We start from the raw sequence: 209974 nt of genomic DNA, 5'->3' as shown, positions 1-209974 counted from the left end.
ACTGCGGAAAGAAATACTGATCTTCAGCAATTTCAGCCTAATGTACTGGAAAATTGCTTAACAGATTTTTATATTCTGTTAGAAGCATTTCCATATCAGTGAGATGTCAGTCATTTCCCTCTTTTCGAAGAGCGGATCTTGAGTGGCAGCAGGGGAATGCCTCTGCACAGCCACCATCTGTCTTGTGGGCCTGACGTGCACATTCATCTAGAAGAAAGAGTGGCTAAATGCACACCATACCTCGTAGGTAAGTGCAGGTCTTCATTTTCTGCTGAATTATTAGTCGTTTTTCTTTTGTGTTCTTAGAATATGATTCAGAGACCAATTTACTCCCAAAGAAAATTGCTGCTAAATTATATCTATTAAGTTTTTATATTAAAACCTGTCCTACCAAGGGTTGACTGCCACTCTGGGGGAGGGCGCCATTGTGAACGCTCATGTGTTGGCATAATTTATTAACTAGCTCTGTCAGCAGAGTGAGGGCACTGCTGAATGACGGGCCATGTGTGAGTACTATCTCCAAGGTCCAGATGTTTCACTTCTTTGTTCTCTGTGCCTTCATCTGGGTCACGAGTTCAGCAGAGACATGAATTCTGAGCATTTGGATAGAAATTTCAGGTTGGAGCAAAATCACCTGCCAGAAGAAATGATTTAAGTTCAAAATCATCAGAAACCTACAACTAATATTTGCATATGTAAGAAAAAAAATGAATAGAAGGCTCCCAAAACAAGTTATTTCCACTAGTGAGTGAGTTACAAAGCAGTTCAAATGACCTTCTTAGAAACCCAGAAAAAAATCCCCAGTGATGTGATGGAAAGTATCAGCACATAAAGGAAGTGAGAATAGGGGCTGAATTTTGATGGTTTATTGGCAGGTCATGAATATTTCAAGAGAGACCATCACTCTTACTTTGGGGGCCATGCTGGTTAAGAGACACTTCATCACGAGCTTCTAGGATTTGATTTTGTAGAACGGTTGCCAGGCCCCCCAAGTCCTCACTGAAACTCATTATCTTCAATCAATCTGGCCAAACATGGAGTTGTTAGATAAACAACCTGTCAGCCATCCAAACACTTGGCAAACAATGATGAATATTTTTTTTCCAGCTAGCCCTGAGTGGTTGTGTACATGGCCAAGACTGAGGTTGCTGTATTCCTCATTAGTTTAGCCAGCCAGAGACTGCAAGTAAAGCTGATTTGATTCAGAAGCCTGTGGTCTGGGGAGGGTTTCCCCACATTCAGCCTGCCCCACTACACTGACCACATGGCGGGGCAGGTGGCGTGGCACAGTGGGCTAAGCTGCCGTGTGAGACGCTGGCATCCCACGTTGGTGTATGTGGCTTGAGGACTAGGCGCGCTCTGCGTCAGCTGAGTCTTGCTAAGGCCTTGGGAGGCAGTGATGATGGCCCAAGGACCTGGCCACAGTGGGAGTTCTTGGCTCCTGGTTTCCGCCTTACCTGGCCCTGGCTGTTGTAGATCCTCGGGGAGTGGACCAGCAAATCGAAGATCTCTGTCTCTCCCTCTCTGTCCCTCTGCCTTTCAAATTAATAAAAAGGGAAAAGAAACACAGAAACGTGCTTCAACTTCAGCCAAATGGACGTCGAGGCGTTCCTGGAATTTGGGGCTTGGATCCCAGTAAGTCAAGGATCCTCAGGGGGTCGCTGACACAGCACGGATTTGAATGGATGAGAACTGAAGCTCGCAGCACTGTTTGTTCTAAAAGGCTTCCTTCTCCAGGAAAAATTTCCTGAGAGAAGACTAGATTGAGAGTGTATTTCAGGCTACATTCCATCAAATACCTAATTTCTCACTTCCTTAGCAAGGAAGACGAGGTGAACTCTGAGCTTCACTTCTAACTCTTCAGGTCTCTTCCCTTCCAGAAAGTGTGCGAATCTGTTTCATTGAACAGCTCTCTCTCCCTGTGTGGTTCTGCATGGGAGCTGCTCTGCTGTGCGTTCTCTCTACCAGTCTCCCCAGGTCATTACCCATGTCACTCCTGGATTCAGCCTCTGATTCCAGCTTTCTTTTTTTTTTTTTAATTTTAATTTTTATTTTTGACAGGCAGAGTGGACAGTGAGAGAGAGAGACAGAGAGAGAAAGGTCTTCCTTTGCCGTTGGTTCACCCTTCAATGGCCGCCGCTGCAGCCGGCGCACCGCGCTGATCCGATGGCAGAATCCAGGATCCAGGTGCTTTTTCCTGGTCTCCCATGGGGTGCAGGGCCCAAGCACCTGGGCCATCCTCCACTGCACTCCCTGGCCATAGCAGAGAGCTGGCCTGGAAGAGGGGCAACCGGGACAGAATCCGGCGCCCCAACCGGGACTAGAACCCGGTGTGCCGGCGCCGCAAGGTGGAGGATTAGCCTATTGAGCCACAGCGCCGGCCGTGATTCCAGCTTTCTGAAGATGTGCACCCCAGGAGGCAGCAGGTAATGGCTTAAGTAGTTGAGTCCCTGCCACCCACATGGGAGTCCTGGGTTGAGTTCTGGGCTCCTAATTTTGGCCTGGTGCAGCCTTAGCTCATTTATGGAATGAGCCTGGGAGATAAGTCTGTCTGCTTTTTGTTTGTTTGTTTCGTTTTGTTTTTGTTTTTGTTTTTGTTTTTTTTAAAGATAGAGAAAGGTCTGCCATCAGCTGGTTCACTCACCAAATGTCCGCAACAGCTGGAGTTGGGCCGATCCGAAGCCAGGAGCCAGGAGCTTCCTCCAGCTCTCCCATGCAGGTCCAGGGGCCCAAGAGCTTGGGCTGTCATCCACTGCTTTCCCAGGCCATAGCAAAGAGCTGTTTCAGAAGTGGAGCTGCCGAGACTCCAACCGGTGCCCATATGGGATGCCAGCACTGCAGGCTGTGGCTTTACCCATTCCACCATAGTGCTGGTCCTGTCTATCTGCCTTTCAAATAATTTTCAAAATCCACAGGGTTGAGGCTTTCATTATCTGTTTTGTAGATGAAGCTAAAGTGAAGCGAGGTCAGGACTGAACCCTGAGAAGTTTCCTCAGATCCTGGGTTCTCAACCATGACCAGCACTCTTTAGCTTCCTTTTCTTTTTTCTTTTCTTTCTTTTCTTTTTTTTTTTTTTTTTTGAGATTTATTTATTTTTTGAAAGAGTTACAGAGAGGCAGAAGCAGAGATAGAGGGATCTTCCATCCGCTGGTTTACTCCCTACATGGCCACAATGGCTGGAGTTGCGCCAATGCAAAGCTGGGAGCCTCCTTCGGGTCTCTCACGTGGGTGCAGGGGCCCAAGGACTTGGGCCATCTTCCACTACTTTCCCAGGCCATAGCAGAGAGCTGGATGGAAAGTGGAGCAGCCAAGACTCGAACCAGTGCTTATGTGGGATGCCCACGCAGCAGGTGGCAGCTTTAACCCTCTGTGCCACAGCACTGGCCCCTTCTCTTCAGTTTTATAACAACAGCTTTTTGCCTGCTTCTTGCATCTAATAGTCTGCTGTCTTTCCTTCTCCTGGCTTCCCCACTCCTAGCCTGACTGCCTGCTTCTCTCTGCCTGTCTCCAGCCCCACACCTTTCTCCCACCATCCCTATCCCTCAGGATGCTTTTTTTTAAGTTACAGAAATAGAGTTAGAACTGCCATCCGCTAGTTTATTCCACAAGTGCCCACAGTGGCCAGAGCTGTGAAGTCAATCCAGGTCTCCAGCGTGAGTGGAAGGGGCCCAGTTACTCGGAGCATCACCTGCCTCTCCAGGGTGTACATTATACGGAACTGGAGTTGGGGACTCGAACCTAAACACTGATGCAGATGTCCTAACCCTTAGGAGGCCACGTGAACATGCCCTCCTCCCCAACTATTAGTTTGTTATTCGTGTTTCTCTCCCTGGCACAGCAGAGCGCAGGCCGGAAGTGTGTGTTAGTGGCCGCTGCAGTCTCAGCAGCTCTCCACAGTCGGCAAGGCTCAGAGACGCTTGTTCCCTGGGCACCGTCCCTACCTTGTCAGGAGAAGGTGGAACCCCGCACGGGAAGGAGCCTGTGAACAGGCTTCCTTTTCCATCCTCCTGCTAAGCATCTGCCCACTCACATCCCCTGCTCTGCCGGTGCCCTCCCATGACTGTTGTGCCCAGAGCTCCCGAAAGCCTCTGGACTGCCCTGTCACTCTGCACCCACGTTGTATTTTCCACTTGTTTATTTGGCTAAGCAGTTTGATAGCAGGTGACATCTGTCGTGTCTTTTTTTTTTAGGATTTATTTATTTGAGTGTCAGAGAGTGAAACAGAGATCTTTCACCCTCTGATTCACTTCCTAGATTTATTTATTTATTTTAAAGTGAGAGTTACACAGAAGGAAAGAGAGAGAGAGAAAGTCTTCCATCTACCGGTTCACTCCCCACTTGGCCACAACAGCTGGGGCTGGGCCAGGCTGAAGCCAGGAGCCAGGAGCTTCATCCGGGTCTCCCATGTGGGTGAGAGGGGTCCAAGTCCTTGGGTCATCTGCTGCTGCTTTCCCATGCCATTAGCAGGGAGCTGGCAGAAATGGAGCAGGCAGTACATGAACAGGTGCCCAAATAGGATGCCAGTGTCACAGGCGGCTCTGCCGACTACACTGTGATGCCACCGCCAGATTCTGCTTTAACTTCTGACACAGTGGCATCTAGACCATGCCCAGTAAGGGGCTGGCTGAAAGAAGAACTGCAGTGTTCTCTACATTCCTTGCTCTCCAAGCTCGCTCAAGCCCCAACTCTCCTGAAAACTGCCCCAATCGTGTGTTGTAACTACGGTTCCTCGCTTCTCCTTTGGCCTCCCCTGGTGGCTGGGGCCGGGATCCCAGGACTTGGAGCATGGTTTCTCTCACAGTCTTCCTCCTAAGGAGTGATTGGAGGAAAAGAACTCTGCTTGTTTTCCAGGTTGTCCTCTTCAGGGCCTACAATATCAAGAGACCTCAAGGAATACTGAGAGCACTACTGTCACTGTTTTGACGGAAACACACAGGGAGAGGGTCACCTGCCAATCATACAATCTTAAAGGAGAAGAATGATCTGAGAATAGTACACACAATGCCATCTTCAGAGCGTGTGAAATTACTTGTATAGGCCATGGAAAAGTTGGGGCTTTTTTTTTTACTGAAGCTTTGGATTGTGTGTTTGCACAAATAACAGTGACAATGGCATTAAGTCCTGGCTGGTTGGATACAGAGAAGCCTTCCTCTTGACGCCCAGAAATGGTCTCCTGAACCAGGGCCTCCTCGGAGCACTAGACTTTATTATTATTTTTTTTCATCATTATACAAATAAAATTTGAGAGGCATTTTGAAAAATACAAAAAAGCCTAAAAAAGAAGTCCTGATTTTGCTTTCTTGGTCCAGCAGTTTAGGTGCTTCTTGGGATGTCCACATCCCACAGTGCAGTGCATGGGTTTGGGTCGCAGCTCCACTTCGGCCTGCAGCTTCCTCCTCCCTGGGAAGAAGCAGGTGGTGGCTGAAGTACCTGGGTGCCTGTCGCTCCTGCGAGGCCCGGCTTGACTCCGTCTCCCGGCTGCACCCTGGCCCAACCTTAGCTGTTGTGGGCATTTGGAGAGTGGACCCGCAGATGAAATACGTCTCTGTGTGTGTGTGTGTCTTTCTGCCTTTAAGAAACAAATTTTGAGACATTTTAAGAGATTAAGGAGTTTCCTTCCAGTGTGTCTCCTATACATGTATTGTGACCATACTATTACATCAACAGCTTTCCCCAACATTTTTTTTTTTTTTTTTTTTGACAGGCAGAGTGGACAGTGAGAGAGAGAGAGAAAGGTCTTCCTTTGCCATTGGTTCACCCTCCAGTGGCCGGCGCGCTGCGGTCGGCACACCACGCCGATCCGATGGCAGGAGCCAGGTGCTTCTCCTGGTCTCCCATGTGGGTGCAGGGCCAAAGCACCTGGGCCATCCTCCACTGCACTCCCTGACCATAGCAGAGAGCTGGCCTGGAAGAGGGGCAACCGGGACAGAATCCGGCGCCCCGACCGGGACTAGAACCCGGTGTGCCGGCACCTCAAGGCGGAGGATTAGCCTAGTGAGCGGCAGCACCAGCTACCCCAACATCTTAAATAGTGGTAACTTGATTTTTAGCATTGTAAAAAATTTCCTGATTGTATCACAATCTGTCTAATCCCCTATTGTTAGAAAACTACCTTTGCATGCTCTATCTGCAACACGCCCTCCTGTAGGCAAAACCACTGAGTCACAGGGAGAGCATTCTCAAAGCCTTTGATGTGCATCGGCGAGTTCCTGCTCCCAGCGCCAGGCCTGCCACATTGTCCGTGCTCAGCCAATGCAGAAGGAACGAATGCTGCCCCAAACGCTTGGGCCGGTTTAAACCCCACACCAGCAGTGAGAGGAGCATTGTCTGTCTCGGTTGGCAGATGAAAATAGTGATGAAAGCAGGATTTGGGGATTTGGGTTTCTGTGCTTTGGGCAATGAAATAATCCATTTTCCTTACAGAGGTGGAAGTAATGTGTAGGGCTGACTCCTCACATGCCAGTCTCCTCTCTTCACACCTCCTTCTAGTGGGTGTTGGCCCTTGAAGCCACACTGTTGCCTCATAGCCACTTGGCCACTCAGGGTTGTGCAACAGCCCCCATTAGGCTTGAGCTCTGGAGAGGGGACCCCATAGATAGAATCTTGGCCTTTACCATGATGTCAGATTTGGGTGGCCATGGCAAGAGTACCAAGCAACCTCATCTGTACTGTAGAAATCCAGCGGAAGCAAATTTAAGAGTTGGAAGCCTTCAGTTCTGTGAGCTGTTGGGGAAGGCAGAAATAACTGTTCTTTAAGCGTTTATTGTGTGTGGACCAAGCCCCCTTCCTGCCTACCGCATTCTCCCCTTGGCTTTCCATACAGATATTCTCTCCATTTGGCACACGGGGAGCTGGGGCTCAGAGAGGCTGAGTAGCTAACTCAGAGTCACACAGCAGGTGACACACGAGCCCTGGGGCTCATGGTCATGATGGCAGGTCTAACCTTCCCCCACCATCCTGGCATGCTGTCCTAGATGGGGGCAGTGGGAGTGGAATTTTTTACATGGGTGTTGGGGGTCCTAGATAGGGGAAGTGGGGGTGGAATTTCTACATGGGTGTTGGGGGGGTGGGGGGGGTGAAGGTGGTACTAGGATTGCGGCTTTGGGTTCAGGCAGGCTGTGGGGGCAGATTAGGACTGAAAAGTGGATCCCAATGTTTTTTGGTGCTGGGCTGAGGTTCTTGGCAGCCAGCGGAGTAGGACTGAAGACTGCAACTCTTAGGGATTTGGTTGAAAGTTCTGGGGCCTACAGGTCTGTGGGCTGACCAGAGAGCTGGGCCAAATGTAGAGGCTGGGAGCCTCTGCACCTGTTCTTAGGGTACCCAGTTCTTAGTGCTTGGGTCTGAGGGCCTAAGTCTCTAACCCTCCACTGGGGGGCCCAATTCTGTGGGCCCAGCTTTTAGGTTCTGGGCCTGAGGAGCCCTTCTTCCAGGCCCCTGAAAACCTGAATCCGAGCGATTTTTTTTTTTTTTTTTTTTTTTAAGAAAGTCTGAGGTTTAGAGTTCATGCTGAGGGTCCATTCTGAAGTTAGTTTTTCTGAGTCTTGGTGTCCAGGCCTGGGGGTGGGAGCTCGGGGGAGAGGCTCAGTTCTAAGGGTCTCAAGGTCTTCCCGTCCCAGAGCGTAAACGCCCAACTCTGATAGGCTTGGTTTCAGAAAGCTCAGGGTCAGAAGGTTGAAGGTTCTAGGAATCCCGGGCTCAGGTGGCGGCATCCCGGGATTCCTGGTGCTGATGGCTTAGCGTGGAGTGTTCCCGGAGTCGAAGCCCAGCGCCAAGAGTACCGGATCTGCCGCACGGCCGTGAGGAGCTGGGAGGCTCGAGCCCAAGGCAACGACACTGTGCCGCTGGCAGCAGCCGTTCTGCACGAGGTGGGCAAAGTCCAGTCGGGCGGCCGGTGGCGGCGGTTCGGCGCTAGGACCGCGCGGGCAGCGGCGGCGGCCCGTGTTGACAGCGGCGGCGGCAGCGGCGGCGCTAGGACCCTGCGGGCCGGCGGGCGGCGGCGGCGGCGGCGGCGCGTGGGGCGGCGCGTGTTGACAGCGGCGGCGGCGGCGGTGCAGCGGCGCGGGCGGCGGGAGTCGGCGCCTCCGGTTCCTGCCCCGCGTCCCGAGGCGCCGGCGGCCGGGCGTCCCGGAATGGCCTTCATGGAGAAGCCACCGGCCGGCAAGGTGCTGCTGGACGACACGGTGCCGCTGACAGCAGCCATCGAGGCGAGCCAGAGCCTGCAGTCCCACACGGTGCGTCGCCGGGCGGGCGGCCCGCGGCCGGGGAGGGTTGCGGGCGGCCGGGCGCGGGCCGGGCGGGGAGCCGGGCAGGGGATGGGCGGCCCTGGCCGCGGAGGCTGTGGCGTGGCCGTGGGTCCGGGTCGGGGTCCGCGGGCCCGGGAGGACGCTGAGGCCCTGAGGGGTTCGGCGGTGGCCTGGAGGGGAGAGTCCAAGTTGGATTCCCGGGCCCACCTTGCACTAGTGCCGAGGTGGGGAGTGGTTCCTCAGGACCCTCCCGCCCACTTCTACCCGGCGCCAGCCTTCTCCGGGGGCCTCTGGCGTGTCCCCGCCTGCTGTCGGGGGGTCTCCGTGGAGGGGTGAGGGTGTGCGGGCCGGGTTGAAGGAGGGACTTGAGAGGCTACTTGTTGGGACGGCGGAGCGAGAATGGCAGGGCCGGGCCAGCTGCGTGGCCAGGGGTCGTGCGGTGGCAGGTGTACCAGCGAGCCCCTTCCCGCCTCCCACCGGCTCCGCCGTGTGCGCAGCGGTGGCTGTCGCTGGCGGTTGAAATCCCCCGGAGTGGCATCCTCGTAGTAAATACAGGCGGAGTTCCTTTCGGGGACACGGACCGCGTTTTATGGGGCTTTTAACACCGTGGTGGTTTTCATCTGCCTCTGCCTCTCTTTTTCTGTCCTTCTTATTCTTTTTTTCTGAGAGGCGCACACACTACACTATACATTATAATTTACAAGCAATAAACCCCCCGGGGAACCAGCAGAAACCTTGGCGCTGGCAGCCAGGGGGCACTTTGGGGAAGTGATGAATGGGAGCGAGAGGATTCCTCGCATTGTGGCGCTGGGGCAGGCTCAGAGGCTGTTTGTTTACCGTGGCCGTGTGTTTGGGGGTTCATCATCTGGCGACGGAGCGCCCACAATAGCCTTCTGTTTCTCTTTTTGTTCAGGCTCCTCTGGTGTTCAAAGAGACCTTTTATTCTCTCGTATTAAAGTGGGGCTTTTTTGAACCCCAGTTTCCTCTTCCGACAGCCGTGCTTTGTAGGGCTTGGCTTGTTTCAAGTGTTCATTTCCAGTGCGGAAAACGATTACCTCTTCTAAAAAAAAAAATGCCTTTTATTTCCCTGTGTCTATCTTTAGTCCTACTCTGTAGACGTGTGAGAGTACCTACAGGACAGAATCTGTTCAACTTGTAGTTAGCGTGGAATGGCATGTTGGGTAAGGGTTAAATTGAGGGCACAGAATCATTCTGCTCTTAGATTTTTTTACTTTACTCTTGGCAAGTAAATCTTAAAACTTTCAGGGAACACAGCTGAGTCTTTTAGGTTTATTTTGTACTGAAAGCAAGGAGATAGATGCTCATAAATGCTCATAGGCCACTTCCTCCAGGAAGTATTCCTGGGTAGCCACTGCCCCAGGCCATGTGCTTACTCCCCCCTCCCCCACCTTAACCTTGATAAATTTATTTTGTAATTCTATTGAATATTTATTTACTTGAAATAATAAATCCTCTATTGAAGAGTTATTTATTTGAAATGCAAAGTGACACAGTACAGGGAAAGAGATCTGTTCACTGGTTCACTCCCCAAATGCCCGCAACAGCTTGGGCTGGTCCGGGCTGAGGCCAGGAGCCAGGAACTCCTTCTGGATCTCTCACATGGGTGGCAGGGACCCTTCATTTGCTGCCTCCCACGCACCTTAGCAGGAACCCAGATCAGAAGCAGAGCCTACCAGGACTCGGACCGGCTCCAGTATGGGCTGCCAACATCACAAGCTGCAGCCCACTGTGCCACGTGCCTGCCGCTGTAATTACTTCTTCTCTTCCTGCCACCAGGCTGTGAAAGGAGGGGTGCTTCTTGTTCATTTTGGGGTCCCAGTCCTTGGTATCCTGATAGGATTTCATGTTTGTTTATTGAATAAATCAATGGGCTACAACCTTGCTTGGCCTCGTTTTGTGTAAAATGGCAATTGTGAGTTTTGGAGCAACACAGCATCTGGGGTGCTAGCTTAGGGGTCAGAGCTTCAGCAAGGAGGTGAAAAATCTCACAGGGTACCATTTTTATTTCTGAGCTACTCTTTCAGAAATGAAATAGTCTGGGGGTAGAAAATGGCAGATCTTATAATGATGACTGAACACAAAAGACGATGACTCACAGGAGACCCATAGATGCAGATGTGGAGGAATAAAAAAAATGTAGCATTGTCTTGCATAATATTTTGACTGTTCTGTGTTCTTGTCATTTTAGCTATAAAGTTTGAGAAATATTGCATCAGCTCCGCATTTCATTGAGGAAATCATAGGCTGATGTGGACTTTTGGCCTCTTAGTGTCATATGAGTAAGTCCTTTTAAAACTAGAGCTGTTGGAAATTATCTTGGAAAGTAGTTGTCAAGAGTGGCACGTTGAAGAGCAAGGCTCTGCTCTCTGGGGGGGAGCCTGAAGATGGATTTCCAGCTCGTGATCTGAAGGGAGCCTCGTCCCAAAGGTCAAGGGTCCCAAAGGTCAGGGGTGTTCCTCCCTGGGAAGCCCTCACTGCCCCAGGAGTTCCTCCTGGACTGTGGAAAGACAAACGGAGGGAATGTGCTTACACAGGAGCAGATAGCCTTTGAGCCGGCAAAGGTGAGACCTTACACAGACCTGGGCTGACACTCGCTAGTCATGTGACATTGGCTGGGCAAGTCATTCATTCTCTTTTTAATGTTCAGTTTTGCGAGCTGTAAATGGAGGTAATAAATGCCAGCCCGGCCTGCCTTCCACGGTTGTTGGGAAGATCAGCCGAATTCATCTTTCTGAAGTGTTTGTCAAGTGCATTCCTTTTTGTCTCTTCACCCCCTGACAGTCCACGTCACACCGTGAAGGTGTGTTATTGAAGTAAACCCGTTTCCGTGCAGGGTACCTGTCATTTATTGGGATGGTTTAGCCTCGGGAAGCAGAGTGTGTAGTTGAACATTTGCGGTTCCATCTGATTTTGGATCTGTGAGCTTGGGAGGGGAAAAATCTGCAGACTGGAAGATGCAGACGCCAGAAGGCAGAGGAGGACACAAGTCACCACCGGAAAGGGACGTAGTGTTTGGAGAAGCAGCTGGCAGAAAGGACGCGTGTTGGGCCGTGATTCAGTGTGTGACTGTGGTTTGAATGATTTTATTTTCATTTTTACGGAGCACAATGAATTTAGCCTCAGGAAACAGACCAGGCCTCTATTGCAAGGAGATGAAGCTTCCACAAAACCAGAGAAGCCAGTACTTAGGGATGTGATACTCTCAGCAGGAGGTGAGAAGAAGGGGAAAGATTCCCCAAACAAAGGGGGCTTTGGCAAAAAGTCACACGGGGAGTTTGGGAGGACATAGAGAAGGCAAGAGAAGCAGAAGTTCTTGGCTACACGAAAGGGAAAACTTACCAGACCTAAAACTGCATACCTCGCTGAAAGTGAACTTTTGGAGAGGGTGATCCAGGGTGCACATCTGAGTTTTGCGGGTGGGTACTCCATGGTGTGCTAGCTGGGGTTTCATCTCAGCTCTCTCCTCTCCCAGTGGGCGTCTGTGAGGACCCTGTGGATCAGGGCCCGTTTACCCTGCCATTGGTGCATTTTGTTCTTGAGAAACAAAAGATAATTTCAGTGATATTTGAGTCATAACAACATTTTTTTAAAAATCTGTGGAACAGATATCACACATTAAATTCTTTACTGAAAATGGATCTCTCCTTGAACTTGGGATTTTTTGAAACTGCATTCCTGCATGGTTTGTTTACTCAACAACACTCATTTGTTCAACAAGAATATCTTGAGTGCGTGCTGTGTGGAGGCATGCACTGGCGATAGGACGCAGAACCAGACAGCTCCTGTTTTCATGGGGTTTTTGTTCTCTGGGATTCTGAGGTCTTGGGTTTTCCAGTACGTATGCAAGTCACCCACGGCCTTTACCCACATACGTGAGACCTGTCACAGAGGTGGGCCTGGAGTTCCTTTTCTGGCTTGGCTGATTGTCAGTGGCCTCCTTTTTTTCTGATTGTCTTTTAAACTTTGTTCCTGAATCACCAGAATACCTATTCAGCTGTGGTGCCAGTAGAGGTGACATCATTGCCTTCAGAGGCGGAACTTTTTTTTTTTTTTAGTTTCATCATCTTCTTTCACTTGTTTCTTTTTCATTAAGTCCTTTTTTTTCCCCAAATAAACCTTTTACTTAAGGAATATAAACTTCACACATTTCATAAGTACAATTTTAGGAATATAGTGATTCTTCCCACCATACCCGCGCTCCCACTCCTCCTCCTCTTCCCTCTCCCAATCCCAGTCCCAATCTCCACTAAGATCCATTTTTAATTAACTTTAAACACAGAAGACCAACTCTATACTTAAAAGTTCAACAGTTTGCACACACCCACACCCACATGCACACACACACTCACACACACACCCCTGCAGAACATTTTTTTTTTTTTAACTTAACTATTTGAGAGGCAGACACAGGGAGACAGAGTTCCTCAGTGGTTCACTCTCCAAATACACACGACTTTCCAGCTTGGGCTGGGACAAAGTTGGGAGCCAGGAACTCAATTCAGGTCTCCCATGGGGGTGGCAGGAATCCTGTAGCCATCGCCTCTTCCTCCCAGTTTGCAGTGGCGGGAAGCTGCAGTCAGGAGCCAGGGCTGGAAATTCAACCCAGGCACCCTGTTCTGGGAGACAGGCATATTAACTGCTAGGCCAAACACTTGCTCCTCTCCTCAGACTTGAATTTTTTTTTAAAGTGTTTTTTTTTTTTTTTTTTTTTTTTGAAAGGCAGAGCAACAGAGACAGAGATTTTCCATCCATTGGTTCACTCCCCAAATGGCTACAGCAGCCAAGGCTTGGCCAAGCCCAAGCCAGGGCCCAGGAACTCTATCCTGGTGTCCCACATGGGTGGCAGGGGTCTAAGTGCCTGGGCCATGTTCCACTGCTTTCCCAAGTGCATTAGCAGAGTGCTGGATCAGAAGCAGAGTTAGCAATATAGGACGCCAGTGTTGTGTGTGGCAGCTTAACCCACTGTGCCACCAACACCAGCCCCCAGACTTGACATTTTAAGTAATCTAGTACTTGATACCAGAATCTATATCTCTTTTGGGATGCTATTTGGAAGTTTCTGTAGAATTCCAAGTTTTATTGAATACTTTAAAAATTTCTGTGAAGATGTTTGCAGAGACAAAGGGAGTCTCTGATGGTTAACTTGGCAGCATTTGCACATATTGTAAGGTATTAACAGCGATTATTTCTGGGACTCTAATCACTTGTCTTGTACTTGAGTATGTGTTTTTCTCCACTTGTCCTAGAAACCTGTGATGAATGCAATCAGGAAAGTCTGAGTTGGAAGCTTTTAGAGACCCGTAATTAGCTCATTAGAGACTCTAAGTGATCTCTTTCTTTTGAAGAAAACTTTCTGCAGCCTAATTCAGGGGCTGCTGATACTCAGTCACCCTATAGCACCTGTTTTGAGCATTATCCCATGGGGAAGTTTGTCGTAGCAGGCATGCAGATAAGAACCTAGCTATAGTTACTAGGAGGAAATGTCGGATTGAAATTTATTTCATGTGAGAAGGGTCCAAAGATAGTTACATCCAGAACTAGCCACCCCATAGTCTCAGCTCCTCGATGGATTGCCGTCTCAAGACAGAGCATATTGATCCAAGGTTTAAGTGGGCTCATTTGGAGCAAGGAAAACACATCCTCTGTTGACCTCTGTAGGCAAGAAGTGTTGCCCCTGCAACCTGCTGGAGGTTTGGGGGCAGCTTCATTTGGAATGAACGTGCAGTATGTTCCAACATTCTGAGAGAGAGAGAACTGGACCTGAAGGTTGTTTTAGAACTTGTAAAAGCTTAAGTATTTGAGGGATATTAGGGTGAATAATAGACTATTCCCATTGTTTTTTCCCTTAACCTGGAAGTCACTAGTGTCAGTGATTTGCTTTACAAACACCATGTACGTAGTGGGAGAAATTAAAATGTGACTCCTCTTTGGGGGCAGTGGCCGTGGCCCTGGCCCTTCCTTGGCAGTTTGAAACTGTTGAGTCAGGATTGAGGGACAAGCGCCTTATCTTGGGTAAGTACCTGGAACTTCAGGAGGGGAAGTGTGTGTGCACATCGATCATTCAGCCTCCAGCCGACCCCGCTGACAACGGTCTTTGGGAAAGTGGCCATTTCTGGCTGTCGAGTAAGTTACAGAGAATTTCCTTCTGCTTAGGAACAAGAGTACAGTTGAAGGCAAAAGCGGATTCCATTGCCATTGTTGTCTTCAGATCATCGAATAGCTATTTCTAGGTGGCTAAGAGGTCACTCTCCTGTTCATTAATGCAATCGTGTTGGTCTGCAGACCCCATCGCAGAGTAACAGGAGTTTTCCTGGAAAGCTGTGTTTTGTTGGTTTTGTTTTAGGATACTCCTCTATATAAGTCACCTACCGTACACTTCACCCATTTCACGTATACAGTTCAGTGGCTGTTAGTGTTTTGCAGAGTTGTGTCTCCATCACCACAGTCAATTTTAGAACCTTTTCATTACCCCAGAAAGCAGCTCGGTGTTGCTGAGCCGTGACCCTGGAACGTTTTCTAGCACTAGTTAGGAGTATATCGTAACTCAGAGTGTATTCTAAGCACACAGTCTTCAGCTCTTAGGGCCAACTCCTTTCACAGTCCCCATTGACTCCTGTACACGTGTCTGTAACACCCCTGAGAGCCTCCTCGTAGGCTGTGCATCACTCTCTGGGAGCATTTTCAGATGATCACCTTGGAGAAGGACTTACTTGAATTGGTGAGACTTCTCTGCACTACCACGTCCCCCCTACTTTCAGAAAACCGTCTGTTTAGAAACAACAGATGGATATGTCTTGTAGGTGTGAAAATGTCACTTTAGGTTGCAGCTTCCATAGTGCATTTAGGTTCATGCAAACCAGTGACTTAGAGTGGCGCAGGGGAAGGGCAAAGGGCCGTCTGTGCGCCAGCGAGCAGAGTGCCTGCCCCAGCTCTGCTTCCGCCTGCTTGACACGGCACTCCTCTTTGTAATACTTAAACCAAGGCTGCCCACACTGCTCTGACATGGCTTACCGAAGCAGGCTAGTTCTCATTAACTCAGCTGAAGCTATTCTGGTGGTAGGGGCAGTCCTGGATCTAAAAATGTCTGAGAACCACCTGTGGAGGTGGAAAGGGAAAGTGGTCTTGTTCATTCAGCGCCTTCTTTGAGGCTGCCCTACCTCAGGAGACAGGTGACTCCCGGGTGGGGCCAGTACTCTTCGCATCTTAGCCCTACATACCCCCATTCCCAATGCCATTGCAGAAGCAGAGGGAAATGAAACTGGAAGGGAGCCTGCTCATCCCAGACCTCCAGTGTCCGGCCAAGCGTCTAGATGGCCAGCACGATGGCTGGGGCCCAGCAGTACCTGTGGAATGGCTGGGCCATAACTGGCCGTGCTTGGGCTTCCCTGCACTTGTTTACCCTGAAGATGCTCCTGGAGCCCCAGCTCTCTGATGGGAGCTGTGGTTGGCTCTAGGGAGGCAGCAGGGTGCACTCCCTGCTCTGGGCACACAGGGTGCACCTGTGCCCCTTCCCACTCCTTCACGCCGGGGGCACGGGTCGCTGGTTCTGCCTCTTCGCAGGTCTTTCTCTTTGACTCTTTGAGGTTTGTTTCTTTTACTCCAAAAGCAGCTTTCTTGTCTACATGTTGCTGTTTTGGTTCCGCTGCAAACTAGAATGTTTCCTGACATTTGGTAAGCATTTGTTGAATCATTGTATTTTTTGGAATGCACAGAGTAATTGGAGGCACAGGAAACCCTTCCTGTGCCCTGCTCTGTTTCCCATCTTACCTGCCAAGCTGGATGTGATTTCTCTTCCTCCCTCTGAAATTCCCACAGAGTAGATCTGTCCCCGAAGCACAAACGTTTTACATACATGCTATTTCTTACTACCCTACTTTCTATTTTTACTCGCCTCCCCCGCCTGTGCGCAGAGATGAAACTGAATAACTGAGGAGAGAGACAGTGCTGTAATGATTGTCGACAGGTTGCTTACTCTGTCCAGCCTCCGTTTCTCCATCTGTAAAGTGGGGGCGCTCAGAGTATGTTAGGGCTGCTGCGAGGATTAACTTAGCTCCCACACACGGTGTGTTCAGAGCAGAGTCCCTACACAAGTGCCAGCTGCCGGGCTCTTGGTTACTGCCTTTGCCTATGTCAGAGCACTAGTGCCTGCCCGGGACTTTTTTTTGGCACTCAAGTTTGTTGAATGGAAAAAGGAGAATTACTTATTTAAGAGTTGCTCTCATTGTCAGCCATGGCTGCTTTGCTAATAAATGGCCAAAAAAGGTCAATAGCCTCTCAAAGAGCACCATTTTCCACTGTTTTTTCCCTTTCACCTCTGGAGGAACATATTTTGAAAGCCAGGCCCGGAGAGCTCAGCCCAGGGTCTCTACCCCATCCGCCCAGGAGCAGAGCTGGTTGTTGGTGGTCAAAGGTGGCAGTGGAGGCCAGTGGGAAGGCTGCGGGCCCAGCCTGTGACCCAGCCCTTTAGCCGCAAGGCTGGGCTAGCCACTAGCAAATGGCCACTTCAGTTCTTCCTCTCCTTGCTCAACTTGGGGGAGTTCCAACATAGGTGCACACACATTTGACCCCTGGAACATTAATAGGCTATTCTAAAGAGTCTTCTAGGTGCCAGGCAGTGTGCTGGGTGCTAACATAAAGAGATGAGTGAAGCAAGGAGCTGCTACCCTGGTGGAAGTAGCAGAGGCATAAACCAAACGTACAGTCAGGTGTCGAGAGCGCCCGTCGGCCTGGGAGAGTGTGGGCAGCTGTGAGAGTCTGGTCTCTCCTGGGGCTTAGGCACTAGGAGAGGCTCAGCAAGGAGCCAACATTTCAGAGCTAATGCCCTAAATAAGCACTCCCCAGCCCCAGCCATTTATAACTGGCACGTGGTGATATTGAGTGGTTAAAAACCTCCTCTGGAAGTGACTTTAGATTAAAAATAATGTGCTCAGATCAGCGTATTATGAAAAATTATATGAATCCTTGGGATCTGAATTATATTGGATATTTAAATATTAGAGTTGAAAATGTGATGAGACGAAAAGGATTTAAAGCACTGAGAGGGAGCATCTTCATGCAGTTTGTAGAATCTTTACAATGTTCTCACCTGTTTGACTTTTTAAAATCTGTTTATTTTTATTTATTTGAAAGGGAGACAGAGAAAGAGATCTTCCATCCACTGTTTCATTCTCCCAGATGCCTGTAACAGCTTGGGCTGGGCCAGGCACAGCCAGCAGCCTGGAGCTCCCATGTGAGTGGCAGGGACCCACGGTGTGCATCAGCTGGGATGTGGAATCAGAAGCAAAGCCAGAACTTGAACCCAGGCACTTTTTTTTTTTATAGATGTATTTTATTTATTTGAAAGAGTTAGAGAGGGAGAGCGAGAGCGAGAGGTTCTCCATCTGCTGGTTCACTCCCCAAATGACTGCAAAGGCCAGAGCTGCACCTATCTGAAGCCAGGAGCCAGGAGCTTTCTCCAGGTCTCCCACACGGGCACAGGGGCCCAAGGACTAGGGCCATCCTCCACTGCTTTCCCAGGCCATAGCAGGGAGCTGGATCAGAAGTGGAGCACCCAGGACTCGAACTGGTGCCCATGTGGGATGCCAGTGCTGCAGGCCTGCAGCTTTAACCCACTGCACCACAACGCCAGCCCTGAACCCAGGCACTGTGATATGGAGTACAGGCATCCCAAGGAGCATCTTCACTGGTGAGCCAAACTCTGCCCCTCACTCTTCACTTACTTTTGGCATTGGGATTCCGTGAGCCTGTAGTTAGCTAGTGGTTCATTGTGGGTATAAATGAAACCATGTATAACTAAGAACAAAATCAATTAAAACACCATGTAGTGATCAAAACTAATACAGCAGCCGGCGCCACGGCTCACTTGGCTAATCCTCCGCCTGCGGGGCTGGCACCCCGGGTTCTAGTCCCAGGTGGGGCACTGGATTCTGTCCCGGTTGCTCCTCTTCCAGTCCTGCTCTCTGCTGTGGCCCGGGCCCGGGAAGGCAGTGGAGGATGGCCCAGGTGCTTGGGCCCTGCACCGCATGGGAGACTAGGAGAAGCACCTGGCTCCTGGCTTCAGATCGACGCACCGGCCGCAGTGGCCATTTGTGGGGTGAACCAACGGAAGGAAGACCTTTGTCTCTGTCTAACTCTGCCTGTCCAAAAAAAAAAAAAAAAACAAACAAAAAAAAACAAACTAATACAGCAACTGAGTTAGGAATACACCTGTGATATCCAGACCCTCACTCATGCTTCCCCCAAGCACTTTTGGAGGCTCCTGCTCTATTCTGAGTTAAAAGTAGAAAATGTTGAAATTGTCATTTTATTGGCAGAGTTTTTTAAAAAGTAGAAATAGACACAGAAGCCTTTATTTGCTTTTAACAAATCTGAAATCCCTTTGAAACCTCTGGTCATTCAAATTTTTTTTTTTTTTTTTTTAGATTTATTTATTTATTTGAAAGTTACAGAGAGGCAGAGGCAGAGAGAGAGAGAGAAAGTCTTCCACCTGCTATTAATTCCCCAAATGGCTGGAGTGGCTAGAGCTGGGCCCATCTGCAACCAGAAGCCTGGAGCTTCTTCCAGGTGTTCTACATGGGTGTTGGGCCATCTTCCGTTGCCTTCCCAGACGATAGCAGAGAGCTATGGGATGCCAGGACTGCAGGCGTTGACTTTACCCACTACACAGAATCGCTGGGCCTCGTTCATACTTTTCTTTTCTTTTTCTTTTTTTTTTTTTTTTGACAGGCAGAGTGGACAGTGAGAGAGAGAGAGAGACAGAGAGAAAGGTCTTCCTTTGCCGTTGGTTCACCCTCCAATGGCCGCCGCTGCCGGCGAGCTGCGGCCGGCGCACCGCGCTGATCCGATGGCAGGAGCCAGGAGCCAGGTGCTTTTCCTGGTCTCCCATGGGGTGCAGGGCCCAAGCACCTGGGCCATCCTCCACTGCACTCCCTGGCCACAGCAGAGGGCTGGCCTGGAAGAGGGGCAACCGGGACAGAATCCGGTGCCCCGACCGGGACTAGAACCCGGTGTGCCGGCGCCGCTAGGCGGAGGATTAGCCTAGTGAGCCGCGGCGCCGGCCTCGTTCATACTTTTCTAAACTGTGCCTAACTCATCACAAGGACCCCAGTTTTAAAAACCAAAGCACAGGCCGGCGCCCAATAGGCTAATCCTCCGCCTGCGGTGCCGGCACACCGGGTTCTAGTTCTGGTCGGGGTGCTGGATTCTGTCCTGGTTGCCCCTCTTCCAGGCCAGCTCTCTGCTGTGGCCCGGGAGTGCAGTGGAGGATGGCCCAGGTCCTTGGGCCCTGCACCCGCATGGGAGACCAGGAGAAGCACCTGGCTCCTGGCTTTGGATCAGCATGGTGCGCCAGCTGTGGCAGCCATTGGAGGGTGAACCAATGGCAAAGGAAGCCTTTTTCTCTGTCTCTCTCACTGTCCACCCTGCCTGTCAAAAAATAAAAAAATAAAAATTAAAATTAAAAAAAAAAACCAAAAAGCACAATTGCCTATGTTCTCTGAGGCTAAGATTGTGTTTGCAGGCTCAGAAGTTTATTGGTTCACTCAGCAGACACTACTGTGAGTATGCCCAGGTCCCTGGCATGTTCCAGGCACTAGGAGTGCAGGTCTAAGCAAGATAGACTTGGTCCCTGCCTTCGTTTGTTTCTTCGTTCCCAAAGGTTTTATTTCAGGACAGTCTGATGCGGAGTACCAAATGCAAAAAGAAGAGTAGAACCAGTTGTGTTGTGTCTTGGAGGCCAGGCTAAAGGATCTGCTCAGCAGTGAGGAGACTTGAGTAGATGCAGGGCACAGGAAAGTGGGGTGGTTTTTTAAAAAGATATATTTATTGGTTTATTTGAAAGGCAAAGTGTCAGAGAGAGAAGAGATAGAGAAATAGATTGTCTGTCTACTGGTTCACTCTTCAAATGGCTGTAATAGCCTGGGGCCAGGCCAGGCCAAAACCAGGAGCCAGGAACTCCATCCAGGTCTCCCAAGTGGGGAGCAGAGACCCAAGTACTTGGGCCATCATCTAATGCTTTCCAGGCGCATTAGCAGGAAGCTGAGTTGGAAGCAGAGCAGCTGGGACTCAAACTGGCACTCCAGTATGGGATGCCAGCATCACAGGTGCCAGCTTCACCCACTGTGCCACAGTGCTAACCCCAAGAGTGGGGTTTTAGGGAGCTTAATTGCTGCCTGTGGAGTGGAGTGTGGAGGGTAGAGGACGGGGAGAGGAGAGGGCGATACTGGGCAATGGCATTAGAAAGGCTGCATCTCAAGTCTATGGGTGGGAGGAACACAACAGGGGAAAAGTCCGCCAGGCAGCGATCATGAAGGATGCAGGCAGCAGAGAGGACCAGAGAAATGGTGCGAGGTAAACGAGTAGCAGGCCTCCTACGGAAGCTGGGGAGTCTAAGTTTGGCTTTGGACATTTCCAGAGTACTGAGAAGAGTGGTACTTGCCATCACAGCTAACGTCATCAGAGCACCTAGCATGTGTGAAGCCCTGTGCTAAGTACCGTATATAATAATGATTGAATTCTCATTCTTGGCTTTGGCAGCTTTCTTAGAGTATAATTTATAGACAGTAATCACTTTTAAGAATACCGGTTGATAAATTATCCACACGCCCAGTGTGTAACACTTTGATCACTCCAAGTATTTCCTTGGTGCCCCTTGCAGTCAGTACCCTCCCCCTAGACCCAGGCAACCGCTGATGTGTTTCCTGTGAAAAACTTCTCGTCTTTTCTAGAATGTTGTCTATAAATGGAATCTTAGAGGATGCCATCTTTTGTGTCTGCCTTCTTTGACTTAGCAGAAAGCTGTGAGGTTCTCCCATTGCAGGTTCCTTTTCTTTGCTGAGTAGTGTTCTGCTGGAGGGTGCACCAGCTGGGAGCTGTTTGGGTTGTTTGCAGTTTGGGGCTGTTATGAACACAGCTGCCACCAACATTTGGGCGAAGTCTTTGTGTCGACACAATATTTCCATTTCTCCAGAGTAAATGCCTAGGAATGGAATTGTTGGGTGATGTGCTAAATGTGTATTTAACTTTATAAGAAATTGCCAAAATATTCTGGATTTTTATTTGGTCCTCATCATTCTAGTTCTGTTTGTTATTATCCTCATTCTGCAGCTGAAGATAATGAGATACAGAGAAAGAAAGTCACTTGCTCCAGGCCGAAGGGCCTGGAGTGGCAGAGTGAAGGTTTGTGTGATGCCTGTGAGCTTTGAGTGACAGCTGTGTGAGTTGAGAGCCCTCCCCAAGCTGATCTGTTACCAGGGCCCTCAGGAGTGGACCTGTTTGATGGCTGCACTAAGCATAGGGCTTGAGGAGGATGAGGTTAGAGGTCTTAACCTCCATGCACAGAACCAGACAATGATTTGGGTCATTTTCTCCATTCTTTATGCCGACTGCCTAAGAATAGTTAATTCATTATACATAGTGGAGGCCTTAGGGCAACACTCTCCGATGGAGATACAATGTAAATCATGTGTGTAATTTTTCATTTCCTAGTAGCCTCATTCAGAAAGTAAAAAGAAACAGGATAGTTTTTTTGTTTTGTTTTGTTTTGTTTTAAGATTTATTTTATATTTGAAAGAGTTACAGAAAGAGGTAGAGACAGAGAGAGAGGTCTTCTGTCCTCTGGTTCACTCCTCAGATGGCCACAACGCCTGGAGCTGTGCCGATCTGAAGCCAGGAGCCAGGAGCCTCTTCCAAGTTTCCCACGTGGGTGCAGGGACCCAAGGACTTGGGCCATCTTCTACTGCTATCCCAGGCCATAGCAGAGAGCTGGATTGGAAGAGGAGCAGCCGGGACTAGAACCGGTGCCCATATGAGATGCTGGTGCTTCAGGCCAGGGCTTTAACCTGCTGCACCACAGTGCTGGTCCCAGGATAAATTATTTTAAATAATGTATTCTACTTAACCCAGTATATCCAAAATATTATCATTTCAACATGTAATCCATAAAAATTATCAATGTATCTTATATTCCTTTTGTCATACACCTTTTTTTGGTGAATTTTTGTGTTTTAAATATTTATTTATTTATTTGAAAGAGTTAGAAAGAGGAAGAGAGAGAAAGATCTTCTATCTGCTGGTTCACTCCCCAGATGGCTGCAACAGCCAGGGCTGTGCCAGGCTGAAGCCAGTGAGCCAGAAGCTTCTTCCAGGTCTACCATGTGGCTGGCAGGAGCCCAAGCACTTGGGCCATCTTCACCTGCTTTTCCTAGGCTATTAGTAGGAAGCTAGATTGGCATTGGAGCTGCTGGGACATGAACTGGTACCCATATAGGATGCTGGCATTGCAGGCAGTGGCTTAACCTGCTACATCACAATGCCAGCTCTTGTCATATACTTTTTGATATCTGTTGTGTATTTTACAATTATAACACATCTCAATTTAGACTAGCTACATTTCAGGAGTTCAGTAGCTACTTATTACTTGTGGCTTCTATAGTGGACAATGCAGATAGAGACAAAAAACAATAATACCCAAATGTATTGTTAGGGAAAGAAACCCATGTTGTATTTAATGGAAAAACGCATACTGTGTAGTATTTTTGCTTTCATGAATGTCAGTTTATGCCTATAGTCTCTAACCATACTCATTGCCCAGTACTGTAGCTACTAGATCACTTTGAATTAATAAAATTAAAAATTCAGTCCTTTACTCTAACTACACTTCATGAGCTCAGTAGTTCCATGTGCATTGTGGCTGCCATATTGGATGTCAGACCTAGCTCACCGCTCCCTTCCAGGTGCAGAGTGTTTGAGGAAGATTGAGCAAGAAGGTAGGGCCTGTTAGCCCTGTGGCCAGCAGGTTTCAGTGACCAGAGAGTCCTAGAATCTCTCTGGTTCTCTGGAAGGAAGCCCATTGGGGAGTTTAATAGGATCACAGTGTGGAAACAAAGCAGCGTTCACCAGGGACGCTGTTCCTGTTTATAAAGCTGAAATTAACTGTCATTCAAATTGCTGAGTACCCCATAAACCTGATATCTACTCTAGGCATGTTCTTACAAAAATGTTGCTTTTTGCTGCTTCTGAATCTGCCTAATGTTTGTGGTGGGGTTTGACATAATGGGCAGAAAATACTGTTCCTATTTGTCTGCAGTTTCTGTGTGGTACACGGATTACATTCGGCCCCAGCAGTTTGTGCCCTATGGTATAGGCTGTGGGCCGTGAGGTACAGCGCTAGTGAAGGCAGGCCTTAGTGGCCAGGGGGGTTTCCAAGGGCTCTATTGCTATAGTAACTCCTATTCGTCACCCAGGCCTGGGTTCTTGTCCTCTCTGCCCCTACCTTCTCAGCTTCCTCCTGACCTGGTAGACCAGTTCTGCTTGCTCTTTTGACCTTTCTTCAATCAAAATGAGACCACGGGGCTGGTGCTGTGGTGTAGTGGGTAAAGCCACCACCTGCAGTGCCGGCATCCCATATGGGCGCCAGTTCAAGTCCTGGCTGCTCCACTTCTGATCCAGCTCTCTGCTATGGCCTGGGAAAGTAGTAGAGGATGGCCCAAATCCTTGGGCCCCTGTACCCGTGTGGGAGACCTGGAAGAAGCTCCTGGTTCCTGGCTCCTGGCTTCAGATTGGTGCAGCTCTGGCCAGTGCGGCCAACTGGGGAGTGAACCAGTGGATGGAAGACCTCTCTCTCGCTTGCTCGCTTGCTCGTTCTGCCTCTCCTTCTCTCTCTGTGTAACTCTGACGTTCAAATAAATAAATCAATCTTAAAAAGGGGGGGGGGGCCTGGCGCCGTGGCTCACTTGGTTAATCCTCCGCCTGTGGCTCTGGCATCCCATATGGGCACTGGTTCTATTCCCAGTTGCTCCTCTTCCAGTCCAGCTCTCTGCTGTGGCCCGGAAGGGCAGTGGAGGATGGCCCAACTGCTTGGGCCCCTGTATCCGCATGGGAGACCAGGAAGAAGCACCTGGCTCCTGGCTTCTGATCGGCGCAGTGCCAGCTATAGTGGCCATTTGGGGAGTAAACCAACGGAAGGAAGACCTTTCTCTCTGTCTCTCTCTCACTGTGTATAACTCTATCTGTCAAAAAAAAAAAAAAAAAAAAAGACCACATATGGTGTGAAAGCATTCCACACACAGCCATGGGATGTAAGGACCTCTGTGGCCCTGGGTCATCCTTTACCCTCTCTGAGCCTCGGCATTCTTGTAAAAGTGAGTTCGTGACACCTCCCTCTGAGCATTGCTGGGAGATGAAATGAGCCAAGGCAGGGCCAGCACTGTGGTGTGGTAGGTTATTCCTCTGCCTGCAGTGCCAGCATCCCATTTGTGCTTTGGTTTGAATCCTATCTGCTCCACTTCCTATCCAGTTCCCTTGTATGGCCTGGGAAAGCGGTTGAAGATGGCCCAAGTCCTTGGGCCCCTGCACCCGCATGGAGACCTGGAGGAAGCTCCTAGCTCCTGGCTTTGGATCTGCACAGCTCCTACTATTGCAGCCATCTGGGGAATGAACCAGTGGATGGAAGACTTTTCTCTTTGTGTCTTTTTCTCACTGTCTTCTCAAATAAATGAATAAAATCTTTAAAAAAAAAAAGAAAAGAAAAGAATGCGCCGAGGCACAGAGGCAGAGAGCATGTGCCCTGGGAGGCAGCAGCCTTTGCCTCTGCCTTGAGGAGGTGCCCAGCTGCAAGGTGTGCTCGGAAGGTGCAGTCTGGCATGTGGCTTTGCATGAAACTGGAGCTAGTGTCAGGAGGACAGAGTTATGGTTTCAGGCTGGGGAGAGGAGCCCTCCATTAGCGTTAGGAAGCAACACTATGGGTCGGTGAGACCACAGGACTCCTCTGGCTTGGCTTCAGCCCCTAGTCTCAGGCTTCTTTCCCTTCAAGTGCATTCCCAGCCCTGATGCAAGTAGAATTTAACTTACTTTCTATTTATTTATTTATTTGACAGGCAGAGTTAGACAGTGAGAGAGAGAGACAGAAAGGTCTTCCTTCCGTTGGTTCACTCCCCAAATGGCCACTGCAGCCGGAGCTACGCTGATCTGAAGCCAGGAGCCAGGTGCTTCCTCCTGGTCTCCCACGCGGGTGCAGGGGCCCAAGCACTTGGGCCATCCTCCACCGCACTTCCGGGCCACAGCAGAGAGCTGGACTGGAAGAGGAGCAGCCGGGACTAGAACCAGTGCCCATATGGGATGCCGGCACCGCAGGCGGAAGATTAGCCAAGTGAGCCACGGCGCCAGCCCCGAGAATTTAACTTACTTTCATCTTCTGTTTTCCCAGGCTCCCCAACATAGTGAGGGTGCTGAGTAGTAGTAAAATCAGCCAGAGGATCCCTTCCAAAGTTAAAAAAAAAAAAAATCAACTGCATCCATCCAAGGTCAGGTGATCTCAATCCTTATCTTGTCACTCAGCGTTCCTTATTTTAAAATAGCATATTTTAAATTACATATATAGCTGCAGACTGAGAAACTTATAAAAACATTTTCCCCATTTATAAAAGGAATATATACTTATTGAGGATAACCTGAAAAATAGAGAAAAAAATGGTGAAAAGTGGGTGTGGAACCTGGGACACCAGAGGCCCAGGCAATGGTACACTTGAGAGACTGGAGATGACAAGCTTGTTTCTCGTGTTCAAACAGAATACCTGTATTGTGTTTTTCTTCCAGCCTCCCCCCGCCCCTCCTTTCTAAGATTTACTTATTTTTTATTTGAAAGGCAAAATTAGAGAAGGAGAGACCGAGAGAGAGAGAGAATCTTCCTTTTGCTGGTTCACTCCACAGGTGGCTGTAATGGGCAGGGCTGGGCCAGGCTGGAGCCAGGGGTTTGGAACTCCATCCAGGTCTCCCACATGGGTGGCAGGGGTCTAATTACCTGGGCCATCCTCTGCTGTTTTCCAAGGCACATTAGCAGGGAGCTGGATCTGCCCATGGCCGCTCCAGCACTTTTTTTTTTTTTTTTTGACAGGCAGAGTGGACAGTGAGAGAGAGAGAGAAAGGTCTTCCTTTTGCTGTTGGTTCACCCTCCAATGGCCGCCACTGCTGGCGCGCTGCGCTGATCCGAAGGCAGGAGCCAGGTGCTTCTCCTGGTCTCCCATAGGGTGCAGGGCCAAAGCACCTGGTCCATCCTCCACTGCACTCCCTGGCCACAGCAGAGAGCTGGCCTGGAAGAGGGGCAACCAGGAAAGAATCTGGCGCCCTGACCGGGACTAGAACTTGGTGTGCCGGCGCCGCTAGGCGCTCCAGCACTCTTAATAGTGCTGCTACTGTTGCCTGTCCTTGCTGATTGCAGCCATGATAAATTTGCCTGCAAACACATGTGTTCGCTGCTTTCTTAGAGAAGAAAAGAGATGGTTACAGAGCTGGTCATTGTGCCGGCTGCTCTAAATACGCCCTCATTTCTTACCCATCACAACCCTGTTGGAAGGGTAGGTTTTAGCAGATGAAGAAACTGTGGTTCAGAGTCAGACCAGGAAACTGGTCAGTGGCAGCTGGGCATTGAATCCATATCTCTGAGAACAGAAAGCCTATGCCCGCTCCCCAGGGATGGCTTGCTGTGAGGTGGAGGGGTGGCCCAGCCTGGCCAGTCATTACACAGTGATCAGCCCCTCCTCTGGCTCCAGAAGAACTCACAGGGGCCTATCTTTGAGGCAGTGGGAAAGAGGGGCAAGTAGAAAAGATATGGCTCCAGCAGGGAGCACTTCAGCCCTCCACAGGGACTCAGTGGCTGCCAGCCAAGGGTGTGAGGGATGAGGAGTTGGCCCCCTTAGATTCTAGAGTCAACATAAAAATCATTGTGGCTGGTGAGTGTTGTGCAGCCGGTTAAACCTTAACTTGCGGTGCCGGCGCTGTGGTGCAGCGGGTTAATGCCCTGGCCTCCAGTGCCGGCTTCTCATATGGGCGCTGGTTCTAGTCCTGGCTGCTCCTCTTCTGATCCAGCTCTCTGCTATGGCCTGGGAAAGCAGAAGATGGCCCAAGTCCTTGGGCCCATGCACTGTCGCTCCCCCTCTTCATGGAGGAACGACACAGGACCCTGCACTGTTCTTTCGTCTGCTCGGCCCTCCCCGGGTTTGCTGCTGGTTCTTCCCGGGTGGGCTACCGACCCTTCCACCTCCGTGGAAGGGCGGTTCCCCCTGCCACATTCCCCACTTCCGCGGGGGAGCGGCACACCGCCGGCCGGCTCTCTCGGGGGCTGCACAGATGTTCCTTCAGATAGATGTTCTCCCTAGATGTTCCTGGTGCATGTTGTCTCTCTCCTCCTTTATAGTCCTCTTCCACCAATCCCAACTCTGCTACCCACACGCCGAGTACGCTGCTCTCCTCCAATCAGGAGTAGGTCCTACAGTTTATTGGTTGAACTGGAGGCAGCTGTGTAGAAGCTGTTTCTCCCTTCTCAGCACCATATTGTGGGAGAGCAGATGCATAGAATAAGTCTTAATTCCAGTAACTTAGTCTAGTCCGAGTTGCTCCCCACAATGCACCCGCATGGGATACCCATAGGAAGCTCCTGGCTTCGGGTCGGCGCAGCTCTGGCCGTTGTGGCCATCTGGAGAGTGAACCAGCGGAAGGAAGACCTGTCTCTACCTTTCTCTGTAACTCTGTCGTTCAAATAAATAAAATAAATCTTTAAAAAAAAAAAAAAAAACTTAGCTTGCAATCTGGCTCCACTTCCAATCCTACTCCCTGCAAATGCACCTGGGAAGGCATTGGAAGGTGGACCAAGTGCTTAGGCACCTCTCACCCATATGGGAGACCTGGATGGAGTTCCAGGCTCAACCTAGGACAGCCTCAAGAGTTGTAGCCATTTGGGGAGTGAACCAGCAGATAAAGGATATTTCTCCCTGTCACTCTGCCTTTCAAATTAATTCCTAGTAAATAAATCAGCTAATCTTCTCTCTTCACTGCCAACCAGATCAGAGTTTGTGTGCTTAGTGGCCTTTTGCAGTCAGTGAAATATGTGCTGGGTGTTTCTCTGAGCTTGTTTGCCACTTCTAGTTCTACAGTTGTGGGGCATTATGGGGATTGTTGGCCAGCTGAAGGTCATATTTCGTTTTTAATTACTCTGTAATTGAGCACACAACTCAACACAACTCCTGTAATTTGCTTTGGTGTCACCTAAGGATTCTTGTACTAGACAGAGAATGCTGAAGGAGCTGGCAACCCAGGCCTTTTCAGGCGTATCCATGTAGTTGCGTTGGAGGTCAGAGGATTTGGGAAAGCTCCTTCGTGTGTTTGTCTTCATCGGAATATCCACTGGCTTTGGAGTTGGTGGAGCCCGGCCTTCCCTTGCCAGGGCAGGAGGCGGCCCCACAGAATGGAGCTGGAACGCCAGGAGGGGAGGCCTGTAGAAGTGCCAAGGGAGAAGGGCGGTTGTGCCCCTCACTGCGGGGAGCCAGTTCCTTGTTGCATCTGTGAACACACAGGAGAAACCTGGGCATCTGCTTTGCATAAAGTTCCAGTGTCTGGTTCTTGATTCGGTCGGTTGGGTTTTTAAATACTGTGTATTTCCCTTGGCTGACAAGGAGATGCACCTGGCTTCACTCACCTGCCAGAATGTGGGTGAAGATAGTGGCGATGCTTCAGATGCCTGGAAAAACCCTAAAAATTTCCATTTATTTGGGGGAAGTTTTTGTCCATTATTCGGTTGCATAGCAATTGAACTCAACCATAAGTACTAGCTTTGAAAATCTGCAGATGGCACAATGATAAATAATGAGTATTTAGCAGAATGAGGAACAGTCATTAGTACTAAGTGAAACATTAAGGACTGTGAACAGCCTGGCAGGTGCTAGTGAGCTGAGCGGAAGTCCTACAAGCTGATTCTGTTAGGAGGATTTCCTCAGGAACGTGGCTGTCCTTGAGGGTGACGTTGACCACTGCCTATGAATTACAGCTATGTGACACTGATTTAGAATGGCAGTTCTTGTAACGGGCTAAGTCTGGGGGCTTGGGAGAACCCACAAAGATTTTCTTGAGAATGCCATTTAATTTTAGTTGGTTGTATGGGCTCAGGGGCTCTCCTTCCCAGAGGTGCAAGATAGGACACAAATGTCCCACATCAGAGTGTCTTGGTTTGATCCCTGTCTCTGGTTCCTGAACCCAACTTCCTGCTTATGTGGACTGGGGAGGCAGAGATAGCTCAATTAGCTCAGTTCTTGCCTCCCACGTGGGAGACAAAGATTGAGTTCCTGGCCATTGTGGGCATTTGGAAAATGAACCAGTGGGTGGGAGCTTACCTTTTGTCTCTCTGTCTCTGTTTCTCAGCTGGTGCTACTGGTCTGACATTGTGTTGACTGCTATTTGGAAAACAAGTGTGTGATTCTAGCCCTTGAAGAACTTAATCCAGTTGAAGACACCCCCCCCCAATAAAGAGAGACATGGGACAAAAATGGTTCAAAAGCTGAGCTTCCCAGGTTTCGAATAGTTACCTGCGTCCCCATGGGGAGAGGTGCGTGTGTGCGTAAGGAATGTTTAGTATAGAAAGAGTGAGGAGCGAAGATGGAACAGGATGGAAAGAAACTGGAATAGTCAGAAATAGCAAAAACAAAAACAAAGAGGCAGAAGAACACAGAAGCTAGGTTAAGAGGGTTGGTTTTATCCTGTTGCCAGTAGGGGCCGTGGAAAGTTCTGGAGCAGAGAGCATAGTAGTGAATACTTGTTTTCAGCATTCTTTTCAGGCCCTCCTGTAAGGGAACATGCCAGGAAAGAAGCAGGTTTGGGTGTGGATGGTGGGCCCTGGAAACACATGGACCTGCTTCCTGTCCAAGATCCCTACTGGGCCAGGCATCTATCCTTCAGAGAGCCATTTCCCTCTGTCCCAAAGCAAGAGAGCAGTGCTCCTTGCTCCCTAGAGAACACTGGCACATGGTCTGAGCAGTGCTGTGGGAGCCATCAGTGCAGGCCCCAGCGTGGAGTTCACTAGGGACTCAGGTTAGACACACACCCCCAGAAGGCAGAAAAGCTGAGTTCTCATGAAGAGGCAGGAAGGGATGGTTGTTGAGCGGGGGAGAACCTGAGGTGTGATGGGTTCATTTATTTCCTTCCTCTCATATGAAGAGTTTTATTTTTGTGGTATGGTGCTGCTTCTGATTTCTGGAAGAGGTTTTAAGACAGTGGTTGCTACTCCTGGCTGCACAGCAGAATCATCTGGGGGGAACTTTTAAGACCTACAAAATAGCTGTGCCTAGCCCAGACAAATTAAATTAGACTCTGGAAGACAGGGCCAGGCTTTGTTGTCTTTTTTTCTAAGTTCTCTGGGTGATTCTAGAATGCTCCAGGGTTGAGATCCTCCTGCTTCAGAGAAGAGAGAGAACATCTCTGAACAACTGCCCCTGTCTTTTTGTACCTTGAGTCTCTAAATGAATCTGATAGCTGTGCCCAAAGCGAAATGAGAAGAATTATGTGGGTTTGGCTGATTTGAAGGTTTGCTGAAGTTTTGACTTTAGCTCCTTGAACACATTTCATTGGAGCCTCATTAAGGTAATTTGGGGCCAGATTCAAAATAAGTTTTCCTAAAACCTCATCAAACGGAGGCATCTTGGAGTGCCAGCTGCTGTACAGTGAGACCCTAAACACCCTTTCAGAGGCTGAGGCAACATGAGATACAGTGGTTATGCTTGGAAGATGGCCTGTGTTGGAGGCATGACTCAAGAGTTGTGCAAATGACACCTCCCACACACCCCTGGTTAAGAGTCAGTAGGTCTGCATCGTTAGGAATGAACCAGCCTGGTTCCACAGACCAGTGAGGCCTCTCATCTTCTAGGGCTGCAGAAAGGGCCAGACCTCAGGGCTTCCCTGGATGCTGGGGGTCACCAGTTATGTTTAGCAGGTAGGAGGGTCTTGGGAGTAAGCCAGATTTGGGTTCTGGTTCTTCGTCAGTTGTTTTCTTTCTTTCTTCTCTCTCTCTCTCTCTCTCTTTCTCTTTCTCTTTCTTTCTTCTGGTTCTTAATCAGTTGTTTTCTTTTTCTCTTTCTCTCTCTCTTTCTCTCTCTCTTTCTCTCTCTCTCTCTCTCTTTCTCTCTTTCTTTCTCCCTCCCTCCCTCCCTCCCTCCCTCCTCTCTCTCTCTCTCTCTCTCTCTCTCTTTCTTTCTTTCTTTCTTTCTTTCTTTCTTTCTTTCTTTCTTTCTTTCTTTCTTTCTTTCTTTTTCCTAATCAGTTGTTCCCTTCCTCCCTTCCTTCCTTCTCTCTCTCTCTCTCTCTCTCTCTCTCTCTCTCTCTCTTTCTGAGTTAGGCAGAGAGAAAGAGAAGTCTTCCATCTGCTGGCTCACTCCCCAGATGACCCCGCAATGGCCAGAGCTGTGCCAATCCAGAACCAGGAGCTTCTTCCAGTTCTCCCACACAGGTGCAGGGACCCAAGGACTTGGGCCATCTTCTGCTGTTTTTCCAGGCCATAGCACAGAGCTGGATCGGAGAGTGGAACAGCCGGGACTCGAACCGGCATCCACATGGGATGCTGGCACTGCAGGCAGCGGCTTTACCTGCTATGCCACAGCGCCAGCCCCAGTCAGCTGTTTTCTAGCCTTGAGACCTTGCATAGCTCACTTTTATCTGCTTGACCAAGATCCCCTGATCCGCTAGGGTTGCTGTGAGACTTGAATAAGAAGCGTTAGGTTAGAGGCCTAGTTAAGTTCCTAGCAGATGGTCAGTGCTCCTTTTAAATGAAATTCTCCCTTCTCTGCCCCAGTTTGTCCACTTTGAAAATGTTCAGTAGCAGACCACAGTGACTTGCCAGAGTGCCAATGTGCCTCCCTGGCAGGCTGTAAGAGGTGCAAATGTCAGGAGAGGAGCAGGAAGTAGAGAGCCCTTTGGGGAAGTGGTGGCAGAGGGCAGGGTTAGTGGCAAGTGTAGAGCTGTATGCCTCACAGCTGTCTGCAGAGCCCTTAGCTCTCACTTGCGCATGACGGGCCTTGTGGTTGATTGGGGGTGGATTGTGGGTTCTGTTCCACAAGGGAGAGGGTAGGGCTGGTGGAGAGTGACTCACTGGAGGCTTCTGGGCTGCTAACCCTAGCTTGAGAAGTGGCAACCTGACTTCAAATGTCTGAGTTTTTCTGGTTTCCAGGGCACTCTTCTTCTTTATTAAACATTTTTATTATTTAAAGATTTATTTTTAAAAAATTTTTTATTTAGTAAATATAAATTTCCAAAGTACAGTTTATGGATCACATTGGCTCTCCTCCCCCCATAATTTCCCTCCCACTCACACCCCTCCCATCTCCCGCTCCCTCTCCTATTCCATTCACATCCAGATTCATTTTCAATTATCTTTATATACAGAAGATCAATTTAGTATATATTAAGGAAAGATTTCATCAGTTTGCACCCATACAGAAACACAAAGTGTAAAATACTGTTTCAGTACTAGTTATAGCATTACTTCACATTGGACAACACATTAAGGACAGATCCCACATGAGAAGTAAGTACACAGTGACTCCTGTTGTTGACTTAACAATTTGACACTCTTGTTGATGGCGTTAGTAATCTCCCTAGGCTCTAGTCATGAGTTGCCAAGGCTATGGAAGCCTTTTGGGTTCGCCGACTTTGATCTTATTCCAACAGGGTCATAGTCAAAGTGGAAGTTCTCTCCTCCTTTCAGAGAAAGGTACCTCCTTCTTTGATGGCCCCGTTCTTTCCACTGGGATCTCACTTGCAGAGATCTTTCATTTAGATCTTCTTTTTTTTTTCCCCCCCAGAGTGTCTGGGCTTTCCATGCCTAAAATACTCTCATGGGGTCTTCAGCCAGATCCACGTGCCTTAAGGGCCGATTCTGAGGCCAGAGTGCTATTTAGGACATCTGCCCTTCTATGAGTCTGCTGTGTATCCTGCTTCCCATGTTGGATCGTTCTCTCCCTTTTTGATTCTATCAGTTAGTAACAGCAGACACTAGTCTTGTTTGTGTGATCCCTTTGTCTCTTAGACCTATCAGTGTGATCAATTGTGAAGTGAAGTTGATCACTTGGATTAGTGAGATGGCATTGGTACATGCCACCTTGGTGGGATTGTATTGGATTCCCCTGGCACGTTTCTAACTCCACCATTTGGAGCAAGTCTGATTGAGCATGTCCCAAACTATACATAAAGATTTATTTATTTGAAAGGCAGAGTTGCAGAGAAAGAGGGAGAGACAGAGATCTTCTGTATGCTGGCTTACTCCCCAAAGGGCTGCAATGGCTGGGGCTGGGCCAGGTCAAAGCCAGGAGCCAGGAACTCCATCTGGGTCTCCCATATGTGTAGCAGGGGTCCAAGCACTTGGGCCATCTTCTGCTGCTTTCCCAGGCACATTAGCAGGGAGCTGGATTGAAAGTGGAGTACCTGGGACTTGAACCAGTGCTTATATGAGATGCAGGTATTACAGACGGTACCTTAACCCGCTGCACCACAACACTGGCCCCTCTTCTCTCATTTTAATAAAAGCTCCATCCTGGTTGCGAGCAGTAGACAGCTAGGCCTTTTTGTTTGTTTGTTTTCTTTTTAAATTTACAGCATTGGATTTAAGTATTTCCTTTTGGTTAGACCATAGCGTAGTATCAAGCAATCTAAAAAATGTCAAATATTTTTGTAATTAAGGATGAACTTGCCCCATTGAAGTGTAATAACAGTATTCCTGAGCAAAATCACATTATCTGCTTTCCCATTCTCATTCTGCATCTGTAACTAGGTGGCAGATGGGACTTGGGAGCTTCAGTGGAAGAAGAGGTAGAAAGGAGAAAGTGGGAGTGGGAGAAAGAACTTATCCACTGGTTCACTCCCCAGATGCTTAGCAACAGCCAGGGCTGGGCCAGGCTGAAGCTAGGAACCATAAACTCAATCCAAGGGCCCAGCCACTTTAACCATCATTTCCTCCTAGGGTGCACATTAGCAGGAAGCTGAAATGAGGAGCTAGAGCCAGGACATGAACCCAAGCACTCTGATAGGGGACATAGATGTCTTAAGCTACATTCTAACTACTAGGCCAAACACCCACCCCTATATTTTATTTTTAATTAGCAAATAATAATTGTACATATTTATAGGGCACAATGCGATGTCATGATACATACTCTGTTATGATTGAATCAATCTGATTGGATCACTCACATAGTTATTTCTTTATGGTGAGAACACTGAAACTCTGTGGACAGTTTTGACATGTGCAATACATTTGCTGTTAACTCCAGTCAACATGCTGTCCAGTAGGCCACTTAAACTTAATCCTTGTGTTCTGTCTCCCCTGCCCCGCCCCCAGCCTGTGGTAACTGTGGTTCTGCTCTGTTTCTGGAACCTCTTTCCAGGGGAAGCACAACAGTAACCCAGTCCACCCTCCCAATAGATGTGCACACTTAGGAATCATGTTGCTTTGGGCAGATGGCTACAGAAGTCACTTCTACCACCATACTGCATCCCGAGCCTCCGTGGACTCTGCTGTGGTTTGAACAGGGTTTAGCTCCCCAACTCTGCAGATATGTAAGTCACAAGACACGTGTTGGTGATGCTGGCACACTGAGAGCTAGATCCAGTTGTGGTGTCTAAGGTTGAGACTTTTGGGAGGTGACTGGATTGGGTTTTTGGGGTGGAGCCTCATGGTCGCATCTTGAGGGCTTTATAAGGAGGCCCATGCACAAATGTGCCCCCTGGCTCACCATGTGATCTCTCCTCTGCACATGTTTCGCCATCCACTGTGCTCAGCAGACACCAGCCCTATGGGACCATCTGATCTTGGACTATGAGTCAATAAACTGATCCAAAATAGACCTTCTTCCTTCACAAGTAGCTTCTCTCGGGCCTTTGTTACGGTGATGGAAAGCTGACTAATACCTGTTGGAGTCACCTAATCCTGGGTTTCTCCACCTCGGCCCTTTGACCTCTGGGCCAGGCAGTTCTTTGTTGTGGGAGCTATCCTGTGCATCACAGGATGTTGAACAGCATCCCTGGCCTCGGATTATTCGCTGGACAGCAGTCTTGTCTCCTCCAGGAAAGTGACAGATGTCTCTACCCATTGCCAAATGCTTCCTGGGAACAGAATCACCCTCTATTGAGAACACTGACCTTAAAAGAGGGTGTCTTCGCAGAATGACATTTTGGGGTGCTACAGCCTGACATTGGTATCCTGGTGCTGTACGTAGCTGCTGCTTCCCTTCTGCCAAATGCTTTTCCCAAACCTCGTGCACTGTTTTTCGGCCAAGTTTATTTATTTTTATTTCATTTTTCAAGATGAATTTATTTATTTGAGAAGCAGAGTTACAGACAGAGAGAAGGAAGGACAGACAGAAAGATCTTCCATTTGTTGGTTTACTCCCTAAATGGCCGCAACAGCTGGAGTTGGGTTGATCAGAAGCCAGATCCAGGAGCCAGGAACATCTTCCAGGTCTCCTTACGTGGGTGCAGAGCCCAAGCACTTGGGCCATCTTCCACTGCTTTCCCAGGCCATAGCAGAGAGCCAGATGGGAAGTGGAGCAGCCGGGACTAGAACTGGCGCCCATATGGGACGCAAGTACCACAGGCGCCACAGCAACATATTTATAAAAGACATGTCCATATTTAAACTCAAAGTAGGTAAAACAGGTCAGCAAATGCTTGCTTAGCACCTACTAGCCGCCCAATATTGAGCTGGAATTTTAAAATGTAGTATTATTCCTCTGCTAACAGAAGGTAAGGATACCTACAGTGAATCTTGAAATTTAATATTTTACCCCTACTTTAGATAACAGCAGAACTGACCAATATTGTATTAGTCAGCTTCTCAGCTCCACAACAAATACTGAGAGAAACTTCTTATAAAGATAAGTTTATTTCAGCTTGTTTCGGAGGTTCACAGCCCAACATTGGACGGCCCCATTAGTCTGGGGTCTGATGAGGGTAGAGGCTTGGCAATGGCAGAGTGTGGAGGAACAGTCACATGGCAAGTCAGGGAGCAAAGACAGGCAGCATGCTGGTCCTGTGTTGTGCATCTCTGTAAAGCTGTCAATATTCAGCCATGGGGGTTCCATCCTTGCAACCTAATCCAAAGTTAATAATCACTTCCCTGAGACCCCCACCTTCAGACAGCACAGTTGGATTAAGTGTCTACTCTTAGGCCATTAGCCATTGTGGGGGTCAAGCCCCTAATCATGGGCCTTTCTTTGGAGGACACCCAAACTAATACCCAAACTATGGCACATTTGCTTAATTCCTCGGTTGTATGTGCTGATTTACAGCTCTGCTATAGAATGTAAGGCCGGAAAATTTGGCAGTAAATAGTCTTGAGAAAGCAAGAATATTTATTTCAAAGCCAGAGAATTGATTTCCAAATATAAGACTGTCAGATGTTTAGGCATTTTATCTTTATGTATTCAGAAATAATTGTATTAACATATTGCTTAAGAGATTGGCCACACTACACAGATCAGTTTTGAAATATCTGCTTTATAGCCCTGTGTGAAACCAGTTAAGCATGGCACCAGGTATACAGTTGAATCACTTATAATAATTGGGTGGATGCTGTTGAATATATCATCTTTAATGTATTCCAGACGTTCCTGCTTATGGGGACTTTACCAGCCTTTGCTAAATGAACAGAATGGAAATGAATGAGGTATAAAAAGATCAGTTACCCTGGTCAGTTAACAATGCTTTCTTTTTGTCTTTGATGTTTTTTGCCCCCTAAAAGAGCTTTTTAAATCAGTGGAATTAATTAAATGGAAAGGATTTGATGAGTACTTTTTAAATAAGCATTTGTTGAATAATGACTATGAGTAATGCATAAATTATACCATCTACCACTAGTAAAGCAGTTCTGAACACCTGAGGAAAAAATTTAACATTTTTTTTAAAGATTTATTTATAAAGGCAGAGTTACACAGAGAAGGAGGGGCAGAGAGAGAGAGAGAGAGGTCGGTCTTCCATCTGCTGGCTCACTCCCCAATTGGCCGCAATGGCCAAAGTTCTGCCAATCCAAAGCCAGGAGATGGGAGCTTCTTCCGGCTCTCGCGTGTGGGTGCAGGGTCCCAAGGACTTGGGCTATCTTCTGCTTTCCCAGGCCACAGCAGAGAACTGGATCAAAAGAGGAGCAGCCGGACTTGAACTGGCACCTTATGGGATGCCGGCACTGCAGGTGGTGGCTTTACCTGCTATGCCACAGCACTAGCCCATTAACATTCTTTAAAAAAAAAAAAAACTGTTTATTATTTAAAAACTCAGAGTTGCACAGAAAGGCAGAGAGAGAGAGAGAGAGAGAGAGAGAGAGGTCTTCCATCCACTGGTTTATTCCCCAGTTGGCCGCAACGGCCAGAGCTGTGCCAATCCGAAGCCAGGAACCAGGAGCTTCCCCCAGGTCTCCCACATGGGTGCAGGGTCCCAAGCACTTGAGCCATTTTCTACTGCTTCCCCAGGCCATAGCAGAGAGCTGGATTGGAAGTGGAGCAGCCATGTCTGGAACCGTCACCCACGTGGGATGCTGATACTGCAGGTGGCAGCTTTACCCGCTATACCACGGTGCCAGCCCCGCCCCCCGCCCCCCCCCCCCCCCGTAACATTCTTTATATGATTTAACTGTACCTTCATCTAAGCAGCAGGCTGAACTGGGTTTGTGTTTCTTGCTTAATTACTAGTAAGAATTATCTGGGGAGGATATTAAAATTTGTACAGACCTGGTAGAAGGCCAAGGGACATGGTTTTGTTTTTATGTTAAAGACAGAGAGAGAGGCAGTTGAGTAAGAGCATTCAAATACACTCCCATCTGCTGGTTCACTCCCCAAATGTCTGAAACTGGGCCACACCAAAGACTGAAACCTCATCCAGGTCTCCCACATGGCTGACAGGGACCTAACTACTTGAACCATCACCTGCTGCCTCACAGGGTGACCATTAGCAGAAAGCTGGAATCTACAGCAGACTGGGGATTCAAGCCCAGTCACTCTGACATGAGATACCTCCGTCCAAAGTGGCATCTTAACCCCTATATCAAATGATTGCCTCAGGAATACGTATCTTTAAGCACCAGCTGCTGCTTCAGCCCTGCCACGTGGGGTGACTTTTATTGCCAGGCTGGTTTAGGAAATCACTGGTTTTGATTTCTTTGGGAAATCTCATCAGACCATCTATAGTCCATCTTTGCTTGTTTTCTTAATCATATACCTGAGTGTGTGTATAAAATACCAACCTTAAACACTAAAATTCGTGAATCATAGTCTTTTCACTGCTACCACACCTACTTTTGAATGCCTATATTTTATTTTCTTAAACTTTTCATTTGAGATAACTGTGGATTCACCTGCAGTTATAAAAAAGTAGGGAGAGATTCCCTTGTAGCCTTTTCTGCAAAACTTTATTTGCAGAACTATAGTATGACATCATAATAAGGACCCTGATGTTAATACAGTCAAGATGTAGACTTTCCATCAGAACAAGCATCCCCCACTGTTCCCTTCTGTAGCCGCACCCAGTTCCCTCCCACACCCATCCTACCACCTTAGCCTTAACTACACACAACCATTAATCTCTTCTCCATCTCTGTAATTTTGTCATTTAAAGAATTTCTATAAATAGAACCATACAATGTATAACCTTTTAGGATTGGGTTTTTTTCACTCAGTGGAATTCTCTGTAGATTCACACAAGTTGTATGTGTCTATAGTTCATTCCTTTTTTCTTTTTCTGAGTTGTGTGCCATGGTAGAATCTAAAAAAGCTGCCATGAACATTCACAGGTCTGATGGACAGAAGTTTTCATTTCTTTGGAATAAACGCACAGGAGTTAAGGAGCTGGAGTGTATGGTAACTGCATACAAGTTCTTAAAATACTACCAGTCTGTTTCAAAGTGTCTGTCCTGTTTCACACTTCCATAGGCACTGTAAGAGTGTCCCAGTTTCTCTGTATTCAGCATTCAGTATTAGCACTGTTTTATTTCAGCCATTCTGAAAGAGATATGATGGTTATCTCATTGTTTATGTGCTAGCTGTATATCCTCTTCAGTGAAACATCTTTCCAGACTTTGGCCATTTTCTAATTAGATTGTATTTTATTTGTTGTTAGGTTTGTTTTTTTGTAGAACAATAGTTTTAAATTTTGATGATTTTTTTTAGATCTTTGATTTCTTTCATTGATGTTTTGTGGTTTCTAATATACAGTCCTAGGTATGTTTTAGATTTACACCTAATGGGTTTTTTGTTTTCAGTGTCTTTGTGTTCTTGTTAGTGTATAAAATATGCTGTGGCATGGGATGCACAGCTGGATTTATTCCATGATCTTGTCTTAGAATGATAGATGAATTCAAAGCAGAGACATAGATTAAAGCATAAGAATGACAGCAGCTCTGCCACGGCTTGGGAAGTAGAAGATGGCCCAAGCCATGCGTTGGAGACAGGAAAGAAGCTCCTGGCTACTGGTCTCACATCAGCCCAGCTCCAGCAGTTGTGGCCATTTGGGGAGTGAACCAGCAGATGGAAGACTTTTTTTCTCTCTCTCTCTCTCTCTCTGCCTCTCCCTCTCTAATAAATAAATAAATCTTTTAAAAAAGAATGAGAGTAGAATTTGTTACAAGAGTTTAAAGAAAAAGTACGCACTCAGACATTGACTGCAGGCAACTTCCTGAGGGAGAGTTGCCCCCACCCAAGTTCAGTAACCCCTTTATTAGGTGATATGTGGTACCCTAACTGAATATATGGATAGAGTGGAGTTTGGGCAGGGTTCAGTGCTTGGTGATCTCTGGGAAGGTTTCAGGGTGCCTCCATATAGAGCTCAGCGTACCATCCACCACTTGATTGTCTTGTGCAGAATGGGAGATTGAGGCTTAGGTGCATGATGGGGAAGTGGGTGTGCTGAGTTAGCACACAAGAGGGTGGAGTTTTTAGTGGTACATGGCTGCAGCAAGGAGACTCCTGGAAGTCTCTCAGCTCCTTTTCTCCCATTAGCTTCTTGCCTTGCCCTATCAGATGTACTATTGATATTTGCATATTTACCTTATATCCTATCACCTTGTCAAGCTTATTTATTAGTTATAGTGTTTTTACATCCCTTGGTGTTTTCTACATTGACTTTGTCAGCCACAGTAAGAATAGTTTTCTTTCTTTTGATCTGTATACCTTTCATTTCTTTTTTCTAGCTTTATTGCATTGACTAGACTTTCTAATACTATGGCAAATAAAAGTAATGAGGTGGACATCTTTGTGTTATTTCTGATTTAGGGAAATATATTAGGTCTTTTACCATTAAGTATTTCAGCTATAGGACTTTTGTAGAAGCTTTCTATCAGCTTGAGGAGGTTCCCTTCTATTGCTATTTTTCTGAAAGATTTTATTATGAAAGGGTATTTTGTCAAATGCTTTCTGAATATTTTTATGTAACTATGTGATTTTTCTTCCTTAGCTTGTAAGTATGGTAGATTATATTGATTGGTTTTTTAAAAAAGAGATTTATTTACTTATTTGAAAGGCAGAGTGACCAAGAGAGAGGGAGACAGAGAGTGAGCAAAAAGAGAGAGAGAACAAGAGATCTTCCATCTGCTTGTTCATTTCCCAAATCCCACAACAGCTGGGAGTGGGCCACGCTGAAGCCAGAAGCCTAGAACACCATCTCTGTCCCTCATAGGAGTGACAGAGACCCAAGCACTTGGGCCATCCTCTGCGGCCTCCCAGGAACATTAGGGAGCTAGGTTGGAAGTGGAGCAGCCAGGACTTGAACTTCTGCTCTTCTCCAATGCTTGCCCCAACACTGGTTGATTTTTGAGTAATAAACTGGCCTTACATTATAGGAGTAAGCCCCACTTGGTCATGGTGTATGCTGCTTTTTTTTTTTTTTAATGTTGCTGAATATGGTTTGCTAATTGTTTTGGAAACGATCTTCAAGACTGTACTCATGAATTCACGAATGAGGTTGGTTTGTAGTTCTCTTTTTTTGTGCTGTCTTTGGTTTTTGTGTAAGGTTAATACTTGCTTCATCAAACAAATTGAGAAGTGTTCCTTCCTTTTCTATTTTCTAGAAGAGTTTGTGTAGAATTAGTGTTATTCTTTACGTTTGATAGAATTCTATAGTGAAATCTTTGGGCCTGGATGTTCCTTTTTTTCTTTCTTTTTTTTTTTTTTTGGCAATTATCAAGTATTGAATTCAGTTTTTTAAAGATTTATTCATAGCCATTGTAATCCATTAACTGTACTTTGGAAATTTATATTTATTAAATAAAAAAAAGATTTATTCATTCATTTGAGAAGCAGAATGAATGAGAGAGAGAGAGAGAGAGAGAGAGAGGTCTTCCATCTGGTGGTTTTACTGCCCAAATGGCTGCAACAGCAGAGCTGGGCCAATCCAAAGCCAAGAGCCAGGAGTTTCTTCCAGCTCTCCCACATGAGTGCAGGGGCTCAAGCACTTGGGCCATCTTCCACTGCTTTCCCAGGCCATTAGCAGGGAGCTGGATTGGAAGTGGAGCTGCTGGGACTTGAACCAGTGCTTCTGTGGGATACCGGTGCTGCAGGTGGAGGCTTAACCTACTAGCCATAGCGCCATCCCCATGAATTCAGTTTTTTAAAAGATCTGTTTATTTAATTTAAAGGCAGAGTTACAGAGAGAAATATCTCCCAATTGCTGGTTCACTCCCCAAAAGACCACAATATCTAGGGCTGAGCCTGGCTGAAACCAGGAGCCTGGAACTCTTATCCAGATCTCCCATGTGGGTGGCAGGAGCTCAGGTATTTGGCCCGTTTTCTGCTTTCCCAGGTGCATTAGCAGGGAGCTGGATTGGAAGCAGAACAGCTGGGACTCGAACTGATGCTCACAGGGGATGCTGGCATCATAGGGGGCAACTTAGCCCACTGAACCACAATACCATCCTGTGATTTCAGTTTTTTAATAGTTATAAAAATAGTCAAATTATTTATTTTGTAGTGGCTGGGCTGTGGTACTGAAGTATTGTGAGGAAGTGGTCCATCTCTGTTGTTAAATTTATGTAGGTAAGATTTGTTCATAGCACTCCCTTACCTTGTGGTATCTGAAGAGTCTGTAGCAATACCATTTTGTTCCTGATGCTGGTAATTTGTGTGTTTTCTCTCTCTCCCACTAGTTTTGCTAGAGGTCAGCCCATTTTATTGTTCTTTTCTAAGAATTGGCTTTTCATTTCATGATTTTTTTTTTCTCAAAAGTTTTCAACTTTATCAATTTCTGCTTTTATCTGAATCTGTGTCCTTCCTTCTTATGCCTTTAGGTTTATTACACTCTTCTTCTAGGTCCTTGAGAGAGTGAGCTTCGATGATTTCTTTGATGTTCTTCTCCTTTTTAATAAAAGCCATTTAGTGCTGTCAGCACGACTTTAGTTCACAAAGTTGAACTTTGCTGGCTAGAAATAAAAGCCAGCAAAGACCGATGGACAGGAGAAAAGCATGTTTAATCCAAGTTTTATATGACATGGGGAACTTCAGACATGAAGACCCCAAAACTCAGGGAAGACTGTCTATTTCTATGCTCAGGTTTGATAAAGAATGAACAGCCCCATTGAAGTATGGTTGGTATGATCTAAGGATAAAAGACTGATGCAGAACTCAGCAAGGCCATGGCCTGTGTGTTCACTTCCCTCATATTCTCTGCGTGGTGCTCCTTCCCCCTAAGTGTAGGGCAGGAGCCCTTCGGGAATGAGGTTCTTGTGGCCTCTGACAGACAAGGTACATCAGAGAACTTCTTGATGGACAGTTCTTAGGCAGAAAGCCAGGGGGAAGGTTAAGGTAGTATTTATTTCCAGGTTTTATGACTGGCTTTGGAAGAAAGGGACTCTGGTCTGTGACCATCCTTGAAGAAAAGGAATCCTAGTTTCTGTAGCCTGCCTGGGGCAGAGAAAGAAGGGCAGGGAAAATCCAGAAAGATCTTGCTTCTGAGCTCCTTCCTTCCCTTCAGAGTGTCCAGCATGCCATGGCTTCATGCTCCCAGGGTATCGGGTTCTGAACCCCAGCGCTGTCTTCTTTCAGTTCAATGTATCGTTATTTTTATAATTTTCCTTGATATTTCGTCTTTGGTTCATGGAGTATTTACAAGTGTGTAATTTAGTTTTCCTGTTATCTTTGTGTTATTAATTTCTTGCTCATATATTTTCATTTCTTTTAAATTTGTTGAGGTTTGCTTTATGGCTCAGGATATGGTCTGCACTGGTTTGTGTTGCATGGTCACTTGTAAAGAATGTGTGTTTTTCTGTTATTGGATGGAGTGCTCTGTAAATGTTCATTAGTTCTGTTGGCTGATGACATTACTGAATTCTTCCTCCCTGCTTTTCTGTTTAGGTGTATCAATTACTGAGAGAGGGATGTTGGAGTTTCCAACTGTAACTGCGAATTTGTCTGTTTCTTTGTTCAGTTCTGTAAGCTTTTGCTTTACATATTTCATAGTTTCATTGTTTGGTACATGCATATTTAAGATTGCTATGTCTTCCTAGTGTGTTACCCTTTTTGTCTTTATGATATATTCCAAGTACAGGTTGAGTGTCCCTTATCTGAAATGCTTGATGCCAGAAATGCATCAGTCTATAACTTTATTTGCTCTGAAGTCTACTTTATCTGATAATTTTACTTATATTTTATTCTCTGTTTTTTAAAAGATTTATTTATTTATTTGAAAGGCAGAATTACAGAGAGGCAGAGGCAGAGAAAGAGCCAGAGGTCTTTCATCTGCTGGTTCACTCCCCAAAATGCTGCAATGGCTGCAGCTACACCGGTCCAAAGCCAGGAGCCAGGAGCTCCTGTTCTCTGGGTCTCCCATGTGGGTGCAGGGGCCCAAGGGCTTGGGCCATCTTCCTCTACTTTCCCAGGCCATAGCAGAGAGCTGGATCAGAAATGGAGCAGCCAGGACTTGAACTGGCACCCATATGGAATGCCGGCATTGCAGGTGGAGGCTTTACCTGCTATGCCACAGCACTGGCCCCTCATTCTCTATTTTTATAACTGAGGCTCTCCCGCTTCCCTCTTTTTTTTTAGGAATATATCATTCGAGTACAAAGAGGAATTTCTGTAGAAAACAGCTGGCAGGTAAGCATTTTTTGTTGTTGTTGTTGTTAGAAAAATGTTTAACCTGTGACCAAAACCCTGGCTTAGGGCATCTAAAAATCTGGAAAATTCAGAGAATATGAATAAATATAATTGTGTTTCTTTTAGCTATACATTTTTAGCTTTAAGACAAGTATTATAAGACTTTAAAACTTTTCCTAGTTGTTTAGGTAAGTTATATATGATGTTACGAGGAGGAATCTGTTCTCCAGCTTAACCCAGAGCACGCAGGACCTGGAGCCTCCTTCCCCATAGCTATGGTACAAGTGGATGAACTTAGATTTCAACCCAACAGGTAGAGGTAAGACACTGTCCCGGACACTGTACAGTTTGGGACACTACATTTCATGGACACTCAAGTCCACTCCTGGGCAACTTCTAGTGCTAGCTCCCTCACTGTCTCTCTAGAGGGGCTTCCAGGGGCCTCAGGCTCTGCTTTCCTCCGTAGCCTCAGAGAGAAAATATCGCAGTAAGGTCTAGATAGAGGGCCTCCCCCTGCCCCCCACCCCCGATTTACAGAGGATAACTGAATTCTGTGTGGGGGCCATTTCTTTCCAGGTTTAGCTGTTAAAATCACCACCCCCTCCCCCTTCCGAAGTTTTGTCTTACCCTTCAGGGCCCAACTTGAACCTTACCTCCCCCCTTAAGCAGTCTCTAGCCACAGTGGCCCACACTTGGTATTTTCTTTGTGGGAAACTTCATACTGCTTTTTGTTTGAATACTTACGTTGAACCTCTCTGGAGTACTTACCAAGTGTTCAGCATTGACTCAAGCACATTAATCCATTTTGACCCTTGAAAACCAGTGCCATGCTGTCATTTTATCCCCATTTTACATCAGAGAAGTTAACTGACTTGTCTGAGGTCACAGCTAGGTCACTGGTAGGACAGGAATGGAATTCAAATGTTCATGGTTAACCACTATGTATACCTTTTAGCTGCTTCTTTCTTATGAGGCAAGGCTTTATGTTTAGGCTTTTTGGTGTGTGCTTGGCTATCAAGACCAACTGCAGTGTCTTGCCAGAAAAATCAACCCTTGGGGCAGTTTTCTAAGTCCAGAAACTGCTTTAGGAACCTGAGGGCGCTTGACAAAAATGCAGGCTCTTGGGCCCCACTAGACCTGCTGAGCTGCTCCATGGGTGGGGTCCTGGGTGACCTCCAGCTAATTCTCCTGCACAGTAACTTCTGAGAATCACTGATGAAGGTTAAAGTCAAACTGCTCTAAAGCAAAGTAATGTGCTTGCCCTGCATGTGAACAGCTAGAAGAATCCGGCTGTGGCAGAATCCCTGGTATAAATACAACTAAGAAAGAATGTGTAGACAGTGATGGTGGGAGGGAGGAAGCCTGGGCAGTCAGGTGCAGGTGTGGCAGCCCTGCGTCCTGGCCTATTCCAGGCCTCAGGGTGGTGGGATCTCCATGGGAGGGAGTTGCATCCAGGATGAGGAGAAACTTGCCTCAAAACTCCCTCCGTTGTTTGATTCCATGCTCAGTAAACTTTTTTTGGTATATCATAATAATGCATTGTTCCAGGCACCTAGTTAATAAGAAAGATAAGACAAAGGGCTGTTTGTCCTGAAAAGTAATATTCTTCTAGAACCAGTTTGTGTCTGGAGATTTTGGCTGGCATTACCAGTTTCTCATAGTCCAGCCCGCTTTGGGATACTGCTAGGGCTGTCGTGAACCTGTTAAACAAGGTGAGCGCTGCATCTGAGCCCTCCTACCCTGCACATGAGTGCTTGGCCTCTGGAAGGCCAGCAAAGAAGGAAATGGAGAGCGATTGTCTTTGACGACTCGAAATAGCACCGTCTTGTCTCTTACAGATTGTTAGAAGATACAGCGACTTTGATTTGCTGAACAACAGCTTGCAGGTAAATGCCTTGAAACGCCGGCGGCTCACAGTAATTGCTTCGGATGCCTTGGGAACAGCAGAGTCAGAAACCAGAAACTAGCCAATTTCCCTGGCAAAGGAGATGGGTTTGTACCTTAAACAGATGATGTATGACTCTAAAATTAAGCTTTTGCGAGTGAACATGTGACGTGTAATTAATAAACCATCTTGCAGCTGAGTCCCTTGCGTCAGTGTGCCCCTGCAGCAATCCCACGATGCTGACGGAGCCTGTCCTTTTCACTGCTTCGGAAAGGTTGAGCGAGATTCTCAGGCTGTCCACTGAACTCACCGCCTGCTTGGCAGTGCACATCAGTGTTCAATAGCAACAGTAGAGACTCAGCCTTTGCGGTTTAACTTTGTCCTTTGACTATGAGGAGTCTTCAAAAAGTTCACGGAAAATTTGAGTGAAGGATAATGTGCGTTTTCTGTGAATTTTTTGAAGCCCCTTCATATGTTTTTCTTTCTTTTAAAGATTTACTTATTTATTTGAAAGACAGGGTTACAGAGAGGCAGAGGCAGAGACAGAAAAGATAGAGGTCTTCTATCTGCTGGTTCACTCCCCGAGTGCCTGCAAAAACTGGAGCTGAGCCAGTCCGAAGCCAGGAGCCAGGAGCTTCTTCTGGGTCTCCCACGTGGGTGCAGGGGCCCAAGGACTTGGGCCATCTTCTGCTGCTTTCCCAGGCCATAACAAAGAGCTAGATCGGAAGTGGAGCAACCAGGACTCGTACGGGTGCCCTTATGGGATGCTGGCACTGCAGGCGGCAGCTTTACCCGCCGCGCCATAGTGCCAGCCCCTCATATGTTTTTCTAGGCCCCTTTAGTTTAAATGTTCCTGACTCGGCCACAAGGGAAAGCAAGATGAGCTGCAAAATCTTTGGAGGCAGCCAGTGCTGGTAATGGAGGGTCCTTGAGGGCCGTAGCCATGCTGCAAGTGCTGTGGCACCACCCAGGTCTTCACCTGGCGGACTGGCCTGCTAGTGCAGTGAACTGTGTCATACTTTGGATTGCTGTGGTGACCTAAAACCCTTTCCTGCTGCAGCCCGTCGTGGGCGAGCTAGCCATCTTCCATTCTTCAGAGTGACCTCTGATCTGCTCCACCAAGGTCAGCGTACTGCTGGGAGCACAATGTTTTCATTCCTTCCGAAGACCACATTTTAGTGATCAGACTTGAGATAACAGCATTTTTAGAGCCCAGACTTTCTTCACATTGTTGACAATACTGCTGGAAGCATGAATTCCTGTTTTTCTTTGGAAAGGATTGGTTCAAGTATCTGCAGATCTCTGTAGTTGCCGCATTTGCCATGCATTTGACACATGGTGTCTTATCTTACTATTTTTTTTAAAGGTTTGCTTATTTATTTCAAAGTTATGACAAAGAGAGAAAGAGACCTATCTTCCATCCACTGGTTCATGCCCCAAATGGCCACAACAATCAGGTCTGGGCCAGACTGAAGCTAGCATCTAGGAACTCCATCCAGGTCTTCCACATGGGTGGCAAGGACCCAAGTACTTGGATTGCAAATGGAGTAGGCCATGGGATATAGATGTTCCAAGTAGTGACCTAAACTGCTGTGTCACAATATCTGCTCCCTTTTCATATTTTAATTTTAATATGACCAATTTAAAATCTCCAGAATATTTGCAAAGATCAAATTGTCCTCGCTGATGGATTTAACTGGGTTCACTTGTAAATGTTAATAGCCTGTTGTTTGTGCCTAGATTGAAGCTAACCCTGTGATGATGCTGAGATGAGGGACCGTGTACGGTTTATTCCAGCAATGGATTTTCTCCTCACATTGCGCCCCTCTCCCCATGCAGTGGCCCATGTAATGTTTGTATGGTGGTTTGAGCACCTGGAAGTTAACACTGGGCCTACTGTGTGCCCACCTTTATGTACAAGCCAACCAGGCAGAGCTGAGTCAGACTCTAGGAAGAAACATGTCTGAAATTGCAGTTGCCTAGGCCCAGCTCCTTACAGTAGGAGTGGGGAGAAGGTTTTTTTTTTTTTTTTTTTTTTTAAGATTTATTTATTGATTTGAAAGGCAAAGTTACAGAGAGGCAGAGGCAGAGAGAAAGGTCTTTCATCCGCTGGTTCACTCCCCAAATGGCTGCAACGACTAGAGCTGAGCCAATCTGAAGCCAGGAGCTTCTTTCCAGTTCCTTATGCGGGTGCAGGGGCCAAAGGACCTGAGCCATCTTCCACTGCTCTCCCAGGCCTTATCAGAGAGCTGGATCGGAAATGGAGCAGCTGGGACTTGAAACGGCGCCCAGATGGGATGCCAGTGCTTGAGGCAGATGCTTAGCCCGCTATACCACATGGCCAGCCCAGGGATGAAAGGTTTTAGCTCCCACTTGATATTTCTTTGGGGATACATGGTTGAATCTCTGTGACTATTCAGTGATGGCCTTTTTAATATAATAGAGTTTTATTTTTGCCGCAGTGTAATTTTCCCTTTTAAAATGGGCACTTGCCATGTGTATCTTATTTCAAATGCAAATATCCGCATGTATTGATGTTGGCTTGTGTTGGGCAGAATATGGCCAGACATCACTTCAGTGGGAGGTTTTTCTGGATCCAAGTAAACAAACAGAAGAAAGTACACACAGCTTTTTGGCAAGAAAATAATTTCAAAACAACCTCTATAAAGCAGACCCAAAAAGACTCCAAAACCACAGAATGAAACTGTGACCATGATCTTCAGTGTCTGATTACCCTTTTGACAGACAAATGAGTTCCTGCTGAAAAAGAGAAATATAATACATGTATGCAGAGTTGTCTGAGTCCAACGGGAACATGCCCCATTTGGGGACAGAGGGGAAGGAAGCATAGTGCAGAATTATCATGCAGTCTAATACAACCATCCAAAATGTTTAGGGAAAAAATTGTAATGCAGTTTGCCAAAATGTGAACAGTGACAATCTCCAGGTGGTGGGATTATGGGCTGTGTTTTTTTGTGCTTCTTTATACTGTTCTATACTTTCCAAGTTATGTACAAATAAGCCCATGTAAGCTAGATAAGTAGAAACATAGGAAAAAAGCTGTGTATATCAAACTTTCCAGTGCAGGCATATTTTGTGGTAAGAACTATGAAAAATCAACATCATATTGTAAATTCAGCAACAAATTAGTGATCATTTAGGGAGACAGCATACAATGAGGAGAAAGAAGCAGGTGGTTGAAATGATGGAAAGTGAGCAGAGAGGGAGGCACTTGGGCTCTTAGGTAGGGCCAACCTTGGGTCAGTCATTTCTTCCTCTCTGTAAGGAAGAGATGAACCAGGAGACTTCGAGATCTCTTACAGCACAAATGTTTTGTGATTCATGTTTTACTGTCCATGGTTGACCTTGGAGAGACTTTACTATACATTGGAAGAAAACTGAGGCAAGTTAAGGGTTTATTGAGAGCTGTCTAGAAGACGTTGGAAGGTAACTTGCAGGTCATTAAGATCTTAGGGAGGAAGTTAGTAAGAAGGAGTGAACAGGTTGCATTGAAAGGTTTTCTCAGGGCGGCGCCGCACCTCAATAGGCTAATCCTCCACCTAGCGGCGCCGGCACTCGGGGTTCTAGTCCTGGTTGGGGCGCCGGATTCTTGTCCTGGTTGCCCCCTCTTCCAGGCCAGCTCTCTGCTGTGGCCAGGGAGTGCAGTGGAGGATGGCCCAGGTGCTTGGGCCCTGCACCCCATGGGAGACCAGGAAAAGCACCTGGCTCCTGCCTTCGGATCAGCACAGTGCGCCGGCCGCAGTGCGCCAGCTGTGGCAGCCATTGCAGGGTGAACCAACGGCAAAAGGAAGACCTTTCTCTCTGTCTCTCTCTCTCACTATCCACTTTGCCTGTCAAAAAATATATATACAAATAAAATAAACATTTTTTTTAAAAAAAAGAAAGGTTTTCTACTCCACATCAAAGCTGATTCTCTTGAAACTGTGATGCAGTTTGTCTTGTAATTTAGAGGCTCTCCAGGGCAGCATAGCAGGTTAGAGACTGCAGACCTCACTTGGGGATCATCGCCCATTCACGCTTCCCCTGCACATTCGTTATTCTCTGCTGGTGTCTTGCTTTCTCTTATAGGACCCAATCAGGGAATCCGTGGGGCACATTCAAGAGCAAAGGTAGTGGAAGTGAGGTGATAGTGGCCCTGGCTTGGAGCCGTGGGTTGTGGAGGTATCTAGGAAATCAGAAGCTTGCTGAATTCATCACCCTATGTGCTAGGGTTCTTCTTCCCTCCTTTCTATTTAGTCATGGAGTTCTATTTTGTATCCTGTGATTGGTACCCATTTTAGATCTTCTAGGAGAAAACTGAAAGAGAAATAAATATCTCCTGAATGCTGATCTTTGTTAAAAGGAAAGTTTTAAAAATAACACCCATTGCATAATGTTAGTACTTTTAGAACACTTATGAGACCTTAAACTAGAGCAGTAAAACTACCTGCAGTCTATCTGACATGCAGCTGTTGGTCAGAGAACTCTTTGCTTCATCTGATATTTGTATTTATTTTTTCTAAGTGTTTCTTTATTCATTTTTATTTGAAAGGCAGAGTGACAGAGAGAGAGACAGAGAAAGACAGAGGTTTCCCGTTTGTTGGTTTATTCCGCAAATGCCCATGACAACAGGGCACCCTACAATGGTGGCAGGGTCTTAGTACTTGAGCCATCATCTGCTACCTCTCAGGTACATGAGTAGGAAGTTGGATCAGAAGTAGGAACAGAGGAAGGACTGGACGCTAGGCACTCCACTGAGGATTACAGGCATCGGGGCGGAGGGGGGGGGGCAGGGGATAGTGCCACAGTGTCCATCCCTCACCTGATGATTTCTAAGAACTGATGGGATATCTGAGCAGATCAATGTGTTTTCCTACAGTGAAATTAAACTTGAAAAAATGGATTGGTCGTGGGCTGGCTCTATGACATAGAAGGCTAAGCCTCTGCCTATAGTGCCAGCATCCCATATGGGCACCAGTTCAAGTCCTGGGTGCTCTACTTTCAATCCAGGTTTCTGCTGATGCACCTGGGAAAAGCATTGGAGGATGGCCCAAGTCCTTGGGCCCCTGCCACCCATTTGGGGGACCTGGAAGAAACTCCTGGCTCCTGGCTTCAGTCTGGCTCAGCCCTGGCCATTGCGGCCATTCGGGGAGTGAACCAGCAGATGGCAGATCTCTCTTTTTCTCTCCCTGCCCTCCCCCCCATATTTCTGCCTTTCAAATAAAAAATCTTTTTTGAAAAATATGGACTGGTTGAAGCTTGGTGGCCCACAAAACTCAAAACAGATACTTTATCAAATTTACTCTCTCGTGACCATTGTAAATGAAAAAAACAGCCAAAATATTGGAATTAAATATGATGATGTCAGACATCACTCTCCCTTCTGAGTGATGTGGGATTCAGTTCAGTCTGATGCTGATGTTTTTATACTTGCTGCATAAACAGATTGATAAGCAAAAAAGGATTTTCTTTAATTTTTAATTTAAAAAGCATTTTAAAGAGCATTATAACTATTTCATAGAGGAGAAATAATTTTTTTTTAAAGATTATTTGTTTGAAAGGCAGAGTTACAAAGAGGTAGAGGAAGAGAGAGAGAGAGAGGGAGAGAGAGAGAGAGGTCTTCCATCTGCTGGTTCACTCCCCAGATGGCCAAATGCCCAGAGCTGCGCCGATCTGAAGCCAGGAGCCAAAGGCTTTTTCCATGTCTCCCATGTGGGTGCAGAGGCCTAAGGACTTGGGCCATCTCTTACTGCTTTCCCAGGCCATAGCAGAGAGCTGGATTGGAATTGGAACAGCCAGGACTCGAACTGGCACCCATATGGGATGCTGGCAATGCAAATGGCAGCATTTACCTGTTGCGCCACAACACTGGCCTTGAGAAATAAAAATTAATTTACCATCATGCTCCCAGAGGTAGCTGCTGTTAAGTGGTTGATGGGGATTTTTTTTTTTTTTAAGATTTATTTATTTGAAAGTCAGAGTTACACAGAGAGAGGAGAGGCAGAGAGAGAAAGAGAGGTCTTCCATCTGATGGCTCACTCCCCAATTGGCCGCAGTGGCTGGAGCTTCGCTTATCCGAAGCCAGGAGAGAGTAGCTTCCTTCGGGTTTCCCACACTGGTGCAGTGGTCCAAGGACTTGAGCCATCTTCCACTGCTTTCCCAGGCCATAACAGAGAGCCGGATTGGAAGTGGAGCATCCGGGTCTCAAACCGGCGCCCATATGAGATGCCAGCTCCTCAGGCCAGGGTGTTAACCCACTGTGCCAGAGTGCCGGCCCTGATGGGGATTTTTTTTTTTTTTTTTAAGACTTATTTATTTATTGGAGAGGCAGAGTTAGAGTCAGACAGAGAAGTCTTCTATCCACTGGTTCACTCCCCAAATTACCACAGTGGTCAGAGCTGGGCTGATCAGAAGCCAGGAGCCAGGAGCCAGGAGCCTCCTCTGGGTCTTCCAGGTGGGTGCAGGGGCCCAAGCATGTAGGCCATCTTTCACTGCTTTCTTGGGACATCAGCAGGGAGCTGGATTTGAAGTGGAGTAGCTGAGACTGGAACCAGCACCCACATGGAATGCTGGTACTTCAGGCAGAGGCTTAGTCTACTATGCCACAGAGCTGGCCCTGATGGGGTTTTTTACAACATTTTTTTCTTGTATAACCATATCCTTTGGTAGATGCACACACACAGACACACACACACACACTTAGATGAGATTATTTCCCGCAACTTCTTAATAGAGTTTAAAAAAGAAATGTCTCACCTATGTTTTAGGTAATAGATTATTCTTGATTATAATATGTTATGGCTCTGAACAAAAAAAATAAAGTAATTGGTTTGGATGTGTGGTTGCTAAGAGATCTACTTTCTTCATTAGTAAGTATTTTATTTAGCTGTTAGGCAGAGTGTAACCAAATGCATGAGGAAACCAATCTGAAACTTAAGTAAATGATCTGGCAATGAATTATTTTGCCGTAGAAAATTCCACTCCAAATATACTCTGACATATTTTCACAATTATGTTGGAGAAAGACAGTTACGATTGTCAGCCAGCCTTTTGATCTTGTTTTAGGTTTTCAAGTTCAAGGTCTCCACTTGGCTGCCTCATCGTTGTTGGAAAAACATGGAGTGGAGAAGTCTGAGTTAATGGTTAGATTTCATCCTCCCCTGAGTCTGGATGCCCTTCTCTCGAGACCTTACCCTTGATCAGTACACACGCCCCTTGGGTTGCGCCTTTATAAGTACAAGTGAAATTGTGCTACTCCTTGAAAGTGACTTTCTTCACTCAATTAAAATGCCAAACTGATGCTTTGTTTTTTAAGTTTAAAATGTAGACTCATAAAGCTTTAGATGATCTGGAAAATGATAGTAGATTGAACACATGTATTTATCTCCTTCCCAAAACCACTCCAAACAACAGTAAATTGATTCTAAATGTGCACACCCTCAAGGACAAAGAGAATAGCCTAAGAGAAAAACCACAACAAAACACTTGACACTGAAAACCTAGTGGATAAGAGCTAACCAAGTCAATATGGGCAGCAGATAATCCCATTGGATTCCAAGGTTTAGCAATTTGACAGCACCAGGTGTTGCTGCTAGAGTAAGGCGAAAGTAAAGGTAAAATCAGGAACTAAGAAGCTGTCAGGGGGCCAGTGGGATTAAGCATCCGCGTGCAGCTCTAGCATCGCCTGTCAGAGTGCCCCTTCAAATCCTGTCTGTCCTGATTCCTATCCAGCTCTGTGCTAATGCACCTGGGAAGGCAGTGGAAGGTGGCACGTGCCACCTACATGGGAGACCAGGATGGTGTACCTGGCTCCTACTTTTGACCTGGCCCAGACCTGGCTCTTGCAGTCATTTGGGGAGTAAACCAGCAAAGGGACAGTCTCTCCCTCTATCTCTCATTCTCTCATTCTGCCTTTCAAACACATTTTTTTTTTTTTTTTTTTGAAAGGCAGAGTAACAGAGAGAGAGAATCTTCCCTCCGCTGGTTCACTCCCCAAATTGCCACAATGGCCATGGATGGGCCAGTAAAAGCCAGGAGTCTCTTCTGGGTCTCCCACGTGGGTGCAAGGACCTGGGCCATCTTCCACTGCCTTCCCAGGCACATTAGCAGGGAGCTGGAAGTGAAACAGCTGGCTCTCAAACCAGCACCCATATGGGATGCAGAAGTGGCAGGCAGCAGCTTAACCCAATACGCCGCAATGCCAGCCCCTTAAAGAAATCTGAAAAAAAAAAAAAAAAGAAAAAAAAGAAGAAAAAGAAAAAATTGTCAGGGGTGGGCAGGCTTGGGAGTTGCGATGCCTGTGTCCCGATTAGAAATGCCTGGGTTGGAATTTTGGCTCTGCTCCCAACCCCAGCTTCTGCTATGGTGGACCCTGGGCGGCAACAGATGGAGGTTGCAGTAACTGAATCCCTGCCGCCTCTGGGTGAGAGGCCTGGATTGGGTTTGCCCAGGTGCCTGGTCATTGTGGGCATTTGGGGAGTGAACTAGCTGAAGGGAACTTTCTGTCTCAAACCAATAAGTAAAAAATTTAGAGAAGAATAATTAGTCAAATCTCCCAACTTATGCCTGCCCTCCTGCCTCTAGCAAAAACCTGGAAATTGGCTCTCTGGAGCCCACAGTACAGTCTTTAGACTGAGGGCTACAGGCGCACTTGAAAGCATGCACATGACACACACGGGCAGCTGTCTTCCCCAGGGCTGCTGCTTGCACTCACCTCCCAGGATCCTGGCAGTCAGACCCTCCTTTAGGCAGGGGACTGGAAGATTCTTTTCTGGGGGAATCTGCCCAGCCTAAGAGGAAGGAGCTAAAGGTTCTTCAGGTGAAACGACTGCAAAACAGAGCCTGTAAAAGAGAAGCCGCAGCCTGTTAGCCAGAGCTCGTGTGCAGCTTTTGGCACCTGACTCTTAGTGGAGCCAGCAGCCAAGATCTCCAGACCCCTAAGGAAGTTCATGTTTGTTTGGTATTCAGATATTTTTCCTTGCAGTGGAGTTTAAGGGACATGGGACTAGTCTGCTCAGCCCTTTATTTTTATGCTCAGGAATTCACCTTTCTTCCGTGCTCTGGTCAGCGTTCTCCTGTCCTTCCCCATCTCTGAGTGGGCCTGTATTCGTCTTCCCTGCAGCGTGCTTGGCACTGTCCGATTTCTTGCTGCAGGTGGGTTTTGTGGGACTCTTAACGATCTTCCTCAGCTCCACTGCTCACATCCCACAACAGAATCTTCCCATCGCTCCTGGTGGAAAGCAGACTTGGGATTATCCCCAACACGTGGCTCTGCATTGCCAGTTCCTATTGACACTTCTCTGCACTTGAAAAGGAGCACTTTTAGCACGAAAGTGACCCAAGCAAATGGGAAACAAAGGAACCTTCAAGAATCAGAAATGAATTCAGTAAGAAGAATGTTTCAGGCACTTCAGAAAAGCTACCTTTTATCAGCTCAGAGAGATAAAAAAATTACATTACACTCAGGTTGCCATTAAGAAAAGCAATAGAAAAGAGCACTTATAAATAAAAAGATAATAGCAGAAATGAAAACCCTTTAGAAGGGCTGAAAGATAAAAGATAAATTTTTTTTTTTTTTTTTTTGACTGGCAGAGTTAGACAGTGAGAGAGAGAGAGACAGACAGAAAGGTCTTCCTTCCATTGGTTCACCCCCCAGATGGCTGCTGCAGCTGGCGGGCCAATCCAAAGCCAGGAGCCAGGTGCTTCCTCCTGGTCTCCCATGTGGGTGCAGGGCCCAAGCACCTGGGCCAGGAATCCTCCACTGCCTTCCCGGGCTATAGCAGAGAGCCGGACTAGAAGAGGAGCAACCGGGACAGAATCTGGCGCCCCGACCAGGACTAGAACCCGGGGTGCCGGTGCCGCAGGCAGAGGATTAGCCTAGTGAGCCGCGGCGCCGGCCAAGATAAAACTTTTAAAATATATTGATTTTGTTTGAAAGGCAGATAGACTGACATGCAGACAAATGTCTGCGGTAACGGGAGCCAGGAACTTGATCCAGGTCTCTCACATGGTGGCAGGGACCCAGGTATTTGAGTCATCACCTGTTTCCTCCCAGAGTACACATGAGCAGGAGATGAAATTGGGGGCCTGACATTGTGGTGCAGTGGATTAAGTTGCTGCCTGCAGTGCCAGCATCCCAAATGGGTACTGGCTGGAGTACTGGCTACTCCACTTCAATCCATCTCCCTGCCAGTGCACCTGGGAAAGCAGGGAGGATAGCCCAAGTTCTTGGGCCCCACACCCACATCAGAGACCCAGAAGAAACTTCTGGCTCTTGACTTCAGCCTGGCTCAGCTCCGGCTGTTGCGGCCATTTAGGGAGTGAACCAGTGGATGGAAGATCTCTCTATCTCCCTCTCTCTCTCTCTAACTCTCCCTTTCAAATAAATAAAATAAATCTTTAAAAAAAAAAGAAGAAGAAGAATATTAGCGGACCAATACAGGAAATTCAACATTGAAAAATAGGAGCTCCAGAAAGCCAAGGTCACAGAGGGGAAGAAGTGAAATAGTACAAGCAAATACTAAGAAATTTAAGGATGTTAGTTTCTAGACTGTGAAAGGACTGATGCTCAATACAAAGGATAAAAATAGATCCACATAAAAGCACATGAGGGGTGGGCATTGGGAGTAGCGGTTACGATGCCTTTTGGGATGTCCGAGTCCCATACTGGAGTGCTCCAGTGCAAGTCCCAGCAGTGCTCTGGATTCCAGCTTCCTGCTAATGTAATGTGACCCCCCACGTACTTGAGTTCCATTGGAGAACTGGGTTGAGATCCTGGCTTCTAGCTTAGTCCTGGCCCTGTCCCTGTTGTTGTGGACACTTGAGAGGTGAGCCAGCACTTTGAAGATCTCTGTCTTTCTGTCTCTGTCTCTTTGCCTTTCAAATAAATAAGTAAATAATTTTTAAAGTGTATTAAAATCACAAACTGAGGGAAGATCCTAAAAAGCTTCAGAAAGAAAAAAGAACGAAAACACCAGAATCAGGAATTAGTATGCTTGAATCTTTAACAGCAACAGTAAACTAGAAGTCAATAAAGTAGTTCTTAAAAATCCTGGACAAAAAGTATACTTAACTTAGAATTTTACATCAAGATGAGCTATAAATCAAGCATGAAGGAATAATTAAACTTTTTCTTACATGTAAGTTTTCGAAAAGTTTATTTCCTTTGCTTCCCTTTTTAAGAAGCTGACATAAAAAACAAGGGAATTTGGGAAGAAAAAGGAAGGTTTGGGACATAGAAATGGGGTTTAGAGTTAGATGTTTAACTTAGTAGTTAAGATGCCCATATCTCACATCATAGTGCCTGGGTTCAATTCTTGCCTCTGGTTCCTGGCTGCAGCTCCCTGCTAATATGTGCCCTGAAAAGCAGCAGGTAATGTCTCAAGTAGCTGATACCCACATGGGAGACCAGGATTCAGTTCCCATCTTCTGGCTTCAGCCTGGCCCAGCTCAGGTCATTGCAGCCAATTGGGGAGTGAAATAGTGGATGCAATGTTCTCTCTTTCTCTCTCTCTCTCTCTCTCTCAAGTAAATAAATAAAAATTAAAGAAGAAATGGGGTTAAGCAGGAGAAAGTCAAAAGCATCTCCAGGGTGATGACAGAGGAAGGTCCCAGGATGGCAGGTGTGCAGCGGCATGGAGACTGTCAGCCCTGTGTGCATGGGCCAATGAACTCTGAAGGAGTCCTCAAGAAGATGAAATTGATGTATCTGTCTTTGAGTGTGTTGAGAGAAGGCTTGGATGGAGCCTTTGGAGTTGAGTAGAAAATGAACAAAGACTACGAGTTGTTGGAAAAGTGAGCATGGTTCCTCAGCACCACAGTGACTATCTTTTATTTAATGTAAACTTGAATATTGAACTAAATAAAATAACAACGATATGGGGGGGACTGGGGACTGAATGTGGGAATGAGGACAAGGTCAGGGATTTTGAAAGAGAATTTAATTCTTACTGTTCATAACGGGAAATTCACAAATAATGCCTAAAAAGGAAAAATCAAGATATAACAATGTCAGCATTCCCGAAAGCCAAAACAGCTGAGAGAACCAAATGTGACTGTGACCGGGGAGTGGAGAATGGATGTGTCACCTGCCTGGGGGCAGGGTGTCTTAGGACTGCCAACAGTAAGAAAAAAACTTTTTTTAAATTTGCTCTCAAACTTATAAATTATCTATAACTTTTGTAAAAATAAAAATAAAAATGTATGTTTTTGGAAAATAAAGTTTTTTTAAGATTTATTTATTTATTTGAGAGACAGAGGGGGAGAAAGAGGGAAAGAGAGGGAAATCTTCCATCCACTGGTTCACTCCCCAGATGGCAACAATAGCCAGAGATGAGCTGATCTGAAGCCAGGAGCCAGGAGCTTCTTCCAGGTCTCCATGTGAGTACAGGGGTCAAGGACCTAGGCCATTTTCTTTTTGCTTTCTCAGGCCATAACAGAGAGCTGGATTGGAAGTGGAGTAGCTGAGACTCGAACCAGCACCCATATGGGATGCTGGCACTGCAGGTGGTGGCTTTACCTACTGCACCACAGTGCCAGCCCCAAAAATCAAGTTTTAAAGTTGCAATGCACAGTATAGTATTTTATCAATTCTTTTTTTTTTTTTAAAGATTTATTTATTTTACTTGAAAGTCACAGTTACACAGAGAAAGAAGGAGAGGCAGAGTGAGAGGGAGAGAGAGGTCTTCCATCCTCTGGTTCACTCCCCAATTGGCTGCAATGGCCAGAGGTGATCTGAAGCCAGGAGCCAGGAGCTTCTTCCAGGTCTCCCAGGTGGGTACAGGGTCCCAAGGACTTGGGCCATCTTCTACTGCTATCCCAGGCCATAGCAGAGAGCTGGAGTGGAAGTGGAGCAGCCGGGACTAAAACTGGCACCCATATGGGATGCCGGCACTGCAGGTGGCGGCTTTACCTGCTGCGCTACAGCACTGGCCCCAAATTTTATCAATTCTAAGTTGTACCGTTTTATATCACTAAAACAAGGCTGCAGATTTTAAAACATGTATTTATTTATTTATTTGAAAGGCAGAGTTGCAGAGAGATCTTCCTTCTGCTGATTTACTCTCCAAATGGCTGCAAGCGGGAGCTAGTACTCCATCTGGGTCTCCCATGTGCTTGCAGGGACCCAGGTACTCAGGTCATCTTCCACTGCTTTCCCAGGAGCAATAGCAGGGAGCTGGATAGGAAATGGAGTAACTGGGACTTGAACCAGCATTGAAGGTGGCAGCTTAACCTGGTGCACAACATCTGTTTCCTAGCTGCTTCTTAAAATCTGTGCTGTCTCGGCTGGCGCCGCGGCTCACTTGGCTAATCCTCCGCCTGCAGCGCTGGTACCCCAGGTTCTAGTCCTGATTGGGGTGCCAAATTCTGTCCCGGTTGTTCCTCTTCCAGTCCAGCTCTCTGCTAGCCCAGGAAGGCAGTGGAGGATGGCCCAGGTGCTTGGGCCTTGCACCCATAAAGGAGACCAGGAGGAAGCACCTGGCTCCTGGCTTCAGATCGGCGCAGCATGCCAGCCACAGCACGCCGGCCTTAGCGGCCATTTGGGGGGTGAACCAATGGAAGGAAGACCTTTCTCTCTGTCTCTATCACTGTCAAACTCTGCCTGTCCAAAAAAAAAAAAAAAAAAAAATAGGCCGGTGCCGCAGCTCACTAGGCTAATCCTCCACCTGTGGTGCCAGCACCCTGGGTTCTAGTCCCGGTCGGGGCGCTGGATTCTGTGCCGGTTGCCCCTCTTCCAGTCCAGCTCTCTGCTGTGGCCCGGGAGTGCAGTGGAGGATGGCCCAAATCCTTGGGCCCTGTACCCACATGGAAGACCAGGAGAAGCACCTGGCTCCTGGCTTCGGATCAGCACAGTGAGTCGGCCGCAGCTTGCCGGCCGCAGCAGCCATTGGAGGGTGAACCAACGGTAAAGGAAGACCTTTCTCTCTGTCTCTCTCTCTCTCACTGTCCACTCTGCCTGTCAAAAATAAATAAATAAAAATCTGTGCTGTCTCAGGGTTGACCCAGTGTGGTGGCCCAGGCTTCTGATAGCAGCTCCTATTTGAGAATAGCATGAGTATGACATGAGTATAATGCCATTTTCTTTTCTTTTTAGATCTCAGGCCTAAGTCTACCTCTTCCTCCCAAAAAGCTGATTGGTAACATGGACCGTGAGTTCATCGCTGCGAGGCAGAAGGGTCTGCAGAACTATCTCAACGCCATCACCACAAACCACATCTTGTCGAACTGCGAGCTGGTTAAGAAGTTTTTAGATCCCAACAACTATTCTGCAAACTACACTGGTAAGCCAGCAGGGGTGTGCCAAGCGGTTCTGTGGCCAAGCAGACTGCCTGTCGCTGGAGGTAATGGATGTGGGAGAAGCTCTGCTTCCAGATGAGCCAACATGCACTTTTGTTTTTGTTTTTGTTTTTAAAGATTTATTTATTTATTTGAAAGTCAGAGTTACGCAGAGAGAGAGAGAGGTCTTCCATCCGAGGTTCACTCCTCAATTGACCACAACAGCTGGAGCCGCACCAATCTGAAGCCAGGAGCCAGGAGCTAGGTCTCCTATGCGGGTGCAGAGGCCAAAGGACTTGGGCCATCTTCTACTGCTTCCTCAGGCCATAGCCGAGAGCTGGATCAGAAGTGGAACAGCTGGGTCTCAAACCGGCACCCATATGGGATGCCGGTGCTTCAGGCCAGGGCGTTAACCCACTGTGCCACAGCACCAGCCCCAAGCATGCACATTTGTTGCAGTGTGGTGTTCGTGTCCTCAGACTTATGTGAATATGGTTTGCTGCAGGTTTCCAAGAAGAAAATAATTGACTTCCAAGTGTTTGCCATGTCTGCACAGAAAAACACAAAAGTTATCATGTCTATATGGTTATTTACAGTCTTGGTCTTTATCATCTTCCTTGACAGAGTAAATAACACATGACAGTATGTGCAGCAGTCTCAGTCTGATCCGTATTTGGCTGTGTCTCTGTATTTACAGTATATAGCAGGTGTGTGTTTTCTGGAGGTTGAAATGTAACAGTGATGCAGAAGAATCCTTTCTACCTCCCTGTTTGCTTTCTGAGACCTGCTCAGTGCAAAGCACAAGAGGGGGTTCTTGTCCACATGTCCCTGGCAGGACAGCTGTCAGGGGACAGAGGAGGAGGGGGCTTCCCTTCCAGGACTGATGACACTCACAGTGTCAGTGCCCCGGCCGCTGTCAGCAGAATGAGGAGCTGAGCACTTAACACACTCCAGTGTGCCTCGAAGAGACCTACAGAAGCCGCCGTAGAACTGAACCAAACTGTGCTTGGAGGCTCTCGAGGCGGATCTCTGGATGTTGTTGAATTTGCTTGCTGAGAATAGATTGTGTCCGGTCATTGGGACCTCCTGACATTGCTTTTGAAATGATTCAAGGAAGACACTTTTCATTCCCGCTTCAGAGACGGGCAGCAAGAGGTGTGCTTGTCAGGCACCAAGCTTCTCTGCATCGTGGAATCCCCTGGGGAGCTGTGACAGGTCAGTCAGAACCTCTGTGGGTGCAGCTTTGCAGTCTGTAGAGCTCCCCAGGTGATCCGATATGTGGGTGAGTTTGAGAACCACAGCGCTTGGGGCTTGCTGCTCAAGTGTGGCTCTCCATCCAGCAGCACTGGTCACTGGGAGCTTGTCAGAAGGGCAAAACTCAGGCCCCCAGACTCCTGGATCAGGCTCTGAGCGGAACAAGCCTCCCAGGCGATGGACATGCACTTTGAAGTGTGACGAGTCTTGTCTAGAATGCCCCTTACACTTTCTGACGAAGGTGTCTTCCAGAATGATGGTGCAGCCCAGAGAAGGGAAGTTTATTTCAAACTCGTATTTACCATAGATTTCAAAATCAAGCACTGAGGACTTCTGAGGATGCCTTCCCCGTCCCCGCCCCCCCTCCACCTTGTTTTTGGTCCACATAAGAGAAAAAGACGTCATGGGTAGGCCTGGCGTTCTCAGGACCACTGCGATCTCGTTAGGGTCCCATCTTTCAGGGCTTTCGTTTTCCTCTGTTTCGTCTGCAGTGTAGCCAAAGTCACGAGCCAGCAGGCCATCTGCACTGATTCACCATATCAGCCCCAACCCGGCCCTGTGAAGTGGTTTGTCCACGCTGTTCTTGTACCGGAATAAATTTATCTGTACATTCCTTTCACAAACTCTTGGAAGTGCCCTCATGAGTGAGGAGACTGAGGGCCCGCGTGAGAGAGCGCCTTGCCCAGCACTGCACACTGGTGACTGTCGTCCGGCCTGGGTGTCTTGAATTAAAACGTTGGCTGCCGGAAGGTTGCGTCATCTTTGTGTTTCCTTCCACCGTGCCTCCTCACGTGCTGTTTCTCTCCCTGATCTTTCCTCTCCCCAACAGTGTGGCGGAGTCTAAAGCAGATACGGGCAGGGGTGTAAAAAGGCTGCTAGCAACTCCTTCCGACACCCAAATGCTGCACAGTCCCCTCAGGAAGCAGTAGTGAGGAGGGGTGCTGTTTGCAGGAAGGTGCTGGTGGACCGCCACCCCCCACTTCCTGGGAATGAACTGTTAGAGCTGTTCTGGCCTCTGGGTTGCCTCTGGAAGGGGAAGCATGGCTGGCCAAGGGCCACTTCCACGCCAGGCTGACCTCCATCCCAGTGGCACCCACGGGGCACCCTGCCCCCCTCCCAGCTCAGGGCGCCACTCTGGGCAGGGCCACTTTCCCTTTGAGTGTGAATCTGATGCTGCCTCTTCGCGTTCCCCACCCGGCTTCACCTCAGCAGGGTTTGAGTTGTGACCAACCCAGCCCCCTTTCTGCCTGTTGTTCTGAGTGAGGGTGAGGGTGCCTTGCTAGAGGGCACGGTGATGCCAGCCCACGCCCCAGGGACAGATCACTGGAAGCTTGGGTACATGACCCTGTGTCTTCCCCAAACCCCCCTAGTGTGGGATCCCTGGGCCTTCCTTTCTTTGGACAGGAAATGGAGGCCCTTGGCTCGCTGTGGGGAGCCTGGACATGCTCATTTGAGTTAGAAGTTCTGTTGAGGGCCGCTGGTGTACAGGGCAAACTGGTGTCTGCTGCCATGAGGAGTCTGTGTGGAAAAACACAGCGCCTGACCCCACTGCTGTTCACAAGGCACGTGGAACATTTGGAAGGATCACTGCCCCCAGAGCAGTCTCCCTGCCAAGTGCTCCCTAAAGTAGGGGACCCCACGAGGACCCATGCGGTAATCAGGGGCTCTGGGGCCTGGGCCCAGCCTCATCATTAGCAGCCTTGCCCCTCTGTTGGCCTGATTTAGCCAACAAGAGGTTGGAGACCAAGGCACCTTGAATTTCCCTTTCACTCCTAAACCCCTGGAATCCCTGGAATAATAGGATAAGAGGGAGGGCTTGGAGAGTGGGGATTGTATTTCCAACTAGAGCAGGATGTTTGGAGAGTTGGCCAGGCCCCTCTGTAACCCGACCTGTAGACTCAGTGTTTGTTTGTTCCTTGCAGTCACCCCGTGGGGCTGGCATCTAGGAGTTCAAAGACTGCCCACAGTGGGGGCACCTGGAACATCCTGAGCTCTGTGGGAAGCTCCACATTTCCTGTCTCAGGCCTGTTTGTCAGCTCTTACTGATAAACAGCTTTCACTGCTGTGTCAGCCAGTGCTGCAAGAAATAGAGGGCAAATGCCTTCCTTTTCCTTGGATTCCATGTTCACTTGGTAGGAGGGTTCACGTCCATTTAACAGGTATTTAACCCTTGGTTTTTGCTTTCTCAAATATTCATTGAGCACTTACCATGAGCTAACAGCTATTTATACAGCAAAGAGGAAGGAATAGCCCTCCTCACTTCATACCCCCAAGCACTTGTGCAGGGAGATTAACAGGTGAAGGCCGTGGTGGGTGAGGGCAGGCAGCACCTTGGGGCAGGGACAAAGATGGGGTTGCACACGATCCAGACCTAAAGATGGAAGGAGGCGTCCTGCAAAAGGCCTACACACAGCTCTGAGTTAGCCAGGTGGAAAGGCAGGGGCCAGGGTTGCAGACAGAGCCCCGTTGGAGGGGGAGAAATGTTTCCCCAGGGCTCAGGCCTGCACCCAAGGTAGGATGCATCCTTGCAGCCACAGTTTACAGTCCAACAGCAGAGAGTAGCCCTCGCACAGGACACCCGTAGTAATCCCACAAGCACTGGGAGTGGACACAGGAGGTGTTATGGGCTTTCTTAAGCCAAAATTTAATATTTTGGGTTCTTGCCATTTACTTAGATAAGAATTGTAAGTACCAGCTCAAACAAGACATGCGACATGGCAAAGTTTAGGATTTATTTAGAAAATGAGAGAAATATGCAGGAACATGAGAGCTTTATTAAGGGAGAGTGGGTCTGAAAGAGTAAACGGGGGTACCATACCAATCGTTTTCAGGGAGCAGGCCAGAGGCTGCAAGAGAGAGGGCAGCAAGTAGCTGAGGCCCAGGGCTCTCCAGGCCTCTTAGTCACTTCCAAAAGGGGAGTGGTTATAGTCTGATTGACAGGTGGGTGGATCCAGGTGAGATCACCCAGGGAGCAAAGGGATGTTGCCTCCAACTCTTGAATCTTATCCTGTCTCCCTGACTAGTCCCATATCAGAGGGAGGGGGTTCATGGCTGAGGGAACTGCTGAGTCTGGAAGGGTGAATGGGCTGGAGAGGCCATGTGGGAGACTAGGGCAGACCAGCCAGTCTTTAGGGGCTGTGGGAAGCACCAAGCCTGTGGGAGGTAAAACCAGAGAGGTAGGTTAAAGCTAGAGGTGGGCTGGTTGAACACTTGGGGCTGGTGTTGTGGTATAGCAGGTTAGGCTTCAGCCTCCGACGCCAGTATCCCATATGGGCACTTGTTTGGGTCCCCATTGCCCCGCTTCCCATCCAGCTCCTGCTAATGTGCCTGGGAAAGCAATGGAAGATGGCCCAAATTCTTGGGCCCTGTACCCACGTGGGAGACCAGGTGGAGTTCCAGGCTCCTGGCTTCAGAGTGGCACAGGGTTGGCTTTTGCAGACATTAGGGAAGTGAACCAGCACGTGGAAGATCTCTTTCTTTTTCCTCCCCAGCCTGGCAACTCTGTCTTTTTTATTTTATTTTAAGATTTATTTATTTATTAGAGAGGCAGAGCGAGAGAGAGGTCTTCCATCTGCTGGTTTACTCCCCAAATGGCTGCAACAGACGAAGCTGGGCCGATCTGAAGCCAGGAACCAGGAGCTTCTTACAGGTCTCCCATGCAGGTGCAGGGCTCCAAGGACTTGGGCCTTCTTCTACTGCTTTTCCAGGCACATTAGCAGGGAGCTGGATTGGAAATGAAGCAGCTGGGACTCGAAGCAGCACCCATATGCGATGCCGACACTGCAGGCAGAGGCTTTACCTGCTGTGCCACAGTGCCAGCACCTCTGCCTTTCAAATAAAATAAATAAATAAATAAATAAATAAATGTTTAAGAAGATATTAAAAAAAAAACACTTGCTCATCATTTGGTAAAAAACTGGGAGCCAGGAAAGGCTTGGAAGAGAGAAGTGGATATTCATGATCGAAACTTGTTGCCAGGGTCTGAGGAGGAAGGGGATTCATCCTGGGGGCCTGATAGTCATGCGATTTGGCCATCAGTCATAGCTCAGTAGAAAGAAAATGTCCTTTCTCCAAATCCCTGACCCCTAAGATTAAAAAACAAAGGCTGCTTCCCAATCCTCTGTTTTTCAATAACAAATGCAGCTTATTCCATGTGTATACTAATGTTTCCCCATTCCCTACACAATGCATGCTTGCCCAGCAGTGTACAGTACCTACAGTTGAGCCATGGCTTTGTGGGGAATTATGAGTCACTGTTTTGCACAGCTCTTCCTCATGGGCTCTGAAGGTGACAATGCCCCGTGTTACAACATCACTTTTCATAATCCTGTTCCTGTGAATGTGAATAATTTTCACTTAAATATATTTTAGGGACTGATGTGGCATAGTGGGTAAAGCTGCTGCCTGCAGTGCTGGCATTCCATATGGGTGCCAGTTCGTGTCCCAGCTGCTCTATTTCCAGTCCAGCTCCCTACCAGTGTGCATGGGAAAAGCAGCAGAAGGTAGTCCAAGTGGATGGGCCCCTTTCACCCACGTGGGAGGCCTGGAAGACACTCCCAGTTCCTGGCCTCAGCCTGGCACAGAGCTGACTGTTGCTGCCATCCAGGAAGTGAATCAGGAAATAGAGGGCATTTCTCTTTGCCTCCCTCTCTCTCAAAATAAACTCTGCCTTTCCAAATAAATAAAAATTTTTATAAAAGAGAGATCTTTCACCTACTGGTTCACTCTCCAAATGGCCTCAGTGCTTGTTGAGGCTGGACCAGGCTGAAGCCAGGAGCATGGAACTCCATCCAAGTTTCCCACATGTGTGGCAGGATTCGAAGTACTTGGGCCATCCTCTGTTGCCTTCCCAGGTGCATTAGCAGGAAGCTGGATTGGAAGCAGAGCCGCTGAGACTTGAACCAGTTGGACCCCAACACCAGTCCCCACTTAAAATAATTTTGTTTTAAGTTTATTCAAGGTTGTTTATGATCAGATTTTGTAATATGAAAAACACTTGGTGTCAGCATTAACCGTAGGAGAGGCTTGGTGTTCCCTGCATTGCTAGTGAACTTGTGTGTGCTTCCACTATGCCCGATCCTTCCAAATGGTTCATTGTGCACACTGGGTCAAAACAAATGTCCATGGAGCCAGGTTTGTACTTAATTTTTTTTTAAGATTTATTTATTTATTTGAAAGAGTTACACAGAGGAGAGGCAGAGAGAGAGAGAGAGAGAGAGAGAGAGAGAGAGGGGTCTTCTATCCGCTGGTTCACTCCCCAATTGGCCGCAACGACTGGAGCTGTACCGATCCGAAGCCAGGAGCTTCTTGCTGGTCTCCTGTGAGGGTGCAGGGTCCAAGGACTTGGGCCATCTTCTACTGCTTTCTCAGGCTACAGCAGAGAGCTGGAGTGGAAGTGGAGCAGCCGAGTCTCAAACTGGCACCCATATGGGATGCCGGTGCTTCAGGCCAGGGTGTTAAGCCGCTGCGCCACGGTGCTAGCCCCATAGTTGATTATCACTTGTTCCTTTTTGTGTAGATGCCATTGACTTGTCACATATTGAGTGAGTAAACAAGTAGCTAGTCACTTGTTTTCTTCCCCAGGTCTCTTAACTCATCATAGATGTAAAATATATATCAGAATGATATTGTTTGTCAAGCTCTTTGCAGATGACATGAGGAGAGCATTGCTGTCGAGCTTGTCCCACTTCACCAGGCAGCCTGGAATGAAATTCATGCCAGGCAGAGCTGAACGTCTCCCTGCACTGGCAGGACTGCTGTTTGAGTTTGGGAGGCTGGAGTGGTTTCCTTTACTCACCCGGTTAAGGAGGGACAGCAAATTGTAGATGTTACTTCTTAGAGGAAATGTAAAAGCACAATTATCATGATAATTTCTTAATTCTAAGAAACTTCCTCTTTCCATTGTGTTCCTGGAAGGGGGAAATATTCTCATGACAGACAGACACAAAGAGAAGGATGTGCTTTTTTTCCAGTAAGCTGTCACGTGGTGAATTTCCACAATAGAACTGTATTGTTGCTGTACATAGATGTTTTTGGAAAACACTGCCTTTTATTTCCCCTGTATATTTAAGGTTAATCGCTTGTTTTGTGAAAGCTATAATTCCATGTGGAATGAAGAGAGGATAAATATCACTTGGTATAATATCAAATGTTGTTTCAAGCTGACCCCAGAATATGTTTTTAGTCTTGGGCTTCGGTTGTGGTGTGGTGTGTATATTGAATTCTTGGCTTAAGCCAACTAGTTGACATATTTTAGATTTTCTAGTTGTACAGTCTATATTTTTACATCATTAATAATTGTAGGGTTTTTTTCCTCAATAAACCTTCATTTTGGAATAATTTAGATTCACAGAGAAGTTGCTGAGATAGTATAGTTCCTGTATACCTCTCTTCCAGTTTTCTGTGATGTTAATGTCTTATATAACCATGGAAGACTTACCAAAACTGAGAAATAGATTTTAGTACATTATTGTTAAGTGGACATTGTACTTAGATTTCCCCAGTTTTTCCACAAATGTCCTTTTTCTGTTCCAGGATCCAGTCTGTTCCATTTTGTCTGTATTTGTTTGTTTGTTTTGTTTTGTTTTTGGGAGGGGGAGTAATTTATTTTTTATAAGGAAGTCATAAACTATAAGGATTTCATTTGCAAGAATAGTATCTGTGAATAATTATCTGCTAGCATAATGCTATGGCATAGCAGGTTAAACTCCAGCCTATGATGCCGGCATCCCATATGGTCGCCAGTTCAAGTCCCAAGTGTTCCACTTCCAATACAGCTCCCTGCTAATGTGCCTGGGGAAGCAGCAGAGAATGGCCCAAGTCCTTGGGCCCCTGTACCCACCTAGGAGACCTGAATAAAGTTCCTGGCTTCAGCCTGGACCAGTCCTTGCAGTTACAGACATTTGGAGAGTGAACAAGCAGATGGAAGATCTCTTTCTGTTTCTTTCTTTCTCTCTCTGCAACTCTGTCCTTCAAATAAATAACATAAATCTTAAAAAAACAAAAACAGAATAATATGCAGAGCAAATAGCCCTTTCCTGAGCTGTTTGACTAACGAATTCCCCAAATGTCTTTGCAGAGATCGCCTTACAGCATGTTTCCATGTTCTTCCGGTCAGAACCAAAGTGGGAGGTCGTAGAACCACTGAAAGACATAGGTGAGAGACTGGTACACTCATCCCAGAGCTGTATGCTAGGGCTGCGCTTTCCCGGACGGATGCCAAGAAAGCTCTCATTCTTTTTTTTCCTGCCTACTGCCTGAGGATGCGGTCCTTAACTTTTAACACTTAAAACCTTGAACCGTAGCTCAATCCCCATCAGAGGATGTAGGTGGAGGTAACTTTGAGAACCACTGTTCATCCTCATCTGTACTTTCCACTAACCCAGGCTGAAGTGCTGTTTTCCTACTATGTCCTTGAATACTTTTTGTGTTTGCTGCCTTCTTTCATTGTGTGCTTAACCATACCAACACTATCAAATGGTTGTCCTGCTCTTGTTTACAGAGCTGTGGGTAAAATTGCCAAACTTAATGTACATTACTTGTCAATGAAATTTATATCAATTGTTGAAGAAAAAATTATGCAGCTGTAAACACATCTTTGCTTTTATGGCAGGTTGGAGGATAAGGAAGAAATATTTCTTGATGAAGATAAAAAATCAGCCAAAGGAGCGCCTAGTATTAAGCTGGGTGAGTCAATTTGCTTCACTTACCAACATCTTCTGATCTGTTTACAAAGGCAGAGTTGACCAATAACAAGAGTTGTGCTGGACTCTTAAGGGACCATGGGAAAACTTGCTCAGTCTACATCAAAGGAGAGTCACTTTTAAGTCATTTTGCTACACATTTGGTTATATAGGTGTAATTATATTTGGTTGACTAATAAATATTTAGAAAGAAATGGGAACAGCTTAAATTGCTCTCTGGAATCTCTTGAGGGTTGATAGTTTTAGAGTGTACTCCTAAGAAAACACTTGGATAGTACTTCATTTTATCTTGGAGTTCTAGAATGCATTCTGTTAATGGAATGAGATAAAGTTAAGCCCTGGTATCTGTATGTTTACACACCACCTCTCCAGAAGGGCCTTGAGGCAGTAGGACTAAGTGTGGTTTGCAGTCATGTATTTGGACAAGTAAAATTAAAGGGAAACATGTATATGGAGTTTTTCTTGTGATAACCAAGACAGAGCCCTGATACTTCTTCCCGTGTTTTCAGGCTGACCTTGGCCCGGACAAGTACTTGTCAGATAAAGATTTTCAGTGTCTAATCAAACTGCTGCCTTCCTGTTTGGTGAGTACAAACAAGTCCTTCTGTTATTCTCAGTGCTGGTCATAGATTCACAGTGGTTTTTGTTGTTGTTTTGTGGACTGAAAATACTCTGTAGGCTCAAGAGAGTGGACAAGTACACTGGGTTTCAGTTCAGGCTAAAGTTGTAGATCAGAGGCCATTTATAAGGATGTTCATGTCATCTCTACAACCCCAGAAACATGGTCATTTAAATAGAGGTTTGTATTTTAAGCAGCTATCAGTAGGAAAGCGACCACTTCCTCTCTTATTCCTGTTGGCAGTATGTAGATCAGTGGCACTGAAAGGTCTGCTTCTAGCCCCGGAGAACAGCTAATAAGAGTAGTGAGGATTAGATTAGATTAGCCAGTTGAAGGAAAAGCAAGAAAGCCATTTTGCTGTCTCAGTTACTACTCTGAAAGGCTAACTAGTTGGCGTCATTTATGCTAACTCACAATGTTAATACAGAGCATTCAGATAGGTGCAGAATGTGTTCAGCAAAGAATACTCTAGAGGTTGGCACTGTGGCATAGCAGGTAAAGCTGCCATCTGCAGTGCTGGCATCCCCTATGAGCACCAATTCAAGCCTGGAAGCTCCACTTCGAATCCAGCTCTCCGCTGTGGCCTGGGAAATATAGCAGTAGGAGATGCCCCAAATCCTTTGGCCCCTGCACCTGCATGGAAGACCCTGAAGAAGCTCCTGGCTCCTGGCTTTGGATCAGCTCAGCTCCTGCCTTTGCGGCCATTTGGGGAGTGAACTGGCAGATGGAACTTCTGTCTCTCTCTCTGCCTCTGCCTTTCAAATAAATAAATAAATCTTAAAAAAAAAAAAAAAAAGATTAATCTGGTAATTGGTCAGGGAAACGAGTAAGTTCCTTACCTGCGTGAGGACAGAAGACCCTAGAATGTGTGGACTAAGCACAGTTACACTGTCTTGTCCACTTGGCAGTTTCATTTTTGGAGAAGAATGTCTTGTCAAGGCAACAAAACCAAGCTTTTGATGTGACACAACATGTGGTCACAAAAATGCTGTGGCCTTGAGTTTGAAGGGTTATATGACCCAGGCTGTCAGTACAAGTTATAAATTTATTTTAATGTGCTTTTTTAAAAAGAGCTAGTGCATACAAGTGGTACATATTAATTAAACAAAAGACAGAAGACACAAATAAGTAAACATAAGAAAATAAAATTCATTTGTAATCCTAACCAGCCAACCATGAGTATGAACCAAAATATTCACTCATTAACATTTATTTTATGATTGTTCAAAAATTATGTATTATTTTAAAATTTGATTTTGTTTAATTAGTGGTGCATCTTTATAGTGTAATACTGACTACAAAGAGGTGTCATTGACTCTACCTTAGTTTACTCAACTAATTTACTAGACATTTGGATCACCTGCAATATCTTAAGATTTATTTTGAAAGGCAGAGTGATAGAGAGAAAGAGACATCTGCTAGTTCATTTCCCAAATGGCTGCAATGGCCAGGGCAGGGCTAAGCCAAAGCCAGGAGCCTGGAACTCCATCCAGGTGTCCGATGTGAGTGGCAGGGGCTCAAGTACTTGGGTCATCTTCTCCTACCTTCTCAGGCACATTTGGAGGGAGCAGGATCAGAAGCAGAGCAACTGGGACTTGAACTGCCATTCTCATATGGGAAGCCAGCATCCCAGAGGGCCACTTAATTGGCTGTGCCATAGTGCCAACCCCAACACCTCCAATTTTTTGTGTTTATTATTTTTAAAAAATGAACAAGTTTAGCTAAACATTTTTACCTATCATTAATTGTTTTAAGAGAAAGCATTAATAAATAATATGTAGGGAGATATTCTGAGACGACATAAATATCTTATTCTTTATGAAACCTATTAGTTTTAGCATTCTATGTATTTGTCTTTTATTTATTTTTAAAGATTTATTTTATTTATTTGAAAGACAGAGTTACAGAGCGAGGTAGAGACAGAGCGAGGTCTTTCATCCGCTCGTTCACTTCCCAGGTGGCCACAACGGCCGGAGCAGTGCCGATCCACCAGGAGCCAGGAGCTTCTTCTGGGTCTCCCATGCAGGTAGAGTGGCCCAAGGACCTGGGCCATCTTCACTGCTATCCCAGGCCACAGCAGAGAGCTGGATTGGAAGAGGAGCAGCCAAGACTAGAACAGGCACCCATATGGGATGCCGGCACCTCAGGCCAGGGCTTTAACCCACTGCGCCACAGCGCCAGCCCTTGTATTTGTCTTTTAAAAAAAATTAAAATTTTTATTTATTTGAAAAGCAAGGAGCAAGAGAAGAGAGAGGGAGTTCTTGAATCTGCTGCCTTACTCCCCAAATGCCTGCAGTAGCTAGGTCTGGGTTAGGCTGAAGCTAAGAGCTAGGAACTCAATCCAGGTTTCTCTTGTGGGCAGAATGGACCCAAGTACTGAAGCTGTCACCTGCTGTTTCTCAAGGTCTGCTTTAACAAGTAGCTGTAACCAGAATTTGAGGCAGGACTTAAACCTAGACACTGGAATGTGGGATAGGAGCATCCAAACCATTGTGCCAAACACCTACCCACAATATGATTTTCCAACTGCATCGTTCCTTTTTTATTTATTGGTTGGCATTCTACCATAAGAAAGAGCTTCCCTTCTTTGCTCCTTCTTTATAACAGTATGGAACCAAGAATTTTGTGGTTACTCATTGAGTTTCTGTTTGGGGAGATAAAGTTGTTCTGTTTAGATTGTATTCTATTTATGTTGTGTAATGCTTGCATAACTGTGTTAATATACTGAAAACTATTGAATTGAGACAGCTGTTTAGCCTAGCAGTTAAGATGCTGCGTAAGATGCCCTTGTGTACCTAGGTTCCATTCCTTGCTCCAGGTCCCAACTCCAGCTTCCTGCCAGTGTACACCCTTAGAGGCAGCAAGTGATGGCTCAAGTGATTGGGTACCTGCTGCTCACAGGGGAGACAAAGATTGAATTCCTAGCCCTTGGCTCCAGTCCTGTGCAGGCCTGCTGCACAATGAACTGGGTCTTCCTGAAACAGAGTGGGAATGTGGGGACAAGGACGCAAAGAATGGAGCCAAGACAAGTCCTGATCAAGGCTGTTTATTGAACAAATCCAGTAGTATTTAAACATGACCAGTTGTCTACAAGAAGGAACACAAAAGATTTACATATCAAAAAGGCTCTTAAGGTTACAATAAAACACTTAGGTAATAAATGCAGGTTTCAGGTGTGACTGATTATCTATATTATCTCTTGTGAGAGGTTTAGGTTCTTCCTGCCTCTTCCCGGAATCTCTCTAGCCCAATTGTCTGTGCCCGAGAAGTCTCCATTCATATGTTTAAATGTAAACAAAGGGAGAGACTACCTGTGGCTGCCCACACAGTCCCAACTGTTGCAGACATTTGGGGGAGTGAACCAGCAGATAGGAGCTCTGTCAGTCTGTCTCTGTTTCCCTATTTCTCAAATAAATAAATTAATTAATTAAAAAAAAAAAGTTCAGGGGCCGGTGTTACAGCATAGCAGATGAATCTGCCACTTGCAATGCCAAAATTCCGTATGGCCACCAGTTCGAGTCCCAGCTGCTCCACTTCCGATCCAGCTCCCTGCTAATAGCCTGGGAAAAGCAGCAGAAGATGGCCCAAGTATGTGGACCAGGAAGAAGCTCTTGGATCCTGGTTTTGGCCTGGCCCAGCCCCAGCTGTTATGGCCTTCTGGGGAGTGAACTAGTGAATGGAAGATTTCTCTCGCTCTCGCTCTCTCTCTCTAACTCTATCAAATAAATAAAATATTTTGAAAAAAAGTTGAATTGTACACTTTGAATGACTGAATTATAAAGGCATCTGAGTACTTCAAAAAGTTCATGGAAAATGGAGTTAAAAAATAGGGTTGGGGCTAGCGCTGTGGTGTAGTGGGTAAAGCCTCCACCTGCAGTGCCGGCATCCCACATGGGCACTGGTTTGAGTCCCAGCTGCTCCGCTTCCGATCCAGCTCTCTGCTTTGGCCTGGGAAAGCAGAAGACGCCCAACACTTGGGCCCCTGCATCCACATGGGAGACCCTGAAGAAGCTCCTGGCTCCGGGCTTCGGATTGGCACAGCTACATCTGCTGCAACCATCTGGGGAGTGAACCAGCAGATGAAAGACCTCTTTCTGTCTCTCTGCCTCTGCCTCTCTGTAACCCTGCCTTTCAAGTAAATAAATCATACAAACAACAACAACAAAAACAAACTCAACAGCAACCATTATGATGTGATAATCAGGAGAAACCTCGTGCTGAGTTACATATTTTCCTGAGCATACTCTTCCACCCCACAACCCACCCATGCCAGCCCTCCAAAACCCCTGTGTAGCTCAGCTCCCTTGGATTTAAATTTTCATGATATTCTGAGCTAGTGGGCATTGTCAGACCTGTCTGGAGCCAGACTGTTAATGTAACCAGGATTCCAGGTCATCTGAGGACTTTGCTTCCAGTCATTAAAGAATTTGTCTTTTCCCCACCCTGCTTGGTTGACGTCAGTATCCCCATCTGAGGACACTGTGAATCATCAGGCTGCAGACTCATGTACAAGGGCAGGAGGATTCATGCCGGCTGCGCTGGGAGAGTGCTGAGATGCTGCTTTTGCTCATTCTCTGGCTGTAGTGCTCTCCCACTTGGCACCGAAACAGCAGCGTGAATATTAAGGAAAGCTGTGTGAGCAAAGACATGTTTATCCCAGTTCCCAGTTGGCTCTTCCCAGATTTGGCTGTGCTCATGACCAGTTTACAGAGGCAGAATATTGAAACAGTATTGTAAAACCTCGGGCTTTCCCCCTCTTTTGCCTGCACTGGGAGGCTGCACAGGCCGAAGCAGTTCCCTTCACGTGCAGAGCTCTCCTCATCAGTTACCCTCTTCCTGTGTCACTGGCGCTTGGGTCGTTCAGTTCCCCCATCTGAAGAAAGAGGAAGTGCTTGATCACCCAGTAACTTGAAAATGCCACGCAGTTGAGGAATACCATCACATTTGTGTGCAACTAAACCAACAGGAAGGTGCTGGCTCTGTCTAACCAGCTCCTGGATCCCCATACAAATCAGTATGATTTTCTCTTTTTGTTTTGGCAGCATCCTTACATCTACCGGGTTACCTTTGCCACAGCCAGTGAGTCCTCCGCATTGCTAATTAGGATGTTTAATGAAAAAGGAACTTTGAAGGATCTCATCTACAAGGTATTTGGGGTGCAAGTTCATGGACATAAAGGAGTTCTCAAGTCCCTTTAAAAGCTGTTGTGGGATGCTTTAGCCCTGAGATTCCAGAAGCTAGGGCCCTCCCTGACGTTTTACTTTGATTTTATTTAGAATTTATCTTTATTTTATCGATAAAGACTCTACCCAGTATGGTTAAAAAGCATTCCTTTGCCTACAGGAAGGAAGGTTGAATGTTTAATGATTACATCCATTACATTGTGGGCTACTCTCTTAGGTTTGTATCTTGCCCTTAACAAAGTTATAATAATTGTATGCAAGATGTTGGAGTCTCCCACGGTTAAGACCAGGCGTATTTTCCTGACCTAGTGAAGGGACAAACAGCGAATCAGCTACACAGACCATTGTTTAAAACCCACATTCTTTGTGTGGGTGGGCCACCCTGGCACCCTCAGTTCTGTGGAGTGCTCTCTGTGCAGGGAGCCTGGGTGCAGATATCTGCTTCCCTGCTGCCTCCGTATACATTCTTTGTTCTCCTCTAAAGGCAAAACCAAAGGACCCATTCCTAAAGAAGTACTGCAATCCTAAAAAGATTCAGGGCCTTGAACTCCAGCAAATAAAAACATATGGACGGCAAATACTAGAGGTAAGAAATATTTAATTTTATTTAAGTTGCATTGGAATTTCATCCAGAGTTATGTAATTCTTTTGAAAAAATTCTCAGGGAATGTCCAAAATCACTGAAGTTTTCCGATTACTTATATAATGATATAGTATTTTCATATTTTACCCCAACAAGCAAATAATTGAGGTAAAGGTGGCAATAATTTAGATGTACAAAATTCTGAAAGCTTGGGGCAGGTATCGTGGCACAGCAAGTTTAGGCCACCACTTGGGATACCAGCTTCCCACACTGGAGTGTCTGGGGTCAAGTCCTGTCTTAACTTTCAGTCCAGCTTCCTACTGGTGCATACCCTTGGAGGCAGCAGATGATGGATGGAGTATGTGAGACCCTGCCACCCATGTGGGAGACCCAGGTTGATCTCTAGCCTCCTGGCTTTGCCCAGCCCGCTCCCCAGACATCTGGGGAGTAAAGTAACTAGTGGATGGAAGATCTGTCTATTTCTACCTCTTTCCCTCTCTGTCCGTGTGCCTTTCAAAAAAATTTTTAAAAAGCAGGCTTTTAAAAGTAAATAACACAATGTTACTTTTTTAAAAAAATTCAAAAACTTAGCTTTTGGAATAATTGGGCATCTGATTTTTGAGAACTTTACTGTGTGGAGTCTAACTTTCATGTTGTCTTTGGTTGGTCTTTATCTCTATGCCAAGATCTTGGTTTCTGTTATATCACCCACATGCCCAAATGGTTCCCTACAGAACTAGTAGTGGAAGCCTTTCTCCACCCCCTAGACCAGGGGTGGAGAACCTTTTTTGCCAAGGGCCTTTTGGACATTTATAGCATTGTTTGTAGAACATACAAAATGATCAATTTAAAAATGAGCCCGCTATAGATTTACTGAATTTTGAGTGTTGCCTGTGGTTGCCTTGGCAGAGCTAGAGCAAATGATTTCATGGGCCTCCTAGAGCCCGCAGGCCGCAGGCCGGACATTCCCCACCCCTGCTCCAGACCATATTTTCCAAGGCTCTCCAATCCTATCAATCAAAAAAACAACATAAGTATGTTATATATGCTTAAATCTACAAATTGTATACATGTGCTACTAATATATAAGGGTACTGCAAAAAAGTTTGCAGATAAATGAATTAAAATTATTTTTGAAGTTCATACATAGTTTTTCTGTAATACACATTTTCTATGAACTTTGTGAAGACCCCCTCACATTGTTTTAGATTTTAGATTTATTTCTTTATTCAGAAGGCAGAGTTACAGAGGTAGAAGGAGAGACAGAAAGAAAGAGATCATCCATTTACTTGTTCACTTCTCAGATGGCCTCAATGACCAGGACGGGGTTAGGTAAAAGCCAGGAACCAAGAACCACATCCAGGCCTCCCACATGGATGGCAGAAACCCAGTACTTGGACTATCTTTTGTTGCTTTCCCAGGATGCATTATCAGGGAGCTGGGTCAGAAGCAGAGTATGTAGGACTCAAACCAGGCACTCTAATATGGCACTCTAATATAAGCAGTGGCTTAACCTACTGTGCCACAGTGCCTGCCCTGTCCTCCCCATATTTTGTACATTATAAGTTTTAAAATAGTAAGATCAAAAACAACTAAAGGAGACGTTATAACGCTTTCTTCCGGTCCTCTGTGATTGCCTGCGGCACCTGTGAGGTGGTCATGGCTCTCCCGGACAGTGTGTAGGCCTCTCTCTTACTGGGTGAGCCACTGTTTGGGTGGGAGCCTGTTGTGTGTTCCTATTAATAAGCAGTCACATCTGTCCTGAGGGGAGATTGGACAAGGGGTGTTTTGCACCCAACCATGTGTCCCGAGGAGGTGGTGGAAGCATTGGTGTAAGCTTCGCTCCTCATTGGAGCAGGCGAGACTTTGTTTAGGCGAGACTTTGCCTAAACAGAGCTGCCTGTTGGAATGAGGAAGTGCTTCACGCAGACCCTTTTGACATCAGAGCTGTTAACTTCAAGCAGATGCAGCTGCTTCTCTAGTTTCTGGAAAAGAGCGAGGTTGGTGTTGTATCTCACAGCTGGAGAGTCTTCAGTGTCACTCTCTTTCTCTGAAGAAAGGGATAGAGGTGGCATTTTCTTTTCTCCAGGAGTCACCCCAGTGACCTGTTTGATTTTGTTTCAAAATATGTTGACCTTAAAAAAACATAAACAGGCCTGGTGCTGTGGCATAGGTTAAGCCTCCACCTGCGGTGCACTGGTTCGAGTCCTAGCTGTTCCACTTCTGATCCAGCTCCCTGTTAATGTGCCTAGGAAAGCAGAGGAAAATGGCCCAAGTGCTTGGGCCCCTGCACCTGTATGGGAGAGCTGGAAGAAGCTCCTGGCTCCTGGCTTTGGATTGGCCCTGCTCCAGTCATAGCAGCCAGTTGGGGAATGAAGTAGCAGATGGAAGACCTCCCTCTTTCTCTCTCTTTCCTTCTCTCTATCTCTGCCTTTCAAATAAATATAGAAATCTTCAAAACACACACAAATGGGGCCAGTGCTGTGGCACAGCAGGTTTAGCTATTGCCTACAGAACCAGCATCCCTTGTGGGCACTGGTTTGAGTCCCAGCTACCTCACTTCCTATCCAGGTCCTGCTATGCTATTGTACCTTAAAGGCAGTGGAGGTTGGTCCAAGTCCTTGGGCCCCTGTACCCCCATCAGGGAGCCAGAAGAGGCTCCTGGCATTGGACTAGACCAGTCCCAGTCATTGCGGCCATTTGGGGAGTTAACCAGTAGATGGAAGATTTCTCTTTCTCTGTCTTTCCTCTCTGTAACTGACTTTCAAATAAATAAATGTTGAAAAACAGACAAACAAACAAAAACCCCAGAGTTGAAGCTGTGTGATACCTGAGTGAGTTGCAGAGAGAATGTGACCTGTGTGTGTTTTCTAACAGGTACTAAAGTTTCTGCATGACAAGGGATTCCCTTACGGGCATCTTCATGCCTCCAATGTGATGCTGGAAGGGGACACTTGCCGGCTGCTAGATCTCGAGAATTCCTTACTTGGCCTGCCTTCCTTCTACCGATCTTATTTCTCACAATTCAGGAAAATCAATGTAAGTACTGAAAGTAATGATGCAGCAGGTTCATTTTGAGGTGTGACCATGACCTGCCTATGGAAGAAACGTGTGCTTAGCAGGGAAGTGCCCCTTTGGGTAGGCCTTGCCCGTGGGCTGTGTTTCGCCCATGGAACATTGCCGTATTTCCCCGAGGCTAAGTTACAAGGGTGAATGGAACAAGGGATGCAGTAGAGTCATTGACTGGAGGACCCTGGAAGGTAAGACCATGACCTTGGGTCTGAACAGTGCCTATTGAGCATTCACATAAATCTTCCAAATGGTGTCCTCACCACTGGTTAGATGTAGTGCTGTCCCGGGAGTAGTTTCTCAGTGGAGGCCTGTGGCAGAAACATTGGGGTTCAGAAAGCCTGGCTGAGGGTGACCCTGCCACTGCTTTCTTCCACAGACATTGGAAAGTGTGGACGTCCACTGCTTTGGCCACTTACTCTATGAAATGACTTATGGACGACCGCCAGACTCAGTGCCTGTCGACTGCTTCCCTCCTGCCCCGTCCATGGCTGTGGGTTAGTATGGGGTTTGGAGGGGTCTCTGGGCCCTTGTAATTGGCAGAGCTACTCACCCCCTTTCCAGAGTTCAGGAAAGACCCACACAAGTTATCATTGACCATAACTAGAAATTCCTAACCAATTCATTGATTATGTTTTTAAGATTTATTTGGTTATTTAAAAGGCAGAGTTACAGAGAGAGAAAGAGACACAGAGAGAAAGGACCGTCCATGTGTTGATTCGCTCCCCAAAATGGCTGCAATAACTAGGGTTGGGCCAGGCTGAAGCTGCGAGCCTGGAACTCCATCCGGGTCTCTTACATGGGTGGCAGGGGCTCAGGTACCCGGGCCATCTTCAACAGATTTCCCAGGCACATTAGCAGGGAGCTGGATGAGAAGTGAAGTAGCTGGGACTTGAACAAGCACTCATATGCGATGCCAGCATTACAGGCAGCAGCTTAACCCACTGTACCACAACGTCTGCCCCTAATTTAAAAGTAGATCAAATTTAAGTCGTTTACTTAACTACAGTATCCGCTTGTCAAGTCATCTGAAGCCATCAGAGAATTCTCTATAAATAGCATTAGATTCCCAAAAGCAGGAGGATATACAGAGAAGTATGGCTAGTGTGAGTGTGATGCAGAAACCAGCGTAGGGCAGCTGGAAGCCAGCCTTGAGGACTCGGACCAAGGCTGGTATGAAACACGCAAGGAGCAAGAGAGCCCTTAGCCAGAAGCTTGGTAGATAAGAGAGCAGGGCAGGCAGGCAGGCAGGAATGTAGACACCTAGGCCAGTTGGATCCAGGCACTGTTCCAGCATTACCTGGGGGAATCAAGGACAGCCAGCAGGCAGGAGGGAGGCACCCCTAGGAAGAACTGAATACAGACTCATCCATGGACCCTTTGGTCCCCTCCACAGCCCACCCAGAACTCATGGCTGTGGCCGAGGGGATGGCAGGGGGCTCTTGGGCCACTGTGGGTGCAGGTCAAGCACCCACCAGGTGTTACTGTGTCAACAGGGCAGGCAGTTCCAGAGACTGTTCTATACTGAGTTTAAGCAACTGAAACTGAGCAGTGAGCTGTGGGTGGGAAAGTCTGGCTGCTCTTGTTTACAGCATCCAAGGTGTTGGATTCAGAAGACAGCAACAGTTGGCATTTTGTGTGCTGGTTTAGGTTAAAAGCAGGCAAGCAGCAAAATGTCTTTCAGGTTCAGAGTTGTACTTCTGTGTCATGTCTACTTTCTCCTTTAAGAGAAAAACACACGTTTAGGAGTGCTGCGGTGACTCCTTCCTCCAGGGATCTTGGAATGTATTTAGCTTTCTGTCGGCACGTGGTTTCTGAACCATTTCTTTTGAGCCATGGGTAACCCCAGTGTTGCCACCCTCCCCCTCCCCCATGTGTGCCATCTGTCTGTGTGCGAGGAGTTTTGACACTGTCCCCATGAGCCTGCAGACAGCTGCTGCCAGGCAGTGTCAAACTTTGCATCGCCAAGTGGGTTTGCCAGCATGTTCTGCGGAACTAAAATGCGTATCTGTTCATTTCAAGTGGCCGTGTTGGAGTCTACGCTGTCTTGTGAAGCCTGTAAAAATGGCATGCCCACCGTCTCCCGGCTCTTACAGATGCCGTAAGTCACTCCTGCGCGTCGTCGTACTTGTGTCCAGCACCATGCCGCCGTGTCCCAGCACCTGGGACCTTAGTGTACTTGGTCGCAGTCCCTGCGGAGTTGAAGTGACTCGTGCTTGCTGATGCTCACTCTCCTGTGACCGCTCCCTCCAGTCTACTTCAGTCGGCCTGCCCTCCTTTAACACCAGGGTCATTTTGCTGCGTGCCTCTCCTCTGTTGACACGTTGTGTGCGTGTACGTGTGGCAGCCCCTCTTTCTCCTGACCCTGTCCCAGCTCACCAGTCAGTCCCCAGCCCCGGGGAGCCCACAACTTGAGGGGCCGCCCTCCCTGAGGAGGGTGATGTCGTTCTGGGCTCTCCTGCTTTTGTTTGTTCCTTTACGCACTGGGTGTGATTTAGTAAACATCTGGTGTGTGTGCCAGGGACTTATTCTCTCTTAAACAGTTGGGAATAGTTTATCGGAGCAGCTGAGATGGCGCTTTGGGGCTTCTCCTTTAGGTGCCTCTTCCATCCCTTCATGTAGGGTCAGCAGCTGGCTAAGAAGGGCAGGCTGGGGTCACACAGACTGACAGGTGGATGCCAGCTTCACCGTGCCTACCTGGCCAAGCGTGGGCACGTTTCCTGTCCTCTAGAAGCGGGGTTGGCAGAGCTGTGAAAGGGGGGACGACAGCTGAGATGGTTGAATGAAATGGTTCCTAATGTGTGCCAGCCGCTTAGTAAGTGCCTTTTAATGTTGGTGGAGGTTCACGTTGATTGAGCTTAGCGGTTTTCAGTCACCACAAGCCGTGCAGTGCAAGGGTCTACCAGCTTGTTGAACAGATAAACTCAGGAAACAGCAAGATACAGAAGGCGAGGGGAAGCTGGGGTGCGAGTGGCCGGAGCTCACAGGAGATGGAGACCATGTCAGGTTTCTTGTTGCTTCCCTCCACAAGTGGTTCAGAGACCCGGGGAGGCTGTGATGGACAGGGTAAGCAGACCCCTGTCCCGTGGACGGAACATTGTCCTGTTTCACTGACAATGGGGCCTCCATCTCCACACTTAGTGACAACGTGAATATGAGAAAACAGATCTAGCTTGAACACAGAACCAGTTCCACGTGGACTTTCAGAACAAAGTGCGTCTGCGGTTAGGAGCATACCAGAGCTTGTGTTTCCACTCCCTCCTCGAAGCTTTTGGATTTTTCTCCCCGTCTTCTCCCTGTCTTTCTTCCCTGTGAATTTCAGTCTTGAGGAAGGCAGTAGGAGAGGTGGGAGCCATGTTCAAACTGAGATGTGTGGCTGGGACGGGGATGGGACTGGGATCATCCTGGGCAAAGTGAGCCCTGTGGGTTCTGCTGGCAACACGGTTCCTGTCTGTCCAAAGGGGGATGAGCTAAGGAGACTCTCACAGCCACTGGGCACTACCCAGGCAACCCTTTAAATTTGCAGACCTGTGTCTGCCAAAGCAGGCTGGAGTTCCCCGCCCGTGCTGCGTGAGCCTTTTTTTTTTTTTTTTTTAAGATAATAATATCTTTTTGAATAGAAAATTCGTGTATCCTAAAAACCCCTGTTTTTTTTTTTTTAATGAAACATGAGAAACACTTAGAATAAAATGATTTTCCTCTTAGATTTCAGTCAAGACAATTCCTTTCCATTTATTTGAACGTTTTTATTTTATTATTGAGGACTAGGATACGTTTTTTCTTATTCTGAGACAAGGGGGAGAAAAGAGGAAAACTGATTACTCTGTGCTCTATATTTTGTAGACCATGTTTTTGGAAATAACCGTTTGCAATTTTTGCCCCCAAAAAACTGTGTTTCTTCATAGTGGAGAATCAACATACAATCTCACAGCCAGCCCTGTGGCCCTGGTGTGAGGCTGGGGGGTGTACAGTCCTGAGGTCACTGGGTGGCTTATGAGCTCTGTCTGTTGATAAACGTGGAATGTGGGATTGGTTCAGGGCCGGGCAGTAGTGGAGGAAGGGAGACCTCGTGGGTGAAAGGTGTCTTAGTCTTCTTGGATACTCTTCTGAGAGTTCAGTGGTTCAAGAAAGATTTTTTTGTTTGTTTCTTTTCTTGACAGATTATTCAGTGATGTCTTACTAACCACTTCTGAAAAGCCACAGTTTAAGGTAAAGCAAATCATCTTTTTAAAAAACTTTTTGGTGTAAACTATAAGTTGATTTTCAAAGCTAGCTTTTTATTTTTATTTTTATTTTAGCTAAAACAGAAAAAGACATAAGGAGGAATTTGGAAGCAGTCACAATGCCCTATAGTTTGGAACTAGTGTAATAATTTATAGTACCTCTATTTGCTGACATATTTTTTAACTTATAAAAGTGAAATTTATAAAGCTGTTATAGAAATATGGAACATGCTTATGATTTGGGCAAAGGTTAACAAAAGCAGGAAATAAAATACAAGGTGTCTTCAAAGAGTTGATGGAAAATGCATATAATGAACAAACTAGCATGGATTTCAAAAGAAATTACCTTACCTTTACATTGTGTTTTCTATGAACTTGTTGAAGTGTCCTCTCACACAGGGTGTGAAATGACATCTCTGTCGTCTCCTGAGAAGCAGTGGTGTTGGGAAGTGTGGTGGAAGGAGCGTGGACTTCCGAAACCTCCAAAACCACACTGACACCTTAACTTGCTCTTATGATACCAACCAATGCCTACGATAGGGTTTCCTCAGGATGTGTAGCAGCATCTCCAACATGTAGGAATCCAGTAATGTAGGTCTAATACTAATCTCTGAGGCCTGGAGGCTAGAACGTCAGGGTTAGGGTAGTACTTGGGCCATCTTCTGCTGTTTTCCCAGGCACATTAACAGGGAGCTGGATCGAGGCGGAGGAACTGGGACTTCAGTTGGTGCTCATATGGGATGCTGGCATCACAGGTGGCAGCCTAACCTGATGCACCACAGCACCAGCCCCTACCCAGAACTTTTTTAGATTTAAATTTTTTAAAGAATAATCAAAACGGAGTTTAAATGCAGGCCTGCTGTCTGTTTTCTCGGTCTAGACTCCTTATGGTTTGAAAAGCTAATAAATTAAGGAACAAGGTTGCCGGAACTGTGGCATAGTGAGTAAAACCTCTGCCTGCATTGCTGGCATCCCATATGGGCTCTGGTTCTAGTCCCGACTGCTCCTCTTCCAATCCAGCTCTCTGCTGTGGCCCAGGAAAGCAGTAGAAGATGGCTCAAGTCCTTGGGCCCCTGCACCCATGTGTGAGAAACCAGGAAGAAACTCCTGTCTCTCGGGGCTTCAGATTAGCTCTGATCTGACCTTTGTGGCTATTTGGGGAGTGAACCAGTGGATGGAGACCTCTCTCTCTCTCTCTCTCTCTCTGCTTCTCCTTCTTTCTTTGTGTAACTCTGACTTTGCAATAAATAAAAAAATAAATCTTAAAAGAAGAAATGAGGGCTGGATTTTTGGCACACAGGTTAAAACTGCCACTTGGTCAATAGGTTCTAGTCCAGGTCGGGGCACCGGATTCTGTCCCGGTTGCTCCTCTTCCAGTCCAGCTCTCTGCTGTGGCCTGGGAAGGCAGTGGAGGATGGCCCAAGTGCTTGGGCCCCTGCACCCACATGGGAGACCAGGAAGAAGTACCTGGCTTCTGGCTTTGGATCAGCGCGGTGCGCTGGCCGTAACGGCCACTGGAAGGTGAACCAACGGAAAAAGGAAGACCTTTCTCTCTGTCTCTCTCTCTCACTGTCCACTCTGCCTGTCAAAAACAAAAAAACAAACAAAAACAAACAAACAAACAAAAAAAAACACAACACTTGGGATACTCCCTATATCAAATGCCTGTGTTCAAGTCTTGGCTCCACTTGGCTCCAGCTTTCTGCTAGTGTGTATCCTTAGAGGCAGTAGATGATGGCTCAAGTAGCTGAGTCTCTGCCCCCTTTAGGGGACCCAGGTTGATTTGCTGGGTGCCACTTCAGCATGGCCCAGCCCTGGCTATTGCAAACATATGGGGAGTGAACCAGTGGATGGGAGATCTCTGTCTCTCTTTGCCTTTCAAATAAACTAAATAAATATACAAGTAAGTGGTAAGTCCAGAAGAAAACTGGGCTATTGTTAGAAATATCTCCCAACAATATTGAGAAAATAAACCTTTCATAGAGAAAATCCTCCAGAAGTTATAAAAGATTGTAATCAATAAAAGTAAATAGTGTGATATAAGATAAAAAAAAATCACTCAAATTTGTGTATGTTTATGTTCTTTTAAGCTTTATAGTTTTGTATATATTTATATGCACATTAGGTCAGTGGTATTAACTGTCTTCACATCCTGGATAACAGAACTTGAGAACTGTGCCCAGCGCCATGGCTCACTTGGTTAATCATCCGCCTGTGGGCCGGCATCCCATATGAGCGCCAGGTTCTAGTCCTGGTTGCTCCTCTTCCAGTCCAGCTCACTGCTGTGGCCCGGGAAGGCAGTGGAGGATGGCCCAAGTCCTTGGGCCCTGCACCTGCCTGGGAGACCAGGAGGAAGCACCTGGCTCCTGGCTTTGGATCGGCGCAGTGCCGGCCGTAGCGGCCATTTAGGGGGTGAACCAATGGAAGGAAGACCTTTCTCTCTGTCTCTCTCTCTCTCTTTCTGTAACTCTACTGTAAAAAAAAAAAAAACAAAAAAAAAAAAAAAACAAAAAACAAAAAAAAAAAACTTGAGAACTTACCAACCAAAGCTCTAGCCCTGCAGAGCAATTACCCTTCCCCTCGCTCATGGCATCCACCATTCTTCTTCTTCTCTCTCTCTCTCTCTCTCTTTTTTTTTAAAGATTTATTTATTTATTTGAAAGAGTTACAGAGAGAGAGGAAGAGATGGAAAGAGAGAGATTGTCCATCCACTGGTTCATTCCCCTGATGGCCACAAGGGCTGAAACTAGGCTAGTTCAAAGCCAGGAGCCAGGAACCTCTTTCAAGTCTCCCACATGGGTGCGGGGGCCCAAGCAGTTAGGCCATCCTCCACTGCTTTCCCAGTCCATTAGCAGGGAGTTGGATCAGAAGTAGAGCAGCTGGGACTCAAACCAGCCCCTATATGGGATGCCTGCATCACAGGCAGGAGCTTTACTCGCTACACTGCTATGCTGGCCTCCAGCATCCACCATTCTACTTCCTGTTCCCATGATTTTGACTACTCTAGATACTTTTTCTAAGTGAAATATTGCAATATCTGTCTCATGACTGACTTATTTTGCCCAACATAATATCTTCAGGATTCATCCGTGTTGTACCATTAGCAGGATTTACTGTTTTGGGTTGTTTTTGTTGTTGTTGTTTTGTTTTTGTAAAAATTTATTTATTTTGAAAGGCAGAATACAGAGGGAGAGAAAGAGCTGGCTCACTCCCCAAATGGCCACAATAGACTGGATTGGTCCAGGCCAAAGCTGGGAGCCAGAAAATTCATCCTGGTTTCCCATGTGAGTGGTAGGACCCAGGTACATGAGCCAGGATCCACTGCCTTCCCAGAATGTGGTAGCAGGGACCTGAATTGGAAGCACGGCAGCCAGGTCTCAGACTGGCTCCTGGATATGGGATGCCAGCAACGCCAAGCACTGGCTTGACCTATCTTGCCATAATGCCAGGTCCAGGATTTTCCATTTTTAAGGCTGAATAATATTCCAGTGTGTGTGTATACCATATTTTATTTACAATGTCACTATTGGCAGACATTTGGGCTGATTCTGCTTCTTGGCTGTCGTAAATGCTGCAATGAAAATGGGTGAACAGGGACCGGCTACCATTGCCGCCATCCCACATGGAGGCCGGTATAGTCTTGGCTGCTTCACTTCTGATCTGGCTCCCTGCTAGTGCACCTGGGAAAGCAGCAGAAGATGGCCCAAGTGCTTGGGCCCCTGCACCCATGGGGAAGACCCAGAGGAAGCCTCTGGCTCTCAGCTTCCGTCTGGCCCAGCACCAGCCATTTCGAGGCCATCTATGGAGTGAACCAGCAGGAGCAAGTTCTCTTTTTCCTCCCTCTCCTTCTCTCACTCTCTTTCTCTAACTCAGCCTTTCAAATAAATAAAACAAACCTTAAAAAAAAAAATAGGTGTGCAGGTAGCAGGTATCTTTTTAAGGATCCTGTTTTCAATTCTTTTGAATATATACCCAGAAGTGGAATTGCTGGATCATATGGTGATTTAATTTTTATTTTTTTGAAGAATGTCCATGTTGTTTTCTGGTTCCTTCCTTTTCTCCCTCCTTCCTTCCTTTCTTTCTTTTTTATGATTTTTTTAATCTATTTGAGAAGCAGAGTTATAGAGAGAGGGGAGAGATCTTCCATCTGCTGCTTCACTCTTCAAATGGCCACCACGGCTAGAGCTGGGCCAATCCCAAGCCAGGAGCTTCTTCCTGGTCTCCTATGTGTGGCCCAAGCACTTGGGCCAAGCACTTGAGCCATCTTCTACTACCCTCCCAGGCCATTAGCAGAGACCTGGATTGGAAGTGGAAGAGCCAGGACTTGAACTGGCACCCATATGGGATGCGTGTGCCACAGGCAGAGAGGGCAAACCCACTATGCCACAATACCAGCCCTGTTTTCCAGTTTTTTCCAGCAGTGCACAAGGGTTCTAGTTTGTCCACTTTCTGTGCCAAACCTGTTATTGTGTTTTAATTTTTTAAAATTTATTTTCATTTTATTTGCCAGATAGAGACAGACACCAAAAGAGATTTTGTATTCATTTGTTCACTTCCAAATGCCCACAACAACTGAGCATGGGTCAGGCTGGAGCCAGGAGCTCAGAGCTCCATCTGTTTCTCACATGGTCGCAGGAAGCCAAGCACTTGGAGCAGCAGCTGCTGCCTCCCAGGGTGCACATTAGTAGGAAGCTGGAATCAGGATCAGAGCCAGGGATGTGGATATTCTAAGCAGCAGCTTCACCACTGCACTAAATGCATATTCCGCTATTTTACTTTAAAAATTTTTCTTTTTCTTTTTCTTATTTGAAAGGCAGAGAAACAGAGCTAGAGACACTGAGAACAGAGAGAAATCTTTCATCTGCTGGTTCACTCCCCAAATGCCCCACAATAGCTAGGGCTGGACCAGGCCAAAGCCAGGAGCCCAGAACACCATCCAGGTCTCCTGTGTGGGTGACAGGGACTCAAGTACTTGCGCATCACCACAGCCTCCCAGGATGCACAGTAGTAGGAACCTGGAAGTGGAGTAGCTGGGACTCAAACTAGGAACTCAGATACGGGGTGTGGGCATCTCAAGCAGAAACATAGCCATTGCTTCCAATTTCTGCTCTTATCTTATTTTTTGATAGTGGCCAGGCTAATGGGTATGCGATGATGTCTCGTTGTGATTGTCATCTGCATTTCTCTAATAATTACAGTATCTTTTTGTATGCCTGCTGACCATTTATTTACTTTCCTTGGACAAATGTTTATTTAGATCCTTTGCTCATTTTTTAATTGGGCAATTTATTTATTATTATTGTTAAGTTGCAGGAATTTCTTTATACCAGGCATTAACCCCCTGTCTGTAGGTGATTTGCAAATGTTTGTCTCATCCCATGGGTTGCCTTTTTACTGTGTTGCTACAGTGTCCTTTGTTGAACAGTTTTAAATTTTGATGAAGTGCACTTTTTCTTTTATTGTCTGTGCTCTTGGCATCAAATCCAAGAAATCATTGCCAAATCCGATGTCATGAAGCTTTTGTCCTCTGTTTGCTTTTAGGAGTTTCATAGTTTCAGGTCATAAATTTGGCTGTTGGATAATTTTGAGTTGATTTTTTTATTGATTTATTTTATTTCTTTGAAAGAGTTACAGAGAGAGGTAGAGACAGAGAGAGAGGTCTTCCATCTGCTGGTTCACTCCTCTGATAGCCGCAATGGCCAAAGCTGCGCCGGTCCAAAGCCAGGGGCCAGGAACTTCTTCCGGGTCTCCCACGCAGGTGCAGGGGCCTAAGAACCTGGGCCATTTTCTACTGATTTCCCAGGCCATAGCAGAGAGCGGATCGGAAGAGGAGCAGCCAGGACTAGAATTGGCACCTATATGGGATGCTGGTGCTTCAGGCCAGGGCTTTAACCCACTGTGCCACAGCGCCGGCCCCTTGAGTTAATTTTTGTATATCATATAAGGTAAGGGTCTAGTGTCTTTTTTGTGCAGGAGGGTATTGAATTTTCTCACTCCCACTTATTATTTATTTAGTTTAAAGATTTATTTATTTACTTGCAAGGCAGAGTTACAGAGAGAGAGATCTTCCATCCGCTGGTTCACTCTCCAAATGGCCACAACAGCAAGGGCTGGGCCAAGCTGAAGCCAGGAGTGAAGAGCTTCATCTGGGTCTCCCACATGGGTGGCAGGGGCCCAAATACTTGGAGGCCATTTCTGCTGCTTTCCTAGACATGTTAACAGGAAGCTGGATTGGAAGTTGGAACTGGGACTTGAACTGGCATTCATACGCAATGCCAGCATCACAGATGGCAGCTTAACCCACTGAGCCATACTGCCAGCTCCCCACTGCCATTTGTTGGAGCGACTGTCCTTGTGCGTTCTTGGCACCCTTGTCAAATATCATTTGACCCTGTACACAAGGGTTTATTTCTAGGCTGTTTCATTAGTCTGTGCATCTCTCTTTACATCAGTACCACACTGTTTTGATTACGGTTACTAGGTGATAGGTTTGAAAATCAGGAAAAGTGAGGCCTTCAACTTTTCTTTTTCAAGACTATCTTGGTAATTTGGGATCCTACTTGGATTGCTTACAATACATACTATGTTTATTTCTATTTGAATTTTACATGTTCATTGCTAAAACATGCTAGAGCATGAGTGTGTTGGGGCTGTCAGATGTGGCTGGGACAGGACCCGAGGGGACAGCTGTGCCTGTGCCTGACCTTATTCCAGACAACCCCTTTCTTGGCAGCCAGCATCCCATTCATTGAGTCCAGGATGCAGCAGTCTCCAACCTCTTTATCCAATGGATTATGTACTTTCTCCTCTTTTCAGATCCCCTCAAAGTTAAAAGAGGCACTGAGAATTGCCAAAGAATGTATAGAGAAGAGACTCGTAGAAGAACAGAAGCAGGTAAATGGGTCATAGTTGCTTGCTGCCCTTTCCTGGCTTACCACAGTTGGCTTTGGCGCTCTGGGGACCCCCTAAACATTCTGTGCATCGCTGGCTGTCAGCCAGGCTTGCACTCTGTGCAGGTTCTTTGCTGTCCTGCCCTTTAGGGACTCGGGCTGGAGGGAAGCAAGTGTGGCCATGAAAGGTGGTCACCTGTGGTGATCATGTCCTGCCAGATGGTGATGTCTCGGGGCACACCTGTGCCATGCTCTTCTGTGAAACAGAGAAAGGCAGTAGGAAGTAGGGGAGACAGGAAGGCTCGTCCTCTGACAAGCTCTTCTGCCAGGTGTCCAGGCCTGAGACAGGAGGCAGAAGGCTGAGCAGGGAAAGGGTTTTCTTTGCTTTTGTCTAAGTAATTTGATTTAGCGAAACATGTTGGAGATTTTCAACAGGAAGCTGCCATACATAGGATGTCCTGACCATTGTGGTGGGTTGTGATCTCTTTAAGATTCACCAGCATCGGAGACTGACAAGAGCTCAGTCACACCACGGATCTGAGGAAGAGAGGAAAAAGAGAAAGATTTTAGCTCGAAAGGTAAGGCCTGCCCTCTGGGCTCTCCCTCTGAATCCTGATCCGATGGCAGGAGCCAGGTGCTTTTCCTGGTCTCCCATGGGGTGCAGGGCCCAAGCACTTGGGCCATCCTCCACTGCACTCCCTGGCCACAGCAGAGAGCTGGCCTGGAAGAGGAGCAACCGGGACAGAATCCGGTGCCCTGACTGGGACTAGAACCCAGTGTGCTGGCACCGCAAGGTGGAGGATTAGCCTAGTGAGCCGCGGCACCGGCTGGTTTGCAGCTTTTAAAAAAAGAGTCATGTGCTGTCAGCAGAGAAATGGACCATCCAGTTTCTTGACACACTGGGCTGCTCGTGGCACAATGTAACTGGAAGAAATGATTGCCTGAGACAGAGAAGTCAGCACTCTGGGTTTCATTCTCTCTGTAGTCTCAGCCTGTGGCTTCTTCAGTGGGTCATGTTGTAAGGCCGTATGACCTTGTCTGTAGCTAGTATAACTGCATGTCTGCCGAATGTCTTTATTCTAATTTCCAGATTCACTGTTTTTTTTTTTCTTTTTTGTTTCTCTCCTCCCCCTCCCTTTATTTTTTATTTGTAAAGAAGTCGAAACGATCTGCTATTGAAAATAATGAAGAGCAGTCCATGAAGTACAACAACTCCAATAACTCAGGTAACTGCTTAAAGACTGTAGTAGGGCCCAGGACCCCGGGCTCAGTGTCAGGAGTCTGTAGTGAGTCCAAAGGTTGTGGCTTTTGCTGGCCAGAAACTGGGCAGTGTTAATGGATGCAGAGAACAGCAGAACTCTGTCCCTATGCGTGAGTGCAACAGTATTCGTAGGCTCCCCGCATGCAAGTGCTAGAAGGAAGCACAGAGGTTATTGGTGCTCAGCTGTTTCACTGATGGCCACACTCTAGCAACCAAAGACACAGAAACCATGGAAGAAACACAGACCCAACTTTAAACGCAAGGCTGTCTGTTTTCCACTGGAGCCTGCTAGACAGGAATGACCCCATCTGTCTGCTCTTTGGGCACCTTCCACATTAGGCTAGGAGAATATCTTCTCGGATTTCCCTGCAGTGGGGAAATACTAAGAACTTGGGAATCTCTGAAATAGAACAAGATTATCAGGTCTCCAGAATTCACTGAATTTACTGAAAAGGCCTAGGAAATCCACAGACTGAATTGGCTGACCTCTAACTGTTCCTAATGATAACATGGAACTTCCTAGAGAGGGCATTGCTGACCAGATGCCAGGGGTAGGGGTTCTCTGCACTTCTCTGCCGTTTGTGGCTACTCTCATTTGTCACCACCCAGTTGCGTAAGCCATGGACTGGGCAAAGTTGGTTTCATACCGGGCAGGCTGTGGGGAGCCACCAAGGCAATGAGCCTCCCGTGGCCTGGGGAAGGAAGCAAGCCCTGGGGGGTGGGGAGGGTGGAGCCTGTGGCTGCTGGATTCAGTCTGAATTTTCCATCCCTTGTCACTTTGTCCCACAGGCCCACATGCTAAGCCACCTATAGTGTATCAGATAGCCGTGGGTTCTGACTCGGGCCAAGTTCCAGATATCTTCCTTTGGTCCGCATAAGGGTTTCTCTGGGTTTTATCTTAGCAGGGTCTGGGGCCAGCTCACCTCTCACATCCCCGTCCTCGCCGACTCCACCCTCTACAGCAGGTAAGTAATGGGGTAAGGGCACATCCCTCCCTTCTCACCACCAGTAGGAGGGGCGGGCCCCTTTCTCTTCCTGCCGTGCCCTGGGACCGAGCGTGTCAGGAGCTCCAGCAGCGTGAGTGCAGATGCGCTGTGTCCCCCAGGAGAGCTGAGGGCTGAGATGTCTGAGCGCTGCGTTCTCAGGGAATGGACCGGTTTCAGGGCTGCTTGCTGCCCCTGGGCTCACGCTTGCTTTCTGCTCAGAAGCCTCCTGCAGTGGAGTCTGTGCAGATCAGGCTTGTCCTGGGACACACCTGGCTGAACGAAGCAGGTGCAGTGCTGCTTGGAGCCCTGTCCTGCCAGAGTGCTCCTTGCAGGGAGCCCCCCCGCCCCCAAGTGTGGCCTTGTCTCTGAGCAAAACCACTAAGATGCCTCGGTGCGGGGCTGAGAGAGCCACCAAGTCGCTGGTTTCCTGATACCTGTTTGCCCTATAATGCATGCAATTATCAATATATCTCTGTCCTTCGTCTTTGTTTATTCTTTGTGAACTGAATAAGATACTAGGAATTTGCTTTGAAAAATGTGCAAAGATGGTATGGTGGAGACTACTTATAACCTGTGATTCTGTAGAGTAGCATGATACTTCCTTCTTTCATTTCTGACCTAACCATTTTGTTAGCCCATAAAGACACATTGGGACACCAGGACTGCCTTTCATTTCTTAAATGAACCAGATGTTCTAGATAGCTGAGGAGCTGGTTCTGTCTCTCAGGGCTGGGTTTGGAAGGGCTCCCTTGGCTCTTGGAAACACAGTTCTTGGCAGGGGTTGATAGGTGAACTGACAGTACCATAGCCACTAATGCTTAAGGTGGCTCCCAGGAGCTCCCAAGGGCATTACCAGCTGCTCTCAAGCGCTCCCACTGAACCCCTTAAAAAAACAACAAAGGAACTACTTCAAATATATATATATATATATATTTATTAGAAAGGCAGAGTGACAGGGTTGGGGGAGAGATATTCCATTTGTTGTTTCACTTCCTAAATTCTGAGAGTATCTGGGGCTGTGCCAGTCAGAAGCCAGGAGCCAGGAACTCCAGCCAGGTCTCCTGTGTGGGTGGCAGGAATCCAGGTACTTGGGCCATCACTGCTGCCTGTCAGGCTCTTTAGCAGGAAGCTGGATCAGAAGCACAGCGTAGCCAGCACTCACTGGAACCGGCACTCTGGTGTGGAATGTGGGCATCCCAGGCGGTGGCTTAACCCTCTGTTGCACAACATCACTCCCTGAAGAAACTGGTTTGAATGATCTACTTCCAGCTGGTGGCTGTCTCTCCCTGCTGGCTGAGAGGGTGGCTTACCGCAGAAGGACTCGGAGCCAGGGCCTGTTTTGAGTAGCAAAGTGCCTGGCTCATGGGGATGGTATGCTTGCCCTTGTCCCACTTGGCCAGCAGGTTCTCCAGGGATTGATCCAGACAGAGCACACTACCCTGTCTTCCACAGAGATGACTTGGTTAGACAGATCAGACATTTCTGAAGACCCACTGCCCCACAATACTGAGGCGTTTTGTTAGAAGATGGGATCTTAATTTCACACCGTTTGGACATAGGAAAAGAACTGGAGAAAGTGGCTGGAATTCATAGACTGTCGATTACAAAGCGAGGGGTTGGGTTCAGATTCCGACCACCTCATGGTGTGCATTCACTGTGATCCTGGCCACCATCTGCCCTTTCTCATCTGTAAATGAATTCACAGTCTTGTGAAGTCTTTCGGGGGGAAATTCTCTGCTTCATCTGTGCTGTACATGGGAGCTGTTGTGTGCAGGAGCAAGCTTTCGCGGGGTGAGGAAACATTTAGAGAGAAGAGAAGGAGGAATGTGGTAATCCGAGGTGACGCTGGAAGAGCTTGGTGGCTGGGGCAGGGCCGTGGACTTGCCAGTACCCACCCGAGGGGGAGGGTGAGCATGAGGGTGAAGAGGCGGGGGGGGGGTGGGGTGGGGCGGGGCAAGCACAGTGCCTGGCAGGGGTGAGAGGCTCCCAGCGACTCAATAACTTTCCTGCATCTCCTTTAATGCTTTGGTGACAAAATTACAGACTCAGCCCCAGGAGCCATACTCTGACCTCTGCTGGCCATCTCTTATTAACGCAGCTCATACAGATAATAGCTAACATTTAGCATCTGCCAGAAAAAAATACCATGTCCGGCCCTAAATGGGACCCCCTGTGGATTTATTCATTCCATATGCATTTACTGAGGGCCTCTGGTTTGCCAGGTACTAGACTTGGCCGTGGGTCCCAGGGATGGACAGACCAGGCCTAGATAATCTGAGGCCATATTCCCAGCTCCTCTCAGGAGCCTCCAAATGACAGACATGGTGCAGGCAGGTGGAGGTCCACTCCGGTAGCTTTTGCTCCCATAGTTCCCACTAAGTAAAGGGTCTACACTTGAAAAACAAGCAACAGCTTGAGCGTTGTTGTGTGCCGGGCTTCGGGGAGGCCCCAGCAGGTGTCATGCTGTCCCCACAGCAGATGCCAGGGAGATCTTCATGGATGGGTCCACATAGGCTTGCCGTGCCTCCATGGCCTGTGCGGGCTGAAGGCAGGACTCTCGGCCTCTCTGGCTGGGCCGCCCCTGCTTAGACAGATTCCTCCTCAGAGGACAGGAAGACCCACTTCTTGTCGGGCTCATTTTTCTTGCTGCCTCTTTGGCCGCTGCTTGCCTTGCTCCTCGATTCGTATCTACTCCAACATCTTTGCTTCTAAGCCAGCTCTGTGGTTTTAAGTCAAGGATAGTTTCTTCCCGCTTGATGATGAAGTGCCATTGTTAGAAGTGAGAGACAATGCTTTATTTTCAAGGGCTAGCATGAATTCCTACAAAAGGCAGCGTCTCAGACACAGCTCAGCCAGAGAACCCTTGAGAACTGTCTCATCCATCAGGGAACCTAAGTGTGAGAGCCACCACTTGCTGGTGGGACCTTGGGCAATGTGCTTGGTAAATGAGGATAATAACAGCGCCTGCCTTGTTGGGTGCATAGGAGGCTTCACTGTGTTCCTGTGTCAAGGACTTGGGAAAGCCCCTGGCGCTTAGCCTTCAGGACACTTAATTACTGAGACCTGGAATGAGTCACTGCCCATGTCTGGGTTTTGGTTACCTTCTCTGCACAGGACCAAAAGACCATCTCCCAGATCCTTCTAATCAAGCAAACACTGCGTCCGGTGTGGACCCTGTCTTTTGGCAGTTTGCTCAGTGATAGATCAACAGCAGTAGATCAGCTTAGGCAAGTTCAGTTCACAGCAGTTGCTTTCTCACTCAAAGCATCAATTTCAAATGCGTTTATGATGGCTAAATGTGCTGTTGATGTGGGGTCCTTCTAAGATAGGGCAGAAGTGACGGATGTTTCTATGTAGACGGGTCTTACCCTTATGAGCCTTTTCCAGAAATTGCGCCAGGGTCTGGGGCCCCTTGCTTTTCTTACTGCAGCTCCCTCCCCTGGGGCCTCCTCTTGAGGTCCTTACCAAACTGATGAGAGAGAGAATATTTCCCCGTGTCTGTGTCTGTCTGTGTCTGCGGGTGGGTTGGGATTCTTGAATGCTCTTTTGCTAGGACCCCTATTTTTTGCAGTGAGAACATTCCTTGCACTTTTTTTTTTTTCTCTGCTAAAGGCTGTTTCCTGCTGAAGAAGGTCACTCTTTCAGCAACTTCAACATTTTTTATCCTGACTTATCTCCTGGTAAATGTCACCAACTAGCGTTTCTGCTCCGTGCTCGCAGAGCTGTGTGGTTTAAAAGGTCCCGATTTGCACACACACCAGGACTGCGCTTGCACTGCCCTTTGGAAGCCGGCAGGCCCACTGCCTTGCCATTGTTTTGTTTAAGCCAGGTTTGCAAAACAGCATTTTTCAAAAGTAAAATAAGCCAGAGGCCCTGAACTGCTGTTGTTGTTTTTAGCTAATTGTATCTGGTATATTTTGAAGACTTCTTTTGTGCCAGGCACTATTTTCCAAGTGCTGTTGTCAGTCTCTTTAATCCCCATGAATACCTTCCTTCTCAGTCAGAGTGGATTCCTGCACAACTCCATCTTGCAGATGAAGAATTGAGCTCTCATAGCGTTGAGATACTTTGCTGAAGGTCGCACAAACAGAGGGGTGGGAGAGCTGGGGTTTGAACTTTGTCCCTCACCCCAATTTATTGAGGGCCTGCTTGTTTTCCGAGGGCACTCCAGGGCCCATGCTGTTAAGCATTGTGCCTGGCTGGCTGGAGAACCCTGAACGCAGTCAGAACTGCAGGGCTTGACTCCAGCTCTGCCCCTTTCAGACTGTGCCCTTGGGGAAGAGAGCTCCATTTTCTTGACTGTGCCTGTAAAGGTAGGTGGTGTCCGTGGCCAGGCCTTCTAAGCAGTAAAGTACTATCCGATAGGAGCTAGGAGTACTGCGACCGGGGTTCCAAGAGAAAGCTTGTTGGGTGTGAGGGACAGCCCGGCTGTGAGAATCAATGGGGGAAGGTAAGCTTCGCGGGTGAGGAGCTGGAGGAGGGATCATGGGGCCTGTGGCACAGAGAGGGACAGAGAGCTGAACAGCTGGCTGTCTTGTGCCTTAGTAAGTCTGTTTTCCCCCTTTGTTCATTCTTCATAAGGATGGATTAGGGGCGAACAAGACTTACTAAGGCACGCAAAAGAGATGAACTTGTTTAGAATGTTGGCCTAGTGAGATCCGAGTCTGAATCGTGAGCTAGGCTCAAACAGATGTCCCTGCCCTAAGAACTGCCTCTCCCAAAGCCACACAGAAGCAAAGCAGCAGCCATCTCAGGGACAGGCGTTGGTCACTGGAGGGTGGGGCTGCTCTCAAAGGTCACCCCCACTCCCAAGCCCAGGTCCCAAGGGTAGATAAGCTTCTCCCCAGGGGCATCCAGGGAAGGGCAGAAAGGGGCGGCGGGAATTCCCAGCATCCTTTGTTCCTGCTGGAGCTGTCTTGCTGTGAGGGGTCAGTCCGCACTGTCCAGCCCCTCCCAGGGGAAGGAATGTTCCTCCTGGCAGCGGGGTCAGATGTTCCTCCTGGCAGCGGGGTCAGAGGTGGTTCTTAGGAATGCCGGAATTTTATGGGATTTTAAGCAGGGATCCAGTCGTTTCAAAGACAAAAACGTTTGCCTTGGTTTTTTTCTTTTTAAATGAGTTTAAGCTTTCAGTAACCTGCTGCTTCAGCCTCTGGACCCCAGGAGCCTCACGGGAAGGGGGCTCAGGCCCTGCCGGGGGTCTCCTCCCTGGACCCCAGGAGCCTCACGGGAAGGGGGCTCAGACCCTGCCGGGGGTTTCCTCCCTGGCCTTGCCTGCACTCTCGCTCCTCTGTCCTGGAGACAAGGGGCGCGTCTTGTGTGTTCTCTGTCTTGACCAACTGGCGCTGCTTGATAACAGCAGCATGCAGCCTGCTCCTGAGGGGAGGGGAGCCTCCATGGCTCTTCTCAGAGGAGCGCTGTGCTTACTAATGAATAAAACAGGGCCTGACTGGCTCCAGGACCAGGACATGTGGCGGGGACAGGGACTCCTCGCTTGCTCTGCACGGGCCCAGTAACAGCCACTCTCGTGTGCTTCGTGAATCTGTTCCAAAACAGCCTCCTGTCGCAGTGAGATTACTCGGCACGTGATGTAGACTGATATTTTATTGTCTGTTACTGTTTGATTCAATGACACTAAAATCTGAATAATGACTCGTGTCCTCTCTCTCTCTCTCTCTCTCTCTCTCTCTTTCTCTTTGCCGTTTTCAGTAGAGCATGCACCATTTTGAACGTGAATTTTCGGTAAAGTAAGCTATGCTGATTTCTCTGGCTTTAAAGATGCTCTGTTTCTGTATGGGAAGTAGGACCCGGTGCATCTTGATCACAGCAGTGATGAAGTGGGAAGGCAAACTGAGACCGTTCCCTTGTCTGACTATTTAAATGAAACACAGCATCTTTAAAAAGCACCCAGTGACATCATCTATCTTCATTTCATTTTCATTATGACCTTCCAAGTCTTCATTTTCACTCTGACTTCACTTTTTTAAATACAGCGCTGAAACCTGTACATCAACTGCATGGCATTTTGGCATATTTTAATTTTGGAAACCATGGCTGCAGAAGTGCTGGTTCTTAGTGACTCTGATGGAGGGGAAGGGTGTTAGGCAGCTGAGTTCTCAGTTACAGGGAGACGTCTTACTGGCTTTTACAACCTCGAAGGGGGAAATCAGTTCTTTCTAATGCATCCTCACTAGTGCTCAAGTTGAGACAAGAGTACAGCCTCTCATCTGCCTGAGCCAAAGGTGAAAGTGGTTCACCAGAGCCGGGGTGCTGCTCGCTGCCAGGGCTCGTGGCTCTCCACTGACTCCCAAGGGTAGGAGGTAGGTCTACTGTTGCTCTAGTGTGATCTGGAGGCCACCTGGCCTCCCCACCTGTTTACGTGGACCACAAAGGAGCTTGGAGCTGCAGAGACCGATAGACTGCCCACTGTTGAAAGGCCTGAGGACAGGAATGCTCGGGCATCCTTTCCAGGAGGCAGCGGAGGATGCTCCTGGCATGGCGTCCCACCCCCGACACGGATCTACCCTGCACTCTCGCTGCAGCAGCCTGTGCTGTCTTCCAGGGCCTCCACTGGACTGCCAGGTTCCCACGGGGTTTGGTGCATGGGATCCTGGGGAGGGTGGAGTTTTCAGTTCATAGGGTTTTTGTCTAGGAGAAAGTGAGACGGGAGAGACCAGCACTGGCCTGGGTCTCATTGTCGATGAGCTGGCTCCAAGCACCCCGTCCTGGTGTATTCCCTTAGCCATCCGCATTAACGTGGAATCTGTCTGCTCTTGTCCATAGCCTGGGATAAGGCTATTGGAGGCCTTTTGGTGGGGAGGAACTCATTCTCCTCCTTGCCATTGTTACCAACATGTTGCCTAGCTGCAGTCCCAGTGGACCTTTTTTTCCAATGATTTTTCTTTAACGGATGCATATTTATTTATGCAGTACATGTGACAGCAGAGCAGGGTAATTGAACACTCATTTCATTTATCATTTCTGTGTTGGTAACATTTGCACCTAGAATTTCAAGTGTCTGGTTGGCCATGAGGCCAAAGTGAATAGTTGGTTCCCTCTGAGCTCAACCAGTTTTGTTCAGTGCCAAGAGGGCAGCCCGTACTCCTGAGCCCACCCCCTAGTCCTGGGTCTCACTGCCCAGAATTCTGGGCTGGAGGAGTAGCTGGTTTCTGGATGGTCAGTTCCAAGTCTTTAATAAAATCCTAAGGCTGCTGCAGCTCAGAGCCTGTCTTCTGATTTTTTATTTTTATTTTTTTAAGATTTATCTATCTATTTGAAAGGCAGAGTTACAGAGAAGCAGAGGTGGTGGGTGGGTGGGGGTGTGTCTTCCATCCCGCTGGTTCACTCTGCAGATGGCTACAATGGCTGGAACTGCGCTGATCTGATACCAGGAGCCAGGAGCTTCTTCTGGGTCCCCCATGCTGGTGCAGGGGCCCAAGGACTTGGGCCATCTTCTGCTTTCCCAGGCCATAGCAAAGAGCTGGATTGGAAGTGGTGTAGCCAGGACTCTAATTGGCGCCCATATGGGATGCTGGCACTGCAGGCAGCAGCCGTACCCACTGTGCCACAGTGTCAGCTCTTCTTCTGGTTCTTAACCCTGCAGTGATTCTTCTGAGAAGCACTCTTTATGGGCCTTGAATGTCTAGTCCAGAGTGTGCTGCCTTTTGGGGTGGGAGCGCCCTGAAAGGGCGTTGCACCCACTTACCCCTAAGTGGGCCAAGCTCACTTCCCCAGACCCTCTTGGTTGCTACAGTCACCAACTCCAAGTTCCTAGACCTCAGCAAAGGTCTCCTGCCTCCTGGAATCTCACGGGTCACTCTCCCAAAGTCCTTCAGAGGATGCTTCTGTCACTTGCTCATTCACTCCAGTTCTCTCACTCAGTGGTCACTTCAGACTTAGTCTTTTTTATCTTTATAACCCTGTGACTTAAAGCCAGGAACATATGCCCACAATCCACCCTGGCAGAGAACATAATGGAACTCCATTCATGATAGTTATTGTATAGGACCAATGAAAATCACATGTTGCTCATTTGTCTGTATTTAATGTTTGTATTGCTCTATTATTTAAGAATTCCAAGACTACACAGCATGAGTGTGTGTATTTGTGTGGTGCTTTATTTTCAGCTGCCTTAGGTTTGGGTAAAAGATGTAAAGGAAGGTAAGTGGTTTTCTATGAACTGCAAGACTAACTGGTGCCTGTCACACCTGGTGAAAGGGATGTCCTTGAGTGTTTTTTTTTTTTTTTTTTTTTTTTTTTGTAATCCTGAGCCGCTCCTCCCCACCAGTTCACATGGTGATAGGTGTCTGTACTGGTAGCAGTGGATGTCTCCCTGGTGTAGCTCGAGGAGGGGGAGAGGGTACAGGCAGCAACAGGCAGGTGGAGTCTTGGGGAGCTGCCACATTCACAGGGGACCCATTGTCAAACAGGAGAGTTCTTTAAGGCAGGGTTGTTTCTGCAGTCAGTGTTTGTCACTCATCCATTCAGACACTCAAATTCAAGTTGCAAAGACGTGTGCCCGGGAACTGAGAGAAGTGGCAGATACCCGCCCAGTGCCCTTCTCCTTGCCCACTGGAGTGCGGCCCAGCATCCCAGTGTCTCCTGATGCTCCTGCAGACGGCGATTAGTGCAGCTCCACTGTGCTCCTCCTTGGGCTGCAGAGGAAAGAATGGCGCTTGAGGAAGCCTCCTCCCTCCCTGAGGGTGCCACTGTCAGGGAGACACCTGTGCCCCCTGCTTGTGTTGCCAACATTTATATCTTACGTTCTTTAATGCAACCTAATAGAAAATAGTTATTCGAGACAGACGCCCTGGGGAATGTAAAACCCAGCAGACACTGGTTCCTTGCTAAGAATCCTAAGTGATTTGTCATTTTATATGACATCACACCCTTCAAACACCATGGTTGTTGGAGCAGCTAAAGAACTGTTCTTCCGTTATGACTAACTGACATTCATGGCCACCTAACTCTGCATACAGATGCCTATCTTTAATTGCTGGCTCAGAAGTAGGGAGAGCTGCCCGCAACCTGACTAAAGTAGCTGGTGGAACTCTTCTTTTGGGATGACCATGACTCAGATTTGGAAATACAGTCAGCTTCATTTAATGCAGAGGGTGGCTTTCATATAACTGCGCTATTTGTCAACAATCTTTTCTTCCATGACTATTATTTGAGGAAAACAACAGCCTTTAAATAATTCATCTTTGATGCTTCTAGTTCTTTTTAAAATTCAGGTATTTGAAAGGCAGATAGATACACATAGAGATAGCAAGCTCCCATCCATTGATTGACTCTCCAAATGCCCAAAGCTTTGGCCAGGGCTGGACCAGGGCTGAAGCTGAGCCAGGAACTCAAGCCAGGTCTTCCACACGAGTAGCAGGGACTCAATGACTTGAGCCATCAGCACCACCTCCCAGTCTCCATTAGCAGGAAGCTGGGGGTCAGGAGCCAGGGCTGGGCATCAAAGCCAGGCACTCTGACACAGGATGCAGGCACCTTAACCAGCGTCTTAACCATCAGGCCCCTTTTGTTGGATATTTTTGAAAGCAAGCATTGAGTATCTTGGCCCCCCTGCAGCGTGTGTCACGTCCCCTCTGTCCAGGACTGAGCAGCAGCATGCTCGGCGGCAGCTGCTGGAGAGGTGGGCACTAACTGTCGCCTTTCCCCCTTTCTCCTCCACAGGCCTATCTGCATTACCTCCACCACCGCCACCGCCACCTCCGCCTCCACCACCAGCAGCTCCCTTGCCTCCAGCGAGCACAGAGGCGCCTGCACAGCTCTTGCCCCAGGCTGTGAACGGTGTGAGCCGAGGGGCCCTGCTCAGTTCCATCCAGAATTTCCAGAAAGGGACTCTGAGGAAAGCCGAAACGTGTGACCACAGTGCTCCCAGGATCGGCTGAGGCTTCCTGTTTACACTTGGAGGGAAAGTCCTTCCCCCGCCACTCCCACCCTCTGACCCTCTTCGCGGCTGAGCTGTTGAGCACTGTCTCGCAGATGCCCCAGTCAGGCTGGCACTGCTGCCTTAAGGAGCATCTTGCCCCTGGACTAGCAGTGTCAGGTCCTGCTCATCCTCTCACGGCATCTCTTTGGGGCAGCAGAGTAGTGGAATCAGTGTTTCCACCAACTAAAGGAAACGGACAGAAAAACAGACAGTGAGGACAGCGAACGGCCTTTGTCTTGCAGTTTCTCCCACCCCGTCAGACAGCTCCTCTCACAGTTCACTTCTCTAAAGCCATTTTCTGGTTATTTCTTAGGGAACTCCCGTTTTTGCGACTTTTACTTCATCCTAGACATTAACACCGTAGCCCACATCATAGTTACGTTGCCAAGTCAGAGAAGCAACTGAGTTCTTCCTTCTCCCCTCAGATAGCATGGGGAAAGTCGGGAAGGGTCTCCTGATTTCCAGTAGGAAATCCAGTGAGGTTCTAGAACTCAGGGCTGCTCAATCAACTCCAGACCCACCGTTCTGTTTAGTTAGAATGTATTGGAACAGACAGAAAAAAATGTTAACATCGGAAAAAGTTCTTACCAGTTAGAGAGGATCTTCTTAATCCTCACCTTCGGGGTTGGGGGGCGGGGGGCTGTGTCATTGTAACAAGACAAGTAAATCTGGCATCTATAGAAATCAATTCTGATTTTTTAAGATTTATTCAAATACATCATCTTTTTAATGTTACTCATTTATTAAAAAGATCCTTTATCCTATGATTTGCTTAAATAAACTGCACTTTAAAGGATTATAAATAATCCATTTAAATTTCAAGTACACACATCAGTGTTGGTTACTATGCAGAGAGAATGTCATTGTGTACAGTTTCATGTAATCTGTGACAAATGTTCAGCTGTATTTTTTATTAAAAGTAAACCATGCCAACAAAATGTGTTGTCTGTAACTTCTTTAGGTATTTCAACTGCACACTTTCAGAGGCACCCTGGTGAGCAACAGTAGATTCACAGTGCTAGCTGCCTTCCTTCCTGTGTGTATTTCATCTCTTATTTTCCCTCCTAAAAACGAACAGTCCTTCTTTAAAAACATTTACTTTTACTTATTTAAAGGTAGAGACACACAGAGATCTTTCATCTGCTAGCTCACTCCCCAAATACCTGCAAGAGCCAGAGCCAGGCTGAAGCCAGGAGCCCAGAACTCAATATGGATCTCCCCTGTGGGTGGCAGGCATTCTGATATATGCTGTGGAATGTCCCAACCACAGCACCAAGCCGCCACCCCAACAATCCTATCTTCTACTTAAAAGTGGGTACCACCAATATGCTTCTGGAGCAGCTGGGACTCAAACTGTCGTTCAGATGTGGATGCCGCCAGTGTCACTTAACCTGCTGTGCCACAACACTGGCTCCAAGCCATGATTCTAAGGTTGGTCTTGTTATTTTGGATAAAATCTCAATAAAAACAGGCAGTGGTTTTATAGTTACAGCTTATTTTCCATTTGGCACTAATTTCTTAATACACTTTTAAGTCTTCACTCTTTTTTTTCAAGCATATAAAAACACAACTAGTCATAGTTAGGAATTTTTTATTCCTTATCAAAACAACCTACAGTAAATGTAGATTATACACTTATTTAATACATATAAGTTATATATTCTGGATATATCTTTTAAGACTGCCACATCTGTATCAGTCCTAGTGACAATGGATAAAATTTTCTGTTTATTCAAAGAACAAGGCAACTAAAACAGATAAAAGCAGGCAGGAGTCTAGGGCAGCACAGTGGAGAATTCTCTACACACAGACATATTTAAACTTCTTCCCAGTACAAAAACACATGTTGCTGTAGAGATTACTTTATGAATAGTGAGATCTTGCAGTACAATCCAGGTACCAGCAAGGACTTTAAATAAATTTCAATGGCTAGATTTTCAGGTCCAAATTAGATATTTAATGTTTTCTTTATTGCAAATATGATGTCTTTGACCTGAGGTATAGAGTTGTCTTCTAGAATCTTTGCATAAGGCATAGGGACGTCAGCACCAGTGACACGAACAGCAGGTGCATCCAGGAAATTGAATGCAGGACCTAGGAGAGAAGGAAGACGCAACTGAGGTGGGCAGGAAAAAGCAGCCGAGCACTCGCACGCTGGCAAAAATGGCTGCGCAGGAAGAAAAAGCATAAGGTAAAATAATACTTGTTTTGGGAAAGACTTTCTGTTTTTTTTTTTTTTTTTTTGACAGAGTGGATAGTGAGAGAGAGAGAAAGGTCTTCCTTTTGCCGTTGGTTCACCCTCCAATGGCTGCCACGGCTGGCATGCTGCAGCCGGCGCACCGCGCTGATCCGATGGCAGGAGCCAGGTGCTTCTCCTGGTCTCCCATGGGGTGCAGGGCCCAAGCACTTGGGCCATCCTCCTCCACTGCCTTCCCTGGCCACAGCAGAGAGCTGGCCTGGAAGAGGGGCAACCGGGACAGACTCCGGCGCCCCGACCGGGACTAGAACCCGGTGTGCCGGCGCCGCTAGGTGGAGGATTAGCCTATTGAGCCGTGGCGCCGGCCTGGTTTTGTTTTTTTAAATATTAACACCATACAGTAAGTTCAAAGTTCAAGGCATTTGGCTACCCTAGCTTTTTTTTCTCTATTCAACACGTGTTCACGTACACACTGTTTGTTACAGCTTGACCATATTCTAGATCCACTTTCTTTGAAATACCTTCCATGATCCTGGCACAAATTTCAGCTCCTACTCCAAACTGTGGCCAGCCTCCTTCCACTGTTACCAGATGATTTGTCTTCATGACACTGGCTTCTATGGTTTCAATGTCCATTGGTCTGATAGTACGCAGATTTATGACCTAAAGAGGAAATACAATAAATAAGCTTTATAGAGCCACTGCATCACAAATACAAGGGTACTTCAAAAGGTTTGTAGAAGAGGAATTAAAAGATGAGTTTATTTTGGTGTGGAAAAATGCTAAATCCAGGCATACAAGGGATCTTTAAAAAATAGTGCTGGGGGGCCAGCGCCGTGGCTCGCTTGGTTAATCCTCCACCTGCAACGCCAGCATCCCATATGAGCACCAGGTTCTAGTCCTGGTTGCTCCTCTTCCAGTCCAGCTCTTTGCTGTGGCCCGGGAGGGCAGTGGAGGATGGCTCAAGTGTTTGGGCCCCTGCACCCACGTGGAAGACCAGGAAGAAGCACCTGGCTCCTGGCTTCGGAAGCTGGGAGCTTCTTATGAGTTTCACACATGGGAACAGGGGCCCAAGGACTTGGGCCATCCTCCACTGCCTTTTCCAGACACTTTCTGATCTAGGGAGCTGGATCAGAAGTAGAGCAGCTGGAACTCAAACTGGCACCCATATGGGACGCTGGCATTGAAGGCAGTGACTTTATCCACTATACCACAATGCCAACCCCTAATTATTTTATTTTAAATTTATTTTTATTTGTTTGAAAAGTAGAGAGACAGAAACAGAGATCCTCATCTAGTGGAATGTCCACAAGAGCCAGAGATGGGCTGGGCCGAAGCTAGGAGCCCAAACTCAGTCTGAGTCTCCCGAATTTACAGAAGGGACCCAGGGACCGATGCCGTGGCGTAGTGAGCTAAGTCCGCCTTTGATGCCGGCATCCCACATGGGTGCCAATTCAAGTCCCGGCTGCTCCTTTTCTGTTCCGGCTCACTACTATGGACTGCGAAAGCAGTAGAAGATGGCCCAAGTCCTTGGGCCCCTGCACCTGCATGGGAGACATGGAAGAAGCTCGTGGCTCCTAGCTTTGGATCAGCTCAGCTCTAGCTGTAGCAGCCATTTGGTGAGTGAATCAGTGGATAGAAGGCCTTTCTCTTTCTCTCCTTCTCCCTGTCTGTAACTCTCTTGCAAAAAAATAATAAAAAATCTTAAAAAAAAAAAAAAAAAAAAAACCAGAGAGATTGATCTAAGCATTCAGCCATCATCTTCTCCTCCCAGGGAGCACATCATCAGCAAGCTGGCTGGGAAGTGGAACCGGCTCTCAAAATCCACCGCACCCTGAAATGGAATGTGGGACCCCAAGCAGCGTCTTCATTCCTGAGTCCAATGTACAACCCCTGGCTTCCAAGTTTAAAAGGAGCCTTTCTGATTCTGTAACAGGTGAATGTCCACTTACCTCACATTCAACTCCCTCTTTAGAAAGCACCGTTGCAGCTTCTAAACAGTGGCCCACTGGTCTCGAATGGGCAACCACAGTTATGTGTGTCCCTGAAACAGAGTGGCCACAGGTGAGAGGTCAGGTCAAAAGGAAAGATGCTGCAGCACTCCCGTTTGTGTCAAGTCTTCAAGTCAACTTCATTTCAGTGAGCTGAGGACTGAGGCAGCCTTCTCAGAAATGAAATACAAATCTACTGGACCCAAATTCAGAAAAGCGCTACTGTGTGAGAAGTCAGGGCATCACACATTCTTTACTTGAACTCTTGTAATTTTTTAATCAGGGTAAAATGGTAAGAACATCTAGATGACATCTGACCAATATAAATAGAAGGGCTGGATTTAAAATAATGCTTAAACGTGTAAGTTCTCTTACCTTGTCTTTCTATTTTGGCTTTTCCGATAGGAATCAGAAAATCTTTTGACTGAGCTTCGGCAGGAAGTTCAAAAGGAACTCCGTACATCAGTTCATTCTCTAGCACCACCACTGCAAAGTGTTATACATATTGAAACCAAAGTAAGTAACTCATTACATCCACAGTGAAGGTCAGTGTGCTGTTAAGAAAGCTGTATTTCTATCTTCTTTTTTAAAGGTTTATATATTGGAAAGTCAGAGTAACACAGAGAGAGAAGGAGAGGCAGAGAGAGAGAGAGGTCTTCCATCCGCTGGTTCACTCCCCAGTTGGCCGCAATGGTCGGAACTGCACTGGATCGGAAACCAGGAGCCAGGAGCCTCTTCTGGGTCTCCCTTGCGGGTGCAGGAGCCCAAGAACTTGGGCCATCTTCTACTTCTTTCCCAGGCCATAGCAGAGTTGGATCAGAAGTGGAGCAGCCAGGACTCGAGCCGGTGCCCATAAGGGATGCCGCCGCTTTATCTGCTACACCACACACAGCGCCGGCCCCTGTATTTCTATTTTGTCCAGAAGTCTGGATGATGGCCTGAGTACTTAAATATAACTCTATCTACTGAAGTTAAACCAGTGTTGTAGGTATGCAGTAAATATCTAACTGGCCTCTTCCTAGTCTTAAGAAAAACTAGCAATGGGGCTGGAGCTGTGGCATAGTGGGTAAAGCCGCTGCCTGCAGTACTGGCATCCCATGTGGGCGCTGGTTCGGGACCTGGCTGCTCCACTTCCAGTCCAGTTCTCTGCTATGGCCGGGAAAGCAGCATAAGATGGCCCAGGTCCTTGGACCCCTGCACTGGCATGGGAGGCCTGGAAGAAGCTTCTGGCTTCGGATTGGCCCAGCTCTGGCCGTTGTGGCCATTTAGGGGGTGAGCCAGGAGATGGAGGATCTCTCTCTCTGCCTCTGCCTCTCTGTAGCTCTTTCAAATAAATCCAAAGACAAAGAAAAACCACATTTCTTACTATCTTTACTGCATCTATAAATCTTTAACATTTATACAATATATTTAAGCTTAACTAGAATCCTTAAAGGTCCTTCTATATAAAAATTTCACTTTAGTTTTACTGTTCAAAAGAGACTGACAGCTCACTCTGCTGACCTGGATTGTTATCCCGAATGGCCGATTTTATAAGTCCTTTTGCATCCTCTGAATTCCAGGGGCTGACCACCTTTAAGCCTGGGCAGTGCCCATACCAGGCAGCAAAGCACTGTGAGTGCTGGGCAGCCACACCGGCTGAGGCGCCATTGGGTCCCCTGAAGACTATGGGCACAGACTGCAGGCCCGCCGACATGTAGTAGGTCTTGGCAGCTGAGTTTATAACCTGGTCAATGGCTTGCATAGAGAAATTGAAGGTCATAAATTCACAAATGGGCCGCAACCCAGCCTGTGAGATCAAAAACATGCATGTTAAAAGACAAGGAACAGCAGAGTGGGAGGCAGTATTTTTAAAACGTCATGTTAAATCTCCTCGGGTGAGCCTCACAGAGACTATTACGTACCATAGCTGCACCCACAGCAATTCCAGCAAAGCCCATCTATAAAGGAAAACACAAAGGAAGTGAACATCAGTAAGACTGAGGCGAGCGAGCACTAACGCACAAGCCCTGCAAGGCCGGCTTCCTGGTGGAAGGCTCACCTCGGAGATGGGAGTGTCTATGATCCTCTTGTCTCCGTATTTCTTCCACAGGCCTCGACTAACCTACAAGAGATGACCGCATTAACTTTCAAGTAGATCTCGGGGCAAATGGTGACCTCAGCGTGCGTCTTTCATATATTTTGGTTACCTTGTATGCCCCGTCATACTGGGCAACTTCTTCCCCAAGGAGAAATACCTTCTCATCTCTTTCCAGCTCCTCATCCATACCTTGGTTGATAGCATCACGAACTGTCACCTGTCGCAAATACAGGAAAGTAGTCAGTAAGCTACAGGATTATTTAGGACACCACTGAGAGTCTCTTCCTGTATACTCACATAGGCTGCCCTGAGCCTGGGACATAAAAACACATTGGAACAGGCTTCTCTTTTAAAGTTCAAAGAATTCTAGAAGCAGCGTTTGTGTTATACATACTAGTCTTTGAGAAGTTTGCTGATGTGACAGGCTTTCCTTGATGTGCACCCAAGATTAAGAAAACTGCCCACTGGCCAGGTCAGCTCACGGGCGGCTTTCCTGGGGGAAATGCAGGCTGGGTTGTTTTGTTAAGACCCCTGGAGTACTATCAAGGAAACCTAATTCATGCTAAATATTTTTTAAGATTTATTTATTTAAAAGGCAGAGCAACAGAGAGGGAAACAAGGAACCATCCGCTGGGTCACTCCCCAACTGTCCACAATAGCTACGTTTGGGCCAGGCTGAAGTGAGGAGCCGGGAACTTCATCTCGGTCTCCCACAAGAGTGGCTCAGGCCCAAGTACTTGGGGCCATCCTATGCTGCCTTTCCAGGTATACCGGCAGGAAGCAGAGCAGCCAGGACTCAAAACTAGCACTGCAACAGTGATGCTGGCGTCGCGGGTGGCAGCTTAATCCTCTGAGCCACGCGGGGATCCAACGCTAAGTACTGAGCACTCGTAGGTAGCAGGCACTGCCAGCCTGCATCTGGCTGTAGGAGTTATTTTAACACACACCATGGCAGAATCCTCTAGTAAGGAAAACAGTGAGAGTGTGTGGGTGCAGAGGGGCGATTCCACTCCGGGGTTTATCCCAAAAGAACTCAAGGCAACGCACACGCTGTACGCAGCAACATTCACATCAGCCAAAACGCGCAAACAGCCCAGCCCTCGTGGTGGGATGAGTGGGTGAAGTGTGTGTATGTCCACACTCTGGACCAGATCCTGCAGCCTCACAAAGGAATCCGATTCTGACACAGCTCGGGCCTAGACGAACCGCGAAGGCAATAAGCTAAGTGAAATAAGCCAGACACGAAAGGCCAAGTGATTCCACTTATATGAAGTTCTAGAACAGGCAAACTCAGAAACAGAAAATACTGAGGTGACCGGGAACCAGGAGTTATGTAATGGACACAGAGTTTCTGTCCGGGATGAGAAAGTACTGGGAATGGGAAGCGGAGAGGGCTGCCCGACGCGGTGGGTGCACTTAACGTCCCTAATTTATACACTTTCAACAAAATTAAGCTATGTGTAATTCAGCACAATTTCTTAAGGGGCGATGGATCAGAGAGGAAGAAGCGTCAACTTCTTTTCTCCCAGCGCCCACATGGTCCCAGGCAGCCTGGCGGGAGTGACACGCCGGCGTCACGGGCGCCCGGCGGCGACACAGGCGGCTCCAGTCCCACGCGGGATGTGCGCGTCCGCAGACCGCAGGGCCCGAAGAGCCGCCCGGCCCCGGTCCGCTCCAGTTACCTGCAGCGCCGCCGGCGCGGTCCGGTGAAAGCGCCTCTTCAGCAGCCCGGATACCTGGCGGAGAAAGAGAAGGACGGTCAGAGGGGTCGCGGGGCGGGCAGGGGCCGCGCGGGCTCCCGGCGGCCCCGCGCCGCTGCCTACCTGCTGAAGGGGTCTCCGCACCAGCCCAGAGACCGCCGCCATCTTGACCGTGTCCTCTAGCCGCCGCCTAATGACAACACAGCGGAGCCGGCCGTGCGATAGGTCCCGCCTCCCTGCCTGCGCGGCCAATGGCAGGGCGCGGTGGCTGCGTGCCCCGCCCTCCGCTCTCCGTGAGGGTCGCACGGAGGTGGCGCGTGGAGCGGCGGGGCCCCTCCACCTGGGGCCGGCATGATGGAGAGCGCGCCGCCGCCGGCTCACCGAGTGCACGCGGGTCGCTTGCCCCTGGCTGCTTGCAGCGCCGGGGCTGAGAGTGACTCAGGAGTGTGATCTTTTGGGGCTGGAGGGAGTTGTAGTTTTTTTTTGCAGGTTCATGAGTATTTTCATAGCGTACACTGATTTTTAAATATCATTTATTTCTTGCTAACATGAATTCAGAACAAGTCGAGTTTGATACCAGAGGAAATCAAGACACACTCGCCATCATGGAATGCTAATCTTCACAGAAGAGCATCTCTACGAGGTTGGCCTGGCGACACTCCGCGTCCACCAGTTTTTTAGGTGTTCCGTATTTCAGGAGCGTGGGCACCGAAGTCACGTTCAGTTTTTTCCTGAAGTCGTTATTTGGATCTCTCCAGTAAGGCTTGTCTCCTACTTGGCAGTAGATGAACACACATTCTTGGCTGGCACGCTTCAGGCCCTCACGAATGACAGGCTCAGCCTGCGTGCAGAGGGGACACCAGCTGTTCCCTTCCGCGTCCTTAGAACCCACAAACAAGGCGAAAATGCGCTTGCCCTCGTGCTGCTCCACAGCCTGGTTGAACTCCTCGAAGCCACACACGCACACCTCCTGGTAGGCAGCCATCAGGACCTTAAGAGGGAGGCCCCCAGGCTGCAGGTCCTGGAATCCTTGGGGGGCTCTCCTCGGGTGGTTAGGCCTGGGTGTCGGTTCCTGAGAATGAAAACAATAGCTTTCACTGACTTAGTAATCACCTACTGTATGCCAAACATTGTGCTAAGTGCTCCATTAAAGCTCATTTCCCACAGGAACCTGCTCAGGTGTTAACCCCAGTTTTCACAGATGGCTGAACTGCAGCAGAGATGGGCCAAAGAGCTGGGGTTTGGATTTAGGAACCGGAGACTCCACTTTCCCCATTGCTTCCGCCTGCAGAAGTTGGTGTCCTGCCTGGGAGGAGGTTCGGATAACCTGGGTTTAGAGAGGGCCTTGGGGGAGGTGCCCAGCACCTGACCATGACCATGGGGGCAGCCTCCAGATGTTCCCTAGTCTCAGTTTGGCCCTTGGGGTCTGATGGGACCAGTGGCTACACAGTCCTCATCCATGCGCTGTGGTGTGGGAGAGGCGAGGGGTCAGGTGCGGATTCAGCGTGGCTGAAAACCTAGCACACCCACTCCCCACCGTGCAGCTCAGCCTCCCTTTCCATCATGCCCGGATGCCATCACACCTTCGAGACCACCTGGTGCACTGGAGCCCCGCTGCAAATCCAGTCTCCTCTGGATTTTCATTTAGGCCCTGCCCTGAGACTGCTCTACCCTTTATGAAAGGATGACCGGCTTAGGTGGGGGCAGTTTTCTCTTGAGCTTGCCTGCACTGTCGTCTGAGAGTGTACCATCGTTTTGCCTTTCATTAAATCCTGCTCTTCTGTTCACTTCTACCCCAGCCTCCTGGTTGTATTCTTGCAACTGTAATAAAGGCATCTTCCCTTTCTTTTCCATATTTTAACAGAAGCCGACTCTCAATATTGTGAATTACCTGTAACTACTCTTGTGAATAATTGTTTGAGCAAGAATGCCAGGAGCCTATAAAATGACTGCAGTAGCAGACCTTACACTCAGGTAAGCTCCATGTGGCGTGGAGGGAGAGTGCAGGGGACGGCTAGCTCTGTAGCACAGTGGCTTAACCCGCTGCCTGTGACACTGGCACCACATCTGGGCACCAATTCAAGTCCCGGCTGCTCCACTTGTGATCAGCTCCCTGCTAATGTACCTGGGAAAGCAGTGGAAGATGGCGTGAGGACTTGGACCCCTGCACCCACATGGGAGACCCAGATGGGCTCCTGGCTCATGCTTCTGCCTGGCCCAGCCCTGGCTGTTGTGGTCATCTAGGGAGTGAACCAGTGGATAGAAGATTCTGTGTGTGTGTGTGTGTGTGTGTGTCTATCTTTCTGCAACTCTGCCTTTGAAATAAATCTTTAAAAAAGAAAGAACGAAAGAAACCTCCACCTTGACAATTTTCCAGAAGATCTGCCTAATTATCAATTGACTGGACTCATTTTTTTAAAAGATTTATTTATTTATTTGAAAGACAGGGTTACAGAGAGGCAGAGAGAGAGAGAGAGAGAGAGAGAGAGAGAGAAAATCTTCCATCTGCTGGTTCACTCTCCAAATGGCCAAAACAGTCAGGGCTGGGCCAGGCCAAAGCCAGGAGATTCTTCCAGATCTCCCACATGGGTGTAGGGGACCAAGCTCTTGGGCCGTCTGCTCCTGCTTTCCCAGGCACATCAGCAGGGAGCTGGATCAGAAGTGGAGTGGCCAGGACTCAAACTGGCACCCATTTTGGGATGCCAGCGCTACCTGCAGAGGTTTAACCTTCTGTGTCACAACACCGGCCCATGCACTCATTTTTCCTAACCTTCCCCTGCAGCTACCCCTTTCCCTTTAAAATCCTTTTTGTTGGCTTGTTAAGCAGAAAGAATACATGCTGGATTCAGAGATCTCTTTCCCTAAGACCTCTGGCTCCGTGAAATAAACCTTTGCTTTTCCCCGGCACCTCTAGTGAATCGGCTGTCCCCGCAGTGAGCAGCAGGGCTTACTGATCTGGTGACATTCTTACAGGGCATGTAGGGAAGGTACAGGGAATATAACATCCTTACCCGGAAACAAGAACCTGGACTGGTCTAGCTGGGGTGGCGGGGGGTGTTTCTCTGGGTCCAGTCAGGGCTCCTGATCCCAACAATTTAGGGATCCCTGTCCCCACACATCCCCTGTGTGGGCCAGAGCTACAGGCTGCAACCTGCGAGACAGGGCGTTGTGGCTGTGATGAGAAATCTGGGCTTCGTGTCGGGACGCTGAGGAGCACTGCAGCGGGAGTCTCTAGTGGGAATCAGCCTGGCTGCTGAGTGAGAACGGGAGGGGCGCAAGCAGAGGCAGAGCAAGGAGGCCTCAGGGAGTCGGCACAAGAGAGCTGTGCCAGGAGGCAGCTTCTGGTTGGAGACCGGGGACCGATTTGGGATCTACTCAGGGCTGGAATCCATAGGGTTGCTGTGAGGACAGAAGCAGTGATGAGGAAGGACAGATATTTTGTTGTTGGATTGGGGGGAGAGGGGGCAGGGGAGGAGCCTGAGCTGGTGTAGGTGTGTGGGGGGGACAGTAGGTTCATTCTCAGGAGGCTGAGTTCAGAGGCTGGCTGTATGGAGGAGCCTGGAGCCCACGGCAAGGCTAGCCAGGCCAGAGACAGAAATTTGTGAACAGCTGCATCTGCACCGATAGTCTTCTACTCTGAGTCACTGTCTCATCATCTGAAAAATGGAGAGATGGTCTCTAAAGAACACCTTCCACGTGTCCGTCGCCTGCTGCTCGCCTTCAGTCCCTGCCCAGGTGACCACAGCGTCCCTGAGAAGCGTGTGACTTTGAGATGTCATTCCTGGGGCTCGCTGGCTCCTGCTCAGAATGAGAATGTGAGCGCTTCTCGCTGTCGCCCCCACCATGCAGCACTGACAGAGTTCAGCGTCAGAATCACAAAGTAAAAGGTGACATCAAGGCGGGGGCCAGTGACTAAGAGAAGCCTACCGTGCAAATGAGGGACTGTACGAGCAGTCCCTGCTTCTGCAGAGACCCAAAAAAGCCAGGACCACTGAGTCTGTCCAGCGAGTCTGGTCAGCCCTGTCGGGAAGGCCACGTGACTCCCAGGTCTCACAAGAGAATTTGCTTTTGAAATAATGGCTGTGGACCCCTTAGATTAGGCAATATTCGTGTGCTTCTCTTTTAACCTGGGCGCAGTTTTCTATTTGAGTCAAGGACACCAAAGATAAAAGTGGTGCTTTTTAAATCCATAATCTTTCCACTAGCAGTCTACACCTGCATGCTCGCTAGATGTTCCTGAAAGTGACAGGAGTATGTAAAGGGGCCAACCAGTCCTAGACAAATCAAATCTCTGCAGAGCCATGGGCACATTGATCTGCAAGTTACCTGGGTTCTTTGTCAGTCGCCAGAAAATCCTTTATCCAAGCTTGCTGGCCGCTTCAGATTTGACCACCATCTTGTTTGTCATTGCAAGCAGAGTTTGCCAAGGAAGGCATCTCCTCCTTCCTCCATGCACCCCTTCTAGATAAAATGTAAATACAGTTCAATGCACATCCCCCCCCCCCCGCCAGGTGTCAGTCATTCCCCACACAACACCCCATGGGTAACCACAGGCCCCCCAGCTCCAACACCGTATTTTAATTTGCCTGTTTCATTTTATTTAAAGAGATTTATTTATTTGAAAGGTAGAGTTACAGAGAGAAATGGAGAGAGCGCTCTTTCATCCATTGGTTCGCACCCCCAAATGGCCACAACAGCTGCAACAGGGCCGGGCTTAAGCCAGAAACTCTATCCGGATCTCCCAGGTGGATGGCAGGGGCCCAAGTATTTGGTCCATCTTCTGCTGCTTTCCCAAGGGGGTTAGCAGGGAGTTGGATCAGAAGTGGAGCAGCCAGGACTCAGGGCACCACTCTGATGTGGGATGCCAGCACCACAGGCTGTGGCTTAACCTGCTGCACCAGAGTGCCAGTCCCTTGCCTGTTTTAGAATTTGAAATAAATGGAATTATAAAATGTGTACTCTTTGGTGTCTTGCCATCTTTAGTTCCGCAAAATGATTTTGAGATTCATCTGATATTGTTAGATGTATCTGTAGTTTACTGCGCTCTTCTTCTCGTAACTTCTTTTGAAGGAGTTTGTTTAGGGGCAGGTGTCGGGCACAGTGGTTAAGACACCACTTGGGACACCCAGGTCTCCTTTCTTTCTGGGTTTGAGTCCCTGCTCCGCTTCTGCTTCCAACTTACTGCTAACACACAAGGGAGAACTGGATTGAGTTCCTGGTTTCAGCCTGGTCCAGCCCCAGGTGTTATGGCCTTTGAGAGAGTGAACTAGCAGTCAGAAATCTCTCTCTCTACCTTTCAAACAAGCAAGCAAGCAAACATAAAATATAAGAAAAGAGGTTAATTTGGCTCACAGTTTCAGGGGCTGAAAATCCAAGATTAGGTGGCTCTATCCCTTTGGCCTCCAGTGAGGGCCCCCGCTGGCTGCATCACAATGTGGCAGGTGACATCACTGCAGGAGCCTTGGGAAGGGGAGACATCACGCAGCTGGAGACAGGAAGCCAGCAAATGGGTGGGGCTAGCCTTGCTCTTGCTGTAGCAACCACTTTCACTGCAGTAAAGTGGGGTCCCACAAGAATTACCTGAATTCCTTCCAGGGGTGACGCCCCCAGTGACTTAATTACCTCTGTCAGCCACGCCTCTTAAAGGCAGCACCACCTCTTAGCTCCACACTGGAGACCAAGCTTCCAGCACACGAATCTGGGGGGCACTCACTCAAGCCACATCCAAACTATGGCAGGGAGCATAGGACTTGACTAGTAGAGATGAAGGATGCTTCCTTTTACAACTGTGGAATAGGATATTTTTTAAATAATCAGAATGCATTTCTTGTTATTTATTTTTTAAAAAAAGATTTATTTTTTGAAAGAGTTACACAGAGAGAGGAGAGGCAGAGAGGGAGAGAGAGAGAGGTCTTCCATCTGCTGGTTCCCTCCCCAGTTGGCCGCAACGCAACGGCCAGAGCTACAGCCTTCTGAAGCCAGGAGCCAGGAATCAGGAGCGTCTTCCAGGTCTCCCACATGGGCTCAGGGGCCCAAAGACTTGGGCCATCTTCTACTACTTTCCCCGGCCACATCATCAGAGAGCTGGATTGGAAGTGAAGCAGCTAGAACTTGAACCAGTGCCCACATGGGATGCCGGCACTGCAGGCGGTGGCTTTACCCGCTATGCCACAGCGTCAGCCCCTTGTAATTAATTATTAACATCCACAAGGCATAAAATTACAACACAAATGATATACTGGGACAGTCTTTGCCACATATATGGCAATGCATTTATATAATGTAAATGGTGTATAAAGAGTTCCTAAAAAGTGATGAGAAAACATGAAAATCCCAATGGAAAACAGACACCTCACAGAGTAGTAGAAATTAGGAAACAGGAAACATGTCTGACTTCACTGATACCCAAAGGAACAGAAATAAAGCATCAATCAGACTCCAGTTCTTGGCCCCTCAAATTGTCAGAGATTTAACTAAGTGATCATATTCAGTACTGGGAAAGGCTCAAGGGAGTGGATGTGCACACACAACTAGTGTCAGTTGTTGCCTTGTTTTGGAAGACAATTTGTCGGTAGATATCAAGGCTATTCAAATAAATATATTCATATTTTTAAAATTATTTATTTGAAAGAGTGAGAGAGAAGAGAGTGAGAGACAAAAATTTTTCATCCACTGGTTCACTCTCCCAAGTGGCCTTAGCAGCTGGGATTGGGCCAGGCTGAAGGCAAGAGCCTGGAACTCCATCTGGCTGCTCTGCTTCTCTTCCAGCTTCCTGATAATGCCTCTTGGGAGGCATCAGATAATGGCTCAAGTACTCGGACCCCTGCCACCCATGTGCGAGATCTGGACTGTTTTGACCTCCCAGCTTTGGTCTGGCCCAGCCCTGGTTGTTGTGGGCTTTTGGAGAGAAAATAAGCAGATAAAGATCTCACTCTGTGTATCTCTGTCTCTCTCTGCCTTTCAAATAAAGTAAAAATAAAAAATTTTAAAAACAAGTAATGCTAAATTATCCTGAAATAAATTAGCTTATTTAAAAATATTTATTTATGTATTTGAAAGACAGAGCTAGAGAGAAGCAGAGGCAGAAGGAGAAAAGAGAGGTCTTTTATCCGCTGATTCACTCCCTAAATGGCTGCAACCTCCAGAGTTGTGCCGATCTGAAGCCAGGAGCCAGGAGCATTTTCCGGGTCTCCCACACAAGTTCAGGGGCCCAAAGGCTTGGCCATCTGCTGTTGCTTTTCCCAGGCCATAGCAGAGAGCTGGATTAGCAGTGGAGCAGCTGGGACTAAAATCAGTGCCCATATGGGATGCCAACACTGCAGACAGTGGTTTACCCGTTACTCCACAGCACCGGCCCCACAAATTAATTTAAAATATAATCCTGATTTTATTTGTATAGAGAAATGTCTGAAATTTTGTTTGCATAGGGAAATATCTGAAAAGAGTAAGTTAGTAGCATAGCACAAAGTTTAAAAATAAAAAGGAGGGGGAGTTGCTGACATTGTGATGTAGTGGGTATCCCCACCACCTGCAACATCAGCATCCCAGCTGCTCCACTTCTGATCTAGCTCCCTGCTAATGGCCTGAGAAAAACAGTATAAGATTGCCCAAATATCTGTGCCTCTGCTATCCACGTGGGAGACCTGGAGGAGGCTTCTGATTCCTGGCTTCCCCTTGGCCCAGCCCTGGCTATAGTGGCTATCTGGGGAGTGAACCCCAGCAGATGGAAGATCTCTCTCTGTTTCTCCCTCTCTCTCTGTAACTCTGACTCTCAAAGAAATACATCTTTTAAAAATAATAAAAGATAAAAGGGAAGATTTATTACAAATCACATTTAAGAACAAAATGTTTTTTATAATTTTTGTGTTTCTTTTCTTTTTTTCAATGTATTCATATGCAGTTATGTTTTATATTTTATTTTTAATTTTAAAGTGGTTTTGAATGGGATTTCATCCCATTGCAGGAAAACAATTCAGATACTACAGAAAGGTATAAAGTAAACACCTGTATTGGGATTCTCCAGAGAAACAGATCCAGTAGGAAACACTACTGATATAGACCTATGAGAAGGAATTGTTTGTTTTTATAAAATATTTATTTATTTGTTTGTTTGTTTGTTTGAAAGGCAGAGAGAGAGAGAGAGATCTTCCATTTATTGGTTCACTCCCCAAGTGGCCCCAACAGCCATGGCTGAGCCAGGCCAAAGCCAGGAGCCCACGTGGGTGACAGGGGTCCAAGCATGTGGGCCAGCCTCCTCTGCCTTTCCAGGTGTGGCAACAAGAAACTGGATTGAAAGTGGAGTGGCTGGGACTGGAATTCACCTCCCATGTGGGATGCTGGCATTGCAAGCAGCAGCTTAATGCCCTGCACCACAATACTGGCCTGCAAACTTCCTTAAAAAAAAAAAAAAAAGATTTATTTATTTGAATGTCAGAGTTACACACAGAGAGAAAAAGAGGCAGAGAGAGAGAGAGAGAGGTCTTCTATTCACTGATTCTCTCCCCAATTGGCCGCCACAGCCAGAACTGCACTGATCTGGAGCCAGGAGCTTCTTTTGGGTCTCCCACATGGGTACAGGGGCCCAAGGACCTGGGCCATCTTCTACTGCTTTCCCAGGCTATAGCAATGAGCTGGATTGGAAGTGGAGCAGCCGATACTTGAACTAGCTCCCATATGGGATGTCGGCACTGCAGGCGGAGGCTTTACCCACTATGCTACAGTGCCAGCCCCCAAACTTATTTTTTAATTCCACTTTTTTCACACACTTCTAAGTACCATTATATTTGTTCTCAGCAACATCTGGCCATTTTTATCTTTCAAGGAACTGATACACTTATCTAAATTGATAACTGTGTGTCCAGTGGTTTATTGGTAATATTCACGTATGGACTTTTTAAAGTCTTGGGAGTGAGGCAGTCGTTTAACCTAGTGGTGAAGACACCAGTTAGGATGCCACGTCCCACGTGAGAGTGCCTGTGTTCAATATCTGGCTGTCATTCTGACTCCAGCTTTCTGCTAATGTACACCCTTGGACACAGCAGTGTTGGCTCAAGTGCCTGGACCCCTGCCACCCACAAGGGAAACCCGAATGGAATTCCTGGCTCCTGGTCTTGGGCCAGCCCTGGCTGTTGCAGGTGTTTGAGGAGTGAGATAGCAGATGGAAGATCTCAATCTCTCTCTCTCTCTCTTTCTCCTCTCTCTCTCTCTTATTTATCTCCTCTTTCTCTTTCTGTCTTTTGAATAAAAAAAAATTAAATCCTGAAAGAAAAAAAAGTCTTGGGGGAAATCTGTAGTGATAAACCCTCTTTAATTCCTGAATTTAACATCCTGTGTCTTCCTTCTATATTTCTTAGTCTGGCCACAGAGTGTTGATTTTTTTTTTTTTTTTTTTTTTTAATTTTAGCAGGTAATCCAGAAGGCAAGGGGTCCAGATCTCTAGTTTCACTCTTTCTTCTGCTCCAGTATTGACAGTATTTGCAGTGCTATCTGGATTAGTCCCACGTGTGCGCCCCCCAGTGGTGAGTCCCTCATCTCACTTAGTGTGCTATTCCGTTTGCTGCAAGTATGTGTAGTTTCAAGGTGAGCCCAGGAGTTCATACACAATTTTCTGGGATGTTTCTCTCTCTCTCTCTCTCTCTCTCTCTCTCTCTCTCTCTCTCTCTCTTTTTGACAGGCAGAGTGGACAGTGAGAGAGAGAAACAGAGAGAAAGGTCTTCCTTTGCCGTTGGTTCACCCTCCAATGGCCGCTGCGGCCGGTGCACTGTGCTGATCCGATGGCAGGAGCCAGGAACTTATCCTGGTCTCCCATGGGGTGCAGGGCCCAAGCACTTGGGCCATCCTCCACTGCACTCCCTGGCCACAGCAGAGAGCTGGCCTGGAAGAGGGGCAACCGGGACAGAATCCGGGGCCCCGACCGGGACTAGAACCTGGTGTGCCGGTGCCGCAAGGCGGAGGATTAGCCTAGTGAGCTGCGGCGCCGGCCAAGGGATGTCTTTCTCAATCTCTCTCATTTTCATGATCTTCCCAGTACTTTCTTATCACCCTGGTTGCTGCTCAGATCTTTTCATAATAAGTACAGCAACTGACTAAGGACTCTGAAAAGCAGAGGCTAGCAGGGTGACTAGAATAAAGACCAGACTTCAAAGTCCCACAATAGGAGTGGAGAGTTATATTTTTTCAAAGATTTATTTATTTCTATGAAAGGCAGAGTGCAGGAGATGGAGGGAGAGAGAGAGCAGTCTTCTGTCTGTTGGTTCAGTCTCCAAATGGCCACAACAGCCAGGGCCAGGCTGGTGTCAGGAACTCTGGAACTCCATCCAGGTCTCAGACATGGATGGCCCAGGCCTAAGTACATGAGCCTCATCTGCTGCAGTCCCAGATGCTTCAACGGGGAGCTGGATCATAAGCAGAGCAGCCAGGACTCCAACCAGCACTTCAGTATGGTATCCCAGAGTTACAAGCTTAAGCTGCTGCGCCAAAACATTTATTGTTCTTGTCTCCCTTTAGTATTGCCCAGCCTGCATGCAGAGAGCTGCTCAAGGAGCTGGCACTGTGGCAGAGTGGTTTAAGCCAAGGCCTGCAGAGCCAGCATCTCGTAAGGCTACCGGTTTAGGTCCAGGCTGCTCCACTTCCAATTCAACTCTCTGCTACTGTGCCTGGGAAAACAGCGGAAGATGGCCCAAGTCCCTGGGCCCTTGCACCCACATGGGAGACCTGGACAACGCTCCTGGCTCCTGACTTCTGCCTGTCCCAGGCCTGGTCATTGCTACCATTTGGGGAGTAAACCAGGGGATGGAAGACTTCTTTCTGTCTCTCTTTCTCTCTCTTTCTAACTCTGCCTTTCAAATAAAGAAGTAAATCTGTTTAAAAACATAAAAGTTGCTCAAGACTTAGAAGCACGTGTCAGATCCAGAGAGAAGGAGCTTGCTTGCTTTCTTTCCCATCTGAGCCGTGTGTGTGTGTGTGGAGAGATGGAAGAGGGCGGTATCCCACTTTGGTGTTTGGTTTGCTGCTCTAGCCTGCAGACCATATGTCGGCATTGGTGGCAGCAGCAGGTGGGCATGCACTTAGAACTGAGGAAGGATACTCGTCTCTCACCAGAGCAGCTGTAGTGCCAAGAGCTGGAGGGGATCCCCATTGCTTTTTCCTCTCCCTGCGCTCCCGTGGTCCCAGCTGCAGAGACAGCAGGGGGATGTGCCCACCAGAGGAGGGAAATGAAAGCTGCCTGGGGGCTGAATTGTGTCTCCACCCAAACCCCTATGTCGGGATGATAACAAATGCAATTCGGTTGTTATCACCAAAGTCATATACAGTGACAGATCAGAGGGATGTGTTTATCTTTTCTGGAATCGGAGACTCATGCTTTGGCTCGGATATTAGTTTTGAAGACAGACACACATATTGCTGTGTGCTTTATTTTCTCATTAAAAATGTATCATGGAGGACTTGGCCTATCAGTGCTAGCAGGTCTTCCTCATTTCCTTCTCCTCCAGAACTGTCCAGCCCCACTGCACCAGCAGCCGCCTTCTTCTTCTTCTTTTTTTTAAGTTTTATTTTATTTACTTGAAAGGAAAAGCCAGAGAGAGAGAGAGAGACAGAGAGAGACAGAGAGAGCACTTTTATCCTCTGGGTCATTCCTCAAGTGGCCCCAACAGCCCAGGCTGGGCCAGGCTGAAGTCAGGAGCCTGGAATTCCATCTGATTCTCCTACACAGGTGCAGGGGCCCAAGCACTTGGGCCATCTTCTGCTGCTTTCCCAGGCCATTAGCAGGGAGATGGATGGGAAGGGGAGCAGCCGGGTTTGAACTGGTACTCCTGATATGGGATGCTGGTGGAGATTTAACCTACTGGGGCACAATGCTTAACCCACTGGCCACAATGCAGTTGCTTTTTAACGACCTCCTTTCATTGGTGACCAGGGTGGCAGTAACAGAGCCAGGATAGCTGAAAAAAAAGGACCCTAAAGGGGCAGGTGATTGCTCAGATCTTTCCCTTCAAGACTGGAGTAGATTCCTAGGTTTGTGGGCAGTTGGTAGGAAGAACTGAAGTCCCGGAGTCGCTTTGGATGCAGCTAACAGAAAAGGTGACGATGACTGAACCGATTTACTTAGAAAAATATGAGGGGCTGGCATTGTCCTAGAACAGGTTAGGCTGCTGCTTATGAGGCCAACGTCCCCTATCAGAATTCTGGTTCCAGTCCTCGGCTACTGCACGTCAGATCCAACTTCCCGCTAATACTCCTGGGAAGACAGTGGAAAATGGCCCAAGTACTTGGGCCCCTGCCACCCACATGGGGGGTTTTGGATGGAGTTTCTGGCTCCAGGCTTCAGCATGGCCCAGGCTTGACTGTTATGTGCATTTGGGGAGTGAGCAAGAAGATAAGATTCCCTCTCTCTCTCTCTCTCTCCCTCTCCCTCCCTTTCTTTTTCTTTCTCTCTCTTCCTCTCCCTCCCTTTCTTTCTCTCTGTAGCTCTGCCTTTCACATATATAAATAATCATAAAAAATGAAAGAGAGAGATGAGACTTATTGCCTCTGAATGGGTAAAAGGTTAGTCTGGCCAAATATAATCAATATATGATAAACACCAAGTAGCTACATATACTAACTAGGTCTCTAAATAGATTTGTATCTCATAATATGCACACTGTATTGCAGGGATGTTCTTTTGTGTGCTTATGTATGTTTGCAGGGTTTGAATGTGCTCCCAATGCAACAGTTGTTACGAAGCAAGGCTGCTTTTTGTGTTCTCTGTCTTCTGTATGCACTTGCTTCCCCTCACCAGAAAAGCAGCAAATGCTGATGCCATGTTTTTGGACCAAAATAAACCTCTATGCTGTATAAATACCTAGTCTCAAGTATCCTGTCAGAGTGACAGACGATGGACAAAGACTCATGTGTCCTTTATATACAGTCAGCTCTCCACAACCATGGGTTCTGCACCCACAGTTTCAGTGCAATAGGCACGAAACAATTTTCTTGGAGCAGCCTCGGGAGAGTTAGCTGTCATGGCTGCCTAGGCCTCCTCCTTGCCTGCTTGTGTACCTCTCTGTTGTCTGGAGACCCTGCCACTTTTCTGCAGGGGAGACCAGCCCTCCTGCTCTGGGCCTGCCTGGGTCCTTAACAGAAGTTGAAAGAGATGTGAACAAATGGCAGGATGACTGGATTGGGAAAAGACTAGATGCCAGTATGCCCTGGGGGATCACCTGGCAGTCTGAATGGCTGAACTTTCTGGAGTTCTGTCTGCTTCCTGTGCTGGGTACCCCCGCGTCTGAGCAGTCAGGAAATCAGAGGTGATGGAGTTGACTGAAGGACCAAAAAGCTCATGAAAGGAACTCTGAGCGTGACCGTAGTTAGCACTGCTCAGGCAGGCACTCTGTGGGGACCAGGCAGAGTATTTTACACACACATCTTTTCGTTTCATTGATTCCCCTCATCTGGTGTAGTGGGTTAAGTCACCACCAGACAATGTTGGCCTTCCTTATAGAGTGCCAATTCGTGTCCTGGCTGCTCTGCGTCTGATCCAGCTCCCTGTTAATGCACCTGGGAAGGCAGCATTAACCTTGGGCTTCTGCATCCACATAGGAAACCTGGAATGAAGTTCCAGGCTCAGTGTCTTGGACCAGCCCTGGCTGTTTGGGCCATTTGGAGTGAACCAGCAGATGGAAGATGTTTCTCTTTCTTTCTCTCTCTCTCTCTTTCACTCACTCACTCTGCCTGTCAAATAAACCTTAATCCTCCCTCACAATACCTCTTACACATAACTATTGTTACGACTAATAGAATTATTTGCATCAATGATATATACACAGTACACAGTGGAAAGAGTATAAAGGCTTTACAATGGGGCTGGCATTGTGGTGCAGTAGGTAAAGGCCTGCCCCCGCAATGCAGGCATCCCCTGTGAGGTCCCAGCTAATGTACCTGGGAACGTAATGGAAGATGGCCCAAGTACTTGGAACCCTGTCTCCCATTTGGGAGACCCGCATAGAGTTGTTTTTTTTTTTTTTGACAGGCAGAGTGGACAGTGAGAGAGAGAGACAGAGAGAAAGGTCTTCCTTTGCCGTTGGTTCACCCTCCAATGGCCGCCGCGGCTGGCGCGCTGCGGCCGGCGCACCGCGCTGATCCGATGGCAGGAGCCAGGAGCCAGGTGCTTCTCCTGGTCTCCCATGGGGTGCAGGGCCCAAGCACTTGGGCCATCCTCCACTGCACTCCCTGGCCACAGCAGAGAGCTGGCCTGGAAGAGGGGCAACCGGGACAGAATCCGGCGCCCCGACCGGGACTAGAACCCGGTGTGCCGGCGCCGCTAGGCGGAGGATTAGCCTAGTGAGCCGCGGCGCCGGCCTTTTTTTTTTTTTAAAAGATTCACTTATTTGAAGGAAAGAAGAGAAAGAGAGAGAGCGCGTACGCAAGCAAGCGAGCTTCCATTTGCTGGTTCACTCCCCAAATGGCTGAAACAGTCCAGAGCTCCATTTGAGTCTCCCACATGGGTGGAAGGACCATCCTCCACTGCTTTCCCAGGCACATTAGGGGAGAACTGGGTCGAAAGTGGAGCCACTGGGACTTGAACAGGCACTCTGTTATGGGATGCTGTGTCACACGCCAGTCCCCCAAAAGTAATTTATATATTTATAGAGCACTGGCACTCTGATGGCAAGTCAGGTGTAGAATATCCCACTTGTGTCAGTGCTCAAGAAGTTTTGGGCTTTACATCATTTTGCGTTTCAGATTGACAAACTGGGGTGTTCAACTTGTAGTTTGTTGCTCAGGTTCACCCCTAGAGGGCGCCCTCTTCGCTAGACTGGCAGCCTCGTGGGAGCCGCTATCAGGGCCACTATTGTGACTTTCCAAAAGCGTGAACACGTTATGTCCTCTGGCGTTAGCCACTTTTTTTTTTCTTTGTGGGCTGCAGAGCTCAGATGTAATGTCCACAGTTTGGCTTTGCAGCAGCAAAGGCTGAAATTGGGAAGGGTTGCTCAGGAAGCTTCCCCCACACATGACGCTGGGAACTTTCAGTGAATGAACAAAAGAGACACTGTTCGCTTAATACATTAGGACTGATTGATATCATTGAGCTTGGACGATGACTTGCTGAGTTAACCATATTGTCAGCCTTCTTTGTGTAGTTATGTTTAGGAAGACAAGATTTCACCATGTTATCTCTGGATCTGTATAAAAACAGATTATGTTAAATAGTGAGTATGTTCCTTTATAAATGTTAAAACTTTAATTTTTTTGAGAAACACATATATGTGAGTGTATTTATATATGTATGTATATACACGGGGTGGGAGAAAGAGGGAGAAGCCTCCTATTCACTGGTTCGGTTCCCAGATGCCCAAAGCAGCTGGAGCTGACTAGGCCAAAGCTCAGGGACTCAGTCCAAGGCTCTCATCTGGGTGGCAGGAACTCTATCACTTGACCCACCACTGACTCCCAGGCTGTGCCTTAGCAGAAGCTGGAGTCAGGAACTAAGCCAGGAATCAAACCCAGGCATTTCAATATGGGATGAGGGCATCTTAACCACTACCCCACCAGCCCTTTAAAATATTTAAATCGACACACGAGCGGTTTAAATTAACCAAATAGAAATTTTGTTTACGGCCGGCGCCGCGGCTCACTAGGCTAATCCTCCGCCTTGCGGCGCCGGCACACCGGGTTCTAGTCCCGGTCGGGGCGCCAGATTCTGTCCCGGTTGCCCCTCTTCCAGGCCAGCTCTCTGCTGTGGCCAGGGATTGCAGTGAAGGATGGCCCAAGTGCTTGGGCCCTGCACCCCATGGGAGACCAGGAAAAGCACCTGGCTCCTGCCAGCGGATCAGTGTGGTGCGCCGACTGCAGCACGCCGGCTGCGGCAGCCATTGGAGGGTGAACCAATGGCAAAAGGAAGACCTTTTTCTCTGTCTCTCTCTCTCACTGTCCACTCTGCCTGTCAAAAAATAAAAAATAAATAAATTTTGTTTACTTAATATTGAATAAGTACAGTAACTTGAAGTAGGCTAAAATGTATTTTTCCATTTAGAGTGTATAGTAAATACCTACTTTCAGAATTTTGAGGCTCTTTGAAAAAATACATGAGTATCTCAAATATTTGTAGATAAAAGGAATTTAAGGTTCAGTTTGACTTTATTTTTTTAAAAAGCTTTATTTATTTATTTGAAAGTCAGAGTTACACAGAGGGAGAAGGAGAGGCAGAGAGAGAGAGGTCTTCCATCTGCTGGTTCACTCCCCAGTTGGCTGCCAATGGCCGGAGCTGTGCCAGTCTGAAGTCAGGAGCCAGGAGCTTCCTCCGGGTCTCCCACTTGGGTGCAGGGGCCCAAGGACTTGAGCCATCTTCCACTGCTTTCCCAGGTCATAGCAGAGAGCCGGATCAGAAGTGGAGCAGCCGGGACTTGAACTGGTGCCCATATTGGATGCCAGCACTGCAGGTGGTGGCCTTACCCAGTGTGCCACAGCGCCAGCCCCGTATCAACTTGACTTTAAATATAAACTGCTGTGGTTGCAGTCTGTGGAGAGGAAGTGTATGCTCCATCTGTGGCCCTGACTGTGATGGGACAGCCTGCTGGGGAGCATGGTATCACCCTGCACTGGAGCACTGACTTCCCCGTGACCAGGTTCTGTTCATTTGGCATCAGTAGCATTCTCTACCAGCGTTGCATACATCTGTCTGAAAGCTTCACTCGAGTGCAGAAATGTGGACTCACTTTGCTTGACACTGCTTCTCCTGAGCTCATAAAATACCCAAGTAATGTGGTGGAATAACTAAAAGATGGGTTATACAGGTATTCAATTTAGAAACTGGTAAGAGTCATCTCAAATATTGAAAGCGGTGAGGGCCCTGAAAGACAGCAGTTTGATATGGAGTGTGACAAGACTGCAAAAAGATGACAGAGCTCCCAGAGAAGAGTCTCAAAACATTGTCCGAGATGAAATCCGCTCAGTGATCAGATGGGTCACAGCTTCCATGCCATGTCTGCCACTGTTAGAAGCGCCATGTTTTGTCGATCTATTGATTTACACAAGATTTGGATGCTCTTGAAAAATGGCAAGAGCAGGGCCCACACTTCATCACCAATTCTGAGGAAGTCTGTCCATCACTGAAGTAAATAGCATGGTGGCCTGCAAAGTAGCTGTCGGTGGCTGATGAAGGGATGAGGAAAGTGGTGTCACCGCACTTTTCGAATGTGGTTTTCTTTCTTTCTTTCTTTTTATTTTTTTAATTTTTTTATTTAGTAAATATAAATTTCCAAAGTACAGTTTATGGATTACAATGGCTCCCCCCCCCCTCATAATTTCCCTCCCACTCTCACCCCTCTCATCTCCCGCTCCCTCTCCCATTCCATTCACATCAAGATTCATTTTCAATTATCTTTATATACAGAAGATCGATTCAGTATATATTAAGTAAAGATTTCATCAGTTTGCACCCACACAGAACATAAAGTATAAAATACTGTTTCAGTACTAGTTATAGCATTACTTCACATTGGACAACACATTAAGGACAGATCCCACATGAGAAGTAAGTACACAGTGACTCCTGTTGTTGACTTAACATTTGACACTCTTGTTTATGGCATCAGTAATCACCCTAGGCTCTAGTCATGAGTTGCCAAGGCTATGGAAGCCTTTTGAGGTCGCTGACTTGGATCTTATTCCAACAGGGTCATAGTCAAAGTGGAAGTTCTCTCCTCCCTTCAGAGAAAGGTACCTCCTTCTTTGATGGCCCCATTCTTTCCACTGGGATCTCACTGGGAAAGATCCACTGGGATCTTTCATTTAGGTCTTCTTTTTTTTTTTTCCCCAGGGTGCCTTGGCTTTCCATGCCTAAAATACTCTCATGGGGTCTTCAGCCAGATCCACGTGCCTTAAGGGCTGATTCTGAGACCAGAGTGCTATTTAGGACATCTGCCCTTCTATGAGTCTGCTGTGTATCCCGCTTCCCATGATGGAACATAAACTGTGCATGACTGTTCCATTTTGGGATATCTGTTAGACTACCATAGGGCTCACATGTTGAGTTTATCACTCATCATGCAAAAGGAAACAGCAGAATTCATCAGCAATACAACTTATCTTTTAATTCCATTTTCCTTGAACATTTCGCAGTTCTCTCATAGGATAACTGTCAAGAAAATCAGTTTTTCCACATCAAGGAAATTGTATATAAACATAGTTACAACAATGGGCAAAATGATTTATGTATAAGATGACTTGTGGAAATTATTTGCAAAAATATTTATGATAGAAAAATAAAGGAAACAATCTAAATATTCATGAGTTAGGGTCTGGATTAAAGATACATGGTATAGGGGCTGGTGTTGTGGTACAGTAGGTTAAGCCTAAGCCTCTGCCTATGACATCAGAATCCCATTTTGTAGTGACAGTTTGAGCCCTGCTACTTGACTTCCCACCCAGCTCCCTGCTAATGTGCCTGGGAAGGCAGCAGAGGATGACCCAAGTACTTGGGCCCCTGCCACACGCATGGGAGACACAGATGGAGTTCCTAGCTCCTGGCTGCAGCCTGGCCCAGGCCTGGTCATTACAGCCAGTTGGGGAGTGAACCAGCTGATGGAAGATCTCTGTCTCTTTCTGTAACTGCCTTTCAGATAAATAAATAAATATTTAAAAAATGTATATGGTACAGTTATGAAATGGAATACTATCAGGCTGTAGAAAACAATAAGGAAGCTTACTATATATGCAAGACATGTTCAGCTTTCCACTTTACAAGAATTTCTCTGAAGAGTTATAAAGGGAAATTAGAGAAATCAGGTGATGCTTTCAATACATTCTCCTTTTTTTTTTTAACTTTCTGTCTCCAAATAATTGTGCATTTACAGGAAATTGCAAAGATGGTACAGAGAGATTCTGTGTACATGTTTCCTACTTTCAACAGTTACAGCTTATATAGCTTAATACAATATCAAAACCAGGAAACTGACATTGGTACAACATGTGTATATAGTTTTGTTTTGTTTTATTTTTAAAGATTTATTTATTTATGTGAAAGAGTTACAAAGAGAGGCAGAGAAAGAGTGAGGTCTTTTATCTGTTGGTTCACTCTGCAAATGGCTGCAACAGCCAGAGCTGCACTGATCCGAAGCCAGGAGCCAGAAGCATCTTCCGGGTCTCCCACAAGGATGCAGGTGCCCAAGGACTTGAGCCATCTTCCACTGCTTTCCCAGGCCATAGCAGAGAACTGGATCAGAATTGGAGCAGCCAGAACTCGAACCGGTGCCCATATGGGATGTCAGCATTGCAGGTGGCAGCTTCACCTGCTACACCACAGCGCTGGCCCTGTGTATATAGTTTTATGCCATTTTGTCACATGGATGGAATTGGGTGGCCACCACCACAATCAAAACATAGAACTCTTCCATTACCACAAAGGTTCTTTGTGCTGCCCCATTCTAGTCACCACATCCTTACCCCACCAACCCTGCCCTGGCAACCATTAATCTGCTCTCTCTATCATCTTGAGGCTATTATACAGAAGGAAACATGTTTCATTTTTTTTTTTTCAACTTAGCATGATACCCTGGAGATCCATGCAAGTTGTATGCATCCCTAATGTGTTCCTTTTTCCTGTTGAGTAGTATTCCGTGGCATGGAGGCAGCACTATTTGCTTAATTAGTCATCTAGTTACAGGATGTTTTGGTTGTGTCTGGTTTATTTGGGGCTATTGCAAATAGGGCTGCCAGGAGCAATCCTATGCAGGTGTTGGTGTGGATATAAATTTTCAGTGCTCTGGGAAAATTTTGCCTAAGAGCACACTTCCTGGGTTGCAGGATAAGTGTATGTGTTGTTGTTTGAGAAAACACCGTTATTTTCCAGACAGCTATACCATTTTACATTCCCAACTACAGCTTTCTTTTTCTACAAAATGTTATTGATGACTGTTAGCACAAGGGCACCAGGCCAAAAGGCACATGAGGATCTGAAACACTTTTATTTTCCAGAGGAAAAGCTTTTAATATCTACTAGATGAAGAAAAAAGAGAGGTCAAGCCTATTCCCTTTGCTGGCCCACAAGGTCCCATTTTTCTCCTCTCAGTTTTTCAGAATAATTCTTCCACCACCACCAAGCTAACCTTTTGTTGGAAAGCTGCAGCATACTGCAGGGCCACCTGGCTGCACCTTTGTCCTTTGGCCCTGGTGTGTACCCTAGGGTGTGTACTTCCCTAGGAAGATGAGGTTCATTTTGGAACATTCTGTCCTTATTCCCAGCAAGTCATTTAGGGACTGTAGAGAGCCATTTCAGGACCAGTCCACCGAGGGACCCTGGACCCACACATCCCACAACCACTCCCCACCTCTAGGCCTCACATTACAATGATATTTTTTCTTAAAGATTTATTTAACTGAAAAGCAGATATCTATATCTATATCTATATCTATATCTATATCTATGTCTATATTTGTATCTATATCTATATCTAGAGAGAGAGAAAGAGAGACAGAGACAAAGAGAACTCTCATTTGCTGGTTCACCCTCCAAATGCCCACAATGGCTAGGGCCGGGCCAGGCTGACACTGGGAACTGGGAACTCAAGCCACATCTCCCACACAGGTGTGAGGGACCCAGTCACTTGAGTCTTCTTGAGTCTTCCATACCACAGGGTCTGCATTGTCAGGAAGGCAGAGTCAGGAGCTGAAGCCAGGTACTCTGTTATGGGGCATGAGTATCTTAATTAGCATCTTAATTGCTAGGCTGAATGTCCACCCCATCAAAGAGGTGTCTTTGATTTCTAGCTTATACCGAATCTTCAAGCACAAACCAAATTTTTAGACAAGTGACACGATTGGCATTTCTAGGGCCAATAACTTGCAGGAAGATGAGTAAGTGGCAGATAGAAGGCAAATGAGCAAAGCTTGTTCCCGGAGATTGCTTTGGTGCCATCGCCAGCCTGGAGAGGGTGTGGTGTTGTCTTCAGTGCTTAGCCTCTGTCCTCACTGCTAGAAAGAGGGCGAGACAGCTTTTGCCTTGTCAAAGTGTCACCTGCTTTTAGGCGGAGTGAGGAAAGGCAGGGAGTTGTCCTGTGTCTGCTTCTTCTCAGTTGCCTTCTGCTCAGCCATCCTTGTGCCCGAGAGGCCCATCTGGGGCTGGCGGATCCTGACCGTCCACGGACAGTACTGTCGGGCGTAGTGGGCGTGTCCTGTTGGCCCAGCACAGGTCCAGCAGGGAGAGGCACGCTGGGGCCCTGCTCCCCACCGTGACCCACATGACCATAGAGGTCTCTGAACAGTAACCAACAGATGTTCACAACAGACCAGGTCAGGTCCCAGGGGCTGCAGTCACAGCTCATCATCCACCCAGCAAAGCTGATTTTGCAAAAGTCCGCTAACCTCTCCTGTGCCGAGTTCACTCAGGCACAAAATGCCAGCATGGCCTTGGCCTGAGTTATTCCCCTACCTGGACCTTTCCCCTGGACTGCAGGCGACAACAGAGAGGAGGAGAACCCAGACAACCCAGACTTTGCCCTAGCAAAGGTTAAGTGTCCGTCATCTCGAAGATCTGTTTCCCCAGGCGCTCAGAATGCAAATGTTAAGGTGATCAAACAGGGAGGTCTAGGTTCTGGTTCTCTGGAGTTGGAGCCGCTCACCCTCCTGGCACAATCCCGGAGCACCGCTCTGAGCCTTCAGCTCAGGTTTAGGTTGTCAACGCTGATTTGAAGAGATGTGCTTTGTTCTATGGGCTTCTGGGAAGGAACTGGCATTCATAGCAGGGTTTGGGGGGTGAAGAGTGAAACCTGAGCTGGCTTCTCCCCTCCTGGGGGGCAGAGTGAGTCAGATGTTTGCCCTGAAAGCCCTGGTGTCAAATCCACAAATTCACAGGCTTTGTGCCTTCCTGCTTGAAGCTTGAAACCAGAGAGGTGTCGCAACCTAACAGCTTTAATTGCTGAGCCCCAGCTGCAACCCCCATCCCTTGGTTTAATGAGTTGGCTGTGGAAGGCTGTGAGCAGCGAGGGGGGGGTGTTCTGCCAGGTGGGTTTATTTGTTCCTTCCCTCCCTCGTTCCTGCTCAAGCCCACACTGAAGGCCTCTTGACCATACGTGGTCAGTGTGCTCTGTCCTGCTCTGCTCTTGGCCGAGGACCTGTGGTCTTGCCTACAGTTCTACCTTCTTTCCTACTCCTTGCTGGGATCTGTGGCTCTTTGTATCCGCCCCCAAAGTCCTAGAAGCAAGCAACTTGGAGTTTTTCAGCCCAGCCCTAGCTGGTATGAACTTCTGCCCACTTAGGTGGACAAGAGAGAAAGCTTTCTTTTATGGAACTCAGCCTTTACCACACTGGCCTCTAATGGAAGGCTTTCCTGGGCCCAGCAACACACTGCTGCCGAGTGGCCCTCAGTCCTGATGGGTAAGACGAGGGAGGAGGGTGATGTTGGCTGTGGGCTCTCAGTGCGCACTTGGCCCTGCTTCCATGGCCCCCACGGCTCCAGATCCTCTGCTGCTTTCCTGCCATCTTGGGGCCTTTTGTGAGGTTCCTCAGAGGCTGCTGGTACCACCTTCCATAGGTCTCCAGGTTGCAGACATCCTCAGAGTCACTCCTTTTTTGATTGGGAGGAAGGAGGAAAGGAAAACATAGAAAGTCACAACAGGGTGAATTAATAGCTGTCAGCATGATCTAGCCCTGAAGCCAGCTCTCCCTTTCACCCCAGCTCGATGTTTGTAGACTCCAGCTGGCACTGAGAGAGGGGATTTGGGCATCCCAAGGAGTGGCTTAACCTGCTGCACCACAGCGCCCGCCCTGGGGAGGATTATTTTGATTGCCTCCTCATCACTCTGTTAGTGAGGAAAGGATTCCTACTTAGGGTTTTGGGGATGACAAAACATCACATCTGATACTGGCTGGTTTATTAGTCACGTGTACTTATAGCTCAGGGGAGGTGGATACCACATGCCACACAAAGCCACCTGTGAGTGGCACTTAGCTGCAAGTGCCCAACCAGGGGCTGTGGGAGGCAGACTTTGCAGTAGCAAGAGGATGAGGTGCCCCTTGGTTCCTGCAGGAGGAAGTGACTGGCTTATGGGAATGATTCTGTGGGCTGGCCGGAAGGGTCATCTGCTTCTCGGGAATGAGCAGGAACTGTGCCTGGTCCAGTGATAAGAAAGGTTGTCTGGCTAGGAGACTTTGTCCACAGGAGTAGGACGGAGAGGAAAACTTGGGGTTAGGCTATTAGACGCCCTCCCAGTTGTACCAGTTGTCAAGGCAGCAGGTAACTTTGAATTTTAATTTTAGGCCTTGGACCACAAAGACAGATGTGGGATACTAACATCCTGCCTCCCTTCCTGCTTTCCAGCATCCATGCATTCATTCATTCATCTATCCGCACATTGATCCACCCACCCATCCTCTAATACATTCCGCAAAGCATTGAGGCAGCCTAAACATTCTGAGCACTTCTCTCTCTCTCTCTTTTTTTAATACTCTCCAGTTCTCAGTTGTTCATGGGTGGTCAGCATTGCAATCAGCCCTTCTAGTCCTGTCACCAGCCTTTCACCCTTTCCAACACTGCACTAGTCAGTAGGTCAGCTCATTGGCCCTGGAAAATGCTTTTCTTTGCTTCTGATTTTGTTAGAATGTCCTCTTCTCTTCTCTGCCTGCCTAAATTCTACCCTCCCTTGAGCCAAATCCCTCATTATCCAAACATACATTCTCTGTCCTTGCTGAATTCTGCTTCTTTTTTCAGCCCAAAGCCTTTGTGGCAGCCTCTACACATAGATACCTAAGTGCCCACTGCTGTGGGTCTTGTGTCCCTTGGGGACTGTTACTGTTTTACTGTCATTTCTCACCTTGTTTGTATCTTTTCTCATCAGCCTCTTCGCTAACTCTCTGATAGCCAGGCCTGTGTCCTGCACACCCCTGCACCCCTTCATTGCCTGGGGTTGAAGAAGGAGCAGCCCAGCACCTTATCATGCCCTTGAACCTCCACACTTTCCGATTCAATTTGAACTTCCTTTTATAGACACTGATCATGTAAATGCAAAAGGCAGTTTGAGTTGAATCTCTAAATGAACATTTACCTAGCCCCCAGCTCATAGAAGGCACGCAATTAAAAAGTGTTGAAATGGTCAAGAAAATACCTCAGTGGCCTTACAATTCTGATTGTTATTTATTTATTTTAAGAATTTTAATTCACTTATTTGAGAAGTAGGGAGAGACAGATTCCTATCTGATGGTTCACTTCCACAAATGTGCACAGTGGTCTGAGCTGGGGGAGGGCTGAAGCCAGGCACTCAGTCTAGATCCCCCCCAAGTTGGTGGTGGAAATCCAGATACCGGCGTCATCACCACAGCCTCCCAGGGTCTGTGTTAATAGACCTAGGCACTCTGTTAGGGAGTGTGGGCATCTTAACCAGTGTCTTAACTATTAGGCCAAAAGCCCACCCGTGATTATTATTATTATTTAAGATTTTATTTATCTATTTCAAAGGCAGAGCTACAGAGAGGCAGAGGCAGAGAGAGAGTGAGGTCTTCCATCCCCTGCTTCACTCCCCAGATAGCTGCAATGGCCAGAGCTGGACCGATCTGAAACCAAGAGCCAGAAGTTTCCTCCGGGTCTCCCACATGGGTGCAGGGGTCCAAGCACTTGGGCCATCTTCTACTTCTTTCCCAGGCTGTAGCAGAGAGCTGGATCAGAAGTGGAGCAGCTGGGACTAGAACCGGCACCCATATGAGATGCTGGCACTGCAGGGCAGCGGCTGCACCCACTATGCCACAGCACTGGCCCCGATTATTTTTTTAAAGGCTATATATCGATGGCTATGCTAAGAATTTCAGGGTTCACAGAAATTCTTTCTCTTAATCTAAGTGCCTGTTTTACTGACTTCAGTCATTTGCTTACACCTTTATGGTTTTTTTTTTCATTATCTGCATACTGTCTATTATTATTAATATATTTCTTTACATTGTCTTGGTTTTTAAATTTATTCTAGACCTAAGCAATAGTATCTGTGACATGGGCTCATGTGTTAGTTATTTTATGTATTTCTCAAAAATACACAACTAAGCTAACAAATAGTTGTCTGTATTCCACCTAAAGTTATTTCACGTGTCACACTTGGGAAGCTCTAATCTAGCCATGGTTGTATCTACATATTTTATGATGAGAAAAAGTCATTATACAAAAGACTGTTATTGCATGTCCACTATGCTTCCACTTAAATGAAAATCTTAGCAAAGGCAAAACTCCAGAGACAGAAGGCAGATAGTTTAGTGGTTGTCAGAGGCTAAGGACGGGAGTAGGGATGGTCCTTCAACAGGACTGACCTTGAAGACTTGTGAGAGAGAGAAGGAATCTAAAAGCCGGATGTTGGTGATGGTTACACAGTTGTATACATTTGGAAAACACTTCCAAATTGTATTTACAATGGCTACATCTTATGGTTTGTAAATTATGTCACAGAAAGGAAAGAAGGGAAGGAGAAGGAAGAGGAGGAAGGGGAAGAGGAGGGGAGGAGGAAGAGAAGAAAAAGAGGAAAAATTAGTCAGGAAACAGGATGAGGGGGCTTCTGAAACATGGGTGATGTTTTTGATCTGTGTGTTGGTTACGTGAGTATATTCTCTGTGAAAACTCACCAAGCTCTTCTTTTATGCTTTGCGCATAGTTCCATATGAATATTATACCCTGATAACAATGTTAAAAAATTCAGCCAAGATGCAAATGTCATTTCTTCCCATGATGACTTCAGTATTTAATGACACTAAGAGTTATTACCGTCTTGTTTATTACTTTGTGTAATTACATTGCTTTGCCAACTTAGTTATACAATGTTAGGAGTTTAAGTTTTGGGTGTCTTAACACAGAAAGGGTTATAAAAAGATGTATTTAGCCAGTCACACAGTGCTATAAGAATGTCAGTGGGAACCATTGTTCCTTAATTATTCCTAGCAATTATCAACATGGACAACACTCAACTTGCAACCAAAATAAATGGATGTTTTAAGAGGCCTTGTTGGAACCATCAAATCATCAGTCTGACAAAGTTCCCTCTCTCTCAGCCCAGCTTTCCTGCCGCCTGCCACAGTTTCAATTCTATATTTATCTTTTCAAATCAGCAGTGCAGCAATTAGTTATTATAATAAGAGCTACCAATTTATTGTGTGCTGACTTCACGCCAGGCACTGCATTATCAGAGTTTTTCATACTTTAATTGTCTCATTTCATTGTCACAACAACCCCAGGAAGGGAGCTGTTTATTGCATTTTACAGTTGGGGAAACTGAGGCTGAAAGGCTTCTGAGTGGGTCCAGGCTTGTGTTGCTGGTAAGTGATGGTGCCGGGGAATGAGCCAGGGTCGCACCTCGTCATGTTGGGACTTGCGACCCCACATTACTGACAGGAGGTGACTGACATGCGTAAGACAGTGCTGAATACCGAAACACAGGCTCTTCACATGGTTGCTATAGTTACTGTTCTACATGATGCTCTGTGTGTGTATGTGTGTGTGTGTGTGTGTTTTTTAGCCGAGATGATTATAGATTCACTGTTAGCCATTGAGGTGTGGTCCCCTCCTGCCCTGTGAAACCCGAGGGACCTTTTAGAAAGTTTAAAAATCACATTCTTGCCTTGTAATCATGCCTTTGATTTCAGAAGCTCTGGAACATTCACAGATCCCATACTGTGGCAGCCTTACAAATATTATTCCTGTAAAGCATAGGAGCTCTATGAAGGCCACTGTAGGGGACGCAAAAGTATCTTTCTCTTCCCCATCCAGGTTCTTGGCTGCATCTCTGTAGCAGATTAATAGAGAAAAGCAAGACATTTATTTAACCTAAGTTTTACATGGTACAGGAACTTTCATGAAGCTTTCATAAATCTGAGCTTTTTAAAAAATTTTTATTATTTATTTGAAAGGCAGAGTTACATAAAGAGAGAGAGGTCTTCTATCTGCTGGTTCACTCCCCAAATGGCCACCATGGTTGGGGATGGGCCAGGTAGAAGAAAGAAGCTTGGAACTCTAATCAGATGTCCCACATGGATGCAGGGGTCCAAGCACTTGGGCCATCTTCTGCGGCTTTCTCAGGTGTAATAGCAAGGAAGCTGGATTGGAAGTGGAGCAGCTGGGACTCGAACCGGCACTTAACATCGTCGGCCCCAACCTAAGTGTTTTTAAACAAGGTTTGATGATAAGTGGAAAGGCATGGAAAATGTGTATAGAGTATGCACTGAGTAAACTGGGGGACCTTACCAGGTCCTGTTCCTGCAGATTCCTCTGGTGCGTCCATTGTCAGAGACAGGGAGATTCATTTCCTCTGGATGTAGAGTCAGCGCCTCTCACAGGAGGGGCTCAGGACCTGCTTCCAGGGGGGCTCAGAGAGTCCTTCCTACATCTGCTATTTCTCAAATGCCTTCAGCTTAAAAGGTTCAATATACTAGGTGCCATATTTTGGGGCGGTGTGTCTTGAATCCATTCATAACACACCCACAGTTCACCTTGACACAGTGATGGATTTGGGGTGCAGAGCAGTGCATGGGTGCTCCCTACCTGAGTTGAGGGAGGGGGCAGGCACCCATGAGAGAGGGGCCTTGGATGTGTTAGGAAGGAGAGGCCGTGGGACTTGGAGAGACCCAGTCAGCTAGGGACTGGACATTGATGGCAGGAGCCAGGAGCAGGGCTAGGTTGGCCAAGAGCAACGAGCAAGCCCATGTGGAGGAGGCAGTTTGTATCAGGAAAGCAGTGGGAGAGCCATCAAGACCTGAAATGTGTTATCTTTTCAAATTTATTTATTTGAAAGAGCAGCAGAGAGAGCGAGAGCGAGATTCCACTTGTTGGCTTACTCCCTCAAATACCTGTGACATCCAGGGCTCAGCCAGATTGGAAACAGGAGCCTGGAATCCATCCGGGTGTCCCACATGGGACAGGGGTCCAAGCACTTGGGCCACCCTCTGCTTCCCAGGAGCGTTAGCAGGGAGCAGGGAGCTGGATCAAAAGTACACCAGTGAGACTCAAACTGGCACTCTGATGTGGGATGCTGGCATGGTAGCCAGTGTCTTAACCTGCTGTGCCACAGTGCTGGCCCTTTAGAAATGTGTAATTGACAAGGTGGGGGCACAGGAGGTTTGGGCTTAGAACTTGGAGCAGTGTTGCACACCGTTGGCAGGTAGCTGGCGAAGCTGTGTTCATGCAGCTCCATTCCCCTGTGACACAGAAGCCCTCTCAGGGCCAGGAAACTTGTCCGAGTCCGAGGTGGCACACGAGACACTCATGGGGCTGAAGACGGAAGCCAGGGCGTCTGGGCCCTGGGCTAACAACGTACGATCTGTTCTAATTACAGGGTCACAACGCTGGGGAGGAGGGCGACATCCTAGGGCTGGCCAAGGGGCTCAGCGTTGGTGAGAACCAGACGCCTTCTCCTGGCTCTTCGGCTTCCAGCAGCGTTCTGGAAAGTGATGAAAGAGAAGGTGTGCAACAACAGGTAATTAAAGACCTTATAAAACAGAAAAATACTCTCGTCAAACTTACCAAAGCGTCTCCGTGGCTGCCTGGGGGAGGTGTGGGGAACTCTGGGCTGCAAGGGTCCTTTGTCTGTGTGTGTGTATTGATGGTGGTGGTGGTGGGGGCAGGCGGGATGGCCTGGGAGCCGGGGCAAATGTGGAGAAAGACCCTGGCTGGTTGCAAAGGCAGGGAGGGGGAGCGGGCTGCTCAGGACCTTAGTTCTGAGTGGAGGCAGCCAGTGAGTAGGGAGCCACAGAAGGCCTTTTACAAGCCCCAAGCAAAACCCAGCTGGTAAGCGCCATGGCACAGAGACTGTGTGGGAGGAGGAGAGGGACACACACATGCATGCACATCCCAAGAAAAGACAGCGCCTCCACCGAGAGTGGAGCAGGTCTCCCACTGGCCGGGATCGGGGGAGGGAGCTCAGCAGGGCCTTGGGTCCAGAAAATCCATGCAGTTGGCTGCTTTGGGGTCCTCTCCTCCCGGGGTCCCCAGAGACTGGCCCCAGCTTGGGAGGAGCTTCGGGAAGCCATCTGAGTGCAGAGTCAGCCCCCAGCCCCCATGCCCTGCCGTGTGCAAGGCATCCTCACCGCTCTTCTCCCTTTCTTCCCCTTCTTGCTGTCCGCGGGGCCCCCTTGTGTAAATGCTCAACAGGCTGTTGTGGAAAAATCCCCTAAAAGGACCCAGACTTTCTTTTTTGCATTTCTGCCTTATAAAACCCCAGTGCTCCGGGAGGCTGGGGCTGGAGAGGGGGAGGGAGGGGTGGGGCGGCTCCAGAGGCCAGACCTGGGCTGGCGATGGCATGGGAAGAGGAGCTCCCCACCGCTTCTTTCCGTTTCATTGGCCAGCTCCTTTCCCCACCTTGTTGACTCCTCCCCACCCCTGCTCTTTCCTTTCTCCTCTCTGTAAACCTGACTGGCCGGCTCCCCTGTGCCAAGGTTGTCCCAGGTGAAAAGAGGCTCCCAACACAGCTTGAAACACAGCCCTCTCTGGCAGGGGGTCCTGGTCTAGGTGGTGGGCTGGGGGCGGAGGGCTGCACTGGGAGCGGGGAGATGGGGGTGTGCAGACCCAAGGAGGTGGGAGTGATGCTGCTTCCTTGTGGGGTTGCCAGATGAAACACAGGATGCTTGTTTTCGGTGAACATCTGGGACCTACCTAGGCTGAAAAATTACATGATGAAATAGAAATTTGCCAAGTGTCTTTTTTTTTTTTTTTTTTTTTTTTTAAGGCAGAGAGAAGGAGAAGGACAGCCAGAGTTGCTGTCTGCTGGTTTACTCCTCAGGTGCCCTCAGTGGCCAGGGCTAGGCCAAAGCCAGGAGCCAAGGACTCAGTCCAGACCTCCTCCATGTGTGGCAGGACTCAGTTCCTTGAGCCATGACTGCCGCCTTAGCATGAAGCTGGAGTCAGAGGTAGAAGCCAGGGTATCAAACTCTCATGTGGGAGATACGGGGTGAAATATGTGCTTGCCCTCTAGGCCAAACACTCCCTCTGTCCCTCCTGTCTTTGCATTCGCCAAATCTGGCAATGGCAGGTTGCTGATGAATACACAGGAGCTAGCTGAGTGAATGGGGGGAGGAGGGAAGAGCATGCCTGCAGAGGGAACAGCACGTGCAGAGATCTTGAAGAGACGGGGCCTTGCGACTCATCTGGGGAAATGAACGTTGACCATGGGGTTGCAGCACGTGGAAAGAATGCACCAGTCGCACAGCGATTGAGAGTGCCGAGTGCCAGGTACCAGGTAGAGTCCTGGGGGCTCTCAGGAGCCAGACACATGCAGCTTCTGCCCTCAGGGAGCTCACCATTCAGCTGAGAAGCAGGGAGGTGAGGACAGGGAAGGACAGGCTCTGAAAGGTCGGGGAGGGCTTCCCCGAGAAGGTGATGGTATGTGGAGGAAGTGGAGATAGGTCAAGGGCTGGGGAACAGTGTTCTAAGCCCAGGGAACAGTCCAGTGGAAGGCTCTGAAGGGAAAACATGGGCAACAGGCCCTGGAAACGGAAATGTGACCTGAGATGCTGGGGCCTGAGGGAGGGGCTAGGGACAGGGAGGAGGTGGACGGTGGGCAGAACCAGACCACTCCCCCCACCGCAGGGAGCTTGACCTGAATCCTGAAGGCAACCGAAGCCACTGGAGGAGTGTGACGCTGCCAGGGGGCCACAGCCAGAGCTTTGTGTCCTTCATGCTGGTGACAGGAGGACGGATGGGAGTGTGGGGGCAGAGGGACCAGCGAGACCAGCGAGGGGGCTACTGCAGATGTCTGGGCCGGACACATGGGTGGCTCGGGCCAGTGCGGCGGTGGTGGTGATGGCGAGGGAGAGGCAGTGAGGGAGGCAGGCTGTGCTGAGGGGGAGACTTGGCAGAACTGAGTTCTCTGGCACCGGGAGGCGAGGGGGAGGGAGGAGCAGGCATGACTCAAGGCTTCTGGTGCACCATGTGCTGAGCTGAGCCGGGACTGGAAGGATTGGGGGTGGTGGTGACAGAGTTCAGGTTTGCACATGTTGGGGTGAGCAGGCTGGTGGTGGACGGTGAAACGCCAGCTTGTGCCGGGGGAGAAAACCACGGGGAGCCAGGCAGGAGCGTGCTGCCACCTCCCTCCCAGCGCCCAGCCGGGTGGCTTCATCCACGGCCTCCCCACTTCTTGCTGCAGTTTTCTGGTTTGTACTATGGGAGAGCGAGGCTGGCCAGCCCTCAGTGGTGTTGTTGGGGGTGTGGTGGCAGCCTCCCAGGTCACCCCTAAGGGCCCCTGCCTCCTGGTGTTCATACCCTGTGTGGTGGGCTCCCACTTCCTACTAGCATGGGTGTGAGACCAAAATATCACAAATATGTCCTTCAAGGCCAGGCTATAAAGGAACTTGTGGCTTCCGCCGTTGTTCCTCCTTAGATCACTTGCTTCAGAGGCCATCAGCTTCCATGTTGTCAGGAGAGGGTCAGGTGACAGGGAACGAACGCTGTGGCTAAAAGCCACGTGTGTGAGTGGGGGAAGGCCTCAGAGGACAACAGCCCCTGCCCACGGGTGGCCTGCAAGCTCATGAGAGACCCTGAGCTCTTTGAGATCCTCGGTCCACAGACACTGCAAGATAACACATGGTGCTGTTGCAAGCCTCTGCACTCTGGTGCATGGCAGTAGATGACCAGCGCAGAGGGTAGAAGCACTTGGCACAGTGCCAGGCACGTGCTTGGGCTGCAAGTACAGAGTGGGGAACTTCTGGCTTAGGGTGTAAAATGGAATCTACAGAGGTGGCCAAGCCTCTGTGAAGAGAGGATGGAACTGGACAGAAACCTGGGCAGAGAGGGTGGGTTAGGCAAGAGGAAGAGGTCCATGCGTCCAAGAGGAAGAAGGAAGACGAAAAGAGCACAGCATTGTGGGGAAGGGGCCGTCCTTGGGAGGCTGTGGTCAACCCCTTCACTGCAGATGCCCGGGACACCAAGGCTTGGAAGGAGCAGGCTCCTCATGCCCCAGCAGGAGCATTCCGGTGGGGAGGTGGTCCGGAGGCCAGGTGTAAGGCTGTAGGTGGGGGACTCGGGGAAGATGGGGACACAGCAGGAGGAGAAAGGGAGGCTGCTGAGCCTAGAGAGGGGTCCGGCACTCTGTCTGCAGGGGCAACCTGCAGGGGCTGGAGAAGGATGGAATGCCCCTGAGAGCAGGCTTCTCAGCCGCCTCGGGAGGCCATGACAGCATCCTGTAGGTGACTCCAGAAGCAAGCAGAGGCGGGAGCCAGGGAGCTCCCACTGAAGACATTTTCCTGACAAGTGGGAGCTGCATGCACTGCCCTGAGTGAGGGGGGAGCTGAGGGGAGAGCGGGGAGGACTCAGACTGCCGGCCCAGCTCCTGCCGGCCCAGCCTGTCCACTGCTGCTTCCCTCCTGGGCCTTGCCCGTGCCCCGCTGGGCCAGGGTGCCTGCCTGGAAGTCCTTGTTGTAACTGCCATAAACAGCACTCCAGGCCAGCCCGGCCATGGCCACATAGGGTCATCTTGGGCATCTCTTTACCACAGGAGTCCAGGGCTTTGGAGGCCACCTGGGAAAGAGAGGCCACCTGGGAAAGAGAGGCCACCAAGTTGGCTTCCGCTGTAAAACCCTAAACTCCTCAACTCAGCAATTCAGATAGTTTACAGGAGAATGCTATAGAATATTCAGACTTCAGAGACCCGCCCCCCCCTTAGAGAAACTGCCCTGGTGAACAGACTTTTTTTTTTTTTTTTTTAAAGATTTACTTATTTGTTGAAAGGCAGAGAGAGAGAGAGAGAGAGAGAGGGAATCTCCCATCTGCTGGTTCACTCTCCGAATAGCTGCAACAGTGAGTGGGGCCAGGCTGAAGCCAGGAGTCTAGAATTCCATCCAGTTCTCCCACACAGGTGGCAGGGACCCAACTGCTTGGACCATCTTCTGCCGCCTTTCCAGGTGCATTAGCAGGGGCTGAATTGGAAGCAGAGTAGCTGGGACTGGAACTGGCACTCCCACATGGCATGCCAGTGTCCCCAAGTGATAGACTAACTCACCTTGCCATGTCAGCCCCAAACACTGATTAGTTTATTTTATGAGGCTCAAGTAAGTTTGATAGCAAAATCACACAAAAGAAATAATTAGAATGGAAAATAGCAGGCATACCTCATTCATAAATATGGATGCAAAAACCCTAAGTAAAATATTAACAAATGGAAGCCAGTAGTATATTGAAAAAAAAATCATCAAGGATCATCAAGGTGAGTTTAGTCCAGGAATGCATGAGTGGTTTAATAATAAAAAAAAAAAAATCCATGATTGTAATTCTTTACATAGTGTGTGTCTATTCCTAGTGCTTCCTTACCCTGATAAAGGGTACTGTGGCGGCCGCTCAGGGCACCTGGTGGGCAGCAAGATCCCTAGCTAACAGCACTAAAAGCTGCCCAGCTGTGTCCAGAAAGGCAAATTACCTAACTAGGAAAACAAATTGGACCACAAGAAAACAAACTCATCCTAACTCTGAGGAAGCTGCTGTTACAGGAATACCTGGGCTTACAGTGCGTGTAGTAGCAGTCAGCTTCTGTTTGTCCTGCTCTTGCAGCCTCTTCAATAACCTCTGCTCACTCTATCTGACTGCCCTGCTAGATTTCTCTACCATCTGCCCAACGTGGGCCTCTGTCGGTTGCTTCCCAAGACAGGTACCTATCAAAAATGACAACAAGCACCACACTTAATGTTGACATATTAGAAACACCCAAGAACAAGATAGAACTGCCAATGACTGTCACTTCTATTCAACATTGTTTGGAAGAAGTTAGCACACTACAGCAAAGAAAAGGAAATAAAAAAGACTGGGCAGGAAGACAGCAAATGGTCATTGCTTGCAGAAAGTTCATGACAGCCTACGAACTTATTAGAACTAAAAGAGACTTCAAGTTTGCTCAATACAAGATCATTATATAGAAACCAACTGCACTTTGCCAACCATCAATAAACTATAAAATACAAAGTTGAAAAGATGACTTACAACACTGACAAAAACTTTAAGATGTGGAGGAATTGGTCTGGCAGAACAATGGATAAAGTTGGTCCCTGTCAGTTGTTATTTGGGGAACTGGAAGCCCTGAGGACAGAAAGGGTTCTTCCGAGGATAGTAAGTCCGAGTTACCAAACCTTAGAGATCTGAGAGTTGGGTAATTTTGATATTGTCCTTCTGTTGAAAAAACTCATTATATTTTTGTTTGTAAATAGAATATCAATATATCCTAGGGAAATATAAAAAAGGAGTAAGTCAGTAACATTCCCGTTGTGTTATCTGGAGCACTGTGGTAAGTGAAGAATTTGATATATTTTCTTCAAAAGTTTTTTGCATGTGTATTTATCTTTTTAAAAACAACATGGGGGGGTGGATATTTGGCCGAGGGTTAGGACACCACTTGGGACTCCCACATTCCTTATCACAGTGCCCAGGTCAGAGTCCTGGCTTCACTCCCAATTCCAGCTTCCTGCTAATGCTCATCCTGGGAGGCAGCAGTGATGGTTCAAGTACTTGGGTCCCTGCCACTCCTGTGGGAAAGCTGGGTTGCATTCCCAGCTCCTGGCTTCAAGCTGGCCCAGCCCCTGCTGTTGTGGGCATTTGGGGGAGTGAACCACTCGATGGGAGATCCCATCTCTGTCTGATTGTCTCTCTGCCTTTCAAATAAGCATTTTTAACAAGGATACCTCGTGTGCTATTTTGTGTACTGATGATTTTCACACACACACTTCCATGTATTCTCACCTAGTCTTTGTGAATGTGACCACGTAGCACTCATAATGTTGATGAAGCATATTCCATCTATTTAACCTAAACATTTGAGGTTTTGGGGAAAAACCAGATATCAGATGTGACTGTGATGATCACATTGAGATAAGCTCAACCCCAGAGCCAGCTGATGCGCATGCAGACATGAAACCCAGGTGAGTTTCTGAAACCAGTGCTTAGCCCAGCGAAGTGGAAATGGCAAAAAAAAAAAAAAATGCAGTGGGTTAAGCTGCCGCCTACAATGCTGACATCCCATATGGGTGTTGGTTTGAGTCCAGGCTGCTCCACTTTGGAGCCAGCTGCCTGCTGGTGCACCCAGGAAAGCAGCAGCATTTGGCCTAAGTGCTTGGGCCCCTGCACCTACGTGGGAGACCTGGATGAAGTTCCTGGCTCTGGGCTTCAGCCTGGCCCGGCCTGGGAGCCACTGAGGCTATCTGGGGAGTGAACCAGCTGATGGGAGATCTCTCTGTCTCTACCTGTCTCTTAACTCTGCCTTTCAAATAAATATCTTTGGTTTTTTTGTTGTTGTTGGACAGGCAGAGTGGACAGTGAGAGAGAGACAGGGAGAAAGGTCTTCCTTTTGCCATTGGTTCAAATAAATACATCTTTAGAAAGAAAAAGGCACAACCAACGTTACACTTGTATAACTTAACTGCACCCACTTGGATGGGGACAGAGGTCTGATTAGCAGGAAATGAGCAGGTTTGGATTGACCTGTAGGTTTCAGCAGTTCCCCACCCTCTGCAGTGAAGTGGGGACAGCACCCGAGCAGCCTCAACCAGGGCGGAGCTCCTCAGGCCTCCTAGCCTTTGCATAGGTTGCTGTGTCTGCGGAAGCTGGCTCACCCTTCTGGCCACCTGGCCCCCACCTTGTTGAGCCTTCAGGGCTTCAGACACTGCCTTTCGCTGCGGAGAGGTGGCCCACAGCAGGGTAAAGCCAGGAGCGCTCTGGACACGGGCCGGCGGTCCAGCCTCCCTCCGCCACTGCAGCTGAAGCAGAGGCCCCCTCCCCTTATTCTCCAAGTCCTCCGGGCGCGCGCCTCGCGACACTAAGATCACAACATCATTTTGTCTACCAGCTGTTGACTAGAGTCTGGTCTGCCTTCTCCTCTCCGTAGGACGCGCCTCGGCCTTGGTGGCCGCCGTATCCTTTTTTTGGGGGGGGGGGGGAGTGGCCCATGGGAGTCCGTGAAAAGATGGAGGAGAAACAGCTGTGTAAACGCTAGCCCAAAGGAGGCAGCAAAGCGTGGTCACAGGGCTGAGCTGACCTCAGGCTCGGGGCGGAGGCGGAGGCGGAACGAGGTGGGCGGATCCTGGGCGGGGCCTCGGGCTTTGGGGGCGGGGCACCGGTCCATCGGGGGCGGGGCTTCGGGGCTTTGGGGCTTCGGGGCTGCGGTAGAGCCGGCCTGACCGCGCGGCTAGGGTTGCGCGGGCTGTTCCTCTGTCTCCCGGCCCTCTGGTCTCCTACCCGCTCCGCCGTTAGGGGGCGCTGGAGCTTGTGGCGCCGCGGCTGTGCTGGGAAGGCGCCGCCCGCGTTGGGCAGCTGGGGCCGCAACTCCGGGCTCAAGCTCAGTCGTCCCCTGTGCCGCCGCCGCCGCCGCCGCCGGGCGCGGGCTCGCTCGTCCCCGCGCTCGCGCTCTCGGGCCGCCGGCGTCTCCCGGCCGGGCAGCCGCCGCGCAGTGAGTAGGGCGGGCGCGGAGCTGGCGGGGCCAGGGCTTGGGAGTGCCCGGCAGAGGAATCTCGCGCCGAGCGGCCGGGGGAGCGGGGCTGAGGAGGATCTGGGCGGGGGCCCTTGGAACCAGGCGGCGGCGGGGCCGCGCTGAGGGGACCGCGGGGATCCCGGGCCGCGCGTCCCGGGGCTGGCACGAGCCAGCGGCGGGGCTGCCCGCGGCAAGGGCCTGGGTAGGGGTTCCAGGGCCCGCCTGACGGGCTCGCGCGGTTCGGCGGGCCGGGGCTTGGTGCTCCGGTGCGCGCGCCCCCCGCCTGGGCCCCGAGCATCGCCCGCCCCACGCCCAGCCCAGGTGGTGGTGTCGGGGGGCTTGGCTTGCGGGGTGGCAGCGAAGCGCTGCCCGCACCGGGACATTCGGGGTTTCCTCGAAAATGATAGTTTTTGGGGGTGGCGCTAATTAGCTACCGCTTGTCCTAGTTTAAGGCTTACGGCAGGGGGCTTCTGAGCCCTGCCTTTGGGATTTTCTGCTTCGAAGAGACCCTCAGATGGCAGCCGAGTTCTCTCTGCTTGCATGTGTGTAGGTCGCGGCGTTTTTAACGCTCGGTGTCAGAGGTGATGGATGGCGTGGTAATGGGGAGCCCCTGCCGCACCTGCTGGGCTGAGGCTGGTGGCGGCTGGCCGGGGGGTGGGACCGGGGGATGAACCGTGACAGAGATCCTGTGCGGATATTCTGCGGAAGTTACCGGCTCTAGAACAGGTTGATAAGCCCGATTTCAGGACTTGGTGTTAGGAAAGGCTTGGGTGGCGGAGAGACCTGGGATCGCCCGGTTTGACTAAGAATGTTTGGGGTAGCCTTGGTATCTCCTTCACATCCCCCTGGCACGTTCATTTTTCCGCTGTCACACATGCCCTAGTGCATCAGTGATCCTGGATAGGAAATTAGCCTGGGGATGAATAACAGTTAGCACAGGCCCGAGCCTGAGGTATCTTCAAATGAACCAATGGTTCGCCAGGAAAAAAGGAAATCGTGTTTTTGTCTACGGGGTTGGTAGGCTGAGAGAATTTGCTCTCTGGCTGAAAACGAACAGTGCATGCTGATAGCTTGATTTGGTGTGATGCCTAAGGGTTGAGTGAGTGGCCAGGATAGCCGTAGATGCCAGTTCCTAAGTTTTGTGATTTCAATTTTTTTTAAATCATGTTTTAACCAAAGCATGAGTATACAAGGGAATACTGGGGTGAATCCTATACGTCCTCAGCGTAGCTTGGAATTTGCTATTTGGCATCTATTTGAAATCGAATTTGTGTATGTGTCTGGATGTCTTTCGGAGATAATCCTGAGTCATGCTTTGGAGAAGTTACTTCTGAGGTCTCTGGCTCCGCTCTCTGGGGGTCTTTGTGGAGGCTGGACGCTGCCCTTCAGCTGGAGCTATGGGGTCAGGAGGACCCGGGGACCCTGGAAGCAGATTCAGAGGCCTCCTTTGGCTGCCTCCATGCCAGTGTCCTAACTTGTTGGTGTTCACACTGTCAAGTTTCCCAGTTTACTGCAGACATTTTGCTTATGCTATTGCCACTGTTCTTTTCACATTTGTATAATACTTGCCAGCTTATAGGTGGTATTGCAAATATATTCACGATCTCGCTTATTTCTCTAAAGAAACAGCTGGGTGTAAAGAGTGGTTGAGTCACAGTCTCATAGTTGGTAAGGGAGCAGAAGTGGGATACAGGATCTCCCCAGTGGCCAGTTGTCTTTCCTCTGCACCCGCCTGTGTCCGACTTCAGATAAGAACCCCGGTCAGATCTGTGTTGTGCGGAAATGGTGTAATTACTTTTGGGAAGGTGGGCTAATCCTTCTTTATCTTGTAGAGACTTAGGGGAATTTTATGATTTTGTGACTATTTGTGACACTTTCAAGTAGCAGGGTCACTTTTCAACTTAGGCCTCTTTTCTTCTAGACCACTTGGTTGAGAGAAGAGAGAGAAAAGAATTAAAATAAAAATCTGTTTCTGCAGCAGTATGGTTAAGGATAATCTAACACTATAATCACATTATCCTTGTGTGCCTGGCTACTTGTGCTGGCCTGTACGTTGAGTGTTAACCCCAAAGAGTCCTTTAGATGTCGATGAACTAGTTACTATAAAAAGTGTTTCACTTTCAAACTCCCACATTCCACGAACAGAGAAACCCAGTACAAAGGCGGTTTTGAAGGTAAGTGTAGATGGAGGGAGTTTATTGAATGCCAGATGCAGAGGTTCCAGGAGAAAAGCATTTGAAAGAGCTACTCAGGAGGCAGTAGGGGTTTTTATTGCTATTCATTGAGTTTGGAGGTTTATATTGCCAGGTATAGCTTGTTACATAGGAGTAGAACTTTTACCCTGGCTAATTAATTCTTAGTCTGTGGAAGAAATGATAAGTCCAGAATGTTTGTGTTCAATTTGGTTCATCGCAACCGTTAATTTGGGCCTGTAAGTGCAATTTTGCAGTGGTGAGGCAGATGGCACTTAGGGGTTCTTAGGTTGTCTTTAAAGTTACTGACTTACTGTGCTTTCTTCACATTTGCCACTTTCTAAAATTTGTAAATTCTTTTAAGGCTTCTATAAATCCTTCAGTATGTGTTTTTCTTAACTGAATTACCTGCTGACATTCCCCTGTCAGAATTAGTTGCAGAAGCCTTTGAACTTTAAACATGGATGAATTTTAAGTGCTGCTTTGTAATCTTTTGGGAATGGTCTGTATTATTTCCACAAGAATTTTATTTGCATCAAAGGTCAGGTCTTTTCAGGTGAACTGATTTTGCAAGGTCAGAAGGCTACTTTGAACTTTAGCATTGGTTGTGCCCGGCTGCCTTGGCTGTGTTTAAAAGGATATTTAGTAAGGAGAGTCACTGTAAAGGGAAATTTGTGCCATTGTTACCCTCATGATCTCCATTCCTGGCAAGTTTCCTGAAATATTAAAGATTTCTTTGCCTTCACCAGTGAAACAGGTCCATTTGATGCCCGTTTCAAATTCTTCCTTCTGCCGCCTGTCTTGTGGTCATTTAACTTCTCATTAAGCCCTCCAGTGGAGACTGTGCCAGAAGGGAGAGAAGATGAAAAGCAAATGAATCATTTTCTAATTGTTAGCAGCTCTGGAAAATGACTTAGTAGAAGAGATTGAAGCTCTTCCGGAAATTCTTCTGGATTATGCTTTATTTCATTCATCTGCATTGTGTCTGATAGCCAGCAGTTCAGAATTCAGAACCTGATTCCCAGCTATTGGATAACCAGGAATTGTCCTGCCTTTTTTTTTTTTTTTCTTTTTCTTTTGGTGTCTTGTTCTACCTGTGTATCTGTGTACAGAGGATGTTTAGAGCAAGGAGCAGAGAAAAATTTTAAACTAATCAATTCCAGTTTTTTTTGAGTTCTTTAATGAACCATTTGGCATTTTCAAAACAGTTATTATTTGAAGTGAGTAATAGTGACTTTGCTCCTTTTTTTGTTTAGATGCATCTTATACAAAGTATAGGAAGGCTTTTAGGTGCTTTTTAAGAAATGGGCTTATATAAATTCCAATGACTGCTTTGCTGAATTATTAAACTTGAGGTTTCATAATAACTTTGTACCGGAACCTTGGCTTCTGCTGTGGAACAGATTTGGGGGCATTATCTAATTTGCTGTTTATGTTTGTTCATGAAGTTATGTTGTTCTGATTTAGCAGTTTTAAAAAAAGATAAATAGTGGACAGACCTTGTGTACCAGTTGTAACATTGACATCAGTTTTTCCCCTTGCCTTTGTTTGACCATTTCTCACTTAACCATTTGGATATTCATGGTTGGAGTTGTTTATGTCACTTAAGACAGGGCAGCAGCCATATGCACACTTGTGAGTAGATTGCTTGCCGTTTTATTTGCCGCAGGAATTTTTACAAACCCATCGTGACTGCTTAGTTTGCTTGAACTCTACTATAAACGTTGTCAATAAATCCCCAGCAGGTGGAGTCTACAGTTAATCCTTCCCAATTTGTTGTTTCTTGGATTGTGTTCTGTCAGTTCCTACCCCAGGAGGGGAGTTCTGGGAAGATATAGACTAGGAGTTGGAAAACCCAAGTTACTCCCTTATCTCCCGGTGGTGGGGAGACCCAGCCTTGCCTGGGTCTCTCTTTTGCATTTCTAAGATGATGGGGTGATCCCTGCTTGTTTACTGGATTAGGAAAGTTGTGAGCGGAGAAGACTTTCCCAGCCATATTTCGGTTGTTTGGTCTTTCTAGAATCCCTGAAAGGATGTCTGAATTTTCTGTGATGGTTCCACAGTGAGTCCTTGCCAGGGGTCCCCATTTCCCCGTTGCTCTTCCTCCTGCAGACCTCTGCTGGTTCGTCTATGTAGCACTTTTGAAGTCTCTTCTGTACTTCAGTTGTTGCATATGACTTCTTTTATAGATTGAAATCCCTATGAGGGCAAGGAGTGAACTTTAACTATTTCTGCGTGTCTACAATGCATATAACCATTTTCCACCTCCTGGTGGACTTAACATAGATGTTGATTGACTGATTGGTTAGGGAGGCTGCCAGGAGTGAATACTTTGGGTGATTGCAGAATGCCAAAGATGAACATTTTACCAGAATGTTTGGATGTCTGGCCTTTTAAATCGCACAGCGACTGATCTGTTATTATCAGTGACTGAATCAGATGCTGGCAAGACGAATTGGTAAAGCTTCATTGCTCGGTTGTCTTTACTTCAGATGCGATTTATGAAGCAAGTCAGAGGAAGGAAAGGTTGTCACAACTGCCTGAATTGGACACTTGTTCCATTTCACACTCTGTAGCATGTGGAGGCCTCTCTGTATCCAGCTGCTGAGTGGAAAGAATAAAAACTGGTCCACATTTGAGCCGCTTCGCTTTGAAGGATTTGCAAGGTAGAGAACGAGAGGCTTCAGGCTCTGATTTCAGCCCCTGCTGTGCTATGCAAATGTTCTCTACATGCCTGAGTGACCTTTTGAGAAAGAGCCTTTGTGATCTTCTGCAGCCGGGGCTTGTTCTGGGAATTGTGTGCCAGATTCCTCTAAAAGTGGGAAAAGTGGATCTGTTCAAAGACCACATGAAAACAGCCAATGCTTTTCCTGGATGAATACCCACAAGTCCGTGTTTTTTACCATCTCTTGCCAGAGCTTCTGAAATTTGCTCTGCAGTTTGCTTTGCAAGTTGATTTGGGGAATAAAGTGTGTGAGAGGGAACTGACTAAAGCTGTTTGTTTAAGTGCTTTTGAATTGTAGATAAAAATAAATTCAAACTGGCATCCTTAGTATCTGAGTGTTTATCAGTGTCTTAAGGCTGGCTTTCCATAAGTGCTGGCTCACTACTCCCAGCCCCATCTAGAAGGTTCTTTGTGCCTCATCTTGTGCTCCAGTGCTTTGGCATTTAAATTGTTCTATTTTGATTATTGTACAATGATAAATATATCACTATTAAAAGTATAATTAGTTTTTTATGTTATAAACTGAATACCATTTTGAAATGTTTCTCTTAAAAAGGAACAGTGGTTGTCTGGGAGGTTTGTGATTTTGGATGCGTTCCCTTTCTCTCAAATAACCTTAACTTAACTAAAAATCTTCCTAAGATTTGTACCAGGATAAGGTTGTAGACTGTCATAATTTTCTTCTACAGAAATCCTAAAAATTGGGATTTTGGAGAAGAGAGGTAGGATTTGAATGACCAGTTTATTTCCTAGGCCCTTCCTCCTCTAGTGTAGGCTAGTTTTTCTCTGTGAAGAAGGTCAGTCTCTTAGGTAAATGTTCCTCGAAGGCCTTGGGGAATGCTTTCTTCCCCAGATCTTTGCCATATAATAGATTTTAGTTGAGCAAAAATGAGTTTTTTGGGCGTTTGGCCTGTTCTGTTTGGTGGGAAAACCAATGTTCTCTGTTTTTGTGGCTGTAGTGTGCTAATCTATGTCTGTTTTTCTCCTCTGGAAGTTTGCCTGGCACCTGGGCTCCTGAAGACGCAGCGCTGGAGCAGATGGATAATGGAGAATGGGGCTATATGGTGAGTGGCTCCCGCACACGCGTGTTGAAGGTCGGCAGGTTATTGTCTTGTATGTCTTTTCCCTATGTAGTCTGAGGTATATCTTTATAAGAATGAAAATTAAAAGTTTGTGCATGCAGCCTCCTTCTTTGAACTCATGTAGATGCAGTTTTTTTTTGGTATTTTGCTTTCCGTAGTGTTTTATTACAGGCAAACTCAATTTGAACTCTTAAGTAGCTTTTTATAATTCCTTCCTTGAGAGCTGGCTTTCTGATATCTGGAGCATGTTTTTAAAACTCGTCCTTCATGGAGTGGTGACGACTGAAAGGGTCTAGAGATAATGGTGTGGAGGACCTCACAGTTGAGGTTGTGCTTCTGCAGCTTTGTGGGTGTGCCTGTGTCTCCCTGTTTTTCTCTTCCTTTGGTAAGAACTATTTTACTTGCCTAGGACCTGAAGTGTATCTGTCTGTCTTTGTTTTCCCTTAAATATGTTTTCTAAAACTGAAGGTATATTATTTAGAGCAGCTTGCTTCTCATAACTAAAGGCTGTATTGCAACATTATAATGTTACAAAAGTAAATACACTATCTGATTATAAATTTTAAAGTTACAGTTAGCTTGAGGGTATGTGATGGTTTTATATCTAGATTGTGTTGACTTAACTGTACATTTTAACTTCTTATTTGGAACTTAATTCCATGAAAAAATTATCAATATTAGATCTTCATAGATTTTTAAAAAAAATAAATTTCATGATTTATTCGCTTTTTTTTTTGAGGGAGAAAAGCCCAAAGAAGTACTGAAAGTAGATGTCTTTATCAAGAGCATTTTAATTTTTATCAAATGTTAAATTATAAAGAAAATATTAAGAAAAATGCAAACTTTTTTTGTAAATCAGGCAAAAACTTAAATGAATTATATTTTAGTTTGGTCCTTCCTGTCTTGTAACATCCCCTTGACCTGCAAACTGCATAGATACTGGGGCTGGAAGCTATGTAGCTCTGAAAGTCACGCCCTCCATTCTAACAATCAGTCTCTCAAAAATTGTATTTCTCCTTTTTCCTGCGGAAGGCAAGTATTAGATCCCTCCACCTGGGTGGGTTTGTCACTGCAAGAATCGCCGTTTTGCGTTACAGAATGAGTGAATTTCCCACCCCACACACCCCGCCCCCAGCCTGAAGGAACCTTGTGCTTGCTTGTTGCTAGTAATTTTCTTGCGTTGTCAAAGTTAGGATTTTGAAAATCTCAGATGACTGATCATTTTTTAAAAAATTTCAGATGACTGACCCAGTCACGTTAAATGTAGGTGGACACTTGTACACAACGTCTCTCACCACATTGACGCGTTACCCGGATTCTATGCTTGGAGCTATGTTTGGGGGGGACTTCCCCACAGCCAGAGATCCTCAAGGCAATTACTTCATCGATCGAGATGGACCTCTTTTCCGCTATGTGCTCAACTTCTTAAGAACTTCAGAGTTGACCTTACCCCTGGATTTTAAGGAATTTGATCTGCTTCGGAAAGAAGCTGATTTTTACCAGATTGAGCCCTTGATTCAGTGTCTCAATGACCCAAAGCCTTTGTATCCTATGGATACTTTTGAAGAAGTTGTGGAGCTGTCTAGTACTCGGAAGCTTTCTAAGTACTCCAATCCAGTGGCTGTCATCATCACCCAGTTAACCATCACCACCAAGGTCCACTCCTTACTAGAAGGCATCTCCAATTATTTCACCAAGTGGAATAAGCACATGATGGACACCCGAGACTGCCAGGTGTCCTTTACTTTTGGACCCTGTGATTATCACCAGGAAGTGTCTCTGCGGGTCCACCTGATGGAATACATTACAAAACAAGGCTTCACAATCCGCAACACCCGAGTGCACCACATGAGTGAGCGGGCCAATGAGAACACAGTGGAGCACAACTGGACTTTTTGCAGACTGGCTCGGAAGACAGATGAGTGATCTTCAACCCTGAGAGAAGTTTCTGGAAACTGGCTCCCCAGGAAATGGCAGAGATTTTTTTTTTTTTTTGAATTCATAGTGTGGGATTCTTTTTTTTTTTTTTTTTTAATATTTGTATTTATTTGAAGGTATTGAGGACCAGAAGGACGTTGTGTGCTTTTCCAGGCCCCTCCTGTTTTGTCCCTTCACCCTGAGTATGCATGTGCCTGTTGAGTCTCCAGATACCTTTTTTATAAAAAGTCTGAAAATCATTATGGATATAATCTACCCTTAACAGAGCTTTTTTTTTTTTTATAATTATTACAGTGCTAAAATGATTTCTGATAAAATCATCCCTAACTCAACTAGAAGGCTATAAGAATACAGGAATGAAAGAATAAGCAGAATACTCATGATGCCTTTGAGAAAAATCAAAACATCATGTAGGGTGACCTAGTTTCCAAACAGATAAGCAGTATTGTAATATTAAAAGAAAACTATTCCAATCATTTAAAAGTACTTGTTAAGTACTGCTTCTTACAGTTATGACAACTGTTTCTTTCTATGCATATAAATCAAGCAACCAAATATCTGTAGCCATGGAGATGTCTGACTAGAAATATTTATATTGGATTCTGAATACAAATGTCCCTGTGGTAGAAATCTTACTTCTTATACCTGGTACAGTATAATTCCCAAGTGTACTGTCTACCAGGAAAAAAAATCCTAATAAAAAGTAAAATATGAAAACTAGGTTTGTATTTCTTGGTTATTATTACTTAACAGGAGAAGATCATCTCTTGTCTAAAGTATGCGTTGTTGGTTTTTTGTTCCCAAACATACTGCCCATAGCACATTCATATTTGATGTGAGAGGACCCCGTGGAACTTTGAGTTGCACTTTATAGGGGCTCCGCTGTGTCACTGCAGCACGGATAGGTGGAATTGGATCCAAAACACTGCCTATTTGAATGGTAACATGCAGTGTGACAAATTTTTGAAACTAGGACGCTGCTGAAGATGACAGAGTTTTCTTCAGTTGTCATAGCTCCAAATAGGATCACTGTTTCAGCTCTGTGTTCAGTAAGCACAAGAACAAGATGACTCTTCCGCCACTTTCTGCTCATGTGCGGTGGTTACTGACAAGTGCGTTTATCACCACCATTACGTTTATTTCTGAGCTGGAGAAATAAACCGCAGTGAATGAAGGCTGTGGAACAGTTAGGGAAATGTAGGTGCTTTTGTTTGTTTCACCGTGGTCATATTTTGCATAGTTGATTTGATTCTATTTCTTGAAAGTTACTCACAGGGAGAATTATGTTAATTACAGTGAGGCTTTCTAGTTTGCCAGAATATTTTATAAAAAGGATGGCAGAGAACTGCTTGCCTGCTTTCTAAGGGAAGCGCGGGGAGGTGGGGTAGGACCCGAGGCGCATGCCTGGGCCTGTGTTACCCCTTCTTTGCTCCTCCCTGAAAGGAAGGTCCGTCTGGACATTTAAGATTGGACGAATAACCAACAGCCAGGAAGCTGTAATTACTCAGTTGTCTCCATCTGCAAACTAAGATCCGTTAATGTTATTGACAGATTTCTGTGGTTTCAGTAAATCAGTATACTAGTATAAGGTTATCATTTTGGAACATTGCTCCTCTTTGAAATGGATGGATGTTTACCTAAAAACAAAAATAAAGCTCAACCAGTTATATGTTGTTTAGCCAGTAAGGTCAACGTAAAGTAGGTTAAATGGGGGCTGGCACTGTGGCATGGTGGGGAAAGCCTCTGCCCGCAGTGCCGGCATCCCATGGGCTCTGGTTCGAGTCCCCGCTGCGCCACTTCCCATCCAGCTCCCTGCTAATGTACTTGGGAAAGCAGAGGAACAAAGGCCCAAGTCATTGGGCTTCTGTACCCATGTCGGAGACCCAGAAGAAGCTCCCAGTTCCTGGCTTTGGATCGGCCCAGCTTCAGCCATTCCGGTCATTTGAGGGGTAAACCAGCAGATGATCTCTCTCTCTCTGCCTCTGCCTCTCTTTAACTCTGCCTTTCATATTAATAAATAAATCTTTGGGGGAAAAAAGTAGGTAAAACCAAAGTGTGGAAATAAGAATAACACTAGTTGTTCCAAGTGCTTAAAGTAAAAACTTTTGAAGTTTTTTTCTTACCCAGGTTACTAGAGATAAATCACTTTTGGTAAATCTTCTCAAATGAATTATTAACAATGGAATGCTTATTTATATATTAGGAAAAGTAGCCAGCTAAGATGTTTTTGCTGTTTATCTACCAGCATTTAATTTTGAGTGTTTTATCTAGCTGGATAAATTTAAAATAATGTGAAAAATGCAGCTTGATTATAATTGGGTCCTTAAGTCTGTTTTTATGAAATTTTAAATCATTTTCACTGTGGAAGAGTTCATTTTTATGATACTTGCATTCTTTTTTTTTTTTTTTTTGACTGGCAGAGTGGACAGTGAGAGAGAGACAGAGAGAAAAGTCTTCCTTTTTGCCGTTGGTTCACCCTCCAATGGCCGCCGCGGCTGGCGAGCTGCGGCCGGCGCACCGCGCTGATCTGATGGCAGGAGCCAGGTACTTATCCTGGTCTCCCATGGGGTGCAGGGCCCTAGCACTTGGGCCATCCTCCACTGCACTCCCGGGTCACAGCAGAGAGCTGGCCTGGAAGAGGGGCAACCGGGACAGAATCTGGTGCCCCGACCGGGACTAGAACCTGGTGTGCCGGTGCCGCAAGGCGGAGGATTAGCCTAGTGAGCCGCGGCGCTGGCCCGATACTTGCATTCTTAGAGATCTGTATTCTATTTAGATTATACTATGTATAGGCATTTTTAGAGGATTGTATCTTTTTTTTTTTTTTTAAAAGAAATTCTTTTTTAAAAACAGATTTATTTATTTATTTGAAAGAGAGGAAGAGACAGATCTTCCATCCAGTGGTTCACTCCTCAAATGCCCACAACAGCTAGGACTGGGTCAGTGGAAGCCAGGAGCCCGGAACTCCATCTGGGTCTTCCACATGGGTGGCAGGAACCCAAGCATCTGGGCCATCATCTGCTGCTTCCCACACGCATCAGCAAGAAGCTGGATCCAAAGTGGAAGCAGGACTTGATCCTAGGCCTTCTGATATGGGACGTAGGCAGTCTCGAGCACCGGCTTCCCCTGCTGCTTTGTGTGTGCTTTCTGACATGAGGACAAGTGTGTACTAAAGATGCAAGTTGTAAACACTGAGCCTTTGGCTTTTGGTAGATCTAAAAGCAAAATCTTGGTATTTAAACAAATAGATGCTATAAATGGGTGGTTTTTTTTTATTTATTTATTTTTATTTATTGGGAAATTTCAAACATAAGCAAAAGTAGAGGACAATGTCATGAACACCCACACACCTAGGCATTGACCAGCTTCAGTGATCATTTACTCCCTGTTTTATTCTCTTATGGATTGTATTGAGATAAATCAGATACTGTTTCATGATACTACTTCAGGCTGCATCTAAAAAATAATGAATAAGAGAGTACATTTATCATTTAAGATTTGCATTTTCTATATGTGCCATAGTACCGTGATCACAGAGTGGTGCTGCTTGCTTTTTGAATAGTATTGGTCATTTCATAGGTTGGATCTCCAACTTTGCAATAGCGGCTGTATATATTTCTTATACGCAGGGTTCTCCTGTTTGTGGAAAGAAATGCATTATTAAGACAGAATATTTCTCTCAGAATTAATGGCTTTTACTTTCAAATTAAGTCGTTAGTGTCAAAAAAGCAATATTACATAATATTCTTAATTTTTAAAACTATTTTTAAAATTCATTTTCTGTGGACATATGGAGAAACATTTTCCCCTTCATTTTCTCATGCAGATTTTAAATTGTGGTTGCAAGTGGCCAATTAAAAAAAAAAACTCAGCTTATCATTTGCTTTTAGAATTTAATATAAATAAAAGGCTTGACTCTTTGAAGCTTTTTGATATTGAACATAAGCCACAATGCAAGGAACCAGAAAGTGGAATCAGGTAAACCATATTGCCCTTCAGAATAGGGTATCCACAGTATTCTCTACTGCACTGTCTAAATTGTTTCCTTCATAGCTCTAGCCTCATCTTTTCTAACTTCCTTTGTTTTTCTTCTTGTTTGCCTGTGCACACTAAAAGTGCTCCTCGAACAGAGTCTGCAACATCTATCCTAGACCATGTCCTCGGTGCCTTGGATAACTTCTGGCACCTAAACTTGTGCTTAATAAATACTTGTTGATGGAAGGAATGAATGAATCAGTAGACCTTGTTAACTCATCACTATTTGACTAAATTTTTTTTTTTTTTTTTTTGACAGGCAGAGTGGACAGTGAGAGAGAGAGACAGAGAGAAAGGTCTTCCTTTTTGCCGTTAGTTCACCCTCCAATGGCCACCACGGCTGGCGCGCTGCGGCCGGCGCACCACGCTGATCCAGTGGCAGGAGCCAGGTGCTTCTCCTGGTCTCCCATGGGGTGCAGGGCCCAAGCACTTGGGCCATCCTCCACTGCACTCCCGGGCCACAGCAGAGAGCTGGCCTGGAAGAGGGGCAACCGGGACAGAATCCGGCACCCCGACCGGGACTAGAACCCGGTGTGCCGGCGCCGCAAGGCAGAGGATTAGCCTAGTGAGCCGCGGCGCCGGCCTATTTGACTAAATTTTTACAATAGAATAATTGGGCAGGGATGGAGGAGAGGACCTAGGGTTGCTGTTTTGAAATTATCCCACTTGGTTCTTTGCTTGCTTGCTTGGGCAGGAGGCACGGTCTTTGCAGTTTATTTTGGAGAAACTGGCTTGAAATAGCATCCATATCAGGAAAAAAGCCAAGGACACTATGGCTAGAATCAACGAAGAGAGAGCACAGCACTCTGTCTAGGGATAAAACTTGACAAAACCTGTCTGAGGTAAAAGAGAGACTCTCCTAGGAGTCTAAGACATTTAACTTAGCATAGCACTTTTCTTTCGGTAGAAAAATGTCTGTGAAATATATTCCCATTTGTGCTTTTGTGTCCACAGGGCACATTTCAGCATAGCTGCTGTCTTAATTTTTTGAAATACCTGTCTTGTGCATTTTTCTACTGTGCAAATGAGGAAAAATGTCTCTTTGTAGCTCCAAAATGATCTACAGCATATTAGAATATTATACTTTAGAAGTGCTATTTTGGTGGTCTCTGAAGGAGCCGGAAGTGTTATACGATCCTGCGGCTGTGTATTAGCAGTCAACTGAGTGTCATTTTGAATAACTGGAAATAGTTCTCCAAGGTCATTTGTAAATTCATATTTCTGAATTGCTGTGCACGAAAGAGCCACATTGCTGCACCTGTCACCTTTTTAGCAAGGGGGTATAAGCTAGGATGATGAGAGTCTGTGGCATTGCAAATACAGCAGGTCCCTTTGTATTACCATGTAGGTCATAAAACTATGTTCGTTTATTCCATAAATGCTGTGTGTCTACTCCATTATAGATCCTTGTTGTAGTCAGATGGAAAGAGATGGACAAAAGTGAATGGGCTGAAGTGCTTCAGCATTTTACAAAGTCTCTTGACACTAGGTGCCAGCTGTGCCCCTTGTTTAAATAAGCCTGCTCTCACGTAATATCCAGAGTAAAACTTTTTACAATAAAAATTCTTTAAAAAGTAAAAATAAAATCCCCTATAGTCTTTAGGGAAGCTGAGTCGGGAGAACGGGGATGTTGCCAGAGCGGCGCTACGCCAGGTTTGAGCTGTATGCGTCAGCATTTCCTGGCAGGTGTTAAAGCAGGGCAGGTGTCTGTGTAGAGCACTCAGGGACAGGCGAGTGAGCAGGTCTGGAGGGGGAGGACTGTTGTATTTGGATGCCGGGATTTAAACCTACAGGGCAGGGATCTAATCAGAAAAGAGTAACACACTAGAAGTAGGTTAAGTGTCAGTGTCTGCCTTCTTCAGCGAAGTTGTTCCTGTTCACTCACTGAGTTAAAAGGACACCTTCTTGCTGGCACCGCGGCTCACTAGGTTAATCCTCCACCTTGCAGTGCTGGCACACCGGGTTCTAGTCCCGGTCCGGGCGCCGGATTCTGTCCCGGTTGCCCCTCTTCCAGGCCAGCTCTCTGCTGTGGCCCGGGAGTGCAGTGGAGGATGGCCCAAGTGCTTGGGCCCTGCACCCCATGGGAGACCAGGATAAGTACCTGGCTCCTGCCTTCGGATCAGCGCGGTGCGCCGGCCGTGGCAGCCATTGGAGGGTGAACCAACGGTAAAGGAAGACCTTTCTCTCTGTCTCTCTCTCTCTCACTGTCCACTCTGCCTGTCCAAAAAAAAAAGACACCTTCTTGAGGACAGGGAATGCAGGGAATGGCCAGAATGCATGGCCTTCCAGCTTATAACCATCTTGGAGTAACTGGTAGTGCTATTAATTTTCTGATAATTACATTAAATTAAGCTATGAAGTATGACAGCATGTGAATGGTTAGGGGCCAGTCTCACACCATGCTGAGTGTGAACACAAGCCTGAGAGTTGCCAATTGGATGAGTTGTTGAGACACCTTTTCTGAAATTGGATCACAGAGGTAAGAAACAAAGTTTCACCATGTGAATCACGTATTTGCATTAGAAAACTTAAAAAAAAAAAGTCATCTGTTGTATGCCCAGAGATTCTGTTTTGATCATCTATGCCAAATCTGGTATTAAATATTAATTCCCTCACAGGGTTTATTTCTTCACTCCGGTTAATGTTGCCACTGATGTTCATAACTTTTTCCATTGAGACTTTGTAGAGGCTGACACCCTGGCCCTCACCTGTCAGCATTTTGTGAGTCCTCACTCTCTTCTTGCTGGTAATGTGGTAGATTCCTGAGAGTTCTCTGGGGCTCTTTCTGCCGTCACCCTTGTCACTGTCACTTGTGTGGCCTCCTGAGCTAAAGGTGGCAATGCCACAGCCTTCTTTGCCCCCAGGATTGTGCTCTCAGAGTGAAGAGGAGGAGGGAAGCATCTCCAACAGGTGTGAGAGAGATGCCCCCACCCAGCTTCCTGTCACTTCTGAATACCAACTTTTATCCACACAACACTGAGAGCTGAAGGACTCAAAGTAAGATGGTGAAATCATTGCAGTATTGTGTTTTGTTTTTTCTTCTTTTTGTTAATTCAAAGCCAGTTTGCCATTATGTGTATGTGCTCTTGGGTCTGTCAAGCCATGATTAAGAGCTTAGGCCTTCCTCCTAATTCCCTTTACCAAGTTCTGAGCTTTGCTCATTAGTCCCGGCTTAGAATTCCTGCCAGCCGCACCCACTCCTGGTTTACGAATTCTCCAAAAATATCTTAGACATGCTGAGTGATTTCCTACCTAATGGAAGTCAATTAAAATGGGAAAACATGGAGGTGTATTCACTGTGTTCTCTGCTCTGTTATGTAACGCATTCTATTCAAGTACCTGGGTATTGGTTGGTGACCGCTGTGCCCACTCGAACAGACGTTCGTAGACATTTCCATCATAGCAACCAAGTGCTGAGTTTAAACACTGATCGGTGAAGTCAAAAGCATCGGTTAACAGGATGGCATCCTTCCTGAGAGAGGAAACATGGGTTTGTAAGTATTTCAGAGTGCTCTTTTGGATCTTGTTGGTTTGGGATGGTGGCTAACACCTAATTTGGGTTGCATCATTACTTTTTTCTTTCTGAATTTTTTTTAGGTTTTATTTTATAATCTGTTACAAATGCACAGTAAAAGAGAGTTCCTTAAGGCCTGTTACTTAAAAATCAACATATTCATGTCTCCTGCTCCATTTCCCTCTCCCTAGAAGCCATCATTCCAGTCTTTGAGCTGATGTTCTGGTATTTACCTGAATACCTCTGGATATCTTTTTTGTGTAGCTACTTCTTGGTGGTTTGGTTTTAGATATCTGTTGGATGGCCATTGCAAGGGAGAAGGATTTGTTTTTAGCCTAGCTCTCCCTGCCTCCATGCCTCCTTCTGGCCTTTCAGTGTAGTTGCCATTTTTACCAGATCAGTAATCAGCACTCAGCCATGGTGACCATGTGTCATCACGGTGTCCGAGGTGACTGGGGCGCTCTCCCCAGTTTGCCCCTTTTCTGATGACTCTTCATTGCCATCTTGAGCCCTCCTACCTGTTCACTGTCTCACTCTCCCTGTGGCCTCACATCCCTCCGTATCCTGCTGCAATTCCATGGCCTATGTTATACACTCTCTCATGAGTGTATTGAACGGGGTTTCTTGCTTTGTCATACTAGTTATGCAAAACCCATTCTTTGTTATTCCCCTGATTTTGTGCCACTAAGTTTGTAGCTGTGTAAGTTGGAAGAAGCAGTCCTGATGGGGTTGCTGAGGGTTCAGGCAGGCTCTGCTTGGTGCTCAGCGGTCACACTGCATTGCTCTCGTTCTCTCAGGTGACTGTTTCATCCCTTCTCTTGCGTTCTGAAATCTACACTACCTTTCTCCCCCGTCTCTTAACCTGGATGACTTTACGTCCTATTGCACTGACAGAATGGAGGCAGTAAGGGGATTTTTACAAGTCCCCACTCTTGTGCACATACAGTGCCTTCTCCCTTCTTAGCACAGGTCAGCTGTCTAGGCTTCCAGTTCAGTCTAGTCAGTCTCTTGGTCTGCTTTGCCTTCTATGCTTGCCTGTCAGAGAATAATGTTCCAGTGATTCTCCCTTCCCCTACAATGCCCCAGCGCCCCTCTGCTGGCTCATTTCCATCAGCCTGGAAACGTGTTGTTGGGGTGGGCTGGGTGGTACAGTGGATTAAACCACTCTTCGGGATGAGCACATCCCATATCCAAGTGCCAGTTTCAGTCCCAGCTCCTCTGCTTCATATCCCACTTCCTGCTAATGCGTCTTGGGAGGCAGCAGATGATGGCTCACACACATGGGCTCCAGGCTGCAGCTTGGCAGCCCTGATTTTTGCAGGCATCTGGGGATTGCACCAGTGGGTGGGTGGTCTCTTTCTCATGCTTTCACTGTGTCACTCTGTTGCTCTGCTTTTCAAGTAAATAAAAAATAACCATAGGAAAAAACCCCATACCCTCATTTCTTCCATTTTTTTAAATTATATATTTGAAAGGCAGACAGACAGCTTCTGACTGCTGGTTCACTGCAATGGCTGAGTCCAAAACCAGGAACTAAGAACTCAGTCCACATCTCCCATGTGGGTTGCAGAAACCAAATTACTTGAGCCATTACTGCCTCCTCCCAGTCTGCGTTAGCAGAAAGCTGGAGTTGAGAGCCAGTGCTGGGAATTGAACCCAGGTTCCCTAACGTGGGAGGAGGGCATCTTAAGCACTGGGCTAACCCCTGTTCCCTCTTCCAGCTTAAAATCAGGCTTCTGGCTCCATTTCCCTGTCTGTCATTGTTCCAGATCATAGCTTCCTTTAATGACAAAACTTGAAGATATTTTGCTTGTTCATGCTTGCTCTTCCCAGTTCTGCCATTTCCTCCTGACTGAATACGTTCAAGTTTTCACTCCCAACACGCTGCTGAAATAGCTGTTGTCACTGTCACCTCCTTATTATCTGTGGAGAGTCCCAAGACCTTTTTATGCAGTCACTCCTCGTGATATCATCTGTCTGGTGGATTTTAAGCCAGTGACTTCAAAATTTGTTCCTGCAGGGTCACTCAACCTGCTTGCCAACTTGTGTATTAGACTTCTAACAGACTTCCAGCATAGCATGTCTTCTGGACTCTGGCCGTTCTGACCAGCCTGGCCCTTTGGTGGTCTTCCCCTTTTGAAATTCTCTCTGGCTGAACACCTTCATTCCTCTCTCTCTCTTGCCCCATATCTAATCTGTAGGCAAATCCCATTCTACTTTTATAATACTTGGATCTGAACCTTGACTGCTTCCCACCACCTCCATTGCTGTTTCTCTGGCTCATTCTGCCAGCATCTTTCCATGTTCTCCCTGCTTTTTTGCACTCTTTAATTCTTGACATGGTAACTGGAGTGACCCTTCAAAGGCAGACACCTGATGACTTCACACTGTGTCTAGTCTACTCAGAAACCTCCCCTTCCCACACAGAAAGAGCCAAAGTCTTGCACTGACCGGCCTTCCCTCTTCTGCCCCTCCCTATTTGGCCTTAACCCTCTGCCCTCGCTCTCAGCGTCCTCCTTAGTCACGCTGTTCCCACCTCTGTGGCCGCCGCTCAGTTCCTGGATGGATGTGCTAAGCACACTCTGACCTGCAACACTAATACTTAAGGCCTTTCTGGAATGCTCTTTTACCCATGGCCACAGTCCCCTTCCCTCCAGGCCTTTCCTCTAATGTCATTTTCAGGAATTCTTTGACCTGTTTAAAATCACACAATCCCCCACTCACATCCAAATCTTCCCCAGTCCTTGCCCTTTCCTCTGTCACTCTTTTCTTTGTAACCCCTGGGAATATTCCCATTTTACATGGTGTATGCATATCTCATTTTGTGTGCTCAGGTGTGTGTGTGTGTGTCTCCTGTGTAGGTATTTGTGGCCCTTTTTGATCTGAAAGTCATTCATTTGAGGGATACTTTTCTGAATTATTTTATTAATGATTTTCTCCTTATATTTTCTCTGTCTTCTAGACTTGTCTTTTAGATGATAAACAGCTAGCGTTGGTCCTTTTACTTTTATTTATTTATTGCTTTTGGTCTTTCTGCTTTCTTTCTGTGAGATTTATGCAGCTTTATCCTACATCTTTGAAGATAGTACTTTTTTTTTTTCCCTAAAGTTTTCTTCTCCCTGCAGATTTTCTTGTGTCTTTAAGTTGCTTTGCTTTGGTTGCTTAAGTGTCCAGCCCAGGTGTCTGGAGATCCTTGAGTGTCCGTGCATGGCTGACCAGAAGGTGGGAGTGTGCTCACTGTGGAGTCAGCTGGGTGAGCCGCCAAGGGACTCTGGCACCAGCGTCTCTAATCCTTCTCCCTGGGCTGGTCACGTGCTCCAGAGAGGAGTGATCTTATTTTCCTGCAGATCTAGCCTGGCTGCCAGTTTTTTAGGAATTGGTGGGAAAAGAGGGCTGAAGGAGGGAGGTGTTGTCTGTAGGGCGACCCCATCTTCAGTTAGGCCTGTTCATCCTGCCAGGACAGGGCCAAGGAAAGCTTTAGGTGGAAGTTGACTTTCACAGCCATCCTGTCAGTCTCGCTGGCGCCCCCTTCCGGAGGACTGCACAATGTGGCTATTTCCCTAGGGGTCTCTGCTGTCACTTGTCTGCTGGGACACCATGTGGCCACCTACCCTCCCACTTTCATGTTCCCTCTCCTGTTTTGTGTCTGTCTGTCGGTTTTTGCCTTTTCAGAAATTGGAATCTGTCTGCTGATGTTTTGGTAGGGTTTCAGGAAGGAAGAAAAGTGAATGCATAGGCTGAATCATTACCGATCCCCCAGCTGATCTTAGGACCACTTAAACCCGTTTGGATCTGTTAATGAGCATTGCATAGGGAGCCGGTTTTGGTGTCACTTGGAATAATGAGCTGTCCTTCATGTGTCATCTCAGAAATCTGAGGGCAGTCATGACTCATCAAGGCAGGGAACTGTGACACAGAATCGTTAAAAGCATGGAATCTGTTACACACTTAATTACCTTGAGATGGTGAGGTTACTTAGGAACCCTAATGTAAGTAAATCAATTTGTGGCTGTGATGTGTGCGGAAGCTGGCAGCTTGCGTCAGTGCTGTCTGTCTTGTCTTGCATTCTAAGTCTCTGGAGCTGTGGCAGGCACTCTGGTGCTGTTTGCAGAGAAAAACCCATGCTTTGGGGTGGTAAGGTGATCTTTTGTATTTTTATCATCACTGCCAAGTGGAGCTGGAACATTATTTTGTTCATGTGCTTTCAAATGCTGAGCCTTTCAGAAAGTTAGACACAGGTGAGGTTGAGCTGTGTGGTACTTAATTGTGCTTTTAATGATTTCCATCACTGGAAGTCAGAATGGCTTCTCTATATTAGGGAAAGTTTACTACCTGGGGAATAATTGTATCAAATGTGTGCTGGACAATTTTTTGGTGATTTAATTGAAGAGAACATGTACTGGCCACCAGCTGTCTGGTAAGAGGTTATATGCACTCATAAATGGCACATAACATAGTGAATTTCTAACAAAAAAGAGGAATTTGGTCTAGTTGTTCTTAACCTATCAGGAAAATCTTATTTAAACATTTCCAGTCTTTTTTCTTTTTATTCTCTTGGCATTATTGACAGAACATTGGGAGGTTTTACAGGAAAAGTCACAACCCCCCACGTGTAGCAGGCAGCCCACTTTCTGCCCAGTGAGGTCTCAGAAGCATTGTGTTCTCATATCAGCCCATTTTTCATATAATGGACAATGGTAAGTCATTTGTTTTGTTTTAATTCTTGTTTCTCCAGTGGTCTGGTCAGGTAGGGCTTTGATTTGTTTTTTGAGTAATCATTTAGATGTGTTTATGATAACAAGATGAAAGCATTGCATTCATATTTCATGACCCTAAATTGTCCATCAGTAGTGCTTCATTTAAACATGATTTTCATAATTGTACAAATCAGTATATGAATTACTGCGTTAAAAAATATGAAGCTGAGGGAGGAATAAAACAAGTTTCGTAAACTTGGCAAAAATTTGTTTAAGTACACATTCAATAAAGACAGGAATGTGTTTGAAATAAATAGTAGTTCAGCATGAACTTTAATGTACAGGTTAAGAGCACAGACTCGGGGGTCACATGGGGCTCCTCCTTTTCTAATTTTGTGATGCTGAGCCAAGTGAACTCCCATAAGCTTCATTTTCCTTCCCAGTAAAAATGGAGCTTAATAGTACCCATTTCAAAGGGCTGTCTGGATTACATGAGAAGACGTTTGTCAAGCTCCTGGCACAATGCCTGGCTGCCACCTAAGTGCTCCTTGCATCTTGGCTGTGATTAAGACTAATGTGAGTCACACACCTTGTTCCTATACAGCAGGTGGCGTTGTGGTCCTTTGCCTTAGAACGTGAACATGTTCCTGTTGCCTTGACAGTGTTGAAGAGCTCAGTTGAGGAGGCTAATTTATTCTCAAGCATTTCTATCTCTAATTTTTTCCCATTTTCTTCTTTTGTTAAATCTGTAATACTTTATGTTGGCATGATAATTAGGGTGGAAATCTTTTCAGGTTGTTGCTTCTGCCAGACCCTGTGCTAGCAAGGTTTTAGAGACTGAAATGACTTGTGACAAGGGTCTCTGGAGGCTACCATGGTTTGAAGTCCAAGCAACTCACCTGATCAGGGGGAGCAGGTCCATGTAGGCTGTTCTGGCCATGTCTACTTGGGCCCCAGACAGGAAGCCGTCATGGAGAAAGTCACCTGAGTTAGTCAGGATGCCATGCAGGGCGTGGAGGTCACAGAGGCGTTTGAGCACCTGCTGGATGGCTGGCTCGTTCTCCAGCTTCTCCAGAGCCTCCTTGAAACTCTTCACAGAGATGTAGTAGCAGTGTGCCTGCCAAGGTGCACAGATGCGTTAGCCCGGAGTTCTGCTTTCTGGCTTCAGAAGCCATCCTGCAAGCTTGGCCTGACTGCCGGGAATGGACTTGCTGCAGCCATGTTTCCCAGCAGACTGACAGCAGCCAGCTCCTGTCCTAGCTCACGCTGGGGCTGGCAGAGCCGTTGTGATGGTCTGTATGGCTGTGCGCGCGTGCGTGTGTGTGTGTGTGTGTGTGTGTGTGCTTATTGGGGGCTTTGAAACTTGGCCTTTGGTTTTCCATTTTGCCCAGGGCAGATTCAGGTAGGTTTCAAAGTGGAGAGAACAATACAGGAGCGCTGGAGGCTGGCCTAGGGAAAGTGGAGGACACAACACTCTGTCAAGAGTCCGTTGTGTTTCCAGTGGGATGTGTATGTGTATATGTGCACACTTACTGGGTGGAGAAATTCACCCCAGCTAGAGTGGAACGCCTTGAGATAGGCGGTGCTGTTATATTTAAGCTGTCTAGCCTTGTCAGTTAACATTCTGCACAGGTTGGGAAGTGACTGGTGAGAGCCCCCAACCCCTGTCAGACAGGCTCCTTCCCTGGGTCCCCTCTCCTCTCCACAGTCTGGCAACTAAAGAATGAATGCCCGTCCCAGCAAGAGGCTTTGAGGACCCTGCTTCCCCTAAGCCTAAAGCCCTTTTTGAGTGGCCCATGTCCAAAGGTTGTTAATGGTTCTGAGTACACTCCTTCTCCCTGGGCAAGTGCACAGAATTATCCTTAGCTGTGAGCTCCTTGAGGGAGAGAGGACAGGAGAGTATAAGCCAGTGCATACAGACCACCTGCAGATCTTATTAAGTGCAGATTCCAGAGCGGGGCCGAGTTTGTGCATGTTTAGCCATCTCCTCTGTGGTGCTCATGTTGCTGGAAGTGGCTTTAAGTAGCCACATTACAGTGTCTTGGGTGTTAAAGGAATTCATCCAGAGACACACGGGATAGGAAAGGTCATTCCAGGCACGAGTGACTTAGGGGCAAAGGGCTGTACTTATAGGAGGCTGCAGGTGACCTCATGAGGCTGGAGTATGGGGGTACAGTGAGGTGATGAGAACTGTAGTTAGGGAGCACCTGCTTCTGTGCCCAGGTTGATGAAAGGCTGGGAATGACACAGCAGGGATTTTATTCCATGGGGTCAGGGCATGGCTGGCAGTCTTCGGTAGAACAGCTACCTGATCACGGTTCTCATTTGGGAAGAATCTGCCTTTACCAGGGAGGCCTTGCATGGGTGCTGGCAACTCCGTTTTGCCACCCATGTGAGAGATGAAGTTCCTTGCCCAAGGTCATATGGCTAGTTAAGTGGTAGCTGTGATTGCCCTGTGATGCCGGAGCTGCTGGAGACTGAGGCTGGGTCCTGCCAAGTGCTGCAGTTGATCCAGTGGTCCTGCACACTGGCATCTCTCCTGGGCAGGGTCTGAAGCTACAGGGTCAGAGCTCCAAGGGCTCTTCCACATCTGTTTCTTTTATAGACAGGGAGGTTAAAGCCCAGGGTGGGAAGGGACTTGACATTTCCTCCCTAGTATCAGCCTTTTCTTGTCTCACTTGGGATCAGCTGTCCCATTGGTTGGAAACCTTCCTCGCCAAAGCTACCACCTCAGCCTTTGGCTGGCTAATTGCAGTTCATCTCTGAAGACTGGGCTATTGTGCCATTTCTTCTGGGAAGTGCTTCTGACTCCTCCAGCTGAGCCGACACACAGGCACCTGTGTTTTCCTGTCATGGTGCTTTCTTGATTATACCTGGACACAGCAGCTTTGCTGTTGAATGTCTTGCCCAGTGCCTGCTGCACAGTGGGTGCTTAAGTATTTGCCGACTGACTATGAATTATGGACAAACACAAAATGTGGTGGAAATTGAATCAGACTTCCAAGGATTGCCTGTGGGGCCAAGGGGAGACTTGACCTGCTTTTCTATCTGGGAGGAAATATTTGAACAACCTGAAGCAAATCCAATAACAGTGCCTCATTACCTTTTCCCCTAAGAGCTGCCAGCAAGATTGCTTTGGAGTTAAGTCCTTTAATTAAAATGCCCTGGACTAAAGCTTTGGAAGTGGAATGAGGGCAGCCACCGTGCAGAGCTGGGGAACAATGACAAAGTTGGGATTGTCCCAGCAGGGTGGCCCTCTGAGCTTCAGCTCACCTTAGCAGCCTGGAGGTGTATGATCGTTGTCTGGTTCCAGGCCTCATGCTCATCGGCCCCAGATTGCCTCAGGGCCTGCAAATGATGCACCGAGTCCTTTGTGAGCCTGAAAGCCATAGAAAGACTAGGTCAGCTCCCCAACCCAATAGCAAAGCCTGGGCTTCCACAGAGGTAGCAATGGTAGTCCCTGAGTGTTGGCGGCTTAGTTGTCATAGGGCATAATGTAGCCCTTCTCAGGCCATGCATTCCTTATCTACAGTGGTGAAAACTGAGTCCCAGAAAGGTTGTCTGGCTTGTCCAGGGTCACGTAGCTAACAAGGAGCGAGCCAGGGCTTGGATTTGTGCTTAATCATCCTGTGGCACAGTGGCAGCCACAGGAACTGCCCTTCTTTTTATCTCCCACTCCATCCTGAGGCCAGTGCTTTTGGGCCTCTCTCTGGGCTGACTTCACATGGTCCTAGTCAGCAGAATGGTTTTTCTTTAATGGCTGGCGACCCTGCCTGCTGCATGTTCCACCTAAGGGATCTAAAAACAGAAAACTGACCCTTGTTCTCCAAGTTGTTAGGTTACTCGCTTGGCATTTTATTAACCGGTAATCACCTTTTGTTGTTGTTCCCTGCCTGTCCACCCATGACCCTTGAATTTGTGTGTAAAGCAGTGTTTATTAAGCAATATTTACTTTGCTTTTTCTGGGAATAGAAAAGCAGATGTGACACAATTCCAGATGAAGAGAATGGCATTTTTTTTAGCCCAGCAGCCTTATTTCCCATGTTCCTGCTCTGCTGGGCCAGTGGATAGCTCTGCGAGGCCCGAGGCTCTTAGCAGACTGGTTTGTTATGGAGTCCTGGCACCTAGAACAGTGCCTGTCATGAGTAACTGGGCGTCCTAAATTGTTTGTGATCCTGAAGTCACAGTAGCCATCCAGGCCGCAGGCTGGAGTGCAGGACCTCTCCTTGTGCACAGAAATCATTTTTTTCCTAGGTGGTTTTTGGTGTTTGAATTTGGGACAGGGTTCGGAAGGATTCTTTGTTAGATAGTTGAGTCTCCCCGTCTTTTGGAGGATGTGGTCTGTGATTGGCTGGGACTTCTCCTGATACGTTTGTGTATTTATGTTCGTTCCACTGTGGATCATGATAGAATCTAAGGATTTACACAGTTCTCAGGGCTAGAGAGTGCTTGTCCAGATGGAGAAGTGATGGAGGTCCCTTCACCTTTCCTCCACCCCTGGCGGCAGGAGCCAGGAGGACGGGCAGAGTGGCTGGGTCTCCACAGATGTCCCCCCCAACCAATCCCAAAGGTGGCCCAGGGTGGGCAGGGCCTGCCCCCAGGAGGGACAGCTGACTTCTCTGCTCCATGCTAGCTTACCTGGCTGCCACATGTGCCCAGGCCGCTGTGTAGAGCGCTGGGCAGAAGAAGTCGGCTGCTGTCTGTGCTGGGCACCTGGCCAGGTCAGGCAGAGCGAGATACGACACAGATCGAGGGAGGGAGCGCTGTGATGTGGAGCCTGGAAACCCCTGAGCCTGCAGGCAGCTCTTCACCAGAAACCTGAGGGGGGGGTGGGGTGGGAGCAGGTAAGAGGGCAGGGTTCCGGGGGACTGCCCAGCACCCCTCACTCCCAGAGACTCCGGTGGTCGCCTGGGAGACCACATTCCTCCTGACATCTGCCCCTCCCTGCAGAACCCCCGGGCCCTCGTGCTGTGGCCGATCCTCTCAGCTCCTGAACGTTCACCCTGTGAGGTCTGAGCAAACAGAATCCTCTGTCAGGATTTCTTCTCCAATTTGGAGATTTGTATTGACTTGTCTGGCGGCTATGCGGAAATTAAATTTTCTTAGCTGAAGAAAGGGGAGATGCGAGAATGTCAACACGAGGGTGAGGCTTGCAGGGCTGCCGGCTGCTTCCCCAGTACAGTCTGGTGGCTCTGGGTTCTGTGTGCAGAGCCCCGGGTTCTCAGGCAGCTCCACAAGGTCTGTGTGATGCTCTAGAAGTAGCTGCACCTGCCTCAGTCTCAGTGTCTCCACTCACCTGAAGTGTGAGTGTGGGGGGAGGGGGTGGTGGTGATGGTGGAGAACCGAGGGAGAGAATATTTGGAAAGTGCTTGGCAAGGGCCTGGGCACTGAGTGCCTAGCACATGCGACTGTATTCTTTTGATAATCAGATAAGCAGTGAACATCATGTGTCTTTACAACCTCATTACGTGTTATCCTCCAGGCGTGGAGTCACCTGACACGAGGTCAGCCTGAGGGGCTTTAGCAGCTTCAGGGCCCCAAGACACTGGAGAGGTGAGAAGCAGCCGCCTGTTTGGAGGAGGCTGACTTGCCCATTCCTGCCTCTCAGGTGGGAACCTGTTGTGTGCAGGCTGAGACGGTGTGTGTGTGTGTGTGTGTGTGTGTGTGTGTCAGGCAGCAGGAAAGGCAGGCGTAGTCCCTGCCCTCAAGGAGCATCTCGTCTAGGTGGGAAGCAGGACTAAGAAGGTAAACAAAAAAGAGAAGACAATTACAGATAGTGATCGTTGCTCCAAAGGAAACAGGCAGTGATGGGTTGGGGGGCAGCAGGTGCAAAGGCCCTGTGGTGAGAAAGGAAATGTACGGCTGGCAGGAGTGAGTGGGAGCAGGACTGACAGGGAGACAAGGCCCAAGCTGTAAGTTTCTTGTAGACCTCAGTAGAGAGGGTATTTTTCTCTGAGTTGTGGGAAGACAGAGAAGACTTAAGCAAGAGAAAGGCACAGTCTTTAGTCTTTGGAAAGGTTCCTCCGCTCCCTGTGGAGACGTGGGGCAGGTGACCTGTGAGGAGATTGATGCCATTGTCTAGGTAAGGGGAGTGGAGGCCTGGCTGGCAGCGGCCGTGGATCTGGTAGAAGCACATGGGTTGGTGACCTCGGTAGGATCTGGACAGCTCTCAGGCAGCACTTCCCAAAGCTTTGTGCCTTTGTGGGCATCAGACAGAAGCCTCTATCCAAGCAGCTTGGTGGTCCCTAGGGCTTGGCAGTGATGACCCAGCCCAGTCCAGACCTTACCTGGCTACCTGCAAGTAGAGCACCGTGTTCTCACCCTCGTAGGTACAGGAGGCCGTCACACTGGTGACCAGTGACGGCAGGCCACTGAGCTTGGAGTAGCCGTGCCCACCGCAGGCCCTGCGGCACTGCTCGGCTCCCTGGGTGCAGAAGTCCGACATCATGGCCTTTGTCCCTGTGCTTAGCGCGTGAAGCTGTGGAGAGAGGAAGGGGGTCAGGTGGTGGGGGGGGACCTCCAGGAACAGCAGTGCTCAGTGCTTACTGAGCGTTTACTGCATGCTGCGCACACCTGTGAGCTCACAACTATGGATGTGAAAGCTGAAACTCATGCAAAGGCACGCGGCTGGGGGCGTCACTGCAGAGGCAAACGGGACAGGCGACAAGCTCACCGGGCCCCTTGTCTCCAGTCTCGGCTAGAGGGAGCTGCCTGCCTTGGGCCCAGCGTCCTGAAGGAGCCAGGGTTTTGCTGGCAAGCAGAGGATTAAGAAAAGGGGCCTGAGAGGATCGACTGGCAACCCACGGCGTGGTGTGGGGGAGGGCTGCGGCCTGAACAGGTCCGCCCCCGATTTCCATGTTGGAGTCCTCACCCCCGAGGGATGGCGTTAGGAGGGAGGGTCTCTGGGAGGTAGTTAGGTCAGGAGGATGGCGCCCTCATGACTGGCATCAGTGCCGTTTAGAGAGGCCCAAGAGACCCATGCCCCTTTCCTGAGATGAGGACCTAGCACACAGCTGTCTGTGAACCAGGAAGCAGGGCCTCGCTAGACGCCACACCCGCCAGCCCCTTGGTCTTAGATGTCCCACCCTCCCTCACTGTGAGAGCTAACTTCCTGTTGTTGATGAACCATGCCGGTGATGGCATTTTGTCACCACGTCCTGGACACACCAAGACAGAGGGGCTGCAGGCAGCAGGCCTGTGTGAGCCTTTGGTTCTTGAACGCCCCTCCTCGTCTTCGGACTTCCAGGTCGTAGGGAGGAAGGTGGTCTCCCTTCACCTTCCTGTGCTTCAGCTTCCATGTGTGTCACACGGGGCTGTGAGGGAGCCTGCTACGCAGTCGGAAGGGTTCATGAAGCAGTGCGTACAAAGCACTGTGTCTGTCTGACAGACACACTCTCAGTACACGTTAGCTCTGCAGTGCTTTATCTGAGACCCTTGGCCCGAGTGTGATCTGGAATCAGAATAATTTTTTTTTTATTTAAGAAAAGCAAAGCAGAACAGTTAAGGCTTATTATATATGACAAATGCACTGTGTTTGGGGAAGCCTTCGTGGTTGAAAATGCAACATGTAAAATGCATTCGTGCTCAGTGGAATCAAGTTAGTTGAAGTCAAACTGAGTCACCAAATGAGTTCCAAGAGACTTGGTATTCTAAGCTCTTTGGGTTTCAGATGCACATCAGGGATTGTTGACCTGTGTTCCTCACATGTTGTGTAAGTATTTTCACTAAGATTTTTGGAGCTATGTGGTGGCCAACTGTGCATGGACCTTAAACCTTAAACACACATCAGGGTACACAGTTTCCCCAGATGCCCTGGGACATTGGAAGCTTGGGAGGGTGGGGGCGGGGACGGAGGTGAGAAGGGCCCATGGGAGCAGGGCTGTGGCTGCTTCCCAGTGGCTAGAGCAGTCTTAGCCACCCTCCCCAAACGTGCCCGCCAGCAGACCTCGGGCAGGAGTACCTCAGGCAGGAGTGTGAAATCTCGGTCCAGAATGTTCTTATATGCCTGTTGAAAGAATTCCAAGAGGCCGGTGGCCAGGAAGTGGAAGGCGTAACACATGGCCAGCTGAGGAAAGAGCTTCTGCTGCTGTGTCTGGTGCTCTAGGATTTTGACCTCTGGATCACTGAGGAGCAAAGAATCAGGATTTAGAAGACTGCTCTGTGCCACACCCACCTTTCCATGTGTCAATGACATTAACCTTTAAACGTTTGTAGTTCTTTATAACTCACTGCAAAACTGACATGAGGCTATCAAAGTCTCATCTAAGAGTAGGCATTTAGCTTGGTGGTTAAGATGTCTGTATCCCTGATTGGAGTACCTGGGTTCAACTCCCAGCTCCAGCTTCCTGCTAATGCAGACCATGGGAGGCAGTGGTGATGGCTTAAGTAATTGGCTTCCAGGTACCCACATGGGAGATGTGAGTTGAGTTCCTTGCTCCTTGCTTTGGCCTGGCCAAGTCTCGGTCGTTGCAGACATTTGGGGAGAGAGCCAGTGAATGGGAGCTCTGTCTGTCTTTCTGTCTCTCTGTGTCTCAAATAAATACAAATAGAAAAAACCTCAACTAACATGAATATTCATGTATTTCACTGCAGAAATACCAACATGTTTGCTTATGGGTGCTGTCCTTTGTGGAGAGTCACAGCATGAGTACCGTATTATCCTAAAGATCTGAGTCTGGTCCCATGGTGCTGGGGAGAAGGGGTGATTTGATCTGTCTTGTCTCACTGCTCCTGTGCACTTGCTGTGTTCTGGGAGACACATGAAGCCTAAACAGCCACTCTAGGATGTGAACTTGAGGGCAGTGGACCCCAAGGAAGTGGCTGTTTCTGCCTTGGCCATTGCTAGGTCCTTGTTGCCTGAGACTGTGTCCAGTGTCGGGCTCTGGGGTGGCTGTGCAATGATGGTGAGAAGCCACCAATAGCTAAAAGGAACCCGAGGTCTCCTCTCTGTAGCAACAACTCTGCTTGTAACCACCCTTGGGACACTGCCACAACCTAGGTGAACGGACTGTGTGCACAACATCATCTTTCTGGCACCCTGTCGTCCAGAGGAGACCCCCTCAGCCCAGAAACTTGAAGTCAAGGTGATGGAGGACGCTGGCCTAAGAGCCTGGCATTTTGTCCTCAGCCCTGCCCTGGAAATCTGCTCTGGTCACACTCGTTTTGTAGATGAAGAAACTGGGCTCAGCGTGGTGCCTCTGTCTAGCTGACTTCCAGCCCTCAGCCCCTCTTGCGTGGATCCTGGATCTTGGATCCAGGGCGTGAAACCCCACCAGATGGCCAACGTTGGGTGTTCCCAAGTTCCATTCCCATTGCTGTCACTCCTCATACGTGAGGGAACTGGGGCCCTGTGAGCACAGAGGATTTGTCCAGGGCCAGTCAGAAGGACTGGGATGCAAACTATCAGGATGCAGCCCATTGCTCAGCCACAAGTAAAATTATGCAGCTTCCCTCAGGTTGGGGCAGTAGCTCAGCCAGGGTTAAAGGGAACCAAAGAGACCCCACTGACAGAGCTGGATGGACCCTGGTCCCAGCTCTGGTGGAGGGTGGGTGGGGTCAGGGAGCAAGAGGTATCCGTGTGTCCTGGGATTGGCCCCAGGTGCCCCTTGCCTGGGCCGGAGCCGGCACTGGTGGCGGATGACCGAGTAGCGCGTGGCAATGACGCAAGCCTTCTGCAGTGGGGATAGGATCGCACCCAAGAGCAGGTGTACCCGTGTCACCAACATGCCAAGATAATTGCTCTGTGCTGTCCCAAGCTTGATGTAGGTGCCATCTGGTAAGACCTGTGTTGAACAATGATAGGTGTTGGGTTGGAAGCAGCCACAGGCTGCCCCACCCTCTGTAAACGGTCTCCGCACCCCACAGGGCCCATGATGCTCTTCCGGAGCAGACAGCGGCACTCAGCTGGCATGCAGAGGTTCGGCCGTGATTGTTGAAATACCAGAACCCTTAGGGATTTATTGCCACTTCGCCACATGTTGTGGTTCACAGCATCTTTCCTGGGACACTGAGACTTCCCCATGACCCACAACTAAGAGACTAGCACCTGCAAAATTGGGACCTCCAGGTGTTCTGCCAGCACTCTGGCTCGCTGGTGTCTGTCCAGGTGTTTGTGGCCAGGCCTCACTGTGGGTGAGTATTATACCCATCACCCTCAGCCCTATACCTCCCCTGGAGTGGCCTTGCCCTAATCCCACAGGTACACTGCCTCTGCATTTGATGAGTATTTACGTAGAGAAGCCCGAGGCTCAGAGAGGCAAAGTGATTTGCTCAATAACACATTGCCCCTAAGCTGTGGTTTGATCCTTGTGTGTGGCCCAGAGCCAGCAGCAGCCTCCCCAGGCTCCTCACCTGTGCAAAACGACTCAGCATGTTCTCCCTGGGGACCCGCACATGGTCCATTTTCAGGAAGCCATTGTCAATATGTTGAAGACCCATCTTGGGTCCAATATCCCCAATGGTGATTCCTAGAAGGAGACAAGAGATGAGAATGCCCACCAGTGAGGTACCACATGCACATTCCAGCCCACAGCAGCCTGTGGTATTGGGCTTGCCACACCTGCTTCACAGGTGAGCAAGCTGAGATCAGGCGGATGTTGACTTTGGCTCAAGCTCACCCAGCCAGTTAGCACCAAGTCTGTCCAGTTAGATTCCAGCCGGCCTGAGGGATGCCTGTTGGGATCTCTGCCCAGTGGGGGTCCTTCAGGGGCAACATGGGCTCACCTGGCAGTGGAGTGTGGTCCTGGAGGCTCCGGACAGGCACAATAAAGGCATGCATGCCGCGCCGGGCTCCCGAGCAGATGAGCTGGGCCAGGATCAGGGCGTGGGTGGCCGAGCGCCCCACTGAGGACACAGAGATGAGAGGCCCATCAGAGCAAGGCCTGTGTGTCACTGCCCCCAACCCAGCCTCCTGGGGCTGAGGTCACTGATGGGTACCTTGAAAAGTCACTGATGACAGGGGGAATTGTGCCCAAAGAGCCAAACAGACTTAGCACTGACTTAGCAAACTTAGCAAAGCCACTATGAAATGAACAAGCTTGTGAAAAAATCTTTTGGTTCCCCCTTAAAGTATTACTGAATCAGTCACTGTGTCATCAGCCTCATTATAGGGAACCCATTTTTTTTTTTTTTTTTTTTTTGGACAGGCAGAGTTAGAGAGAAAGGTCTTCCTTCTGTTGGTTCACCCCACAAATGGCTGCTACGGCTGGCGCGCTGTGCCAATCCGAAGCCAGAAGCCAGGTGCTTCTTCCTGGTCTCCCATGTGGGTGCAGGGCCCAAGCTCTTGGGCCATCCTCCACTGCCTTCCCAGGCCATAGCAGAGAGCTGGACTGGAAGAGGAGCAACCGGGGCCGGCGCCGTGGCTCATTTGGCTAATCCTCTGCCTGCGGCACTGGCATCCCGGGTTCTAGTCCTGGTTGGGGGACCAGATTCTGTCCCGGTTGCTCCTCTTCCAGTCCAGCTCTCTGCTGTGGCCCGGGAAGGCAGTGGAGGATGGCCCAAGTGCTTGGGCCCTACACCCACATGGGAGACCAGGAGGAAGCACCTGGCTCCTGGCTTTGGACTGGCCATTTCGGGGGTGAACCAACGGAAAAGGAAGACCTTTCTCTCTGTCTCTCTGTCTCTCTAACTCTGCCTGTCAAAAAAAAAAAAAAAAAAAAAAAAAAAAAGAAAGGAGCAACTGGGAACCAGTGCCCCAACCAGGACTAGAACCTGGAGTGCTGGCACCACAGGCAGAGGATTAGCCTAGTGAGCTGCAGCGCCGGCTGGGAACACAAATTACTATTGATCAAAATCCAAGTGGTGCCATACCCTGTGCTGCTGCTTTCTGTTTCCCACAGGGCAGATGTGATGAGTTCCATTTCCAGATAAGGGGACAGGCTCAGAGAGTGGGCCACAGGCTGCATGCAGGTCACTGGCTCAGAGGAGGGCAGAGGTAGAATTTGAACCGTGGTCTGCCTGATTTTCTTTTTCTTTTTTTAAATGTGAAAGAGTTAGAGATCTTCATCTCTTCATCCACTGGTTCACTCCCCAAATGGCAACAAAGGCCAGAGCTGGGCCAGACTGAAGCCAGGAGCCAGGAGCTCCTTCTGGGCCTCCCACGTAGGACATTCTCTGCTGCTTTCCCAGGCACATTAGCAGAGCACAGGATTAGAAGCAGAGCAGCCGAAAATTGAACCAGTGTACATATGGCATGCCAGCACGGCAGGCTGCAGCTTAACCCACTGCACCACAGTGCTGGCCTTTCATTCCTTTTAAAGATTTATTTATTTGAAAGTAAGAGTGACAGAGAGGGAGAGTTAGAGAAAGAGATCTTCCATCTGCTGGTTCTCTCCTCAAATGGCCGCTCTATAGAATTGGACCCAGGCTGAAGCCAAGCGCCAGGAATTCCATTTGGATCTCCCATGTTGGGAGCAGGGGCTCAAGCACTTCAGCCATCTTCTGCTGCCTTCCCAGGTGCATTAGCAGGGACTTGGACCCAATGCAGAGCGGCCACAACTTGAACCAGCACTCTGATGTGGGATGCCGACGTCATAGGTGGTGGTGTAACCCATTGGGCCACAACACTGGCCACATGCCTGATCTTAATGGCTGATTTTGGAGTGGGAGTTGTTATAGCACTTCGACACCAGTTATGATGCTCATGTTGTTTCCAAGTGCCTGGGTTCTAATCCCCCTCTGGCTCCTTTCTCTAGCTTCCTACTAACGTGTACCTTGGGAGACAGCAGGTGATGGCGAACATGGTTGGGTTCCTGCCACCCACAGGGGAAAGTCAGATGGAGCTCCTGGCTCCTGGTTTTGGCCTGGCCCAGCCCTGACTATTGTGGGCATTTGGGGAGTGAGCCAGCACACGGGAGAGCTCTCTTTCTTTCTCTTTCTTAGTGTCCCTCTGCATTTCAAATAAAGAAATAAATAAGCAAATACAGACTTTAAAAAAGGCTATTTTTCCCTCTGCTCTTCTGACAGTGACCATTCATTGTCCCTGTCCCCTCCGCTCATATGTCTTCCGCTCATTTCTCCCTGTCTGCTGTCACCTGTCTCCCTCACCTCTCTGTCGCTCTTCTGCTTGTGCTGAACGCCTTACATGGTTTTATTTATTTTTTTCTACACAAGGTGATCTCTGACTGGGCCCTCAAGTGCCACAGATGTGTTCTAGGGATGAATTCTTAAGTCCAAGGCGGCAGACCTTGGTGCGACCCCTTAGAACTTGGCAAGTCACTGAGCCTGTTGGATATTTGGTATGGCTGCCACCTGGTGGCCACAGAGGGAGACATAGCGTGGGCGGTCTGAGTGGAGATGGTGGTGGCAGAGCCTTCCTGTGTCTGAGCCCTGTTCAGGGATGGGTGCTTTGCTCTCTCACCGTGGCTGGTGGCAGGTCTCACCCTTGACTCAGGAGGTTGGAGGAACTGGGGTTGTCCTGGGATTAGGCCAAGTGTGTGTATATGAATGTGATGTGTACCTATGACCTGTGTGTGTGTGTGTGCGTGCACGTGCGCACCCGTGGCCTGGCCACAACCTCCAAGGTTGGCTGGGTTTCCTCATCTACTGTAAGGTCTCCCTGGGCATCACCCAGTCACTCACTACTGAAATTCTTCACATCTCTCCCCACCCCACCCCATTTTACAGAGTAAAGAACCGGAGGCTCAGGCAGGTGAATTGACTTGCCCAGCATCCCCAGCCCAGAACAGGAGATCAACCCGAGGTCTCTTGGACACCCAAGCCGATGCTACCATGCCCTCCAACTTTGCTCGCCTTGGGGAGAGACAGGGAAGGGGGATGAAAGGATACTCACAGTCCCCAGGCCACCATTTGGTGGCAGTGACTGTCGGGCTATGAATCACAAACTCCTGGGTGGCCGCATCGTAGGTGGCTTCGGTCTCCAGGCCTTGAAGGTACGTCCCTTGGGATCAAGGAAAGGAGTTAGACAACTGGCCCAGGCAGGGTTCTTCCAGGCGAGCTTGGAACCCTGAGTAGCAGCCTGGTATGGACTAGGCTCCACTCCCAGCTGCGCTTGCAGGCATTTCTCTCATCTGTGGCCTTGGTGGGGACACACAGTTCCCTTTGCCAGTCCATGACGAGGGGATGCTGAAGTTTCCCAAAGGAGTAACTGCCCTAATGTTGTCATATGAGGGTATTTCAGAAAGTTCATGGAAAATGGAACAAAAAGATGTTTATCTTGGTACAAAAATATTTTGAAATCCTTGCATACAAGAAATCTTTCAGAAATTCATGAAAGACACATGTTATGAAATAGTTATGCATGGACTACAGTTATTTTTTGCACCAAAATAAACTATTAATTCCATTTTCCCATAGACACTTGGAAGTAACATCACATAGCATGCTTGTACAAATTAAAAAAGGGCACCCCTTTCATAAGACCCTTGGCTGCCCTCTGCTGGAACGTTTTCATATTAAACGTACAAATCTACATTTCTTTGAATGGGTCCTCCACCTCCTCGCCCCCCAGAGTTGTGCAGTGCACAGCCTGGCTACCACGTGAAGCAACCCTGGCTCACCGTGCCCCAGTTCTGTCTGGGCATATGTTGAGATGATCTGGAACGTTTTGCCGAGTGGCTCCCATTTGGCAATCTGCTCCTCTGAGCCCAGGCTCCTGAGGGCTTTCAGGAAGATGCCTTGTAAATTTAGGTTCAGGTCTGCAGAAAGAGCTCTGTGGAAGAGAGATGCTCTGGTTGAGGGTTCGGGTGGCCAGGGTGGGTGAGGGAAGGGGCTCTTGGCATCCGCATCCTGGCTGCCTTTGTTGGGGAAATGGTCCCAATGGCTCATGGGGCAGGGGAGTTTCGAGGTGGTCTCCGGCAGGGCTGCCCCAGGAGTGAGCACCTGTGAGCGTATTCTAATTCCCGACCCTCTTCCGTCCAGCCCATGCGCTGTGCTATCTTCTGCAGGTGGTATCTCTTCCTCGTGGCAGCTTCGTAGAGCTCATTCTGGCTCATGAAGTAGTTGTCCTTACTGCTAAACTGGGGGTTGCCGTGGATGATGCTCTCTGCAGGGCAGGGAGAACAAAGGGGCTCAGAGACCTGGGCGCAGTTTCTGGCACCTCCAGATCTTCCCTCCCATTTGCCTTTCAGACAAGGACGGGAGATCAGATGTGATTGGCTTCAGAGATGAGACAACTGAGGCACAGTGTCCAGATCTGCGGCCCAGGACTCTCCTGTCCCTCAGATGGGGGCAGGGAATATTGGCATTGCTAAAAGTGGCTTCACAATCCAAAGGAATGGATCTCTGACAGTGGGACCCGAGAGCCAAGCTTGTCATTTGAGGGTGGGGCTGCTTGCACAGGACTCGTCTTCCCGGAAGCTCCGTTCCCCAGCCACCTCTTACCAACTTTCCTCCGGAGCGCGGTGTGCTGGGCACCTCCGTCCAGGATGTTGGTGAGCCGTTCCACGCTGAAGGACTGCGCACACCTCTCGCTCTCCATGTCGGGGTGCATTCGGCTGCTCCAGGCGTCCCCCAGTGACACCCGGTGCACTGGGATACCCATCCTGTCCTGCGTCTGGTATCTGAACAGAGACGCTTCTGGCCTGGCTGTTCGGAAGGTCAGCTCTGAGCCTGCGTGCAGGAGGAGCTGCCCCGGGGTCTGTGTCAGCCGGGAGCTGCTCAGTGGAGGAGAGCAGCCCTCTCATAAATACCGGACGCCGGGGCCCGTGTTGTGGCGTGACGAGTTAAGCCACCACTTGTGACGCCCACATCCTATATCAGAGCTCTGGTTCCAGTCCCAGCTGCCCACAGGGCATTTTGGGAGAGAACCAGCAGATAGAAGACCTCTGTCTCTCCATTTCTCTCTCTGCCTTTCAGATAAATAATCTTTAAAAAGAACAAATAAACACTGGGTGCCATGCTACCCTTGAACGTTCTCTGTGGGCTCTGGCTGCAGGCAAAGCCCTGTCTAGCCTTGTACACAGTCATGCCTCAGGATGGGTAGCCAAGATTTGAACAAAGTCTGACTGCACAGCTCCTCCTCTGTGCTACACACATTGCCTGGGAAAGTACTGAAATAAATAAATAAATAAAGATACTGGCACATGAAGACAAGAATCTTAGGTTCAGTGACATGCAGCTAGAGTTGCATGGGGTCTGACCACAAAGCACGCGCGTTATCCACACGCTGGCCCCACAGTGGGGGCTCCCTGGTGGAACTTGCAGTCCCATTCACCTGCTCTCAAGTTCAGGATTCGTTCAGCCCTATTTCTGTGAGCCCTGTGGGGTACTGTGCAGCCAGGGGAAGGAAGTTGGCTCTTTGCCTGTGCGGCATCTCCCTGGGGCTCCTGTGTGTCCTCCACAGCCAGGGTGGGCCCTGCTTCTTCACCGCAGACCCTTGGCCTCTTACAGGCCCCGTTCATCCAGAGCCCGGCAACCTCCAAGCGCAGCCCCAACCATTTCACAGGTCTCTCTAATTTGCCTGCTCCTTGCCGTCTCTTTGGAATTACCCCAGGCTAGCATCATATCTCATCTGGCTTTGGTGTCTCATTTGCTCTCCCAACTGCCAAGGAGAGCACATCAACCAGCGATCATGTGATTTTCCTCCCCTCCTTGGTGTTTGCTCCTGGTGCCCTCTGTCCCTGCCACACCACCTGCCTCCCTGAGGCCTTTCTCCTCCTACCCTTTGACCCTGCTGTTCTCTCTAGAAAAGCACAGCTCTCTCCTTGATAGCCCCAGCTTGCCAGGACTCTGTGAAGCCCTTCTGACTGCCCCAGCCCTGGGAGAGTTGAGCCCCTCTTTGTGGTCCTCACTGGGAGATGTTAGACAAGTCCCTGGGTCCACAGATGTCCCTCCCCAAAGGTTGTGAGCTCCTGGGAAGTCAGCTCTTGAGTGCCCAGAGCTCTCGGGCACCTTCCTGCAGGCTGCCGCTCGTCTTCCTTTCTTCCTCTCCTGAGCCTATTGGCACTGCTGCTCTTACTGTTTAGCAGAGGGTCCACGCCTGGTCAGGTCATGCAGTGGCGTGCAGCAGGTGGGACGCCCACACTGGCTTCAGTGGTGCCTCTGCAGGCTGGGGGCCCAGAGGTTCCTGTGAGGCCACCTGCTCTCATCTCTTCCTCCCCAACCGCCGCTGCTTGCCGTTCCCAAACTCTCTGGGCCTCTCCCCTCCACCAGCCCCTTGGCTGGAGCTGAATCCTCGGCTCAGAGCACGTTGGCTCCCCTCACTGCCCCTCAATGTCACCTCTTTTTTTTTTAAGATTTATTTATTTATTTGAAAGAGAATTAGAGGGAAAGGGAGAGAGAGAAAGAGATCTTCCATCCACTGGTTCACTCTCCAAATGGCCCCAACTGCCAGGAGTGGGCTAGGCTGAAGCTGGGAGCCAGGAGCTTCATCCAGGTCTCCTAGGTGGGTGCAGGGGCCCAAGCGCTTGGGCCGCTCTCTGCTGCTTTTCAAGGCCATTAGCAGGGAACTGGATCAGCAAGAACTCACACTGGTGCCCACATGGATGCTGACATGGCAGGCAGCAGCCTGACCCCCTATGCCACCATGCTGGCCTCCTACACCTCTTTACGATCCCAGGCCCTGTCACTCTACCCTCCTTCTCCTAACATTGAAGGGAATGAACTCATCCTTAGGTTTTTGTTTACTGCTACCCCCTGCCCCACACACTAAGACAGCACTAGAAGGGAGTGCAGGGACCTTTGTCACCTGCGTGCAGCGGCATTAACAGTTGGGCAGGGCCTGACCCGCCGGAAAGCCTCGTAAATGTGTGGATGAAAAACGAGGTGCCCAGAGGCACCAGGAGCTTCCTGGAGGGTCCAGTCCTTGGGATTTCCTAAGCCTCCCACTCCGTGACCCAGCTGTGGACTCACCTCTGTCCTGTGCCAGCGTCAGTCTCGGCCTGTGCTGGCCTCTCCCTTGTGGCAGGCTGCTGGCCCAGCCCCTTCCTCCTCCCCCAGAGGGGTGGGACATGGAGCTCTGACAGCTCTGCCTGTCTGGCTGTCAGCCAGCCCGGAGGCAGAGTTTCTCTCCTTCCCGGCTCCCTGGGCATGTGTGCTGTGCCCTGCCAGGCGCCAGTGCTGCTCTGAGAGTCCTGCTCTGAGGATAAAGCCCTCCAGTCTCAGCGTGGAGATCCCTAGAGAGCTGTGCTTCCAAAGGGAAATCCTAGTTGCCTTTCCTGATCATTGCTGAAGGCCAGAGCTGTCGTGCCTGCTGGGACTCAAGGCGTGTGTGAAGGGATTGCTCTGTGAGGGGAACTGTGGTTTTTTTTTTTTTTTTTTTTTTTTTTTTTTTTTTTTTTTTTTTTTACAGGCAGAGTGGACAGTGAGAGAGAGACAGAGAGAAAGGTCTTCCTTTGCTGTTGGTTCACCCTCCAATGGCCGCCGCGGCCAGTGCGCTGTGGCCGGCGCACCGCGCTGATCTGAAGCCAGGAGCCCGGTGCTTCTCCTGGTCTCCCATGTGGGTGCAGGGCCCAAGCACTTGGGCCATCCTCCACTGCACTCCCTGGCCACAGCAGAGAGCTGGCCTGGAAGAGGGGCAACCGGGACTAGAACCCGGTGTGCTGGCGCCACTAGGTGGAGGATTAGCCTAGTGAGCCGTGGTGCCGGCCTGGAACTGGTTTTCCCCTCTCTCCATGTTTCTGCTCCGTCGCCTATCTTACCACTGATATTCTCACACCCCTTCCAATGTTACTGGGATCAGTTAAGTGTGGAGCACCTGCTGTGCCAGTGAGGGGGATGGGTGCTCAGAGGCCCCTTCCCCGCCACGCAGCACAACCCTGGAAAGGAGGATGCAGCTCCCCATTTTTAAAAAAAAGGTTTATTTAGGGGCCGGCACCTTGGTGTAGTGGGTTAATCCTCTGCCTGTGGCGCCGGCATCCCAAATGGGCTCCGGTTCGAGTCCTGGCTGCTCCTCTTCCAATCCAGCTCTCTGCTATGGCCTGGGAAAGCAGTAGAGGATGGCCCAAGTGCTTGGGTCCCTGCACCCATGTGGGAGACGGGGAGAAGCACCTGGCTCCTGGCTTCAGATCGGCACGGCTCTGGCCGTAGTGGCCATCTGGGGAATGAACCAACGGGAGGAAGATCTTTCTCTCTGTCTCTTCCTCTCACTGCAATTCTACCTCTCACATAAATAATAAAAAAAATGTTAAAAAAGGTTTATTTATTTGAAAAGTAAGGTGAGAGAGGGAGATAGACACACATACGCACACTCCTTCTCCAAATGGCTGTGATGGCCGGGGCCGGGCCAGGTGAAAGCCAGAAGCTGGGAACTCCATCTGGATCTCCTACGTGAGTGGTAGGGACTCGGATGCCTGAGACATCATCTCCTGCTTCCCAGTACCTCGTCAGGGAGTTGGATTGGAAGTGGAGGAGCCGGGACTCGAACCAGCACTCTGATGAGGGATATGGTGACTTACCCCATTTTCCACAGCACCTACCCCACAGCTGCCCATTTTTCAGGTAAAGAAATGAGCTCAGACAGACAATGTTGCTTGGCCCCCTTTGCACAAAAAGTAGATTTCAGAGCTGGACTCTGAAGCAGATCTCCAATGACAAAGACTGACTCTTTACCTATTTGTGTAGGCTTGGGGAAGAAATGAGGATGCGGCTCTCCTGTCCTAGCAGGACTTCTGTGGTTTGGAGACCCTGGACAAGTGGCCGCCTCTCCTGGACTCAGCTTCCCCATCTGGGTGTGCTTACCACAGTGCCTCACAGCTCCCACCACGTCCCCAGCTGGGTATCTGCCTAGGTCTGTAGGAAGAGGCAGGACCTGTGACCCAAGCTTTGACTCATCACCCAGCAGTTCCTGTTGGGACGCTGTGGGCCTGGACTCCTGGCAGACCCGTTGCTGTTGGCAGTGGCTGCACACCAGGCTGGTGCATGCAGGAAGGGTGACCTTGATCCCACTGTTGGGAAATGGAAGTTCTGGCTTCCAGTGGGGCCTCTGTCCAGGGTTTGTGCAGTCACTGACCATGCACAATTACTGAATTTCTGCCATGGTTTCCACATCTTAACAAACTCCCCCTATTTAAATTGTTTCTTCATCAACTTTGAACTTTGTTCTTTTTTTTTTTTTTTTTTTTTTTTTTGACAAGCAGAGTGGACAGTGAGAGAGACAAAGGTCTTCCTTTACTGTTGGTTCACCCTCCAATGGCTGCCACGGCCGGCACGCTGTGGCCAGCGCATTGCGCTGATCCGAAGCCAGGAGCCAGGTGCCTCTCCTGGTCTCCCATGCGGGTGCAGGGCCCAAGCACTTGGGCCATCCTCCACTGCCCTCCCGGGCCACAGCAGAGAGCTGGCCTGGAAGAGGGGCAACCGGGACAGAATCCGGCGCCCCGACCGGGACTAGAACTTGGTGTGCCGGCGCCACAGTCGGAGGATTAGCCTAGTGAGCTGCGGCGCTGGCCTCTTCATCAACTTTGAAACTGGCCTGGCACTGTATTTTTTGGTTGTAATAATTTTTTTTGACTTTTTGTACCAACTACTGAATTCTGTAGCTTCAAGGGTTTTTATTGTTTGTTTGATTTTTTAGGTTTACTTACTTAAAAGTCAGAGAGAGAGGGGTTGAGACAGAGATCTTCCATCGGCTGGTTCACTCCCCAAATGCCTGCAGTAGCCAAGGCTGGGCCAGCCTGAAACCAGGAGGGGGAAACTCCATCTGTGTCTCCTGCTGTGGTAGGAACCCAACTACTTGAGCCACCATCTGCTGCGTTCTGGGTACATTAGCAGGGAGCTGGATCAGAAGGCTGAGTAGCTGGGACTAGTTATGGGATGTGGGCTTCGTAAGCGGCAGCTTAACCTGCTGTGCCACAATGCCTGCTCCAAATTATGAAAAATCTGAAGCCTGTACCGAAGTGTAGAGACCAATACCATAAACCCACTTGTACCTATCACTCAGCTTTAACAATTATCTCATGTTTCGTTGTCCATTGTTTTTGACTTTTTATTTTGAAAAAACTTTAGACTTGCAGAAATTTGCAAGAAATACCTCAGATTTCCTGTGTACCCTTCACTCAACCGACTTTAATGTTAGCATCTTACATAACCATCATACAATTAAGAGACCAAGAGAGTAACTGATAAAATAGAATTAACTGTGCTCCAGAACTGGTGTGAGTGTGTTGGAGGGTTCCCAAGACCAACCTTGGGTATAGTGGTAGGCCACGGAGACTTATGGAAACTGGTGTACTCATGAGTACGATTTGTTACAGTGAAAGACTATAATCTAAAGTCAGTGGAGGAAGAGAGTGGGTGGCGTGGAGTCTAGAGAGAGCAGGCATGTTCGCCACTAGCCTCTCCTGGTGAGTTTGTATAGATGGCAACCGTGTGTGACAGGTCGCACAAAGTAGTGACAGGCGGGGGTTGGGGGTGGGGGGATGGGCTCACCTGAGCTGTAGTACCCAGGGCAATTGTGGTCAGCAAGAGGCCTGGGATGCTGGTGCAGCTGACCTTGGCTACTCGTGCTCCAATCTCTCCAGAGGTAAAACTGCTGTAGCTTGACCCAAGGACTCACTGTAAGCCACACTGTTAGAATAAACTGCCTGGGGCCAGCGCTGTGGCGCAGTGGGTTAATCCCCAGCCTGAAGTGCTGGCATCCCATATGGGCGCCGGTTCTAGTCTCGGCTGCTTCTCTTCTGATCCAGCTCTCTGCTATGGCCTGGGATAGCAGCTGAAGATGGCCCAAGTCTTTGGGCCCCTGCATCCATGTGGGAGACTCGAAGAGACTCCTGGCTCCTGGCTTTGGATGGGCACAGCTCTGGCTGTTGTGGCCATCTGGGGAGTGAACCAGCAGATGAAAGACCCCCCACCTCTCTCTCTGTCTCTGTCTCTGTCCCTGTCTCTGTCTCTACCTCTCTCTGTAACTCTGTCTTTCAAATAAATAAAATAGATCTTTTTTTAAAAAAAAAAAAAGAATAAACTGCCTGACACGGTGGTGTAGCAGGTTAAGCTGCTGCATACGGTGCCAACATCCCTTATGGACGGCTGGTTCCAAGTCCCAGCTGCTCCACTTCTGATCCAGCTCTCTGCTAACATGCCTGGGAAAGCAGCAGAAGATGGCCCAGGTTCTTGGGCCCCGGCACTCACGTGGGAGTTGCAGAAGAAGTTCTTGACCCCTGGCTTTGGATCAGTCCAGTTCCGGCTATTGCGGCTACTTGGGGAATGAACCAGCAGATAGAAGATCTCTCCTCTCTCTTTGTAACTCTGCCTTTCAAATAAATAAATAAGTCTAAGACATGAACAAATAAACAAACTGCCTGGCTTAAGCCAGAAGCCCAGATCTATAGGCACTCTGCTGGCAGGATCTTCTAAGAACCTAGAGGGTACCTCTCAGGCGTCCTTTCTTTGAAATGTGCAGGGTTTGGAATTCTGCCAAGTCAAGTTTTTGTTGCACATTGAGTTTTGCCAGTTTTCCCACTAATGTCCTTTTTTGGCTTTAGGAACTAAGGCAAGATTCTTTCCACACCAAACAGTACAGTTGCTCACTCTTTACCTTTAAAAAAGCTATTTAAAAGACTGAGCTACATAGAAAAAGGGAGAGACATAGAAAGAGGGAGAGGTCTTTAATCTGCTGGTTCATTCCCCCCCAAAATGGCTAGGTCTGGGCCAGGCTGAAACCAGGAGTCAGGGACTCCATCTGGGTTTCCCACGTGGGTGGAAGGGACCCAAGCTTATAGATGAGCCCAGACACTCCTATGTGGGACGTGGGCATCCTAACTGGCATCTTAAGTGCCAGGCTAAATGCCCATCCTCATTCATTTATTTTTAATTATACAAAACCATACAAAAATTATGTATGGTTATGGTGTCTAATATGGTTTGATCTATATATACATTGTGGAATAGTTAGATCAAGCTAACTGACATGTTTTGCCGTGTGTGTGTGTGTGTGTGTGGTGAGATCCATTAAATTCCTACTCTCCAGGGAATTTTCAAAGCTACGCTACATGGTTGTTAACTGTAGTCACTGTGCCATACGATAATACTCCTGAGTGTATTCTTCCTGTTTAACTGAAATATTATACCCTTGACCAGCATCTCCCCAATCCCTCTCTTCTCCTACAACCCTGGATAACTACCATTCTATTCTCTGCTACTTTTTTAGATTCTACATATAAGGGAAGTCACAGACTACTTATCTTTCTGTGTATGGCTTATTCTACTTGATGTCTCCCAAATTCATCGATGTTGTCACAAATGGTTGGACTTCTTTCTTTTTTTTTTTTTTTTTAAGATTTTTAAAAAAATTTATTTGAGAGGTAGAGTCATAGAGAGAAGGAGAAACAGAGAGAAAGGTCTTCCATCTGCTGGCTCACTCCCCAAATGGCCGCAATGACAGGAGCTGAGCCGATCCCGAGCCAGGAGCCAGGAGCTGCTTCTGGATCTCCCACATGGGTGCAAGGGCCCAGGCATTTGGGCCATCTTCCGCTGCTTTCCCAGGCCATAGCTGAGAGCTGGACCAGAAGAGTAAACGGGACATGAAGTGGTGCCCATATGGGATGCCAGCTCCGCAGATAGAGGCTTAACCCAGCCTAAGGGACTTCTTCCTTTTTAAAGACTGAGTAGTATTCCATTGTGTAAATGTATCACATTTTATTTGTTCATCTATTAATGGGTACTTAGATTAATTCCATGTCCTGGATGTTGTGAATACTGCTGTAATGAACACAAGAGTGCAGCCATCTGGGGCCAGAGCTGTGGCGCAGCGGGTTAAAGCCCTGGCCTGAAGTGCTGGCATCCCTTTTAGGTGCTGGTTTGAGTCCCGGCTGCTCCGCTTCAGATCCATCTCTCTGCTATGGCTTGGGAAAGCAGTAGAAGATGAACCTTGGACCCCTGCACCCACATGGGAAACCCTAGGGAGGCTTCTGGCTGCTGACTTCGGATTGGCTCAGCTCCAGCCGTTGCAGCCATTTGGGGAGTAAATCAGCAGATGGAAGACCTCTCTCTCTGTCTCTACCTCTCTCTCTAGCTCTGTCTTTCAAATAAAGATAAATTTTAAAAAAAGAGAGTGCAGCCATCCCTTCAACATACTGGTCTCATTTCCTTTGAATATTGTGACCTTCCAGTTTGGAGATACCTCAGAAATCTGAATATAGTCATACCATATGACCCAGGCATCCCACTCCTTGGAATTTACCCAAGGGAAATTAAATTGGCAAATAAAACAGCTGTCTGCACCTTAATGTTTATTGCAGCTCAATAACAGTAGCTTCAGACATGGAATCACCTTAAATGCCCATCATCAGAAGACTGGATAAAGAAATTATGGGATATATACTTTATAGAATACTGCATAGCAGTTAAAAAAAATGAAATCTGGTCATTTGTAGTAAAATAGAGGAATCTGGAAAACATCATGCTGAGTGAAATAAGCCAGTCCCAAAGGGACAAATACATGTTCTCCCGGATCTGTGATGACTAACTGAGCACCTAGAAGGAAACCTGTAGAAGTAAAACTGACACTCTGAGAAGCAAGGACTTGATCAGCCCTTCCTTGTCCTGACTGTCCTGGAACATCTTACTATTTTATTCTTTTTGCTATGTTCTTTTTCTACTTTATACCCTTGGTTGAGCTCTTTACTTAACAGAATTATTCTTAGGTATTTTAATCCAATTGAAAATTGATCCTTGTTAAAAATAAGAGTGGGAAGCGAGATACACAGCAGACCCATAGAATGGCAGATGTCCTAAACAGCACTCTGGCCTCAGAATCAGCCCTTAAGGGACGCAGATGAGAGTATTTCAGGCATGGAAAGCCAAGACACTCTGGCACCAAAAAAAAAAAAAAAAAAAAAAAAAAAAAAAAAAACAAAACAAAACAAAACAAAACAAAACAAAAACAAAAAAAAAACACAAAACCTAAATGAAAGATCTCCGTGAGTGAGATCCCAGTGGAAAGAACAGGTCTTCAAAGAAGAAGGTACCTTTCTCTGAAGGGAGGAGAGAACTTCTACTCTATGACCTTGTCTAAATATGATCAGAGTCGGTGAACTCAAAAGGCTTCCATAGCCTTGGCAACTCATGACAAGAGCCTAGGGTGATTACTGAGGCCATAAACAAGAGTGTCAATTTGTTAAGTCAACAACAGGAGTCACTGTGCACTTACTCCTCATGTAGGATCTCTGTCCTTAGTGTGCTGTACATTGTGATTTAATGCTATAACTAGTACTCAAACAGTATTTTTCACTTTGTGTTTCTATGTGGGTGCAAGCTGTTGAAATCGTTACTTAATATATGCTAAACTGATCTTCTGTATATAAAGAGAATTGAAAATGAATCTTGATGTGAATGGAAGGGGAGAGGGAGAGGGAAAAGGGAGGGTTGTGGGTGGGAGGAAAGTTATGGGGGGGGGGACCATTGTAATCCATAAGCTGTACTTTGGAAATTTATATTCATTAAATAAAAGTAAAAAAAAAAAAATAAGATCGGGAGGCTGGCGCCATGGCTCATTTGGCTAATCCTCCGCCTGTGGCCCTGGCACACTGGGTTCTAGTCCTGGTCGGGGCGCCGGATTCTCTCCCGGTTGCTCCTCTTCCAGTCCAGCTCTCTGCTGTGGTCTGGGAGGGCAGCAGAGGATGGCCCAAGTACTTGGGTCCCTTCACCTGCATGGGAGACTGGGAGGAAGTACGCAGCTCTTGGCTTCGGATCGGCACAGCGCCAGCCATGGCGGCCATTAGAGGAGTAAACCAACGGAAAGAAGTCCTTTCTCTCTTTCTCTCTCTCACTGTCTAAAAAAAGTAGAAATAAGAGAGGGAGGAGATGTACAGTTCGGCACACGTTCCCTCAGACTTAGCCCTAAGAGTAAAGCTAAAAACTTGCCATGGGACTCCAAATCCCATTAAATTGGCAGGTACCAATGCCATCTAACTAGTTAAAGTGATCAGTTTAAGTGCATAACTGATCATAAAGATAGGATTAAGTGTCAAAGGCATGTCATAAATAAGACCAAGTGTCTGCTAATTAATTAGAAAGGGAGGAATGATCCAACATGGGAAGCAGACTCATAGAATGAAAAATGCCCTAAACAGCACTCTAGCCTCAGAATCAGCCCTTAAGGCATTTGGATCTGGCTATAAAGCCCATGAGAACATTTCAGGAATGGAAAGCCAAGACAAGTGGCAAAAAAGGACCTAAATGAAAGATCTCTGTGAGTGAGATTCCACTGGAAAGAAGGGGCCATCAAAGAAGGAGGTACATTTCTCTGAAGGGAGGAGAGAACTTCCAGTTTGATTATGGCCTTGTCTAAATAATGTTGGAGTTTATGTACTCAAGAGGCTTCCATAGCCTTGGCAGCTCATGACAAGAGCCTCGGGTGATCACTGACATCATAAATAAGAGTGTCAATTGTTAAATCAACAACAGGAGTCACTGTGCACTTGCTCCCCATGTAGGACCTCTGTTCTTAATGTGTTGTACTATGAGAATTAACAGTAAAACTATTCTTCAAACAGCACTTTATACTTTGTTTGTTTGAGTGGGAGCAAACTGTTGAAACCTTTACTTAGTATAGAGTTGATCTTCTGTATATAAAGATAATTAAAAAAGGTCGGCGCTGCGGCTCATTTGGCTAATCCTCCGCCTGCGGCGCCAATACCCCAGGTTCTAGTTCCAGTTGGGACACCGGTTCTGTCCCAGTTGCTCCTCTTCCAGTCCATCTCTCTGCTGTGGCCCGGGAAGGCAGTGGAGGATGGCCCAAGTGCTTGGGCCCTGAACCCGCTTGGGAGACCAGGAGGAGGCACCTGGCTCCTGGCTTCGGATCGGTGCAGTGCGCCAGCCGTGGCAGCCATTTGTGGGCTGAGCCAATGGAAGGAAGACCTTTGTCTCTGTCTCTCTCTCTCTCACTGTCTAACTCTGCCTGTCAAAACAAAAACAAACTAACAAAAAAACCAAAAAAAGGATCTTAATGAAGAGTGGGATGGGAGAGGGAGTAGGAGGTGGGATAGTTTAGGGGTGGGAGGGCAGGTAGTGGGGGAAGAACTGCTATAATCTGAAAGTTGTACTTATGAAATGTATATTTATTAAATAAAAGCTTTCTGTAAAAAAATCACGATAAGACATCATCTCACCCCAATGAGATGCATTGAGGTGCAGATAGCTCTTTTATTTGCAATTTAATTTCCCTTGGGTAAATTCCAAGGAGTGGGATGGCTGGGTCATGTGGTAGGGCTATATTCAGGTTTCTGAGGTATCTCCAAACTGTCTTCCATAGTGGCTTTACCAGTTTGAAATCCCACCAACAGTGGATTAGTGTGCCTTTTCCCCCACATCCTTGCCAGCATCTGTTGTTGGTAGATTTCTGTATGTGAGCCATTCTAACCAGGGTGAGGTGAAACCTCATGTTGTTTTGATTTGCATTTCCCTGATGGCTAGGGATCATGAGCATTTTTTCATGTGTCTGTTGGCCATTTGGATTTTCTCTTTTGAAAAATATTTGTTTAGGTCCTTGGCCATCTCTTAAGTGAGTTGTTTGTTTTTGTTGTGGTGTTGTTTCTTGATCTCTGTTTATTCTGGTTACTAATCCTTTATCAGTTGCATAAGTTGCAAATATTTTCTTGCATTCTGTCGGTTGTCTCTTTACTTTCCTGACTGTTTATTTCTCAACTTGATGTAATCCCAGTTAATTTTGGCTTTGGCTGCCTGTGCCTCTGGGGTCTTTTCCAAGAACTTTTTGTCTATGCCAATGTCTTAAAGGGTTTCTATTATGTTCTCTAATAATTTGATGGTGTTGGGTCATAGTTTTAGATCTTTAATCTATGTTGAGTGGATTTTTGTGTAAGGTGTAAGGTAGGGGTCTTGCTTCATACTTCTGCCTGTGTAAATTCAGTTTTCCCAGCACCATTTGTTGAATAAACTGTCCTTGCTCCAGGAACTGATTTTAGCTCCTTGATCAAATATAAGTTGGCTGTAGATGTTTGGATTGATTTCTGGCATTTCTATTCTGTTCCATTGGTCTATCCATCTGTTTCTGTAGAAGTACCAGGTTTTGATTATAACTGCCCTGTAGTATGTCTTGAAATCTGGTATTGTGATGCCTCTGACTCTGTTTTTATTGTATAAGATTGTTTGCTGGAGCTGGCGCTATGGTGCAGTGGGTTAATGCCCTGGTCTGAAGCACCGGCATCCCATATGGGCACTGGTTCGAGACCCGGCTGCTCAACTTCCAATCCAGCTCTCTGCTATGGCCTGGGAAAGCAGTAGATGATGGCTCAAGTCCTTGGGCCCCTGGACCCGCATGGGAGACCTGGAGGAAGCTCCTGGCTCCTGGCTTTGGATCGGCGCAGTTCCAGCCAATTGGGGAGTGAACCACCAGAAGGAAGACCTCTCTTTCTCTCTCTCTCTGCCTCTCCTCTCTCTGTGTAACTTTGATTTTCAAATAAATAAACAAGTCTTAAAAAAAAAGATTACTTTAGCTGTTCAAGGTCTCCTGTGCCTCCATATGAATTTCAGCATCATTTTTTCCAGGTCTGAGAAGAATGTCTTTGGTATTTTGATTGGTATTGCATTGAATCTGTAAATTGCTTTTGGAAGAATGGACATTTTGATGATATTGATTCTTACAATTCCTGCATGAACATGGAAGATTTTTCCATATTTTTGTATCTTCTGTTTCTTTCTTTAAAGTTTTGTAATTCTCATTGTAGAGATCTTTGACATCTTGGTTAAATTTAATCCAATGTATTTGATTTTTTTTTTTTGTAGCTATTGCGAATGGGATTGATCTTAGAAGTTGTTTCTCAGCTGTGGCATTGACTGTATATACAAAGGCTGTTGATTTTTGTGTATTAATTTTATATCCTGTTACTTTACCAAACTCTTCTGTGAGTTCCAATAGTCTCTTAGTGGAGTTCTTTGGATCCCCTAAATAAAGAATCATGTCATCTGCAAATAGGGATAGTTTGACTTCTTGCTTTCCAATGTATATTCATTTGATTTTTTTTCTTGCCTAATGGCTCTGGCTAAAACTTCCAGTACTATATTGAATAGCAGTGGTAGTGGATCTCAGTGGGAATGCTTCCAACTTTTCCCCATTCAATATAATGCTGGCTGTGGGTTTGTCATAAATTACCTTGATTGTGTTGAGGAATGTTACTTCTATACACAATTTGCTTAGAGTTTTCATCATGAAAGGGTATTGTATTTTATCGAATGCTTTCTCTGCATCTATTGAGAGAATCATATGATTTTTCTTCAGCAGTTTGTTAATGTGGTGTATCACATTGATTGATTTGCAAATGTTGAACCATTCCTGCATACCAGGGATAAATCCTACTTGGTCTGGGTGGGTGATCTATGATCTTCATGATGTGTTGTTGGATTCTATTGGATAGAATTTTATTGAGAATTTTCACATCTTTGTTCATCAGGGAAATTGGTCTGTAATTCTCTGTTGCATCTTTTTCAGGTTTAGGAGTTAAGGTGATGCTGACTTCGTAGAAAGAATTTGGGAGAATTCCCTCTCTTTCAATTGTTTTGAATAGCTTGAGAAGAATTGGAGTTAGTTCTTCTCTAAATGTCTGGTAGAATTCAGCAGTGAATCCATCCAGTCCTGGGCTTTTTTTTGTTGGGAGGGCCTTTATTATTGATTCAGTTTCCATCTTGGATATGGGTCTGTTTAGGTTTTCTATATCTTCATTGTTCAATTTAGGTAGGTTGTATGTGTCCAGAAATCCATTGATTTCTGACAGATTTCCCTGTTTGCTGGCATACAACTCTTTGTAGTAATTTCATTTCTGTGGTGTCTGTTGTTACAGTCCCTTTTTCACCTCTAATTTTATTGATTTGGGTCTTCTCTCTCCTTTTTTTGGTTAGTTGGGCCAATGGTTTGTCAATTTTGTTTATTTTTTCAAAAAAACAGCTCTTCATTTTGCTGATCTTTTGAAATATTTTTTATTCAATTTTATTGACATATTCTCTAATTTTAATTATTTTTTACTCCTACTAGTTTTGGGTTTGCTTTTCTGTAGCTTTTCTAGATCCTTCAGATGCATTGATAGCGCATTTATTTGGTGCCTTTCCAATTTCTTGATGTAGGCACCTATTGCTATAAACTTTCCTCTTAACACTGCTTTTGCTGTATCCCATAAGTTTTGATATGTTGTGTTGTTATCTTCATTTGTTTCCAGAAAGTTTTTGATTCTCTTTTGATTTCTTCTATGACCCAGTGTTCATTCAGGAGCATGTTGTTCAGTCTCCATGTGTTTGCATATACTCTAGGGATTCCTTAGTTGCTAATTTCTAGCTTTATTCCATTGTGATCTGAGAAGATGCATGGTATGATTGCTGTTTTTTTTTGAATTTGCTGAGACTTTCTTTATGGCCTGGTATGTGGTCAGTCCTAGAGAAAGCTCCATGCACTGCTGAGAAGAATGTATATTCTGCCACTGTAGGATGAAAAGTTCTGTAGATATCTGTTAGGTATATTTGTTCCATAGTGTCGATTAAATCTGCTATTCTTGATTTTCTGTCTGGTTGATCTGTCCATTGCTGAAAGTAGAGTATTGAAGTTCCCCAATACTATTGTATTGGTATCTAAGTCTCCCTTTAAATCCAATAACATTTATTTTAAATAGCCAGATGCCCTATAATTAGGTGCATATATGTTTGTAATAGTTATATCTTCCTGTTGAATTGATCCCTTAATCATTATATAGTGCCCTTCTTTGTCTCTTTTGACAGTTTTTGTGTTAAAGTCTATTTTGTCTGATATTAAGATGGCTATGCCAGCTCTTTTTTGGTTTCTGTTGGCATGGAGTATCTTTTTCCAACATTTCACTTTCAGTCTATGTGCATCTTTGTTAGTAAAATGTATTTCTTGTAAGCAGCAAATGGTTGGGTTTTTTTTTTAATCCATTCAGCCAGTCTGTGCCTTTTAACTGGGGAGTTGAGGCTATTTACATTCAATGTGACTATTGATAAGTAATGACTTTGCCCTGCCATTTTTCCAAAGATATTCCTAATTTATACTTTGAACTTCCTTTGAGATTTCACTGAGAGATTTTCTTCCTTTACCTTCTTTTGTATTGATGACCATGTTTCTTTGTTTCTGTGTGTAACACATCCTTAAACATCTTTTGCAGGGCTGGACAGATGGTGACAAATTCTTTCAATTTATGTTTGTTATGAAAGGTCTTTATTTCACCTTCATTCACAAATGAGAGCTTTGCAGGGTATAATATTTTGGGATGACAGTTTTTTTCTCTTAGGACTTGGGCTATATCTCACCATTCTCTCCTAGCCTACAGAGTTTCTGGCAAGAAGTCTGCTGTAAGTCTAATTGGAGATCCTTTAAAAGTAATCTGGCATTTCTCTCTTATACATTTTGCAATCTTCTTTTTATGTTTCACTGTGGTGAGTTTGATTACAATGTGTCGTGGCAAGGATCTTTTCTGGTCATGTCTATTTGGAGTTCTGTGCACTTCCTGTGCTTGGACGCCCTTTCTTTCTTCAAACCCAGGAAGTTTTCTGCTAGTATTTCATTAAAAAGGCCTTCTGATCCTTTCTCTCTCTTCATGCCTTCAGGAACTCCCAGAACCCAAATTTTTTTTTAATAGTATCCTGTAGATTCCCAACAGTGTTTTTTAGATTTCTAATTTCCTCTTCTTGTCATTGGTTTGACTGTATACTTTCCTGTACTTTGTCTTCTAAGTCTGATATTCTCTCTTCTACCTCACTGATTCTTTTTTTAAGGCTCTCAATGGCATTTTTTATTTAATCTATTGAATTCTTAATTTCATTTTGATTCCTCCTTAACGTTTCCATTTCATCAGAGAGATTTCCTTTCATGTCCTGCATGGATTTCAGTAGTTTGTGCATTTGCCTTTGATTACTTCTATGTAATCTTATGATCAGTTTTTTGAGTTCCATTTCTTGCATTTCTTCTATCTCATCATCTTCATAATCTAGTATTGAAGGGTCGTGTTTTTTGGGGAGCATCATGTTGTCTTCTTTATTCTTGTTTCTTGGATTGTTGCGTTTGTTGTTCAGCATTTGTGGAGATACTCGTTGGTCCCCCCACCCCCCACCCCACCCCCGCCGCTGTGGCAGCTTTTATGGGACCGTCTGCTTTCAGTGACTCTCTAGAGGCTTGTAGTGGGTGTGGCCAGAGAGCTTTCTTAAGTTCTCCAGGGTTAAGGGTGTATCAGGTTTGCCATGGTAAATCTTTTCTCTCTCTTTTTTTAATCAAAAGGGAAGTATATTCTGCTCTGCTGAGCTCTTCTCCTCGATGGAGATCAGAGCCTAAACGCTAGCCCCAGTGGGTATAGTGTTCATCTGCTGTGTCACAAGCACCACCCAAAGGATCTGTGTAGTCCTCAGTGTAAGTGCAGATTCCCCAGCAATGTCTCTCACCAGGTAACCAGGAACCCCTGAGCTTGTGGCGTCTCACACTGAGATTACTCAAAGTCCCAGCCACACCATGAGTTCTCCCACACACCCTCAGTTTTTTTCACAGTCCTGGTTCAGAAGCTACACACAGTCACAGGCTCCAAGTCCCCAGTTATGTCTCCCCACTAGAGTCAAGAACCTCTGCTCGGCTGATTGCTGGATGCAGCATGACCTGGTGCAGTTGTTGTGTATGTCCAAAATGGTGCCTGCTCTATTGGCTTGTTACAGGACACCATTGTAAAGTGATTGGAGAGAGAAGTGCGTCCATCCTGTCTTTTTTATTTTCCTCCTCTAGTTTGGGTGGTGCACTTTCTCCCACGGGCCTTCAAGTCTTTTTCCTTCTAGGCTCTTCCTGCCACTATTTGCCAGTGGCTTGGGCTACTGCGGTCTCATCTCACCTCACTTTCCAGGGCTGGTGTGTAGGCTGTTTCCCAAGACTCACACAGAACACTTGAACAAGGGGTGAACTTGAGCTTGATGGTGCCTTAGAAGCATACATGAAGTATAGTTCTTCTGTGAAGAACTACAGTCGTAGTTCTTCAAATTCATCTGCAGCTCTGCAGTTTCTGTGAACTTTTGGCTCATGGTGCTACTCTGCAACAGCTGGAAGAGTGTATGGACCTAAATTAATACTTTGTTTGCTCTTGTCATTCTCTTAAAGAGACATTTAATTTTTCTTAGTAGAACAAATTCATTTGCTGAATGAATACATAAATATTGAGGAGTATTGTTTTACTCTTAGCACTTCACATATGAATTTTTTTTTCTATTTGCTTGATTCTATTTTAGAAATTTCAATTCTGTGTCAGGAGGTCATTATATCTGCCTTAACTTTCTATCAAATGGCTTTATAATTATCAGATTGTTATATGGTCTGAAATTTTAAAATGTGGTAGAGTTGAACCCATATCTTATATACATATATCTGCTTTTATTCCTGTTTTTTTCTCTCCTCCCTCTCTCCCTTTTTCTCTCTCTCTGTATAATTTTTCTCAATTTCCTACCTTTTAGCATTCCTACCTCCTTAATCTTCTAGATAAATTTCTTTGGTAGACACTTTCTGCCTGTTCAGCAACCTTTTTAGTGAGCAAATCCTCCTTTGCCGTGCACATGCCATACAGCTTGGGTGGCACTGCTTCCTACCGCCCTGGGGTTCGGAAGGGTGGGCATATGGCCCCAGCATGGCCAACTGCAGTATCTAGACTCCCGGGCCAAATTTGCTGGTTCAGGAATGGACACATGATCCCACTTGGGCCAGTCGGGGATATGTGTCCCTGACCACCCACTGTCAACTGGTTCCTAGTTGGGACAGACTTTTTTTGCTGTATATGCTCAATTGCAGGCTGGGTTCAAGACCACCAGAAGTCATCTCACACACCTTCCCCACCCCCACATGGAGAGAGCTTGAGAAAAAAGAGACGGCAAATCCATAGATTTGAGAGCCAATGCCATGAGACCCTGGATCTAGCCTTGGCTGAGGCTTTACTTTATATATAAATTCCCTTTTCTTCTTCTTCTTCTTCTTTTTTTTTTTTTTTTTGACAGGCAGAGTGGACAGTGAGAGAGAGACAGAGAGAAAGGTCTTCCTTTGCCGTTGGTTCACCCTCCAATGGCCGCCGCGGCCGGTGCACCGCGCTGATCCGCTGGCAGGAGCCAAGTGCTTCTCCTGGTCTCCCATGGGGTGCAGGGCCCAAGCACCTGGGCCATCCTCCACTGCACTCCCTGGCCACAGCAGAGAGCTGGCCTGGAAGAGGGGCAACCGGGACAGAATCCGGCGCCCCGACCGGGACTAGAACCCGGTGTGCCGGCGCCACAAGGTGGAGGATTAGCCTAGTGAGCCGCGACGCCGGCCCCATTTTCTTCTTAAAATACATTCGAGTTCTGTTTCTGTCATTCACTACCAAAAGCAGCCTCAACTAATACAATTTCACTGTCTGTCAAGCTCTACATGTATTTCTTGGGGCCTTGAAATCTGGTCAAGCTGAAAACCACCCTGGAGGGATAGAAAGACTTTACAATGTAAGCTCAGTCAACCCACAGGAGCATGTTTGCTTCCATTTTGTTCTTGTAGCGTTTCATTCCTGTTCATGTTTTAATAGTTTTCTATGATTAAATCCTTTGTCCAGGGTAGGAATTCTAGAGACGTTTGTGCCCTTGGCCTCTAACACTGCTGTGGACTGTGCTGCAGTAAGGAAGCGCGCCGCCCCCCTCCCCCCCACGCAGATGTATTTGTGCCTCATCTGTGTCCACTGCTGGCACGACAAGCATCCAGGACAGCTGTCCTCCCCGTGGGGACTTGCTGGCCAGGCTGCACTGATTTGGGGGCTCCTTTATGTTAACCCTGCACCTCTATGCTTGCTGCCGAGGGGAAGGGAGGGCCTTGAGGGCCCCTCAGCAGCTTCTCTGTGCTTCAGCCCAGAAGGGACTCTCATCACACCTGTGCTCCCATTGCAGGGAACCTGTCAAGGACCCTGCCCGAGGGCAAAGGGGTTTATAGTGGAGACTTCTCTCTGCCCAGGGAGAAGAGGACTGGGAGAAGGGAGGGCAAGGCAGCCTGAGGTGGGCCAGCCATGGGGCAGGGATGAATGCCAGATAATCTCAGGGCTGAGAGAAGTCAGTGAGTGGAAGAGGGCTTGGCAGGGCAGTCAATGAGAGCTGTGAGGGAAAGGGAAGGTGAGGGTCACTAACTTTCATGGGGTGCTTGCCAAACACTTTGTATCGGTTAACTCAGGTTGATCTCAGTGAGTGGGCCAGGTACTGTTGAACCCCACATTTGACAGAGGAGAGACTCAAGGTTGTTTAGTAACTCGCTCAGGGTCACCCAGCTTGGGGGCAGAGCTGGATCCTCCCACATCACCCTGGAATCTGCCATTCACCTGGCTCCGGAGCAGTGGACTCTTACTAGCCCTGCGGTGCCACCTGACAGGATGTCCTTAAAGAAGAGAGTGAGGGAGGGGGAATCTGCACCCTTGGAAACATGCCAGACCCTGGGCCAGGCGCTTTGTGACTGCTCTCTGAGGTCCTGGGACCTGCCAGGCACAAAGCAGGCGCTCAACACAATCCCCCTCCCCTGCTCCTTCCTGGGCCGAGGGCAGTGTGTGCATCTCTGTGTCCCGTTTGGTCACTGTCTTTTCTAAAAGCTGTGAGTAGGATGGGACTGGAATTCTGCTGCCAGGGGCCTGCTCTTGTCAGATTGCTGTGGGCTGGGGCCACCTGCTGACAGGGAAGAGGGAAGGAGGAAGGCCACGGGGCCTCTGGCGACAGATGGGAACGCTTGCATGTGGGTGCTTTGCAAAACAGCCTCCCGCGTCCCCCACCACGCAGTACTGCCAGGGCGAGCGAGTCAGATGGACTGTGGGTTCCGATAAAATGCGGGTAATGTCAGTGCTGGGTGGATTAAATAAGATAATTCAGATAAAGTGCTGAGCACAGGCCCTGGCAGGGATGCCAGATGTTCAGTGACTGTGGCTGTCATTACTATTGTCACAGAGGTGGGAAATGGAGAAGGAAGTCCAGCAAGCTGCACGGGCTTGTGGCAAATAATAGGAGGCAGGGCCAGAGTCTGAGTCCAGGTTCAGAAGTCAGCCCTTGACCCCCCCATGCCCTGCAGGACCCCAGTGGAGCAGTTCCCCTGGGAGTCTAGCAACACAGGCTTACAAGAGAATGCTCCTGCCTTTTCCCTAAAAAAAGGCTGTTTTGAAAATTGCACGTTATGCAATTAATGTCTCCTCTTGGGTGCATCTGGGCTCCAGTTCCCCCCGGCATCTTGTATTGAAATGAAGTTCTCTCTTCCGGAGAACTGGCATGATTGCTAATAACAGTGTAGGGAGGAAAATACTTTTTCTTCTTCCTCAGTCATCACCAGTTCTTCGCTAGGACAGAGCCCTGTAACAGCAGACAGATGAACAAGAGAGAAGCAGCTCATGTCACACGGGAGAAGCCTCAGTGGACAGTAATTCAGGGCAGTGGCTTAGAGCTCTGGCTTTTGTGGCATCGTCCAGGGGCTGAGAACTGTGGGAGGAAGGTGTGGAGTGAGGTTAGTGTGCAGAGCTGCCTGGTGCTGCCTGGGACCCATAGGAGACTTGAGAGGTCTCCGCTAAAGGAGGCAGAACAGGGAGAGGAGGCAGACAGCACTTTTCCTCTCTGTGCTGTTTCTTTCTTTCTTTTGTTATTTGAAAGGCAGAGTTAGGGTTAGAGTTAGAGAGAGAGATTGGTCTTCCATTTGCTGGTTCATTCCCCATATGGCCACAGTAACAGAGATGGGCCAGGCCAAAGCCAGGAGCCAGGAGCCAGGAGCCAGGAGCCAGGAGCCAGGAACTTCCTCTAGGTCTCCCACATGGGTACAAGGGCCCAAGGACTTAGGTAATCCTCCACCGCTTTCCCAGGTACATTAACAGGGAGTGGGATTGGAAGTGGAGAAACCAGGACTTAAACCAGCGCCCATACAGGATGGCATTGCAGGACATGGCTTTAATCTACTATACCATAGCACCAGCCCCTCCGTGCTGTTTATTAATCACCTTCAGCTCAAAAAAATTTTTATGTCAAAGAGGCATATTGTGAGGTGCCTGATTGTTTAACAGTTACTAGAACTTGAGTTTTTACTGTATGCCTATTTCAAACTGCTTTATAAACAAAATCTTGTTTACGACCCAGAACAGCCTCAGGAAGTAAGTGCTGTTTTGCAGACTGGGAAACAGAGGCACAGTTTTCCCTAAAATTATAGGTAGTAGGTGGTGCACCCAGAATTTCAAGTCAGGTTTTGGAAATTTCTTGATTTTTTTCCCCCCATGGGACCCTTGTTTAAATAGAAACGGACATAGAAACCAACAGGGAACTCTAATTAGAAATTCTAGGGAACTCTAATTAGAACAGAAAGGGAGTGATGGAGCCAGGAGATCATAAACATTACTGATCCCCTCTCCTCCAGTCTCCTATGAAGCACAGTTAGATGAAGTGGTTAGATGCTGCCTGGGTCTCCTGCATCCCATGCTGGTGTGTTTAGATTTAAGTCCCACCTCTGCTCCCAATTTCAGCTTCCTGCTAATGCTTACCCTAGGAGGAGGCAGGCGATGACTCAAGTGCTCAGTCCCTGCCACCCACATGGGAGGTCAGGATTGAGTTCTAGGTTTCTGGCTTCAGCCTGGCCCAGCCCTGGCCACTGGGGGCATTTAAGGAGTGAATCAGTGAATGGAAGATTTCTCTGTCACTGCCTTTCACATACAATGCAGTACAATAAAATAGATATTGGAAATATAAAATATCTATAGTAAAATAGATATAGGAAAATGGAAAAAAGGAGTCACTGGATTGTCCCATTCTGCTTTCTGTGACTCTTTATATGTTTTAAGGTGAGGATTAAATCCTCTTTCAGCCTTGCCTTCAGGGTAGCTCAGAGCTTCCTTGTTATACTTAGTTGAGAAACTAGCTCAGGTTCTGGAATAATTGTGTCTTCCTCATCTCTCCATAACAAAGTCCTCCTTCAAAAATGAGAGGGAGAGGCTGACGCTGCGGCTCACTAGGCTAATCCTCCACCTGCGGTGCCGGCACCCTGGGTTTTAGTCTTGGTCGGTCGGGGCACAGGATTCTGTCCTGGTTGCTCCTCTTCCAATCCAGCTCTCTGCTGTGGCCCGGGAAGGCAGTGGAGGATGGCCCAAGTGCTTGTGCCCTGCACCCGCATAGGAGATCAGGAGAGGCACCTGGCTCCTGGCTTCGGATCGGTGCAGCGCGCTGGCTGCAACACACCAGCCTGTCAAAAAAAAAAAAAAATGATGGTCCTTTATTGTTGGCAGTGGAGAGTGGGCTCATGCCCTAAAGAACTCTTGACCCTGAAGCCCAAAGCAACAGGTTTATAAAGGCAAAAACCACAAAACTGGGAGGGGGATACATGGTTACCAGGGTCAAGCTAACCTAAAACCTATGCAAAACTAATATCTATTATAATGCTGACAACCAGCTACAATCTTAACAATTTCAATTATAATCTTGACAGCAATCCAGGTATTAGCTTAAATCATACGTAGGACATAGACAAATTACATTTTTATCATGAACCCAAGTGCAGCCTATCCGCTTCCAAGCTTGAGCAGTCATGCTAGGGCGTTTCTATGCTCTGCCAAGTGTGACACAGGTTGCCAAGTGTGATGTAGTGGACTGCTGTTGTCCGTGTGTTTTAGATCATAGTTTCAGACCAGAGTCTCATGGTGGAGGTGTGTTGGGGGGGTGCTTTCTCAAGATGGAGTCTCAGGTGCTCTAAAATGGAGTCCCTACTGTCAAGGTGTTACTTCAAGTGTAAAAGAGTAAAAGGGTGTGGTCCTTACATGGGATTAGCAGCAGAGGGAGCTTGCTCTTCCCATTCCTTCCTCTCTCTGAGGACACAGGAAGAAGGCTGCGAGGCGGAAAGAGAGCCCTTGCCAGAAGTCGACCATCCTGGCATGTTGATCTGGGAACTCCAGCCTCCACAGGTGTGAGAAAACAAATGTCCACTGTTTAAGCCGTCTCGTCTATGGTAATTTTTAATGGTAGCCTGAGCTGCTACCCCCCCCCCCCAAGCTACTGGGTTCTGAGGACTCTGCTGCTGCCTGCCCCCTCTCCTGGGTTTCATGCTGGTCTGCCATGGAAGAGGACATTCTCCAACCCCAAGCCAGGACCTGTGGTCTGGCGTGTGAGAGGGAATGCAGCCTCCGTGGGAACAGGGCTCGCTGGCCTGGCTCCCTGTTTAGGGTAAGCTCTGATGTCACAGCTACTGTGTAGCTCTGTCTTCCCCCAAGGTCTCCAGGACTGGGTGGTGGCCTGACTTTCAGCTGTTGGGGAGAGTCTGACTCTCTGGAAGCCTCTCCTGCAGGGGTCCTACAGGCGTGATGCCATCTGCAGGTGCAAAGCCATTCGGGCCCAGGTGTATTGATTGATGAAAGCCCAAGACAAGGGCTCCTGGGCCCTTCCTGGCTGAACCCTAGGGGGAGGCTGGGTGTGTTGTGGTGGGAGAAAGGGGTGGGGGTTTCTCATTCTTCTCTCCTTTCGACGTTTATGGAGCACATTCTATGTGCGTTTTTATACTGCGGCTTCTGATTCCTGACTTTGGATTGGCCCAGCTCCAGCTGTTGCAGCCATTTGGGGAGTGAACCAGTGGATGGAAGACCTCTCTCTCTCCCTTTTCTATTTGTAACTCTACCTCTCAAATAAGTAAATAAAATCTTAAAAAAATTTTTCTCATCTTGGCTGGCTTATTTACATAAATGCAGCAAAAATAGTGAATGCTCCTACAGGCGCGCTTTTTTTTTTTTTTTTTTTTTTGGACAGAGTTAGAGAGAGACAGAGAGAAATGTCTTCCTTCCGTTGGTTCACCCCCCAAATGACCACAACGGCCAGCGCACTGTGCCGATCTGAAGCCAGGAGCCAGGTGCTTCCTCCTGGTCTCCCAAGCGGGTTCAGGGCCCAAACACTTGGGCCATCCTCCACTGCCTTCCCGGGCCACAGCAGAGAGCTACACTAAAAGAGGAGCAACCGGGACAGAACCGGCGTCCCAACCAGGACTAGAACCCGGAGTACTGGTGCCGCAGGTGGAGGGTTAGCCTAGTGAGCCATGGCACTGGCCCCTACAGGCTCTTTTAAAGTTTTCTTTGCTGGAATCTTTGATAAGGAACCTCAGAACCTCAGATTACTCTCTCTAGCCGCCTCCTCTCGTCTCTCTTCTGTCTCTCTCTCTTACAGTCTCCTTCTCTCTTCTTCCCTCTTCACCCCTTCCCTCCGGTCTACTTAGTTTTCCCCCAATAAACCCTTTACCTTACTCAAAAAAAAAAAAAAAAAAAAAGAACCTTAGATTAGATCTTTCAAAGTGAGATAAGGATTTACCACTAGACTGCACCTGCAGACCTGGGTGAATTCCTCTCTTCTTGAGGTCCCCCAAATGTTTTGAAGTTCATGGACCTATCAGAAAGTGACATTATTGGGGCTGGCATTGTGGCACAGCAGGTTTTAAAGCTGCCGTCTGCGATGCTGGCTTCCCATATCAGAGCTCTGGTTCCAATCCTGGCTACTCTACTTCTGAGCTGGCTCCCTGCTACTGTGCCTGGGAAGCAGCAGATAATGACCGAAGGGCTTGAGCCCCTGCTACCCATGTGGGAGACACAGATGGAGTTCCAGGCTCCTGGCTTCAGCCTGGCTCAGACCTTGCTGTTGTAGCCATTTGGTGAGTGAATGGAAGCAGATGGAAGATTCTCTCTCTTCCTCCATCTCTCTGTCACTCTGCCTTTCAAAAATAAAATTAATCTTTTAAAAAATAATAAAATTACATTCTTGTACCTACCTTGTGACCAGGAACCCTGTAAGGAAATTGTGCAGTGTACCAGGCTATTTTTTTTTTGGTGGGGGCAGTTATTGTCTTATTGTTATTTATTTCCATTTTATTTGAAAGGCAGAGTCAGAGATCTTTAATACATTAGTTCACTACCCAAATGCCCACAATTGCTGGAGCTGGGCCAGGCTGAAAGCCAGGGGCTGGAAACTCATATGGGTCTCTTATTTGAGTGGCAGGGACCTAACTGATTGAGCCATTGCCACAGCCTCCCAGGTTGTGCAATAGCAGGAGGCTGGAACCAGAAGCCGAGCTGGGATTTAGATCTAGGTACCCTAATAGGATCACATGGGCATTCCAACCGGTGGCTTACCTGCTAGGCCAAAGGCCCCGTGGCTCAGGTCTAATAATTAAACACAAAGAGAAATTGTGTCAGGGTGTAACGGAATGGAAAACAAATCGGAGCAGAGGTCAGTTGTGGTAGACAAGGCTGTGCCAGCAGGAGCTGAGGTACAGGTGGCAGTTGGATTAGAGCCTAAAGGGGCGTTGCTGAAGCAGATGCAGGTGCCGTGACAGCCATGACCCAAAGCTGGCCCTCAGACACAGACTTGCAAAGCCAAAGGCCTTTGTTGCCATGGCTGGTGAAGGCTGACGTTTGTGCACATGCTGCCTCGTCCAGTCACACGCCCACTGAGCCGAGGCAGTGTGATGGGTATTTCCTGGCACCGGTGAGCAAGCCAAGAGTAGGAGGACAGAAGTCCCCTATGCACAGGAGCCTCTTCTTAAGACAAACTTTGCTGAGGACTTGGCAGATTGGAGCTTCAGATCACACCTCACTCGAATCCCCAGCCCCTCGGTGACTGCCAGACAGAGTGCCACCAATGCCTGTCGCATGGCAGAGACCGCGAGGTCAGCTCCAGCTGCCCCCTTTACCCAGTTTCCCCTGGTGCCCAAAACTCAAAACCTGTTGTTAGGGTTCCTCATTCTTTTCTTGAAAGCTCCCTCATCTTCAGCAACTGTTCTGATCCACCCTCCTTTTTTTTCTTCTTCTTTTTTTAAAGTTCCTGCTTTCTTAGGAGAGCTGCTTAGGACACAGTTGCCGTGGGATGGCCTGGTTCCAAGCCCCTCCAATGGGAACTTGCCTGCCACACTTATGCTCTCTCCCACCTAACCCATGAAGCTTTTCCCAGCCCCATGTGGATGTAGGGGCAGATTTGAGTCTCATCTCCTGCCCCCTACTGCCAGTAAACACCGACGGCTACCATGAGCAGTGGGCAATGCACCTGCCTTCTCCTGCGGCAGAGTGGGTGGGCTAATGGGTTACCAAGCCAAACTCTCAGGACACAAAACAGGATGAGAAGGGAACCCCATCTTGTTGTTTGTGTCAGGGGGCCATGGCCAAGTTTGTCTCAATAGACGCCAGTCTGTGGGACCCGCACACTCTGTAGGACAGGCTGTAAGGTCAGCGCCCTGAGCGCTTTCCTTAGGGTGGTTCCCCTTTGTCACAAATGGCACAGTGAGACAGGACAAAGGAATCAAAGGCTGTCTCCCTGAGGAGAAGGATCACCAAAGGCATCTACAGACAGGCAAGAACAAGAGCCTCATACGGTCACCTCCACGAGGTTGCATAGCAGGGAGCCTGGGCCCAACTGGCACAAACCCCACCTTCTCCAGCATTTGTTGGAGGTCTGGGCAGTGGGGGGTGGGATGGCTGCAGCAGCCTGGGGCCCCAGAGTCTGCAGGGGAGGGAGGGAGAGATCCCCTGCCACCCTCCCTCTAGTTCTTATGTGGGCTCTCAGTCTGGACCTAGGAACCGGTTTCATACCAGGCTGACCCACAAGGGACAAGCACGTGGGTTTTATGAGTTACACCTACCTGGGAAAGTCCCAAGACATGACCCAAGCATGGTGCTCTTATGCTTTTGAGATCAAGGACAACACATTGGCGAGGGGACCCCAGGGCAGCATGATCTCTGGGCTAGGGTGGCAGAGTCTAGGGATGGCACTAAGAGGGGTGTGGGGGCGGGCAAGCAGGGCAGGGCCAGGGCGACTGCCTTGGATTTGTTCCTGCAGGTGTATTGGAGCCCCGGAGAGCAGTGTCTGGGGAGGGAGGCGCTTCTTTGGCCCAGGCAGGGGAGGACACCCCTCCCCAGGGCAGGGAAGCTCAGGCCAAATGGCCCTTCCTGCTCCAATGACTCCAGCTGCACACATTCAGCACACCTGATGGGCATCGTTCTGAGATGGCGTGTCTGTAACTCCCTCACCAGGAACTGTAGGTGAGATTTTAAGTGCGGGTGCCCATGGGGGCCTGACTTAGAAGGAGCATGAAGAAAATATCGGGCCAGCATTGTGGCACAGTGGGTTATGCTGCTGGCTGTTACATTGGAATCCCATATGAGAGCCCCTGGCTTGAGTCCCAGCTACTCTGCTTCTGATCCATCTTCCTGCTGATGCACCTGGGAAAGCAGTGGTAGATGGCCCAAGTGCTTGAGTTCCTGCTACCATTATGGGAGACCCAAATGGAGTTCCAGACTCCTGGCTTCAGCCTGGACAGCCGTGTGGCTATATGGGGATTGAAACCAGTGGATGGAAGACCTTTCTCTTTCTGTCTCTACTCCTTTTTCGGTCACTCTACCTTTCAAATAAGTAAAATAAATTTTTTTTATTATAAAGATGTATTTATTTAATTTAGAGGCAGAGTTACAGACAGAAAGGGAGAGACAGAGGGAGAGGTCTTCCATCCACTGGTTCAGTCCCCAAATGGCCAAAACTGCCAGAGCTGGGCCAATCTGAAGCCAGGAGCCAGGAGCTTCTTCTGGGTCTTCCATACAGAT

At 47.7% G+C, this 209974-nt stretch overlaps 5 protein-coding genes, 1 long non-coding RNA gene and 1 pseudogene across 23 annotated transcripts; 3 read left to right on the top strand and 4 right to left on the bottom strand.

Annotated features, from left to right (window-relative positions):
* Positions 1–8000: 8000 nt before the first annotated feature.
* On the top strand, positions 8001–102942 carry PXK (PX domain containing serine/threonine kinase like). Of its 10 annotated transcripts, none has more exons than XM_051851521.3 (19): positions 8001–8231; positions 44087–44137; positions 45976–46023; positions 60115–60301; positions 68629–68706; positions 69163–69236; positions 69763–69837; positions 74915–75019; positions 75540–75641; positions 78516–78677; positions 79087–79204; positions 80730–80808; positions 82868–82916; positions 89747–89824; positions 90312–90398; positions 90977–91046; positions 91987–92046; positions 100191–100224; positions 101746–102936. In XM_051851521.3, the coding sequence occupies exons 1-19, from the start codon at positions 8130–8132 to the stop codon at positions 101936–101938; spliced, it is 1752 nt and encodes a 583-aa protein (XP_051707481.3). In that variant the 5' UTR covers positions 8001–8129; the 3' UTR covers positions 101939–102936. The 10 variants fall into 10 exon arrangements, with proteins under 10 accessions (XP_051707481.3, XP_008259066.3, XP_051707480.3 ...); XM_008260844.4 differs by lacking the exon at positions 100191–100224 and adding an exon at positions 97774–97806 and having other exon boundaries at positions 8002–8231; positions 91984–92046; positions 101746–102942; XM_051851520.3 differs by having other exon boundaries at positions 8002–8231; positions 91984–92046.
* A 636-nt stretch (positions 102943–103578) lies between these two features.
* Positions 103579–110170, bottom strand: PDHB (pyruvate dehydrogenase E1 subunit beta). The gene is made up of 10 exons (XM_002713275.6): positions 110096–110170; positions 109955–110008; positions 108382–108489; positions 108234–108296; positions 108097–108132; positions 107696–107981; positions 106568–106678; positions 106154–106245; positions 104723–104864; positions 103579–104098 (listed from the first exon to the last, which is right to left on the bottom strand). Exons 1-10 carry the CDS (start codon positions 110135–110137, stop codon positions 103953–103955), a joined length of 1080 nt encoding a protein of 359 aa, XP_002713321.3. The 5' UTR covers positions 110138–110170; the 3' UTR covers positions 103579–103952.
* A 415-nt stretch (positions 110171–110585) lies between these two features.
* Positions 110586–111107, bottom strand: LOC100356809 (thioredoxin domain-containing protein 17). The gene has a single exon (XM_051851526.3). It carries the CDS (start codon positions 110955–110957, stop codon positions 110586–110588), a length of 372 nt encoding a protein of 123 aa, XP_051707486.3. The 5' UTR covers positions 110958–111107.
* KCTD6 (potassium channel tetramerization domain containing 6) lies at positions 110596–155003 on the top strand. Of its 7 annotated transcripts, none has more exons than XM_089306024.1 (6): positions 110596–110729; positions 111837–111946; positions 119376–119490; positions 138247–138387; positions 152261–152330; positions 153588–155003. In XM_089306024.1, exons 4-6 carry the CDS (start codon positions 138362–138364, stop codon positions 154272–154274), a joined length of 783 nt encoding a protein of 260 aa, XP_089162150.1. In that variant the 5' UTR covers positions 110596–110729; positions 111837–111946; positions 119376–119490; positions 138247–138361; the 3' UTR covers positions 154275–155003. The 7 variants fall into 7 exon arrangements, with proteins under 7 accessions (XP_089162150.1, XP_089162149.1, XP_017199394.1 ...); XM_089306023.1 differs by lacking the exon at positions 110596–110729 and adding an exon at positions 110804–110945; XM_017343905.4 differs by lacking the exons at positions 110596–110729; positions 119376–119490 and adding an exon at positions 110804–110945.
* LOC100354608 (mitotic spindle assembly checkpoint protein MAD2A pseudogene) lies at positions 126394–127109 on the top strand (annotated as a pseudogene).
* Positions 136792–139160, bottom strand: LOC149124339 (uncharacterized). Its single transcript, XR_016214760.1, has 3 exons — positions 138435–139160; positions 137160–138351; positions 136792–137070 (listed from the first exon to the last, which is right to left on the bottom strand). It is a non-coding gene; the product is annotated as an uncharacterized LOC149124339 (long non-coding RNA).
* A 2548-nt stretch (positions 155004–157551) lies between the features above and the next one.
* ACOX2 (acyl-CoA oxidase 2) lies at positions 157552–184366 on the bottom strand. 3 transcript variants are annotated; one of them, XM_008260475.4, is made up of 15 exons: positions 184341–184366; positions 181872–182115; positions 181371–181533; positions 181049–181200; positions 180322–180429; positions 177255–177374; positions 176883–176998; positions 176142–176314; positions 174493–174655; positions 172820–173010; positions 171171–171350; positions 169806–169911; positions 167432–167649; positions 161661–161793; positions 157552–157922 (listed from the first exon to the last, which is right to left on the bottom strand). In XM_008260475.4, the coding sequence occupies exons 2-15, from the start codon at positions 182029–182031 to the stop codon at positions 157860–157862; spliced, it is 2046 nt and encodes a 681-aa protein (XP_008258697.1). In that variant the 5' UTR covers positions 182032–182115; positions 184341–184366; the 3' UTR covers positions 157552–157859.
* Between the last annotated feature and the right edge of the window lie 25608 nt (positions 184367–209974).

Source organism: Oryctolagus cuniculus, chromosome 10 (assembly GCF_051225735.1).
Source record: "Oryctolagus cuniculus isolate XC-2025 breed Fujian yellow rabbit chromosome 10, ASM5122573v1, whole genome shotgun sequence".
Lineage (NCBI taxonomy): Eukaryota > Metazoa > Chordata > Mammalia > Lagomorpha > Leporidae > Oryctolagus > Oryctolagus cuniculus.
Note: the sequence above shows the minus strand (reverse complement) of the source record. Positions and strands in the feature narration are given on the sequence as shown.

What these genes read in the sequence shown, in the direction of transcription:
- KCTD6 (XM_089306022.1), top strand. Translation starts at nt 151,119, where the DNA reads ATGTGGAGGCCTCTCTGTATCCAGCTGCTGAGTGGAAAGAATAAAAAC. An exon ending in CGCTTTGAAGGATTTGCAAG is followed by an intron (nt 151,208 to 152,260) that starts GTAGAGAACGAG and finishes CTCCTCTGGAAG; the next exon opens with TTTGCCTGGCACCTGGGCTC. An exon ending in ATGGAGAATGGGGCTATATG is followed by an intron (nt 152,331 to 153,587) that starts GTGAGTGGCTCC and finishes AAAAAATTTCAG; the next exon opens with ATGACTGACCCAGTCACGTT.
- LOC100356809 (XM_051851526.3), bottom strand. Translation starts at nt 110,957, where the DNA reads ATGGCTGCCTACCAGGAGGTGTGCGTGTGTGGCTTCGAGGAGTTCAAC.
- PDHB (XM_002713275.6), bottom strand. Translation starts at nt 110,137, where the DNA reads ATGGCGGCGGTCTCTGGGCTGGTGCGGAGACCCCTTCAGCAG. An exon ending in AGTATGACGGGGCATACAAG is followed by an intron (nt 108,297 to 108,381) that starts GTAACCAAAATA and finishes CATCTCTTGTAG; the next exon opens with GTTAGTCGAGGCCTGTGGAA. An exon ending in CATTCGGGATAACAATCCAG is followed by an intron (nt 106,679 to 107,695) that starts GTCAGCAGAGTG and finishes AACACTTTGCAG; the next exon opens with TGGTGGTGCTAGAGAATGAA.
- PXK (XM_051851520.3), top strand. Translation starts at nt 8,130, where the DNA reads ATGGCCTTCATGGAGAAGCCACCGGCCGGCAAGGTGCTGCTGGACGAC. An exon ending in TGCCCCGTCCATGGCTGTGG is followed by an intron (nt 79,205 to 80,729) that starts GTTAGTATGGGG and finishes GTTCATTTCAAG; the next exon opens with TGGCCGTGTTGGAGTCTACG. An exon ending in GGTAAAAGATGTAAAGGAAG is followed by an intron (nt 100,225 to 101,745) that starts GTAAGTGGTTTT and finishes TCTCCTCCACAG; the next exon opens with GCCTATCTGCATTACCTCCA.
- ACOX2 (XM_008260475.4), bottom strand. Translation starts at nt 182,031, where the DNA reads ATGGGTATCCCAGTGCACCGGGTGTCACTGGGGGACGCCTGGAGCAGC. An exon ending in CGCGCTCCGGAGGAAAGTTG is followed by an intron (nt 181,534 to 181,871) that starts GTAAGAGGTGGC and finishes CCTGCCCTGCAG; the next exon opens with AGAGCATCATCCACGGCAAC. An exon ending in CCAGACAGAACTGGGGCACG is followed by an intron (nt 180,430 to 181,048) that starts GTGAGCCAGGGT and finishes CTTGATCCCAAG; the next exon opens with GGACGTACCTTCAAGGCCTG.